Raw genomic sequence first — 222,956 nt, 5'->3', positions numbered from 1 at the left:
GTCATATCAAGTATTAACAAGTTTAATCCACATCCTTCCCTATTACTATTAATGCTAACATTGGCAAAAAAACTTACATACAGCTCCTTTAATCTGTCCTGTCAGACTATTCTATACCAGAGACTCTGGTTCTTTGGTTTAATTTGCATTATGGTAAATTATATGCAGTATGTGTGCATCCAGCCAGAGGACTTTATGACCATGTCACGGCTGGATTTTTTTCTGCCTGTGTTTATGTGGGAGCTAGTCTGTTACAGTCAGTCGTTTGTGAGCAGTCACCCACGATTTCAGCTGAGCTTTCACTCTGATGCAGGGGGGACCAAGCAGCTTAAGCCATTAAAATGTAAATTTTCCTGTGCAGTCTGGGAGGCGGACGACAACAACTGAGGATCTACCTATGTGTCAGCTTGCCCTCTTCAATTCACATGTTCAGTGAAGGGGTATTAGAAAATAGAATATTTTAATTCTATCATGTTAGAAAAAGAAAAGAAAAGAAAAGATAAATATTAGAGTGTTATCTAACAAGACTGTCTCTCTCAAATTGATTAAAGTTACATTTCACATATGCATCTTGTGGCTTACTATGCAGCCAAGTTGAGTGTAGTTTCACAGGCCTGAGTACAGATGGGATAAGACAAAGTACAGAAGAGCGCAGATGAAGATACTGAAAGTTGCAGCAACAGATGAACCAAAATTAAATGTCTGGGTAAGAGGCAACATAGAGTTTAGTATCATACTTTTGTACAAATTCATTTCACATCTGTCTCAGTCAACAGAATGGCTGTCCTTTGTGTGAGCTTTACTGTCATAGAAGAGGTGTTAGTTGTGTTTTCTTTCCAGCAGGTGGCAGTCTATTACCAAGTCACTTTTCTGTGTGGGGTCAGCTGTGCATCAAGTGCATCATGAAGACCATCTCCAATACTTAGTACTCCCATGATGCACCGGTGGCGGTCTGTGGATAACTCACAATTAAGCTAAAACGCCCTAACTCACAATCCAGTGGAGACCAGGACATGGCAATTAACCCTCTAATACAGCAAACCATTAGAACTCCCTGTCCCTGTCCCAGAGCATACAGTACGTTCACCATGGGGCTGTGGGATACATATTACGAGAGATAGTTTAATGTAATGACCCATTCAAAGAGTCTAGTGTACAGAATGCATTTTATTCAGCAGTATTGTATGCTCTATAAAACATGTGGGTGAACATATCTAGAGAAAGATTCAGTATTAGCAATATTGGCAATAAGTTCTAAAATTAATCAATTAGTATCAGATGCACAACCATGAAGAGTTTGGTTTACTCGCCATTCCTTTCCACTTCCTCTTACATTTGTAGTTTAATCAGATTTATCAAGCCATTGATGCTTCACTGTGAGACTTCTTTCACTTTTTACTGTGTTTTTAGCTGACACCTGTCTCTCTTTAGCATGATTATATTAATCTGATTAACATTCTACTAAGACAGTATAGCAGGAGAAATATCGGCACAGTAATGGTACCTGGACTTTTTCACCTTTAAGCTAGCACCAGGTGCTGGAAAAATGAAGGTTGCCGCCAGGGTTGGTTGCTCCATTGAGGTTGTGACCCTCATACGCTTGACCTTTGCACACATAGACCTGTGGTACATGGGCCACCACACTTCATTTTTATAGGATTGTCTGTGCACCATGGCCATTATAAGAAATACAGTACTTGTGTTACAGCCTATATTTCAGACCTCTGCTGTTTTTCTTTTTAAACCTGCAAACCTCCTGTAGCCTTTTCATAACATTGTATGAAACAATTGTCAAAGCAAGTATCGTCTTAGTCAGAAACTGCTGAATATGTTATTTCATTTTTTTAATTGAATACACTGGGTTTGCAATAAACATATCCATCACATTTACATACAAGGGAATTTGCAGTTTTAAATAGCATGACAATCACCTGTCTTGTTACAATGCAGCACTTGCTGAGGACAATGTAGTGATATGTGGAGATACAACATAACCTAATTTGAATACCACTGAAGTCGTGCACATACTATTGATAATTTATATAATTTTGCTCTTCTGCTTCAACACTGAAATTAATTATGATATGTTGTTTAAGAATGAAAGATGAGACTGTGTTTTCTCCTCTTCTCTGTCCCTTCATTGCCAGTTTTCATGTAAGAAAATTCTCCAATCTGCTACTGTACTGTATGTGTTTCAGTGCCCAGGGAGCAATGGCTGATGAGAGGGCTGCCGTGTCATAATCGCACGTGCAGACGGGGCTGACTGTCTTTGTTATTACAAACTGCAGCCCCAGGAAACCATTCTCCACAAAACAAAGGGTAAACCCTCCACAAGCCTCTGGTGTTGCTTGATGTGGCAAGATGCCAAATCTCATTCTCCCGCATACATCGGGGGTCAGGGCTTCCTTAATGCACTCTGATCTCTGGGATTCATCGAGACAAAGAACTGTTAGAATTTATGGTTGATCTCAGATAGACAGGGAAATATATTTTTATCTCTTGTATTTATTTGAATGGCACACTGAATTACTTTTTTATCTTGTTGAAAAAAATCTCTTATAAGAGAAGGGTCCACTAGACAAGTATTGTAAAAAGTGACAATATGGCTGAAAATCACTTTCAGAGGATATCTTGATTCGCATGGTTTGTTTAAATGGAAGAATGAAATTGTGCAGTGTATATTTCTTGCCATAGGGCAAGATTATCACTGTCTCTAACAACCTTTTGTGTGCATATTGTGTATGCAATATCAAGTGATTTTAGCCCTTTTTAAAAATTGCCATTCACTGCCTGTCATTGGGGAAGGGTGCTGAAGATCGTTCTTCTATACACATCTCTACATTTTCATTGAAATCAGAGCTCTTCTGTTTCAGAGTAGATTTGGCTTGACATGGCTTTTACAGTGGTTCATCTTTACCTCCTCCTCATCCTTTGACCTTTGACCAGTGGGATGCAGCAAAGGGAACCCGCATCTTGCCCTTTTCATGTAAAGTGGGAAGTGATTTGTTTATTGGCAAAGTCATATGTTACTTGATGATTAAGGTTAAATGATGTAAAGGTAGCAGGAAGGACGAATGAAGCAAGAGGGAGAGGTATACACAAACCTAAGTGCAGGAGGAATAAGAGGATGAATGGATGCGTATAAGGTTGGGAGAAAGGTGGAATGATGATGGAGGAAGAAAGGAGGGTGTTTGATAAGCTAAGACATGCAACATAGGGTGAGTTAACCAGGTATAAATTGGCTTGACAGGGAAAGCTGTGGCTCAGGAAGTATACAGGATAGGTTGTCCTCCAGTCACAGGTGGTTCAATCCCCAGCTCCTCCTCTTCATAGGTCAAAGTGTCCTTGAGCAAGACACTCAAAATTTAGGCTACCATCTTGCATGGCAGTTTGCTGCCATTGGTGTGTGTTGTAAATGCATGAATGAGAGGCAAATTATAAAAGTCTTTGGGTAAAGGATTGGTATAAATGTGGTAGTGGTATATGTAGTGGTATAGTAGATAGTAGATATAGTAGATAGGTGCCACAATGGTTAGATGCGTGTTAAGTAGCTGTATTTTTGTGTGTGAAAATAGCCTACAAGTGTGTCCATACTTTGTATGCAGTATGTGTGTGCCTGTGTGTGTGTGTGTGTGTGTGTGTGTGTGTGTATGGCTGAGAGATCACACCGGTATATTATCTGAGCTAGAGCAAGATACGAAATGTTTTCCTCGCAGGATGCCGGGCAGGTTTGAGATTGAGGGGTCTGAAGAGAGGGGGGGACAAAAGCAAGAGAGCCAGAGGGCGGAGGGGAGTGGATGAGCCGGCGAGATGGTAATGCAGCATGACACCTCTGAAATGAATCCCTGGTTACCATGGTGAAAAAGCAGGATGGGACAGTCTCTCAGGAGCCTCAAATAAAGCCAGCTGTAAATGATGTTTGATTAGTATTTAGATCAGGTTCCTGCTCAGAAAAGACGTTTTGTCAGCTGTTTGTGCACCAGTGCCTCTGCCATTGTTCAGTCCACACCAGTAAACGTGAATCCTTACAACTCAAATCTGAATCTGAAGAATGTTAACTCTTACTGCTAACTCTAATCATTAAAGAGTGACTGTAGTACAGCTTAAATACGTTTTTTTAAATTGTGTAATGTATTAAGAGTCTTTACAGTTAACTACAAATTATTATTATTGTTAGACTTTTTTCTTTCAGCTTTGAATTATATTACTGTTTTTATGCAATCAATACTCACCTTAAAAGGCAAGCATGCTTTTGCTTTTAAATTGTTTTCTTTTTCTATCAAGCAGCACGACACTGATTTGAGATTTAGCTTTTGAGATATTTTGGGTGTTATTTTAGTTTGTTAGAATCTACTAACAAACTAAAATAACACAATAAGTGGATTAAAAATACCTTTGAAAACATGTGGCCGAAAAATGAGTCAGAGCGTTTTATGCCACTTTGTGCGTTCTACACGTGTCTCAAAATAAGCTCAGTTGTTATCATTAGAAAGATAATAGCCTATTCACCTACCTATTGATTAACATTTCCAACACAGTATACACAGGTACACTGCGATGTCATTGCTCATCCATCCTATATGTAAATTTGCAGCTGACAATCCTGTTTGCTAGAAGCTTAAGAGCAGGGAGGTATCTGCGTGCCACATAGCAAATATGGTGTTAGAGGGAGTGCGGCTGTCTTATTTACTCATGCATCTGAGCATGTTAAGTAGATTTCATTTATTTCACAATCAGCCAGAACATTTTTGAATGTAAATGTATGGTTATGAAAAGTAAAAAAAAGAAAATTAGACTAGATGCATATTTGAGATTATGTTGCACAGAAGGTCAAACTGCCAGAATACAGAATACTGTATGTGGCAGCTGAAAACATGTGTAAATAAATGGCTATGACACTATGCCAATATGTCATTATGCCTGAATTACTAAACTGTATAAATGTCAGGACAAAGAAGGGAGAAGTATTATCGTATTTTTTAAAATCAGTTATTTAAGACATTGCCCAGTGTCTAAACACCTATGATCTTTCCACTGCTGCCTTTGCACTTCTCAGTTTTCTCCTGTCAGCCATGCCACCGATGGACCTGCTTACCAAGCCGGAACTAATCACATCTGACTGCTATCTGTCTGCGTCAGTTACACACTAGGCGCTTCATGCCCTCCTGCTACAACACGGTGAAAAAAGATCCTACCACACATCCACAATGGACACCTGCTGAATGTATGCAGACCAGTCGTTTTGGTGAAGCACAAGCAGAGTTGACTTCAAGATACAAAACTGCCTTCATTCATTCATCCATTCTATCTTCGACTTTGACTTGGACTACCTGCTTATTCCTATTGGTAGGGGGCAAGGTGGGGGCCATTAGTAGCCATTAGGTGTTGGATCACAGGCCTAACACAGATAGACAATCACTCACTCACAATTACAGTCTGTTTTACAGTTATCGGCTTACCTGACCTGCTTTGGGACTGTGGGAGGAAACACAAATTGAAAGAACATGCAAACACAGGCCACGGTGGCCCTGGTAATCACTGAGCATTACATATTAAATAGTTCTCATAAAAGAAAATCATTCCAGCAGCTATTGATAATGCGCATTAACGAATGATGACATTATGCTTATGTTGATGCTAATTCTCATTGATGACCAATTCAGTGTGTTTTTATTATGAATGAAGCTGTCATTTGTAGTAGATTTTATTGACACAGAACTCAATACTAATTAAACTAAAATGAAATCATTACCAAACCCAGAAATGTTAAGCCCAGGAATTTAGATAATTCAAATTCTGCTATCTGCTCACTGTTATGTTTTCAATTGTAACTGAACATATTTAGATAGCCTGGTGAGAATCAGCTTCCTTATTATACCAAAATGTATGCATTGTAGTTTGTTGTAGAAATACAACTGAAATTAAAATGTGTTCATTTTGTTTGATTTTAGAACCAAGCACTGCATATAGTACATTACTACTATATATACCGTGATTTTTAGGCTGTGTGAGTATATCAAAAGATTGTTATTTGAACGGTGTGGAGCCAGATTAATGGATTTTTGCCCCTTCCCCTCAATTCTCTCTCTCTCTCTCTTATTTTTTAATCTACACCATTGTACACCATCTTGGCCATATCTCTTCCTCATCCCCTCCTCTTCCTCTTGTTCACTGTCTGGCCCATGTTGCCTGTATGGGGGATGTCTGACAGAGACAGATTGCTCAGCCACAGCTTAAAGGTGACTGCCTCGCTCCTTGTTCCCTAAAGCGCTGGATCATTGGAATCCATCATGGCCAGTAGCAGTGGTCTCCACACAGACAGATCGCATGGAATAGACAACAACAGACGGGGAAGCACAGGAGAGAAGAAGAGGGGACTATATCTGATCAGGGGAGGGAAAAAGGAGACAGGGATAAAAAGAGAGAGTGGAGCCACAAGACAGGATAAAGGTGTGGTAGTGCAAATGCTGCTGAGGAGAACCGCATGGTGGACGGATGGGGAGAACTGCTGAAGAGCTTCACCTCTGGTCACAGAGGAGTGTATATTGGGGGGGGTTGGGCATGTGGATGGGGGCATTTATCATTATTGGCTCGTACCTCCATCCCTTGCTCAACCTGACATCCCTCCCACCGTTGACATAAATCATGATTTCTCCATAATGGATCCCCTTTCTGCCATGGAGGGGAAGAATCTGCAGGTTATATAGATTTCAGTGTCTTCTCACACATTTGGGCTCGGTACAGTGATGCATAATCATTATCAACCAATACCGATTTGGAATTTGCAGGATGCTGGTAAAATGTATATTTAATGGATGCATGAGTTACTAAGAGGAGCAAACAATACTGAATTTTCAGAGCATGTGCACCCCCATTTTGTTTAGATAATTCCTGTTGTAGCCATTGTATGGAATCATAACCATATTAAAATCTATAGGAAAAAAAATCTTAACTTGAACAAGCATTTTTTAAAAATTTGATTGTCAGTCTCAAAAACCCCCACAAAAATGTTTAGGTTTAAGCCAATGCTACAGGTATACAGCCACTTTATTCCAAGATCTGGAATAAAGTGGCTGTATACCAAGGAATAAAATAGGAAATGCACATTTTCTCCTTCAATAACACATCTTCATTGTCTACAAAACCTTCTCATTAACCTCAAAGTTGATATGCAGTGTACCAGAAGAGAGGGGAGGGAAGAGATACAGCAGGTGAGAAGGAGCAAAAATGGACAAAGAGAACAGATCACTTTAATTCCAACTGAGCTTAGCAGGTATTTAAACATTAATAACTTCACTGTTGGTTTGAAGTTCAAGATCATTTGTCAAGTGTTCTACATTTAAACCATTAGCATACAGCTGCAGGTGCATACAGTGTGCACTGTATGCACCTGTCCCGAGGCCTATTTGAGGCGCAGGTCATCTAACAGTAACAAAGAAAAAGAGATGTTTGTCAGTCAGATTTGAATTATTGTATTATATAATTAGAGTTATAGTTGTTCCAAAAATATTTAAAAGATGTAATTGTTGATTTGCAAGGGACAGCTGTAGAAACAACAGATACACTACAAATATGAAGCAAAATCAGCGCCTGAATCATTAAAAGTCATGAATATTTCATTTGAGATCTTCATATAATTAAACATTAAAATTTAACATGTTCCTTAATATGTTAACCAGGAGGCACTACAGTGCAGGACTATATTTTACAAGTGTCTTGATTAATCACTTGGCAACAAATGCATTTTCAAATTATACTATAATTAGTCATTTTATGTTTCATTTGGGGCTGAAGATATATAAGGAAAATCTGTAGGAAATTTCCATGAAAGGATGTGATTCTTTATTAACAAAAATGTTATATTAAAATACATATTTCATATCTGCAGTGTACTGTCAAAGACATGTTGCTGTGTCTTTTACTGTTTTTAAATAGGAATGACTTTTGTTTTTCATTTCTATTTTGGAGAAACAATAGTGTGCCATGACTGCTGCTGGATATCTCATGCTTTAATGTGTTTTACTAGACATACTGTTAATGGAACATTCATAATGCCTGAAGACGAGCCTATAACAGTGGTCTGATTTGTGAATTCTCATTTATTCCCTATGCCATTTTCACACATGCAATTCTAAAGTCATTTGTAAAACAGCAATGTAATGCAAGTGTGTCAGCCTATTAGGCAAGAATTCTTGCACCGTCCATTTGGAAAGTGATGTCTAAATATTAATTAACTCTGGTTATTGATTGTCCTTTGCTTCCTTAATGACTGTGTGTTATTTTTATGTTAGCTGGTAGAATAATTTCCTCTCTATGCTAATTATTTCTGCCTTGTTGCAATTGTCTGACCCTTTAAAGTACACTTCACACACATTGTATTATTACTGACACTAAATGAACACAAAGTCAATTAATGTTATTTATATAATGACATGCTGTACAGTGGGCATTTTCTTAGGTTTCTATTGTTTTGTTTTGTTTAAATTTGGATTTATGACTAATTTATATGAATGACTGCTAAACGACAGCTATTTCTGACCATTAAGTATATGGGAATGATAAACAATGTGAAATAACCTCATGAAAAGGAAATGTTTAAGATGTATATTTGGGTGAATGTCTACCCACTGTGAGCTAGGATCTGCAGAGGATAAGTCAATATTGATAATGGGTATATGGGTGAATTGTTGATCACACTGAATCAAAGATAATTGATCTAACTTTTGGTGATAAACCATTGCTGGGAAGAAATAGAGGTCTGGAATATGAACCACACTAGGCTCCTGACATGCCTTGTTAATGATGCCCAAGTTTAACTACATATATGGGGATTAAGTATGAGACCCATACAGATAGAGCTTAAATAAATGATTGGAGGGATAATTGCAGTGTGTGAGGCGTTTGATAAAGGATAGTATTACCCTAATGATAAAACATGAGCATCTTCCAACATTATCCACTTGAACTGCCTTTTTGGCCTTTGCTTTTACAGCCTAGATCTGCACACTCCTCTGGCTGTAACCAGCACTTTCCAAGACAACCTAATTAGAAGGAAAAGGCTATCTTTTATTTGATGGTTAGCAGAACTATTAAATATTTTGCTATTTATATTGTCATTGCAAGAGAGTGGAACCTTTTGGACAACCAGATCCCAATGATGGGACTGCTCCACTGCTGCAGGGAGTAGCAGTGTCACGGTCGTAGCAGAAACACGGCCTGAGGATATTTGTTTCTCCAAAAATGGCAGCTCATCGTCAAATGAGCAGCCTTACAACAGAGCAGAGTTATACATAAGAACCTGTATTTATCAATCAGGGAATAAGTGACAAAATTAAAAAATAATAATGTACCAAACACTGTTTATATTACCATTGTCATATTCCATATGCGAAAAGATAGGTGTATAGTGCATGATTTTCACTCCCAGCCGTCACACACTGTTGCTAAGCTGCTAAACTCCTCAGACACATGCTGCTTAAGTGCATGGGCATGCAATTTTGTCAGCTGCCTTTTGTCTCATATTCAAATGACGATGAATGGAAGTTGGGAAGAGGAGCAGTGAGAAGAAAATCAGTGCTTTGATCTCAGTGCATGTAATTTGTTAGGTTTACAGAGATACTGTAAAACGTCCTGAGAAGATTTATATTTTCTGAGAAATATTTTGTATGGAGAGAAAAAACAAAAACTCACTCTTATGTCAAAAAGAGAGAGAGAGAGAGAGAGAGAGAGAAAGGCTGGGTAAAGAGATGTTACAAACCAAGGCATGCGCTGCATCTGGGGTTCAGATGAAGGTTGCTGGAGGGAGAGGAGTTGAGGTCAAGTCCAGAGATGAATGATGAGGGGACAGTAAAACTGGCTTCTGATGCCACACAGACACACAAAATGACTTTCGACTACACAAGTTAAACACCACATGTATCAGATTTGTGGTCACACATCATCTAGCCAGCTTATGAAAACAAGTAAAACCATAACATACAGTGTCATTATTATTTCATTATTATTATATCAATATAACTCTAATTACTCTATAATAGTTCTCCTCATAGTATTATCATTAAAATTCCACCAGTGAAGGCGGAAGGAGGAAAGCTTTGAACATTTTCTCCATTCTTACATATACATTCATTTTATGTGATGATGAAGGAGAGTGGTTTCAGTGGCTGGAACGAGTGGATCATTATCGTATCGGAGAACATCAACAGATTCATGAATACCCTTGAATCAGAAGTCCAGCTAGAGTTCATAACCTCAGTGAGGCATGCTCTCCACTCTAATTATGGCTGCAGTGTGAAGTAGAGTCAGTAATCAGCCAGAGGATCACAATACACACTTTCTTTTTCCCGCTGAGGACAGAGTGCCACTTTGCTCGTGTAATTGTTCTAATTGTACCTCACCTGAGAGAAGTGACCACGAAAATATGAGACTCTTCAAATGAAGAGCTCTTGCTGTTAATAAAGGAGAAATTTACCCTATGATTTTGTACAGTGCGAGTGTAAAGACTGTATGTCCACTTACAAATGGTTGTTTATTAAAATTTAAAATCCCTGGATTATTTCAGTCCTTCTTTTAAGCAGGTGGTCATTTCAGCAGAGGGAAATTGGAAAAATGAGAACAACAAAATGTGATGACTTGTGATTATTTGAGAGTTTGAGGACCCTAAAAACATTTTTGAAAGCATTTATAACCCTGTACAGCAAAGTTTAAACACAAATAATGTTTCTAATACAGATAAGAAGATAAGTGGACCGTCTAACTGCTGAAACTGCCAAAGTACTTCAATCACACAGAAGAATGGGAGATGGGAGGTGTTAGTAAATGGAAGGGTTATTATGGCAGATTGTGGAGGCTAAACCCTGTTGCCTCTCCACCTGCTCTCTGTGCTGTTTTACTGTGCTGCGCAGAGAGCCTCCTCACCTCTAATGGCAGTTTACAGAACGTTTACCCACAAGTGTCATAATTTGCTCTAACTACTACAATTATGCCATTATTTTTTAAGACATACAGTATATTAAATGGGAACAACTGTGTCTGTCATTATAACTTGTATTAGCTGTTGGAGAAAAGAGGTGGCTGAATTGTCACTCAACTTGGCGCAGAATTTCACCCTCAAAGAATAATGCATCTCCAATTTTGTGTGTGTAAACATAAAGCAGGGCAACTCCCGACAAAAGCAGTGCACAGACAGGTGAACAAAAGCCAGCAACAGGAAAATGGATTGTTGCAAGAGTGACGCCGGCAGTCTTGAAAAAGGTTATTTTGAAGCGACTTAAGGGTTAAAGTCTCATTTGCTTTTTTGGAAAAGGTCAGAATTTGTTATGTATTCTTGGCATATTTTAACTTGAGGAAATATCATTGAGAACGGCTGTTTCATTTAAATGGAAAATGGTTCCTTTTTTTTGTAAAATTCCTTCACAAATCACTTCAGTTCTCTTTATGTTCACAATTTGTCACCAGTGGCTGGCTGAATTTACAGTGATACACAGCTTGCCCCTTTCAAACCACATACTTTATTGATTATTTGTTCATTTCCATCCATACCAATCTATAAAACAATGGTCTAAATTCATCTTCTCCCCTTATGTGCCTCACATATAAACATGCAGGAGTATTGTGGGGGAGGCGCCAGGGGTCAGCCCTGATTCTTATTCACAGGATGAAAGCTCTCTGCCTCTAATAATGGATAAACAAACAAGTGTGACGAGCTTGATGTTTATGAGTTCATAATTTAATTACATTTTGATGGTGAGCTCTGCAGGCGTAAGAATAACCAAGAGAGTACACTGCTGTCAATGTCACGCACTGTTTGGCATATTAAGATCATTCAGATATTGAAGTGGATTCGATTTCACGAATAATCAAGTGCTGATTTTGGTTTCCATTGTAACACTGTCTATATAAACTGTGTATTATCTTGCGACACCAGTGGTATTTATATTTTTTGGTTTGGTGATTGAGAAATGCCAAATGTGAATAAGAAGATATGCAAATGGAATTCCTAAATTATTCTTTAAAACAGAAAAAAAACATATGCAGGGTTTGATATGTAAATGATGTTCCCTTGTCATTATTAAGAATTAGAAAGTAGACCCTCTAAGCACGGCAACAACAATGGACAATACTGAGCTGCTCTGGCAGGCATGTTTCTGATAAACCAGTGGTCTCCCAGAGGCACTGACTTCATTTACATGATGGTCTTGCCACAGTGTCTATGTGAGCATGTTGGGGTCAGACCAGTGCAATACAGCATCAGATGGAAGTATGCTGTTGTTTGGGAGAGTGGGACTGAGGGGTGAAGGGAAGGTGAACACCATGAGGAATACAAATGACATATAACATTCCTGTTAGTTCTTATCTGAGAGGAGAAACATATGCACAACAAGGCTCTAATCTTTTCTATACCACAAAAACTACACAGAGTGTGTTTATGAGTGAGTATGTGATAGCAGGAAGCTATATAAATATTTCTAATTAGTGCTGCATGGTCATTAGCGTGACTGTATATTACAGCTAATTGCTTGGCACACTGGATTACAATGTAGTGGTCTGATGAAAATGAAACCACAAAACACATTAATAAATGTCCTGGCTAACTCTGCATGTGTGATACTACAACACAGAGATTTTCATAGACTATTCACATGGATACTGTTGCACAGACCTGCCTTAGAGAGTCTTTTTTCCCTTCTTATAAACAGTCATTCAGTGTCTGAAATGATTCCCATAGCCTGAAAATATTAAGGCAGTTCTTTAAGTAAAGCTTTTTTTGTAAACCTGCTACCTAGGGATCTTGATATTTTTGTAATGCATAAATAAAAAATTCCAAGTGGATTAGTGTCATTAGACCTTTGGAAGGGAAACATTGGGAAACATCCAGAACATCCACTGACTCAGTTGATGAAAAAAGAGCAGAACGTGTGTTTATACCCAGCACACACAAAAGCAAAAAGCTCAATATATTCCCCTCTTTAAAATCATACATTGGGTCATCACAGTTTGCATGCTTGGTGAAATGTATATTCCACTTTTCAACCACAGTCACAGCGGTGATGATTAAAAGAAAAAATAAAAATAAAAAAAAATTACCCAGGTGAAAGACTTGTAATGACATCCAATATGAATTACACAAAACCCAACCAAGTGTTATCAAGCAAGTCAATCAAAGTTTGCCCCCCTCCCCACTGCAGGTTAATTGTCTTGAGCGGTGAGATATTAAAAGAAACAATACCAACGGCAATCAACAATATCATAAAACAGCATTACTAGTTGATTTAGGCCACTTGTATTCTGGACATTTAAATGAGGTGGAGTGCCGCACTGTGTTTCCATGGTGTTGATCCCCGCTGAGAGGCCAAGAACGAGGTCACAGAAATCAGCAGGCGAAGGAGCGACTTCTCACACATTTGTAAAAGACTCTGGATTTGGACTGGCAATTGTGAAACGTGAAATTATAAAATCATACTGATATAAAGAGAATGACAACCTTTACATTAATCACACATGAAACAAAAATAAACCTGTTCATTTCTCTCTAAAACTGTGCAAATTCCCAGTGTAGTTGAAATGAACCACCATTCTAAACCAAATAAAAAGGAGCTGATTCTGTCATCTACTATATGAAGCAGTGGGGGCAGCATGGTCTGTTCATACGGGGACTGAAATCAAAGCTTTGAAATGGTTTGGATGAATGTAATCAGTGTTTCTTTTGCTCATGTTCCAATAGCACTTGCTGTTTTTCTTTAACAGACCTGCATTTAATTTGCAGGTCTGTGTGTGTGAACACATATGTGATATACCACATGTGCACATGCTGGGAGCCAGTGCCTGCACTCTGCACTTCATATTTAACACCATGGAGGAGGATCAGAGCTCAGACAGACTGGGTAACACCCATAAAGAGCAGGGGGCCTTTATGCACTTTCTTGATCCCTCATTCTCTTCCCATTTGCTTTCCCCTCCTCCTGCCATGACAGCATGATTAACCATCAGACACACAATAGGGGCACATGTCCCCATAGCCACGACCAGCTCCCTCAGACCTGTACATCCTAATAAGGATTAGGCAAGAAGTTAACAATGAATGAAGAAGTCTTTCAGAGGCCGTTAATTCTATTCTGCTCTGTGTCAGTTTTCATAGGTTATTCACAACCTTGTGTTTGAACATAAGGTATAATCCTCTTAAATATCAAAGGTGGACAAATCATATTAATTTAGACATTGCTTCCCTCAGACCCAAGAGCACATTATGCACTCGACACAGAGCCCCCAACCTCACCATCTGCTTTATTTTCTCACCTGCCCCTGACTGCCACCCCAATGCACCTCTGCACTCTCTTTTTTTTCTTCTTTTTTTTTTAATTAGCCTCTTTTTATTTTGGGTGTTTTCAGCACCAGGAAAACTGAAAATTAAAAGAAGCCCTCACATGATTTACTGACATTTCACAGGAATATATCCATTTTGCTACTTTTCACAATTAACAAATATAACATAATGAAGTGTTTATCTGTTTATTTAGATTATTTTGTCTGTTAAAACAAGTTTGAAATATGATATGACAAAATAAATAAATAAATAAATGAAATGATTTTTTTTTAAAAAGAAAAAAAAAGAGGAAATGATTTCCAGTTGTTTAAAATCAGATTACAAAGATACTACTGGTCTACTAACATCTTGAGGTGGAGAGTTCATGTATCTTTGCTTAGGGAAGCTGCAGCCATACTTTCTTCTAAGCCTGATTTTAAAAGCATGTAGCGCAGGGCTATACCACCTTTCAGCTGCATTAGTTTTGTGGTATATTCGATGGTGATGATGTGAAGATGATAAAGAGAAGATCTTACTTGCATATAGAAGTTTATTGCAAAGAAGTCCAGCATCAAAACAAGCACTGCAGTAGCTTGTGAGAGGATCTGCGCCAATATGGATCTTTCTCCCAACAGCTCTCAACATCAGTATATATATATGTTAGTCGTCTTTACGATTTATAGCGAGACGTCGGGCTCTCACTCAATGACCTCACTTTTCCAAGAAACAGAGAGAAGGGAGGAAAGGCCCTCTCCCTGTTCCTTATATGTATATGTTCATGGCGACTAACCTAAACATGAACCCAAAGAATAGAAAGACATACATGGAGCTTCACAGGGAATCTATTTTGTACTTAAACAGTTCTGCACATCCCTGGGATACAGAAAGAGACAGTTGGTGTGATTATAATAAATCTCCTAACATAATTTATTACTGATATGCCTACAAATAATACAGAATATGAATGTTTATATGCAGGTGGCTGCTTTTATTTTTCATCATAGATTCATCTTGTTATTTATGTATACCATCAATGAGAGCAGATGTTTTCCTGCATGAGTCAGTGGCATGATAATCACCTTAGTACATTATTACTGACATTTCATAGGAGCAAAATACATTTTCTGATTCTAGATTGATATATGTTCTGATACAAAACCAGCTACCCAGCAGGTAACAGAAATGTTTAAAGCAACTCAACTCAACTACTTTTTTTCATTGTGTACCACATAAATAGTATTTTCTTATATTTTCCCTTAACATTCATGAACCTCAAATATGCAAGTATAGTTTTTTTATAAAGAGAACTGAATATAGTGTGCTGATGAAGGAGATACAAGTTTACCTCTGCATATTGAGAAGGAAGTTGAATGGGAGATTGTATATGGAATCTGCAAACAATTGCATATTATTCTGTCTTTGACAACTTTTTCAAATATATAGGAAATTAGAAAGATGGATAGAATCAATTACCAAGGAAAGTTATAGCATCAGCATCTCTGTCCTGTTTTCTTCACTGGTGTTCTATTTGTGCACTTGTGCAACCAACTTCCTTTCCACTTGAATTTTACCAACCTTCCACTGCTCTCTGAAGGAGATAGCACACACACTCTGACATGAATTAGCCCCAGATTGACTGATACTGCTTTACCCAAGGGAATTCATGTACCAAGTGGTTCCTGGCTTTTCTCATCCTTTGCTCTTTTTTTCCTCTTTCCTTTAGCACCACTGCCTCGGGCTGGTTTTCTCCCCGAGCTCGTCCTTGTCACTCACCTGTCTGTGAGTCATCAGGCTTTCGCCCTGTCTGACAGACAGGTGCTAGCAATGTCTGATGGAATAATTTGCCACAAATGTACAAAACATGACTGATCAGAGAAATGTCACCCAAGAGAAGTTCATTTCCATTCATCACAAATACTGACACATGGTCCTACTTCTCATTTTCCATCTTTCTATACGTCCTTCTGTGTTCTACAGGCTGATTTATCCTCCACTGGATGTCAGAGCTTACCACCACTTCAGAAAACAACTTGTACTTTTTAATGTGTTGGAGCAATCATAAAATGAGCAATTAGAGAGGAAACACTACATGGTGTAAACAATGAACACATGTAGAAAGTGTTTACCCTTTTCACTGTATTTACCATTGAAATCCCTTTTTGTACATTGTAAGTACTGAGGTATAGGCTGAGCTCATTGCTTCACATGTGATGTAATCATCTTTGATTTAAGATGGCGCGCTGCTGGTTCCACCAAGCAGTGTTGTCCTTATGGAAAACATGTCTTTAATTTAGAGTAAATGAAAGTGATAAAACGGCTTGTATCTGTCAGCACTTGCCTTGGCCACTGTTGGGAAGATAATAGCCACAGGTAGAAAATCAATTTTCCCTGCAAATGACTTTTCAGCTGTGGTGCACACATTATAGTCATATCTGATTCTGGACCAGCAGTAGTTATATATATCAGAGTAGCTGCTGGTCTCTGAGGTGGATTCAAGGCCCAGAAAGGCACCTGCCTGATGCAAATCCCTGTGTGATATGATGCATTGTCTGTCAATGCGCTTGCATCACCCAGGGAAGTTTGACTGTGGCTTACATCAATAGAATCCCATCAGTTGTATTATTGAATGCATCACACCAAAGATGGATTTACATAGAGAATAAGACTAATCATTTTGAAGCCCTGTTCACACGATGTTAATGCTTTAGAGGATCATACTATGCCAATCATGGATTATCTGGCATTCAAAAAGAGATATTCAATGAATAACAGTCTTTTCAGTTTATGGTTGCAGGCAGGCAGAGGTGTTACAAATCACAGGAGGTAAACAACAGATGCAGTGAAATAAAGCAGCCTAATCCTCTGGGTGAGAAATAGAATTAAGAATTATTTTAGGGGATTGATAGAAATTAAAATGGAAATCTTTTATCATACAAAATCCACCTAGGTGAGTAAGGGGAGAGGTTTATACTATGTGATAATCATGACATACATTGCTTATTTCAATATTAATCTTTTACCTATTACTATTTTCTGCCTGTATTGACTGATCCTGTCCTGATATTATATTATTAACATTATTAATTAGTACTAGTAGTATAATGATCCTGTTTACACCATATATTTCCCCTTAATGTAGTACATATTTTGACTTGAAAGGATATTCTTAATGCAATTATTTTTTTTTAATTATAATGCTTGGCATTGAAAATGTGTAACAATTAAACTAATACTATAAAATTAGTCAATTCATTGATGTCCTCATTATTATGTTTCTGAGACGATGAGTAGCCTACACTTTAAGATCCTTGCAGATTTAATGTGAGAAATCCATGGAAAATGTGTTAATTAAATACCTGTTTTAGAATGTTCTCAGGCACGGGTGGGTGTAATGCTGTCCAAATACAGCAGGTCTCAGGTGTCCTCACAATGCTTTAGCTACAGAAAGTTGAACAGCCATGAAGGGGCGATTTTCCTCCTGTCTGTGTGATGGAACCCATGGTTCTTGGAGACACGAAAGATAAAGAAGAAATCAATATACAACACAACACTTAGGATCCAACAATAACACCTCAACCAAAGGCCGTCTCCCCAAGTCTGCTATGACCCTGAAATGACCATAGCCAGTTACTGTTCTCTCATCTCCATTGAAAGGATAAGGCCCACACAAAAATTGATTGTGCCTCCACAAACTGCAGAGAGGCATTGATTTTCCCTCCTCTTTTCAAAAAACAGGAAAGCTTTGTTCAACTGACAGATACGTCTTCCTTTTCTACCATGGTTGGGATACCCAAAAGCATGTGATGTGTTTGATCACCTGCTTCATGCTTGAGCAGGAACAGAAAATGCCAAAGACTGGATCAACCCTGCTATCGGCCCTGCAGTATTCAGAGACTGGTTTATCTACAGAAACCCATCTTTCTCCTAAGGGTTTTGATGCTGATCTCTGACAACTCCTGATGAGGGAGTATGGTGTCATGGCTTCTTTAATTTCTCACTATCTCTTGGAGAGGAGCCAATAGGTGTGCTGCAGCGAGGCCACTGTGAAGAGCTGATCACAGGTCCTGTGATAGTATCTGAGGTCAGCAGATGTGAAGAATCAGTGATTCTCACTCCTTCTACTTGTCTCTTCCTTTTAATTCTCACACATACCTTGCAGAGACCAAGAGGTTGCAACTGATCAATTGCCTGCAAATAGCTTTATTGACATGACAAATGTAACATCTGCATTGATGAGATTGTTTGGACAAGTAGTTGTAATGGTGATGGTAGTGTGAAGTAGTATCAGATATGATCAGTATATGACCAGTACGGATTGCAAATCAGTGTGATATGAGCTCATGTTGTCCAAGAACAACCAAGTATCTGAAAAGTTGCTAATTTTGAATTTTTCATATAAATTTAAGGATTAAGTGTTCCTTTATGGTTTGATAAAACCTGTCACCTTCTTAAGTTATTTTAAAATGTTACAAAGAGAGAAAACAGAGCTGTTTTTATTTGCTCATGATAAGTTGATGTTTCGGAGATATATGGTTTTCAAAGCACAGCAACGCCATGTACTTTGTGAATTATCCAGAGCAATTCTCACCTTACTGCTTGCATATCAATCTTATCATGTCATATCATCTTTATCACAACAAATGATCACTTAATTGGACATATCTTACAAGATCAAGTGAGGACATTCAGGTCTTTAGTGTAATAGATTGAGACTAAGTTCATTTGGAAAATTAAACATGATGAGCTCATTCTTAAATCTAAATGCCCTATATGTTACCTTTATTAATGTTAGGCATTATTCATCTTGAAAAATACTATATAAATGTTGTTTTGTCTGCTGTGACAGTCTGCTGTGTTTCAACTGTCTGATTCTATACTGTGTTAATGCAGACTGTCTCAGGCTGGGAGCCACCATCTCCCAGCTATAGGTGTTGTATTAGCATTGCTGTAGCAATAAGAGCGCCTGAGCTATGTTTGACATGTGTTTTGTCATGACCATATGTCTTAGTCAAGAGTCAGGAAGCGCCGGACTTCGCAGACACCTCAGAGCTGTGATCAGCTGTTCTGCTGTGTCAGTCCATTAGCACTTTTCTCAGGGTGCCCTCCCCTGACTCTCAACACCCACTGCACCCGCTGTCTCTGGCACTCTGGCAGCTCCAACGGTGACCAGATGTGATATGAATAATATATTATGATGCATATCATATTTACAAGGTGTATCTGGCTAAGTTACAATTGTCATCTGCATAGATATCTGTTGTTTCCTAAAATAATGGCAGTCAAAGGTTTCTGGCTTAAATATAGTTTAAAGGACTCTCCCTTTTTAATGTTTTTGTGAATATTGTTCTATTTTAACATCCATGCCCCTCCCTAATGTGTGACCAATTAACTAATTTGAGGAAAAGGCTGTTTTGTGGCCATAATGCTGTGTAAAGCCTTAGGGCATGCTGGAAGAAAACAGATTAGCACATTAGCATTGTAGGGACTGAATGAGGACCTCTGGCTCTGCCTCAGGCCCTGTTGGCTATTAAAGTAACTGCTGCTCACTGATGTCAGCAGACAATTATCCATCTCCTCCTGCCTGTAATAGAAAGGTTTTTATATCAAACTCTCCCACTCTGGCTTTTTTTTTTTAACATTATAATATGGAACTGCACATTTAATGCTCCACAAGATCCACAAAGGTCTGGCTTGCTCAACTTTATTTTCCAAAAGCGCTGAAAATGTAAGCATGAGGAAACCTTCCACCTTACCTGACCAATTTCAAATAAAACTCCCCTTGGACAGTACATGGTTTCACACAGCTGTGGACAGCCTCACTCCATAGTTGTAAGAATTAACAGAGAGCTCTGTTAGTTGTCCTCCTCTTTGCCCTCCAGGGCTTTTATGCAGCCACAAATGAGAACCCACAAATACACCACGTCTTTAAAGCACTCCTCTTTTCTCTCCAGGGATATTGACCCTGCCAGTTAAGTTCTGGTTGGCCGCGCTCTGCAGAGATGTTGGGACTGTCAAAGGAAATATACGGTCCTTGTCGGGAGCCCAGGTGTGCCGAGGCAAACTGTTAAATTTGGTCATTACTCTTGTAATAGTGCTTTTTATGGTTTGCTCACAAGGGTCGCGTGTGCAACTGCCACAGCAGGTCTCTGCTGAAAGGTGTGCAGACAGAGATGTAGGCATCAGTTGTCAGGAGGATCACATTAAAACAGCTTCCTATGTCCATGGACAGTGCTGGTGATGAATGGTAAAAATGTTAAATAGAAAAAGAAAAAATAATGGGTGGTAAGATATACTTAAAGGCTTCTTGTGCTGTTTATTTTGTCAGTGTGTATTTCTGAGCACATATTTGCCCGCAGTAACATATGCACGTATGTTTTGATTTGTATGTGCCGCCTGGGCTGGAGGCAGGGCCAGGGGAGGAGACGGCAGTTCTAACGGCTTTTTGATGTAGATAAATGGCTTACAGATGGCCCGCTCAATATATTCAAATAAGATCTAAAAATAGGGGAGGGGCTATCAATACAGGGATGGTTTTAGCATAAGTGCCAGTTTTGAGAACCTTTTTAAATGTCTAGAAATTATTTGGAGGATACAGTTTGGTAAACTTCTTTAACAACTTTCTATCGATATGTAAGTCATATCTGGGATTGTTAAATGGTGGATGAGCTAAGTAATACAGAATTTCAGAACTGAAATATCCACTGGTCCTGCCCTGTTTATTAAGTGGAAGAATGCAGATGATTAGGTTGTATGTTTTGTATGTTTTTGGTTGTTCTGCAAGTAAAGCTTTTGCGACAATAGAACAAAAACAAACTGAAAGAAATTCAGATAATTCAAATGCATCATGCAGTTTGTAAATGTATACTACTAAACAAAAAAGCTTAATTCAGGCTGTAATTAGATACATTGTGTTTACAATTACAGTGTAAGAGATCATTTAAAAATATGAATATACAACTAATAATATAATATAATATAATATAATATAATATAATATAATATAATATAATATAATATAATATAATACCAGGGTATCCACCATTAAAAATAGCCTTTGGTGGTTTTACAATTCTCTAAGATCCAGCAGTCTGCACAGTTTATGACTGAGGAGATAATCCTCTTCATTCAGCCATCTCAATCTGCACACAATATCCTGGAGGTAACACATTCCATACCATAATGTTCGACCGGTATGAATTGTATTTACCCACGTTTCACCTTTAACATTGGGCTAGAAAAGGAGCCCAAATGCGATTATGCACATGAAGAATTAATCCGGAGATGAGCACAGGGTAATGTATGGTAATTATCCAACAGGATATTCTTACATAGCGATTAGCATATCTGGGAGGCCAGACAGGGATGGGAGGGCAGTCTGAGAGGAAGGAAAGGACACAGCTGCTGATAGGGAGCCCGGTTTGTGTTTTTTATGTTGATGAAATGTGTGGATAGTCTGGCTACAGGCATGTAACTCACTCCTCCTCTCCCTGTTCCACTCTATCCTGCGCACACATACACAACCTCAAGACGGTCCTCCCTGTAAAAACCTATGTGGACTTGTTGCAGCCTCTGATGTGAATGGGTCGTGTGAGTCTACCTGTGCATACACACACACACACACACACACACACACACTGACAAACACTCTCATTAGAGAGGCAGGTGATAAAATGAAGACAGGGAAACAGTAGGTTGACTTGTGGAATGACATTAGTGCTAAGAAAAGACATGTGGTTTCACTGCTCGGTGCTTTGACTGAGTGACTGATGATTTGATAACTTTAAGAAACATCGCTGATACTTAAGTTTTGTTGGATTTGTCCTACCTCAGCAAAAAGTTGTTGCCTTTATGTTTTTTTAAATCAATTCTTTGTCACTATGTCTGTGTTTTGTTTAATCTTCCTAAGCACCTCAAGTGTCATTTTACCTGTATGTAGCTGATTACATGCTCTGTTACCAGCACTAGGGTATAATAGTCTGGGGTGGCAGATGTGAAATTCCTGTATTCTCGACACAAAAAAGAAGAGAAATCCACAGTATCTTCAAAAGGAGATTATATCTTTAACACAAAATTCTCCTTAAAGGAGCTATTTTTCAGTTTTTGCTATCGCTACATAGCTAACATTAGCATTAACAGTTGTCTACTTACCAAGTTCAGCATCAAACTCCCCAGTGGTGGAAAGCATCAGCAATGTTTTGCTTCTAGTTCTATCACTTTTTTTCTTCTGCTTAAGTTGCATGCTAACCAGCTAGCCCCTGATAGCGGCTCACTGTAGCACCCGCTCACTGCAAGAAACCACATTCAGGTGCAGAAAAAACAAACAAACAAATAGCCCCTTAAAGCAAATAAAATATGAACAAGTTAGATTCTACTGTTGATGTCTGTATGTTGTATTCTTCTTGGAAATCATATGTGATATATTGTATGTCTTCTAGCACCTCGTAAACCCCTCATTTCTCTAAAGCAGTATTTATGTTTAGGTTTTTTGTATTTTTCAAAAACAGGTTTCAAGCTGTACTATCATTTGTTTTATTTGTATCTGCCCTGCAACCCCATTGCGCAACGTGACCATGAGCCACTGTATCAGTTCTGGGTTTGGTATTTAGGTGTAATCAGCCATGTAGGACACCAGCTTGCCAAGAAGCCAGGCCCTTTGTGAGACGCCCATCTGTTTAGTGCATTGGGACGAGCCCAGTCCCAAAGAGCTGCTGGAATGAAAGGCGCGAGTATGAGAAGGCCCAGCTGAAAAGACAAGGGTGGGCGGCAGCATCAGGGCACAGTCTGTCTGCGGCACTTCTGCAGTCCACTCTTATTCTAATGCAGCGTCCATGTCTCTCTCCGCTTGCATACAAGTCAGAGATCAGAGACTGACAGATGCACCGGGGGAAGCAGACTGGGATGTCTGACACATGCATGCATCCATCCTTTCATGCATGCAGCCTCTGCTCCTCCTGTCTCCCTCTCTGTTAAGCTGCTTGGCTAATATTTTCATATTGACTCGCCAGTGTACATATTAACCAGCCATGGTGACCTCTTAGTGGGACATATCTGTGTAAGCACTGATCGATTCATACAGTGGGGCTCCCGCGTCCTTGTTGTAAGTATTCAGTGGATGGGGCTGGGCAGAGTGGGAGCAGGTGATAAGCTGCTATAGGCCCGTCAAAACCATTCCAGCAAGAGTCGTGACCCTACTGCAGCATGGCTGATTATACTTCACCAAGGGCTGCTGTGTCTGAGCCCCTCAAGCCTCAACACTCAAGCCTGAAACATATCACCCCTGACTGAGATCACAGCAGCCATATAGGACATGATAATAATCAGACAGCAAACAGTGAAAACCTAAATACATTTTATTTTTCTTGAATTTTGAAAAAAAGAGTCTTATTTCAAACTGTCCAATCTAATTTTTTTCTTCTCCTTATTAATCTTACTCTAACTATTATCAATAATATTATTATTGTTATAATACATCATTATTACTATAAATGAGTAGTTTCAGAACCTTAAACCTATGCACATTGGTTGCTGACTATTTTGAACTTTTATTACAAATAGATATTTAAAAATATAAGTTGAATGCATTCCACATTTAGAACAATTTCAAATGTTTCATCTCAGCAGCCTTGATGTGAGGCAGGTGACCTGCTTGTGAGAGACTCGGCATGTGTTGCGTGGAAAAGATCCCTTTTCCAGGACCATATGCCCCCACCTCACAAGCTCCAACAACCCCCCCCTCCACTTCCCCCTAAAACGTACACACAAGCACGATCCTTTCTATCAACACAGCCTGCACCCCCACCCCTGGCCCACTCCTGATAACTGACAGCAGCTGCATTGATGAGTACAATGCATGGGCCGGGGCATCTCAGCTGGGCTCACTCCCCACTTGACACCGGCTTGACCTCTGGCATGTGAGTTGTCCTCCCCCAAGGGCTGCTCTGACACACACCCAGCAACGGGTGCATCCTCAGGTCAGCCAGGTCAATTAAATTCAACTTGAGGATGAATGATTTGTAAATCATTTACAGAAAAGGAAGTAATGCACAGAAGAGGCAGGAAATGCTGCGGTTTTTACTCCTGCCTTATAATATATATAATATAATATTCACACCAAAATCAATATTTGCTTTTTTTCTTTCATCTTCTGACTAATTTGTAGGTTTACATTCTTTCCCTTGTGCATGGATCCATATTTACCCCCCCACCCACCCACCCACACACACACACACACACACTCACACACACTCAAACACTCAAACACACTCCTTCTGTGTGCACGAGCAGCATCAGCAGCATATCCAGTATGAGTGAGCGTGAAAGGCTTGTAATCGCTCTCCTCCCTAAGGGACTGATGACACTGAGGAAACTAAACAGAAGTTGATGGTGTGACAGAGCAGAGGGGGTGAGGGGATGAGGTGGGGTGGCTCATCGTTCCCCTCTGTCATTCAGCTCCTTTACAACTTTACAAAATAGCCTTTTAATTTGCTGCAGCGTCTGGGGTGTCTGAATTGTGCCTGCATCAATCACCATCATCACCAGGGCCGTGGGCACCCCGTCCCTTGGGCCCTCTCACTGAACGGCCCCTGCAGGCAGATCACTCTCTCCCTCTCCCTCTCTGTGTGTGTATCTCTCTCTCTCTCTCTTTCTCCTCTCAGATGGGGTAGGTTTCCCCTCTTGGTGCGTCTCCTGTTCCTCACACCCATGCTCACTCATGCAGACAATGTGACACTGCTTGAACCCCACCGCTCGCTGCCATCATTTCACCAGCTCTTGATAATCAAGTATTGTGCATGAAATGACTGTCTTACTGCTTCAGCACAGCTCTGACTAATCGAGAACAATTTCTGACGTGTGTTCTAAACGAGAAGACCCACGATCAGTGGGACTGATTTTTGCAATAGCTGTTTGATCATACACATGGGAGTTTTTACATTAACTTATTATAGACTACTCTCTCTGCAAGGCTTTAGGATATAATTTAGCAGAATTCTCCACACTCTTTCTGTGTCACTACTTTGGCAAAGATGACAGGGCCGGTGCAAACCATCAGTAATATCAACTCATATGTGTTAGACTGATGAAGCTGCATGTCTGCATGACACAAAATCCCTGATCTGACCAGGCAGGTCAGCCTAGAGGTGGTTACCATGGATTACTCTTTTCTCTGTGGCTGTCAGCCTGCATTGATGAGTCCCCCTGCTCTGGTAGTGTGTGTTTTGCATGTTACCTTTTAAAATGGCACCGTATTCAGCTTTTGTTTGCTTTTGTCAGATTTAATTAAATGTCATGGGAGGAATTGTTTTCCTCCTCTGTATTTCCACTGTATTTTTTTATGCCACCTGCATTATACTAATTCAGCCAAGCATAGGCTGTATGTTGAAATGCTGAGCGCTGCAAATGTCACACTAAGTTATTCTGTTTCTCAGCTCATGAAAATATGAAGGCTTTGAGGTCAGTCGGCTGGGAGCAGAGAAGGCTGAGGTGGTATGTTCCTTTGCCAGAAGTGTATTATGAATCATGCTTAAATTTGGTTATTTAAATTGGTGTTTTACCTACAATGTTACCTGCTGACTATTTGTTGGGTACACCTAACAAAAAACTAATACAGTCTAATGCAAAAGTCCTGCAAAAAAAGTTAATGTTACAAGTTATTGTATTCAAACACAAGAAAACTATGGATTTCACCGTGGACCTGCCCTTTGGTCACCTATGGTTATCGGAGTGTGGGTTGTCAATGTCCACAGCTTCTATTGTGCTTAAATTTGGCTTTGTTGGCCCATTACCAGTATTACCCACAATTTATGTAATTATCATGGCAACACACTTACAGTCAGAAGATTACTGTTACACTAAAACCTCTTAAAAACTCTGTCATAACCAGGCCACATGCAAAGAGACATTTTCATACCCCTAACTTCATAGGAAAAAAAACCCTCTTGAAAAGTTCTGATGCTCAATCAGGTTGAACTGAGGTCAACAAGAGGTCACAACTCAATCTATGCTCCATCAAACTGTGGTAGAGACGTTCTTTTAAAGGAAGCAAATCTGGGAGCAAACTGCGTCTTTAATTTGAAAGGAGACAGGTTAATAATGAATCTTAATTGAACTTTTGCCAGGTGTAATCTTCTTCCTAGTCTTTAGGCAGTTATCATGAGCTGCGGCTCTGATTGGACAGTGGAGGCCTCTATAAGCTGAATTCAGCATATGGGGGTTGAATCAGGAGGTGTCAAGAAAAGAGGCTCCACATGTATTTGTCACATCATATTTGTGTGTTGCAAGGTGTTCTCCTCCCTGTCTATAACTTTCCCATCCCACAGCTGACTAATCAGTTTTAATTGACTTTAATTAGCATCTAGTAATTAATTTTGTTTTCTGCAAATTATTTGTATGAATAGTCCCAGTGGGTGGCCTTGTTCATCTCGTTAGGGCCAATTAGCTGCAATTAACAAATACTAATGACATGCTTTTTTCCTTCCAAAACAAACAGTGTGCACCCTGCCAGATTCCAGTGCTGCACAGAGACCTCTTGTGTGTTGGAGTGGTGCTGGGGGCCAGCTCACTGGGCCAGGCTCTAATCAACACCTCTTGTGGAGAAACACAAACCCAGAAGGAGACACTTATCCACACAATTTGCACTTAGTATACCACAGAGATAATTACTGTCCCCTCTGGTCTTTTCATTGTCACCCACTATTAACATTTAGACATCTGAGATCAGATTTAAGAAACAGAGTAGAAGTCTTTAGCATTTACACTAATTATTATTGGTGGTGTTAGTCTGAGGTCGATCCTGACAGAGTCACATTTATTGCTGGAGCTCTGCCTCTCCTGGTTTACTGTCGGGACAAATCCAAACACGCTTTCCAACGGCAAACTAAAGCAATGAAAAGAACCTGTCTGCTTTAGTTTGTGTGTCTCCAGTCCAGTGGCAAATCAGAGAAATGATACAGATTAGAGAATACATGAGAATATTAGTAGGGCTAAGTCTTGTTTTGAACTGACAGAGCTATTAATATTCTCAATTATTTGATTCTTTTCTTTGTCTTAACATTGTTTAACATTTTTGTACAACAAACCTGCTGCTTTTTTCACAGTTGACAGCACACTTACAGACCTACATTGACATTATGAGGTATGTTTATAGTCCACATGAAGATATGATTTCACAGCTGGATGTGAGTGGGATTTAAAAACAAACCCCCATCCCCTTAATTACAGTTTATTTACAGTTTACAATGTGATCTACACATGGCAGCTGTGAGTGACAGGAGCAAATTTTAAATTTAAGTTTAAATCACTCTTGAAAAGATTTCTGCTCATACTTCCATGTCAGTGCATTCATTTAAAAAAGCAGGAGTTTAGAAAAGCAAGAGTTAAAAAACAAAACTGGCATAAAGTTTGCCAACTAGTGGTACATTTTATATATATAAAATGTATTGCTGTTTTTGAATACAAACCGCGGTTGTCATTAATTTTGGGGGAACTAAAATTATTCATGTTAGGCGAATTAGCCTTTCAGAGATTCAGGAAAAATGTTTAGATAGGACAGGGGGTTGAATGAATCAATAACCCCTTATCCTTTCTCGATGTTTTTGCTTGTTTTATCGATGATTTTATTGATTGTGATGTATTGGTAGAGTATGTCTTGGGCGTAGAATCATGGTGAATGAGGGTAATGTTTTTAGAAATGAATAGAAAATAGAGAAATATGTCTATTTTTCCCCTCCTGTAGAAATCAGTAAAAGTGCCTGCAAGACGATTTGCTGATTTGCATTTTGGGCTTAAATTGGCCGGAAAAAAAAACAGAAAGAAAGAACGGAAGGAAGAAAGACAGAAAAATATTAACTCATTCACTTGAGTTTAATTCTATAACGTCGGGAGCTTAGATTTTCCCGGGTGTTATATCAGGGACTGACAGAGCTGGGAGTCAGTGTGGGAAACGCGTTATCTCCGTCCCCAGTGCACCAACACGCTGCGATAACATCTGTAAGAGAGAGCCTATCAACCAGAGATTATAACCATTAGTGATCCTTGTCCTTTCAAACGAAATGAAGAATAATGCTCGACCACAACATTAATCTACGTGAAAACCTTGTGTTCAGCACGTTCATCTGTCCTCCTCCACATGGGCTATACTGCGCAGATAGGCCTACTGATAATTCCTCATCTACCACTGATGCAGGCTTATTCTTCCACACATCCGAGACCAATGATAATAACACAGTTTTTCATAATAAAAAAGTTGGCTGCCAGTAAAACTGAGCATAATGACAGCATATGCAAGAAAACCTCTTGTACTCTTCAGCCTTTTTCTCCCGTTCAATTTTTACGAGACTTCTAATTGGTAGAAGCAAGTATTTCTTTTATTTATGATTTATTTAGTATTTATATAGTTTCTCTTTTTATCATACCCTTTTTGGACATGGAAAAACGACTTTTTTCATATGAATTAAAAGTTTAGAGGTTGAAAACTATAGCTTAAGTGTGTCCAACTCAGTTCTACATCATGGTGATAATTAGACATTTATTTAAATTTCATTTTAGTCTATTTTATTTTACTTCATTTTATTTTAGAACCATGGTAATTTATAGTGTCTAACCTGCTACTGAAGTACATGCCTTCTTATAGGTTTTTCCTGGCTCTGACGTCACAGGTTTCTTGACAGGCAATAGGCTGAGCTTTAAGAGGTGCGCTCATTACAACGTTTCTCTCAGACTGAGAGCTCATCAGAGAGCAAAAGGGACACAAATGACAAGGCTGAGCGCACTGATAGCACATCATCGTTATTTTCCATCTACTTTAGACCCCACTCAGGATATATTGCACAACACTGAGTTGATGTAATCGCCGGCTAATGGGCAGCATCGTTGTTGTTGTTTTCTGTTACTTACCCCATCAAACCGCACACCTCGGGATCATCTTGATGGGCCGGCTATGATCTCCAGTCTGTAATTTTGTTTCAGAAAATGCTGCCTGATAGTTTTTCTCCACGGCTGACCTTTTGTTTGGAGCTGGTAGACACATGTGGATTGTTGCCCCGTGGAGCAGAAAAGCTGCGTTCAACCTCGCGGATGGTGATGTAATTATCGAGATTAGTTTGGATACGTTGGATTTCCTGGATCATACCCAAAGCAGGACGTTGGAGAAAGAGAGAAGAGAGTGTTTTTTTGTTTGTTTTTTTTTTACTCCATACCCAGACGCGCACACACACACACATACACACACACACACTGGGCAGGGAATTTAACTCCAGACAATGCTTCATTGTGCCAGCTGTGAGAAACCTATTCTTGATAGGTTCTTGCTCAAAGTTTTGGACAGACCGTGGCACATCAAATGTGTCCAGTGCTGCGAATGTAAATGCAGTTTGACGGAGAAGTGTTTTTCGCGAGAGGGGAGACTGTACTGTAAGAATGACTTCTTTAGGTAAGTGTCCAAGGTGCCTACATGTGGTTTATTTAGGGGGGGGGGAAAACTGAGAAAACGCAACTGTGGTCGGATTCAATTTTTAATTGTACAATTTGAAAAATAAATAAACAAAACAATGAGTTTGACAGCACAAGGTAAGTTGCAAAAACGAGAAAAAAAAAAGCAAATGTTGGATTATAAATCAGCCAATGCTGTTGGGGCTATAATCTTTTTTTTCTTAGAATCACAAAAAAAGAAATAAAATACGAAAAAAAAATAATGAGACTGTTGTACATTACATTAATTTTTTATCTTCTGTGCAATTAATTAGATTTTTAGATACAGATTAGACATTAGTTCTGTGTAATACTCTAGTAAAAATGTAACTTGATATTGAGTATGTGTGATGACCTGCAGTTAGAACAGTTAGTAATAGGTCTTGATGTGTTTGAGGACCATTAGTCTGAGGTAGAATTTAAATCCGTGCTGACTAGTTGTGTTGATTGCAAAAATTTCAATATTAAATCATTCTAAAAGAGCTTCCACGTGAGACGTTATTACGCCTGCACTGCATGTTTACATTTACATTAAAACTTTTCCTCCATCCATCTCCTCTCCCGGAACAGGAGATTTGGGACCAAGTGTGACGGATGCGCCCAGGGGATTTTACCCAGTGATCTCGTCCGCAGAGCCAAGAGCAAAGTGTTTCACCTCAACTGTTTCACCTGCGTGATGTGCAACAAACAGCTGTCCACGGGAGAGGAGCTCTACATCCTGGACGAGTTCAAGTTCGTTTGTAAAGAGGACTATCACAACAACAACGGGAAAGACACAATCCTCCTTTCAGGTCAGGGGGGGTTGTCGTTTTATTTGATGGGAAAGATGAAGATTTAAAAAGACAATTTATTATTATTATTATTATTGTTGTTGTTATTTAATTATACTGTCAGTATTGACTATTCAATAACATATTCCTGACACAAATCTGCTTTTATATCAACGTTGCTTTAAAAATTCTATGGGGTTTTGCAGGTATGGTTTAGACTCTCAGATCAGTAAGACCCTTAACATACTAATGCACACCGCGTCTTTTTCTCGTTGACAGTCACGACGTGCAGCGACCCGAGTCTGTCTCCGGACTCCCAGGACCCGCAGGACGACGGGAAGGACTCGGAGACGGGACACTTGTCGGATAAAGACGTGTGCGGCAACGAGAATGACGAGCAGAGCGCCGTCGGGAAGCGGCGCGGGCCTCGGACCACAATCAAAGCCAAGCAGTTGGAGACCCTGAAGGCGGCTTTCGCGGCCACACCGAAGCCCACCAGGCACATCAGGGAGCAGCTGTCGCGGGAGACCGGCCTCAACATGAGAGTCATTCAGGTAACGAGAAAAAGAATAAAAGTGGGAGGGAGTGGGGGGGGGTTGCATTTAGTAGACACCGTGTGATCCATCTACACCCATTATCGGACAGCTCAGCCTCATCCAAATCTAGAGCAGTGTTCAAACAGGTTACACGTGCCTCAAGGACTAACATGCAAATTACACACAACCAAAACGCCTTCACAAGCTTTTGTGGACACAAATAAGTAACAAAGACTCCACGTCTCAGACACCCTGAGGGAATTTATCCTTAATGCACTGTTTAATTTTTTTTTTCTCGTTTTCCTTAAATCATTATGATTTTTTAAATCTGTACATTCTCCCTTAATCTTTACTCCCACAACCATTAAAAGCAGGACTCACTCAGCACCGAGGTCCATGGAGATTTTTAAAAAGCTCTCTTGAAACGTCCTCGTGGACTGTTGAATCTACATCGAAATGCATTAAAGGTGAATGGTGTTTCAGTGTGCTATAGGGATAAGATCATTGTCCCAAAATTGCCCCTCCCCCACCCCCTTTTTTTTAACTCATAGATTTTCTCACCAAAGTCTTGTTCCTGTTCTTCAGTATTTTTCACTTCACCTATCTTAATTTTTTCTTAAATTTTAAAATCTTTAAGGGTCTGTCGTCATCAGTTCGGTGTAAACATTATGCAACATATAAAACAGTGTTGTGACTTTTGAATTGGCCCTGGCACGTGCGAAACATAAGCAGATATAGGATGACGTCCTTCTTGTTGCAAGCCTGCTTTTCCTACTTGTGTCATCCATGGAGCTCACCTTGTCTAATTCTGGCTCGCTCTTTCTCTCTGTGTGTCCTAAAGGTTTGGTTCCAGAACCGGAGGTCTAAAGAGAGACGCATGAAGCAGCTGAGCGCTCTGAGCGCACGGAGACACGTGTTTTTCCGCAGCCCGAGGAGGATGAGAGCGCTGGGAGAGAGACTGGAGCCTGGAGAGCTAGGACATTTCTCTTATTATGGAGGTGAGTTGTGTTCAGGTGGGGGGAGGGGGGGAGGGGGGGGCTCTTGATTCTAAATTGATGGACAGGCTTATTAAAATGTCAGTGAAATGTGCATCATCAAGTTGGTGTATTCTGTCAAATTAATTCATATCATCTTGTATTGAGGGTGTTTACTGTGTCTGTTGATTTGACAACATTTCAATTATACAAAACCATTTTAAGGATCAGTTCATATGGTTTATATTTTTCTGTAAATTCAGACATAGACCTAATCCAGACATTTTCTGCACACACAGATTATCCTGGTGAATACTACGGCTCAGGAAGGAATTATGAGTACTTCCAAGGCCCACCATCGTCCCAGGCTCAGACTCCAGCGGACTTGGGCTTTGTGCCCTCCTCTGTCCCAGCCGGCACCCCATTAGGAGCCATAGACCACCACCATCCAGGCCACCACTGTCCAGGAGAGGTGCAGTGCTTCTCCGACACTGTATCACACCATCCCACAGACTCGCCCAGCCCGGAGCCCAATGGACCAGGCTCAATGCACAGCATCTCCAGTGAGATGTGTGGCCCCAGCACACCCTACACCACTGTGTCTCTCAGTGACAATGGATACACCAACCAGCTGTCCCAGCCCTCCTCGGACATGAGCGAAGGCACTGTCTGGTAATCCAGCTGAAATTGAACTACGAGGCACATTTGGATTTTGAAGGCAAATCAACGCTTTTGTGTTTGTTTTTAAATGTACACTTATTTATTTATTCATTTATGTATTTATTTATTTATTTGTTTATGTATTTATTTATTTGCTTGCATTTCTGTTAAGCTCTATTTAACTATTTATAAATCTCTATATTTGTATGTTGGCTTAATTGTTTATTGACTAGCCAATCAATAGATTGTTTTAAAAAAATCCATGTGAATTTGACTCATTAATATATTCATAATGCTGGGCCACACTGATCAAGCAATAAACAAAATAGGCTGAAGAAAGTGTTTTTTTGTTTGTTTCTTTGTTTTTTGTTAAAGAGATTTTCTGCTACATAATTGACACAATGTTAATGTGAAGGTGCATGACAGCATTTTTATCACATTTCAGTGTTTTACACATACTGACAAACAGCACCCTCTGTCCATGAGTTCACATGTAATACATGTAGATTTTATCATTTAATAATAACAGATTATGATTGTGATGTTTAATACATTTGACCAAAAACTTCTCTCAGGACCGTGGAAGCATTTTTTTTTTTTTTTTTTTTTTTTGGTCTATTTTTTATTTGCCAGGCATGTCCTTTAATTATTTGATTGTCAACACATGTTTGCCTTCAAAAGGATATCTTTATAAATCTGAAAATTTTATATGAAATAGAAAATCATTTGACTTTAACATGACATGAGTCCAACCCTATGTATAGAATAATGGACAATTGTACAGGACAGTCAATTGTTTACTTACAGCTCCAGTATTCAGGGGTTTGAATTTCAGCTGTATGAAACCTCTTGATTCAGATGGACAAACCATTTAATGCAAACAAACCAAACTTTTGTAGCTGTTCTATTTATGTGGTCACTCACTGTGCTAGTTTGTATTATGTCCTCATAAAAAAAACAAACAAAAAACAAAAAAAAACAAAAACAGAAATACTAATAAACTGTTGCCAAATGAAAGCATAGCATGAATTCCACACCTTTTAGTTCTGAGAAACTTCTAATTCTTCTAATTCTCTGAGGATGTCTAAGTTAAAAATGTTTATTTCTGCTCAGTTCACCAAACACCCAAGCCTCAAATTGTTTATTTTTTTCTTTATGGATCAAACTGTCAAATTATTTACACTGATGGTCTCATGCACTGCCAGCAGCAGCAATGTTTTTCATGAGATAATAGGCAATAGTTCCAATTAAGTTTCAAAAACCAATGTTTAGGACCATTCACTGTATAATAAAACATAAATTCATCATTGTTATTTGTTAATGATTTGGTGGATAAATATCCATTTCCAGACCTGTACTGTAGTATTTAAAAGCTGATGAAAGCAGTGGCAGTATCTTCAAATGGCAACACTTGGTTATTTAATAAATATACTTAAGCATACTCACATGACTATCTCACAATGCTTGTGAACAGTTTTCACCATGTATAAAATAATATGCAATTATTTTTTAACTCTCTGCAGTAGATTATTAAGACACTTGTAAATAGCTGCTTTATTTGCACATTTTGTGCTCACATGATTGACAGCAGCTTGTTAATGGTTGAAAGTAAATTTTCCTTAATTCATTGCATGTCACAGAAATGATCACTTTTTCTTGTCTTTTTTTTCTTCTTCTAAACATCTTATTTGCACACACACACGCAGGCGCACAAGTGCAATAAAGCTGAAACAATTAACTGATTAATTGATTATTGGATCAACAGTAAATTAATCTTCAACTATTTTCATTAAAGACGTTAAATTTTAAGGCTTTTTCCATCATAAATGCCAAACATCTATTTCCTGGCATTTCATAGACCAAATGATCAATAGTAAGAATAGCAGATAAAATTAATAAAATAAAATTAATCCATAATGTTGATCAGTTGCAGCCCTAAACAAACACTATGGTGGTGTTTTGATATCATAGATCTATAATGACAATGACTTGATATTTTCATGGCTTGTGATTGGTCAGAAGAAACATGGAATCAGTATCTGTTTTTTTTTTTTTTTTTTACCTTGGTTTAATTGCTGCATCATTGAGTCTTTTCTATTGTTACAGTCTGCTTAATGACAGCCTTTTATCCAGAACTCTACAGCTGTAAACATCTTGACAGGGATATGACTTCTATGGAGAGATTTGCAGGTTCTCTTTGTGCTGCAGCATTAACAAAGCTGGAGCTTCTCATTGTTGTTACTGACAGTGCTGGCTAATCTAGAAGAGACATCTAGCCATCGATCAATAAACTTTCCAATCCAGCAGTGGTTGGTCAGCATTTTTGGATCACTTTGCAAATGTTGGTGAGCTGTTGAGTTCATAAAGCGGTTGATGTCTGCTCAGTACTGTGAAGAACACAACAAGCTTAGAATGTTATTTGTACGTGGTGGCTTAAAAGTTCTTTCCATGCAAATTCTATTTGCACAAGAGATGATTAAAGTAGTTTGAGTGTAAGTTTATCAAAGCATATGAAATGGTGTATGGGTATGTCTGCACATGCGTGTGTTTATTCATACAACGCGGCTGTATCTTTTTGGGAATTGTCCTTTTGCTGGGTGTTTTCCAGGTAATTTGCGAAGCATTGCTGCTGGGACACATGGATGTGCAAATAATGACCTTGTCTGAAATGACAGCTCAAGTCATATGTCGAGGCATCTCTGTTAGTAGAGGAGAAGCAGGTGATGACAGAGTGAATATTTTAGAGTCAGGGAGAGGTGAGAGGAACATAAAGGAGGACAGGACAGACACTGAATATCGAACCAGTGAGCAGTGAAGGAGCAGATCAGTGGAGCTGTTCGGGGGGAGGGGCAGGAGAGACAGGGAGTCAAAACCCATAAATTGCAGCAAAAACATGGGTGTGTATATTTGAAACTGCTCCTGTAGGGAGCAGCTCTGACAGGTTGCTTTTGAGATTCTGATTGGATTTGCCATCTTATCAGTTGGTCACAAAATCTAAATTTGGTGAAAGGGAGTCAAACACAGACAGAGATGAAGTTGGAAAAACAGGCTGGAACTATTGTGGCTGAATGGCTGAGAGAGATCTTTAACACCAAGATGCTCCAAAGCACAGTTGCTGTTAACCTGTATGTGTCCCTGATGAACACCAGATGCAAATCAGAGGTGAAATTAAAGGTTTAGGCTGGTGATATTCTATATGTTTCTTATTTTTGACAAATCCCATGCAAAGACCAGGACCAACAAGTTAGTTCATCTCTCAGCTCTCAAGGCATGCCCACCCTGTCTGTGGCTTTCAGTACAGAATCCACTGATTCCTACTGAAGACTTAGTCTTTATAATAAACAAATTCATTTTATAAGCTGAACACTGAGTTTTTAACAAACTTTCAAAGTGGAGTAAGTAGTCCATTATTTGTTGGGTGCTATTTACAGCAGCGATAGGACAGTAATGTCGGATAGCCTCAAAATAAAACACCATTTTGTTACCATGTTGATGGTAATTAAGGAATGTGTCACTCAGTGCAACAATGTGGCACACTATTTTTAATAGCTTTTAGACAACATGGAGACCCTCAGGCACAGAGGAATTGGCTACAGGAGTCATACTGGTTAGTAGGATTGATTCATTGTTGATTTGGTCTTTTCATGGGATTTTTTGACAGAAAGAAAAATCTAGGTAGAACCTACCTTGTTCTGTAAATAGAACCACTTTGTTGTTAGATAAATTTGGACTTCCTGAATGAGTTTAGTCAAGTAAAAGAATTGAGGCCCCCTGCTAGTAGGGAAAAGCTTGGGGCACCTACTTTATACTCAGCAGCTGGTGAATTTTATGCGTATAAAAGGGGTTATTTGTACTGCCACAATTCTGATTGCTTTCAAAGATACACTGGTATATTACCTGCTAATACTTACCACAATTTAAACTTTTACTGTAAACCATGTAAAACATATATAAATAGAAAGTGTTATATTAACAGCTCTATGGTCAAATTAGATGCTGATTCTATTGGAACTGTAAGGGTTACTGAAACTGAACAATCTACTCCAACAAATAACATGTGACAAAAGACCAAAAAGCAAGGTAAAAATGTACTTACAACAAAAGAGTGAGTTCTTGTGTGGAAAGCCATAACATGAGGCTGTCTGGGCTTCAGTGCTCCAGCTTATCTTTAAGCAGCTAAGCTAGTTATCATGACTTTCCATTAAAAATTCTATGTTAAATAGCAACTGGATCCTGTTAGGACAACCTCAGCATGTAGAGGCATTCACTCACAAACAATTTTGTGGGAAATGGATCAAGCTTTTGTGTGCTGTAAATTGTGCTATAAATTGTTTTTCTGTTGCCAGCTGTTGGTCAGCGTGATGAATTGTTGATTTATTTTCACTCATTAAATTCAACACCTAACTGTGCTTATATTCCATACAATAACAATAAATATAATACTTAAATAACTTTGAGGGAAGACAAAGATAAACAAGAACAATACAACACAGTTATAATAGGATATGATATTGTCATAAATACTAAAATATATTTTATGTTTTAAATTTTGTCACTCTCTGTGAATTAAAGCCAGTGAAGCCTCTCATGTTTAGATGTTCCCTTTTCTGTTGAGAGATAATGTTATGCTGTTAATCAACCTAATCCCTGTTTATCTGAACAAAATGCCATGATTAAGAGAGAGAGATTTGCAAGTCAAACAGGAGGCCAGCAAATCAATTTAAATCTACCTGACAGTGATCATGGCGACTGTTGGATAAACCATGTACAATAAAGATTATTTGTCCTCTGTGGAGTGATTTGTACACTTAGTTATACTACAAAACGAATTTAACTGTTTCCAAAAGTATGTATCTAGAAATAGTGGGTCAATATAGGGCTTGACCCAGGTGTTTTTGGAGACTAGTGTCCAGGTTTGTTTTTACATAATCTGACAACTTTTGTCAAACAAAATTAAGCGGAAAGACATAAATTCAGACAGCTGAGTGGTAATCAGCTGACTAGTGACCAGATGGACACACTGAGGACTGTTATGGCTGACGCTTGAGTTGACTCAGAGCTACATGGTTAGATGCTTGCAGCTTATCTATATATTATTGTTCTTCATAGAACAAGATGCTGTTCTACTCTAGGTAGGATCAGTTCAATTTGTTGGATCAGTCAAAAAAAAAAAAGATTATGAGTCACACGGCTGAATATAATGACTGGAGAATACTTGTGATTTGAGGCGGAAATCCTTCTCAGTCTCTACTCTAAATTTTACTGGAACTTGGATTTTGACATTTGACATTTTGTGGTTGCTGTTTCCCTTTATTCACATGCACAGTCTGGCCCAATTCACTAATTTGACTCTTTCTTTACTTTTTGCTTGAGGCTTTGGTAGTCCACTTTCTGCATGAAAATCATTCACACATACAATTTTATAATCAATGCCCACAGTAATAGGATTCCTCTGGCCATGGGCAATTAATACAGTTTTTCCCTTTTTTTTTCTCTCCTCGCGCTGATCTCAAAGCTACGAGACATTGGCTTCTCCTCATTTACATATTTATTGCATTGGACTCAAATCTGGCGAGTGATTGATGTGGAGCCTGCCTCCTGAATTTTTAGCGGTCTATTATTATGAAAGGGGGGGTGGGGGGATGGGGGGACTGCAGCATGTCAGTGTACTTTTGATTAAAGTTGAAGAGGACAGAATCATAAGAGTTCCCCACCTACTTTCTTCTCTTGCAGTGCTTAATCTGTGAGGCCAAGTGCTGAGAAGATTTCAGTATGTTATAGATATTGATAAGTCGTTCCCTCACAAAAAGCCACACCAGATATGCTTGTTAAGGTTTTAATCACTGTTTCATTTTTCACTGTTTATTGCTGTTAATGTTTAATAACTATAATGGTTATTTTAGGATCTATGTGAACCCTGGCAGAGCTTGGCAATATGGTCATTTGGAATTGAGTGGACAGTAACCTGTACACACACCTGTAATTTAAGTTGACAAACAGCTGGTAGTTTTGTTCATGATAACCTGATAACTGATTATAAGGAGTATCATTATGATACTCCAAAACACTAAAGAGTGTTTTGCTTTACATGGGAAATAAAATGGACCCAAAAAAAACTACATGCAAAACAGTTTTCAGAAATATGATGTCATATTGTGGCATGAAGGGGTATTATGTCCCAGATTGGTTTTACCCAAATAATCCTGCACATTTTCCACAATGAATTCCTTGCATGTGATAGGAGCACAGAGACAAAGAGCATGCAGACAATTGATGTGTCTTTTAAATATAAATGTCGGACACCAGCACTGTTCGATGACACTATGCTGTGTTGTCAAGCACAATGATTTCCCTGGTTGGTTGCCTTTGTCCTTCAGAGCCAGAGGACGCTGGTCACAAATCCAGCCGTTCCACATAGGCCCTACGAGAAGCAGTAAACCAACAGTTCCACAGGGAGTTGGCTTTCCACGCTCCGTTGATATGCCTGTAATGCATGCATTTTAATGTAGCACTCCTCTCAAAATGGGCCACCGCTGGACCGATGTTTGCATTCAGCTAAACTGTTTTAGTCAGCAACTCTGTGCAAACCATAATTCATAATGAGTATACAGCGCGTCTGTATGCAGCAGGCTGCATGTTCATCAGTGTAGTCTTGAAGCCATCAATCAATCAATCAGTACATGCTACATGGGAGAAACGTGAAACTTTGAAGCATGTTAATACAGGCTGCCCACCACTCATTTGACATACATGGATTTTTTGTATTTTGACACAAATTTTGACTCAAAATAGCACCGCTAACTACAGAGTGCACCATCCCTGCTTACATAAGAGGAGGTGATGATGACTGCATAGAATATGATTCATAGAAGCAGCCTACCACATATCACATGAATGTCAAGTAACCACACGTCTACCAGTCTCCATACTAACAAGTGACTATGGCTGTTCATGAAATCATATGAAACAGGGAGAGTATTAAAAAAAGGCTTACTTAAGTAAGTACTTAAGTAGCCATAGCAACTCTGTGAGGCTGTGTTTATACGCCATCAGCATGCTAATATGCTCACATCTACAGTGTTAGCATGTTTATGTTTAGTAGGCACAATTGTCAATAGCTTAGTTTAAGCATGCTAGAATGCTAACATTTGGTAATTCTCTGTAAACACAGGTACAGTTCAGGCAGGAAATGTTATTAGTTTTGCTGGTATGTGGTCATAAACCAAGTGAAAATTTAACCTGATCATGGTGCTAAAAGTCCACAAGTGTGATGATTCATCTGCTGGGGACCATGAATGTCTGCACCAAATTTCACATTAATCCTCAAATGTTGCTGAGCTAGTTAAATAAAAACAAAAAATGTCAATCTCATGGTGCTGGGGGAAAAGTCAGGAGATCACTGAAGTCAGAGGGGTCCATCCTCTGGGGACCACAAATATAAGTACAAAATTTCATACTGATCCATCCAGTGGCTGTTGGGACAAATTCCAGTCTGGGAAAAGTCGACACTGACTTCTTGCTGGCCCGGTCCTGCCCACTCTCCCAGCATGCCATGTGGACCTGCTCCTATAATTTCCATACCAGTCAGTGACCTACAGTAATAATTGTGATGTATGACCAGAGATATGACGCCTTGGTTGCTGACCTTTCCCACAATCCCATACCAAGCAACCTTCACCGCCAGGCTCCACCACCACCCCCCCTCCCTCCACCAGCTCTATTCAGGGGGCCCTCTCCATCCTCCCTCTTCCCCCTCATTCCTTGCATCTCGTCATTGGCTTGATGTACGTGGCTCGCCACACTCCAGTGGCTCCATGAATGTTAATGTCGGGACACGGGGGAGGGATGAGAGGGGAAGAAGGGAGGAGTGGCGGCGTGGTACAGGAAGCAGATTCACCTGGTCTGCAATACACAGCTTCAGGGAGCTTTTTGTATATTGTTGTTCATATTGGCTAAGCTATGTTTCTCTTATGCTAATATCTGAGACAAATTTACAGTCAAGTGCATGAGCAGCAGTATTAGGACAAATAGTGAGCTAGTTATTATGTGTTCGGCTACAGCATAATATTGATTTACTCTTGAAGATGAACAACAGGCTACAGATAGGCACAGAGGCACTTTGTGGATCTGGTCATTCAAACCATAAAAAAACATTTTTTTGTGAAGTCAGGATGAAAACATTTTGCTGATGTTTGACTGTGTTGTGCTCACACCTTTGTCATCTTCTGTCTGCAGCAGGTTTGTCTTTCCGTGAATTATCCCTCCTCTCTGTCACCCAGGCGTTGAGTTAGTCCTCAGCCAATGTTTACCAAGCTCTGTCAGAATGAGAATGTATGCATTATGTGGCGATAATCACAGGGTGCTGTAATCTTTGACCCTTGTGGCACATTTCAAACGCGGACTGGGGATTAAGCCTCTCATGCAGCTGGCTGACAGGCTGCCTTCGTGCCCCTGGAGAGATTCACAGCCTGACTATAACTCTGCAGGATGGCCTCCTTGCATTGGAAATACAATACATCATTTATTTTCATTTTTGATCTACTGATGAAAACCACTCTTTGGAAGTTTGGTTTGCCCTTCATAATTTAAGCCTATCAAACATTATAAATCACGAAAACCTGACATGCACTCAAAGGCACCACCATCATAAATCCAAGAAGGGTTGGAGCAAGGTTTCAAGCCTCTTGGATGAAATGTGAAATATCTTCAAGCACCTACAACCACCTCCAGTTGTCCTCGATTCAACCTTTCCTGGAGAACTATGACCTGGATGACTGAGAATCTTCACAGACATACCACCATCATATTATATTCAAACAAAACCACTAGTTTGACAACAGTGTTTTTCCTCCCATTGGAGGTTCACCTGAAACCCAGCAAGTCCAGGACTTAATCAAACTGCATGACATTGTTCTTGGAAACCAAATGTAATGGAAATTGACTGCTTTAATTTGAATGCAATGTAAGTTACTAATAATGCATAGTTATTTAGACATTACATTTACATACATTTTGTTTGTCAAACATTTTCCACTGCTGCATAAATGTCAAGTTTGACAATTCTAAACAACTAGTATACTAATGCACATCTTAAGTTAGATGCAAATGTGATTATATTCTGTCAACATAATTAGGGTGTTGTGAAACTACATATATTATACTAGCTAAGCATGTACCTTTAAAAAGTAAAATTTAAACTAACTTTACATTAGTACAAGCATCATTATTACTTGTGGAAAACACAACTAAAAATGTTTTTAAAATGAGTGCACTTTTAAGTGGTCGGCTAAATACAGCTTAAGTCTATATTCTAATACAAATTAAATTATATATTGTAATATTACATATAATATACAACCTAAAATATTACTTAAAAAAGAAGTCTTTATACAAGCTTCATTACAATTAAGCCGACATACCAATGTATTTTCAAAAAGGTGCATTTTTAACAAGTATACTAAAGTACAACTTGAATTATTGCTATAATATATTTAGTAGCAGGTAATAGATGCAGGCTAATGACTCAGAGATAATCAGTTTCTATTCCAGACTGGGAGGAAAAATCTGCCAACATTTCCTCAACTCACAAGACAAGACACATCTGTACAGCTTCTTAGAGCAACTGTGCTGCTTTACACTTTTGCAATATGGTTGAAACGAGAAGAGGCAAGCAGACAGGCGGGAGATGAGATGAGCTCTTCAGAATCTTCAGCCTGGAGAGAAGGAGGACAGCTGGGGCCTGGCGGCACTCCCTCTGTGTCGGTCTCCACTCTTTGTCACGGCCAAAAGACTCTTGTTTTCAGGCAGTAATCAGACAGCCCTAGGGCTCTGTAAAGACCCTGTTCGCTTTTCATCTCAACTGTTGCACACACCCGGCTAATTGGAATCCTGCAACTGGGTCACAGGCATTGTCTCTCAAGTGCTGTCAAGTCATTGAGACGCATGAATGTGGAATTATGGTCGCCTCGGATGCATGATTGAGTCTCCCCTCTGCGCTATCTTAATGCCTCCATTTCAATCTCATCACAGAAACTCATGTTGTCCCCTTTTTTTCCATTAATATTTCTTGCTGTGCCCTCCTCCATTTTTGTCACAGTTCTGTCTGAAATCAGCAGTCACTGGGGCTTGGGAATCGGAATATAAAGAAAATGCAAATTCAACATGAGCTTGGTTTTATTGGTACATTTAAAGTATGTCTGTCAAGGCCAACAAAATGCTTCATGACTGCTGATGTGACTAAATGTCTGTTAAAAACTGTAAATCAACACCAGCCCACTCTGTAAACTAGAGAGAGGACATTAAGCAGTTTCCTGCAAGTTTCACCTACCGAACCTCTTCCCTCCACTACAGTGGATGAGGAGCAACCTGATTCTGCAGTTTGTCAGTGATTAAAAGAAGAATTAGCCAGCCTAGCATGCCACCACAAATGAGCAAAACCCTCTGGGAGACCAGAGAGACCAAGCAAGGCACATTTCCAATTATACTGCCAAATGACTCATTTTCTTATTGGGCCTCCTATAATTGTGGTGGGTATTGGGTGCATGCAACTCAATTTGTCTTACATATTTGTTGGTAGGATGGTAATAGAGTTGACAGAGCCAAGGGGATGATATGAATGAAGGAGACAAAATAAAAAAAAAGAGGGATGAGATAGATCCCTCAATATTTGTTTGATCTGTTTCATCCTCCTTAAGACTGTTGAAGTTTAAAAGACAGGAAGAAAACGCCACTTTAATCATCTGTGGATTGAGGAATGGGAAGACTATCATTTTCAAGTAATCAGAAAATGTCTCCCCAGAGTAATAGACTGCTGAAATTAATGAGGCTTCCAGTGATGTGATTATCTGTCCTGAGGATCATCAATATATAAAAATAAATGACAAAATTAAATTACTGCAAATTCTTAGAAACTTGAGTTTTTTCATATTAACAAAAACAAAAAAGATTTTCAAGTTTTTGCACAAATACACTTCAGACTAAGTTGGGTAAGCTTTATTAAATTTGCAGACACATTTAGAGCTCATCACTGTAAATTCTCCTCCATCATTGTATGAATAACTACCAGTTACTTATAAAGCAACTGGACTACATGTCAACAGAGGCACATAAAAGGCACAGCATTGACCACAAAACCATTTCACATTGCGAACATTTTTTCAGCAGAACATATGACGCAGTGCTCTATAGTACTGGATTCAACATGATGGTGCTGTTTTGCTTTTATTATGTACTCTATTCTTAAAAGGAAAAAAAAAACCTTTTATGATACAGTTGCAACAACTTGCCTGTCTATTGGTAACAAACTCAAGTGGAGATTTTGCGATTCAAACATTGTTATCAAAAAATGAATATTAAAAATAAGCAACATTTCATATACATAGAGGTACAAACTTTAAATGCAACAGTTAATGTGGATTACAGTAAAATTAGACACTGTACCTGACATATAGCATACACTATAAGTTCAATGAACAGAAGCCTTTGTTTTTTTCACAGACATTTAATGATTTAACCATCTAACTGTTGTGAATTCAAAAATATTTCTTTCTTAAAAAAAAGAGGAAAAACTTTCAATAATTGGTTTTAGGAACAACACAATAGTTGTCCAAAGAAAAAGAAGAACCCGGGGCAAAAAGATTTGTTCAAACAAGCATGCTATTATCCACTCTATGTAGTACCATTATCAATTCCCATTTAAACTATTATCAACTCTGTGTATATTACTGTTTCTATGACTCACGTGTTTGTGTGTTTGTGTGTGTGTGTGTGTGTGTGTGTGTGTGTGTATGTGCGCTTGTATGTTAGATGCAACAGTTAAAACTGTGCAGGTTTGATTCTGGGTGCAGTGTGAGGGAACAGTTATCAGTAAAGTGCATGTGAAGCAGCATGTGTGTACTGTGTGAGTGAGAACAGAAGGGACAGCTGTGGTTTTGTTGCGAGGCGAGCTGCCCATTGCTCACTGCAGGGTAACTGTGAAACAGTCGGGGTCTAAAAGGGACCCCGTCCCTGCTCCCTGCTGGGCTCTCCTGTCCAAATCTGTTGTAGTGTTCCCCGTCTTTGTTCAGTAACTAAGTGCTCCCTACATAGGAGTTTAAAACCCCCTCTCTTGCTAATGCCCCTAGCAATGTGTTGTCATTGTCGAGCTGGTCATCAAAACACTTGCAAATCTTAACAAGCATATGTCACAAACCGAGGCGCATTTCAAAATGACAGCCACTTTCTACGCTTATTGTTGTGCACACTCCAGTTCAAAAAGATGGAGGTCACTGATTATCATGGAAACTTAAACATCCATTTGAGACAACTGAGTAAACTCAAAATGTTATTACATATTAGTCAATATATATATATTTCTTTAGTCATCTTTCAATTGCACTTGAGTACAAAATACATGGATTTATCTCAACACTAGCATACATGTAAGACCGTCTACAAAATGTTCTAAATGATGTCAGTCGTCTGAACTCTTAGTGAGAATCATTGCCAACGGTTCATCAGTAACCTGGCAGCTACCAAGGGCCATCACGTTGGCTCCTCTTGCCTCAGTTTCTAGCACAGGCCCCAGCCAGGAGCAGGTCTGGCTGAGCCAGGCTCCCTTGGCTGTGGTTGTGGCCTGAGCTGTGATCCAGCCAGACAGGGGGGGAAGGGGAGGGGGGAGGCCAGACTCCCACTAGGAGGAGGGGGCCGACGTCTCCATAGTGGAAAGGATACGGACCACCTCGGCTCTCTGTGTGGGTGAGATGTGCTGGGTCATGTGCACGATAGAATCCATGGCAACCTCTGGATTGGCTTGAACAAGGCTGAAAATAAAGGAAACATCAAAGCCATGCAAAGAAAGCTGAATTTCGCATGTGTTTGTCAGTTAGGCAGACGGGGGATAAAGACAGGTGAAAATCTGTTGCACTGCATGACCCTCCACCACATTGAATCTGCACTGTGTAGAATTATCACCTGCGAATCTGCTTGAGGATGTGATCGCGGCGGATGTACTTGATGTTCTCGTCAATGACAGACCTTGCACCCTCTTCTTCAGCTAGTTGCCTCTCCAGCCATGCCACCACCTCTTCGTTATTATCCCACAGATAAGCCTCCATAACACAGGGAGAGAACATGAATCATTGTGATTACAATTCTAAGTATTTATGGATAAATAAAGCCTAGAAATTCAACTTTGGCTTATGTTGTGAGCGTGAACAAATGCAATTGGTCATAAAAGTCCCAGGGAAAACAATTACTACTTGCAATCATAAGAACTGTAACAGATAAAACATATAAAACATTATTATCAACACATGAATATCAACAACAATCAAAGAGATGGACAGGCACAAAGTGGGGGCCTGATGTTTTGTTGACTGGACCTGACAGGAAAATTAGTATTCATGAGTGCCGGCATCCGTGATCCCAAACAAAGCCAGGCTGGAGGGCTTAGCAAAGATTTGGGGGTGGCAGGGTTTAATGGGCTCTTGCCTTTTTTATGAACAGTCCTGCTTGAGGTCCACGAGAACATTTAATGCCCTTATTAATCATTTTTAATCTGTTTGCTTTTAATTAAGAAACAGTGTGTTGCTCTCCTATCTGCACGTGCCAGGGCTGTGATTAATTGTGGCTTAAGACAGCCAGTCTTGATTGGGATAATATATTAGCTAACAAGAAGGCCACTTCTTAGGAGATCTCGAATGCCGGGCCGGCTCCTGTCACCCCCGCGGCTGGTCCTCTGAGCCTGAGACTGGGCCAGAAGGAGCCACATTTATGTATCTCTGAGGGATGTTTACGCTCATGAACTACCAGTTATCAGTTCATCTGAATTTAATCAGGATGATTTAACAGGAATAATTATTACTTATTTAACTGGTACACCTTACGGATAAGGGATGGGAGTTTGGGGATAAAAAAAAAAAAACAGCCTTTGTAATCATTCCTAGGGGCTGCATCTACACACTTCCCTGAAAACAAGTAAACGTCAGATTTGAGTTCAGAATTTAATACTCGCCTACGGGAAAACACACTTATTAAGCCTCACTCAATTACTCATCACAAAAGACTGCATATCATGATGACTTTGGATATGAGTAGATACACTGTATAAAATCTAAAAGTAAATTAGCAAACATGTTTATTTTGTCCAGATTTCTGTGTGGTTGTGAAGATGCGTATAAGAGATGAAGAAGAGGTATACTAAAGAAAGGATACTGTAGTATTCTACAGTTATTGTCCGCATTCAATCTCTAGGATTAAGAGCAAAAAGTAATTTTATGGTGATTTGCCTTTTTTTAAACTACTCAAGAGCTCAATCTAATTGAGTTCACAAACTGGCAAAGTCGATGAGACACTGATTACAGTTTTTTTACATCTTCCACTCAGTCAACAAACAGAGAGACTATTGATCAACTCCAAAAAGCATGCGATGGGATTTACCTTGACAGCCCCCTCGGCCTCCACAAACCAGCGGCGCAGCATGGCCTGGATCTGGCCATCAGTCAGCTCGCTGTTGGCCACTTGGATCTTCCTCTTCACCGTGTCCTCAAGCAGCAGACGCCGCAGACGCCAGTAGAAGAACTGGCGCGACGTTTGCCACTCCAGGATATCCTGAGAAAGGCAAAAGATGAGCAGCTACTGTCATTAAGAGCTAAAGTGGAATTTGGATAATTTTCTTCCTTTGCCAACCCATACATGGGATGCCACACTGAGGTAGAGCTCATTAAGGAAATAAACTGTACTAGCTGGACTAACTGTGCTAGTGGGAATCTGTTCATTTTGTTATGGATTTTTTGATGCAAGTGTAACGGAGGATGTCATTTAAGAACACATATTTCTCTGTTCACTTGGAGTACAGACATATAAACCAGTACAGTTAGTAAGCCTTTCCAGTCCATACTGTGCATGACAAAAAAAAAAAAAAAAAAAACCTCCCTGACTGCCATCCATCCATGAAACACCCTTCTGGTCATGTGAGCAAAATAAGTGCATGTGTGTGTTTGTGTGTGAAAGATGGGACTGGGAAGGCACAGAATGAGACGGAGCCTGCCTGAGGCTGCTCTGTGGTTGCTAAGGTGATTGACCAGGGTCATCAGCAGATAATTATGAGGATGAGTCTCCCAGCCTGGTGAGGCCAAACATTATTCACTAGGCAGGTGCAGCGGCAGCTAGACTGATACTCCCCTGTGGCCTTTTCAGGTTATTCACATACTGCACATTTATACTGTAGCAATGCACACAAGGTAGCATTAAAAAAAGAAAAAGAGAGGGAATTTAAAGAGTTCTCACCGTGATAACACCCTTCTCTTGCATGCGACCTGGGGTGTCGTGGAGGTCTGCAAACTGCACAGCCACCTGGTGGTAGATGGGCAGGAGAAACTCCTCACGCTCCTTCAGCTTGGTCTCCAGCTCTTTACGATCAGGGGGGCTCAGCTCCGGGGTTCCTGTTGGAGTTTCAAAATAATACCAGAAAACGCATCATCAAATCAAGCATACAGACAAGAAACAGCTGTTAATGTTAACAGGTGCAGGACATACAATGTAACAGGGATTTGTGAAAGCCAAAAATTCAACCCTTAAATGGCAGTCCCTGGTTTAGCCTTGCCTTATAGTCCCCAAGTTCTGCATGCAGCTATGCATTAACTCCTGCTAACAGCAATCTGTTTTAGAGCTCCCCCAAACCCCAGGATGCTGTCACAGAAGACCGATTTCTGTCAATTCCAATATGTAACCCTCCCCAGTAAACTTCCATTCCACCAGTTTGCCCACAGCACCACAGCCCCACTCAGCATCGGACCACGGGTCCTCTGAAGCCTCGAGTAAAATCAATAGCCTGCTCAGGAGTGACAGGAGAGCTGGTGATTGATCTGAGCAGGCTGTGATTGACACATCTCCTGGGGGACCACAGCGAAGATGATACAATCAACACCAAATAAAGGACAACAGTGAAAGCACACATGCTCCCGCCTGATATATTGCTCCTTACTAAAACAGGACAATGAGGAGAAAGACTACAAATGAGAACAAGGCAGAGAGGGGGACACCCCTCAAAGACACCACAAAGACACCCAAAAAGACCTTTAATTAGAATTGAACTGAAGGACTCACCCAGTCTTTCAGCCAAGCCCGTGTAGACTGGATCTACTCTTCTCATGGTCTTCACCAGGTCCTTCCTCCTGAACTTGATCTCTACTGTTCCTTCAGGCTCTAACACTCCACCTCTGGAGACAAGAATGAATTAATTGAGGAAAGGTTGTTTGATAGAGACGATTCTCAATCTGCCCCCCCCAACCACCCCACCTTTTTGTTTTGGCTAACTCACCGGCTGTCCTTGTCGGCGTACATCTCCATGTGACGAGGGTTGATGGTGGGATCTATGACCACCCAGGAGCCTCCTCTCAGTTCAGCCTGCGGGGGAATATAAACCAGTACCGGCTGCTTGTATTCCCTCAGCCCGTCTACGATGTAGGCCCCAAACTTCAGCACTTGGTCATACATATCTGAGAAAGAACATTTTCAAATGAGAAACTGAAAAGGGTTAAACCCAGACTGAGTCGTTTCTATGAAAGTGGAGGTACCTTTCATTCCTCCAGAAAAGCCCCTCCAGTTGGCAAACACTATGAGAGGCAGGCCCTCTCGGTTCATGTCCTTAATGGCCTGGGCTGTTTTGAAAGCAGAATCTGGGAACCACACCTGCCCCGCCTGCTGGATGATCTAAATATACAAATCAGAAAATCAGCATCCGTGCCTGAGCGTATGAAAATGTCTTAACACTTGGGTGCCAGTTCAAACTTGAGGCGATCCTTACCTTCGCCTCCGAGTCCAAATTGGCTGGATCGGCTGGGATCGACAGCTCTACTGACCTGGTTTCCACAGCAACCACTCCAGTAGGTATACCACCCAGTCTGGGGAGAGAGGCCTTTCAGCACTGACATCTACAAAATACCTTGACTACATTTTTTAAAGGCAAGATGATTATCTATTTTGGGCCTCTTACCTGGCTCTGCCTACCACCACACTCTGGGCCCATGGCTGCATGATCTCCATGAAGGAGCCATGGTCAAAGAAACCACTCTGCCAGGAACCCTTTGGAGCTTTATATAGAGAGATGAGTGCGACAGAGAGTGCAGAAACAGGAAAGAAAGTGGAGTTAATTACAGCTAATCGGAAATGCAACTGAATCAATAGTCATAAAACATTCTCTCTTTTCATACTTTTTCAAAAACCCCTGGCTTTATTCCGCATGCAGTCCGAGGTTGTGTATCTTTTTTTATTTTTTTAACAACTCTGAATCTGTAATCTTGGCAGCAACCATGATGGATGACTGTATAAGGAGGCTTGCTCAGCTCTTTTACTGCCTGCACACCCTGAGAAACATGCCCAGCCTAGGAGGTTACCATTCAATTAAGCCTCGCCACTCATCACTACCAGAGATGTTGACTGGCTTCCCACACAGTCTACCAATCTCTTCGCTGTCCCATGATATAATTACACTGATGTGGAACTGTTCTGTCCTGACCTGCAGTGTAAAACACACTGCATCCATTTTGGTCCTGTCTTGATCTTACCTTTAGCAGTGTCATGTTAGGTTTCACGGTTTGCCTCACTCTAGTAATAAATTATTTCAGTGTTTAACCCAGGGGACATTAAACTGACATGATACATCTTTACATTTTCTTTATAATAACAACACACAAAAAATGGGGGTGTGACTCTACAACTGCTGATAAAGCATTCTGGATGAAAACGATAAGTAAAGCAAATGCAAAAGTGTAGAAATCATCATCATAGTTACATCCAGGATGCTGTAAAAGCCCATACAACTTAATTAGTGATTAATAAATCTAATCAAAATGTCTTAAAATTGAGAAAATGGTGGTTGTTGTTTCACAGGACCCAAGCTCAACTTTCAAACTTGCTTGGTTTTTCCAAACGACAGTCCAAACTTTAAAAATATTTATATACTAATATAAAAGCTGAAGACTTTTGTGTTTGATTAGTGATAAAGTGATAAAAGACTAGCTACTCACTTTGGCTGGGACGCCCTGCTAACATCCAGCGAGGGTCATACGGAGCCTTGGTTGGAACAAACTCCACTGGCCGATCTATGGGATCCTTGGCACTGAGGATGGGCACTGGGCTAGACTTACACTGCAGAAACATTTTTTTTAATTAAAAAAAGCACACAGCTCAACAGTTTTATACAGAGGTGAACTTGCATTAAGTCAGGCTGCAGCATCTTATTCAAAACAATGGCTAAATTACCTTGGGCATGTAGGACAGCCACTGCAGAAGAGTGAAGACTCCCTCAAAATCATCACAAACAGTAGAGTGGGTCACACCATTGTTGTGCATGATTTGAATTCCACCAAGTTGGTTGTTTGATGTGTACACCTCCCTGCCCAGCACCTGTAGTTGGAAAAAGACAAAGGTGAAAATGTCACATCAGAAAAAAAACGAAAAAAAAAACATTGCAGCGCTGCTCTTGAAACTTTTCTGCCCAATTTAACTATGTGATGATGTTCCCTTAAAAAGCCTCCTCTTTCAGACCTCCGATGGCAGCAACAGAGTTAATCTACTGCTCGTGTTGTGCAACCCTGGCTTGACAACAGGAGTTGTCGTAGCCAGGTTTCTGGTCTGTGCGGCTATGGATCAATGAGATCGCACACAGACATGTCAGGTAACAGCAGGGACCCTGGATTACGCGGTGCTGCTGCCTTGTCAATACAGGTGATCAGCAGCCAGAAATCTCTCTATCACAGCAGTCACAGGTGGGTGGCAGCATCTGCCACGCTTCCTGTGGGATTTTCTAACAGACTGTGCGAATTAACACATGCCCTTTCTCATCTAAAACACTCACTTCATTCACATGCTGGCAACTGGCTCTGTGCTGGCTCACCTTGGTTGTTGCTGAGTTTGTTCTGAATACCAGTTCTGATAGAGGCTATTGACATGGAAGGTGCAGAACAATTTTTGCCCTCAAAACTGCCTCTGTGCCAACCTGAGGCCATAAAATCTCGCTCTCTGCCCACCCTATTTTCATAAGCAGCCTAGAACAGGTGGCAGGGCCCTGACATGGTTCCATAAAAATCAGAGAGGAGCTCAATTCCTACCCTCAGCTCTCACCTTTTCAGCCATCATTTACTTTCTTTATTACCATTAATGGTTATGTATCTGGCTACAAATCTAGGGCACTCTCCTAAAGCTGTCAGGAAAGCCTGCGGCTCCAAGAAACATTGCAATCACCTTGACATACACAAAACCCCAGTGCCTCTGGCCATCGCCGGCTTCATTAAGATTCCACAGCAGAGAGAAGAGGATGGGATATAGGAGGAGGAACACAGGGAGATGACTGGGAGGTAGAAAACGAGGGGCCAACTGGATGTAACAGCTCACTGGGGTATTTGTGCTAGTAGTTACTACCCAGTCCCCATGAAAATATGAGAGCTTTTCAGCAGCTAATGAAATGATGATCTCTGGGTGGCAGCCTCCTGCTCTCCATTAAGTTTCAGTTAATAGCCAGGAAACCACATGATAAACGAGCAGGAAAAAAAAAAAAAACTACCCCACTTCTTGCCTGAGTCGCTGGTGAAATCTGTACTATTTAAAAAAAAAAAAAAACAACAACACAGGACACAGGACAGTGTGTTGCAATGCACCTACACAATGTAGACACCAACCATTACTACGAGTCTGATTGCACAAATACAGCTAAACAGTGGGGCCATCTAAAAACAATTGAGGTTCCAGTCAATAGCTATGCCATTATTGGGCCATTTACATGATTTGTCTTGTTGCAATCCGTCATCTAATTTGAAATGGAGTCATCTTAATGCACTGACAAGGACAGAGAATAGAAAGCTAGACAAGAGGAGGTGGTGAAGCGTACAGAGCAGGCATACATACGCGCACGCGCACACACACACACACACGCGCGCACACACACACACATACACAAGTCAACTGCATTCAGAAAACAATTTGCCTCAGCAAAACTTCATTTTGATTAAAAACAAATGATATGGGTGTCCTGCATTGCAGCCTCCGGCATGTCACTCTATTTCTATGCAAATACAACTTCATGGTTCGCTTTCAATTATTCCACTGTGAGTGGCAGGCGGGCCTGTCGCTGGGATCGGAAAGGGAATCCTTGCAGGAGAGAACGAGGCAGGAGGAGGCCTGATCGCCGAGTTGGAACAAGCACCAAAATAATAATACGCTTTTCTAATTTCTTCCCTTTGATACATAAACACATGTAATTCTACCCTGTCATCTCATATTTCAAAATCTGCAGCTTGTGTTCATTTATCATAATAAAATGTACAGTAGCAGCTGCAAAAAGTTTTACATACAAAAACGCACACAGCTTCTTATCCAGATGTGTTTGCTCTTCCTCCCATATTAGCTGAAAAATGTAATAGCCAACTAATGAATATTTATAGTGAATTCCTCATTAAAATGCAGATGCATCAATTGTGTGAATTAAGGGACGATTCATTTGGTGCTCATTCAGTGTGTACAGGAGGAGCACTGTGCAGACACACAACACAACACAACAGCCTTGTTTTTTTAATTTAAAGTGCTGGAAAAAAACTGTCTTTGTATTGTACTGAAATACACATTTATATTGTAGATCATTTTACCTTGTTGAGTGCTCCAGCTCCAGTAAGAATAATGTGAGAGTTGTCCACTTGGATGGTTCGCTGTCCAAGCCTCACTAGATAGGCCCCAATTCCTATGGCTCGGCATGTGACCTATAAGACAAGACAGTAACTTATGTATGTCTATAAGTAACCAGATGCAACCACAGTAACTCAAACATATTCATATGGACCAGTGGTTAGTCCTTGAAAGATCATACGTGCTCAAAGCTAAAGAGGTGCATGTGCATGTGGTTACTTGTATGTAAGTGTGTCCACTTTAGTCTTACCAGGTTCATAGTGATGATTTCCTCATAAGCCAGAGAGGATTCTCCAGCAATCATCCCAGACCCTTTCAGATTCTCCACACCCAGTCCTTCATCCTTTCCAATGATGTCAGTGATCTTGTACCTGCATGACAACACATACATTCACTCAAAGCCAGACGTGACCTTCTGATACCTCCATGACCCTCTGTCTCGCCTGTGGTTACTACTACTATTACTATTGCATTCTTCATATGAGCTTCAATCTGTGGGGTCATGCACACTTGACTGATACTACAGCGGCTTCAGGATTCATTGTCTCACGAACAAAGTTAATTGTGTTAATATGTAATAAAAATGATGTACCTGGATTCTCCCTCATCCTCTACGTGTTCACAATGCACAGAGTTCAGGGCTGAAACCTTCTTGTAATCTTGAGGTGTGAGGTAGAGATACTTGAAACCCTGTGGGGGAATAAATCAGGACCTGCTTAGTCAGACAAACAAAAAGTTCTGAAATCTAATCTTTTGAAAGAAAAGAAATCAGAAATCAGATACCATAATTAAGAAATACACAACTACAAATAAATGAACCACTAGCCAACAGCCACCAGGTGGATGTCTGAGGTTATGACAATCATTATGAATATATTATATATAGAAGCCCTCAGCTACGGTGTTATGTGACTGAGACTCTGCTGGCTGACCTTATATGGGTCTGCTGGATCTTGCCAGGCCACATGGAACATGTGTCTGATTTCCTCTGCCAGCCCAATGCGAGCGCCGCTGTTGGCTGCGATGTAGATGCGAGGGATGCCGCTCTCTCGTGCCATCTCTGAGGCTCGCAGGAACAACACGTCCTCCTGAGGCCCAAACGAGCCTATCTTGTGTGTGATGTCATTACTTATGACGATGATCTCACGTCCCGCTGGATACTCTGGAGTTCGCAGGGTCATCCGCCAAGCCACCATACCAATCTGGATAGACAGAGGAGAGGCACTTTTGCACAGGAAATACTGCATATCTTTCTATTGTATCATAAATATACTGGAAATACTCTTTTGAGATAGGTTCTTTAATGATTTTCAGTTTAAAAGTGTTTGCTCAAACAGTGTAGCTTAGAATGAGAGTGTGAGATGGTTCCATATACCATGCTCCAGGGCTGACTCTGACTGCAGTATTTTATCTTTGGTATAAAAAGAATCAATATACGTAAGCATTGTTTCTCAGTGCACGTTCAATGATGCATTACGTTTTGCTATTGAACAATTAAGTACTGAACAAGCACTCAAGAGCACAGCCAAAGAAACACAGAGACACCTACAGAGTAAAAAGGAAATTGCACATTGGAAGGGAAAAAAAAATTGGTCATGTCAAACTCATAGGTATTATTTACATATGTATTCATGTCTGAAACAAAAAAAATATATATTAGAAAAAAGGAAAAAAAAAAAAAAAAAACTGACCTCGTTGCCGCCTGGCAGTCGGTTCATCTGTACCAGCTGACCTTGGGCATCGAGAACCAGCTCTGTGAAGGTGAGCAGCTCAGAAGGAAGGGGGCATTTGGGTAAGTGGGCATGGGCCTGGCTTGAGTGCCACATCTTTTTCAGAGCCTGGGAAATAGAAATTAAATATTCAGAATAAAAACAGAAATTATTCAGTATTTGTAAGCAGAAGCTAAACACAACTGTAAAGAAATAAGTTTTTTTTTCTTATTGTACCTGTCTGAACATTTCTGGAAAGTCATAGACATAGGTGGTGCCCAGAGACTGTGCCTGGAAGCGCTTAGACTGCAGCAGGTCCTTAGTGACATAGGGTGTGTTGATGAGCATGCCATGCAGCGGACCCTGCTTGTCTCCGTATGCTTGGAACATGATCTGAACAAAAAAGGAGAGAGACAGTCACTTTACACATACTGACCTCTTCAAATAACCTTGGGATCAAGGTGACAAAAATCATAAATTTGAACATGATGATGATGATTATGAGCATTTCTCATTTCCAGTGATACAAATTTAACTAATACAAAGCACATGATGTACACATATTAATGTGGGAGAGCAAGCTAGATGTTAAAGAAGAATGTAGACAGGAAGTAGTTAACATCAGACCGACATGACCATCAAATTCTAAGAGCTGCAGTGTTGTAAGCATTCCACCACACACTACTGGTTCTTTCTCAACCATGTCTTGATTCTTCAAAAACAAAACAAATATGACACCTCCTCACTCTTCACATTCACTATTATGGGACTAATAAAGCAATTACCCAACAAAAATGAAACAGACACAAAAATAATATGTGAAATGTGAACCAAGATAACAAGCTTTTTCCCCCCAGTTCTTCAGTGCTCTGTGTAGATTTTGTCAATTCAACATTCAATTACTATTGAATGGATGATAGTGATGATTGACAGATGGATGGCTGGATGGATGGATGAAGTGTAACTTACCTGATCAGCTGTGAGAGGAAACATATTACCAACAGAATTGTCCACCGGGCAAAGGGCAAGATGCCATACTGGATCCCTTCCTCATATCAGTAAATATAAGGCAGAATTTTTATATTCTATTGTGTAAAAATGACAAACTCCATCTTTTCAACTCTTAGGTAAACTTCTTTGTGTGAGTTGAGGTTTCCAGGATGGAGCTGAAGCCCTTTGCCTGCGACTGGACAATACGCAGATGAGATGGAAGATGTATGAGTGCCCCACCTGTCGGTCTTTGGGCCCCACCTGTCCCGTTCGGGAATCAGTGACCTCCTTGTAAAGGCTGATGTCCAGGTAGTAGCCTGATTCATTGGTAAGAAAGAGGCGGATGGGGATTTGCTTTCCCGTTGGAGTCAGGCGGATGTTAATTTTCAGCTCGGCCTGCAGGACACGCAGCTTCCACAGACGGCTGCCGTAACGCATGACCATGGAGCGCACAGACTCCTCAATCTTAAGTTCATAAAGGAAGATTAGTTAAAAATCAAGTCATTAATGAAATGTGAGCTGTGGTCAGACAGCGTTCCAGAGTATGTACGATTATTTCACAAACCTTTGATGGGTCCATGATGACTGTAGGGACAAAGTTGAGGAAGATATGATTACAGTCAGTTCGCACAGTTGTGTTGTTGAAAGCCACTTCCAGTTCATCCATGGCCTCCAGCAGCAAACGCTCTGCCTCATTGTGAAGGTACTCAAAAGAGGCTTCCTAGGGAAGGAACAGAGACAAAAAATAACCATCAACAACGGTAGATATGAGTAATTTTTGAAGTAAAAAAGTGACCCAAAAAAGTACAAATATACCGAAAAAATAACAATTAAGATCATGAAACAAAATATTTGCTTCTCATAAAAAAGTTGCTGGTTCTTTTGTTTTCTCACCTTTGTAACCAGATCAGAGTGGCGGATAATGGCTCGCACAAAGAAACGATAGTCTGTGACCTCTGTGCCCACCTCCACACGGGCTGCACCCAGGTACAGGTGCATCTTGTGGTTGGCACATGGGATCGCAGTAAGGGCAAAATTGCGCATGCGGTTGAGCTCTAACTGGAAAGCCAGTGCCGGCTCCAGGTGACGGTAGATCCTGTCCTCCTCAAACTATTGAGACAAAAGGCAGGACATGATCACAAACCACATTTTAAACAAACTTGTTCACAGCCTTTCCTGAAGATTTTTTATTTAAGTTAGCCTTCTCTGCCATCATCTTTTCCATTACCAGAAGTAGTTCAAATTGGCAATTTCAGGAACACTCAGTTGATATAAGAGTAGAAAGATGCCTGTGAGCCACACGTTGTATTAAGTAAATGAAATCACGGGCAATCTTGATCTCAGAAAGCTGCTTAATGGGTGTCATTTCTCTTAAATGGGAGAAATAATTAAAGAGTTCATTACTTTAATGAGTTTTGGTGGTGTCATTGTAGTGAAACTATCAGGGGTAACGGAGAGGAAGAGACATCACTGATTGTGATAGAGTGAAACTCAGCATTGCCGGGGGGGGGGGGGGTCTTATAACCACAACATGGTTTTGAACGGTTTCCCAGCCAAAGGAAAATCCATCAATCTGTTGTATGTTAAAATTTGTGGTTGTATTTTCAGTGTTGCAATAATCTGATACATGTACATAAAGGTGTATATCCCTTCATCTTTTCAATAGAAGTGGTAATTTCTAAATAAAGTGATGATTTGACACGTTTGACATGAAGGCACCTACCTTATCTCTGGCACGGAATGTGAAAAATTTGGGGAATTCTCTCTGTGTGGAAGATAGTGAGACGGAGATAGAAAGAACAACAACAAATCAACAATTTCTCAACAACAAAAACCTTGATTTTAACATAGCAGTTCATTATTAAAAATACAGTTAGAGCATGCACCGACTATAAACCTAATCACAGCAGGTGAAAATAAGTTATTCCAGGCTTTGCTTAAATCGCTACGAGTAAGTATGGAGTATTAAGCAGTGATGATCAGGACCTTACTCAATATCCAGCAGGCAGTGTTTGCCTTTACTGCTGGAATCAGTGTGTATTCACTCAGACAGAAAGCTCACATAATAATGGTAATAGGCTACATATATAAAGCACCTCTCACTATGCTGATGAATAAAACATTTCCTTTTTTCAGAGACATCTGATCCTCTGAATAATGCCTGGTAGCCCTGTTTGACGTTATCAGATGAAGTGTCCCACTTGCCCAAACAATGCCAGACCGATTGGAGATGCTTTCATCAACTCACAGCCTACACGATAAGGAGAGAACTGCAACAGTACACACGCTGGAGACCTCCACGGCCGTGATTTGACACTGTGATTATACATCTCAGAAATATAGTCAACTGAGAAAAAAACATTTTAGGATTTTACGCACAGAATGGTTCCAGACTACTAAAAACCCCCTCCATGTAACAAGGGCCACATAATGATGGTGACACCAGTTAGCATGATTTGCTCTCATCACAGACTGTGGTGCCATCAAAAGAAAAATCAAAGCCTATTGTCTAAATGACAGCGGAAGGCGAAAGAAAGGAGCATTTTCTCAAAATCTAATCCTGCCCTAAATCCCTGTCATTATCGCTTTCATCCAAGGTTTAGTGCATGTTCTACTTATACTGGGTCAAACCTGGAAAGATAAATGCAGCCTTGTGTACTAAACCACAATCAGCAGGGGATATCACAAAACTGCTGTGATTGGGGGTTCAGTTCCTATGTGGCCACCCATGCTAAAATTGTGTGCTCACAATACTAAAGGATGTGTACAATTGACATTTCAAGGTGAGAAAATCTATGCCGTGAGTACATATTTCTTTAATGGCATCTTTAAACTGTAGCTCAAAAAAAAAAAAAAAAAAACCTTTATTGATTCAGGACAACAGTGAGATAGATTTCATTTATTTGCTTTAGCACAACAGAGGTGAATAAGCTTCCTCTTGACTGACTGTGTATGTAATGGAAACTGCTTTGGTTAGACCTATTTTTGCAACACCAACAGCATTTATATTTGTCCAGTAAATCAAATCAAAGAGTCATCTGTCCTCATTCCCTTTGTCCTCCTCTACTTACATGAAACCTTTGGTCCACCTCACAGTTGACTTGCTTCCTGAAATCCTGTCATCATAAATGCAGCAAAAGCAAGGCATGCAGAAAGAGATACAGAGACAAACAGGAAAATAAGCTGAATTTCAAATGCAAATTATTCCAATTACCACAGTAATGTCATTCCATATAAACAAACTAATGAAGTATTAGTAATTACAAAAAGAAAGATGCAGCACAGTTCATTTGTAACAATTTGATACATGCTACTCAGAACTACTGAATAGGTGGCATGCATGGAAGCAATTATGAAGACAGATAGCTGACTTAGTAGTCATTAATGAGGACCCTCACCTTCTGAGCCACAAGGAAAGTCAGCCTTCGGATGCCATGTTCAAACAGCAGGGATTTCTGGGATTGATTAAAAAAAGACAAATGTCAAGATGAGAAGATGTATCTGAATCATCTCAAATATTTTCAATCTCTTTGCTGAAATCAAGACAAACAAAAGCCTTGCTATACACAGGTCCCACCTTAGACTGAGTGAAGTCCCGGAACATGGCTGCTAGGCCGTCGTCATCAATGTCGCTGTCTGTCTTTATGGCCACATTCAGGATATGGATGGGCTCGTCCTGGGCACTCTGGATGCCAAAGCAAAAAAAGATATTTCATTCTAAGATACACAATCATGCAGGTCAGTGACAAGCCGGTGACTATCAGAAGTCTGTTCTCATCACCTTGTTGTCCTCTTCACCATACAAGACAGGATTACCTCCCTCTGGGAAGGTTGGACTTGGTGGAGGAGAATCAGAGAAGCAGCTCAACACGTCTGTTATGTTCCTGTAAGGGGGGGATCACACATGCCATGAATCACACTCGTTAGATTATCTTCTCCTACCAACAAAATGTATCTGAGTTAAGATCGATCTTATAAGAGGACTGACCTGGTGAACTCTGGGAAGGAGCGGAAAGCGACCATGGCTCCCATGCGCTGACAAGGTGGTGTAAAAGATGTGTCGAGCAGAACATCACTCACGCTGGCTACATGCACCATGCCGTAGTGGTTCAGATTGGATGAGAATGACATCCTGGGGTGTTGACAAAGAGTAATTATTATTAGGGAAATTTGCCATACCCACTACACCAACTTTGTAAAGATGCCCCCCGTCCACCTTTAAGAACCTTAGATCAGTTTTGACCCCTCAGTTGTTTTGGCAGTTTGAGATGATAGGATATATTAAAATGTATAAAAACACTTAAAGGTCCGATGTGTTAACTGTACAGGAGTCATCTGTGTAAAAACTGAATGAGGGTCAAATTATAAAAAGCAAGTAGTTAACAAAATTCCACCATGACAAGTGAATACAGTGAAAGCAGCTGTACATAATATCAGGGATTTTTTTTTTGATAGACCACATGTTAGTCAAATTAAAACAAAGAAAATATTCTTTTCAAATGAACAAGGAAACATTAATCCACCAGGAAAACCCTTTAAAAGATTCACACGTTTCATTTTGTTGGGTGTTAGTCCTTTGATTGTAGGAAACTGTCCCAGAAGATACACCCACTGAAAGCACTCGAGAGGTTTTATGTTGTCAAACCTGTCCACAGTTTCCAATTCTGAGACATTTTTCTTCTCAGCGCTATCATCCTTAGATTTACTATCTTGTGCTTTAAGGTCCTGGGGTTTAGCTTGCTTTAATTTAGTGTCCGTGGCTTTTGCATTGTCCAGGATTGGAGCAGACATTCTCCTGGCAGGACAGTCATAGGTTTCAGTTCAGGACATTTGCACAAATGTGCAACATTTCCCCCAACATGTAATTTTTGAATTACCTTAGACCACATTACATCCCAAGTTATTCCAAATTCCCACAAATACTGAAGCACATACACACAATAGTTAGGCATGTAACGCTCTCTCACAAAGACAAACACACACACATACAGGCTCAAATGTTTGACACAGAGGCTTGAATGCCAAAGGCCATGCTGTCAGTAAAATTAAGAAACATTGTGCTTATCAACCAGACTTCACTCCAGTTGCTAAATGTGTTTCATCTTGGGAAATTTAAAAGCACCACAAAGTTGCACAAACCAACAACTTGTTGACTTAATAACCCAATGAATTAATTTTTACATGAATTACTGCTTTGACCATGCAGCTAGCTAGTTTACAGTCACTCGCTAGTAGTCTATGCAATAAAAAGAATGTTTACAATACCTGTTTAGAGTGGGGATGTTCCCTCTGCAATCAAACAACATTGATTACTAAGTGGTTAGTGGCAGGCATCAGGAGAGAAAGACAGTCAAGGTACAGCAATGTGTGCTTGTGTGTGTATGTGAGTGCATGTGTGTGTGGCCTTTAACATAATTGTTTTGTATTTATCGGCATCTAAATGGATGCAATGAATGCAAAAACTAAAGGATAAAGTAAATTGAAAGTATCTTTCTAGCAATAAACACACATTTCACTTCCTGACTACTCCCTTTACAACATGCATAATGAGATCCTACGGCCTCCTTGTCCTGAGGTATACTCTGAACAAAGACAGAGGATCATTTCACACTCTCAACATGAAGGTTAATTCAGACACATTAAATCACCAGCATGCAATAAAATGAGTGTATTACAGCACTCGTAGGATTTCTACCTCTAACCGCATAAACAAGGCAAAACCCAGACAGAGCAAAGAAAAATACGAGCACTGCAAAGCCACAACAAGCAAATACACAGAAACACACAAACATTCACACACAGACCAAACACAATCACACAGGTAGGATGCAGAATAGAAAATGCCACGGTACTGTGTATGTCACAAGCTTTTTCAAATGCTAAGCATGTACAACGCAAATCCCGAGTTTGTCTCTGGTTTCTCTCGGATTCTCAAGTTTAATATGGCATAAGGTCTGTTTTTCCAGGACTTACGAGGAGGAGCCACTGACATGAGACTCCTGAGGCTGGGAGCTTTGTTTTGCTCATGGCACTCATACTTTTGACAAACCAAGAAAAGTATTTTTCAGACTTGCAAAATACCTTCTTTTGCACATGAGGAGCATGTAACATGGAGAACAACGATGAACAATGACAGAGCTGGGAATGCGGGGAAGGAACCGTGGCACGATGGCGAGGACGTTGAGATTGTTGACTAAGTTATTCCTAGGTGTTGGAGTAATTTGTTTGGCAATGGAATAATGTAGTGGTCTATGGCGAAAAAGGCAGATATGAAAACAGAGGGAGCCACCACATGATGCTGATAATTCTGAGGTAAGAGGCAGTGAGAAGGAAAACAGAAGATAGCTGCAGGTGCTGATGCAAAGATATAAACTAAATTAACATAACTTACTGGCATCACTGCCACATAGGAAAATTCTACATCCATCCCTATTGTAAATATTGATTCCTGTCCACAATGCCATTTTGAGGGGACGGGTTGGAGGAGCAGGAAAGGTGATGCACAGCACGTGAGCGTTGCAGGCGTTTAGCATGTGCGATACCTGTTGGGATGCGAGGTAGGGAGCATGAACTGGAACTCTACTACACACGTGTTGTCCTTCAACTGTCGATGCTGAACGCTGTTGAGCTCATAGGCGATGTACGCTCTGCGTACGTAAACCTGCAGTTATTAGAAATGAAGCCACAGAAAGTTTTTAGTTAGATATGCGAAGTGCCTGCATTTATAATTAATTATTATTAATTCAACTGATCTGTGGACTGGCATTATCATCCATCTCACCTCTAGGGCAGCCATCCTGACCACCTGATTACTGTGGTAGAAGAAGTTGGGCAGAACATCAAAGATGGATGTCTCTGAAAGGATCAGTTTCTAGAAAAAAAAGGGATAAATAGCCATCTTGAACACTTAATCCATTTGCAGAACACTAGACAAAGCCACAACTGCTAATGGTGTTTTTTTTATTTGTTACCTGCAGGTTCTCGATGCAGAATTGGTGTCCATACATGTCAATGGCAGAGAGGAAGATGGACTCCACCTGGTTGTGTCGTAGCTCATAAGAAGGAAGGTGGGAAGCTATCAATACCTGGGTGAAGATGAATGAAGAGGATGAATGTGGAAGGTCTTTTAGGGTATAAAACTGCAAACAGTACTTGTTTACATGTTTAGGTACATTGATACACAGTTACATTACAGGTATTTTATTCTAATGAATATCAATATCTGCTCATTGCCATAGTATAGAGTGGACAGTGACATCTAGTGGTGAATTTCTCACCATGAATCATTGTGTAAAATTTTGTCCTGTGTTGAAAACCATGTCCAGTAACTGCCCTATCTGATGCACCTCTGCATGCTCAGGTAACACTTCAGATAAGATGAGCCTAAGCCGATCCACATTTTTAATACCTGAACAAAGCAGCTTTAAATAGTTCAGAGGAATTTCTATTTTTCAGCTTTCCACTTTCATATTTCTTGTCCTAACATGTTTGCCATGCAGTTTACTTTTTACTATATGTCAAACAGTGAGCATTTTCAATAGAAACCAAAATCATGAGTTAACATCTGACCTGTCGAGCACGCAGTGCCACCTTGGCATTGGTTGTCTTGCTGAGCTGGGTGAGTTCAGTCAAGATGGCCATCAGTTCATCTGTCAGTGTGGGATCACGGCCACACAGCTGGTCCTAGACACAGGAGACCATTATTAGTTTAATATCCCAAACACTTAACAGAATAATCTAAATAACCTGTACACATTAATTATATATAAATATCAACATTTTTTTTGCATTAAAGTGTGTAACAAATTATATTTTGATTTTACCCATTTATCATTGAATTTTTACAAGAAGAAAAGTCTTGGAAGGGAAATCTATCACCATCAGTTAGTAAGAAAGAACACTTACAATCAGCATTGTGACCAGCAGGTTCTTCTTAGTGACTTGGGCATGGGAGAATATGTAGTTGAGCACATTGGCCATGTCGCCTTTGTTTTCCTCACGCAGTGCAAACACACATTTGTCATAGTGTCCTGTTAACAAGCCAACACATAAGTGCTTTGGTTAGTACTGTACAGGCTGACCACAGAGTCACAGATGGTGAGGAGTTTATTGTGAAAGAGCTCCACCACAGGGACAGAATGAGTAAATGCAACTCTTCTGACAAATTTTGGAGCACAGCAATGCTAATACCATGTTACTCCTGCATGTCGAAACAGGTCACCAATATAAAACCTTGAAACCTTGCTCCTGTTTCTCACCATTCTGAAACTGGATCTCTACTTTCAAGTACTGTCTGAGCAAGTCCATCACCACCGCCTTCATGTGACCTCGGATACCGCTGCGATATCTGTTGGAGGCAAAAACAGTCCGGTCTGACACAAGGACACATGCAGCATTGAACTAATTAAGCACATGGCCAAAATATAGATCCACCAATCTGTGGAGCACGAGATCCAGTGACTGGGAAAACAACGAATATGCAGCAAGTACAGCAAATCTCAGTGTTATAGCAATGTCACCTTGGGTAATAAGAAGCACTTTAAAACTGAGTGACCCGATGTGTGAAACTTTTCATCATGTTGAGATATAGAGTATGATACTCACTTCTGCACCAGCTGAACAATGCTCTGAGTGTTCATAAAGAAGACTTCTCTCTCTGACTTCTTGTTAAGAGTAGCAGCATGACTGTCCAGGATGTTTGCAATCTGAAAACACAGGAGATAAACCATATAAGCATTTAATCCCAGCAACAGTGGAGAGTTATAAGAACATAATCCCAGTCACCCCGATGACCCCTTGTTCCTGTTATATTCAAACTGTCTAGACTCTAGAGGAACCAACAGAAAATCTGAGATTCTGAATAGGTGAGAAATTTGTGATAAATACTACAGTGAGATATGATTAGAGGTGTATGACAGCACCTTCTCATTACTACTCATATTAATCTACTGTGCTGGTGTTGGTTTTCAGAAATGTATGAATATTAAAATCATAAAATATGTATAAATATCAGCCTGAACAAGTACAAGTAACAGCAAATAAAATCCAGAGTAAATTCTGAGGAAAAAAAGGCATCTTTTCTCATAACAGACTGAATAAATATTACACAACTCCTCACATACGCATACACACACACACACACAAATGCAGACAGGGAGGCAGAGACAGTACTTGCAGCCTTCTCACCCTTTTACTAAGACACACGGTTACTCAGATGTATATTTTGAAATCATCTCTTTGCTCAAGAAACTGTACAAAAAGTCAAGGTATTTTTCCAGCACAGAAGTACAACTGGACAAGACAGTTAAGAAATCATCCCGCCAAAACTAAATTCAATGAAGAAAGTAATCACTAGAAACCACCCATTTCTTTGAGCAGGCTTCTTTTTTTGTTTTATAGATTGTATTTTATATATTCTAATATGGTAGTATTAAAAACATGCTATATTTTTTTTTAATATAACCAATCACTAGAAAAAAATCTCAATCTGAAATCTGTGGGCATAGTTAGCATAGTTTGAGAATATGTTGTAGAGTACCTGCTGGCTAGGGAACTGGCAGAGCACAGAGGTGATGTTACTGGCATACTGAGCCATCTCCTTCTTGATGGCCTTCTCCACGGCAGGGGGTATGCGACCTGACACACTGGTCATGATGTCTTGAAGCTCCAACAGTGGCAAAGAGGGATCCCGCATGGTTTTCATCAGCCTTTCCACCCATTCTTTCAGCTGGAAAAGACATAAGAGGCACTCTGTATATTTAATAAAATACTTTAAGTCAGTGCTTTGTATCCTGGTGTGTACAAATTCTCACCTTAGCACTGAAGAAAGGCTCAGGAAGACAGTAGCCATTCATGATGTGAACAAGGTGATCAAGTGTATTGTGGAAGACTCTGTGTAGCTTCTCCCCTCTCAGAGCTACTGCCTGGATAGAAGGCAGGGCCCCTGTGTGTAGCTCTGCCTACAAGACAAATGCAAATATTCATAACACATATTTTCCAACACTGTTACACATGTACCATTGTTTCACACAGGCAATATAAGTGGTGTGAAGGATGTAGCAGCCATACTCCTCTAAATACAAGTTGAGTAAACCAGCACTTACCCTGACTACACTGAAGTCCCAAATGTGCAGTTTACACTTTATTCTTCTATGGGTCAGTAGTGACAAAATTGCCAGAGGCAGGCTCCTACTGCAACATTAAGTCTGCCTCCTGACTTTCTGACATTAGTTTGTTTCAGATGCTTATGCTGACACCTATTCCCTTCAGATTATTAAGCATTCATCTTTGTTGGCAGCCAGAGTTTCCTGCCTCATTGAGGTTTGGACTTTGCAGTTCTTGTGAATGAAAAATGCAGACCTCTATTGTTTTGAGAGTCAGTTACTTTTCATAATAGAAGGATCTGAAAGCTACAATTTAAGCCCTGACTTTAAATGCAAATTTATATTTTGAACTAAACAAAGAAGTTTTACATAGTGCCATTGACTTCTGCACATTCACTTTACCTGTAAAGTTACTTCATAAAGTGACTTTATTAAGTACCTGTTGCACTCTGCTTGGGTCATCCAGTTGCAGCTTGGCAATGACACAGCCAGGCTCCAGTGCTGCTCCAGCCCTCTTCACATAGTGGATACAACCAGACTCTGCAGCTGTAAGGGTCATTACCATCTTCATCACCTGGAATGTAAAAAAGCATCAGAATTTACATCTATACAATCCATTCAACAAAAAAGAGACTTTAAACTGATTTAATCTTTATTGTAGACAACATGCACATAAGCATAAAGATAATACCTCTATCTCAGCATAGCACTGGCCAGAGAACACATGCCCGCCATCCTCAACTGTATACTGAATGAGTTTTCCTGCTGATGGTGATCGTAGCAGCGAAGGATCATTCTCCCTTTCAAAAACACAAGTCTTGTTCCCAATAGTGATGCGATACCTGTGGGGAAAAAGAGATACTTCATTTTGCCAATTCACAACAATCTTACCAAATTTAAGAGTAATTTCCTGTGGTGGAGTTGTAGCCAAATTAGTGATGATAATTTCATTACTAAGACTTGTCTTCTCTTACCTATCCACCTCCTCCTTCATGTAGGTAGTGTAGCTACTGCCATCATAGGACAGCAAAAGACCTCCATCACTGAGCCGATGAACATCGACCTCGGCTGAGGAGTTGTTCATGATGACCACGTAGGAGTTGGGAGACTGGCGTGTCACTGTCAAGACGTACTTGGTACCTTCATAGATCAGCTCCACGTCTACAGTGTTGAGTAGTGTGTGTGCTGGCAGCACCTGGCCCCTGGTCAGAGAGTAGAGAGTGTCTCATATTTTCTATTGAAAAACTTCATAGGTGTTTTTTTCCTGAGTAGCTGCTGCTTAGCATGGAAAAGTGTGACATGCCACATTTATTACCTTTCCAGAGAATGCAGGAAATTGGACACGCTGTTCCTTAGATTCACATCTGCCACATGAAGAGCCCCGCTAACAATTCCCAGCATGGTATCCGGGCGCTCAGCCTGCACAAATACATCATAGAATCAACTTTTGTATTCAAACTTCATGTTGCCAGGAGGATAAATCACAAGGTCTTCAGCACTTGAATGTAGTGTGATTTCAGCACTGATAGATATAGTTTTCTCAAATAAGCATCCAGCGGCCACAGCTGGAACATCTCTGCATACCTGCATCTTCTCTGAGATAAGCCTGTCCAGCCAGCCTGTGTCGATGCTGTTGTGCTGAAAGCTTTCTGTCTCCAGCAGCTTAATGAGGTATTCAACTGTGGTCCTGAAGTCTCCTCTGATAGACAACTCCTTTAATGCCACCACCATGTTCCTAGAAAAAGATTACAATATGACCACATAATGAAAACAAGGCAACAAGCTTTCTGACTTAGCAATGCTTTCAAAATTCTTTGAGTACTCACGAGATGGCTTCTTCACGATTTTCTCCCCAAGAGAAGCAGTGTCCAAACTGGGAGTCAGCAAACTCATGCAAACCTCCAGCCGCTGCAACACTGAAGTAGCCCCACACGTTCTTATTGCTCCGGAAATTCAGCTCTTGCACTGTTCCGGAGCTTGGCTTGAAACCCTGCAATCAGGCACGAGCACCACATTTCATCTGAAGCTGAACTAAAAACTGTGAATTTGACATTTACACGAGAGTAACATTTCAAAAGTCATAACACTGGCTTGTATTTATGGTACAACAGAATTATTAAGTGTCAAAACAACAAGGAACAGAAATCATAACAGAAAACATAGCCTTTGTGTAACCTTTAGCTGCAAGTATGTTGTGTACCAGGAGAGAATAAAGTGTACCTCATCAGGATTCTCACTGGTGATACGGGCTGCAATGACATGGCCTCGTGGGGAGGGGGCGGTTGACAGACCCTCAAAGTCAATGGGAGAGTCTCCCCAAGGCTGGACCCCATAAAGCATCCTGATGTCTTTGATCCGGTGAAGAGGAATGCCCATAGCAATCTGACAGAAGATACTGGCATTAGCACAACAACACAACTATATGCTCCTGATATTACACATAGAACATTAAGAAGCAGGCTCACAGGGCCTCAGGTAACAGAGCTATAACACTTTACAGCACATATATGGATTATGAATGTATTTGCTCTGAATTAACCACACAGATTTTTTTCTTGCATGCTTATCTGACTGTTTTCAGTTTTCTATGCAACAAATAAATAACATCTTGTTGACAGATAGTGAGTCCTATTGCTGCCTAAAAAAGACACCACCACTCTGTTCCAGAGTGTGGCACTCCCACAGTAACACCCAATCAGCTTGACTAGCAACACTGCCCTTCAGCTTGACTGCCACTGACCTATTTACACACAATCCTAAACACCACAGAACAGACCACGTGACCCATCACTCCCACAACCACTGGATCCCACTACACTGTTTGTGCATGTTGCCTCCTTCTTTTTGCAGTTGGTTGCTATGGAGACAGGGGGCCCGTCTGGTGCAGAGCAGCGAGGGTGGTGAAGCGTGCTAAGTTTGTCTGCTCCTGGACAGTCACAGACTCGAATGCACTGTAAGTAATGCACTTTTTCCAGTGCGAGCTTGTGAGTGAGACTGACCTGCAGTTGGGCTGCAGGCAAGTTGACATCAGCCACCATCTCAGTACAGGGGTGTTCCACCTGCAGACGGGGGTTGAGCTCCAGGAAGTAGAAGCTACCTTCCTGGCTGTAGAGGTATTCTACTGTGCCTGCACTGACGTACCCCACCATCTTCGCCAGCTTCACTGCACACTGAGGGAAGAGAACAGATCTGTTCGTATCACTATTATTCAAATTTGTTCATCTTAGATCTTCCTTATCAGCCATATATATATATACATATATATGTACACATACATATATATATATTTTATACATGGGTTTTACCCTTTCCATATCTTCAAACACATCTGAGGTGGCAATGGTAGCAGGAGCCTCCTCTATAATTTTCTGGTGTCGTCGCTGCACAGAACAGTCTCTGCCAAACAGGGAAATGGCACTGCCATACTGATCAGCTAAGATCTGGACCTCCAAGTGGCGGGCATGCTTGGCTAGCTCCATGATGAAAATGGGTGATCCTGGAACTTCTGCTTGGACCTGCAGAGACAAAGAGAAAGTAAATCCAGGCAGTCAAGAAATGGACAAAAAAAAAACCTATTTCAATCATCTGAATTTGGTCTGAGTTTCCACTTACCTGTCTGAAGAGGTTAGGGAAATCATCAGCAGAGTTGACTTTACGGATGCCTTTTCCTCCACCTCCCTCTGAGGCCTTCACCATTAGAGGGTAGCCGACCTTCTCTGCAGCCTGGTGATGGAAAAACACAGCCTTTTCAGCATATATGCAAGTATGCACTGCATACAGAAGTGCATACGACATTTATTTGGCATTATGAAATGCCAAATTAACCTTGTTGTGCTTACTTTCAGGCCATCCTCCACATCCTGGATACAACCAAGCTCATACACGTCATGGGGAACGTTGATGATCCTCTTCTTCTGGTTGTTCTCTGTCCATTCTACCGTGAGGCCTGAGAATGATGTACAACTGACATATTCAGCTTACATGTATATATTTTCATGACACTGTGTAATGTTAATGATTCTCTTTTCTGAACCCTTAAGAATCTCACTATACGTTTGTAGTTTGATGCAGGAAGCATCTGTTTTCTTAATAATATAAAACATTTACTTTATTAAATCATAAATAACTTCATCAGAGGACTATCTTTGGCCCCCATAAAAATTTTGACTGACCTGTTCCACTCCAGGGCAAGGTTGGAATGCCAGCTGTCTGAGCAACAATAGAGGAGGCAATCTTGTCTCCTAAAGCCCACATAGCCTGACTTGGTGGTCCTGAGGAAGGAGCAAGCAATAAAAACAAAAAAAGAATTTAGCAAAGTGATCATGTGTATATAAGCTAATGGGTCAGTAAAGTGATAAAAAGGTAAGAAAGTTATCTAACCCATGAAAGCAATGCCATGCTTTTGAAGCAGCTCTGGGAGTTTGGGGTTCTCTGAAGCATGGCCCCACCCAGCCCAAACAGCCTGTAAGGAACAACAGCACAGCAACATTCACTTAATGTTTGATTTAGTTGTAGATTACTGATAGCTGTTATTGATGAAAAAATTATAGATATAGTAAGAGCGTGCCGGTACCTGCACAGGTATGCGTTTAGCGATGTCCAGAATGAGCTCAACATTGGCGTAGTTGTTGTTGTTAGTCCCTCCTGGCACAGGCACATAATGATCTGCCATTTTGATGTACTCTGTGAAAGGCAGAAACACAGAAAATTAATTAGTAAAATTACTTTAAAATATAGAGTCAACAGTGCAACTAGTATTCAACCACACAGTTTGCAGAATTCACTCCTCCCAAAGAATAAACTACTCCCTTATAAGAAGGCTTAAATTACCAAGACAGAGAAGAAGCAATGACCCTTCAAATATACAGAACCTTTTTTCCTCAAAAGGTATATTGGCATGCTGCAGTCACATATATATATTATTCATCAACAGGGAAATCAGTGTATTGTCCTCTGTGTTAGTTAGTTGGATGTTCTGCCAAAGTCTGAAACCATAGTTGTTACACTCACTTACTCAGGTGCTTCACATTCTTAAGAGAAAATCATGCTAAAGCTCACCTGCGTTGGCTTTCAGGTCCTCTGGCGTCACCATAACAACAAAGCGGATTGCCCTTTCATTGCGAAACATCTCATAGGCCCAGCGGCGGATGGAGCGCATGCATTTGACAGCTGCAATGCCATTGTTGGCAATCAGCACCTGGAAAAGCAAGACAGTTGAGTTACAATTGCTTACCAAAGAAAACTTATTAAACTGTTGTGTCTTTTGATTTTGATGGCAGCACAAGCTGTTGCTAAATATCTAATGATTTTTACTACTGTTGTGGGACATGGAGGGTCATTGAACTGGATTAGTAAACTCTAAACTAGAACGTTTTGCCTTCAAGTGCTCAAGACAACAGAAAGATATTACTGTGTCTATATGTACCATGACTTTATGCTGTAATTGTTAATATATTTCATGGCTGTGCAACACACAAATCACACAATTTGTTTTGTTCTAGAATTCTTCATTAAGTGGCTGTACATATTATCTCAGATTAATTTCTGAATGTGGAATGATCAGCTCCATGATTTTGTATTCATGAGAGCAGTACATTAAAAAAATTCATCACCTTCTCGATGACCTTGTTGCCACCGAAACGGGTGACAAACTCAGCAGGAGAGGCCACAGTGAAGTCCCTCTGCAGATCAATACGCCGGCGATCTCTGCCTTGCTTCACCAGGTGCAGCCCTGACATGCTCGGCCTGTTTTAAGAAGTACAAAGAATGCACACAATGACCCTTAATAACACCTCCAGGTTTGGAAAGAACAGGGTATTAGGTAGCTAGGGAAATTACAAACAAAATAACTCATATGCTCTTATTTTTAACTGTAAAAACCATTAATAATGTGCATCTTACAAAGATAGGAAGTTAGACATTAAATTGCCAGAGGGAACTTATCACACTATCACTGAGTGTTTCAGCAGTAGCTGTGCTTTAAAAAGAATTTGCGTTTACAGCCCATAGATAAAAAGACACAGGTATCACCTCATATTGATAAGACTGATAAGAGACCAACTGGTCTAAGGAGCAGAGGATGTGACTACTGTCTCTTATCTTAAACCTCACAGCTTGTCTGTGAGTTTTAATCTGTGACAGCAGCAATGAATATTTAAAGAAGCCTGTCATGATACGTATGATAGGAGCTATGGCAATCATTTTAGAATAATTGTTTGACACCAAAAGTATGATATATTTAAGGATAGGACAGTCTGTTCATTGTAAAACGGCTGAACAGAACAGAACATATTGTGCACAAGTCCTCAAACGTGTAAACAGGCCAGGGCAAGTGCCTCCAGAATGACTTGCACAGCTATATAATTCAAGCTCCACCCTGGAGGGAACTATAGGGGGGAGTGGGTGGTACAGGGGGAGGAATATGACTATGGGCTGGAGGGTGTGGCAGCGCCTGGGCTTGTTTGGCTGGCTGGCTGCTGTGGCCTGATACTGCATTATTGCATCACTGTAGGGGTTACCGGCATGAGGCAAATGAGCTCCTATTAAATGGAGGCCCTGATTTCAATCCAGCTGTGACAGATTGTTCTGTCCCCCATCCAGTATTTCCAGTTTTAAAACTGCTATCACAAATTATTTCTATTAACCCCCACCTCTCCACTCAAACTAATCACACAAAACCAGACTGGACAAAGGAATTGTTGAGCTAGGAAGTTGCAACCAAAATCAAACTTTCCGGACTATCATACTCTGAAATGTGTAATTACTGGAAAGAATTTCTGTAGGCAGCCTACATCAGCATGACTTTCTCATTTGAATCTCAAATCTTGAAACCCAAATCTTGCTTTTGAGGAAAATGTAATTTATAAATCCCCATCTGTGAAAGTGACAGTGAAATGCGAGGTCTATGGAGCACAGTGAAAGACCTGGGGCTGGCAGAGAGACTAAGACTGCAGCTCTGTAAGTACTGAATAGCTCCTTTCGACAGGCGGATTGGGAATTTCTGTGTGAGAACATTTTCCAACTTTTCCAACTTTGTGCCCACTCTCTGGGCCAACCTCACAGACTCAGGACACAGAGAAATCCTTTAGCAGTGTGCTGCTGGTGAAACCACATTTTTCACATGTGCTGTGAAAAAGGCGTTACCTAAGTGAAGGAGGAGCACAGAGCAGACTATAACTCCAGGTCTTGTAAGATAGCATCTGGAGATGCACAGACATGTCATATATTTCCCAAGTTAGGAAAACAGCCTCCTAAACATGGTATAGTATTGATAAAAAAAAAATAGTATGCATATCTGAGAAAAGAAAAACAAAACAGTTCACTAAAACTGAGTATCCTTAGAAAAAAACCTGAACAAATCATCACGGAAAAACCTGCATGTAAGATCAATAATATCACAATCACAGTATTCAGCAAATAATATTTTTTGGCAGTAGTGCGTGGAAAAGTTTAAATAAAGACTAAAGGTGATGCAAATCAACCAGGTCTGGATTCTAACCTTAGATTGTGCATGGGGCCATCAATATGGTCGAAGCCCATTTCATAGGTGCTGTCTGAGCTGCCAGAGGATGGTGACAGAGAGCGTGTCTCCTTTTCCTCCAGCTGCATGTCCAGCTTCCCTTGGATTTCATCTTCTGAGTTCTCCTCTGACACCGATCCCACAATAAAGTGAGAGTGCAACGCTGCCACAGCAGGGTTCTTCTTGGCAGCAGCACCATCCTGTTGTGCCATGGCTGGACGACACGAACAGGCTGCAAATACTGATGGGAAACAGAACAGCGGCGGCAAGGGTTATAAAGGAGATACAGAGTCCAAATAACAGGGTACAGTGTGACACGAGCTCCCCTTGGCCGGCATGCGATGCTGTTTGTCATATTGCAAAAGTGGATTACATAAACTTAAGTATCTTGATAATGCAACTGATGTTGCAATGCTTGGACACACACTAAGAGTATCAGTCAATATTTAACACATTATTAAAAAAGAAAATCATCTTAATTAAACATGACAAAACAGTTATACATCAGAATTCAAGAGGTATGAAATAATGGCATTTGCATGTAATGCTGGCCAGCCTCTGAAGCACCCTAAATAACTGCACTCTATAAAACAACACAGCCTAAATGAAAAGCCTATATTTTAAAAATTGCACGTTACAAAAGATGTGTCTGCAAGTTCTCCTGGCACGTGACATACACTTTGAGTGTGCCTGTCAATTAAAACCAGTACTAACCCCACACACACACACACACACACACACATTTCAGCTATATAATGGTCGAGAGAACTGTGTGAATATAACTGCAAATGTACAGAGAATTGTACCATTATAAAGGAAATACTTACATTATTTACTCTATTATTAGACTTCCCTCTTCCTTTGTCATTCAGCAGCTAAGTTAGCGAGCATGTTCAGTAGGATGTCAGCTAGCTATGAAAACAGTAAGATATCATCCAACTGCCACGGTGCTGTCCAACCTGCCTCTGCTCCTTTACGTTGCTACAACTACATTTGTTTCCACCTGTCCGTGCACTTGAAAAGAGTCGACTAGGCACACCTACCTATCGATAGCTGCTTGCGGGACCAGAAAAACAAGCCGAGCACTGCAGCCAGACACACTGCAAACGTGAGCCAGGGGAGCATCACAAACCGATACCGACAGCTGCATTTATCTTGTCAACCAACCGAAACTTCCAACGCAAACCTTGTCATTCAATTACATTCTTAGTTCACTGCTTACTAGCTAGCGATAGCTCTACTGACATTAACTGTCAACTCAAAGCTAGCTTTCTAAACAGAAGCCACAGATAAACTGAGGCGTGGATGCTAATAACGTAGGTGTTGGCTAGCTTATCGGCAGTAGCTAATACATATTATAAGGCCACACAGTTCGCTAATACAGTTCTGCTGATTGCACTGCCGCCGGCCGGTGTACAGTACTGCAGCGTGGTCCAAATCTCCTGAACACAACTGACGATAAACAGACAGGTAACATAATCTGGGATAGACATCTAAGAGAGACACTCACCGGTGGAGATGAACCTACACGTAATCCTGACAAAGTTGAGTCCAAGAGATCGATAAACTAATTGTGTCTGTCAGACATCTCCGTTTTCAAGGATGATGATGGAAAAAAAATCACATCATGATGAGGTCACATAGCTCCAACGGACGCTTTAACAGCAGAGAGTGGGGTGATGTGACGATGCGCGAGCAGGTTACTCTTGGACATTGACCTCTAACCTCAGCTTCCGCTATAGAAACAGATAAGGTAGAAAAGACTTCACACCGAAGACACAACACCAAGCGATAGCTGTAATAGAATAGAATAGAATAGAATTCTTCTCTAAGCTTCTCGCAAATGAATCAACCATTCCACACATGCATAAATTAGTTCTGTTTTAGACGTCATATTTAACAACTTATTTATAATTTTTAAAATTTGTTTTTGTTGTTTTATTTCCTGTCTAACTCCGTGAGCGTCTTAATGGTTTTTGTTGTTGTGATTTGGTCGCTATAAGAATTTTCAATTCGGTATAAAGTACTCTATCTGCGGCACAGAAGATCCCTTTTAGAGTTAGGCTTCTCCGTTCGGCTCCATTATGTTCATGTTTCCATTGCAACACTGTAGGCTATATCTTTATTGTATTTGCATGTTAAAATTCACTGTACAGTAAATTCTCTCGATCTATTTTACCTAGATCTAGGACGGTCTCATCCGCAGAGGACCAATCAGATTCTTGTGGATTTTTTATGGGCGGGTTTAGGAACGTAAACGGAGGGGCGGGTCCCGGAAAAGGTGGTACGTCTTCATGCACGTGGTGCATGTGCAAACTGTTGCAGGACAGAGCTGATGTCTGGAACATCTTCGGTACTGTGTGTTAAGGGAGAAGAAACGTTTCGTAATCTCTGTTGCCTCGCTGGGATGCCCTGAGGTCGAAGGTAGTTGTGAATATGCGTACTAGCTCACACGATATTAAACTAAACAAGACTGCGGGTAGATTCGCAAAGCCAATCCTCACCGTGCAGTTACGACAACAGTTAAGCAGCAGGGGGATAGTGCCTGTGTAATACATGGTTTCGAGTCTGTCAAAGAGAGAAAATGTGAAAATGATCAGGATCTGCACCAGCTCACCCCCTGAAAATCACTCTCCCATGAGTTGCCAAAGATTATGAGTACAACGAGATAATTCACCGATGTGAAAGATGGCGTTTACCCTGAAGTGCAGTTATGGTTGTTCCACGCGAAAAGTATCATATATTGCTAAGAATACATTTTCATACTAAAGAGAAATGTAGATCTGCATGAATTCTGTTTCCTGACTTTTTTCCCTCTTGGAATGCAGGCACAGCCGTTCGGAACCATTTTGATAAATAACCAGAGACTAATAAATATTATTTCGTGCATCCCTATACTATCAGTCCGCAAAGTATTCATATGTAGAATCACGAAAAATCACGGAAAATTGTAATTTACATATCCCAGAAAGGTAGAGTGTACAGTAAACTTTACTGTATTCCTTCTAGATGTCTCGGGATTTGGGGGTTTTTGGCACAGTATCAGTGCTGAGATCTCATCCGTGGCTTACACTGGAAATAGTTTAATTTAATGGAAAAACAACTCAATGCCAGAGTAACCCCAACATCAATGCTGTCTTTGAATAATGTCAAAAATGCAGGGTTACTGCAATTCTACACCACTAGATGGCTTCAGAGGCCATTAGTTTGCCACCTCTAAGTACATTAAATTTTGGGTAGTGGCAGAGTTCACATCTTCCTCTTCTTTTGTTCTTAAATGGTAACCTTATGGATTCTGTTGTTTCAGACTGCATTGTTATCATTAGACAAGTTTTTTTTTTTGGTTTTTTTGTTTTTGTTTTGTTTTTTAAGACATTTAAGGCATGTTCCGGCTTTGCATGTCGGAAGTGTCAATATTTAGCAATGGTCTCATAACAGTACTTTACAGTACAGTACTTACTAATTTGGTACTGTCAACAACCTTTATGAACTATCTTTAAACACTGGGAAACGTCCCATATAAGCTGTAAAACATGATTAATTAAGTGGCATTTGAGGCCTGACGTGTGTTTTAGCGTCAGTGATATGTTTCTATACACAGTGAATAATTCACTTTTACACTGATATCCTCTGACATGGTCTTGCATTTTTGATTTACTTGGCCCATGAGCTTATAACTGAGATATATGAAGCATACCTCCATATTAACATAAAGGAAGTGATGTTGTGCAAATAGGAATGTTGTGTATTTATTTATTCCATGCAAAGATAAATGCATGTAACAAATTGAACATGAGATTTGCTCACACATTGTAATCCCTCCGCAGCTACATCAGGGTTCCTACCAAAATCCACTCGTAGGGAGATGAAGTATATGCCACCATTATCCTCCACAGGTTAACACTAGAGGACTGGCTGCTGTCCCTGGTACTGAAGCCTAATAATTACAAGAATAAAAAGGAATGGGATTTACTTATAAAATCTGAATAGACAGATTAATAGACAATAATCACCAAAATGCCCCCCCCCCATTATTTATGTTCATTGCAAAGTTGTTTATGTCCCCCCTTTTTTACCATGTAGCCAGCAGATTCATACCTTAAGCACTCGTCACTCTAACAAAGCCCTGGCAGATACACTAGTGCTTTATTCATGATAACACAGGCTTTTAGATGATATCCCTGTTAAGTGAATTATTCATATTATAAGCTACAGTTGACTATCTACTGTATTCTCTTTAAGATATCTATGTTGACATTTGTATCTCAGCACTCAGAGTACCAATATGCTGAGTATTCTACCCACATGCAGAAACACATTAGCCTCGATGACCTGTGTTGCTTCGACACCATGTCGTGCAAGGATACTGTAAAATACTGTCTGAGTTTAACAGGCCTCTCTCACTCTAACCCATACAGCCCACCACAGCTGCAGGGAGGGAAGTTTTCTGCTGACTGCAAAACTTAGCAGTTGACCTCCTCGCCACATTTTTTGAGCCATTGGAGATGTTGTTTCAGTACGAGGCTACGCTCAGCCAAGGAGAAAATGCACACAACAGAGGTCTGAGAGGAGCCCAGCACAGGAGGTGGTGGTGGGAGGACTTCTTAAATCAATTTTCCTCCTGGGAAACCGCCTGATTCATTTCAAAGCAAATTTCTGATAGCAAATATTTTTCTTTTTTTAACATGACTCCTCTCACATTACTTTAAATGAACTGGATTGGGACTAGGTCAAATGTCTCCAAGCCCATAGTTCAAGTCCTCATTGATATATTAAGGAAAACTGGACTTGTTATTGCAAATTTGCTACACTTTCTCTTAGGGTAATTGTCTCACATAAGCCAAAGCAGTCTCGATTCTTTTTTCTTGTGAGACCTACAAGAAATGCAGCACAGCGTACAGTACTGGTCACATGCAAAAATAGCTTTTCTAGGCTCTAAAAAGTTTAAATAATGCCTGAATCATAAAGGGCTGAAGATTAATTATTGACTTTGTGTGCCTTTGTATGTGCTTTGTCAACTATTTTACAAATGTGTCTTTTATAAAAGCAGTGTTTTCTTGCAACACAGTTGTATCCATGCCTTTCAAAACATCCACAGCGCACTTTCTCCACACCAGGTGCCACATCTCTGCTAGTGTCAAACATATCAACTTATATTGCTTGGTGTGTGACAACCTGAATGGCGAACACAGAGAATTCACCCTGCTGTATCCACTGTGTGCCGAGACAAACTCTGGCCTCTGTCCAAGATTAAATATAATTTGACACATCTCGTTTGCATACACTTCATTTGTATGAATGGGTCATAGCGTCTGTGTCCAAACATGACATGACCTTTTGTCACAAGGTATACTCTAATGCTATTCAGTCCATACAGCAGGGTTTCATAGCTTTACTGTGAAGCTTTTCAGGGGGGCATTTTTCCTACATGTTCTTAATCAAGGATGTTACACTGTCAGCTGTTATATGTATGAAAGTATGTTGATTTACATATACTGCACGAAAAACATGTACATTACCATGTACGAACTGTATACATGTGCACACTTACACTGTTTTCATGTACATGTGTGAAAGCTGTAATGTGTGTAAAAGTCATGTACTTCTAAACATCCCAGATAAACTTGAAAATATTTTATATCGATTATATGAGTCAATGTGTCATTTATGGTTTCCAAAACATGTATTTTTCAGTGCATCTTGAGGAGATTTACTGGGCAGGGAGGGATTAGCAACTCAAGTGTAGCTTTGCTGTCACAAGCAGAGATGTTTTGGGAATTGCCCTAGCAAGCAGCAAGCTGCACTCATGCATATGGAATGAAATGCACAAGACCGCAAACTCCCTCACCTTTATTGCTCAGCCACCATTACCATGGCCGTGAGCATGACAGCAGCAGCAGCAGCAGATGTTGCACAGCACTACTTTTAGCTTGCTGTGATGAAGCTTTGAAAACATGCACAAACAATAAAAAGAAGCAGCTGATCCAGAGGTAAATTAAATACTTTAGGGTTACATTTATTCACTTTTCTGTTTGAAAAAAACAAAACAAAAAACATGGTCATTGCATGTGCCATGGAGAGAAATGGTACCAGTGCAAAGATGTATTCTGTGATTGCTGTCCAAAATGATAACTTCAAAATTAAGATCATGCCTTTGGAGGGGCAAAGAGATGCCAAGAGTGAGTAATGTGGTCAGCTGGGCAGACAAGGCCAAGGCACAGACAAACATGGAGAATTAAGGACAGGCCAGGAATGGTGTATCCACAAAGGCTAATGTTACCAAAACAGAATTCAGAAGTAAGAGAGCATTTAATTAAGTCAAATGAAGTTAAAGGATTAGGCCTTTTTCAGCTTTGTATAATGTCATCAAGGATTTACTTTTATTTTGGTCTAGGCTATATACTGTATAACAGCAGGTAATTACCATTTCTGGAGTCTAAGAGCAGGGTTGAACACAGCAGGTAGGCAGGTTTGTGGGCATGCAACGTACAGTATATGTACAGTATTTTCTCAGTTCTAAGCATCATCCGTGACTAAGCAGTGTTGGTTGCTTGCGTGGAAAATCCATCAAAAACTTGGAACCCAAATTATTATTCTTTTTTTTCTTGAATTAGCTTACCTGGTGGTGAGACAGCAGAGGTATTATGATATCTAATCTGTTTATATTATAGCATATTAGCATATGTATATTAAGACAATTGCATTAAATGTGAACAGTATTTTTATTTAAATTGTGAAAAAAACAGCCACACCAATATGCAAACGCGCGCACACAGACACACACAGACACGCACACACAAAATACAATTTGGCAGACAACCTGCCAGATTACCTTTACTTAAGACATTTTTCTTAAGTGCTGGTAAAAAGAAAGAAACCTGAGTTTTCCCTCTAAATCCAAGGTGCAGCTTTGGTACATCAACAGAATGTGAAACTGTGAATAGGTGGTATACAAGTTCCTCATATCTCATAAGCAGGGTTAACAGTGACAAGTTACAGTGTTCAGTCACAAAAGGCTTTCATCAGTCATGTTTTATACAGTATGTGAAAACTAAAAGGACAAGAACAAAATATTTACACAATGGTACAGAATGACGCAATAAAAATGTGTTTTATTCATAATTAAAGCACATTATTCTTGGTCTGTAGAGTATTCCATTTGGGGGAACTGAGTTTCGCAGAGCTCATTGTCTCTAAATAACTCCCAATGAGCATCTTTCTTTTTAATTGATTTTAATTTATATGGAGCATCCAGTAAGCACTAATTAGAGTTTCTGCAAATCAAAGGAAATCCTGATGTCCGTATGACAGGTGCACTAAATTTAGTTGAATAAATGAATGTTTTTTAGACATCTTGCTCACATATAACCATTGTTTCAAAAGCTAGGAAAAGTTAAGACCTTTCACATGGAAATATAATTCTGCCTTGTGTCTTTTGACCTGCAAATCACCAGATAAGATAAGTTTTGTTGATGATGTAATACGAGGTTAGATAGCAGCAACACATACTGTACTGACAATTTAGGTCATTATAATGTGCAGTTTCATACACTCGTCTGTGTGTGGTTTATCGTCAGTGGAATGTTATTTCATCTAGGTCCATCATCCAGTATCCATTGCACGTAGAATGAAAAACAACTTGAGAGTTTATTGTGGAGTATGTGGTTTATCAAGTCCTCTAATTTTATATATATATATATGGATTATATATGTTTTGCATTGGAACTTTTGACAGTGGCTTTATGTGGAACAGTCTTCTGCGTGGCCTTGGTTTTGTAGCTGTGATCGTCATACACTGGGCTTGACTCCCTGCTGCCAGATTTGGACAGCTCAGACCGTGAGTTTGAAGCATTTGACCTGGTTGTGAGCAGGCTTTGGCATGAGGTGACAGAGGTGGGGATCTGATAAGGGTTGAATCGCAACCAAGGTCGTGAGCTTCGGAAATGGTGGTTGTTGGTGAGCGACGAGGTCGCAGAACAAGTGGGGAGAGCTGGAGCAATTGCAGCTGGTGCTGCCATGTAGCGGTATGGATATGACAACAATCCTCCGAAGGGTGACAGTGAGATTCCCTGTGTGAAGAAATAACATTGTTACTTTTCCGATAATGTAACCCCATGGATTTCCCTATGTTTTCATGGACAGCCCTGTTGGAAAGTAAACTATCGCTTAAGTGTATGAAGGCCTCACTGATTTGATTTAGCTAAAATTAGCTACATAGTGGAAATCCAGGCTGTGAGCAAATTAAGTCAATAAGGGTAATTGATCTAATCCTATCAAGTAACTGCATAATATTTAACACATGCCTACTGCAAACATATAGATTTAGATAGATTTCATACTGTAATTCCATTTCAGTGAAAAACAAGTTAGTGGGCAAAAGAAGTCAGAAAAACAGGCAGAATTTGTACAACAGGTTTTTTAATCATCTTGCCAGCCCTAAGATTCATTTCACAACGTCTTGAGAGGGTCTCGACCCCTAGGTTGGTAGACACTGGCCTAGATTAGAATATTTCTGTGACTGAAATTTGTGACTTGCAATGCAGCAACGAGTTGACCCTGTTAATTAGCACCCTGTCAGTTCTAATCCTTTCTCACCAGGAGTTCAGCCCAACTCCTAATGTGAACCTCTCTGTCCAAACTGCCTTTACTGGCCATCTGGCTCTCCCTTCACCTATGAGAGTTATAGTAAGATACTATATATTTTCTCCATCCTGGTTTGCCTTGTTATCCAGTCCAAGCAGCAAAGCTGAGGATTTTTCCTCATAGATTTTTTTGGGGCAATAAAGTAAACTTATTCAACAACTCTTGGATAATATAATGGATTTTATTTAGCCCCCCACCCCAAATGAATTGTAACTACTTTGCTCATTAAGAACATGATCTTATGGCTTTGACTGGGGGCTGACAGCGTTACTTTATCCAGGGCTAAAAAAGTGTCTCTGTGGAAAGACACTTTCCTGGTGAGTGAAAAATGAGAAAGTGTTTTTTTATAATTTAGGTGTACTGATCCTAAGGAGTCGAAACACTTGAACTGCAACATATGGTATCTACTCCATAAGTATATAACAGTCTGTGGAATATTACACTATTATAATATTACAGTCCCTCTGTAGAAGCGTACCTGAGATGCCAGCATCTGCTGTGACAGGTGAAACATGAAGGGAGATGGAGAGGTGATGCTTTGAGGAGATAGGCCTCTGTTCTCTAGTTCATTTACTCCAGACAAAGAGGAAAATAGATGTCCCATACCCACAGAGGGAAAAGCCTCTGGCTTCACTGACAACTGTCCAGGGTGAAATAACAAAGGTGCCCCAAGCTTAAGAAACTGTTGGCTATGTGCACTTGAGAAATCCAAAGTCTGAAGGTGAGCAGCGCTGAGGGAGGATGAACTCTGCATTTGCAACATTAATGGCACGACCCCGTCTTTGGTTTCACTCGTGTGCTTTTTTGGAAAGTCCGTCTCCGTGGAGTACATATCATCTGACGTTCTAAAAACTGTTCTCTCTTTAGTTGTGTCCTGACTGTCGTTACTCTTACAGACAGCAGACCTGCTCCGCAGCATCTCCTCGCTTTTCAGACTCCAAGTTGATGTATGTTCAGCCCTGGAACAGCTGGCTTCAGAAATGTCCTCATGTTGTAGATCAACATCTGAATCACTTCCAGTGTTGTTCTCATCTATGGGAAAAATCAGAATTTTTGTTAAATTTATGTGTATTTCAAAGTTTGAGAAAAGCACATCTGCCTTGTTAGTTTGTCATTAGCACACAGAGGTGACAGAGGTGATGGATTCTTGAGAGAAAGATGTCTCAAGGCAAACATCTAAAGCCATAAAAGAAATAATGTTCATGTGTCACTAACCCCACGGCGCCAGGAACAGTTGGTTCATTGAAGCAGCAAACTATTTTTGTTGTGTCAGAATGAGTCAGACACTCAAAATAACTTCCCTCCACATCTGTGTCATTCATGTTGCCAGTGTCCCAGTCTTAGATTAGTTATGATGCATACCATGTTTGTCCTCAGTTCAATTCTAGCCAAGCACATCTATTACACGTCACACCCCTCTGTTTCTCCCTTCTCCTGTCTATGTCAACTGTCTAACACTCAAAAATTACAAAAAAGAAAAACAAAAAAAGAACTTGTTTTCTTTTTGTTTTGTCATGTCATCTTAAAATGTGTGAAACATCAATTTCATATTCTCAGAACACATCATCTTCACACTTCACAGTCCTTTTTCACAGGCTCTTTCAGTTTCAGGGTCATGTGGGGAATTGTAAATTCTGACTCACTTTCACAGACACTTGACTAGAACAGAGCTGTCGTTTATGTAGTAACACCTGTCCTTTTCCTATTATGAGATGTTGAAATGTCTGCTGTGAAAAGGGCTAAGAGATGAATGGATGTATGTGTAAAATCCTGTAAACTGTAACAACAAAAGAAAGGAAAAAAAAGAAAATAAAACATAATAACCTCTTAAATCCATGTTGAAATATAATTGAATAGTTCATTAATATATATTTTTTTCATTTGTTCCTTGCATTGCTAATAAAAACACACAGGTTGAGGGGTCTGCTTAAGTGAAACACATACACATGCTTAAGGGGCTGCACACAATTTAATGTATAAATTAGAGTTTTTTTGTTTTGTTTTGTTTTGTTTTGTTTTGATTTGTTTTGTTTTGTTTTGTTGTTTTTTTACCATCCCAAATTCATATTTTAGATTTGCCACGAGGGTTTAATTAAAGTAAAGGAATCAAATGGTCTCAAATGAGTCATAAAGGTGCAGTTCACCATAGACAGCAATCCAGTCTTTTTCAAGGATTTTATTTTTCCCACATTTCCCTAAATGTTATCACTACAAAAACTTACAATTGTAAGTTTTGTGATGTAAAATATACTGTAACACTCCTGTTCATCACAATGATCTTTGTAAAGCCCTTGAATATTCTTAGAGCATTTAAAATATTTAAAATATTTAAATATTTAAAGTATTAGTTGCAAGCTGGAAATCATGACTTTTTGGCTGCTAAAAGCTGAGTTAATTGAACAGCATAAATAAACATTGCCTCTCTGTGCTGACTGTGATGTTTGATTTGTTCAATCAGCGTTGGTCCCACAGAATGATTTGGCTCCATAGAAACACTGCCACTAAAGCTGGTTAACATGCTGTAAGCTACCCACCTTGACAGGTTGGAGTGGACATCAGAGGGCTGCTCACCAGCTCCAGAGGGGAACAAAAGGGATCACTGGTACTGGGTTGTTCACAGGAGTCATCAGAATCAGCACTGTCACGGTCAGCTTTGCTTTGGTTCTCATGCAGCAAAGAAACGTTTAACTGTTTATTCCTGCAGATCACAAATTTACATATACATTAAATATAGACTTATACTGTTAGTATGCCCCTTGCTGTTCTGGTGTATTCTGGTGGCAGAACAACTAGGCCTACCTCTTCTCTCTTCTACCATTCCCAGTGTCTCTGAATCCTTTGGCAAACGGATTGTTATCGATTTTTAGCTGTGTAATCTATGGAGAAAAAAAAAGAAAAATCTGAAAATTAGTCTTTGCAAAAATACATCTCCTTGCACAGTGACATGTACGTGTAACATCAGTGTCAACTAGAGCCAAGGCCCATTTTCCCCAAACTACTCCAAGTACCAGGCTGTGGTTTTCCAACATTTTTCACACAAATAAAAGCCACATCATTGAACGTAACAGGGTAAGTTTAACAAATAGGTCTGCTGTCAGGGGAGGGAAGAGGGGAGGATTGGGGGGGGGTTGTACCTTTTCATTCTGATAGGCAGTGACAGCGATGAACTCAGTCTCCGGGAACACGTAAGTCCGGAAGGTGCTGTACGGTAGCTTCATTATGTCGTTAGCTCTCACGATGTGGAATCTGGGTTGGTACTTATGCATTGAATTCAGAATTGTCTGGAAAATTAAAGACATATGACAGGGTAATTAAAATGATACAGTGCAGTGTAAAGTCATCATCGACAGATCTAGTAATTAAAAGAATAAAAGTCCCTATACGTCACATCAAATTTCAGTTAGGCCCACTACTTACAAATCCGTGCTTATCCGAAATGTTGTTGGTGAGTTTGAGTTTATGAAAAGCAACGGGCTTGCTCATCCACTGCTCCCCTTTGGACGGGCTGTCCGGGTGGATGTACATGCGCTTTGGCATCTCCGGGTCAGCTTTGCCAGCCACCATCCAGCGGGAGTTATGAAACTTGTAGCGGCAGTCATCAACGGCCACAATGTCCATCAGCAGGATATACTTCGCCGTTTCATCCAGCCCGTCAACCCTCACTTTGAAAGGCGGAAACATCCTCCTGTAGCAAAGAACGAACGAGAAATTAAAATCATTTGCCCCCTTTTTGGATCCTCTTTACATCTAGAGCCCCTGCTGTCCCCGAGCTGTGACTTCTCGGCAGAAACAGAGAAATATAATTTGCTAATATTTCCTGTGTGAATTGGTGAACATAATGGCTATTATGTACAATGTTTGCAGGGTAAAAGCAGTTTTACATTGGTTTAATGTGGAGAGAGTGAGAGTTATAGAGAGAGTTCTTTTTCTACATGACAGCGAAAAAAAAAATCCTGATCCCATAATAAACATTCTATATATGTGCATATATCATATTAGAAGATAGAAATAAAATAGAAATAAAAATCATTTTCATTCCAGATCCACGGTTAAGTCCCACACTGTCACTTTCACGGATCGAACTGACGACCTGAACGCGCGCTGAACTTACCTCCCAGATTTTGTAATCACCATCTCAGTTCCCATTTTGTGAAATTCATTCCACAAATTCTTTGATTCCAGAGTGACTTTCGGGTCATCATCCAGTTCCGCTTCTGTCTGCGGGACTGGCGGATGCTGGCGTCGCAGAGCAGCGCGCAGCCCCGCGTCAGACGCAGCCTGCCCGGACACAGGCTCGGAGAGGGAGGAGACGTCCGGGAAAGCCAGCGCGGGGAAAAACGAGGGCTGTGCGGCGGTCAGGAGGGCTGACAGGGGCAAGGCATCCGGTCGATGAGCTTGGAAAGGATGGTAAGCCATGGCAGCCGCTGTGTCAACTGGATCTCTCATCGGGGCATCCGATCAGACAGGTCGATGTTGTCAAGTCTCAGCCCACTTGCTGCTGCAGGCGCACGCGTCTACATCCAAACTGTTAGAACGTTTTTAAGAGTTTGTGAGGTTTGTAGCATGGCCAAGAGGTCATCAGAGGAAATGCAAATTTCCTGAGGTCTTCAGACACTGGGGGCAAAAGCAAGAATAGTCCTTAACATTTACCGTAAATGCTGCCTGGGCAGGGCAAGAAGCATGAGAAATGATGCACCCGCCCTGACCGTGGACTTTCTACTCTCCTCCCATCCGGAGGCTCCGCTCGCGCACCAGCAGGCTCAAGAAGAGCTTCTTGACTGTGTGACCCATTACTGGACTCATTACTACACAGTCTTGGTGCTTTTATATTTGCATTGCTCATTGCTCACAGGCTGAACAACTCATGCTCTGTTAGGATGTACACAACCAACTGTACATATTTTGTCTTCACCTAAATACAACCCGTACCTACAACTCTGTCCACTTCACCTCTATGTAGCATATACGGCATATTTAATGCATTACACATAGCCTGAATAATAATCTGCATATACGCTCCTCTCCATTGTCAGTAACACTGATAGGACGTGGCATCACTAATGCTGTACTCACTTATAGGCCAACCTGCACTTATCTGTAAATAATACCATTACACCACGGGTTAGGTGCTACCTGCATTTCATCGGCTTTGTACCTGTACTCTGCACAGTGACAATAAAGTTAAATCTAATCCAATCTAATGCAGTCGCTGGTCGACCCACCAAGCGAGGGAGCAGTGCACTTTAGAACCATATGTCAAGCTGTTTTCTAACAAAAGCTAATAAAACAAACAAAAAAAAAACAAACCAAAAAAACCGCTGAGGTGGTATCAGGGAGAGAGTACAGGGAGAGCTGGTGTTTACACTGTGACATGTCTGTCCAACACCCCCCCCCCCCCCCCCCCGCCAGCACACGGTCCACTAATGAACCACATTTCTTCGACAGCGTTTAACCAATTAAAGAGCACTGGGCGTGGTTTCGCCGCGCCGACGAGAGGGCGGTGGAGGGATTATAGGGTAAGATAGGGACAACGTGAATAAATAGAATAAAAAGTTACATAGCATGAATGAATGTATAAAGTAGAATTATCGTGAACAATTTCGTTTATATATAAACCTGTGTGTGTGTGTGTGTGTGTGTGTGTGTGTGTGTGTGTGTGTGTGTGTGTGAAACAATAATAATAATTATAATAATAATTATTATTATAATCATCATAATCACAAAAGTGATTATGTATTGTTATTATTATTATTATGTTTTTGAACTTATGGAAATAGATTTCCCTGTGCGGACACACAGGCCTGACTCCACTTCAGAAGTAACTTTAAAAATAAATTAATAAACCAAAAAAAAAAAAAAAAAAAAAAAAAAAAAAAAAAAAACCTTGAGATGTTTGATGAAGTGGGACTGCTTGGGTGTGTTAATTAAGGCGGACTTGGCGCCGGTTTGCTGGCGTCCCACAAAGAGCCAAGAGGTCTCTCCTGTCACTTCACGTTTAGGCAACTCTCCAAATCCTCACGTTGCCTGCTCCAGTTTTTTCCCCCCTCTAGTGCATTCTACAAGCTACACTGCTTTAGCCTTTGTGAACCAGGGGAAAACCTAAATAAATAATGAACAGGAAAGCAGTACTTGTCTCATGAAAGGCATGGAGTTTGGAGATAAATCTTCGTGCAAATTATAGTGATAGCGAGACTTAAATAAGAGTTTGCCCTCGTTTATTCCTATTTATTGCGGTATCTTAATTTTTAAAAAATCTTGCTCAAAAATGTTGCTCAAAAACTAATTTAGGTATCAATACAGTTTTTCTTGAGAGCCTTGCAATCAAATTTAAATTAAATACACCTAATTGTTACAAAGATATAAGTGTTGTTAAAACCCCAGTATCTTTCATTGCTACTTTACTGCAAAGATGTTAAAAATACATATTTAATTTTTCTTTGCTTTCTTTTTCTGAGTCTTAAAAAAAATCAAGAAAAAAGGGGGGAAAAAAAGAAATTCAAAAAAGATCTGTTGTTTTTCTCAGTGGGCAGAACTACAGTGAGTGCAGGGTGAAGTGGAGTGTTGCTTGACAGTCACAAGGCAGGAAAGGCTCAGGATAGGAAGTGATCTCAGAAGTCCCACAAATGATGAATGGTTCCCATGATAGTGAGGGGTAATAACTTGTAATCAAAGCCATAAGAAGCATGATGGAGAGGATAAGGGAGTGAAGAGATCATTCTCCATTCCTTTCTCTAAATATTCACAGAAATGTGTGGTGTGTATTAGGTTGCCAGCAGCCATCCACAGCACTGTGCCATAAGCCCGGGGTTGAAGAGGGGAGTGGCGGCGGTTGGGTCTGCTTTTCCTCATTCTGCGCTACTGTGAGGGATGGTCCATGACACACTGCTGTTTTTCTCTGGTGCAGCTCCAGCCGACAGCATGAGAGAAGCGCCAGAACAGGAAGGAGACAATCAATCTGAGTGATGGTGCATGAATTTCACCTCTCTGGTCACAGTCCACACCTGGGACAAATTCAGAAAAATGTTAGGCCACTGAGGGTTCCTGGCAAGTCATCCAAAGGGCAAGCAAGTAAAGTACATAGCACATCTGAAGGTTGGAGTGTTCTTAAATGACAAACAGGAGGAAGAGGACAGGAAGATAACTTAAGTGTGGACTTAAAGCTGAGCCGAGAGGTCTAAGGACAGGTCACCTCAAGTGTTGTCTGGGTTCTGTAGTGTCTTGTTTTTTAATCATGACGTCATATTGGTAACATAATAGACACAACATATGGATGTGTTTATGCTGACTGTAAAATCTAAATGCTGGGATTAGCGTAGCTTTAAAAGAATGAATCTGAATTACCACAAACAGAGCAAAACTCATGTATTCAATTAGGGAATATCTTTCATCTGTATTTCTCATTACAACACATGAAAGATGATACAAATATATACATGTGTGTTACATGGAAACATCCATGCATGTCTGAGTGATTAATTATGATATCATTTTCTAAGCCAAAGCTCAGACTTCAGGGCACTTTCTGAGCTCCAGCAGACAAATGTGAACATCACTCATTATTACAAAGACTACATTATTACAAAAACTGTTTTTCTGAATTTTTCATTATCCATTTTTCTCTACTTTTTGTTTCCATGTCACAGAACTTTTATGCATTCAGCATGTTTTAGATCATACGCTGCAGTAAAACTATAGCATATATAGGCTATATACAAATTATTTTATACACTCTAAAAAGCAAGAAGAAAGAGAAACAGTCTCACTGAAAATGTATTGCAGAGTGATAAAGTGTAGATGATTGCACTGTTCACACTTAACTTACACTCTGCTATTTTCTCAATTTACAGAACATTTGGTATGGAGTAAACACAGAGCTAGCACATGATAGATGGCATGGAAGGGGCATTTCCTTTTCCTGTCCTTGACATGAATCTCCATCTCAGATTCATCACCAGCAGTGAATGTATACAGGGACATTTCCAACACTGAATACCTCAAGAGCAATTCTGTAAATGAGACTTAAGACCAGTGTAGGAGGCATTTAGATCACAATACCATTACAATTTTAGCAATAAATGCAGTAAAAATAATTTTAATAAGTGCAAGAAAGTACAGAAATACAACTCAGGCAAAAAGAATGAGGAGAGTGATACCTTTGTTGTGTTGACTCTGAATTCCAAGCTTTTAGATTTCAATTCCACAGTGCTAATGAGATTACGGTGTTGATTTTAACTCTTTGTTTCTGCTACGAATCAAGCTTCAAGTCCATGGCACTGCAGGTCTTCTGTAACCTTTCACAAGAAATCATCTGTTCAAGGTTAGTGTTTGTCGTTTATAGAACAAAATCAAGTCATTTTCCATTGTTCCAGCTGGATAGCTTAGCCACTAAACCTTTTGACAGCATGCTGCCAATTAGGCTCTGTAATTTGGTTGCAAATCCTTTGTAGTTAATGAAGTCACCGACTGACTCCTGCATCTTTTTCATCAGCATTCTGGTAAGGTAAAATAAACTATGAACTTTCACTGAGATAAGTTTTGATGATAATACTTGAATTAGACACATCAAGCAAGGGAGCTGTACTTGACAGAGCACATGGTGCTAAAAACTTAATTATCCTAGCTTCGTACACAATTGACTCATTAGTTCTGAAATGAAGGTCCCTTTAACATAGGCCTGTGGTTCACCAGCATTTAGATAACTCATGGAAGAAACACATACAATCATGTATACATTCTTATCCTGTGTTCTGCATTGAAAGCCACAACCCTGCTTGAAGCATAGTATTATAAGTCCCGCCTAAGGTTCAGAGGTTATTACTCATGCTTGACCGCTATCCTTATGCGTTACTTTAACTTGCACTTATTTAGCTGTTCTTACATTACATTACCAAGCACTCTAATAATTAAAGATAATACTTTTGCTTGTTTTGGACAGTGTTTTGGGGGAGATTCGATTAACTGATTCATTTCTATATCTGGTTTTGAGGCTGCAAGTTGTATTGGATTTTCACTATAGATTTTTAACCAAGCTAGCAGTGTGGGTCAATGCATGCCAATGTTGGTCCAAATGAAATATCTCTTCAACACAGAACTCTGGTGATCTTTCAGCTTTTCATAGCTCAATCATCAGGCCAATACTGTCTAATACTCAATTATCAAATACCAAATATCTGCAAAACCAATTTAGCTGTACTTTGTGTTTTGTGCTACTTTGCAACCTTAGCAAAGATGCTTAACAAAGATGGTGAACCAAACCCCACTGCCTCATAAAACTGTTAGTGTATCTGTAGATTCATAGTCTTGCTCTAACATTGTTGCTCTGGCATTCAATGAGGTAAACAGAGTTAGAAATGATAAAAGTATTACAGAAAGTCTGTGCCAAAACACAGAGAACACACAAACAACTGAAGAAGTCTCAATAAATAATGTAACACATGTAAGTTTGTATTTATTGCGTCCCACCAGGTGTCGTATTTTTCTGGTCACTCAAAGAAATATGCATTTTGGGATGGAAATTAACAAATCCATCCAAGCAGCTTTGTTGAGGCCAAGCGAGTTGGGTCAAGTGGGTTCAGTGAGTTGTATGAATGGAATGGTTCTGCAATCTTTACAAGGACTTCCAACACATCTGTTTATTGGCATCTAGTCTGAAGTACCTCACTTCATTACATTACCATTCATTACCTCATTTCACTTTCCTAAATTTATAATCATACCCTAAGTTGTTGTAGGTTTAGTTTTTTTCAGTATCAGTTATTGCATCTTTTTGTCATAAAATATGGTTTTGTACTCAGAAGTTGAGACAGAGAAAAAAAAATACAGAGCTAGTTGGCTCTTAAAGCATTTGAATTTTTGTGAAGTTTAGTGCAAATGGCTCATGTGTGTGTCCACTAACCTGAGAGAGAGAGAGAGAGAGAGAGAGAGAGAGAGAGAGAGAGAGAGAGACTTTGTCTACCAGATAAACCTAATGTTGTGGTAATGAACTTTGGGTTGCATTAACCCATGTGCGGGCGTGTTTCAAGTACAGACTCTGAGCATCTGGGATTCCAACCTAATCCAATGACACAGAGGCAGAGACATAACTAATTATAAAGAGAGGGCTAAGTCATTGTTCTTGCTGCAGGGACTATAAATATATAGTCCCAAATTTAATCAGGGCCTAATAGACACGCTGTAAGAGACGCCAGTCAATTCTAACCATCTCAAATCCTCGTGAACTCCCGGTGTAAAGTGGCACTGCCTACAAAATGTCCAGTGGCTCTTGAAAAAAAGCATCTTTTGTTCACTAAATGAAATTAAGAAATATTTTTGCCTCTTAAACAAGTTAAACATTTGACTCATTGGCAGAGCAGACAGACTTCTTACATTGGAGATGAGTCTAATGCTTAATAGCGCTGACTCTATTGAGCCACTGTCGCACCACTATGACTTTATTTGTTTAGATTTATTGGATTTACAGGAAGATGTGTTTTCCTGCAAATTCATTTAGCAGGCTTTCACAGGGACTGACAGTCTAGCCAGCAACTGGTGACTGTGTGTGTGGCTCTCAAGTGTGAAGCTTTGAGCACAGATACTTTTTAATGTATTTATTTCTCACTTTTTTGCTAAATAAAATACACCAGTACTGTAATTGCAAATGTAAGAGAATACTTTTTAGTTTTGATCAAAATATACAACAACTGACATTGAAACTGACATTGTCAAAAATCAGTTTAGAGTATTTATGCATACACTAGGTAGTTGAGACAGTTGGAAACATTAAATATTGAAATTTTGGTTTGAACTTTGGATCAACTATTTATGAAAAAATACTCTTGTTCAGCCATGAAACCAGCTTTGGATACTCAGTAGAACAAAACATGTTAATAATTTTTATCGAGAGTAAAACAGGTCATATCTGACTGAGGACATTATTAGTTACAAAAGTTAAGCCTTCATCTTGTGGGATGTTGAAGCCCCCTGGTTGTTTCGCTGCATTAGGTTTGCTATTAAATCATTTACCCCTTGCTTTGATAAGCCTACCACTCCTGTGCATTTTTTTGGGATCCAGAAGTGTCAGAAATCCCATTGGAACCTGCCAGAAGATGGCTTTTGTAGAGCTGCCTTTAACTCATCACTATTGCACCTCACCTAAAAGCCTTTTTTGAGCATCATCCTGCCGCTCTTTTTATCCATTTCCTAATAGCAGTTTGAGGGTCCTAAGCATCTACTGAGCATAACACTTTCAACACTTGAACACTTTTTTTCCTGAAAGCAGAAGGGACCTTTCATAGCTAAACAAGCCTGCCTCCATGCCTGAGGGCATCTGACAGTAGTGGATGGGACCTGAGAGGACAAGGGGACTCTGCATTACTTAATATTACATGAAACTCAATATGGCTGCTTGGCATTCCAGCTCACTTTACAGAGGGAAGGCTACAATGTTAACAGCTTCTGATAATGTTGTACATTTATGCAACCCACAGATATTAGAAAGAAGTTAGGGAATCACCAGGGTTATCAGAATTTGTCCTCTTGATACCATGGAATCTGTACAAAATTTCTCTGCAATCTAGAATTAGCTGAGATATTTCAGTCTGGAACTGTGGACCGGCCAACTTCAACTACTGAGGCATGCTGCTAGTGTGACTAAAAGAATGAAATAAGACAAAGAGATAGTACTAAAGTAACTGCCTGCAACTGTAGTAATCAGAGGACTGAATAGCTCATTTTTCTCTGTTCTTGATGAGTAAAGTGACTTTGGAATGTAGTCAGCTGCAAAGCTGCAAAGAGCAGTCAGCCATTGAGCGTATTTGATAGAGTGAGAGATATACCTACAACCACGTAGAGAAGTACATTTACATTTCCCTACTTTACAACCTTTTTCTTGATGTATTTTCTTGTGATTCCTGCAGTTAGGTAGGCCTGCACTGGTCACCTGTTCTTGCTTTCTGTGTTACCGGCCTAAAAGCCATGTGAGCCTGTGACCAAACCTGTGTGAACCTGTGATGAGGTTGCACCTCACCTACACTGCATTGAGTGTGTTGGACTACTGAACTTGTCAGTTGTGCCAAAGATATTTGGCACTCAGGGTGGCCAATCAGATATCAAGAGTGACTTGCACCAGTCTTGCCACCCCGGTGCATGAGTCCTGTTCTGGGAAAAATGCAGGCTTTCCTCAATTCCAATTTAACAGACGTGATTTATTTGCTAGTCCATCATTCTGGCTTACTCATTCTAAAAGGAATTAAGTTGTTGGTATCATTGTGGCCTTTCACAGAGTAACCTATACCAAAGTTGGCAATCTTAATAGGGAAAGGCATTCTGGCACAACCATGTGCTAATCTTATGTCAGCACTCTCACATGTATCAGTTGGCAAAACTAAATGGTTTGCGTGTCTATGCTGATGTTTTATCTGCTGACTGAATAAAGATGTTAGAAGTGTAGAAGTTATTAAGAGATTGTCTAAGTACCTCTGTTGACCTGTTGGCCTTATTCACAGTGAAATAATCCAGTCAGAGGCACCACCATCTCTCTCGCTACCATCTCACTTCATAATAATCCTGTATGTATTTTACTAGTCAGAACTATAAAGATAAACTATTCAGTCTTTTTTCATTATTGCTATTGACCTCTGGAACTACTGTTATTTCAGTTTTAACAGTTTGTTTCTCTTTAAACAGACAGAGGGAGTAGCTATGCAGAAAGACTTAGGCATATCCCACAGCTTTGTCAAGTTCCATCACACGGCAATGGAACTCAGTAAACCGAGAGGACATCAGAGTTGAGTTTCTGTCCACATTTACAGATATCTAGATGATGAACAGCATCACTATCCTTGATTTTAAAGGAAATGAATCGATACTTTTTTAGTTATTCGGTGACTAGCACAGTAAGTGCTGAATAAAATTATTTGTGTCCTGCCATGCCTGATTTCTGTCCTGTTATGACCCTTCTTAACTTTAAAATCACATTATAGGTTCTGCTCCAGGGATTGACCACTGATGGCCCCATACCCACTACGAGATTATCTTGATGCACAGGTCAGCTTCAAGGAAGTGGAATACAGCCAACACATACTGGCCTCAAACTGGTTTCTTCTTGCGCCCCTGTTAGCTGCTTGATGCAAACCACTGCTACACCTTTACCTCCTTTGTTCCCAGCATGCATTTGGTCATGCAGTCCAGGTCCAGTCCAAATAGCTTCTTCCTGCTCAAGTTCATGTGTGCTTCCAGGTCTCAAGTCAGATTGTCCAACTGTCTCTAGATGTATGAGACCCATGCTGTTTCCTGTGGTGATAATGACTTGATGGGGTGGCACCAGAGGGAAAATGTGAGGTTCATCAAAATCATTATGTTGCATTATCATAGAACCGTGAAAGTCTACAAAATTTCATGGTAAACTATTTAATAGCTGTCAAGACATTCAACTAATTTGGATTTTTGCACCAATGTGATGAAACGTCATAAATTGTCAGGTATTTAATTTGTTGGATTAGCCAAAATCCCATCTGGTTATCGTATTCAAAACCATTTTCTCACTTGATATTCTACTAAATTTACTGTATCACACTATTCAGTATATCATGAGTGATCAACTTAAAAACTTGTGTTTATTCTAACAATTCTTAAGTTGGTTGTAATTAAAAATATCTTTAATTGTAGAGGAAGAGCTAATTCCCCTAAGTCAATGTAGTCTGTTAGATGAAAATGATTTCAGTAGAAGTTGTCATAGCTTAAAAAGATGGATAGAAACTGTTGCGTCAATTGTTTTTGCTGAGCCAACACATTGGTTTTTAGAGTGCAGGCCTTTCTTTAAATTCTGTACACCTGACTGAAATACATTCTGCTGGATTTCAGTATTTATATAAATCAGGTACATTTATGTCATGTGCATGCACAACCCATTGTCCTTGTCATCATGTGCCAAGATCTTGTCTGAGGGTATGGTGATACCAGACTGCAGTCCTGTCACCAGTTCTTGGCCTGCTCTGCAAAAAGGCAGTGCCAGTGTCAGCTACTTGGTAGTGCTTTACAGGTTAACTGGAGTTTGTGTGTTGTGTACTGTATGGTGTTTGGCTCTGCCTCAGCTGGAGTCTGCTTTACTTTGCGGGGGGGTTGTGTTTGTGTGTTGGCATCAAAAGCAGCAGACACACTGGCAGTGACAGAGGAGGTGTTGGACAGCTCCCAGGCCTCTAGCACATACTCCTGCCTTCACTCTCACCTTAATCCAAACTGAAAAGACAACACATTCCAGTGAGACAAATTCTGTGACTTGAGAGCTGCCTCCATCGCCAGCAGGGAATTAGGAATAAGATGAGTCAACTGTTTCTTTTCAATACTCCCCTCTGTGTTTTTGCATTTGTGAACATCTGTGTATTTGTGCACAAACCCAGATTTGGCACAATGACAAAAACAGTAGAGGACAAACAGCAGTAACAAGGAAGATCAGACACTCCTGTCTTATCAAATAAGTTGCTTTGTACATTTATTGAACAGGGGCTTTAAGAATCAAGATAAAGTGGGCATTTGTCTCTTTCTTGCCAAATTTGCAGTAACGATTTCACTTCTGCTCACATTTTCATTCAGATGTAGTTTTTCATTTAGATATGTGTAATTCATATTCATATCTCTGGGGATCTGGCTTCTTTTCCCTTTAGACCAAGGGAAATTGTGTTGCAACTGAAGTCAATGAAAGACGGCGCACTGCCATATTTTTTTGTCTTTCTATTTATTTTGTGTTTGCATCTCTCTGTCAGCAAAAATCATGGTACCGCTGCAGTTAAATCCTTGACTGACATAATCTACAATGGCACATCAATGCCTGCTGTCACCTCTAAAATAACACTGTAACACGATGAGTCTAAATTGGATAGCTGTCCTTAAACTAGAAATATTTAACTGGCTAATGGTCAGACAAGACCTAATCCCTGACCATACAATGGCTTTGTTGTACGCAAGGGTGATTAAAACCTGCTGTAGGTGCCTGGGTTTGTCCAAGGCTGTTGGCCTTTTGGCTCCCCACAACCACATGTCACCACCACAACCAACCAATTTAGCACATAGTGATACTACTAAGGTAAGCCTCGCCACAACAGACATAACTGTATATGCATTCACTTATTTTATACTTTATTACATCTCTCAAATAACACAGACATCTCTCTCTATCAGTTTGACATGTCACACTACAAAATTTCCACACAGCTGCAATCATTATCTGCTTTGCTTCAAACACCACAAATGATAAAAGAAACCACATCAGATGCATTAAAAAGTCTAAACCACATTAATGCCATGATAACAAGCATTAATATTAATCACTGACCCCTAGAGGTGTCTATTGCTTTTTATGGCAGCAAAATTAGCTCTTTGAACCATAGAGTGTCTTCAACTATTTCACTCACACATGCATACAGATGGTGTATGGATCCTCTGGTCTTGTGCTTACAATAGCTGAGATCTGCGTCATCCTCAGTGTGCAGCAGATGAAGCTGGCATTCAGTGTCTTGAACAGCAAGGGAACGTGCTGTGGATGTAGCCTACTTGTTTCACTTCCAAGTCAGTGTCTGGCCCCCGGTGCTGCCAGTGTTTGGTCCTCTTCACAACTGGCATTCTGCTTGCCATCTTCTTGGCTAATGCCACTTTACACCATGCTAACATTGTTGCCAGCTCTGTAGTGCAGCACTTAGACTTGGTGTTTCATGTTTGTTTTTTGAAAAATCCAGTTAATTTTGGTATCTAATTTAGGCACTTCTCTCTCTCTCTCTCTCTTTCTCTCACCAAGTATACACAGTATATATGACATTGTACCTCCTTTAATAGCAAAATAGTAATAGTATTATCATTATTATTGTTGTTGTTTTTGTTGTAGACAGTCAGAGGCCCTTTGTAATTCAAAGTCCCTGGGTTTCAGCCATGGAAAGCCTGTGGGTTAAATTGCCTGTGAGTCAAGGCAGAGTGAAAACAACAGTGCTGATAGAGAGGGTGAGTGTATCCACATTTTACTCTGGAGAGTAACAAAGTAAAACACAGAGCAGGGGAGTAAATTTTAATTCAGAAATACGATCTTATCGTCTTCTTCTTGTCTTCTTGACACACGAAATACACTGCCACTGACTTATGGGGTTAAGGTCTGTCTCTGATTAATCAGGGCAGTGAGATTACTAATAGATGTTTTCACAAACGTGCTCTCTCCTGGTGTCAGGAAAGAAAACACTTCTCACCTTTTGCTCACAATAATGACCCTCTATGGGGTTATAATCCAGGCTTTAGAGGTTTGATCAGAGTAAGAGCCTTATAAGCTATGGGAGGTCAGATGGACGTCTGACAGCAAGGATGGCCTGGGATGACACGTTCGCAGAGGATTAAACACAGTTTTCTGCCATGGTTACATATGGTGACAAAACTGCCTCGACAAAAAGAAGACCCTACACCCTAAACCTCACAGACCCTTCACACACCATGAACTTCTCAGCAGGTCACCCCTGGGTAGGTAATCATTGTGTAATTATCCATGCAATCTCCTTAGGTCTGACACCCAGAAACAATGTCCTACTTTTAGTTTGGTATGGGTTTTTCAAACATTCATGCTAAACCAAACTAATGGATCATTCCAGTTATTACCACAATTCACCAACAACAAAACATACAACATTTGTTCTATCAAACAAGATTAGAGAACATTTTATTGACACAAATAGATTGTAGACCATCCTTGTCATGATTTTGAGTTTCAGTCTACTCAGACTTGTTTCTGCAGTATTGCTCTAATTCTGCTGTCATCTCAGATCCTGCCACTCTTACCTGCCCGCCTATCCCGCCAGAGGAGTCATCTGAACCAGGGGCGTTGCTTATGCATAAAGCTCTACTGGGGCACAGGCCCCCCCAGCCGCAAACAGACACATGGGGAAGCTGCGTGTTTGTTGTAGTTCACCAGAATGTGTGTGTAGGCTATAGCTTCTATTTGGAGTTAACACTTTTGCTACACATTTGCGTAGAAATACATCTGTTCTTTTCCTGTCAGTATGCCATAATTATCTGAATTAATGCAATGATAAATATTTATTGTTGATTAAAATTAATAAGGGCATTTATGCTGGGGCAAAGCTCATTTATACTGGGGCAAAGTAAAATGGGTCTGGCGATGGCTATGATCTGACCCGTATCTCTCCTCCACTCACCAACTCTTTCCTTCAATCCCTCATTAGTTCATGAGGATAAACAGTATACTGGTCTGTTTCCACTTACTCTCTGCCAGATTATCTGTGTGCCATGTGCCTTAGCTTTCAGGCATTCTGTTCTTTGCCTGCCTGTGTTCATCCTGATTGTATTTTTGACCTTGCTTGTGTTGGAATTTGCCTCAGCACCACCTTTATACTTTATTTGCCTGATTTACGTTAACATTATTGTGCTTCTCAGGTCCCTCTTCTGAGAACCTTTACAATCCTTATACCTGGACAAGTCAATCTGTCTTAAACCTGCTCCTCATGTCTGTGAGGTGAAATAGATTTCACAGGGAGACAACCACAGGATTTAAAGACAGTTAAGAATCTTAACCTCATCATACCTCTAAATCCAGCTCCAAAGTGGGAACATAAATCTTGGGTCACATTTCTCACTCAACACTGATTGTCACAACATTTATTTAAAGCTGGGATCAGACTATAGGAGTTTAAATATTTTATGATTTTTTGATTTTAACTCCTAAATATCAAAAATGCCTGATGCTATCGCAGCAGTCCCGATGAGTCTGCGAACAGTTCAGGAGATTTATGACTGTATTAGTAAGCCACTTAAGTTAGGTCCCAGACCACATTTCTCCTCTGATTGTCTGGAAGGTTGAATCGAGGACAAGACTGGCCCTGGTGGTGTAGACATTTTGACTTTTCACAACAGAGAAAATGCAATGCAGCCATTGCTGAACATTATTACTTACAACTGTACTTGAGAAGTCCATTCTGTTGATCGGTCATTAATAAATAGAGACAATACAAGTAAAATTGTCAAATGCAGTATGTAAATTGACTTTATGTGATCTAATGTTTTGTATTTAAAATTGAACATTTCACAGATGATGGCTTGTCATAAAGATGTCCTACTATTCAATGGAGTAAATCCATTTCTTCAAGTTCAACTAAAGCCCATCTGGTCACAGCATGGTATTATGGCACCTCAGCACCTTAAATACCTGGCTCAGAATTAAATAGATTTAGTGATCAGCAGACAAACGTTCCTTTCGTTCCTGGAAAAGGGCAAACCTAGAGGGCCTGAGGATTGCAAGTAAGCCACTTGAAGCCATCTGTATCTTGCTTTTTGGGTGTTCCCCCTCAAGTACAGCAAACCATCAGCTTTTGACATCAGCTGCTTGGGAGAAATCACAATTTTACATGTGGGAATTTTTCATCACTTAAAATTTAAAATACACAGTAAGTGTATTTACCAGCTTTTCACAATGTTTAGGTTACAATACAGCAGTAAAAGGGTTATTTGACATTTTAACATTGGAGTGTCCAGCAGGGCTCACTGGCATTTTTAACAAGATTGAGTCACAGCAAGTGCAGTGCCGTAGTGGGGATAATCTCCTTTGGGGTGCTAGAGCAATTAACTTATTACATTAATCCTAAATCTAGGTCAGATAGGTGTCAGTGGATTCATTTTACCCATACACACCTACTAATAAAAAAGTCACATATTTTGATTGGTTAAAGTTGGGCACATATGAAAGTGGGTGGCCCATCCTAATGCCTCCAATTAATGATTTTCTCAACCTAAAATACAGGAGGGATTATGATAACCATTGTCATAATTTTGAGATCACACATACCCATTGCCAAGGCACAAAACACTCCATTGTGCTGGTATGTGCAAGATATTGGATGAGTGAAAGTAAGAGATGATGTGTGAATGCTCTTAAAAATGTGTTTATTCCTATTTTATACCAACACAAAGTACCCTGATTTTATGTTGCCTGTGTAAAAAGTTCAACATTGCCAAAACAATGTAAAAGACATTCTGTCCAATAGTAATTGTTTCTCTGCTCCAGCTGGACTGGAGTGCAGGCAGTTTCTTTTACATAGGATGTGATTATTTTCAGATGCAGGAATAAAATATAGAAAATGTCTTATTTAGTAATATTTGAGTCAAAGGCATGATTACCTATTTTGCACAATTAGGAAAATGTGCTAAAATACAGGAGGAACCATGATAACAATTATCATAATTTGGGGGTCCCATGTATATGTTTGTGTTTGTGTGTTGCATCAAACCAGTTGTTACAGTAAGCAGCTCATGGCAAGTCCATTCTTCATTTATAGAAACTCTAGGACATTCAGGGTCTATGCACAGGAGATCACTCCAAACCTATATAATGCAATTTTCCTCTGACAAAGTAAATGTATACTGACATCTATTCAGTCAAATGACATCACCTAATATGAAAGGGCTAACACTGCTGCACCCACTGAAATTCAACAGCCATCATGTGCTGTGTTCCTTTGAAAAAGACAATTGAGGACACAGATCTGCATTGATCGGTTGACTAGACAGTCACAAATTAATTTCATAGACTGTTGCAGTGTACGAATCTACTAAATCACGTGACATCCCATAATATGAAAGGGATGCCAGAACCACTGGACCCAATGAAAAACAACAGCCAACTCTCTCACTTTTGACTTGTCTTGCTCTCTGGCCTGGACAGACAACACATTTACACCTTCCATTAACATGCAATCACTATCTGGATATGAAAAAAAAAAAAAAAAAAAAAAAACATGTTATGGTTCTAATATACTCGGGTCAAACAGACCACATCTAGGGAACTGGCTCTCACTATGATGGAATCTCAGCCAGGCATCAATGTAAATGACACAGACCACATTCTCAAGAACAAGATCTGCACAGCAAGTTAAAAGGTCACCTAACACCAACTCTTCCTCTTAGCTTAAGCAAGCCCAGGATAAGCTACAAGAATTGGTGGTGAACAAGTCTTTCTACACTACATTGAGCTGGGACATGCCATGTTTGTCTGGCTAGTTTTTATGTTGTGATCTCGAAAGATATTGCGATAACAAGAGTGCTTACTAATACCAGATTGGATGTCATTATGCAGATAACATAGATAGACAGATTGTGTTAATATCTGGTGTGATTGAGGCCTTGAGCTCTCACCAAACTTACACTGGCAGCTGTTTCTAGCAAGCTGTTCACAAAACACAGATTTACTCTACATGCCCAGAACAACAGGAGAATAAAAGTGAGTCTATGACCACACTGAACAAATTTGAGTAACTGCAAATACATACATATACAATAGACACCTTAAGGATGATGTGTACCAAAACATCATTGTCTTATCTTTACATTAACATACTTTAGTAACCATTTGTTTGGAGCCTTTGATGCAGCCTTCCTCTTCTCCAGGTGAAACCAGGAAGTAAACAGCTCTGGTCATGTGACAGTTTACACTAAACATGTGCACATATTTCACTGAGACCCTTTAGAGCCTTATAACTGAGAATATTTTTTACGGTCACTATTGTGACCAGTGGGATTAAAGAGGTTTTAAAATATCCCTTTGTATCCCCTGGATGTAAGTAGCTACAGTTATTGCTAGCTTGTTTCTCATACATAAAAACTTCATAAGTTAATGCAGTTTTGAACACACCAATAGTATACCCACACAGGTATTTTCACATCATGTTGCCTGATCAGTCCTCTTCTCAAGAATATGTGATATGTAGAAACTATGTTTGATTGACAGCTCTCTCACTCTCACATCATTATCATTACTTAGCTAGAGTAATCTGTTGAGCCATGCAGCGTTCAACTATCAAAATACAATGGTAATATAAAATCCATAACAAAAAAAGTATAAATTAGGGTGAATAGAGTGTAACATAGAGTCTAACATTAGAAAGAAAGTTCACTTCTCAACACTTTATTAGATTACATTCACTACGTGCATATGTTCTGCAAAGTGCAGGAAAGGGTGACAATCAGGTTGAGTGTCTCTGTTTTTGTCTGTGAGCAAGAGAATGACTAAGTGAGTGGAGTGAGACGCAAGAGAAAGAGGTGGAGATGGTGGAGGAAGACGCTGGACAAGCCATGAAGCGTAAAATGTCGATGATGACTGAATTAGGGGGTGAAGGTGCCATCTGTCTAAGTGAGCAACTCTTCTTGTCTGATCAAAAATTTACATTGTGGACATGCCCTGTCTAAAGGGAAGGTCCATGTGATCCTGGCCAACGACACAGACCATGCTGTCTGGAGGCGTCAATGTGGAGCCAGACCTCATGACCTACCACCAAGAAAGGCATTGTGTTGTAACAAGTCCCTCTATTCATCAACTATCGTCAAGATCAGCTAATGAGCATAACTAGAAACATTCTGATTCACCACCACGAGATGCCATAAACCAGACCAGTGCCACAAAGCAGAACCAGAAAGACAGAGTCTAATTATAACAGGACATTTGTCACACAGATAAAATAGTAATGAAAGAAGAAACCCAAGTCTGGGAATTGCTGCGACACTAATCTTTTACAAGAGTGAAATATAAAAAAATAATTTTATGATGAAAATAGTATTTGATCACAATCCTGCCCGCCTTATTTGAGTCACAGCATGGGAGAAAAGGAGGGCACGTCACCTCGTATCATCTGGAGAAGTCTTTCTCTTCATAGCACTTACTCTAGAGCCTCCCAAGAGTGGCAGAGGGCAAGCCATTAAAGGGCTGTTGAAACACCACTGATACTGTCAGAAGGAGACAGGAGACGTCTCCAAAGGCTGTGACACTCTCACACTCGCAGCCCTCACTGCTCCTGTCCGCACTGAGAGTGTGAAGGTGCCAGATGAACATCAGTCTAATTTAATCACTGAAATCTCACGGGACAGTCTAAGGGGAGATGGAGGGTTGGACGCTACATGTAAATGTTTGTTGTTTAGATTGTTGAGATGGAGGAAAGAGTGAGAGTAGCAGTCAGAACAGGTGGGTGACAAATTAAAGAAAGAGACAACATAGAGTGTCAAGGTAAGGCAGAGGGCCAGCACAAGCTGCCAAAACAGCTTGAATCTCCATGTCTCCATGTGACCCCTCGTGCCCTGTTTGGAAGCATCTGTTTCTCCACTTTATTCAGGTTCTTCTTTTCATTTTTCACCGTCTGCATCTGCTTGACCATCCCAGTGAACATGGTTCGGGTAATTAGTTGCTTTGGCTGTACGTTTGGGATCGTTGAATGATAAAATGCTGTCCAATACGTTATGATGCATTTGGCTGAATCTAAGCACACGGAATGCTCATGTATTCCTCTGCATTCATCCTGTTGCTTCCATCACCGGTAAAATCATCAAATCACCATTCTATTACAGCCATACATATGGAAGGCATATCAGAACCACCACCACGTTTGACAGATAAGGTGGTGTCTTTCGGTCTTTACCTGTTCTTTTTTTGATCTCCATGCTTTCTTAACACCGTCATTTTGATAGGGGAATGATTCAATCTATAGAACTTTGTTTCAGAACTCTATCAGTTTCTCTCTGCAAACTGACCTTTCTATTTTTGAGTGTATTTTGGTTGTTGATTTTGGCAAACCAACTACTTCTAATTATCATTAGATCATTAAATCATTATTATCTTCCTCACTTGCATGGTCACCTCTTTTCTCATTATATTGACAGACAACTCCACCTCAATCTAAATGGCACCTCTGAACTCTCAAGTCAACCCTGAGCCACAGTGTGAGCTCTACAGTGCATGAATCAATGCTGAATTTAGCCAAGTGTCTTTTGGCTAAGTACTTTTGAACCCCTACAATTTGGGCACTAAATCTTAAAAGGGCTATAACTCTCACACTCAATTGTTGGGATTTAATAGTTTTCAGACCAAAAGCAAAACTCAAACAGAGACATGTTCACAGTACAAATGGGTTGCTTGTAGATTGTAGATTTTTCATAAAGATAGTTTGGGGAATGGACTGGAGTGGCTGGAGAGCAGGACAGGCAGCTGAGCACGAAACTGAGCCCAGGTTGTCAGCAGAGACTTGGCTGGCTGTGTCTTAGTTCTTGCAACTCTTGAATATGCAGTCTCCCTCTCAGGGTCTTCCAGAATCAAAGGATGGAACCAATCATGAACACTCAAAATCCACTCTCCACAAGTTTGGGGTAATTTATTTATTTATTTTTTCTAAATCAAGCTGAATCAGGAGGCGTCCACTAATAAACTGAAATCATTTGGCGTTATGAACTCGCTAACCATTTTGCTGGGGTTAGTTGCATCTTAGCTCCAACCTCTTCTGATCAGGATTCTGCTGCAGTCAGCTATATGTAACTTTCCAGTGAGTGCATCGTAATGTCATGAGTAGGAGGGAAATGAGACTTAACACCACTAGCATAAAAGAAATCTGATGTAGTGTGTGTATATTTGTCACATTTAGTTTGCTTTCCAAGTCCCTAATAGTTTGCTGTGATGATGCTTATTTGCAGAAAAGATGAGGAGGGGGAGTAGAAGGAGAGGTGCTGGACACTGTGATGCTCCACTGGCTGATGTACAGTGACAGACTGTCTGCAGTAAGAGGGGAATGTTGCATGTTAGGCAGGTCAGCAGATGCTGGGCTGACAGTCAATGAAATATTCAAGTCAAGACATTGCTATCATAGATCTGATGTCTCTATATCTCAGAAACAGACCATGAGTAAGGACAAGACATGTGTTCTTCAAGTTCTTCAGTAAATGTCACAGGGACATCATGTCACAAGAAAAAATTACCAGGGATGTTTTTCATTGACTTCTTCATGAGTCAAGTTTTCAAGGCAAAGCGGGGACAGTTGAGGTACAAACTCATCAGTTCTGTCCCAAGAAGAATGTGAAAGCTACCTTTGAACTCATTTATTCTTTCCATTTGCCAGCAGTTTTTTTAAATTTCAGTTTTCGTAACTAAAAAAGATAATGTAAACGCAGGAAGTGCTGATGATTTTCCAAATCACGCGATCTTCACCAGCAGATGGAGTTGGCTCAGTTAACATGGAAATATAGATGTAAACTTACTACTTACTTACTCTTCATTATTCTAAACACTCTTAGAATTCCTTCACCATGCTGGGTTAAAAATGCTGACCTTTAATCAACACTTACTTGCTTGCTGAAAAAATGTATTATCAAGGAACCCCCACCCACCCACATACACACACACACACAGAGAAAGAAGAAAAAAACTTTTAAAAGTAATCATTTTCAGGACTCAACCATGCTTGAATTAAAATAGCAGATGTTAGATTTTCAGGTTATATAAAAGCTGTGTGACAAGATATTGAAAAGGCTAGTTGCTGTGGGGACACAACAATCCCTTCACATTACTGCCATCTCCTGGAAGATGCTGTAACTGCCAGTGCACCCTGCACAACTGTGAGAATTTACCTCTACATTCAACCTGCCCAATAAATCTATTAACAAAGTCATCAGCAGAGTCAGCTAGTTACTTTACTAAATACAGACGCGCTAAAATGAAAGTCAGACAGCAACTTGCAGAATCATGCTTCAGTCATCCATCATCGAACTCTAGAAGTACAAAAGACGTGACAGCACCAATTGAAAAATGAGAACTTTATTACAACACACAGACATTATATATCCAGTCACTGTCATAGCATGTAAGGTATACAGTTAGACCTGAAAACTGGCTGCAGTGGATATGGAGCCAGACCCAAGTACCAAGTATTGTAATTTTTAAAACACACCACATGCTCATTAACATCCATTACCTCTGGACACTTCACAACATACAGAGTAGATCTGAGCATGCCAGACTCCTGAAATACAATTACTTTGCATAATAATGTACTGTACAAACTTCTATTGCATACTGACGTACTGTACAAAAATGAACTGACTGCTCTGCTGTATAATTGGAAAACATTAACCACATGGAGCAGGTTTAGTATGCTGCAGTGTGAATGGTAGAATGACACTGGTGGAGAACTGAAGGTGCATGATAAGATGGTTGAGGCTGGGCCATGGCCACACTTAGGATGACATATCCTAGAGATTCTCACCTGTTTGGGTCAAAAGCACCTCCAACTCATGCATGCTAAGGCAACCATGACACTCTTGTGTAAAAAAAATAAGGCAAACAAATCAGCTAGAACAGTAAGTGAGCTGCCATATTAACACAAGTTAGAACCTTCACCATGAATCGGGCACTTACTGTATTTAATATACATACTATGAAGTGTTTTATGTGTGGATTAAAACACAAGTTACAGATTCAAACCATATGAGAAAAAAGTGGAAGACATGTTTGAACTGTGATAGTGCCTTGTGGACACTTAAAAATAACATCAAGGGCAAGACAGACTCAAACCCACGTCTCACTGAGGTACAGGTAAATCCTGGCTTTTACACTATGCAGACACACAATACAGCTAAAAACCTGTATTTCTGCTTCCACTACTTAAACAAATGTACTTAGAGAAAGGCCCAAGGATTCAGATGAAAAATGGAGGCGCTTGGAATGGAACAATATGACTATTCAAAAAAAAAAAAAGAAAAAAGAAAAAAAAAAAAAGAAAAAAGTAAGTATCATTAAAGGGTCAATTCACTCAAATCACACACATCTATGCCTATGGATAAATACCACTATAGTTAAAAAGAGAATGTACAATGGATTTTTTTCTGATCTAGGTGAACTGACCCTTTAACACCTCTTCACAAGCTATACATAAAATTCACCAATTAGCTCAGTAACAATTGTGATCACGACAGTACATAATTAGTCACTGACAGACACACAAAACAAATAATGCAAACTTAGAATCAATACCCGCATTAATTACCTCAGACCAATGCTTGTCTGTTTCTCTCCATTTTTTGCACCCTGCACTATTATTTCTAGAAGGGGCTTCCATTGCAGTTAAACAATATGAGATGAAAACTAACCATCAACAATAGTAGCATATTTCATCTCAGAGGAAAGATGCCAAAAACGTGGTCTGAGATATTAACCCTACCCAAGGAAAGACATGTTGTAGCCTCCAACAAGTCAAAACAATCTAAAATAGTTAATTCAATTCATAAAAGTCTTGGCTGGAAGATTACATGCATCACAATTCTGGTGAGCTGATGCCATGTCAGATTGTAGTGATGCATCTTTTTTAAAATATATCTTTTGGATATACTGTACATACTTATAAGTATGAAAATAGATTGTTTAGCTTGAACAAATCTAAAATGTAAATTTTCAATTTTCGAACACTCAAATTTAAAGAGGGGGCAGGAGGAAGAGCGAGAGGTTAAAAGGTTAAAACATCAACACATTTACAATCTCAAATTTCTCACATATGTACAAAAACAAGGATGTTGTATAAAAGTATACATCTAGGAATAGGCCTGTGGCACACCTGGTACGTAAGCAAAGTAGACATGATGCAGATTTTCCTTCTAGTCTATAGACAAGATTCAGCACACACACAAGGCAGAGTTGTGGTGCTCTGAAAGGACGCTGCGTTCCTCAGAAGAGCTTCTTTCTCTTTTCTGAGCACGAGTCTGATGGGACTGTTCACTTGGTGCTTTGCTATGAGGTGTCTTCTGGGGCAAACCTTTGTTGGGGGGCCGGCCAAGCCGACGGTGAGGACGTTCAAGTTCGGGGGGTGTGTGCGGTGAACGGCGAGACCTCTTTAACGGAGGAGCAGAAGTACCACAGTCCATTTGGGTTGTCGAGTCCTGCTTTTCGAACACATTCTCTGAACCGTCTGAGGGGGGCTGTGAGGCCCTCACAGAGTCAATGTCAGGTAAGAGCTGTGCGGTGGCACAGAAAGCTGCTTCATACAGCCCAAATGCCTGCTCCAGAGATGTGGAACTTTCTCTGAATGGGGAGGGAGCATTCACTGCATCACTCCGCTGTAATAAAGAAAATCCAAAAATATAGTTTTAGTAAAATGAGTAATTGCATTTTATCATCATTCTCTAATTATTATTACTAATAAAATGCACATCTTTTTCCTTGTCAAGAATAAAGAAAGACTTTAAAGACAACTTCAATCTAACATTAAAAATGAGACACACAGATGAAAGCTGTTACAAATGAGTCATGGACTTAACTCATGGAAATAAACAATAGTTTAAAAAATATTGGATTAAGAAATGTTCAAATGGTTCTACACTGAGTTTTAGGTGTGCTGCATGCACAAGTGATAATGTGGATTATAGAGAATGTAGGTTATAAATACAGACATATGACTTTCAATTGAAGAGTGCTAAAGGTAGGTAATCAGGGAGGTCTTAAAGTTCTGTCGTGTATCTATTCATTTAAATGATGATACAATAATTGGTGAGCATTTTCTCACTGGCACTGTGAATTAGCTTTGCAAAATTTTAAATTTTCAATATATTTGCAGTATCAATAACAGGTTTATTGTGCACTGGAGATTTATGCTTAAGTAAAATGACAAACCGATGTCAGCTATTAGCTACAGTACCTGGGAATAACATGACTTTCTGTTGTGCATCAATGAATTAGGTCTGGCAATTTGTTGTTTAAATAAGCAGAGCAGCTTCACTGTCTCCCTCTACTGGCACCCAAAGTACCATCACGCTTTTAGCCTTTTAATCATAAAGTAAAATTTACCAAGGTATTCAATGCTTTTGAATCGGTTGTCTCATTTTCTCTGATTCTCTGACCACTACTACTGTATCTAATAATACCAGTGTTTCCAAGCAGATTGGACTAACCAAGAGAAAGAGGATTTTATCATTTTTATACTCAAACAACTAAATGTTACCACCTGGTTCAACAATATGAGCCTGGCTATTGATCTAATGAGTTTTTTAAGTCACCGGCTGGTCATGCTGCTGACACTTCTGGTACTTTTTTGTTTCTGAGCAGTCACCTCACTACCACTCCAGGCATGTCCATCCCTCATGTTCTTCTCCATATATCTCATCTTCTTCATAAAACATGCCATCCTCATGCTCCGCCTGTTGGCCCCGAAAACAAAGAGTGATTTGGTGAACCAGTGGTCCACTAATGGAAACCGTTGGTGTGACTGTTGGTGTCTATGAGCCATCATATTTTAACAGAGAAAATATTAAAACGACAATAAAAAATGGACTGGAATATATAAAGGACAATATGGTGAACAGCAAACAACAAACACACAAAAATATTCAGTATATTTTTCCACTGTCAGAGTGGTCCTGAGGTTCTCTCCCCAGTGCAACCGACTCTGCATTTGGAAAATATTTGTCATGTTGCTGTATGATTTATATGGTTCATCATAATGCCACATTGCAAAAGGAGGATGCAACAAAGCTATGGCACTGACCTTTGGGACCTCACACGTGTTATAAGGGGTTCCAGGGTATGGAACATGGTCAATTCCAGTAGCCATGTCAACAACAATCTCATCTCGATGCATAGGGATAGGTGGTCCTCCGCGCTCCTGCAGGGCCAGGACGATAACTGTTGTGTTGTCTGCACGGAGCATGCGTTCTTTCCAAAACAGCAGCGCTGTGCATCCCAGTCGGCGAGCGCAGGACATTCCCTTTGGTCCCTGAAGAAATCAACAGAAGAAGAAATAAAACTCTTTTCTGTAAATCCTTGGTGCTATCACTAAATCACTAAATTCCAGTGCTTCTAGGCTGCAACAAATATGAAAATGAAGGAAAAATAATCCTATTCTTATAAACACTAGGGACATTTTATCCTCTCAAAATTGTAACTCCTTGAAATCTAAAACCACATTCAACAGAAATGTGCAAAATGTGCCATTACGTACCACCATTTTGTCGTGGCTATAACACATGTTAACAGCATTCTTGGGAGGCATCATATTCCATAGTCCATCACTGCCGAGGATGATGTAGCGGTGCCGTTTGGGGTCAAGGGTCATCACAGTGGTATCAGGCTCTGGAGAAACCACAAATTCCCCACTGTAGAAATCATAGCTCCAGAGATCACCTGTCGGCAAATGAGAAAATATATTGCTTTTAGAGGAATAATCATACAAAATGTATTGTTTTCCAATGTACAATGTCATTTTTTGGACACTAATCCCTAGAAAAGAAAGGTAATTTTTACCGAGGGATCGGGCCACAGCCAGGAAGGGGATCTGGTCAATGACGGTACTTCTCCTCACAGGGCCGTTATGGGTCAGTCTGGGCCTCTTCCACACAACACGGTTCACCCCAGATTTTTTCATCACACTACAGTTACAAGATCAAATCAACAAACTTCAATACAATCCAAATATACAGCAGCGCTAAATGAACAAGTTCAAGAAAATATATACCCTCCATGTGATGATATTTGGCTGTCTGACATAACCCCTGACCTTATGATTCATACTTGAAAAATGCCTCCACAGAGGAAGTGGTCCATCAAGTCCTAACCAACAACTCACCTGCCACCCAGTCGTTCAATCCTTTCTTTTTCTTTAGGAAGTTCAGGTTTATGGTCTTGTGTTACTTCAAGTGCCTGGAGTGTGATATCAGAGTCATTTTCTTTCACTCCAACCACTACTGCTGAATCCCCTACATGGGCAACATACATGTGAACTCCACGGATCACAATCACGCTGGCTGTGGTGCCTGATGTACTGGGCAGGCCAGTAATAGTCTTTGGCCACTCCGCTGTAAGGGGAAAAGATAAGCAAAAAGTATTCAAAATGATTAATGTCACTCATAGATCAAAGTTTACAAAGGGGGGCACCGCTGGTAGAGTAATCTGTAATAAATGAAGACTAACTGGGAAGAGCTAGTGAAGAGGGTACACACTGAAGGTAAGTAGAAGGTAGATTTAAGGTAGAAATACTGTACTGAACTTACAGTATGACTGACTTACATGCCACACCAGTGAAGGCGTAAGAGGATCGTGAATGTAAGGATTAAGATAGTTAAGAAGCCTTTCCATCTGTCATAAAGGTGTTAATATTATCTACCCAGCTCAGGAGGACTTTCCTCATCCTTACAATGGCTCTACCACAAAGTGAGTTAGCACACATGCAAACAAACATGTAAACTTCAGCCTGTAAGTTAATTAGACTCAAATACACTTTTGAACCAGATTAACTACATTTCTGCAGAAGCTACACATCCTGTTGCCTTAAGAGCAAACATAAGCAATTGTGGGGTTCTGTATCTGTACTCTACTGTTGCTTCTTACAGTATCAGCAGGACTCGAAAAGTAAAACAAATGCTGTGTTTTAAACCAAAACACAGAGGGAAGGGAAGCCAAATTAAAGCAATGTGCTTCGTTTGATGAGAAAAAAACAAACAAAACAAAACAAAACAAAACAAATAAACTAACTACCTGCAAACTCTACTACTATCACATAGCATAACATTAAGATAGATTCTGCTTGTTACTGATCTTTGGGGTGTTTCATAGATCATGATAATCACTTAGCTGGGCTGACTTGAGTAAATCAGACTTATTCTTGAAAAATTCAGTTTCATAAAGCAGGATTAGATAGGTTTGACCCATATTACCATAGAAACAGATCCATTCAGAACAGCCTCATGCTATTCAGGCTAGTTTTAGACTTAGCTTCACCTCACATGTGAAGCACTGCATTCTACCGAACAGACTGAAACACTGCATTTTCTACAAAATGTAACTCCAGCAGTAAATACCCAGTACCTCACTGCTGCAGACAGTTCTCTTGAACCTGGTGCTTTACATACTGTCAAAGGCTTAGTGGCTTTGTCCATATTACTCATATCATATTAGGTTTAATATGTGCTTCTCTGTGACTGCGAACAGTTTGCTTTACCTCATTCTTCATGGTGAGCTGGTGTGATTTGAATTTAATGTCTCAGGTCTGTGTTTTAAGGCACTGAATGAGGAATTCTTAATGCCAGCTTGAATAACCTCAATGACCCTAGACATAGAGCCAGAGTCATAAAAAAAAAACTATCCTCAACTACAAGCAGAACAAGGAGTCCTGCAACAGATGGCCTGGCCCCCACAGAGGCCTGATCTCAGTATCATCGAATCAGCCTGGGATTACATGAGGAAACAGAAGAAAATGGGGCCGTAATTTATGATTATTTTCATTACCAATAAATCTGCCATTTTTTCTCAATTAATTGGTAATTAATTAAATCATACACCATCAGAAAAAAAGAATGGAAATGTATGTTAGATTTGCACACAGCCCACTTCAATATATTCAGATGTCTTGTTTTGTCTGACCAACAGTCCTAAACCCAAAGATATTGGGATGACTATTATAAAAACCAATAATTTTCTATCGACCAACTAATCTATTAACTGACTAATCATTGCAACTCTAGAGACAATTGAGGGATGAATCCAAAGAACAACTGTGATCTCTCCGAGATGCTTAGAACTATCTACTTGCCAAGTACCTTGAAAAACTGTGTGCAAGTGTACCCAGGAGAACTGGTGTTGCTCTAAAGGTAGAGGATGGTCACACCATCCTGATGTAGCTTTTTTTTCTGTCTAGTTTACCTTGCACGACACTTACAGTACTTAAGAACTATCCTGGCATTATTTTTTAAAGCATCCTTATACTTTTAGCCCCTAAAACTTTTGTAAATATATCAATTACAGAGTATCTCTTATTAATTGAACAATACACCATGTTTTTTAACTAATTAACTAAATCATATACATATCAGTTCAATCAGAAAAATGTTAAAATTGAATGCCACCAGCACACTATAGCACTGACCAGTTAAACTTGGTAAACCACCGGGTGAACTCAGCAATCGTCAATCTGATTGACAGGTTTAGGTCCTTTATTGATGTTTTCTAACGTTAGTCAAGGTTTGTCAAGCGTTTAACCTTGAATCCACTCATATCTACTTCCATGATGGAAACATCCGTCACTTGTTTTGTGGGGGTCTTGTCAGCTCTGAACGCAGCGTGGTCAAATGAAGGCTCAGTGAGTTCATTTAATCCTCATACCAGCTGAGTGGGGATGCTGTCTCATGTGACACCGTTTGCTATCGAACGGTTACAGCAACACACAGGCAGCAATACATATGAGAGAGCAGTAAATATGAGGATAAAAACTACAAGTAAGCTTAACTTTAATGACTTACGTAGCTCTTTCCACATTGCATGATGACAGGCGATGAAGCCTTTCCGAAGAGCAGCACACACTTCATTGTGATCCTTCGACCAAAATCCCCGCTGCCTTTTCAACAAATCCCACAGATTTTCCTGTGCGAAATGCGCAGCTTCCCGACCGCCGTGACCATCGAAAACAGCGAAAAACGCCACAGACTTACGAGTATCGACTACGTGCTCTGCGACTTTTTCGTCTGATGCCGGTGCACTGTCGTTGCCGCTGTCCTCGTTTGATAGACTCTCCACCCACATTGCAGAAGCTGGACCGGAGTGGGCAGCAACGTCATGCTCATGTGTCTCATTTTCAGTCTGTTTGGTGGGTTCACTCTCCGTTTTTCCCTGTCCTCCATGTCTCTGCGACTTTGGATAATCTTCGACTGGCGTCGCCGTCGGCTCGTACTCGATCCTTATCTCGACAACATCCTCCATGTATTTCCTCCCCCCTTGCTCGGAAAATGCGCTCATACGGAATATTATTGCGTCGTCCATGATGGTGAACGCCTATTGTTAATTATCTAAACAATTAAAGAGCACATGTAGTCAGTAACTGTGCCTTGTAACCTAAAATTTTGAACCGATTTTGCCGCGACTGTGTGGCCGAAGGCTTCCTTCCTTTTTGTTTATCTTCTCCGAGACGTCCCGCTGTACGTAATGACGTCCGTTTTTTCCGCCTATCAACTTAGCAACTACGCATGGCACGCTTGACTATGGTGCTGCCTTTACTGGCATTCGAAAACAGTGGGATCACATGAAGCCACCATATTACAGACCCTCAAAATTTCAAATAGTCATGAATGTGACCCTTTCCATAACTCACGTGGTGATACTACGCTCAATTTGTCACGTCACAAACTCTCACTATGATAACTCAAGAGAACTTTCCAAGGTCGAGTCCTGAAGAGATAAAGAGACCTTAACGTTGCAAGTTGTGCACAGAATTCAGCCCAGTACGGTGGTAGCACAACAGCCACAGTAAGCAAACAATATTTGAAGATTTTGTTTTGTTTTGTAGCATAGACTGTATGGTTGTGATAGCTATGTGCCTAAATGGATCCATATTTTCGGAAGCAGTATCACAGCTTGCACGCAGTTTTTAGATATTAACAGTAAATAACAGTAAATTTTAGCTAACTCTGAACTAAGCTAAACCTCTCTACTCAGACCCACACGTTTTTCTTTCTGTAGCGAAACGTTACTGCTTTGTTACTTTTAAAATATTCTTATGAGTGTAGTGCATAGCCTTATTATGCAAAAACAGGTTTGAAATTAATAGGTTCAAAAGCCTCGTCATTTTAATGGTCAGCATGCTTTTAAGCCTTGATTTGCACGTTGCTTTACTCGGACTTGCCCCAAAGAACTTCACACCTAACCTCAGACTTGCACAGACCTGCTGAATTGTCTTGAATGACCCCACACTTAAACCAGAAAATCTTTTGTTTTGTCTTAAAAACTTGTTGACCTGCTTAAGTGAGGGTGCAGGCGCGGCTGTAGGCCCTTTTCAATGAAGAAATTTTGACATGTCACAACAGGAAAAGTTGATGATTCAATTCCATTTAGTTGTTTTTCAGGGTCCTGATTTTCTGTACACTGGGTTACTGTCACACTGCCATGGCTTACAAGAGGTTGAAGCTATTGTTAACATTATTAGATGCTAATGCAGAATTCTGCTGTGAAAACAGGCCAGTCTTGCTCCTCTGCCAACTATTGGACAGCAATCTTCACCACACCCAAGCTAATGTTGACTAAGTTGGCCTTGCTATTGCTCAATATCAATTAATTGAATGGATTTAATATTTTTTATTTGCTAGTAGGTGTTGAGATTCTCTTAATTGTAGGCCTCTTGTCAAGCACTATGGAGTTTCTTTCCATATCTTCATTCAGGAGCATGGTCTTTCAATTTGAGGGCATTATTTCTTCATTTTACATATAGATTTTTAAATGTTTTCCCTTTAAAACATTGCCTCTCTCTCTCAAGTAGTCCCTGCTTGAGCACAAATTGGCTCTGCTCCAGCTGATTAACTACTTGTCTGCACTCATATTGTTGGTTGTGCAAACATCCTGTGCCTCAGTTTTAGGCCTTCTCTCCAAGCAGTTTTAAACATGCTATGGTACAGCCTATATTGAAGAAATCTAGCCTTGACCATGTTGATCCAGCCAAGACCGATAGATAGGCCTATATCTAAGTGGCCATTTTTATTAAAGGTTTAGAAAAAATAAGTTTTAATTGGCTGGTGAGGTTTTTAAATGATAAAGGAAGTTAAGTTCAAATCAGGGTTTAATTTTACTCAGCACAGAGACAGTTCTCCTTAAAGTGATTAATGACCGTCTTTTAGGTTAAGATGCAGGCCTCTGTTCGACTTTCTCTTGACATCAGCGTTTCTTTTGATGCAACAGATCATGGGCTTCTTTAAAATTGTTTGAGGGACTGTGTTGGTATCTCAGGTTCTGCTTTTAACTGGTTTAAGTCTTAGATTTACAATAGAACCTTTCCAGTACTTATTGGTTGCTTCTCATCATCCTCCTCTCCATAATTGTGGGGTACCTCAAGTTTCTATTCTGTGTACAGTCCTTTTCTCACTATAATGTGCTCCCATTACGTCATATAATGCAAAGACACAATGTCTCTTACCTGCTTAACTTAAATCAAAGTGTGGATGAATCAAAACTACTTGCAGAAGTTCCATTGATCCATTGTGCAACTAAGCACCTCAAGCACCAGCTCGGATCCTTAGTGTCCTACACAACACAGAAATGTAGGTGTTATATTTGACTGTAACCTCAGCAGATCAAGAAAGTTGTCCAAACATTTTTTTACAACGAAGAACCATCTCCTAAATGAAATCCTTTCTGTCCTTCAGTGACTTGGAAAAGGTCATTCATGCTCTGATTTTTGATAGACTCAACTATTGCAACTTTCTGTACTTAGTCAGAAGCAACTGTCATGCTTACAACTTGTTCAGAACTCTGCTGCCAGCCTCTAAATGAGCATCAAGGAAAAAAAAACCCTGGTTCCCTTTACATTTTAGAGATGATTTATTATGAGTCAATTTTACCAAACACATTTTATCAAAAATGTGTATCTTCCTTTTAACAGGAAGAAACCTTGAACAGAACTGGGCGCTGAGTGGGCATCTATTTGCCTTCACTGTTTGGGTTGAGAGATTACCACTCTTATTTACACTTTTTTCCATAGCAAACAAGGTCCTTATTGTCCTGCCAAAGAATATGCAGATTTTCTTCAGGCGGCTCTTCTTAACTTTGGCAGGTGGACCCTCATCAGGTGACCCACCACTGGCTGATGTCTCCTCAGCTGGACTGGCTGCACCTTGTGTAACAGCTGATTCCTCTGCAGCTCTCCACCTGCACTGTGATGAGGCTGTCACAGGAACGACGAGCAGTTGAACAAAGTATGGCTTAAGGCTCTTGACCTTTGGGCTCTTCCTCAGCTTCACCGACATTAGGTAGCACCTTGTCCAATTTGTCCTTTGTTAACACCATAATCTTCTGTAATGAATCCTCGACACTGAGTAAAGCATGACAATAAATTAAAGGGCTCTCAATCAGTAAACAAATCTGTCCATTAATTCAGTCAATTATCTATCCAAACCTACTGAAGCCAAAAGACAGTCACTAACTACAAGCTTGTGTATTTCATCCCCAGATGGACCATCGTAACAAAGGGCTGTGCGAGAGCCCTCTCTGGAGTGATCCTCTTCTCTGGGCCTGTATCGAGAAAGCATTTCAGGAGGGAAATGCTCTTTGATCCCCCAGCTCAGCTTCCTCCATCTCTGGATAGTGTTGGATTTAGAAACAAAGTAGGTGACAGTTCAGTTTAACTGCTTCTTGTTTCTCTGCAACAGAGATAATTGGCAATTCTTTCTTTAGTTATGAAAGGGACTGCTTATTGTCAGGTCACCCAAGCGTCTAAAAAGGCTCTGCCATCTTTTGGGCTCAATGCCACTCCCGAGCTGGAATATTCTTGGGGTCTACAGGAACAACATATGTTGGTCAGGCTTCCTTCTAAATGTGTTAAATACTTTAAAATGGTTGTTTGTTCATTTACTGGCTGGTACTCAGTTTATTGCTTCAGGTCCGAGGGAACAATACCAATACCCTTCATGCCATCAAAGGCCTGGTTAAAGATACCATTGACCAGGTTAAGTTATGTTATTTCAGTATGTAACTTCTTTCTCAGCTGGCTGAGTATATCACTATTACTTGTTGATGACTGAATCAAAGTCACATAGTCTTTACCTGGTGCGTTACTGGCTGTATGTCACTGAGAGACAGTGACTTCCTGTATCATTCCCTGATCAGTTGAACAAGACTCCTGACAAGACTAGACAAGTTTGTCCTTTGTGTTCAGACTTTTCAAAGAACTGAACCACGTTCTTATTGACTGGATCAAGAGATCTCACTACTATACGCATTCTGATCTGTGAAGAAAATAGGAAAAATGCCATAGGTATTGTAAGGGACATAGCATGGTGCCAGAAGTTTATTTAATAAACAAGTTTATATTGAGGGTCACATCCTTTTCATCTGTGGACAGAGAACACATGAAGAGGGAAGGAGAACATGTGAAGGTTACAACATGGACTCAGTGGGGGTCAACACATCATGCACAAATGTAGCTGAAGAATTCATTATGCTCATGTAAATAAACATTTTGTTATCATCCCACGACCACATGAAGAATAATAATCTGTTCCATACAGAATATGGTGCCATGTCCATTTCAATGTGTGGCAATCCCAAAAAATGAGAACAGCAAAATACACTGAATGAAGAAGGCTTCACTAAAACATTTTCTCAAGCTCTTAGCCTGCAAAGTAACTTATACCTTCATTTCATGTAGATACACTTTGTGCTATTTTAATGTAACTTCTTCAAAAATCGATATGCCAGTCTGTCTCACTGTAATGTCCTTTCCTCTAGCACCACCCTTAGGCCCAGGAATGCACCATACTAATCTCTGAAACATTTCTGCTCACCAGAAAATAAACCTTTTGGATTAAATACAGCCTCTCAAAATAATATTTTATCTATAAAACATTTTTATTTTCACATGTGCATCACACATTATATGGTGCATGTTCATTGTTGTTAAATCTTACATATTTTGTATTATTATTACTTAGAGAGAGATCACAGGAATATCAGTAAACCAAAGTCACAATGAAACACTCAACAAAGAGTAGTGTTTGGAGGGTAACTTTTAAAATGTTTTTTCACTACAGATTACAGAATGCATGCCCTTAATTATAATGTCTAATATATTCTGTCAGATTACCCATATTAAGTAATGTATTTTAAATACTTTGGATTACTTAAGCATTGTCTTACATTATTGTTTCATGTTAACACAGTGAATGAATGTGACATTAAAACAATACTACTACCTAAAGTAGACTGAACCCAGGAGTCATTCTGATGGTCCCAGTTTTTTCCCATTTCAGTTTTTGTCTGTTTACCCAAAGCATGAAATGGGTGAAAAAGGTACATAATCACAATCATGTAGATTTTCAATGCTGTACATAGCGCAGAAATGAACAAAAATGTGTAGTTGTAGTTGTTTAAAAGTACTCTTAGGCAACTATATGTTGTTAGATAGAAATAATTGGCTAAAAATATACTACACATCATGAATGTTGCGAACTGGCTGGTCTCCACTTGTAATTTGTGTGTTAGCTAGACCTGCTTAACGAGCAAGTATGCATCCCATTACTCCCCAACACAGATAAAGAGCTAGGTCTTTAAAATACAAGTAAGTAACTCATTGAAGTTTTAACTGCTGTCAGGATGTTGGGTACACATGTGAACATTTCTCATTTTTATCAAGACTGGATGTCAAAAAAAAAATGGTTACCTGGAAACTGTCAGTCTGCTTCCTGTATGGCTGCCCAGCACCTCTGTGACCGGTTATTCCCCTAACTTTGTACCACTTGTCACTTTGCATTAAAAAAAAAAAAAACTCTATAGACTGTGTAATGTTGATTGTATTAACCAAAAGTCTTCAGAAAGAGGAAATTGGCCAACAGCTGCCTTTCGACTACTCAAAGTGCACTATTGGGAAGAAAGTATGTCTCTGGGGATGGGTTGACCACTAACTAAGATGTGTGTGTTTATGTTTAGAGCTGACAGATTTGTGTCAAATTGCTAATGATTTTACAGTGATTCAGTGAATGACTGAGATACTCATTCCCCCCCGAATCATATGCAAAGCAAAAAAGTGTGCTCAGTGTAATATTTAATGTAATTAATTTTGACTCCGTAATACAGCACAGGTGTATTCATTTAATACCATACTTGTTGCCTTATCAATGATGTTAATTTTCCATTCCTTGAATGGCATTTCATGGGGATTTGCAGACAGGGAGAATGTATGCTAAGCACAGGATTGCATGTTTAAAAGAAAAAAAAAGAAAAAAGCACACTGCAAGAAATGGTATACATAGTTTTGGAGTTACTACTGCACATTTTGATGTTTGAATAAGCCCTTTATCAGGTGGTGCTACACTAATGCCAGGTGGTGGCAGTGTTAATCCAGTCAAATAGGCTTTTATTTTTAACCTTTTCTCCCAGTTTTCACAGAACTTCTTGTATATTTTACAGTATATATCTGCAGTATGCCGATATATACTGTATATTAAACTATTCATAAATGGCAGCACACATGCATCTACTTTATCATGAAAAAAAAAACAAAAACTAGTTGGATCTCAGATGTGTTACCATTGTGATATCATTGATGTATGGCTTTCATATGGAAACCACATTCACATTCACTATGACACCACACAAATGAATTCATGACTTGACAAGGTAATCCCACCTGTGGTACAGGCTGCTGTGCATGTTTATGTATATACTGTTAATGTGTGTGTCAGCATGCATTAATGCCAGAGGTCACAAGTGACAGTATGAAAGTAGTACAAGTTTGTGCACTGTTTATGGAGATGTAATGCATTGCCTGTACGCCTCCCGGGACCTTGAGAGATGTGTTTTTTGTGACTGCACTGAAATAATGCTGTTTTTTTAATTCCAAAAGACATTTTCAAATTGTTGGTTTGCTTTGTAATGAACACTACAGAGAAATGTAACTGTCTTAGAAAATAAAATGCATGCAAGGTAATCAAATTGCTTTCCAAAAGGGATAACATTCTTGTATTCAAATATTTCTAATTTCTAGCAAAAACCTGAAACATATATGGATTCCTCTCAGCACCTACTCAGCTATGTGATTTCCTGGTTTCTCTGTAGTGGATTTCTCTTCCAGGAAAAATCTTTATATCCCTGTCTTGTGTGTGTGTGCGAGTGAGAGAGAAAGGAAGAGAGCGCTAGAGAGTGAGAAGAGTGAGAGAGAGAGAATACACATGTTTAAGTGGAGAAATTGGAATTTCCCACATTATGCTTTCCCTTGCTGTCTCCATCCCTTCATCCCTTAATACCCATGGCTTTGACCTTGACTTTAACCCTGAAAACCCATGTTTTAGTATCCACCCTCTTTTTCTTTCTTTCTTTCTTTCTTTCTTTCTTTCTTTTCTCTCTCTTATTTTCTTTCTCTTTACTGTTTATGTCCATTAATAGTCCAGTCCTCAGAGAGGTCCTGTCTGCACACAGGCCACCATTACAGATGAAGAGGCAAAGTGATTTCCATGTAAATGGTGTCAGAATGTCATTTTCAAGTGAAGCTGCTGAGAAAATGAATTCCTGAAGACGAAGAGAGATTACCAAGGGGCAATGACACCTGGATTGCATTCTCACAGAGTCCCCATACAGCTCTTGTGTAACGGTCCATCCATAAAAATAGCTTTGTTCGGCTTCCTCACTGTGTAGATGCCGAAGTGTCAGTCAGTCCAATCAAAAATGGGAAAGGCAAAGGGACCCAAATATTACCATATAAATGTATGGTAATATAACCACTGGTCATTCTTTGATATGAGCAAATTACAATTAAGCTTAATGTGTGTGTGTGTGTGTGTGTGTGTATCTATAGTATTCATCAAAGTATAGTCAAAGTGTAATGATCACTTGGTGAAGGTACAATGAGTCCAGGATAAATGAATTATATTTGGAACTCTGTGGACCTCAGGGTCGGCCATTTGTCAATGTGACAGATTCACCATACAGCTAAAGAAACGAATATTAAGACCATGACCAATAATGGAACAGATGATATGACCAAGGGTCAACAAGTTTACCTCAACCTAAACCTCTTTTTTTTCTTTTTCTAACAGCAACAGAGAGAAGACACATCAGGAAAATGCCTATTGCCAACACTTTCAGAGGTTAGTACAGTATGAAGACTCATCACCTCACTGCTTCTATTTTCAATAACTTGCTGTTGAGAGCTGAAATAGATTTGAGATTCTGTACTCAACACCAAAATGTGTCCGTACATATTAATGAGATATCTATCTTAAAAGACAAAAAGTCAAAGTCAATCAAACCTGTTATATGTTCAGGACATACAGAGGATCGAAATGCAGTTTCTCTCAGACCCCCAGTGTTCAGACATTAATAAATAAGAAAATAAATAAATAAAAAACAAGAGGGTTAAAAGGGCAAAGCAAGTTACATACTGTATGAGTACAGTATCTAAGTAATATGAAGAGGTGACCTCTGTACATATTTACTTCATTATGGTCATATGCGATGGAAGGAAAATGATTATTGATTATATGAATTGATTCGCGTCCATATTGACTGTTTCTCCCGTTTAATAGATATAAATAAATAAGTTTGATTTTACAAATGGGAAAGTGTGGTCACTGAATTACACTGATAACACAATGTTTGTTCTAATCCGGAGTTTAATGTAAATATAGTGCCATCATTCATGGGACTTATAGTGTTGTACTGCATAACAGGATGAGAACACAAGGTTTTCACAACAGTAATAAATATCCTGTACCCTCCAAATACAAATCATACATGTTTTTTTAAGATTGATTGTCTATATATCATTGTGTATCTGTAACCACAAGTGATTTGGTCATTCTGACCAGTTTAGCAACATTCCTGCCTGAGAAGACCACGTTTCCTCTTGAGATGATTATCTGTCCAATGTCACACTCCCAAGTCTGCTCCCGTCAGCATGATAGATGACCATGATATTGACTTGAGGTTAATTCAAAACCGCGCCACTGAGTTAGATGAAGGATCTCGATAAGAGCGCTGCTGATAAGAATGCGGTTGAAAAGAAAATTGTTTTGGGTTACATGCCTTGTATGTCCCTCCACTGCAGCAACAGACTATACATTTACCCACCATTTTTTTCACTTAAGAATTATAGGTAAGAATACCCTAAAGGTACAGCTAAGTGTTCATCTTTATGAATTTCTAAATGCTTTCTGATACGTGTTCGGGTCTACAGTATATTTTACATCAAGCCCCTGTATTATTGTGAAGAAGGAACAAATGCCTGGGCATAGATCGATCTTTTCCACAAACTAAAAGAGGAATTAGACAACAGGCTTCTTGTACTCTTTTATGCATATTGTGACAACAGTAAGGAAACCAAAGTAATGCTGATTGGGTGAACTAAATGTAACACAAATGCCACCTAGACAGAGCACCTGCGTATTTAATGACCTGATTTGTATAATCCACCGAGCCCTTCACGCTGCTGTATATGTTAGACTGAATTGAACAAATAGCTGCTGAGCAATGTTGCAGATCAGTTCTCCTTTTGTTACACACATCATTACACAGGAGCAGATGCATTCATCAGTCATGGTGGACATTGATTTAAAAAAATAAAATAAAAATCTCTTGTATTTAAAACTATTCGTATGATGTGAGCACAGGTGAACTAGCGATGAGTTCCACAGACATGCAAGTCAGGTGAACTGAAAACTCTAAAATGTCTATTGGTGTGAATGTGTTTGTCTTTGCTATCTCTATGATGAATTGGGTGTTTTCTTGCACCTTCACTACCTGAATAGGAATAAGCGGGAGACAAAAATAACTGGGGAAAAAAAACATTTCAATTTCACTCAGTGAAAGAGAGAGAGGCAGGCTGGTTTTGCTGCAGGTAAATGTAGACCCTGTGGGATACCTTTCTGCAGATTGTGAACCACAACACAGGGATGTTTCCCCATATTGCAACAACACACTGTGATTCTCTGCCCATTGTTGCAGAAGGCTTGAGCTGTGATAGTTAATTTGGAAAACCACAAAAAAATACTGTGTATAAAAATATATATGTACATCTATATTGTGTTAAGCCATACAATACATTATTGACAGACATACTTAATGAAAGCATTTAGGATAGTCTTCAACATGTAACTGTCCTTAGTGACTAAAAACTGGAAAGGACAAACTGTAAAATAATAATATATATAATAATCATTTTTTAATAGTCTGGGAGCATAAAATGGGAGAAATAAAATGATACTTGTGTTGTTGAATTTCAGTATTTTCTGATGTCCTTCAGTGTGGGAGTTGTCAGGCTTAATCTGTAAGAGTGAATTGTCTGTGTACAGCCTTAGGACCCTGAGGATATTGGACCTAGGTTGCTGCAGAGGTAGGTTTGTGATTTGTATGCACCCCATCTGATAGCGTCTCCTGGATCACAGATGGATTATTTAGGCTTTTCCTTCGGCATAGGTTTTTTCTTTTGATTTTTTCATCCCCTTACTTTGATTTTCTTCTTTTTCAGGGCTACAATATATCTTTCTTTTTCCTTTTTCTCTCATTGTTGGGTGCCTGGATGCCTGAAAACACAGAGTGGCAGATATTTGGCTTTACCAGGGGAAATGGAACAATAATACTGGACAGATAACCTGCAGGGGTAAGTTAAGAAGTTGTACACGTTCACACTGGTGAGTCTTGGTTAGTATTTCACTGTTGTGAGTGCACATTTTTTCTGTAGGTGCCTTCAGAAAGAGTCTAATCCCTTCCCTGCCCATTGATTGATACAGGAGCGGATGCTGTCCACGTGCTGCGGTGCTGAAAGTTATTTGTGGCTGACACAAATTGCCATTGATGTAATTTGTACTCTGATGATTGCATATTGTCAAACAAGCAATTATTGCATGGTACACATCTAATTCTTTAATGTCTCTCCAGCCATATATTTACTATGACTGAAGCAACTTTAAAAGTCTAGTGTATCTCATAAAATGATAATAGAATGTCTTACTGTACTTTGTGTTAAATGTTAGAAAATAGCTAAATCATAATTCTGTTTCACTATAACATTGTAAAGGATAGAGGTTAAGTCAGTCATATTTCTTATTAATTTGGATTTAGAAGAATGCAATTATACACTTGTTTTTAAAGGTAGAATACCTCATAGTTTGCATTTCTGCAAAATCAAGATCTGCAGCTTTTTCTCTCTCTATGGTCTCTGTTTTTCTTTTTATATCTGTGGCTTCTGGTTGTGAAAATCCCTCAGTGCTTTTGAAAACCCTAAAGGGATTAAGCTCTGGATGAGCACAAGTAACAGTCACTAGAATAGCATTCAAACAAATCCAAACCCATATCTTAAAGGATCACTTAATCTGGTGGATTTATTGTGTTTGGCGATACAAAATTTGAAAAACCTTCATTGTAAATATGAAGTTACCTTTAACTGACTTGTCTGGCCAAATAAAAGGAGGGTGTGTTTTCCTCTCCGTAAGCAGTGAAAGAGTATGATGAGCGTCTGGTGGTACTGTACTATGAATCAGATTAGTTCACTTATTCAAGAAGTTGACTATCAAATGTTTTTAATGCTATTAATACACCACACCAAACATACACCATATTTTCTTCATTATTTGCAGATAGAAAGTTCAAATGCAGCTAATAGCATGTTTACCAGTCAATGTTTTAATGCTGACATATCAGGATCATTTATTCTCTGGGGCCAAAGGTCACTGACCCTTGTGGCATGTCCATGGGATCATCTATTACTCCTCAGGCTAGTTTTTCTCTTTCACAACTCCTGCTCAGCCGACGATGACTTGTCACTATGAGCCCTGACAGAGATCCAGACATTGCCTCTCATACTTTTAATATCCTTTGTCGTGCTCTGATAGCTCCCTTAATGCATTATAGTGGCAGTGATGAAAGCCCGTATTTGTCTCCCCATCCATTTCCCCCAAAAGGCACAGCCATATGTCAGCGATAACTGCCAGATGTTGATAAGAACTCTTCAGTCTTTCGTGAGGAGACAGCGAGCCTTGTATAATGTTAAAGTGTGTGTCTTTACTTGAATGGCAGTAATTTATGCAGGTATTTTGCGTGTACATCGAATATCTGACTCTCTCTGTCTCAACAGAGCAAGCCTCTTCCTCCACATACCTCCCACTGTGTCCTTGATTTAGACTCCAGTTCTTGTGCAGAAAATAGTCAGTGAATCAGACTTCCTGGTTGTGCCCCCTGCTTTCACCCAGCATCCAGTGGTGTTGTCCTACTACAGAGCTTCTGATCACATAGAGTCTAGATTGTGCGTATAGATGTATACACATAAAAGTATGTTTGGCCTCAAAGATGACCATGTATATAGCCAATACGTACATGAAATATATATACGCACATATATACATGAAGCCTATTAAAATCCATAAAAGTATGAGGGGATATGCAGAAGGTATATTGCAGATGCTACAAGTGCATTGAGCTATGTCTCCTTTTTGTTGCAGTTTTCTTTCAAAGTAAATATATCCATTGGTTTTAATTATCCGTCCTGCACCTTTTGACATGGTACATTTAGTATGAAGTATTACATTGCACATGTTTGTCTCTATGAGTACAGGGGATTGCACATTGGAGGGAGGAAAAATGAGGGGGAGAGATGCCGAAAACTGATTCTGTTCATGCTCCAGTGCTTTCTACAGTATGTGATCTGTCTGCTGTGATATAGGGAGAGTTCCTGTTCTGGCTTATTGACAGTATGTTAGATGGTAAGCTGTGATTATTCCCCAGTAGACAGAGGGAGGAAGGGGAAATCAGCAGTCCTGTCTCCTTTGATCTGTAGACTCTCCCCATTAGCTCAGAGCCTGTGCAGATGAGTCTAACAGATATTTTACAATCGTGTCTTTCAGTAAGTTTAACTTTGCATGTGTTGGGTGTGAGTGCATGCATGCGTGTACAGATATGTAGACGGTATCTAAATGACACAGTATGACGAAACTGACAGGGTGCGAGCAGGGTATTTCCATTACGCTAATTAGACAGCAGGATCAACACAAAGTGAAATGGAAATGTTCCATATGCTGAACTTGCCTTAGAAATAAGCATAGAGGAGTACTATACTATGTATTGCACATACTGCAGATCTTTACATATTGCATCCTTGACCTGGTTGTCTTTGTTTTCACTAGAGCAATTTCTGTTGCTCTTTTCATTTCAGGTTTTAGATTTCCTAGTGTGAAAGTCACACTTCTCCACTGGAGTTATGAGCATATTACGCATACACTCAGCTGCTTTTTCTGTTTAACGCATATAATTTTTTCTCCCACTGGCATTTTTTAAAATTACATCTTGGATTTATTATGTTTTTTCCCCTTCTACGCCCATTTTCTGCCAATCTTCTATCTGTAGTCTCCATAAGATATGTTAGATGAAACAATGCAATGTTATTATTACCACCCACATCTAATATTCAGTGCTCAACAAAATGCAATCTTTCTCACTCATTATGTTAGTAATATATCTATGTGAAGTGATGTGAGTTTTGTAACAGCAGATTTCAAAATGAATTTTATTCACATTGAACATTACTGTGGAATATTATTGTTTCTGGTTTTAATAACTTTTGAAACATCAGCATCTTTACTAGGTTAACCAAACACTGTAACGTTGTATAGTTGAAGTTATTTCATTCACCAATCACAGATTTTCTTTTTTTTTGTAGAATGAAACAAATACAGTACAACCAGGTGATGCTACGTCTGAGAGTCTGCAGCTATGTTAGTGTCTCGGTGAGGCTGTTTTTATGTACACTGAGCTAAATGCTGTGTCATGTATGTCAGCATGCTAACATACTTACAATGCTAATACTAACAGGCTGTTCAGATTTTATGATGCTTAACATATCTTTAGTATCTTTAGTTTAGTTTGTTAGCCTAGCATTCTAGTATTTTCTAATTATAACTGAGGGTGGTGGGAATCTCAGGTGTTTAGTCAAAAACTGAAGTACTGGACAAATTTGAACTGATGATGGTGCTGGCTGAAAAGTGCATCCATGATCACCAAAGTTATTACAGTTAGTCCTGAGGGTGAAAAATCGAAAATGTCAACCTTATGGTGGTGCTGAAGGAAAAGTCAGGTGATTACCAAAGTCACTAGGCTCTAGGGACCATGAATATCTGTTGAATTTAATGAAATCCATCTATCAGTCATTGAGATATTTTGGTCTGAACCAAAGTGGTGAACTGACCAACTAACAGACATGTCATTGCTGTCCCCTTCCACTATAATTGCTAAAAATAAAGTACTAAATCCCATACCTTATATGATTACAGTTTTGACATTCATATCTATAGCTAATGAAACATAATCTGTTCATATCATTGCGTACAATCTTAATAAAAATCAAAATAGATCTTGGAAATCTTTCCATTTCCAAGGGTTTAAAACAGTGTCAACCATAAGATATCTAAATAAAGTGAGCTATTTGTAAGTTTTGCAAGTTATTTATGAGTTTTTGTGAGCCAATGTTAACATTAAATAGATGCATGAAACTTCATTCCTTTACTCACCAAGAGCTGTCTTAAGTGGTGGAAAGCAACGGCAATGGTTTATTTCTAGTTCAATCACTTCTTTTCTCTAACAGAAGTTTGCATGCAAACCAGCTAACCTGGCCTGGAATTCCTTGACACTTTCCGATAGCGACTCACTGAAGCGTCCAGACTGCCCTGAAGAAGTACCACTGCTCAAAGGACATATTCTAACCTCTTTTATTGTAAACACAATGATGGCTGAAGCTTTTGGCAAGCAACTATCAGCACGACCACCGCCTCCTGCAAGGAGCCACATTTGGCGGCAGAGAAAATTTGCAAATAGCTCTATTAAACAGCCATTTTAATATTTGATTATCTGTAGACCAGAATATGCTAAGTCATTTTTAACTGTTAAATGAAAGACTGAACCATCCACAACCCTGTGAAAATGACAAAAAGAAACCCAAAACGTTAAGCATGTACGGTAATTCCTCCCTTTTCAGAAAAGGTAATAGCTTTTTTTACTAAACTAACAACGTATCACTTTCTTAATTTAAACCCTCAAAACAAAGGGTCCTTATCCTTTTCATCACTGCATGCACAGTACATTCACTTTTTGCTCAAGTTTTGGCATAGTTACAATGTTGGCTGTTGGTGTGCATTTCTCAGAACAATTAAAGTGGTGCATTGAGTTGGTGGCCACAGGGTGCCAAGGCTTCCCAGGAATCTGGCTGTCCATCAGACAGCTAGGATGAGTTGCAAAGCTGTTTGTACCACAGATGGCTGATCAGTAGAACTGACTTCCTATTTCTCTCGCCTGGCGCTGTCACCGTGTCTCATCACCATTCCCACTTGAGAGCAAGGGTGTGTTTTCTGTTTTGTGTATATGTGTGTGTGTCTGTTTGGGAGCTCAGGTTAGGATGTGCAGCAGGTAAATGTGAACATGTTTGTATGGTGTTTGACTTGGATTATGTATGAGCGCATGAAATTTTTATGGGGCACTTGAACACAAAGCATCCACATACACAGTTTTGCACAAAGCACAGAGCATGCTTCAGATGTGCTGTAGGAGCTCACTCGTGTGTTCACTGTGTTGGAATATGGAAGGAGAAGCAACACTGAAGCAATAGTAATCTGCATTCCCTTGCTATGTGTGGATTGGACCAGACTGAAACAAACAGACTCAGAGTTTGGCAGCATGCTGGATGGGTTTCAGAGGAAAGTCCATCTGTCTGCTTCTCCTCTTTATAGTGGAATTGCACACAGGAACGCGGTTGTACATACTTGCCAGCAGGGTAGACAGTGACAGAGTTTATTTTATGGTCATAGTGCCATGGAATATCTGTGAAATGACACAATAATTAGAAGTTGCATGTGCTGTAAAACAGAAAACCATTTACAAAAAGGACTTAATGGATCTGGACAATATGCTGATTTGCAGAAAAGTGCAAAACAGCTTTTTTCCCTTCTATTTTTCAAATAAAGATAATAGAAGCATGAAGCCAAAATTAAAGCTAAGCATTTTGTTATCTGACTAACTTTGGAGGGCAGTGTATAATAATGTCTTTAATTCTGTACCATCTCAAGTTCAGCTCGCACGTTTCAGCTACAGTATGTGATGTCCTGATGTTATTTTACCTGTCTCATTCTCCCAGGTTTATCAAGACCTTTTTTACGGCGCTCAAGGCCATTTGGGACCATGAGAGCTACACAATCACCCATCACATTCCTTCTCATTAGCCTGTTTTGTGTCAACCACCTGCAGCAGATCCGCACTATGGACATTTCATCAGGTGAGAATCTCTTCTGTGAAATCTCTCAATAGCAGACCATGGCAACCTTGTAGGTGCAGCAATGCTGTCCTCTTGTGGCTAACAAGTTTAAGACACACAACTCTGAATATCTTGTGTGTTTATTTGTGTTCTTTCTTTAATTTAAAATATTCTTAAAACAGAAACCAGATTAATCCTATTTGTACACCCAGTGTAACCAGAGTGCTGTTTTAATTGTATTCTGCAGTTTCTGAGTTAGCCATATGGGAGTGACGTAACAGTTACACCTTCATCAATATACATTACAGTACACTTCTCCAAATGGTTTTGTGTGTACAAACTGTTTTTTGTGCTCACTTTACTTGCTGGTCTTTGACTAATTATACAAACCACAAATTTCCTTTTACCTTTGGCTGAGTGCAAAGTTTTTATTCCTCTGCCTGCATTAATTAAAAAAATAATAAAATAAAACAGACTGCAGTGTTACAGTAATGTGCATTATGATACAGGGTTGCAGGGTAAACATTCATCTTCAAGAGATCTTAAATGTCTCATTTAATAAGCTGATTAACAGCATACAATTTCACGGCCAACTATGTAACATGCCAATAATATCAAGTCATGCATAGTATATCGCAATGTTATCCCACGTAAAATTGTTATTATTTATTTTGTTTTAGTCTAATCAGGTTTTATTTGGTTTTTAAGTCAAACTTTTTGCCATCTGTACTGACATCCATGTAGTCACTCACAGCCATGGCTTTGTTAGTAGTCTGAAATGTTTAGATTTGCAGATATACAGTGTAAACAATTATTATTTAATTGGACTAAATGACCTTTTATGCTTTGCGGGTGCCTCTGTGGCTTCAGTTAAATGGTGGCACCCTCTAGTGGTGCACTTCAACAGTGTCCATGGCTGTAAGCCTTATCACAGTCTAAGCCCCCGCCAGTGTCTAAAACAAGAGTAAATCACTGGAAAGTGGTGATTCTATAGGCACTCTTCATTATGGCTGGTGCATAATTCAGATTGTAATAATTCAAAAATGATTTGACTATTTGACTCGCTTCAATTGTACAATAAAGTTTATTGGTTGCTCAGCCGAATTTCCATTGGCATTGTACTTTCAGACGTGTTTTGCATTAGATTTAGTTTCTGCTTACACAGAAGAGATCATATTCCTCTTGTGACTAGGACATTAAAGCTTTCATACACTTCACCTTTCTGTGACTTCATGATTAAATTTAATTACACCTCAAAGTGTTGATGCTCTTAAATTATGCTTCCAGAGTAATATTTATTCATCTGCTGGCAAAGGAAATATCTCTTTAAGTTAATCTATTTATAAAACAATCACTAACAAACTTCAGCTTGATGAGTCATCATCCAAAGTGAATTAAGTATTTTTTTTTAACAATGCCAAAAGAAGTTCACTGCTTTGAAACTGCTTTGTTGACAGAAAGAGTAATCACACTCTGGAGCATAATAGAACATATTCAGGCAATTTATATAACTAGTTATGTCATTGTTACTGCAACTATTCTGCAACACTTCAGTATCTTGTGGAATGCTGTATTTCATCCATGTGACATGAAATAAAACGATTGCCTTGCAGGACTAGTGCACTAAAAATGAATAAATAAATCAAAGAATAGCATGGAAAACTGTCTTCTTTTGTCTGAGATTTTGAAAAGATACAGTAAAGTTATAAATCATGCCAGTCATGCAAGAGACAGTATGGGACAATTACTCCACAAGCCAACTGCCTATTATTTGTTTGCATTTCCTGCTTATCAAATATCGAATACTGTTGTGCTCCCTATATTTAATGTTAAACATATGTTTCAGATTAGCAATTTTGTAAAACCTTTAACTACATAACCTGCTCTTGTTGTTCCCATACAAACAGATACAGAGAAACACAGAGAGAACCGAGAGGTCATCGCACAAACGCCTGCATCTGAACAAGACAACAGTCTTGGATACAAAGGTACGGTCCATTTGCCAAATGTGATTTGTGCACATCTTCTTGATAAGAAGCAATCATGTTTAGTAGTAGTGCACTCTGCTGTTACTACTGCAGTGTGTATTAACAGTCAAAAGTGCACCTCCATGTCAAAGAATATACTTGAATGTTATCTAGAGTAGAATATGTTGTTTAGGCTCCTGGTGTTTTTCTTCTTTTGTCATTGATCAAAATGAAAGATCTGTTTTATCAAATGTATTGTGTTCTATTTCTAAGCTGTCTAGTCTTGTCTGGGTTTTATCTTGTATGTATGTTTTTCTAAAGAAATCTCCTAAGTAAGCCTCGACAAAGCCAACAGTCAGTAAAGTGGTGCTTTAGGTTGTGCTGGTTCTGTATTTGTCCTTTGAAAGCTACAATGTTGAATCCAATTTCCCACAAAGAGGACTATGTTTCCTTTTGCTGACAAAGACTCTAATACCACTTAATGCCAGTTCAGCAGCTGTAGACCTCAAGTACCACGTCCAAAGCCAACACACTTCACTGCCCCTCTCCCTTTGCTTTGACATTTTATGGTAAGGGCTCTGACATGGGATGTACTGAGATAGAACAAAGCAAAACGTTTAAGAGCTCCTCTCTCCCTGTAGCTTTTATGGTTGGAAGATTACAAAATCCAACTTATGTGCTGAACAGTCTCTCTGACACCTGGAGCACATTTAAGTTAACCCAAAGAAGAAACTAAGATGCAAAAATAATGATCTTTTTTGGCCTTTTATCTTCAGTGGTTGAAAGTTTGATTCTTTATCTCTCTGTTTCGTCTTTGAGAATAAGAAGCCTTTATTTTTTCCATGTGTAAAGTCTTCGTGTCCCAGCAGAAAACAAAAGATGACAGTGAGATATTGAAAAGTTGAAAGCATGTCCAAGTCTTAACAGCTAATAAGACCATCCAAGTGGCTGCCAGTCTGCCAATTTGGAGGGATATGGAGACACGAGCAGAGACATGGCTGTTGCATCAGCCTTTTCCACTGTGTCGAGGATGGTGAATGTGAAGGCTGACTCTCGCTTTTGCTTTAACACTTTGTATGACCCTGGGCAACTGTAGTGATGTGCAGTGAGAGGCACTGACAAATAGGCAAAGATATCAACAAGTGGGGAGAAATGATGGACCCAAAGAGCTGTCACTAATAATAGGAAATGGGGAGAGTGGAGAAACAGCATGGAAAATGAAAGCTAGAATGGAGGAAATGGTGTAGTGAGAGGAGCTGCTAATGGCAATGTATTACATACACACCTATCCATTAATACATCCACAGTTCATACAGTCCATTTTGCTGATATTTTGATATCAGGTACAGACAGATAATTTCAATGAGGATGATTTGAAAGCTGTCTGTAGCCAAGGCCAAGTTTGTTGCTCTGTGGATATTCCAAATTATTTATTCCTTCATAAATATTTTTTGGGATTTGTGCTTTTTGGATTTATTTTCTACCCTGGCTCAGAACCAACTGGAGAAATTCTTTTGAGTGGGGGGAAAAAAAAAAAAAGGTCCTCAGTGCCTGGCGCCGTCTCCTTGAAATCCTTGCCATTTTATGCGTTGTGTTGCCATGAAGACGTGTGTGTCTTTGTGTCTGTTTTTCACCATCTGTTCCTGGAAATATTGGTGTTGGAGATGCTTTGGATTGTGACCAATTGTGAAACACATGACAGAATTGACAAACCATGTATTTAACCATGTGCACTGCACCTGTTGTTATGTTGAGGCCACATTTGCATACAATGCACTGGTGAACCCTTTCCTCTTGTTATTTGTACTTTAGCCTTTATGTGATGGTAGCCAGCTTATACCTATTAATTCTACGATATAAGACTAATTATGCAGTTATTATATGACCAGGACCATATTGACCATATTGCCAGAGAGCCATATAGTGGGGGTAATATTTACTTGGGACACTGAATAAGAGGGGAAATGGCAAGAGGCACAACTGTACATATATTTCAATGCCATTGTGTTGTTGCAAACATGATGAATAGGCTATGGGAACTGGAGATAAAAAGACTAAAATGTAAGAAGATGAAGAGAGGAGAAGGGAATGTGTTCTTGAATGAAAACAAGCAGAGTGCATATTTTAACAAGGCAGTAATGTGCTTGTGATGAGACTGTAATTTCTCATATTTTTACTTGTTGTTTACAAACTGTGATGGCTCTGCTTAGAGAGCTGAATGCATTCAGCAGAGCCACCAGTGGTCCACCATGGCCAATTAAAGGATTTGAGGTGAGAGGGCAGGGAGAGCTGAGTAAGTAAACTTTGTTCACTCTAAATGTGACTCAAAAGACCAGAAGCATTGCAATTTTTTCCTGCGGCGTGTGAGTGAGCCGAAGAGTTTGAATTTGTTTAAGTACATAATTACTGTCTCTTTTCCTCTGTTGCTTATTTTGGTTGGACATGTGAAGGGATTTTCAAGTGAATGCTTTTTATTGTAGAAATTATGCATATACTAAACTTGCCCTTCTTTTGTAGTATCATGCAACCTGCCTGCTTATCCTGGGTTTGGTGATCTGTGGAGTGGGCAGAAATAGATTGTAGTTGTAAAATCTGTAATGTATTTCAAAACAAAAAGGAAAAAAAAAAAACACAAAGATTTTACTATTCATAACTATTGAATAACTATTCATAACAGCAGTGGTTATGTTGCTCAAGACATAGGAGATTACATGAACAGACCAAACTGCTAAAGAGAAATCAGCAATCCAAAATGAAAAACACAGCCTTATATTATATTAAACAATGATCATTCCTCATTACAGTTGCCTTTGCAGCAGACTGTGCTGCAGCCCTGCAGCCAGCAGAGGGAGTGCTGACCTCCTCAGACAACAAAAGACATTTCTGAGGTTCTGTCACTGATAGAACTATTAACTATTAACTTGAAAGTAGATTTATATTTCTCAGTTCACAATATATCTAATTTAAGAAGAATATCACTGAAAGTATGTGATTATTACTTAAACATGTTTGATATTAAGACATAATATGTTAGGTCATTCGTTTCTAATACACTTAAAATGTCATCTAATTTCCCAGTGGTGTGTTGAGAGGTCACAGGGAGAAAACCTAATCGATTTTTGTCATGGAAAGAAGAAGCACAGAGCTGCTGCTGTGGCGGATAAAGGCACGTTACTGGCTCATTACAGTAATTTTTTTCCCCCTATATGTGCTGCTTGAGCTGGTCCCTTAAGGTTTTAATAAGGACACACTGAAAGTGCCCCTCTGTCTTGATAGGAGGATAAAAATAGTATAAAGCATTTATCAAGGTCATATTATATTCACTTTCAACAGTGAATATTAAATATTAAGTACATTTTTGGTGGAGGAATCTGCAAATCAAGGCTCTTCTCAATATATCTGATAATGATGGACACCTTAAAGTGTTTAATTGGCGTAGCCAGTTGGATTCATAGTCATTCAGACATACATTTATGGGACTGGATATTGTGACATTGTGATTGTTGTCTGCGATATTTAATCTATTAGACCTCTAACATTCAGTAGTTTGCAGTGATTTTGATGTTTTTTCTAACATTTATTAGGCTGCTGTAGCCTAGTTTTTTCATAAGGGACGAGCTTAATGCAAAAGCTAGTAGAGCCTCGCGTTGTGAATGTATCCTTGTGCGGTTAAATGGTGCCTGACTCGCAGGAATCTCCTCTGCACAGCAGAAAAGCCTCTGACTGGGTAGGAAAACCAAAGCAGCGCTGAGCGCAGAGACGCACGGCGCCTCATCCAACCAGCGCCAGTCCCACTAAACCGGGTCAAAAGGGGGGAAAACTACACATTTAAACCATTAAAGTGTGTGCAACTGGACGCTTCTACTCTTTTGGATCCTTGCTTTCTGTTCAGCATCGGAAAGGCTTCTCCTGAAGTGGAACTAAGCGTATCTGATGACCAATGAATTCCGCGAAGTTATCAGCATTTGGAAGTGAGGAGTTCGATAGGAGTGGAGAAAATCCAAGTGGCGTTGAGTGGATTACTACTTCTCGAGTAACCCGCAACGATGCCTCCGACTGATGTGAACTTTGGTTCAAATAGAAAATTCGCTCTCTGAGGAGCAGTTCTGAACATTATTATCTGTAATATTGCGGAGTTCAAGAACTCTCCTCGAACCTGATCCCACCATCATCGGCTCTGCAGTAGAAGTTGCGATTTAGATGAAACAGACAACAAACAAAGCGCATTCTAACTGGATTTACACCGTTTCCAGCTGCTCTTGAATGATGCCTGCCTGTTTGACGGCAATTTACTGTCTACTGGCATTTCTACAGATTTGTTCAGGTATGAGTTGTTTATTACCAAAAGATCTCTTCTTATGTTTTGCTGGGTGAAAATGTTCTCAATAATGTGCATGGGTATATATAGAAAGTGTAATTTATATAGCGTTGCGGGAACAGAGAGAATATTCCCAAGTTTGATCTGTCATAGAGCCCTGCGGGTATTTCGGTCACCTTTTCCCTGTGTAGCCAGCAGGATCAGTATGTGGCTCCTGGCCCATGCTGCTTTCCTGCCTGCTCGCCCAAAGTGACCCATCTATCTATAATTGCTACAGTCCAGTGTAACAAAGTCTTTTATATAGCGTTTATCACACCAGTGGAAATTAATTAGTACAATAAGTGTCTGAATGGGGCAAATAGAGAGAGTAGGGTTCATGTTAGAGCATGTTGTTTTATGCGTTTGATAAAATCAGTTGCTTTAGTGGGTACATACATCACATGAGTTCCAGGTTAATGAGGAGCAGAGAGACTTCATTTGGACAGTCCCTTTGCACCAGTCAGACCATTGAGGGTGCGTTATTTTTAGCTGATACGAATAAGACTCCATACACTGACAATATTGGTATTCTGCAAAGTATAAAGTAATAAATTCACACTGTCAAGGCTGAAAAATTAAAGTTATTTGTACGATGTGACTTCATTTTTGGATGTGCCAACTCCACAACACAAACCAGTACTTTCATTTGGCAGGACAATGCACATTAATCAACATTCCTGTAGATGTGCCAGTGTTCTAATTTTCAACTTCAGTCCTTTGTTAATATTCTGAAACCTATGAAGTGATGGTTGAAAATTACAGATAAAAAAACAAGATGCTGTAAAAACAGCAGAAGCAACAAAAGCATTCTCAAGACAGGCCATGTGCATTTATGTATGACAAAAATGCTAAGACATTCATGTTGGAAAATTGGCCTTTGTCAAGCATCATGCTTACTGGGTGACATCTGAGACAGAGACAGAAAAAGCTTTGTGTTATACACATCATGTAGGAGGTGCTATGTTTCTGTTGGAGGGTCAAGGTTCTTTCCAAGAATAACACTGATATAACACCAATATTGCAGATGGGCGTTGGGGTGCACATCACCAAAGAAAAGGTTTCGTTGGAGTGCTGACAACATCCTTACTTCCCACTAGACTTAATTTGTTCACACACATTTTTCTTTAGCCTTTTGCCACACATGATCTTAGCCACTTTGTCCCAGCCAAGCACAACATTATGCAGGTGTAGCCACTGAAGGAGTTCCAAAAGACATCCTTCCCCCACCAGCACAGTATGGAATACTATGTAAAATACAGTGACACTAAATAATAATTTGAAAGAACTGGGTATGTTCGCCCCAGATGATAATAGATAACATTTTTATATATGTGCACCTGGTGTTGGGAATATGCTGGTTGAGGCTGGATGATTTTTGGAGCTTTGCAGGGCTCCACCTACAAGGGAGGGGTTTACCAAGGTAGAACAGCACACCAGATAGAGAATAATGACTAAATCCTTGGCACTATTAAAAAAATTGTTAAGCCACTGAATAGATTGTAATGATTTTTGTCATAATATTTACCAGTAATCCAAGAAAGTGAACTAATAACACAATTCATTCATTTCAGTGCACTAATTCATGGAACCTCAGGCGAAGGTACACAAGAAAACCTAAATGCGTTTTGAAATTTCAAAAGTCCTTCAAATTCCCTACTGGCGCCATTCTTGGTCACTGTAAGACAAAGACAGCTGTCAGTAACATTAGCAGTGGCCGCAGACTGAAAAAAAAGAAGAATATGTTTTCAGTGCTAGAGCTTCCATAAGTGTCTGACACTGAATGATGTCTTTATTTGGTACTGGACTTCCTTTGTTTGACTGTAAAGAGAAACATTTTTCCAAGCTTTTTCTCCTCTGTGGTATGAGGGCTGACATAATTTTGCCCACTAAAGAATACATGTGGGTTTAAAACGCCCTTTTTCTTGGACGTGACACCATTCTTTAAAATTAACATGGCATGATAAGGTTTATTTTACAAACCAAAGATAATGCGCCGAATGCAGCTTCTTTGACCAGAGCAGAAGTGGTGCAGTGTTAACATGTGGATATAATACAGACATTTACCAGCTCTTTTCTCGAACTTCAGTGGTAACTCAAAAAAGGAAACATACTAAGTTTTGCCTATCCACATCAAGAGCACAAAAATACGTATGACACAAATTTTCCAGTTCGTTGTCTCTGAATTTCCAAACTGACAAACACACAAATCAGGGAATTTTGAGAGTACTCAAGGAGGTTTGTGCTTATTTTCTGCAGTCTGTGACCCTTTACCATTATGAAATACGTTCATTTATACTTAAAGTTACACCATAGGCACCTGTTCATCACGTCTATTCTCAAACTGCAAGCAGCAAACTGGCAACACAGACTTCAAAGTTCAATAAAACCTTATAATTACTCCTAAGATTATTCACATGAAGAGCCCTGACATGAAACTAGCTCCTTACTGGAAGCCTAGGAGTATTAAGTGCTCGTCTTGACCACTGAACACCAGGCATGTCTTTCTTTTTTGACCAAATTGGAGTCGGGAGAGGTGATGGGGAATACACTAAATGTGCATAGCAATGGTCCCGTTTGAACCTCTTGAGTGTATGTGTGTACCACATCCTTATCCCACCATAGATCACAGGGATTTTTAGACATTATAGCTGGGATAGCTGCCAGGTTTACATGCCCATCCTTGAAAATCATCCCTGCTTAACAAATTGCAGTCAGAATGGTTTTTCCACCCTATTTGTGTTTGATGTATATCAATTCACTTTAAGGGTATCTTGACTGCAGCATAAAAATGTACAGTGGTCCATCATTAAAACATCAAGTTCTTAAAGCTGTGCTGCTAAGGGGAAGCTGGAACTCCCCTTAGTTGAGAGTTGAATCTCTGCATAATAAATCTGCCGACAGTAATTGGATGATACATAATAATCTAAATGATGGCCATTAAAAGCATATGCTCGTGTCGAGATGTCTTTGTCCTTTTCATCCCACAGATCTTAATTATGCGTCCCCAGAGTGATGCTGCGACTTGGCTCGCCATTTTACCTGCTTTGTTTGATGGTCTGTAAACACTGTCTTAAAAAGGAACCAGTGGAAAATAAAAGAATGGCCCGCCCTGTTATTCTTTCTAAGGAAGGTTGTCTCACAACTGAGCTTTCAAACTGTATTACAGGATTTTGTTAATATCTTCATAACTGTACTAGCTAAGCTAATAACTAGGCTAATTACTTTAGCAATAAGTGGCCAAAGTCCTCTGAGGCTGATTTTACCTTTATAGACCCTCTCGTCCATGTGTTATCAGTGGAGAAGTAAGTACAAGAGGGGCTTAGAGACCAGCAGAACACAGCCTAATTCCATCACTGGTGTGTGGAGCAACCCCATAGGGAACAGTTTAACTGAGACATCTGGCCGGCCTGCTGGAGTTAGTCGTACACAGGTCAGAGTTCACGTGTACTTACTCATACTGCTTTGGCGACTGACGCTCATGGCTGCAAGAGGTTGACTGTTGTGACCCAAAATACTGCATGGCACTTGTTACAGAAACACTGGACCTTAAGTAACAATGGCTTGATTGGGGGAAGCTGGCCTGCTGTGCCATCCCCTAAGCTAACAAGACTCCCTATAGTCTTTGTGATGGTGACAGTGATGAGCTGAGTGTCGCTACTAATGAGGACTCCTTTGCTATGGATGATGGGGCTGATAAGACATCTTTGTACACCGATGAGGCTTCCTTTGTTTGTTGGATGAAACTGTCAGGTTCTTCCCTAGAAATAATGCGGCTAATAAGCTTCACTGGAGACCAGTTTGGTAGGAGAGCCTCTCCAGTAAGTGTGTGTTTATTTGCTGGGACACACCAAAGTGCTGGGTAGGAATAAGAAATAGAGAGAGAGAGGTATGTATTCACATTGTAGCCCCTCTCTGCTTCATTCATAATGACAGAGAATCTGCTGAAACTGCTCTCTTTTAAAGAAACATGCAATGGTTGCTTGCTAATTTCGCGTGTGTTCTTTCATTTTTTACCGCTGTGGAGCGACTCTGGCACAGCTTGAGTTTTCAGCTTTGAATGGCATTAAGATTTTTAAGCAGTTTATATCCCTCTCACCCATCCTTGGGATCCATCAAACCTGATTTGAGGTTTAGGGTTCATAAGAACTTTGTCCACCAGGAACTGTTAAAGCAGAATAACTTAGACTGTATCTCCCTTGTCTCTCAAACCCCTGCAGGCGTTGCTAGAATTGTTTGGTTTTGACTGAATGTGCATAAATGCATACCTAATGGTGTTAGCGAAAGCTTGTTTTTAATATGCGTTTCCGAATTGTGTGCTGAAAGCTGTGATTCATGATTGCTTCCCTTGTTTACTCACTGTTTTCCTGTGGTGCTGTGAGGCCAAGCACAGTTGCCAACACCGGAGAGGGAAAGCTTCTGAGAGTATTAACAAGTGCCTGTGGGCCTGGAGTTCACAGGTCATCGCACCTTCGCACATACGTTCACACTCCTGCACACACACAACTCCTGATTTTGAGAAGGATCGATAATTCTCTGCCTCTCCTGCAAAGGTAGCAGGTTCCTTGCCTGAGGGATCCTCCTACACCGCTTCTCCTTCCTTCAACCCTTTCTACACATCTATAAAAAACAAGAAGAACCACAGCATAGTTAATTTATTCAGTCAGCGTTTTTAAGTGTTTGGATTGACGCTCTTATTAAAGCATGGTAATGTGTTGATTGGTTGCAGCAGCAACTCAAGCATGACCTGAACCAGATGATATAATAAATACAATAAACAGCTTGATTTTATTAAACAAGTATAAAAGCATAAAGCTAAACTATTAAATATGACATTTTATGGTCACTGCCACCTCAGTAATGTGTTAATTTAGCCAGATAAAATTTGTAATCACCAAATTATTCTGTCATTTAAGTATGTGTTAATTAGACTTATGAAATGTGGTTATGTCTGCTCAGATCACATCATACCATTGTGAAAACAAAATTAGGGTTGCAGACTCACACTGCACATAGCTAAATTGTTTGTGATCTTACGTTGATTTATTTAACTTTTTTAACATCATGTATTTGTCACGCCCAGGGTGCTGGTCTCAGTTCCTCCCTAAAGACTGCCAAGAGCTCCTAAATAGTGAACCACTAGCCGTGCTCATCTGGATAGTCGAACTTCTAAGCTCAGGAATTCCCGTGGGTTTGTGGTTTTCTCCGGGCTGTTTGTACTTCTTTTGGCCTTAGTTTCCTGTTCTGAGGTCAGTGTCCAGCTATGGCTGTGTGCTAAGGCACTTTGGATAATTACTTCTACAAATAAATCTGCTCTCCATAGTTTTGAGATTTTACAAGTAATTATAAATACATCCCACATCTGAGTTTTGTAGTTAATATGCAAATCCACGTTTTTTTCATCCTCTAATGAAGATGAGCTGAGACAGGCTAATTAGACAAACTGAAACAAACCATGGTACTCACATGACCCCTCAACTTGTCCATCTGTGCTAGCAGTGATTGACGTGCTACAGTGGTTGTAATGCTTTTAAAATGATTCTGTATTCCTCAAGGATTTTGGTTTGAGAGTAATTGGGAGAATTAATATTTTGAAAGGACAGCTTTAAAGGTCAGTGTAAGGGTATGACCTCAGAGATGCTTCTCAAGGATAACTAAGTGTGAGTCATCTCCTCTCCAGTCAGGCAGATAATAATCAATAGTATCAATAAGCATTTTGGTAGCATCTTTAACAGTTTTTTTTTTTTCACTTTCATGCTTAGACACACACAGAAAATAGATGTACTCTCACACATTTTCTCACACATATCATCAAATTAGGTCGGCTGTGACTATTAAACCCAATACTTTCTAATAAAAAGAACTGCTCAGTGTTGTGAGAGAACACATCAGTGGTGAGCATTATCCCTCTGCCATTTCCTCAATCCTTCTCATCTTTCTCCTTCATTCGTCTCCTCATCTCTCCCTGTCATTACTGACAGGGTTCAAAGCCCCCTATGTGAAGACTGCAGCATAAAGAACTGTTTTCCCACCAGAGCATCTCTCAGTGAAGAGCCCAAAACATGCATAAATTGCTTTAATTAGCAGAGCTATTATTAGCTGGCATTTGAGATGCTGCAGGAGTAATAACTGAAGCTGATGGTTTTGATAGTTATGAATTTGCAACTCTGATGCCTTTATCTGGACCTGTAACAAGGCATGAGTGTGAGTGGAGTGTTGCAGTATTAGATAATTAATTGATAATATTATGAATGACTCAACCACTGGGGAATTAGTGCAAGGGTAGCTAAACACTTAATGTTGTATTATTTCTTTCCAATGTATGTGGCATGTAGTTTTACTTCAAAAAGCTCTTTGCAAAAAAACAAACAAACAAACAAATAAATAAACAAACAAACAAAAAAAAATCAGTCAGTTTGAGTTTGAAATCTTTTAAATGAAAATAATACATTTGATGCAGTATATTGTAAATGGAGGTAAGACAATATGGACAATGTGTTTTCCAGAGATTTTCCACTATGGGCTGAGAAAGATTTAGTTAGTGTCCCTTTACAAAGATGAATTTGATTATCTGCCAAACGTCTTGGAAGAAGAGTTAAGAGGAGCCTGTCATTCTAGTGTTAAAATTGATTCTGACAGCCTTGATCAGAACACATCTAAACTAAAACCAGTCCTTCACTTGGCTTATCACATCCCAGTAAGGCCTTCAGTGAAAGATGATGGACCAGCAGGCCAGTCTCAGGGTAATGCCTGCATGACTGACCTTTTCTAATTACAGAGAGAGGATGTATGTAACGTTACCTTCATTAACCAGAGGTTGACAGTAGAATGCAGACTCTTAAGGCATCTCAAACATTTTGACATGCAGACTCATTAGCCAGAGGGAGATATCTGCACGATGTAGGAATCACAAGATGTCACACCAAGTATGGGTAGATATGTGAGAGGAGATGTTGACCAAGAGACATAGCTTTAGTCTGGCTGTATCAGTTTGGTTTATTCTTAGTATTTCTCTCATTCACCATAAGTAACTGAAGAAAAAAGTTGATCATGTTTAATTTGTTTAGTCAAGGACTGAGTAATATAATATGCTGTAAGGGCTAAAAATTCAGCATGTAACATTTGTATGATGTGCTGTTGTCTATTCCATTGTAATAATGGCCATCAATCAATATTATAAGCTTCTTTGAATATATACTGATCTGCAGTCTCACAGTTTTTATTACTTTTTATTACTTTTCCCTCATTCCACTTTTGATGTGTCACTGAAAGATTCATAAGAAATCTTCAAATTTTTCATCCACTGGTTCAGCTCTAGAGTTTGTGTAAATAATACTTGAGAGGCATAAGAAACTTCTCTGCTGTAATGCTTGTAGCTGAAGGCTGAAGCTGTAGCTGAGGGCCTTCTCTTGGAAGTCCATATAACCGGGGGTTGTGTGGTGGTATGATAACCAATGAAATGTCATTGTCATTTAAAAAAAAAAAAAAAAAGCCCCAGGTTAATGAGGGAGCAAGAAGTGTGGACGGGGATGGAGTCGAGGTGTTAGGGAGAAGGAGGCACCATCGTCTTTTGCAGCTGTTTTTTGAAATACAGTAATTAACTCATGTTCAGAATCTGTGTGTACGAACACAGAGATAAAAGGAAACTTCAGACAGTCATTAATCTCACAGACATTTTGTTCCAATTGCCTGTGATTTTTCCACTGCAATGAGAACTGAGGGAGCGGACTTAAGCTTTACTTCCAATCTAACAAAGTACCTGCACTGTTTCCTCACTTCAAACAGCAGCTTTATTGTAACATGCAAGATTGATATCAAGTGTTGAATGCGGCCGGATTTTTGAAGCTGGTTTATTGCAATCAGCGTTGTTTGCTTGCAGCCTTATAAATCATTGCAATTACATTTAACAGTCGAATGGAACCTCTCCTCAACCAGCAGATAATCACAACTTTTGCCAAGATTTTCAAATTGAAGGCAAAGTGTTGCACTCTTAACGCAATTTATAAGAACACACAAAATAACAGTTTACATCAGAAACACCACTTAAAACATTTTTGTCTCAATAATCATGAACATGTAGAGAGACTTTTGGACCCACGCTACATAGCAAACCAAGCTTGAAAGCTGGGCTTTAACTGTATACTTTACGTCAACAAACAACAGAGCCCCGTGCCAATGTGTGATCAACAGCAGCACCACAAATGGAGCCAAATAAAAAGCTGTTCATACAGATAAATTCCCAAATTGCTGCCAGATGAGCTGTTTTAATCAGCTTCTAAAAATCTGCTGGAAAAGCTTACTGAAGGGTCAGCTAAATTTTCAATAAAAAATGGACTTTAGTCTGTTCATAAAGGCTTCAGTCCTTCACAGCAAAAAGGAAGCGAAAAGCAATTTGTCAAGAACATAGCCAGAATGATATTTGCCCAGTTGAAGTGATTGACACAAGCAGGTTTGTGGTGAAAAAAGAGGTCAGGATATTATGGAGTTCCAGAAGCTGATTCTCATCCGTGCTGAACTCTGACTTCTTGGCTTCTCCCATTGCGGTGCTTTATTGCAACTTGCAGTATAGCCCCTCCCTGCAGGTTCTGCTACTGTCTCAAAAGCGAACACGTAGTGTATTAGAATGGGGTCTCCTCTTATACACTACATTTACAAATTAAATTCTTGGCTTTATGTATTTATTTTGTGATTCATGTGATTGAAATATTACCATTACCATTTCAACATAAATCTTTGGCATGGGTAATGTCATAAGGAGCACTCCCATTTGTTATTTCTATGATATTTTGGCCACTGTGTGCTGTGACTCACCCAGCAGACTGCATCAGAATTTCTTTAAAAATTACTGATAAAAGTATATTAAATGTATTTTTATAGCAAGTGCAACACTTAACAATGTGGCACCAGTTGCAGCAGCAGCAGCAGCAGCAGCAACAGCTGTGTTTTGATAAGATTTGCATTTGGTTCCTTGGCTTGACTGCTGCCAATGTGTCAGACACCCGCTGCTGTTTTTGAACCAGTCAGACTGCTGCCTCAATGTCTGAAACCATTTTGAAAAACAACAAAACATATTTTGTTGTTCTTTCTTGTTCTTGGAGCAATGTCAGGCATAAAGTAGACAAAAGTCACATCCCACACATTCACAAGTAAATGTAACAAATTTCTGGTTAATACATTTTAGGTATTAATCAGAGAGTCTGATAAACTTAATTGCAAGGACACCAAAAGAAGAAGAAAAAGAAGTCCGTCAAACTAACTCTGATATGGCTGGAGAGGCATTTGTAATATATTCTATATCCTGCATAAAGTCTTTGTGCATGGATGTCACCAAGAAGCACACATAAGTCAAACAGGTGGCTGGCAGATCAGATAGCTGAACATCGATATCATGAGAGGGTGTGGAATTTGGTTCGCCATTTTACGAAATATACTCATTGACTTTCTTACAAAGAGATAAACCAGAAGATTGATACCACTCACATCGTGTTAATTTGTGAGCTTCAGAGGTGCTGATAGGTGGTGTTTTTGTTACCCCTGGACAGAGTTAGGCTGGCTGTTTCCCCCTGGTTCCAGTCCTTATGCTAAGTTAAGGTAATTGTCTCCAGACTCTAGCTTTATACTTAACAGACACACATGAGAATTATTGATCCTCTTATCTAACCGATCTAACACAAACAGGCTTTTTTCACAAAGTGATGAACTACTCATTTAAGGTCAGACGTAAATGTGATCCAACTAGATGGGTATTAATACCATAGAGTGGGTATTTGCCTTCTTTCCCACAGTGGAGTTCATTGCAGAGCTAAGTGAGACCCATTCCTCTTTTAACACGCAGGTTATTAACAATGCCAACAAAAGCTGAGTGAATCTACACAGCACTGACCCATAATCCCCTGTGGCTCAGCGTACCCTCTTATTAATGTCCTCTCAGACTATTAAGCGAATGCCATGATTGCTTTTAGTGTCGGTGCAGTCCAAAAACATCCAGTGCTGTGGCCACTTATTCTGCCTCTTTGTTACAGAGACAGTAATCGAGCGTTAGAAGATGAGTTGAGAGGCTTGTTTGACTTGTCTATTTAATATCGTCAATTGGGCATATCCAGTACATGCACGTTTCTGTGTCTCCGTGCACACACGTACAAAACAAGAGTTCAGTCCAGTGAGAAGGCTTCAGTTTTGTAGACAGGATCTGTGCTCAGGGCAGTGTCTCCCTCCCTTCACAGTATGACAGTCAGTTCACATCTGGGCTGCCACTACCGGGGGCGCAATTAAGACAGAAAATATATGTAGGTCATGCAGACATGCACTAGTGACATGCAATGACACAGCATGGAGCTAATGTAAAATTCATGTATTAATTCAGTTTGTTTAGCAAAAACATTTTAAATGACAGTTTTGTAACTTAGAAGCCTCAGAGGAGATGAAGGAAACATGATAAACTGCAGATGGTCAAACATACATTATGCAGTCTATCTAAGATAGGTAAACAGTAAATCACTGCATATCAAACAAATGTGTAAGATTCACTCAGGGTGACTTTTTGTCCCTTTAATAACAAACAACCTCTTTGCCACTTCACTGTTTGCTCCATTCATGGGAAGTTTGACTTTCAAGCTCTGCCTGAGTTATAATCAATGGCCTATACAACCACTTTACTTTCCACTGAACATTTAATGGAGTGAGGATAAGTGTCTCAGATGGGCTGCTGGCCTTTCCAGACAGTTGTGCTCCAAAGGTGTTCTTTCATCACAAATGCAGGTGGCTAAGCCCCTGATTCTCAGCCACTGCAGTTTACTTGCTCACTATGTCAAAGAAATATACAGGATTTAGTCAGTAAATAAAGATGGACACATGTAGAGTCTGCTGACAAAAAATTGACTTAATCCAGCATTGCCAGTAGACAGTATTAGCATAGCTGGGAATATGCCATGTATACTTACAAGCTATTATTACATTCATACAAATTGCAGGAATAATTAGATGAGGGGTGCAATATGTTTTGCCCTCAGTGGTTGTGTCATAGTCAGCCTTATTCTCCAGTTAAAGAGTCCTGGTGACCTAGTTGGCTCAGATGTTTATCGTGCACCAGCAATGTTCTGGTTCGACTCTGCCCTGGGGACTTTATTGCTTGTTACCTTCCCAGCATTTAACAGATGGCAACCAAAAGTAGATTTAAAAAAAAAAAAATAGTACTGTGTTGTGACACTGTAAAAAATTGAAGATGTGAGATAGGACTGGCAAATTTTGATGAGCATTTTTCACTTTTTTCTGATATTTAAAGAGAAAGTAATTGATTAATCATAAAAAATAGTTGGCAGATTAAACAATAATTATAACAGTGGTTAGTCTACATATTGTAATATGAATTCTAAGCCTATTCCTCATTCACACATTTTCACTCAGCTCATATTTTGCCCTGAACATCTGTGTGCTGCAGTCAGGAGGTGTTGTCATTGTCCATGACCTTGACTCTCCTCTCTGGAGACTACTACATTGTGCAGTGTGTTGCTAGAAGCATGGCAGAAGACAGAAACACAGATTTCATAACTTCCATGTGATTAAAATCACCTGCACAAATGCAATTTAAGGAGATCATATGTTTTAGCAGAGTTTAAGACAGAGTGTGGTTGCAGACACCTTGTCCTGGCCACACACAGGCAGAGAAACACACTCACATTCCTTCCCCCACATACTCGAGTGAATGACAGTGTTCAACTGTTCCACTTAATTGTAGTTTATACTGCCTGAGAAAGAATGTCTGGCATTTATTGGTTCCCTGTGTTTTACTTTACAAATGAATGAGTGTGTGCGTATGTTTGGAGTATGTGTCTCCAAGAGATGAGCAACACAAATGGTTTATTTTCCAATGAGTTTTTTTTTTCTTTGTTAAAGGAATAGTTTCAAATTTTGGGGAATAGGCTTATTTGCTTTCTTGTTGAGAGTTAGATGAGACAATGATATCACTCTCATATTTTTACAATAAATATGAGGCTATGGCCAGGACACAGTTAGCTTAGCTAAGCATAAAGACTGGAAATGGGGGTAAACAGCTAGCCTGGCTCTCTCCAGAGGTTTAAAAAAAAAAAAAGCCTATTAATGTGAATTTACACAGAATATCTTGTCCCTTCAAAAACTAAATTGTAAAAACAACAAGTTGTGCATTTTTTTGGGGGGTGGGGAAGCAGCTTCATAATGCAGATGTATGCACAGATGTGAGTGTTCTCGATCTTCTCATCTAACTCTCAGTGAGAATGCAAATAAGCATATTGTCTAAAAAGTCAAACTAATCTTTTAGTGTAGAAACATTAAAGGTTGGCTCCTTATGGCGCTTTTCACTCAAACATATACATTTTGAGTTGTGTGATTTGTTTCAGTGCCATCATTAAAAAAACTGTTCTTATCAGGACTATACAGCCAAACAATAGCACATCTATCCTCACCCTGCATAAAAGCCTTTGTGCAGTTTCTCTTTTTTGATCAGTGGTCTGGCATAATGCCTTTTCCGCTCAAGTTATTAAATGACATGCTGATTAATATGAATATTCACAATTGACATTTACTGATCATTTTTGGATGATTGTTAGTTTTTTTAAGGTCATCGTTTCTTGTTCATTATGTTTTAGTGTGGAGGAAATTAGTTATAGGTGAGCGTGTGGATGGCTTTTAAAAATAATGGTTACTTTGTTCATTTGATGATTTCATCTTTTGTGTTTGTGTAACCTGTTATTGTAGAGTCTGCACAGTTTTATAAATCAGGTCCCTGGTCTCTCTGGTTGTAGCTCCTTTGATGTAGCGCTGAATGCACATTAGTCAGAACTTGGCCTTAGAAGAGAGGATTTGTTGGATGTTTTGCTGACATTTCTGTATAATCAGATGTGCTTAAAATACCAAAGGTGGCGCAGTGATGCACAAAAAACACTTGCATAATATCACCCACTTGTCACACTAATACTTTGTTGCTCTGAGTAAAGTGTCACAAAGTCTTACGGCTGTCTTGTCTGGGTCTGTGAAGTGTATTTTAGGATGGAAATGCTGACAGCACTCACTTCTTATTCAGACACAGGGTTCTCTCTGTAATATTAATTTTTACTTAATCTGCTATTTTTGTGAAACTGACACTTTTGCTGTACATCAGGCCAAAGGTGGAGAATTTCCATCATCCTCCCTGACACTTGCAAACCAGTTTAATTCAAAATGCATTTGTAAATTCTGACTAAATATAAAACAATGTAAATAATTTAGTTAGCTTACTTGAGGTTTTCCCCTGCAGTACTCTTGTGGTCTTTAGTTTTTCTGTGTAACTTGTCATGTCTGTCTCTCATATCCTCTTGTAGTCTCCAAATCTCTCTATTTTCTCTTTTCATTTTGTTCTCTTGATATCTGCCTCGTTGATCTGGCCTCAGATAGTTGTCTGTTTAAACATGTGGTGTCATTTGACTTACAAGAGCGACGCTGTGAACTATGGAAGCTTCTGTAAATCTCTGTCTTGCCATTAAAAGTGTGGACTTTGATCCATGGTTTGTGCCACGGGTCACAAAAACGAAAACTAAATGACTTTTACAGACTGAAACAAAAGGACTGCCTTAACAAGACATAGCTGTTCCATTTATTGCACACTCTTAAGCCTCCCACAAAATCGGCCTGCCTTTATTAGCTGTGTCTGACTGCTGCTCTTTCCATAGTGGCGCTGGCACTCGAGCATAGGTAATCCCACGGTACTACAGGGAGAGATTTACCGTTTCCACCATTTACCATTTCCACTGTGGCTCAGGTAGGCTTCGTGTCAGAGTCACTGAGCAAGCTGACTGTGTCAGGCAGCTGTCAGCAGCACAGAAGGGTGGTACTAAGTCTACAGTGGTCTACATTAATAAATGTCACCCACTGTTTTTCTAGTACTCCCGTGTTTGCTGAAAACCACAGAGAGTAATAGGCACATTCTTTAAGAAGTGAATTTGGAGGTTTTTGACTTTGAGTTTGAATCTGAGTTGAAAGTTGTAACCCAAGTATCCAAGGTTCTTAAGAGTGATGCCTCAGAAAAATGTGTTAGTGTGTGTGTGTCCATGCATCTGTCAGCTGATGTGAAGCGTTATACCTTTGTATAGGGTCATTTTTCATACTGAGCGGATGGCTGGTGCGCCTTCAGTGTAGCGAGCTAATTTGATTGTGATATCTGATATTTTCTCTGTATATTTCTTTGGTTTGGATCCAAACACTCATAGTAGCTTCCCTTCATACACTCTAAATACATACAGTATTGTACTGTAAATGACACCGGGGTAGGTCGACGCAAGACCACCAACGCTGCAGTAAATTACACTCATATTTGTCACATTGTGTTATTACAATCTCAGTGCTCATGATTTGTTGCTTTAAAACCTCCACGTTCCCCCTTTATCACCTCCTCTTTTCCTCCTGCCTTCCTCCAATAATTTATCCCCTCATGCTTTCTTTCCTGCTCTACATATTCACCAAGCCTGCTTGAGTAAAATACAAAACGCCTGGCTTGTTGTTCCAACGCTCTGTAGCTTTTTACTCGCTTTTTCCTCGCACATTTTATTTAATTCTCTAGAGAGAGACACAGTTTTGGAGAAAACACACTCTATCCGCCTCCTTCATCACAGAATGAGACAAAACTACAGACATGCTTGTTTGTCTTTGTGTTTGTTGCTCTTCACTCTCCTTCTCTCCCTAGATCTTCACAAGACAGCATAACTGCCTCAGGGATGACTGATAGAAGAAAAAAAAAACATATTTATAGGGGTACAGGTGCTACAAATGACCTTTAGTGTGTATGTATGTTCTCCACTGTGTATCTGTGCTCATGTTTTTGCATACTGATTGTAATGCTGGCTGCTGGCCGTTTGCAGATAAAGCCTGGTCTTCTGGGGGCTCACTTGTGGCGGGCTGATATTGCCTCTCTGTAATGCCAGCAAGCTTTGGGAGCTGCACGGACCCTTAGGCATCAGCCCAACACAATTAAGAACAAGGAGAGCAGCATGTGTGTTGTAAACAGGGACTGAAGGCCACAGTGGCTGCCTTGTTTATATTGTTCTGTTATAGGTTTAAATGTCTAGACAGTGTGTAAAATTGTACTTAAATGAAATATTTATGTTTTTTGCCCACAGCTATGTGAGTGATTTTGCGTTTCTTTTATTTTTATTTTTTTATAGTTTGGATAGCTAATTGTTTTGTTTTTTATGTTGTTTAAGAGAATTTTCCTATGTTTTCTAAATGATTAATAGTCAACTAGTTTAGTAGACTTTCTTATCTGTAGTTTTGGTTAAACCTTATTTTCTCTTTCCAACCTGTAGAATATGACACGCCCACTGATGTCATCAAGGTTCACACTTGAAAACCTGACACTTTTTGACTCCACCTGGGAACAAACTTTTCGCGCTAGGAACCAATTTATTTGTGCAGTACATTTCCGAATTGCAGTACATTTCCATCAGCGTAAGCTGTACTTTGGGTTTTGTGATAACCACTAAGTGTTATGATGCCAACATGCTTAACTAAGATGATGACTGTGGTAAGCACTGTAGGCATATTACCTTGCTAACATTAGCATTTTGCTCAAGACACCAGTACAGTGTCACAGAGCCGCTAGCATAGTTGTTGTCGACTCTTAGTCATGTTTTAATTCAATTCTGTTCACCCTCTATTGCACTAAGTTGGAAGCGGGGGATATACATATGTATGTATAAAAAGTGCTGGGGGTGCTACGGAGGAACATTTTTAGGTGGGAAATTACCTCCTCGGTTCAATTCAGTTCATTAGAATTTAGACTTTTACCTAGGTTGACCACTTAACAGCATTAAAAGAAAAGAAGACAAAGAAGCAAATAAATGAAATGAAAAAAAAAATCAATGTAATAGTCTGGCAGTGGGAGGGCTTATCTCAGCAGTCCATATCCATTTAGTCTGACTGCTGCTGTCCAGGTAATATGGAGCTTTTGTATGCAAAACATGCATGTGACAGCATTCCCAAATGATAAGCTTATGCACTTATTATACGCCCATTGTTCCAGACCTTTTGTGTAAGGGAGGGGGTTATACTCTACCTCTTAAAATAATATTACATTTTCCTTTATAAGCTTTCGGAAAATACAGTTAATGCAGATTTGTGCAAACACACAGAGATGTACCACACTACCCAGTGGATCAAATTCTCACCTACTTCACAGTGTGTGAGGTGTTCCATCTGGGTAAACACTTGTCTGTGTGGGATTTATTGGTTGCAGCAGGAGTGTAGGAGCTCATCACCGTCGAGCACGGCAGTGATTATCTGCTTTACAGGGACACTGGCACATTAAAGCGTGACCTGCTGACGACTGTGTAAGATAGTGTTTGCACCAGCATGAAAGAACAGGAAAGTGTTCCCACAGCTATAAAATAGGTAAACAGTGGTTGCAAGACTAACATTAATGTCACATTTCCGTTATCTTCTCCTCTTTTCACTCTCTCCCTATATATATATTGTGTTGTTAGCAGCTTTTAGCACAATTGCTTGTGCACTGTAGTTTTAGGCTTATAGGTTTGATCTAGATTCTGCAAAACAACAGCACATGTGTCTGTTTTGTAGAATCCTCACCAGATTCTCCAGCATTTACACAGCACTGGAGGGAAGAAAGAAAAGAGAACCAGTGGGGGTCTGCGTGTGGACATGGTTGGTGATGGGTTTGTGTGCGTGCTTGGCTGTGCTGGGGGGTTGGAAAGACATGGAGGGAATGTAAGATTTGCAGAGGCATTGGAGTTGTGTACCTGGATCTCATTAGGGAGGTTTTCTTTGTCCTCTGCCTCACAGGAACTCGTTGTTACACAGTTTCTTTGAGAACACCACGAAAAGAGAATGACTGACATCTCAATAGTGTATCAGGGATTAGAGGTGATTTTGCGGCTGTCAGTGTGGGTATGATTGGAAGTATTGATTCATACTTCTGTGGCTGGTTTAATGACCTCAGATGCTGCTGTGAAATTTGTTCAAGATGGTCAACACGTAACAGAAATACATTTACACACAGAAACAAGTCACTTCAGTAGAGCGAAGGAGAGAGCGGTGGCTCATGTTGAGGATGGGGATCCTTCCTTCTTTTGCTCAGAATATCAGAAATGTCATTTGTGGAAAAAAAAAGATATTACAATGCGATATGATTAGATTTTCCACCATATTTGTTTCACTGATCTTTCATGAACTGTCCTGTGAAAATACCTATATATCATACATTTGGGAATGCATGCTTTTCCTATAATATTATCTGTAGTAGCAGAGGTTTCAGTGTGTTTAAAACTATATTTAAGTATTTAACCCAGTACAATGGTTCACTTTGTTGAAAACACACTATAACACTATAATCCCATTATGATTCAGTCTTGAAGCTTTTCTCAAAAACTCTACAGTATCTTTGCAAATACATGCTTTGAGGCTAGACATGTTTTGAAAGATATTACTTACTGAGGATTTCACATGTCAGCATTGTTTGTTTGGTTTTTTTAATTTTCAGAGCCTTGTGAGTTTCCAGCTGCTGAAACAAAAGTAAAACGTTTCATGAGCGACATTTGATTGGGTGGTAATTATGTTGTCAAACTGGATTATTTTTAATACAAGGCACTTGCACAGCAATAATAATGCACCATATCTAATTCCTTTAGAGCTGCTGCTGTTTTGATTAGTACTTCTCTTTATTACAAAGAGGGATTGCATGATAAATTTCGCTGTGGATCTTCGTGGTGTGTTTTTTTGTGTTCCACTGACATGTACAGAAAGTATTGTACAGCTAATCCTGCAGCAAATTGTATACTTGAAACTGATCCTCATCTTTGTTTTGTCACCTTTGCACTCTTCTAACCCTCTAGGGTCTCGTCTTCGCCAGGAAGACTTCCCACCCCGCATCGTGGAGCACCCCTCTGACCTCATTGTGTCCAAGGGGGAACCAGCCACTCTCAACTGTAAGGCAGAGGGCCGTCCAACCCCCACGGTGGAATGGTACAAAGATGGGGAGCGCGTTGAGACGGACCGCGACAACCCCCGCTCCCACCGTATGCTGCTGCCCAGCGGGTCCCTCTTCTTCCTGCGCATCATCCACGGACGGCGAAGCAAGCCTGATGATGGAAGCTACGTGTGCGTGGCCCGAAACTACCTGGGCCAGGCGATCAGTCACAATGCATCCTTGGAAGTAGCCAGTAAGTTCTGTTAGTGTGTGTTGGCGTGTCACAGTATCACAGTTCTGAGAGGTGTTTACTTTGATAATTCCATTAAAGATAATGCGACTCACGTGCACACACATAACTCTGGCAGGGTATATTCATCAGTAAATGCATCTAACATGGGAATGGACACAGTCAAACATTTATCTACCAGATTGCTAAACCACTGACTAAGAATAACCAAGAAGTTATCTCTAATACCCAGGCATAATACGCAGATATCCAGATGATAATTGTCTAAGCTCTTTTAAACATTTTAATTGATTTTGCAGTCTCTCAATATGCATGATGATAGCGGGGGATTTTAATATCTGTCTTCAAAGAGAGTAAGTAGCTTTTTTGAAGTTGGAAAAGTGCAAAAATACTTGCTTTTTTTTTTTTTTCAAAGGTTGACATACATTTACACTTACTACAATCACTGTTTATCTTGCATTGAGTGTCTTTGCACTCTCACCTCAATCAATTACATTGATCTCATTATACATAATATGTCAATCTAAATACATGTTTTCATTTGTTATTTTTGATCCAGTATTAGTCATTTTTTATGACTGTGGGACAGGTGGAAGTTTGCTATGTGACCCACCTGTCAGACATGGCAACAGCTGCGTGTCTGCTTCAGTCCCCAGGGCTGAGGGGCTGAGGGTGTTCCTAACAGGTGATATTGTCTACTCGCTGAATCGTAGAGTTGCAAGTGTCAAGTGTGTGCTGTTGCCATTTTAACAGCCTTTCACTGCAGTATGTCTCAGGCAGGAATCCGTCAGGTTACATACAGCAGCCAAACGTATGTGTGCATGTGTATATAGGTTAGCTGGGAGTGATGGAAAGAAGCCTGTGGAGAAGCAGACAGGGGGCAGAGGGCAAAAGGTCAGGGCTTACGACCATCAGAATAGCTTAAGTGCAGATGGTCTGTGAATCCCTAAGGGACACAGATTTTGCAAGTCCAAAAACACTGGAGTCAGATTGGTGTAGCATCAGCCTGGCATCATAATGAAATAGTGGAGATGTAAACAGCCATGCACCACAGAATGCAAGTTCCTTCTAAACAACAAGACTTCATCTTCTTCATCTGACTGTTACTCTTACCAAGAAAAGTATCATGCAGACCAACAGAGTTTGGACTCTTACAGATCCACAGACCTAAACTAAAAAGCTAAATTTATGCATATTCCCAACACTGGGAAACAGCAAGAGTAAAGGATGCACTGAAAGAAGGAAGCGTTGGTGATAAGGGTTAACAGCCACAGCCATGCCTTCACACACCACAGAGCTCCCCAACCTTTACTGTCGATCCCCTGGGCTGCTCAGCTGCGTCAGCTTGCAGAGCTCTACACAGGCTCAGTCTCCTGGGCAGATATTTCGCAAAGGTTTTAGAATAATAATACCCCTCTGGTATCCGTTTCACCTTTTGAATTATAATGAAAGAGATGGTCAAACGGTATGATGGTAATGCTACATCAGCACTCCAATCCTGAGAAGCTAAGCCCTCTAGGGGGAGAGTTTATTACTGGGAGTTCACTAAATTTACTGCCAGGTTTTAAGGTCGAGGGGGAACACAGAGAGGACTTGTTGAAGCTGCCTGGATGAGTTATGTCTTCCAGCTTCATCCTTCAGAGGTCACGCAGATTCATGGGTCACCCTGGGGCTAGGGAGGTAAAACAGAATCCCCTTTGGCAAATGCTGCTGAGTTAGGGAGTTTAGGACAGGACTGAGAAGCTGAGGAGTGTTAAAAGGAGGATTGATCTTAAACTGTCCACAGGGGAAGTTGAATAATTTGTATTGCCAGGTTAAGGTTTTGTTAATTTTGTGTTGTGTTTTAATTGCTTCAAGTTTTCTTTGTCTAAAGGGTGTCTGGGTTTTGAGCTGACATGTTCTGGTCACTCTTTTGTGTGATGCACAGTAAGTTATATATAAGTTGTATAATTTGCTATATATATATATATATATATATATATATTCAAATTTCTTTAAATTAAATGTAGCACCATCATCAGGTTAAATTTTACATCCTATTTCCCAAGCCAACTTCCAAAATGACATTCCCATCATCCTCAGTTATACTTGTGTGTATAGTGCCAGTTAGTACATGTTGGCATGTTAACCTAACATGGGGACCAGGGTTAACATCAACATGTTAGCATGATGATGTTAGCATTTGGCTCAAAGCACTGCTGTGCGTAAATACAGCCCCGCGTGGCTATCATGACTATAGAATTTTACTATTATTACTATCAACACTGCTATGTCTAGTGTTCAAGTATTTTGATATTCACCATTCCATCATGTAGAAATGCACTGTCATCAAGCTAAAAAGGCTCTTATTGTATTTTCAGACCAGCTGACCAATTAGAAATGCACAGTTTTGCCAAAAATGTTTTGTCTATATAAATACAGCACACTGTAGAACAAATGCAGAACCAATTATAATTTAAACATATTTGAATTATGAGTTAATTACTATTCAATATGTGATGCACTTTTTAAAAATGAAAAACAACAACAGATGCATGCTGGGATACTACAGCAGAGTAGTGAATACATTACATTTACTTACTATTTACTAAATTATAGTTGTAATTGCAGTGCACTTAAGATATGATGGTATAAGTCTATTTGATGAATATCCTTTGCTCTGCAACCATCCCTAAAAATAAACATTAAATAGTCATAGTTAATTTACGTGATTGGTTGTCATTAATATGTTCTTTTATATAGTATGATGAGTTCATGGACTTGGATACTCAGGAAGTAAACGACACTGCAGCACATTGACAAGAATCCCTGAGAGCTTTAGTCACTTGATCCTTTATCGACAAACTAAATGCGAAAGTTGTGGTGGAAAATTCATTACTTATAAAAGCCTTTAGCTGATTCCAATTTGCAATTTACTACACTGTAACTTTCTCTACTGCTACTTCTATGATTTAAATGATGTAAGGAAGAAATGATGAAAAGTAGGGACATGGCTGACAAAAGACAGTGTTGGAGGTTGATAGATATAAAGTGATGGGAGCAGAAAAGGAGTGACAGAGACAGATGGGAACAGAAGAGAGAGAGGAAGAAGTGTCTGTCCTTCAAGGCATAGAAGTGAAACTTGTTTGCAGAAAATTGAGGTGACGTGGTAGAGACAGTGACAGATGTAGTATGTGCTGGTGCCTGAAGCGTGACCACAGGCTTGAAATACTGTGTAAGCATACACAACATGCTTATGGACACATGCACACATTCACTCACACACACACATACGCACATGCACACACACACAGATGAGTGGAACCCTTCCTGAAAGTGAAAAAGATGAAATGAGAAAAAGAATAAAAAAAGACATATAACTTAGTTCCTATCCAATAAATGTCACAGAAGACACTCAGCATATTTTTTTTTCCTGCCTGCAGGGACCCTAGAGGACCCTGGGAAATGAACATATGTCCTATTGACCTCAGCCACTTGATTCAATCATGGAGCGCTTTATTGAGGTGAAGGCAAAGTCACAGCCTGTGTACTCTAAAGGTTATTGGATAGTAGACCTGTTTTTAGGTTCAGTAAGGAAGAGGAATAAATGTTATTCTTAAATTAATTAGACAATGCTGTTTGCCAGAGGAAATTGAGGCTTGTGGTGCAGCTGAAGGTTATGCCACAACACTGCAGTGATGAAGTAATGAACCACAGGGAAAGACTATGCAGCCACAACTCCTCATGTATATGAAATTATGATGACAAAGGCAGAAACACCCCCCTCTGATTCCTCTGTCTGTATAGTCATTTAATCTGTTTTATTTCCATTTCATGGAAGTAGATTTGTCCCATCCCACACAGGATTACGATACACAGCAGTACATCCTCCAGTATGCAGAGCCGCAGTGACTTGTTGATCAATCAGCAGAAAATTAATCAGTAAACATAGTCACGTATTAGTCAGAAGCTCCAGCCATTCTGCAGGTTTTGACAAGGAAGAGGAATGTGAGGAATGGAAGAGGAATAAAAGGAGGATGATATATCCGTTTTCTGCTGCATCTATCTTTTTTTTTAAGAAAACTGGTCAGACATCTTTATAGGAGTGCAATGCTAAATCATGGAACACTCCTTTACCTATAGGTGTGCTTAAAGCTTTTTCTGGAACATTTAATTATATCTCATACTCTTCCTCAGTGGATGGAGTTTGCTCGGGGCTGAGGAGCTTTTTACATTTTCTGATATTATAATGACTAAATCAGTGATTATTTAGAGAAGAATTATTTTGTTTTTAATTAAAAATGAAAATATTAAAAAAAAAAAAACATCACAGCAATATATATCTACATAATTTCAGGTTACATACATGTATGTTTATGTATGCTTTGTAAAAGTAAACAACATCCATGTTTAAAATGATAAATATATAACTCATACCCATAATTCTCCATTCAGTATGTCTATTTTATCATCCTAAATGTATGCAGTTTTGTTTTCTTTGTATACTTTGAAAAGAAAAAAAGCCAGTGGATGGCATGTGATGGCTTGTGGTAATTACATGAATGCATTAACATGGCAGACATGTTCACTGTAACACCATACCCTCTGAAGTGGATCATGGGATATGTGCAGCTCAGTCAGGCAGTGAGATTGACAGCTTGAGGTGGGACCCCTGGTCTGTCTCCTTGTCTGCTCCTCTTTGATTGTAATCTTATGCTGGAAACGAGCGGGGTGCGGGAGACGTACGAAGCCGTTAAGGAGAGAGGCAGATTCTCAGAGGTCAGGTTCCCCCTCTGCCTGCCCCTATCCATTTACTAATGGTTCTTCACTTCAAATGGCTGTCACTGTCACTGACAACATCCTGTCTGTAGTCACTCTGAATAAACACAGTAAAAGATCCTAAGTGGCAGTAGAGTGGTATGTCTCAGGAAAGTTGTCATTTTCTCTCCATATGGATGAGGAGTGATAGTATTAGATAGACAAACACTGACACATTGTAAATACTCTTTATCCACAGCCACAAAGTCAGATATCAATGTTTATTTCCAATTGCCTGTGACAGTCTGTGAATGCTGTGCTAGCCTCTTGTTCCTTCATCCTGTTTTCCGCTCCCTTGTTCTGTCCCAGTTGGCCTATGGTTAGATCAGTCAGTGAATAAGTATCACACTCCGGGGACAGCTGGTTTGTGTTTACAGTCTGGAGACTCGGGAGAGTGCACTGCGAGTATTGTCTAAACAATTTTAGTCACTATATTCCCCTAGGCTCAGCGTTTCCAAGAGCCAGATTTGTGCCAGAGTGCCAGGATGTACGGAGAAGAGTTTGTTTGGCTTGCAGCGGCACAGTGAAGGGAGAAGAGAGGGGAAGTGCTCAAGAGTTTCTGACAAAGACCATATGGCTTCTGGGTGTGTGGCAATATTATCAGAATGTAACGTTGTTCCTTTTGCTTGTGCCTGTGTCATGATTGTGCTGCATACATATGTGTGTCAAGTGAAACAACAATTGCTGCTTTCTTTCGTAGGGAAGAAAGGCCTGACCTTCACATCTCTATATTCAGTGGCAGATAGTGGAATTGCACCATTAATTATAACCACCTTGATATTTCGCTTAATTTCTCTGACAGGAGGAGTTAGCATTTAGTAACAGAAATGTGCTGTGACCTTGTCCAAGAAAAAATAAGAATCTGCTGAATCTAATAATCTGGCAGGCATTGTGAATTATCAGCACTGTTGTAGGTTTCTCTACATTATAGAATCCTTCTTTATCTGCCCTGTCTTTTTTTTTCTTTGTGCTTGAATAATTTGCTGACGAGGAGAGACACACATGGAGCACAGGGGGGAAAAGGGAGAGACTGGGGGAGTCAAATCAACAAATCTGTCTGTTAAGGATAGACATTTGTGTATAATATGCTCCTGTGTGCTCATATGTGGGTGACATTATGCACATGCTTGGGTATCTCTCTATTTCTTCCCCCCCTCGAAATCACGTTGGGTATCATTTTGTTATGGTTAATATATTCAGCTCCTGATTGTTGCCGAGGAGATACTGTTTTGGCTCGGCCCATATTTCCCCTGACACTAAATCTTTTCCCCGCTCAGCACTGAACCCTCGGTGCCGGTTGCATTTCCCTGCAGCCTCGGAGCAGTAATGCAGCGAGATTTTTATCCATTTCCGATAAATTGCCATACTTGTTGTGTCAGGTTACTCTGATGTCATATGCATTTTATTCACTCATTTCCCTGATTTGCAACATGGCAAGAAAAACTTCCCTGGAGGGCCAAATAACCAGCACTCATGTGCTTAGCTGCAGAAATGTTTCTAACAACTGAAATTAATTAACAGCGAAAACCCATCATCAAGTCACAACTTGCAAAAAGCCTGTACTGACATAAACTATGATATACTTAGGGTGTCCTATATTTTACTTGTGAATTTGTCAGTGTGGAAGCATTAAGGGTTTACAGCATGGTTGAATAATCCTGCTGTCACTGAGAGAAGAGGGATGCTTTTGCATTTGCTGAGATATTAGCCTTATCCATCCTCTATCTGTCACTCTTTAACGCCACAGTCAACAGCAACCACCAGCCATATCTGTGCTCAGGATTAATGCTATCTTCCCTGAGGGTCAAAGGTTGTATTGCTTTTTCGTTTCAACCTTGTGTCAGTTTTCATTTCCCAAAGCTTTCCGCCCGCTTTGTCAGAGTATATGCCTTTTTTTGGCATTAGATCAACTAGTAAAAGTTAAGTGTGATTCTGTTAAGAGAGAAAAAAGATAACAATCTCAGTACAACTCACAGTCCCTCCAGGGTGTGAAAATGAAAAGTGATCACTCACGCAGATGTGCACTGTGTAATTGTGGTTTGATGATTTTTTGTCAGTGTTTATGACTAAAATGCCAACTTTTTTGGGCTATCATTAAGCTAATCAAAATTCTTATGTGTTCTAGTTCAGACGGACACTTTACTGTGGCACTGCTAACTATAATCAGATATTCTGAATGAATAACAGACAGCTAAATTACTGTGCAGAGAAATTCAGCTCAGTGTTTATTGTTTGTTTTTAGATAGATTTGGAGCTGTAGACAAACAGATCTTTACATTGCCATTCACTTTTGGCTTAACAAAATAAAATAATGCCATTAGAAGTAAATGCCTTGCTTGCTCTTCATGGCAGCTCTCTTGCTGTTGTATCTGCTACACAGACACAGAGCCTCTTTCACATCACTATTTGAGCTCAAATTACAATGGGCAGTGTCAACGTTAATCAGCTGATTACACAACTAAATGCAGACAGTGATTTAAGATAAGTTAAATTACATAGTATTATGTATTAAATCATTGTTGGCTCTGTGCAGAACAGCCTGTCTGCCAATGACATGTAGGCTACAACCCAAGTTTGTTTACTCTGTTTCTCATTTCCCTGCCGGTGCTCAGCTTGCCACCTGCTGTCAATCAAATATGGCCACGCCCATCGAGCAGCTGAGAGGAAAAGTATTTCTGATCCCCAAAGACATTTTTTTCCTTCCTTTCATTAGTAAGAACTTGCATTATTTTTCACTGCAAAATAATAATAATAATGACTGTTGATTCAAACATAAATTATCCTGGTGCAGGCTGCCAAAAACTGGCAGTCAATATATATGTAACAGTTTTCAAATGGTACATTCTATTTTTAGAGGTTTGATCACTTCATTAAATCAATGTTAGCTAAACAGGTATATAGCCAACCAGCTGAAATGGTTTGGTTAGAAGCTATATTTCATCTGCTTAGTACTGAACTGAGATGTTGTTATGCATTTAGCACTAACTAGTTAGCATTTAAACTAACCAAAAATAATATGGCTGTTGAAACATAATAATCAAATCTGATCATTTTAAGAAACAATGCAAGAAAATCTGAGATATGTAATGAATGCTGTATCACAATACAGTACTTCACAGAAATAACACCACAGAGAAGCAGAGACAGAGGTTTGGAATCCAAGATGTGAGCAGTTGCTGAGAGGTTGTTTATGCAGTATTGCTACTGTTTCCCCACCACAACCAAAGATTCTGGTATCTTCTCTAATAGGCTGTAGATGTGGTGATTTATAACATGCAGCAAGGTAGGGGACAAAGAGTGAAAGCTGAATAATGAGATGAACAGTTCCAAGGCACCGCAACCATTCCTGTGCTTGCCTGGGCTGTCAGTTCTGCATTCCCTATTTTCTGCCATTTTCCTCTTCCTCCTGGAGCATCGCTTCATCTCTCTCCTGTGGGAATAGTTTGGAATGAGCAGACAGGTTTGTGATGGAGCTGCTGCTGTTGAAGCTGCTTACTGAAAGCTTTGGTAACCAGTGATATGTTCCCCATTATGACACTGTCATGTACACTACATACAAATTGTATTTGTGTGTCTGTGTAAAGTGGATGGTATGCAGAGGGAGACAGTAAAACAAGGGCGTGTCTGTGTGTTTTCAAGTGAATGCACTATTCTCAAAAATTTGTTATATTTTTATTTTTAATGTTCATGTTGTCAAAAAAGTAAAAAAAAAAAAAAAAAATTCTAATTAGGATTTTTTTTCAGTACCCAGAAAATAATTGAATAGTGCCAAACATGTAGCACCACACTTCCACTTCAAGGGACTGTGCTTTTTCCACCTTTTATCCTTTGAACATCAACAGCCTTTTGTGATGTTGACATTGCAGATTTCAAATAGGCAATTTCAATATTTTTCCAATTAACTATCTCGCTATGAGTGGATGTACCAATAATTCATATTCACGCTCTTTGTTTGCTTAACTGGCAGCTTCCTTCCACACCCACAAACCAAATTCCTTTTTTCTCTGTCATCAAGGCCAGTTTTCAAGGTCTCAGTTTTATTATGAATGAGAGCCTTCTTAAGTCTACTACAGCCCAACATTCAAGTACGAGTACGTACAAGCTCCGTTACTGTATATGTTTACAGGTAGACTTTCCATTCCACTGATTCTCTCAAATATATTAAAGAATATTATCTTCAAATGCCACATAATATGAAAAGATGGAATATTTCATTATGCGAAGCCCCTTCTGCCAATAAAACCCTCCTCTCTGTTTGCCTAACCTCTCCCAATCTGTGTTTTTCTCTGTGGAAAACTCCCTTTACTGTTTCTCCCAGACTTCCCAAGGCTATTGCAGAGCTATAACAAAGGAGCACAAATACAGACAGCATGAAATGAGGCTCTGGGATCTGACAGAGAAGATAAAACTGAGAGGTAAAAGAAGAACCAAGAGACACTGAGGAGAGACTGGAGATAATTAAAAGGATCTTCAGAGTGATATAGCCCTTAGCGCTCGGACTTGTTATTCATTTACACATATATAAATGTCCACCTAATGTACATATACCAAAGATGTGTTGTTTTTATATTTTCCATAACAGGTTCAGGACATAAATCTGTGTCTCCTCCCCACCCATATCTTTAATGTGAGTTATGCAAAGCACGTCAGGATTCAGCTCATTTTCAGAACAGCAATCTACTGGCAATTTATCACAATCAAGCGTGAAAAATATGCTATTATGCGGCTGAAATTAATTTTTTTTGGTTTAATATAATATGCTCTGTTTCCAAGAGAATAATGCACTAGCGCATTTTTAGATTTTAATGTCACACTGAAATATGTGCATGACACTAATGAAAGAGTTTACTCTTGAAATCTAGTGGTGCTGCCCGGTTTAACTTTCACTATCTTTATCTGTGGAGACACCCATGCATGTGCATGCATTCACACACATATACAACCAATGAAAGTTAACAGCTCATCTGTCAGACTAATGCCATTGTCATATATATTCATAGTTAAGAATGGCAGGGGACTCAGCTAATGTAATCTATACTTTGCAAAATAACTGATCAGCTTCCTTCTAGTGACCTGATTTTCTTCTGTTAGAACAATGAATGTCATGCGTGACTTTTAGCTTTGCCACCCCCACAATGTTGAAATGGTGCTAATGGCACTCGGCTTATTTCTGAGGCTTGTGATCATGGCAGTTCTGTAACAGGTCCCTGAGGTCAAAGGGATGAACAGCTGATTTGACTGTTTGACAACCTGTCAGCAACTGGGCTACCACCAGAGTGATAAGTTTGTGTGTCAGTCAAAGAATGGAAGATGAGAGAAATACCACCTGTTACTGTGTGAATGGAAATTTCAGCCTGGCTATTCATATTCTACTGCTCACTTGACTGTAACAGAAATGGGAAAATGCTCTTTGTAGTTTGACATTTCCAATGGCAAACATCATAATTTTTCTGAATTGGGATCAAATTACGATTTTAAGATTTTTATAATCACACCATTGCAGTCTGTGGAAAAATTACAATGTTTATATAATTAAAAATTGCTACCCTCTCAATACACACACACACACACACACACACACACACACACACACACACACACTATAAACACATATATTACAGCATGTCACCTATTCATTTCTATTGTAGTCAAACATGTAGGCATGTTATCCGTGTTAAATAAACTTGTGTAAATTTTCCTGGTAAATGAAGAGTAACAATCAAATCCATGACCAAATGTTGTTAGTATTGACAGAAGCACAAAGAGACTGAAAAGAAATGTGTCCACGCTGATATATAAGTCATGTTTTTGTAATAACACGAAGTAATGACATAAAACATCAGTATCTGTGCACAGCTGTCAGGAGTGAAAGCAGCTTTATAAGAGCCGTGTGCTTGATGGCAGCTCCATTTTCTAGAGCCACATTATGTATAGCAGCAGATGAATGACAGGTGTGCTCTCCCACCCTAATGCACAAATTGCCTCGGCTGCAGAGTGCTGCTATGGTTTGCTTTTAAGCACAAAGACACAAGTACATTTAGATAGCCCAGTAAGATGATTCATACCCAGAAGAAAAAAGAGAAAAAAAAACACTTCTAAGCAATGCCTTTGTAATTTATTAACTAATTGTACTATTGGTTGCAGCAGGTCCTTCCAGCCTCATAGTTGATAGATAAATTCTTATTAATCTACCCCCAGCTGGAGATCTGAAGAAGAAAGATAGAACCCAGTAGATCAAGTGATTTTGACTGACTGGCGAGGTCTTGGATATGGATATGTTTTGTGGAGGTGTACTGTACATATAATGTATTCTGTCAGATCTCACCTTGCATTGGTGCATTCTGGATCTGAGTATGTCTCATGATGCAACTGAATCTGATTTCCATCCAACTGATTTATTGACTGTAAGCAACCTGGACCCTACTCCTGGCAGGTTTTGCATCTTCTCATGAAAGATTCACAGACTGATAATAAGAACATATTTTTCCTAGCTCCATCTCTATCTATATGTTATCCCATTGGCCTCCAAGCAGAGCTGGCTAATTATAGGCTCACTGAATTCATTTCAAGTGAGCCAGGAGTCATAGCTGGACTGATAATTGGATTGATCGGACGCTGGCATTGCTGCAGATCTCCCTCATCTAATTTGATGCTGTGGACATTTGAAATTGTGCAAATAATCTCAGCAAATTTAAAGGTTCCATGTTTTTCACTGTGGATTTGTCTGTTTGTAAATTGCCTGTATTGTTGTACAATAACACTCCCAAATCCCCAGTGAGACACACAAAAAAAACAAGTGGAAATTCCTGAACGCAACCTTCACCTGCTGTCTGTCTTACTGCCTGCTCAAGTTTTGGTACAAGCCTTTTTCTCATGACCTGCTATCAAATATGTGTATGTCATATCTCCCATGAGAAATGTCTTGCTAAAGGTCTTGTGCCAAAATGTCGACAGGCAATAAAACATACCACACACACACACACACACACACACACATCTTTTTCTTGTCCACTTTGTACATTGAGAGTGAGATGCTTCTCAAGATCAGTAGTTGTTTAATTGACAGCTGGCTCACTAACTGGTTCCCTTCACTGACAGATGAGGAAGTTTTTACACTAATAGTCATCGGACACCTGCGCGTCTTGTCAGTTTTTCCTTGAGGTTTGTTGACAGTGTGCGTGGAGACAGCGAGTGTGATGTAGGGAGTGCTGTCAGTCTGATGTCTTATATTCTCGCTGTCGCCTATTCTCTGTCACTCATGCAAAGTGCCATTTATAAATAGACCATGCCAGAGCCATGTGGTGTTTTTGTTGGCATGCATTTCTTTCAGCATGTGTACCTCTAAAAAAAAAAAGAAAAGAAAAGATATTAGGGACAGGCTGAGACATTGTATCTGATTTAATTAGAGGTTTTCTCACATTTTTTTCAAGCATTTATTCACTTGTAGTTTTATCATCTTATTTTTTCTTTGCCTCTTGGTGTTTGTTTATCTCGAATGCACAGCGCTCCTTTTCCTGCGTGTGTTATCATTTTAATAAGCTGATGTACAATAAATAATCGATAAAGTCTGAAGAATTCATATGAAGTATACTGTACGCAGACAAAAGAATTGTAAATATTTTGGGTCAGGGCACTCATATTGCCTCCTCTCTTATAAGTATATTTTCTCTCCAGGTTTTACATGTTTTAGTAGACCTTGGTCCTGGATCTGCCTCTTTCCACCCCTCTCTATCTACTGCTGCTCTGTTGGCATTGATTATCTCAGACCTGAGGTATCCAGTGTGTGTGTGTGTGTGTGTGTGTGTCTTTTGCCGTCTCAAGCTCGGCTGCATACTGAGAAGGCAGATATCTCTAGAGGTTCCTTAATAGAGCGGATACTGTTGCCCGCCTCACATTGCCATGGGGGATGGAGGGAGTGTTAGGTACTGGGGTGGGATGAACAGGAAGAAATGGGGGAGAGGGCAAAGGATGAGTGTATCCACTGCTTACTTGCAGATATGAATGAAATCCTATCTGTTTGATTAGCCCTTTGACTCCACTGGTCACAAATGGTTCAAGTTTGAGCTAATTGAATTGTGTTTCTTCAGGAGATATCATGCAGAATGTACTGTACTTGTGTTGGACCAGGTCCATGGTATGTGTGGAACCACTAGTTTATCCATTTTAACCATAGTTCATCAGAAATTAAAAGGTCACTTGACCTGAATAGAAAAATAGAAAGCCATGCAGACAGTTTTGGTTTGATATGCTCATGTTTCGAGATATCTGTCTCTGAGATTTCTGCATTTGCCCCAATACAATGGAGGGAAATTTAATTTTGTTTATGGAGTGCACAGCACTGAAAATATTTCTTGCATGTTTTGAAATTTTGGTGAACTGATCTTTTAACAACACAGGTTTACAAGGTAACAGCACAAAGCCAGGTTCAATAGCAACATGTATTTCTAGAGTCAGAGTTCTTCTACTCTGGATAATCCACAACATGCTCTCAATTTCCCATATAGGGACTATTATTTTACTAGAAAGTAGGTCCAATGAAAACTTCCCAAGGTGATGTTGGTGGATTATCCAGAGTAATGGGACCTCTTGTTCTGGAAAGGCATGTGTCTTTTTTTAAAGCTATGAGCACCACAAATGAAATTCCAAACACCTCCATTGAGTTGGAGGAGCAGAATGAATCTTACATTCAGACATCACAGACACTGGGCATATAAAACCAAAACTAACCATAACTAAATACCTATTACAGTTAAGCAACAATACGTTTTTGTAATTTGAATGAATTTGCCCTTTAGTAACAAAACCCATAGCGCAAAAACAGGCAAAGTCAGAGAAATGTTCATTTTGCAACCCTTTGTTTACAGTTTACACTTCTTTTACTCTGTGTGGGGAACAGACACATAACCATAATAGATATTGATGCTTCCTGCCAGAGTCTGCGTATGTAGTGTGGAGCAACAGCACAGCTAGATGACTCCGGTACCAAATTGCTTCTGGGAGCGCGAAGTGCAGGAAGCTTCACACTCCCCTGAACACACAGCGGGGAATGTGCTGTACGTTGTTTACAGTATACACAGTCTGCCATGTTTAATAGCCCACCCTCTCACTCCCATGTGGTTTCTGAGCAGCAACGACAAGCTCACAAACACTAGGGCTTCAACAGCCCAGTGTTAGCGCATACGCTTCAATGGATGCCTTTAAATGTGAGCTACCTTCAGCAGAGACACCTGCTGGGTCTAATCAAGGGTTTCAGTCCCAGTAAATCTTGCTGTTCCTTGCCTTGTAAATTACCGTAAGACTGCAGCAAAGGTATGTTGACCTCCTGCTTTTCATTCAAACCCCCAAGCAGCTGCATATTTATATCAAGCAGAGCGGAAAAAACTGTGAATCCAACAACAAACCAATTAATTTGGACACATGCCGCCATATGAGACAGTGAATTGAAATTAAGAGAAAGAAAGTCAACCATGGCTAGATAGAAAACCTTGGAATAATGAGAAACTCAGTAGTTTGTTGTGTGGGATGTGGAGATGGTAACGCCACAGACAGAAGCGGAAATGATAGTTAACACTGACCTCGACTCGACCTCAATTCCATCCTCTAAATGTAGTTTTTCCTCTATGGAGCCTATAGAAGCATGAAAGAAATTCTCTCTCCCTCTTCACAGACTGTGAAGGACAACTTTTCATTTGAGTCCACAATGCCAGAAATGCTTTCCCAGAAAAGGTTATCCCTATCCCTAACTGCCCTCTTTCTCATTTCTTCCTATTTGGATCCAGACAGTGCTGAGTCTACTAAGAGGGAGACAGCTGGACGGATTACAGTGAGCTAATTATAAGCTATCTATCCATAATTGCAGCGGATTACGCTATTATTCATACAGAGCTTAGCTGCACAAAATGCCTTAACCACCATCACATTACGTAGCATGTATTGCTACGTATTATTCACTATTTATACAGCTGAAACTAAATACCACATTTCAGTTTAAGTAGCCTTGGTAAAGGGTAAAGAATAACCAAACCCGATTACCCTATTACAGCTGCTTTTTCTGTCTGTAACGCATCATTGATGACTCCATTAGGTCTGTGCATTGAGGGCATTGTTGGACCGAAATGAGGAAATGGCATACTCCATTCAGGTACCATATCAATCAGTGAAACTTATTCCAGGAGGAGCGCATGATTTGACTTCTGCGGTGGCCTTAGGATGACAGACAGGCACCTTAGTAGGGGAAATCATTTGAACAAATACCAGCTCTTCATTGGCCTGATCAAGCAGCCCCATCTTGTCCTCCACCTACTCACTCCAGTCACATATGTAATGAAAATTCTAAAAGTGAATGTGTGTGACTGTAAGGAAATTACTGTTAAATGTCATCTTGCAAATCTGCTTTCTCCTCACCATTAATTAGCTCTGGAAAAGGCACTGAAACACTGAAAAGGTGTCTATGTTTCAGTAGATCAGTGGCCAACAACACAAGCTGTTAGGTGTTAAAGTGCAGCCACATATGAACTTAGTCCAACTGATTTTATTTCTACTTTGCCTCAAAACCAGATGTGCTCTTATGGTCTTGATCCTTTGAGCCCATCACACCTGTGCTATAGCTGCCACATGAGAGTGTGTAAGCTAGCAGCATGCTGAGCACAGAGCTATACTAGATGTGTGTCAAAGCATTATCCTCCTATCCTATCTCCAGTCCTAGTAAAGCTCTGAGGTAATCATAGTTGAACAAACAAGATAAAAACATCTGCCTTGTGACAACTCATTTACCTTCTAGTCTATTAACCAAAATTCACAGTATATGTTTGCCTTTGTCATTTATATTGTACTGTACTGTGTCCTATGCAGTGGCAGTGGGACAGAATCAAATTAAGTGACACGTCAAAAAGCTTCTACATTTGTGGGCCTCTTTTTTTAAGTGCATTATTTGAAGTGATTGAGAGGCAAAGTGAATGTTCACAGAACATGGTTCAAGTGTTTGCATGTCCCTCAATTCATCTACATCTCTCACTTGCCAGACTGACAGTATGTTATCACCCTTGCTGGTTTTTAAAGTAATCTATTTAACAATATGTTCACTTTGCTCCCTCCTACCTCCTGCCCATCAGAGCAGCTGTCTCTGCGCACATGGTGCAGCAAGCCAACCTTAACGTTTTCTTTGCACTGCTGCTAAATCCAATTAAATTTACTGCAAAGAAATCACCTGATTACAAAGCTGCTCAACACCCCACCCCACCCCCAAACCCAAACCCCTCCTTTCTCCTTGGTGTGTATATTCATGCGTGCATCTGTGTACAAACGCCACCAAGGGCAATGTTGAGAGCCAATCAGGTGGGAATGTGACATACTTTGGAGCTTGCACGTGTGCCTGTCTGTTTGCTAATCCATATGGGCGCAGCACTAATTAAATCCAGCGGCTCAACTATTCACACCACTGGCTGCTTGGCAGTGAGCAAAAAAAAAAAAAAAAATCTGTTGGTGTTCTGTCAGGTAATATGACAAAACCAGCGGGGAGAGTTTATGTGGGTGTGTGTTAATGTCAGTGAGAGACAAGGGGGTGTGATTAGGCCTGTAAAATGAGTTTGTTTGTGTGCGCGAGCGAGAGGGAGGGAGCTGGCCTGCAGAGAAAGAAATATTAGTTCTAGGCTAGTGTTAGTAGATTGGACGGTTAGAATGGTGTAGATGTCTGTGTAAGAGGCAAGCTTTTGTCATCAGGGTTAATAGCAGTGGGGAGATCGTGTCATTCGAGGCCTCCTCACTGAGCCAACCCTGCTGGAGTCGCTGAGACAGACTGGAAGGCTGCTTGTCTCCCCAGAAGTGGATGCTTCTCTCAGCAATTTCCAGGCCTTATCAAATCTAAACGGTATAAATGTGTGCCTCACCTCGCCCCTGACCCCATCACTCCCTATTGCCTTCTTCCAGCCCCCTCCATCTCCACAGGAGAAGCTCATTATTGTGTTATAAATAAGGTGGCTTTAGCAGCATATTTACTCTCTGAGTGCATCCTTTCCGTTCTGCTTTCCAGAATTGTTTAGTAGCAAATGTTGTTTTACATTATGTGAGCATGAGTGAGACCACTTGTCTGCAGTGGTTTTCTAATTGTCCCCTTGATGTGTGTGGTCCAGAAATTTCACAGAAAATGTGTTCTGCTGATGTCCTTTACACGTTGTGTATTGGTATGCTTGATTAGTCTCCGCTGCATGGGCAGGCTAATGTATTGGTTTATTGGTGTTGTGTTAACAGGATAAAGATTTATAGGGGGCAGACCAGCATGTGCTCGGTGGTCCACACAACAGATAGATAAATAAATGGAAATTGTGTCCATTTGTCACTATCCAGGCTTGCCTGGGATGCAGTGTGTACCTGTAGAGTGCCGAGCCCAGCAGAGATGTGACAGTTTGTCCCTGTTAGTCCCTTATCAGGGTCTTCTGTCACACTTGTGTCCCTGTGTGTCTGTTCCTGCCCCCTGCATGCATTACTACTGACTCAATCCTCCACCAAAGGAAAGAACAAGGCAAAGAGCTTCTCTTCTGTTTGATTTCCTGCTGTAAAAAAAAAAAAAAAAACCTTATTACTGGTTGAGTGCGTTGCTGTAATGAAGAGCTGCATGAAGCTTGTGAGGATAGCTGCATCTTGAAAGAGTGACAGATAATCAAGGCCCATATTTTGCACTGACTTGGAAATTATAATTTGCTGTCTTTTATCAGTGCATGCTACTCAACAGTCAGATTTTTTTTCTTTTTAATAAGCCTTAGTTCACTTGGACCATAGCACATTGTTGTTGAAATAAAAATTGATTGAGTGTAATGGTCTTCATTCAGTTCAATCACACACTAAAACATATTATTAAAAAATAGGGGACAAAAAGCACTCACCTAAGGTTATCCTTTATTTCTGAAAATTAAGTAGCCCTTTGTGTTTCAGAATGTCTCCCATTATTATTATCATGGACACAAATACTCACAAAGTGATACTGACGTTGTTGTATAATAAAATAGTACAACTCATTTAAGTAAGGGTGTGCAACACCAGAGATCTGGGTCTTAGTCCTAATTGTGGTTCAGTTCAGGCAACAAAAGCACTCTGGTTAAGATTAGCACCAGAATTATGGTTTCAGTTTAATCTTAATAAAGCAAACATGTTCTGTGTCTTAAGTGCTTCAAGTCATTGTTGACTTTTTCAATATTTAACCCAGATCGTGATCTTTCCATAACCTTAACCAAGTGCTTTGAGTTATCTAGACACAACCATAAAGTTCAATCATGCTTAAGTCACCACAAGCAGATTTTTTATTACAGGGAAAATATTGTAGGACAAGTGATAGACATTATCAGTGAACATTTTGCATATACATTCAGTAATAACATTTTCCAACTTGCCAGATGATGTTAATTAACAGTGTTTAATCATTACGTTGATAATAAATATACAGTCCAGGCAGCATTTTCTAACAAAACATGTTTGTTGATGCAAATATTAGTTGCATATAAACATAATTTCTAGGAGACAGGATTGCTTATTAAGCACATTTCCACCCTATAATTTCCTCAGGGATACAAGTTGTGGCACAAAATGGGGAAAAATCTTCTCATGCACATTAAGTGCTGAGTTTAACAGAAGCAACAGCCGTTTCTTTGGAACATGGAAGAAGCGGGTAATTATCATGTTAAGTGATAGCTTCCATGGCTACACGGACAAAGGAAACTCAAAATTCAGCTATATAAAACCCAAGAAAAAAAAAAACACTGCACTGACCCTTTCATCATATTATGACAGAATGTGCACCTGTAGTGTTATTTATTTTTAAATGTGAGGTACAAAATAAGTAGAATCTCGTTTGAGTCATTTGACTGTAGTGTTCAGCCAGCAGTTTTTCTGTTCATTTTTCTCTGCCATTTTTTTCATAAGTAGAGGAGAGAGACGTTGAGGCAAGAGACAGACATGAAGCCACAGTGCAGTTGTGTGGTTTACTCTGGTATTCTGCTGACATGGGATCCATTAGCAGGGTCTGAGGGGCTGAGGTTGGGGGTTGGGGGGGTGCAGGAGGTGGAGAATGCACAACAGGACTGGGAGAGAAAGAAAGAGGGAAGCGCAGGCCTAAAAATCAGTGAGGCAAACCCTAGCTCTGCTGAAAGACTTTTGCAGCAGGTTTTTGAGGCAGGAGAGAAGAAAAGACGATGGGGAGGAGCAAAGCCCTGAGAGATGGTAGAGATAGCTTGGAGGAAACAAGAAAGATAAGAGTAAGCTGAGATTGAAGTCAGAAGACAGGAAAACACAAGGGAGACTGAAAAGTGATGAGGGTGTACGGTGCTGTACGTGCAGGAAAAGACAGAAATGAGAGGAGAGTTGGTGGGGGGCTGATTCAGCTTGCTTTGCACTAGTGGAGAATCAAGGCTGCACAGTGGAATCTATACAAGAACAGCAAATGCAGAGCTGTGTGTTTTAAAACATATTCAGGTATGCACTCGCCTTAACCAAAATTGCCAATGACTCACACTATTGACCTCATGTCGGTTCCCTAATTTGCTCCCATTCAGTTGGAGTTGGGTGAATCACCTAATGTTGCAGAGGACTGACTCAGGATGGGTGCATGTATTTCAACATAGCTTATCCACAGAATACCTCATGCTAATGATAAGGCAGGGTGTCTGCACACACACTTAGTGATCTTTCCTGCGGTGCCCAAATGATACCCTCCGTCCCTGTCATCACTGGAGTCTCACACGCCAACCAATGGGGAGTGTCATTGTCAAGGAGACTGGAAACACCTGGAGGCTGGCATCATCCAACAACACATCAGTCAGTTATGTTTGCATGGAATCAAACATTGACAGATGAATGTTTGTAGCCACAGGGCTGCAGCAGTGTTTGTGATAGGGATTTACAGAACAACACAGAGAAAGAGGATGACAGGGTGCTGCATTAGCTTTATTTTCCAAAGGGCTTCATGTAATTACAGATGCATCTCAGGGACGTGCTTCTCTCACTTCGCTCACTTTTCAAGGAACATTTTCACATGCAAATGCCCGCTCTCCCCAATTGTGCCCCTGACCACAACATCAAACGGAATGAGGTATCAGAGACAAGACGGGCAAAGCATCCAATATCAATTTTTTCTTATAATCACGTTTTTCTCTCTTCCTTTGCATATCATTTTTCGCCCTGCGCTTTTCCCTCCCCCGCACCCATCCATGGACTCTCCTCGTCAGAAAGACAAATTACCCACCGGGCTGCTCTTTTAGCTGTGCTTTCTGTACAATAATCAATTTGAGGACGAGAGAAAGAGAAGGCTAGAGAAACGTGAAATTATTCATCAGGGTCTCTCAGTAGCGGGGCTGTAGAGGTGTGGGGGATGGTAGGGGCTACCTCGTCCTCCATGAGATAATTAGGTAGAAGACCAAAAAGCAGACGTGAGGGGAAGACTGCAGGCCAGCAGTGAAAGGAAGGGGGGGGGCAGAGATGAAGAGCAGTAGGTGCAGAGTTAGGGGATCGTAACTGCTCTGAGAGCAGTTTGTTGTTATATTTGGAAATCTTGAGATGGTGTTTAGTTTAGTTGTCCCAGCAACAGACAGATACACAGGAGAGGACGGAGGACAGACAGCTGGGGCTGGTGACGAGTGAAGGGGAAGTGCAGAGAGGAGGAGGAGGAGGAGGTGGAAGAGCTTTGAGAGGAGCATGACTCGGGAGTTAGCTTCAGTTAAACTACTCAGGAGAAAAGAAGGATAGTGCATCAGGAGGAAAAATGAGCCAGGCTCTCTCTTGTGGCGGGTGTTTATTCAGAGACCTCTTGTTTCCTACCAATTAAAGGGGCTGGGGACTGCTTCAGCACAGTCCTCCCGGTCTCCCCCCTCCTTCTGCTCAATCCGTCTTCACTCTCTTCTTCCCTTCCTCTGCTATGTTTGCTCCATGTACAGTTTTTGATCATTTAAACATCTCACAGTGGATATTTGTGCACATGTTTTTATCTTCCAAGTTCTCCCATCTGACATCTCCATTTGTTTGACATTTCGACGTATACATTTGTTGAGGGACACTTTCACTGTATTTAGTCATCCTTAATATGTTTATCTTGTGTTAATTACTTGCATTATCTACAACAGCCTGCATTTGTTCTGTTCTTATCTATACTCTTCCCTCTGCTGCTGCAATGACCCAATTTCCCCAGAGGGATCATTAAAGTTTCATCTTTCACCCCTCATTCATTTCTCTCCCCATTCATTCCTCCCTGGTGCAGCCCAGTCCAAACCAAACAAGCTTGTCGCTATACTCGATTTCTCTTCCCGTTCCTTCTCTAAATCACCGGTCTTTAGCCTCTCCACGACTTGAAGGGATTATTAGTGCCAAAGACTACTGTTTCCATACTGTTTTGTAATGTAAAACAGTGCATTTGTGATTAATTTTGTGGATTAATTTATCTTTTTTTTAAATTCTATTTCTAAAACCCTTGTGAAGTTAATGGTGAATAGGTGTCTATATACTGAATGTTTGCACAAAGCTATGAATTTCTTTTTCTTGAGGCCCTCTTGGAGAATGATAAATGAATGAGATGAGAATGAGAATGAGAATGAAAGAAATACAGCAGAATGCTTGAAAACCACAGCTTTTTCATGCCATCTGCACTGAGTAGCTGTAATGTGGTGCTGTGCCTGCCTGCACACATCATTATCAGTATCAAACACCAACACACGATATGCTAAATGGCTCAAAATCAGCCAGTCATTCTCTTTTTTTACCTTTATGCTGCATCTGTTCACATACCCATTAGTTGTGAGGAAATAATGTATGGTGTGGTGTCAGATGTGGCCTCTATACATGTCTTGGAGTCATGTGATTCTGCCATCCGTACCTGCACTGTCAGCATTTTTCCCCCTCACGATAATGTAATTTTTTCCCAGGCTAAATAAAAGCATTGTTGTGTTATGGTGCGTATCTCAGTGCAGAATGTATTGCTGTCAATCGGCATAATATACCTTATATATAATATACCTATAGAATGCCTCAAATATTTGGCTCAAATATTTGTATGAAAACACGCCATGATACAGTCTGGTATCTTTGTCTGATTTATATTAACATGTTTTTGGGGGGGTTTTTTGTCTATCATACTGGAAAGTGTTAGACATACCTGCCCATAGCCTCTTTCCCTCCTGGGCCCTGAGTTGTCTTTCAGATTGATGACACAGGAAAGACTAGGGCACCTCAGGGTACATTAGGATGCAGAACATAGCTGTAACTGTGAGTGTGTGTGTGTGTGTGTGTGTGTGTGTGTGTGTGTGTGTGTGTGTGTACTGTGTGTGTTTGTTAAGGTGTTAACTTTGCCTATTTTGGCACCCGCCTCGCCATAAAGCAAGAAAAAAAAAAACACTATACATTGCAGTAACATTGCACTGCATTCGCTGTAGCTCTTTGTTTTGTTTCTTTGTGTCTGTATCTCTACTCCTACCCGTGCTAGTATTTCTTTGTCTTGCTTACTTTTTTCTTTGTTACAATACATCGCCCTCCCCGCTACCAACTCTTCTTCATCCTCCTCCTCCACTCCATCGCCTCTCTTTGTGACCTGGGTGCACCCCTCCCATGGAGCATATCTCTTGGGTTTTGCTCTTTATTATTTCCATTTCTCTACCCAATTTGTCTTCCTCCACAAACAAAGACCAGGTAGGAATTAAGGTAGATACTCATTTGAACAAAGACTAGCCCACTTAGCATCAGATTTATGCCCTGTCGGCAATGTGTAATTGCACATATCCTGAAGTTTGACCCTCTTTGCTTTTTGTGTACAGTTCATAGAAGGTGCTTATTTAGAACTCAGCCTTGCCCAAGGAGATTTTTTCCCAAACACCATCTCTATGGTCATACTCCTCAAACAAAGGTTTCTATGGGCTAGTAGACTGGAATAAATTTGTCTCAAGGTCTGACTGCTGCTGCCTTCCAGTTCTTTTGTTTTGTCAAACAAAGCCTGCAAAGTCTTTCTCACCAGTCTCTCTCCTTCAGTGGGATTCATTGGCCTTATTAGTGGAAAAATCTAGACATGTGTTTTTTGTCTGTTCCAAAAAAAAAAAAAAAAAAAAAAAATTAATTGACACTTTCACACACATGCACTTACATACAGGCTTCCCTCTGCTAACCATATTTTATCTACTCGTTAATGTTCCCAATTACTCTGTCAAACACTGCCAACGTTTTGCAGCGTGGCACGCTTTATTGAAATGGTAATGCAACCATCTCAAAGTGAAACTCTTTCATTCACTGGCTTCTAAGTGGATTTATTCATGACAATTTACTCTTCTCATGCAGGATTACACTAATGAGAGGGTTAAAGGGTGGTGTGTGTGTGAGTGTGTGTGTGTGTGTGGCTTTCCCCTGCTTTTCATGCAAGGGACTCTTGCCCTGGAGAGAGAGGGCCACATTTCTACTGCCTCCAGCTCTCTTCATTATTCACAAGAAGAGGGCTTGATTTGGTTTTGTACAGTTTTTCAATCTTGCTGGCATACACTTCCTGCTATCTGAAGGATTCAGGTGTCGGCTATAGCTGTCACAATTAACAGAGCTTGAGGTTTTATCTCATTTGAATCACAAACCAGTTTATATCTTTGTTGTCTCAATTCAATCAGTGAATTACTTCACACCTGGAACAGGCTTTAAATGTAATAAAGAAGGGTTTGCGCACCATGGGACCAGATTGTAAGCCATCTCCTCGCAGGAGGTCAGGTCCCAATGGGGAGGTGTTGTTAGTAGAGATCTCAGTATGTAGGTCATCGTGCTTTGAGTTCAACAATCCCCAGGTATTGCCTGTGCTCGACCACTATTTCAGCCTGCTACTGTCAACACCCTGTCATACACCTCTTTGTGTCCCCTTGCCTGTCGCTCGTTAGTGTCATCTACCCAGCATCCTCAGCTGTTTGCTCTTCAGCCTCCCATTATGACTCACACCAGAAGGAATTCCAGTTTTGGTTGGAATAATTAAAGGGTAGTTTCTGTGTGACTGGGGAATGTGGTCACTCCACAATCACACTTTTTTTTAATATAGCTTATGGCAGGTGTTTAAAGTAAAGAAATTACCTAATGAGTCACAACATACAGTTAACATTGTTTACCTGAAGGAGTTATATAAAATCATGGTGATGGGTTAAAGAGTTCATGGTTTACAAAGTGCAGGCTACTTACAAAATAACTAGTGGCAAGAGCAGACACCACCCACACATATAAACATTTTATTTAGACTTCAAAAAGATTCAGTCATACAAGGCTTGCATCATCAGCATGTGGACAGCCTGCCCAGTCCTTGCAAATATAAGACTGTGTAGAGAACACAAGGGACAGCAACTTGCTACCTTCAATAAACTTTATTTTTCTAACAGGTTTCAGAGAACTGTGTCTTTCCATGTGCATGTTGTGCCCCGAGGAAGGAGGCACTAAATGCGTTTGCAATGATTAAAGGGACCAAGCTTCCATCTTGACTCTGATTTATTTGCCATTCATTTATTTTTGCTTAATGGAAGCTTGATGTAATGAAATAGTGAAGTTGTAGTAAAATGAATTAGAAAATGTGCTTAAAACTGATTAGCATGTTGGATGACTGTGTGTATTAATTTGATGCTAGAGGTAATAATATTACACAAATAATATTTAGAGCAACTATCTTAATTTATTTTTTTTTCCATTATTATTATTAAAGTAATCCCATTTAATGGGCATCAGATTTAACAAGTAGAGCAGCTGTTGATTTATTCCCACACTCCAATGACATATAGGCTTATGCAAGTATATCAGTATATTTATAAAAAAAAAAAAAAACCTGCAAATGTAGAGGGCTTTACAAACCAGAGAGGTTGATAAATAATCTCACTGAGGTTATTGATCATTGAGGTGATAAACAATAATAAAAAAAAGATTAGCAATGGATTTGTCAGCTTTGCCAAAGTCATCTTTGACTAATTTCAGCTTGGAGGTCAATGTTAGGATATTGACAAATGCAATCTGATTAGACCTCCATACGACACTTGGCTGCATCTCACCAGAAGTTGCCAGGAAACAACATGGTTAATTAAACATCATATACCACACTTTCAATATAGCATTACACTTATATACCAGTATGGGCTTTGATATTTGCTTACCTTAAAAAACAGTTTGATATAAAGCAGGTGTGTCCTGTGTAATGCATTATTTTATCTGAATGACAGATTTTCAAGGGCCAAGCGGTCTTGCCCTCTGTTGCCTCCTCCAGAGTAAATGAGCATAAGTTATGTATGGGATTGTTTTCAATAAAAACACTATGTATCCCATAAACATAAGAGCAAGTGTGTGTGTGTGTGTGTGTGTGTGTGTGTATGTGTGTGTGTCTGTGGCTCTAGCATGTATAACATCTGTAGCCTGGATTTCCTCAACCTCTCACAAAGTCTTAAGTTGATAAAATTCACTGTGGCTCATAAAAATGTCTGCAGCTCTGGTTCCCAAATCTTAAAACCAAACACAATGTAATGTCTGCACAGTGTTTCTCATTTGATTCTCAAATTATTCAATATTTGACAGTGGTTTTGTTTTATGCTATACCAGCATGTGCTCTAGTGAATACTACTGGCAGGATGAAATCTAACAGTGGAGAGTAAGGAGTCACAGAGAAGGTATCAAAGATGAAAATGGAGGGTTCGCTCCTTTTTGATCTCTCTTGGCTATCTCTTTCTTATTGCTTGCTCTCTGAACCCTGCACCACCAATTTTAAGTCTAGTACCGTGATCATCATCCTGATAGCTGACGCAGTACCAGTTTTCTTCTCTACATTTTCTTGCTGCACAGACTGTGGTGCAAAAAAAAAAAAAAAAATGTAACCTTTAAACCTGCAATTTTATGATTTGTTTTGATTTATTGTCATTAGGGACACTGAGAGAAATCAACGCTTTTAAGGCAACAGCAGGAGCTAAGAATCCAACCTTTTGCACTTTTGTGTGACTGACAATTTTTCTAACCCTATCAGAGCTGCTCAACCTCTGTTTCACCCAGCTCCTCTGCCACTTCACTAATTCTCCTAATCTGCTTCATGTCCGTCTGTCTTTTCGTATCTGCCCTCTCCTTATTCTCAGCAATGCCTTTCCTCTTTCTCCTTCTCCTGTCTTCCTTCTCACAGAGGCACAGGATGAGTGGAGGAGATTAAAATGGAGGTTACACAATCCTTTTAGCTGGTTTTAATGTCTGCCCCTCACGAGTGATATGTTCTGCACGTACATCAACAGGATTAGAGTGTCAGAACATCCAAGAACTGATGAACCGCTGCATCCATCCTTACACACACTCACACATCATCCTGGTGCACATAAAGCCCCTGTCAGAATGCAGTACCTCTTAACAGGTTGTATGCATTTTTAGTGCACATGTACCAACATTCCTGTTGTCACTGTATTTTCTCGACAGTCTTCAATTCCTCCTGCTTTCTTGCATTACACAAAATACACAAGAAAAGTATACCTTAGAACTGACTTAGGCCAAGAGGCCAAAATAGTGTCATAAAAACATGTCTGTAGGTTGACAATGATCTTATACTTTACTTATGAATACATAACAGTTTGTACTGTGAGCATGTGTAGTGGGGTTATTGCTGTGTCACAAGATATGCTGTGATTAAATATAAATGGTTATATTTACAAAATAAAAGTAAATAAATGTCTGATAAAAATCCAGATAGCACAGTTCAATGTGGGGCAAACATTCCTAACATGTCTTACTTAAGGAAGCTGTAGCCATAGCCTGACAGATATATATGCAAAAGGGTAAGGTCTGTTGAGTCTGAGAGAGAAAAAGAACAAGTTTAAGAGTAAAATTTAGACCAACAAATAATCTAACTGGGGGCTTTATCCCATTTAAGTGAGCCCCTATGTTGAGTTAATTGGCTCGCCAAACATAAGATAGGTTTATAGTCCTGCATGCAAAAAAATTTGTTTGCCCTGGGACTTTTTTGAGTAATGATTTCTTTGCAGAAAATGAAATTCAAATAAGGGGAGCTTGGGGAGGATAAGCAAGGAATTTTTGTTTCCTTTATAAGCATTGTGTGGTGTCTTCTGGATGCTAGTGTATTCTGCAAATCTCGTGTGGCATAGTTATGATACTGAGCTAATGCATGTATCCTAATTTGTATGTGCAGGACCTTCATTTTTTATTGGATTTGCTTGGTTGCAGTTCATATCATGTTATTGGCTTTGGTATGTGCTGGCAAAGAGGCACAGGGCCCACTGGACCTCCTGTATGTGTGTGTGTGTGTGTGTGTGTGTGTGTGTGTGTGTGTGTGTGTGTGTGTGATTGTGTGTGTATCTCTTTGTTCGATCTATCTGACCAACTGCTATACGTGAGCTGCACATATTGGTTTTTCTGTGGAGCAGCTGTTTCTCCTGCAGCTTTCTGTCTCTCCTGACAACGGCTCTGTAAGAGTGAAGAGAAGAAGAGAAGGGGGGAGGTGGTGGAGGATAAAGGGGGGAGGTGGATAGAAGCAGAAAGGTATGGGGGTAAGGAGAGGTCAGGGAAAGAGATTGTGAGAAAAGTCAAGGATTTTTTATCTGCTGGGATTGGATGATAGCTGTATTTTTAAGGTTAGCTTTGGGTATTTATTATATTTATATATTTTCAAGTTGGAGCTCTGGGATATTTTAGTCAAAGAAGGCTGGTTTGTATTTGAGCTGAAATGAAAGTTTTTATGCACTGGGAAACATTAAGACTTCTGGATAGCGTAATAGATGCCAGTGCTTATTTTTACTACTTACTCTCAGAATAATTTGTTTTAGTGCGGTCTCAGTCCAAAGTGCCACGGAACAGAGAGGGAACCATAATTCCAACTTCTGCCTCTCTTTTCCATTTTAGTATTTACATATCACTGACACGGTCTGATGAAATACTTACAATATGTTAGGAATAATGGTACGGGCAGTCACTTTAAGACGTAAAGCTGATGGCCTGCCATTTTTTTCTTTTTTAAAATTGAACTTGATTTTCTAGAAAACATTTTGTTGAACGTTTCATTTTTCTCCACTCACTATTGAACCATCTAGAGGAGACCGGTGTACATGAGATACTTCACTGATTAAATCATGCACATGCTATTAATAATGAGTGGAGCTCCAAAATATTAAGACTATTATGGTGGTCAGAGAAGACTTTTGAATGATACTTCAATAGAGAGTTAAATAACTCTAGTATATCACTTTAAGCCTGTGGTAACATTATCACGTTACCTCATCTTTACTGTCTCAAAAACATCTTAATCCATCTCACATTAGTAGAATTCTATTTTCGATAAAGGAGTAGTTCAACATTTTGGGAATCCATAAAGTCTTGCCATCACCCTGAAGTTGCCAGGCAACCAGCTGAGACTCCAGAAAGTCAAGAAATAGTCTAGCACATGACTGGGTTTCCAGTCTTAATGCTAGTGCAGGCCAAGCTAAGTGGCTGCTGGCTGTAGCTTCATATGTAGCACACAGACATGAGAGTGGTATTGATTTTCTCATTTAACTCTCGGCAAGAAAGCGAACAGGCACATTTCCCAAAATGCCAAACTGTTCCTCTACACCTAATATCAAAGAAAAGTCCATATAAAAAGCTTTTCTGACAAAAGGGAATACATTTTGGCAAGTGAGGACTGTTCTACTTAATATGAGTGTACTGTTGAAAGACAGGGGCCCTCCATTCAATTTTCTCACAAAGAAAACTATATTTATTATACAGTCAGCAGCTAATTATGCTCATCAAGCACAGACCCTGCTGACTGTAAAAATGTGATCCCATTCTTCATATTTAAGTCCCAGAGCCAGCAGTGATTTACATGTCATGGCATGTTTCCCTGCTTTCATTTGTGTTCTTCTTTTGAAGACTCTGATAAATTACAAAATATGTGAAAATATCTAACACATCAAACTAACGATTCCAAAGCGTTTTGCACTATTCTTCCTAAAAATCATCAAGTCAGGCATTGGGATAAGCTGATTGCTAATTGTATTTCTCCACTATAATATGAGTTGGAAGCAGAAACTTGCACAGCTGTTGTCTGCTCTTGGCAAGTCTTTGCCATAACAGATATTAAACCATCAGTGTCTTACAGTGGTCTTGATGTTGACTTTGGGACATTCAGCCTGATGATTGGTGTGCCAAAATAGCAGTACAGCTGGATCTGCAGTATGTGAAAGCACTTTGGATACAAAATGGAGTAACAAGGGAGGGGTTAGTTTTGAATGTGGTGACAAGAGGTGCCTCTGGCTGTCTCATGTCTTGATGTAGAGTGATAAGGTTACTGTGTGTGCCCCATCCCGCCCCTATCTGTGGGGTTAGATTGTCTTCCCCTTTGGTCCAGTCGGACTCTGCGGCGAGGATTATTGGAGCTCGGCTGCAGCGGGCCTTTCAAGCTCTGGCTCAGGCTCCAGAGGACTAACAACAAGTCAGACACTGTCAGATCCAGGGTAGGGAGGCCAAGGGCTGATGCTTTGAAGTGGGCTATGAGATTCTCATCTGGAGGGATCAGATGGAGGGAGAAAAGAAGACAGCGCGAGGTGCAAAGCTCCTGCTAAACAGGCAAGCTGGGTTGGCTTCAGGAGCTGAGGAGGTGGGTTTCACTGTTAGAAGCCTGAGCCTATAGTACATGCAATGAATGGCTTTGACTCAATTAAATCCTGTGAAATTCACGTGTACATTTTTACACTCCTGAAATAAACAAGTACAACTTGAGAATAACAAGGGAGACATGTTATCGCGCAAAGCCTTAAAATACAGCAAAGTAAAAGCTTTAGCTGAAGTTTTTGAAGTCAACAGGGAGATACAGGAGCAATATTAATGATCCTGCAATCAAAGCACGCTGAGGAAAAAAAAATGTCTATGTTTTTCTAGCGCAGGTAAGAAAGTGAGTTTAATTAGTGGTGATTGTCCTCTGCATAATTCTTCAAACGTCCTCAAAATCAGGGCAGCCATGTGAGGATGTCTACGTTTTATTAATCAGCCTGCTGTGTTTAAAAATGTATGTTTTTCCTCAGTGGAGCCGGGTTTCGCAAATGCCACTAACTCAAGGGATTTAAGGCCAGACACCGATGTCAGCAGCATCACTCCTAGGAAGTAGACTGTCAGGATATGTTTACAGATAAGCCGAAATTATATGAATTATGTAGATGACAAGAGAAGACACTAATGCAAGAAAACAGGAGGAATTGAAGACTGTTGAGAAACTGGAAAGAAGAAAACAATCTCGGCATAGTTTAGGTTTCGAGAAACAGATTACTTACATTTGTCTCTGCTTGTATGGTTTTTACTTGGGCATGCATAATTTCCTATTATAACGTAATAAGCAGATACATTTTTCCTTCTGAGAATATAAACAGTCAGTTTTACGAAACACATGTTCCGGATTATTTGTGTGCTTACCCAGCACAATAGTGTAACATGCAAAAACCAGCCAACTTTGCCTTGTTCACACACATAAACATGCACATTTATGAGAAAGTTCATCGCTAACCTTCATAAGCTTTCTCAGCTTTTAAGCTTATCTCTTCTAGCTTTATTTCTTACACTGACTAAGGCTATCACCAAAAATAGATCTTTACCAAAGGGGCTTGAGGAAATAGTCCAGGCTTTCAAATGGAGACATTTGGACCTCACAAGATAGTAAAAACAGATGTGTAATCTGATTGCTATTGGAATTATAAGATAGTATCAGTCGATCAATCAACATGCACACTCACACACACATGCGCGTACACGCACACACACACACTGTACAGGCAGTTGTGATGGTCTCACTTTCTTCCTGTCTGAAGTAACCTCAACCATGTTTTTGTGTCCCACGAGGAATGCCTTTTATCATGTGACATGGTGGTGTTGGCGGCAGCAGCGGGGAGGTGGGTGGGGGGCGTCAGACAGCTGTTTCCCATCAGCACTCAGTCGACTGCAGTCAGCCAGTCGCAAACCCTGCTCAGAGGATCAGAGGGGCAGAGCAGCAAAGTGGAGCTCAAAGAGATGCGGGGGCCAAAATACCTCCAATTAGAAGGTCATCCCAATTTGTTCTCCCACATCCACGGCGCTCGTCAGGCATCTCGGGCCCGCTTGCCCAGTGTTATGTACAAATCTGTAGCCAGAGGTGAACGGGTTGCCGCCATCTGGGAGTGATTATGCCTTTTCCTCAATGTTTCCTGTCTTTTCACCCCAACCCAGCTCTACTGAATTCTAGCTGTTCTACTAGCTCTGTGTTGGCTCAGCTCCCTTGGCTTGTTCAGGTTCTAAGCCCCCCCCTCCTCCTGTAATTCAAGACCAGGAATACTTAACAGCAGTCACTCATGCACAGGCGTCTACATTAGCACATGTTGTTCACCTCATCAGGAGCAGGAATCTGGTCAGTTTTATGGAATAAAAGGCCTTTTTCATTCATGATGTACAGCGTTCTCTTTTACACTTCCACTTCCTTGTTATTCATATCTATCCTCTGCTGTAATCTTGCAAATTACTTTTCTCTAAAATTATCTTTTTGACACATTTAAGATTTTAGAATCTCCTGCTCATGCCGTTTGGAGCTTGAGGCTGTACAGTGAAGATCTTTATATACAGTCTTTGGTGGAGACAGGAAGGAGCTGCCTGTGACCGCTAGAAATCACACTCTTCTGCTTGGCTTCTTGGGGTGGATGAGAGTTTGCTTTGTCTCCAGCCTCTGGCTGCAAGCTCTTTTTTTTGTGCGCAGCCTGCTCGTTGTGGAAAGATGATAAATTGCTGTGGTAGCTTTCTGCTGCCTGCTAGGGGAGCCGTCTGGATCTCACCTTTCTGCAGTGCTCTGTAGCAGTGTATCTTCTCGCCTTACTGTCAGCCAGTAGGACAGCCAGTCTTCTCAGCAGCAAGTCTCAATAGACCTTATCCCCTGTTTGAGTAAGGGAGAGATCCTTGGAGTTTGTCATATATATTACAGTTCTGTATGAATGAATTACTGTTAGATAGACTGACAGAGAGGCGTATAGATAAACAGAATATTAACAACTCATCAAAAAGAAGGCATTTTGGGTTTGTGTGCTGGTCTTAAATGTGTAATGGACAGAGCAAGAAAATAAAACCTTTATTATTTGGTATTATGTGTTGTTATTCAAGTGGAACTTTTAAGGTTGGATTTTTGACATTAAGTACATAGTATCCTGCTGTTTAAGTGGTTTAACTCTTGAGAAAATTGTTGCTAGGTGACTAACAATAAAAACTGATCAAGGCCTTGTTCCTCTCACAAAAGTGGTGATAATTTTGTGTTTTGTGCATTTCACTGCCATGCTAGGAACAACAAAGTGATGGGCAGTAAAATCATAAAATAATAAATAATTATTTCCACGGGTTCTGAAATTACAAAAAACAAAAAACAACAGCATAAATTATGTCACAGCCTCTGAAATTAGAGCTATAAAATTCCCCACTTGTGAAAACTGTGAATACCACATCAGTAAGACATGGAAATGAACTCTTCATGTTGACAGAATAAATACAACTCCACTTGAAGGCACCAATATAAGCAAATATTATGCTTTGCCATTGTCAAATCATGGTCACACATCATTAAGCTCCACTTTGTTCTGCTTTTCTGTGTCTTTTCCAGTTTTACGTGATGACTTCAGACAGAACCCTGTAGATGTTATGGTTGCGGTTGGTGAGCCCGCAGTGCTTGAGTGCCAACCACCCCGTGGGCACCCTGAACCCACAATCTCCTGGAGGAAAGATGGAGGCAATTTAGATGACAGAGATGAACGCATCACAGTAAGAGATGCCATTATAAGCTTGAACATTACACATTATTCTGAAAAGGGCTGCAACTAATCATGTTTTTTTGATTTTCTTATTTATTATTGGATAATCTATTGTAGTGTTTTTTCCAGTTAATTGTCTAGTTAATGAAATGTCAGAATATAGTGACAAATGCTCATCACAAGTTAATAGAGCTCAAGGTGACATTCAGAGTTCTTATGTCAAACCAGCAGTCTAAAACAGAAAGGTATGCAATTTGAAATGATATAAAAAGGACAGAAGCAGCAAGTCCTCAAATATGAGAGGCTGGAACCAGTGATTTTTTTTGGCATTGTTGCTTGATATATGACTAAAAATATGAACTGATTATAATTTTTTCTGATTAATTGTCTCTCAGGCTATCCATTTATTTGTCTATTAACTATCACATCTATTATTCTGACCATTAAAGGTACTACATATTAGTTTTTGCTATATTATTACTGTTAGCATTAACAACTGTTTGCATACCAGTCTATAAGACATGTTAAAAGTTCAGCATCAGACTTCATTCTTTTACTCACCAAGAGCTGTCTCAGCTGTGGAAAGCATCTCTGGTGTTAAATATTTCTATCACTTCTTTTCTTCTACTGAAGTTAGCATGCTAACCAGCTAGGCCTGGCCTGTCTCATAACAGTGAGTCACTGTAGCATCCAGTCTGCCCTGAGTTCAACATGAGAGTGTGTAGTAGTAGCACTGACCAGAGGACATATTCTGACTTCTTGTCTTATAAATGCAAGAATGCTGCTTGGTTGGTGCTAACAATGGCTACCTAACGTTTGCAAAAAGTTACATATATAGCACCTTTAATGACAATTTTTTAAATTTTTTCCTCATGTAAGACATAATATTGACTACCGCATGATACATCCACATAAAAAACATATGAGGTTCTCATATGAATATGAGTTGTTTGGTGTAAATCTTAACATCATCTTAATCCCTGCCCATGCAGAACTGAAACTGCCAGGAAATAGGAAAATGCTGACTATAAAATAATTAATCAGAAAAAAGTGATGCATGTAATGCTGTTTCACATGACTCATGGCAACAATACACGATACCAGTACCTATATACCAATACACAATACTAGAAAAAAGCAATGAGCTGAGAGTAGTAAGGGTAGCATTGTATTAATCTGATATAGAAAGCTATCATATGCAAGCAGTGAGTTTTGTATAAACTGAACTGATTTTGTGCCTGATGGGTTGTGGCTTCTCATTCCTTTAACCCAGGCATATGACCAGGTTTGAGCAACTCGCAATATTATTTTGTGTATGTATGTGTGTGTGTGTATGTGTGTGTGTGTGTGTGTGTGTGTGTGTGTGTGTAAGCCTGTGTTGGTTTGTTTATATGAATGTCTGTGCGTGCTCCCAGGGACACACCGGAAAAGATTCAAAGACTATGTTAGTGCGAAGTGACAGGTAGAGTCTCTCTAGGGGACTGTGATGGACAGAGCAGCTATCTCTGATTTAAGGAGAGGCATGGATCAGAGCTTGGGGGTAGGCTCCTCTGAGGGAAATACAAAGGCAGCTTTTTGCTTTGTACTTTCTGCGTGCCTGTCTTTGTCCTCCCCAATCATCTTTTCTATATGGAAATATGTCTTTGCCATGAGAGTTCACTCAAAGACATCACTTACTGTACAAAGACCAAAGGAGTCCACTATGAGGGATTCATGGCTACTTTCAGGCCTTTTGAGTGTTTCCCTTGTGGTCTGGACCATAATTTATTAATACTAATATGTACATAAAGTTGTGAGTTAATTCTTAAGGACAATTTTTAGAATGTTCTCATATACATACATACAAGTGTGATTTACAGATTTTAATTAATAAGTAAAGTGTCTTTACTCAGCAGGATGCATGTAAATTACAAGCAGCTTGAGACTGCGTGTGCCTTTAGGGCATCTAAGGCTATGTGAAGAAGAAAGGGAATATACTGAAACAGAGCAGAGATGAAAGTTGAGGTTTCAGTGTCCGAGATGGAGGATAGACAAACCACATTTGGATTTCTTAGCAATGGAATTGCTGCTAAAAACGAGGATTGGTCAGTGAAGGAAATAAAAAAGCGCTTGGTTTGCTCTTTAATCAGCTGCTAAAGTTACTATAGTGCAGCAGTATTTACAGCAAACAGCAAAAAGTTGCAGAACAGAAGTATAGCGTGAGTCAAAGCCATTGGTTAGAGCAGGATCATCTTTGCAGTCCTCGAGGAATACTTTACTGGCATCATTACACCGCCACAGAATTTGATATTGGTTCATCAAGGAACAATTATTACAAAGACTCAGCAGGCTGAGTGCCCATGGATGCCCTGTGAATTTAAGACACAAATCTCTTAATCCGGGATTCAAGTGGATAACCTCAATCACCTGGATTTAATATGCATTTGATGAAAATATTAGTGCCCACTCTTTGAAATGGAAAGCTACAGAATGGCAAAGCTTATGAGCCAATAATAGATATATCCACTGACATTCAAGTAATTAGAAAAAAGTATTTAACTGTCATAAATTCCCTTTCTTCATATTTGCTGTTATGTCATGTTTATTAACAACTGTGCTTTAATTCAATTAAATTCTCATATCCATCATGTGCACATAAGCCACACAAAAATTAGAAACTATATTTAAAAAATTGAATGAGCTAAATTCATGAATTATATCTTAATATGTGTTTCTTTTTCTTTTTTTATCAAAAAAATAAATACTGTTACTGTCTGCCAAAATAGCTAGGATTCCTACATAGATGTCAGATATCATTCATGGCTCATTCATGACAGTATAAACACTCTTGTTATTGTATGCAATCATACATCATTTTTTAGTCCTATATAAAACCCTTTGCATTGGCTCTAATATAAATCTAAACATCCAAACCTAATCCATTACATACTGACAAGAATGGCTGAATCTGCAATACTGGTTCCCAAATTCCCCCCACTTTCTCCATGTGATTACTAGTGGTTGGCATTGTGTACGAAAAGTACACACAACCACAAGTCACACCACTGTTTGCTAAATCTTCCTCTTAAAACCACATCATTTGCAATAGATCTGGAATGTCAGCCGTAGTTAGGCCATTCGTAGTTGTTATTTATCTGGTGGACAGTGTGAGCTGCTTGCGGTGGAAGGTTAGCCCGGAGGAGGCTACACTAATAAATGAAAGGCTGTTGGTTTCATCCCTGCAGCAGCAATTTAATGATGTATTCCATCTGTGAGCTGGTGCCCACCAAGCAAGGTGCTGTCTAGCATGACACTGAATCCCCTGCCTCTTTTATGGACATGGCACTGTAGGCGGCCTTGACCTCTGGCCTCTTTTAAGAAATGACAGAAGTGTGTGATTATGGGCTGTGTGTATCTTAAATCATAATAAGTGGCCTTAAAGTTTAATTGAAGTTGATGCCTGGGAGAAGGCTTTAGATGTTAGGGTGTAGGGGATGGCCTCATGTTTGTTTTGAGATCTTCAGATCAGTATAGTTACACATCTGCTCACTGCTGCTGTGGCATCACCTCTAACACTGGGTATCTGCAGACTATCAATACAGCAGCTCACATTCAAAGCACCATAAAGACAGCTACCACAGTCTGTGGGGGCGTATGGTGGATAGGATATGAAAAGACTGAAAACAGCATGAAGTGTATATATCCTCCACCTCTTTGTTGTGTGTGTGTGTGTGAGTGTGTCTGTATGTGTGGGTGTGCAAACACCAGTGTAGAGAAGCTAAAAAGTTTGCGAAAGGCAAAGTATGCTGAGTGAACATCTGAGGAATGAATCTACAAAGACGCAATGTCTTTGTTCCCGGGGTTCTGTGCTAATATGGCACTAGATATGAATTATGTAATTTTATAATAGGTGACCTTCTGTGCTTCTTGACAGGCAGAGCAAATTCTGTTCCTTAGATAAGGAGATGCATACAAATGCACACAGACATATACAACACAACTTGCCATTATGCCATCAAGTGCATAAAAATGTACTGTATATTTTCAAATGAATCATTTAATCATTTGACATTTTCTCACTTTTTTATGCAGATTATTTACACTCATTATGAATGGGCCACACTCACTCAGTAACTCGCAAACACATACAGCACACATAAGGGTAGTTAGGTCTTACGCAAATACAGCTGTGCAAATATGTTTTGTGCTTTCTTTTAGATCCGCAGTGGCAAGCTGATGATCACCAACACCAGGAAGAGCGATGCAGGGAAATACATCTGTGTAGGAACCAACATGGTTGGCGAGAGGGAGAGCGAGATCGCTGAACTCACTGTTCTGGGTAAAATCTGCAGCTTCGTGATTGCATTGTACTGTGTTCCAGTGCTTGAGTTAGTCTAAGTACCCTGTCAGTTCTCTGTGGTTTAGTTTGCCAGTGTGCGGTCTTTGTCACTGGGGTATAATAACCCATTAATTACGCTGATTATTCTGGACTGCCATTCGATCTGCCAGCTGTGAAGAGGTTTCCAACCAAACATGTGCTGAACATCTACCGCTGATGCATCCGGTGCTACAGCCTCTCAAACCTTTCAATATGAGAACTCCCCACGCTACTGCCGACACCTCCCACCCTGAATGCCTGCTTCCAGCCTCTATTCTCCATCCCCCTTTCATGTTCCTAACATTTCCCATCAGAATAGAGCTCTTATCAGTATCACACAGTTCGATGACCTTGGGTAAGGTTGGGAGTATCCAGTAACGTGCCTCATAGAGCTGTTCCAAGGCTGTGAGAATAATCCTGCTGAATGCAGAAACAGGTCAAAATTCGTTATTCTACAGGTTGTGCATAATAAATGACTTTGGAGGCTGTCAGAGGATTTTCACTAGAATGTTACATTTTTCCAGACTCTAATAATTGCAAAAAGTAGTTGACTTTTCATATATTGCTAGATTTTCTGTATTTATTTATTTTTCTTCAAGCATGGTTAGAGTCATAGGAACAGACAGTATTGATAGTTTTTGCCAATCAATCAAAAGTAATTTTCTGTCAACTTGATATATTACTTTAAAGCTCAAAAACAAGATAGCTTAGTTCTATAATCAGCAAGTTTCTTACTTTAAGAGCATGTTACTGTGAAATTATACAGACAAATTGAGACAATACAACATCTATTGTTGCACTTGGTACAGTAAAGTTTACATAAGCTATGGCAACTACACAAAGAGGTTGAAAAAACAATTTTGATATATATTCTTTTAAGAATAGACAAATAAATGATGTAAGCTATGCAAGGATAATAAGGATAGGGACATAGATGGCAGTCACCAGATGATTTATATTGATATTTATACTGCTTGCTATTGTGCTGCCCTCCAGAACGCCCGACCTTTTTAAAGCGGCCCAGCAGCGTGGTGGTGTTGGCAGACGAGAGCGTGGAGTTCCACTGTGTGGTTCAAGGAGACCCTGTTCCCACTATCCGCTGGAGGAAAGATGATTCTGACCTGCCTAAGGGCAGGTACTGCACAAAGAGCCTCTACATGCAGTCATTTACCACGCCAACACGGTGTTTCAACTTTTTCTTTCATCTCTTGATTGCGTGTGTCCGTCCTGCCCTACAGATTTGAAATCCTAGAGGACCATACTTTGATTGTTCGCCAAGTGACCTCTTCGGATGAGGGCTCCTATACATGCGTGGTGGAAAACATGGTTGGGAAGTCTGAGGCATCCGCCACGCTCACTGTGCACGGTCAGTACAACCCGACCCTCACATGTAATGTCCTCCAAACCTAGTACCAACCTCTTTTCAATACAGTATACAGTTCACACACTTTTTTCAGGGCCTAGGATTTCCTTTTCATGGATGAAATCTTTTCAGAGCAGCTACTTATAGCGTTACAGGAGAACTAATCCTATCTTACAGTGTCACAAATTAGTATGCAGTGACTTTTACCTTGCCTTTTATGTGGACCAAGTTTCATCATTGTAACTTACAGGCTGCTGTTTCTCTTAGGACAGTACTGGCAGGCAAAATTATCTCTGGGGTGTTTGTGTTTCTTCCTGGCTGGAGGTTATATAATGACTGCAGCAGTCACCAGTTCCAAATAGCATGCAGTATAGGACATCGCAGCAGTTTGTTTACAGTATCTTTCATAGTAATGTCCTGTTTAAACTGAGGAGAGCATGCAAAGTAAATGTTTACGTGACCATGGAAAATGGATTCATTTGGTCTAAGTCGTCCCACCACAATGACACCCTTTAGTTTTTAAATCAGTCACAGGAAATGAGCAGCAGGACACCTCACATAGTTGCATACACAGACGTATATCTATACACATAAACACACTCATGCACACACAGCAGCAACACAGTGGGTGACACAGACTGCGAGGACAGTAGGACTTAATTAAAGATAGGACAGGGCTGGTTGCATGCTGGGAAATGACATGGTTCCAATTACATTGTCTTCCTCTCCCTCCAAAAACCTGAGAAAACAAGCATCGTGGGGGACCAAAGCTAATTTGGGCACATGAATGGAGAAGGGCAACAATAACTGGCAGATGAGTAGAAGTTGCATTATGGGAGGAAACAGAGACCTTTCTAAATGAATGTTTCATAATTAAATGTAAAAAAAAAACTCTCTGTATTAACCTCCAGCTACCTCAATCATAGCTGTACTCTTAACCACAGAATCATTTTTACTGACTTAGAACATTTGGTTGATATTAAACAGTTGCCATTTGAAACAGATGTAGCAGGCCAAGGAGCTTACTCATTTTAAGGTTTGCACAGGTTCCAAGCAGAGAAATGAAATGGCTCTTCAGCGTTGTACTCATTAAAATGATCTGTAATCTTTCAGACATTAACTTGGGAGAAACTTTTTGATAAATTAAATAAAATTGCCCAAACATGACACATGTCTTTCCAGAGGGGGTGCTTAAGCCCAGCTTTTTCTGCGCGAGACAAAAATCATGTGCTTTACTTTTCTAAAAACATTCTTTGAACACAAAAATGTTGAGCAATAACCGCAGTCATCCTCTCACAGTAGTTCCAAAACCAGCTGGTTAGCTAGCCAGTCATTTCACCATAAATCTAGTTTACAGATGTCAAGATGTACAGTTGCTCCCATCTCAAAATATGTCTTTGTGTAGCAGATTTAAGGAGGAGCAGAGCCCTGCATAGTACCAGCAGCTCCCCCTTCTCCCCTCTTTCCAGACACAATGCTCCTTCCCCAACCCTCACAGGCTTATGTCCTCATTAGGGGATTGTATCTTTGTCTAAATATGCCTCAAGGCTGGCTGGCTATGTAACTCAAACCAGCAATTATATATTCTTTTCACACCTCACAAATCAACAAGCCTGCGGGGTCTAATCAGGGCTAAATAGTGCGCCTTGTCCTTTGACATCTGTGACATGCATTTATGCGTAAAATACATAGATGTGTATTATCTTACTGTGAAATCATCATTTTCTCTTTCTCTCCTTTTTTCCTTGTGTCTCTCCATTTTTTGTGTGTCGAAGAATAACAGTGAGATAAAATGAATCCTCTCATAAAAACCATGTTAGGAGAAAATGATAGAAATATAAGGATATTGATAAAATAAAATGAATAAAAACCCAGTTATTTGTAATGTACTTGTAGACACATTTTTATTTGCACCCCTATATTACTTACTTATATTACTACCATTTACTGTTTTTTTGTATCGTTTCCATTGTGCTCATTCATTCAAGCATGTGCTAGTACTGTTAAGTGCATCATTGCAGTTGCACATCCCTGTATGCACCCTGATCACTCATACACTTTTTTGTGTTTTTCCCTTTTAGTCAACACCGGTAAGTTGTCATCCATCCCTCATCCACCATCAGACAACAACAGGGAAATCATGAGCCCCTGTCGTTGTCCTATCTGCACTGTAATTCCATCCACCAATACAGTATGTAATTCACGTTGCGTGTGGGTAAATGAATAAAAATGTGCTATTTTTTCATTAAAAAAGGTAAATAGTGACTGCTTTTGCTGCATACACTACACTCAGCCAGCTTTGCTCCTTGAGCCTTCTATGCATACTGTGGTGTTTCTAAAACTGATAATGATGAGAATGTATCAGGCTGCCAGGTAATTAGGGCCTCTCTTCCTCTGCAGTGCCCCCAGCATTTGCCATACGCCCCAGGAACCAGGTGGTGACAGTGGGCAGGACGGTCACCTTCCAGTGCGAAGCCACCGGCAACCCGCAGCCCGCTATCTTCTGGCAGAGGGAGGGCAGTGAGGTGAGACTGACCCTCAGTCTGTCATCACGCTGAATCACCCCTCACAAATGGGCTTCTAACTCTGTGATCTCTGTCTCGCCTCTAGAGTCTCCTGTTCTCTTACCAGCCACCACAGCCCTATAGCCGCCTGTCTGTCTCCCAGATGGGCAGTTTGACCATTACCAATGTTCAGCACTCTGATGGTGGCTTCTACAGCTGCCAGGCTCTCAACATCGCTGGCAGTGTCATTACCAAAGCACTGCTGGAGGTCACAGACTGTGAGTATGGGGAAGGAGTGATGGAGGGTAAATTGTGGGGTTTCTTTTATTCAGTACCTTTCTAGCTTCACTTTTTTGTCTTTTGGCTAAACAGACTACTCCTCTGCTGCTGTTTTCCTTTGCTGAGCAGGTATATTAGGCTACAAATTGGCCCCCGGTTGCAGCATAGTGAGAGCTACCTCCCTTAGGTGTGGTAGTTGGCCTTGGTTACTAACTGTCAGGAGAGGGATTTTAGGAGATGTTGTTCAAATGTTGAGCTCAAAACCTCTGTTCCCATGGTGATAGTTTGTAAAGAGTGTCTAGCCTTGTGTCTAGGGGAATACAATAATTATTATCCATTAACACAACACAGTCTGTGTTCTGTTCTACTGTAGATATTTGTGAAACAGGACTGCAGGATTGACATATAATACTATTTGCAGGTACTTTCATATGGAAACTTGTCTGAGGGATTGTCATCCAAATCCTAGGTGAAGAAAAATCACTGTTAATTGTTTGAAAAAAGCAATTTAAATGTGCTTGCAGGCTCGCACCAGTAATTACAAACCACCAGGAAAGTCCACAGGCTCCCAATTAAATGACCTGTGTGATCATGAATACATTTGTCTGAGTAACTTTGTACTATGTACATATATTAAATTAATGAAGATAATAGCCACAGGGTTAAACAGACATTTACTGCATCGACACATTGAGTTGTTCAATGCAGCCCATTTAGTTATAATGGATAATCTGCTGCTCTTATTGGAAACACGCTCTGCAGCCACCTAGTAAGGAAATGAGAGGCATCCACTCAGTGCAAAATTTGTTACAGGTAATGGACATAGGAAAAGATGGGGTTGTGTTTTATGCAGTTTTTTCATTGGTCTATAGCACTGCACTCTTCGTCGGTACCTGTGTCTCTCTACTCTGCCCTCCCCCCAAATCCCTCCATCCCACACCACTCCTCTCATCCTCATTTGGAGTGGTGCATTTGTATGGAAATAACTGGTCGGCATTACTGCCAGCAGTTTTCAAGGTGTGTTTCCATCACCTTTTTTTTTGCCATTTTTTATTTATTTTTTTATTTATGTAGAACCCCTGCCCATATCCACAGGGTTTTGAAATGTAAGAGACAGAGAAAGAGAGAGAGAGAGAGCTCTGTTATCTAAGTGGGATTGTTATTAGTTGGGCTTTGCCGTTGTGATTGGAGCTGGCTCCAGCATGCACCTACTGCCGAATGAACGATTAGTTGCTCTCCGCTGGAGGGGAAAAGTTGATTTCTTTTTCCTTCACTGCCTGCACAGCCAGCTAAACCTATTGTTCTCTCTCTTCACCAATTTTCCTCTCAATATCTTTCACATCTTATCTGTCTTTCATTTTTTTGGCAGCATTTCATTTTCATTTTCTCTACTTTCATCTTTCTTACTCTTATTTCTGTCTCTCTCTTCAGCTTTGATCTTTTGTGAACATCATTTCCCAATTTCCAATTCTATAATGTACTGTTGACAGTATGCTTACTGCTTTTTGGAATTCTGCTGTTAGTCAATAGTGATAGTACAGATACAGACAGGGCAATGCAGGGAAAGGGAAGTGAATGACATGCAACAAAGATGGTATGTGTCTTAATCACATGGCCACCAGATGCTACTACTGTAACTTAGCTTTTGTACCAGCAGGAAATGATAGCTTCCCATGATGGACATAAATCAAGAAACCCTGTTTTCTATATATTAGGCAAATGAGCACTGGAGACTGAGATCTTGCCTTAGTGTTTTTGTCATATGAGCTTTACCTTACTTCACCCATACTTTACTTACTGTATATAACTAAATGTTTCTCCAGCCTCGAACAGGCACTTTTAGTTCTCAAAACATGACCAAAAACGGGTTTCAGCTTGTGTGCCTGCTGTAGGGAAAGAAATTAAAATCATAGGTTCAATATGCTTAGTTTGTGTTGTTGGAGATGTTTTGACATAGTAAGTTTCCAGTAAAGATTTTACACAAGCACAGTTTGTAGCAAACAGGACTAGATTATAGTGAATTGTGGATATAACTACCATTGTGCAAGTTGCATTGGGAAACTGTGAAATTGTGGGATCATGGTGTCAATCACCTGACTCAAAACTTTCCTGCTTTTATTTTTTTGTATTTTTTTAAATAGCTGGGTCAGACCACCCTCCTCCTGTGATTAGACAGGGCCCAGTCAACCAGACTGTCCCTGTGGACAGCACAGTAGTCTTAGGGTGCCAAACTGCTGGCTCTCCACCTCCTACAGTCCACTGGAAGAAGGATGGTGTGGTGGTGTCTCCTGTGGACTCACGCATTTCCCTAACAGACACACGATCTCTGGAGATTCACTACGCCAAGGTAGGGGATGAAGTTACACAGCAGTTAGTAATTAGCGGTCACAGCGACTGCACTGCGCTAAGCTATCTCACAAATGTCTGCTCCTGTACCTTTTCTCCTCAGCTGGGAGATACAGGCTTCTACACTTGTGTAGCTTCCAGTCCAAATGGAGAGGCTTCCTGGACAGCATACTTGCAAGTAGAAGGTGGGTCATTCATATTGAGACTTAGTCAGAGACATTGTTAATACAGTGCTCACCAAAGAGTCGTGGTTAACTTTTTAATACATTTCCTGGTATATTTTTGGCAGAGTTTGGAGTTATTGTCCACTCCAGTCATCCCACAGACCCTAATCTGATTCCCAGTGCACCATTAAAACCTGAGGTGACTGATGTCAGCCGCACCTCTGTCACTCTGTCGTGGAAAACGAATCCCAGTGCCGGTGCAACACCTACATCTTACCTAATCGAGGCTTTCAGGTTAGACATGAAGTATCCAGCCTGTTTTTACTGAATATAATACTATTATTTAGCAAGCTTAATGAAACATTTTTCTGGCTTTGTTTTATGCCCTCACCTCTTCTTACAGTTATACATTAGGCAGCAGATGGGTGACTCTAGCTGAGCATGTGAAGACACAGACCTTTGTCCTACGGAACCTGAAGCCTGGAACTGTCTACCTCTTTATGGTCAGAGCAGTGAATGCTTATGGCCTCAGTGACCCCAGTCCAATCTCTGACTCGGTCAGAACACAGGGTCAGTGTGAGCTTTTCATTCAATAAAAAAAAAAAAAAACCTTTATGTAATACTGAAATAATGACTTCAGAGGTTAATTTCAATTCAGTGTTGCTGTTTAACATCTTTCCTGCCTTTGGCACCAACAGACACCACTTCCACCATGCAGGGAGTGGATCACCGTCACATCCAGAGGGAGCTGGGAGATGTGGTAATCCACCTGCACACACCAACCGTCCTGTCATCTTCTGCTGTCAGGCTGCAGTGGATGGTAAGAGTCCATAGTGTATGGTAAAACATTTCTGTGCTACATAAGCTCAAAGTTGTCAGTGTTAGGGTATATATGGGAAAAGGTCAAATGTGCAATTTTACCAGTAAATGTAAACACATACTGTACATTAACAAATTATTTAAAAGCTGAGGGGTCAGGCCTTTAAAAATGAACACACTCTATGTCTGTGCTGACAGATTTTAGAGCAGACTTTTACTCTCTGACATGTTTTCATTTAGTTTCCCAAGCAAGATGAAGAGGTGAGCTCTCAGTGGTGATTTAGCAGATACACTTTGAACAGAGATTCAGCGAAACACGGAGCTCTAAATAGTTCAGGAGGAGCATCCAGGCTGAAACTGTCTTGTGTGAAAGCGTTTCAATGATTTATTTTTTGCTGAAATTACAATGGATTTCTGTCTAAATATTTACTAGCAGAGAACAAATCTGCTGCACAATGCTGAATTTATCTTCGGTGGGATGCATTGTGCTTTGTGTGTGTGGATGTGTAGATGCCCCCACAGAAATGTTTCAAGGCATCCTTTGTCATAATTGTGTGGTTTAAATGGAAAGCGCTTAGTCCACTCCTGGCTTGATTTTAACCAGAGTTTCCTGAGAGGAAACTATTAATGACCTCATGCTGTGGTTTGCAGTGAGAATTCACAGATATGGGGAAATGTTAATCTGTATTGCCCTAAAGGCAAAGGGAATTAACTGAGTTTTAACAGATCCTTCCTGCAGAACATTCACAAGATGAGGCTCTAACCTCCTAGATGTATGTTATTTTAACTCACATGCAGATATCACTGTACACCTCGGACTTTACTTGAATTACAGCAGTTAAAACTACAGTGCATCTACACATCTCTTTGATTCAGACCCAGATGTTTAGTTGCTCACTGTCACATTTATGACATTTATGCTGCATGCATTTATCTCTGCATCATTGTAAGGTCGAGCAGCAATCCCCGTACATCCAGGGCTACAAGGTGCTTTACAGAGTTTCCGCTGAGCACGGCCAGCCTGAGGGGCAGTGGAGTGTCCTGGAGGTACACTCCCCGCGGGAGGACGGGGTGGTGATCGGTCAGCTGAAGAGAGGATCCATCTACGAGTTCAAAGTGCGTCCCTTCTTTGATGAGTTCCAGGGGGCTGACAGTGAGGTGAAGGTGGTTAGGACATTGGAGGAAGGTGAGAGAGAACTTTTTTTTTCTACTGTATTGTATGTATCTATAAATAACCGACTGTAATTGAATAACATTGGTGCAATTTTTTCTGAGATTGTGTTTATGACTCATGGTTAAATCTATGGTTCATTGACTCAGCCCCTAGCAGAGCACCCCAGGGTGTTACAGTGACAAAGAGTGATGCCAATGGAACTGCCATCCTCGTTGCTTGGAAACCGCCTCCGGACCCGGAAGAGGCTGGAGTCATTCAGGAGTACAAGGTAAGAAAAGAAGGCTCCCGCCCTCTCCTGTACCAGCGCTCTGAATCATGTGTACTCCAGTTTAAATGTAAATTGTGTCTTTGTGAGACTGTTGATGCCTCTTGTGTTGTCGGATGTGTCCCTCGGGCTATCACTGTCATCCTGTCTCCTCCTCACCTTCTCTTGACAGATCTGGTGCCTGGGTAATGAGAGTCGCTATCATGTAAACCAGTCGGTCGACGGCTCCACCTTCTCTGTGCTCATTTCCAGTCTGGCGCCAGGAATTCGCTACAGTGTAGAGGTAGCGGCCAGCAACGGTGCCGGACCTGGGGTCAAGAGCGATGTCACATTCTTTCAATTAGGTAAGAGTTCTCCCAAAAAGAAGTGTTCAGTTAGTTAGTTGTGACAAACTAGGCTTAAAAACAGTGTCAGTATCTCACAGTGAAAACTAATATCATGTTTCGTAGCATCCTCTTCATCAAACTGTGCTCATCAAAATTTAAATAAAGCATCATGTTGTGCTTACCCCCTTACTTATTGTGTTCAGCTAGTTTTTTTCAACACACTGAAATCTTCAGTTATGCTTCTTACATCATTGCTGTTGTTTTCATGCACATATAATATTACATTTCTCTCTTTCCTCTTCTTCTGATCAGACTCTGCAGGCCAGATGATGGATATCAGTGAGGAAAGAGACACGTTGTCTCAGATCTCAGATGTGGTGAGACAGCCAGCTTTTATTGCTGGCATTGGCGCCACCTGCTGGTTGGTGCTCATGATTTTCAGCGTGTGGCTCTACCGTCACCGCAAGAAGAGAAGTGGCCTCAGCAGCACATACACTGGCATCCGCAAGGGTGTGTTTTTCTCTGTTATGTGTATATTTTATAAAAGTAGATGGATAGATGTGTGTTTGTTGGATGAATGTACTGTATGTATGTTCAAAATGCTGATTTGCAACCTATACTGTGGGCCAAGTTTGCAACTGCAAAACAAGTTATCATGTTACTTATGTAGGTGTGTTTGAAGGTGGTTGTTGAAGGGATCAAGCTGTGACACGTTGCCACCACACTAAACAGCCATCATCTCAGTGATATTAAGGAATATTTTCAGAGGCTAATAAGCAGACCACATCAATGCTGAAAAATACTTTGGTCTGATCTTCCTTTGACACAAAGACTTCAGAAACAAATTTGCATTTGCGATTATGCAGACATTCAAAGGCTGACCTTTAGTGGCTCATTTGTAGAGTGTCATTTCCTCAACACGGCACAATTCTTGGAGGCACAGGCCTGTCAACCTGCCATTACCGTGTCTGCCACAATATCACAGTTATTTCCCCCCTCTCCCTCTGGTTGCCTATCACCCCCATTAACCTTCACCTGGACACACATGTCAAAGACTGAGGCAACACCAAGGCAAATGGCATGTGGTTATTTGCACGTTTGTACACATCAGACGTTTATATGAAGAGAAGTCCATCACACAGCAGAGCTTACATGCATAGACATAGGAACAACTCACAGTTTGAAGTACGTAGCTGATTTCCTCTTCTTTATCTGTCCTTACAGTCCCGTCATTCACCTTTACACCCACAGGTACGTACAGTCTGGTTGATCTGCTGCTGTTTGCTGCTGCAAGCCTATTTTTGGTCACTATATTTTGTTCAGATAAATATCCTGAGATAAAACTGCACCCTCTTTCTTTAGGATTGTCAAGAATAGGGATTTGTGCAATTCAGTTTTTCATTTACATACGGTATAGAAAGCTCGGAAGGTATGGAAACACAACTGATAGGGCATACCAAGATTGTACAACGTTAAAATAACATATACACTTTTTTTTTTACAAACACCTCATCAGAGAATACATCAAAGAAAAACAAAATGAAGCAAGATTAAGTGAAGAAAAACATCATCAAGATTATGCTAATTAAAAAGTTCTTTTTCTAAGATAGAAATAGAAGTAGCTATACAGTACATGTAATACTAGCATGTGAATATATATCTGTTAAATCAAATGTGGAATTAGCTGATTATAACAAATCACCACCTGCTTTTGCATTAACATCTACATGCTGATAGTGTGCTAAACCCACCTGCTGACTAGAGTGTGGAATGCTTTCTATAGGAGAATTTGTTCTTGTTTCATACTTCACTGGTGCTGGATGAGACGCTGTCTTAAACAGTGTTTCTAAATCAGTGGTGGAGTCACGCTGAGATGGGTAAAGGCACAGGCAGTTACTTGCGTTGTCTTCATATAAATTAAACCAGACAGTCAGAGTATTTGCCCTATGGATGGAAGTATGTGCTGAAGCGCAGACTTTTGACTTTAGATTTATGCTTAGACTCTCTACCCGCCTTTCATGGTTTTCTCTACCTTTGGCACTTCCCTTTTTGACAGCTCATCAAGGTCTCATGTTTTTCTGTTGCCCTTTGCAGTTGCGTATCAAAGAGGAGAATCTGTGTGCAGTGCTGGCAGGTGAGTGATATTTGTGTCCCTTTGAGTTATATAAAGACAAACAGAGGAAGTGCATTGACGTTAATGGAACACTAGGGGGAGGTGTCTTCCTTTTCTAAATGATGAAATGCATGCATCCACCCCATGCTTGCTCTTCAGTGATTTATGAAGACAGCAGGTTTTGATTGACGGCACTGTGGTCCTCCCTGTTGCAGACCTGGCCTCCTCAGCATGGGTGAACCTTTAAACCAGCTGTGGCTGCCAGACAATTGGCCAAATGCATGTGCCAATCACAAGGACTGTAGCATCAACTGCTGCAATAATGGTAATGGCACCAGTGACAGTAACATGACAACATACAGCCGACCAGGTTAGTGCAAGACTGAGTTCATGTCATCTGGCTTCCAGTAGTGCTGAAGGTTTGTGACTTCATGTGTCCATGTGCTGCTTTGTTTCTCAGCTGACTGCATAGCCAACTATGGAAACCACCCAGAAAACAAACAAGGGGGGCAGCTTGCCTCTGAGACGGCCATTTACAGTGATGTAAACCTCTCCAACAAGCTCAATGACATAAAAACATTCAACAACTCCAACTTGTGCTACGCAAGTCCAGGAGGCGATTCAACGGGCACGTATGAGCCCATCCCGTACGCCACCACCCAGCTCATCCAGGCCAGCATCAAGAATAAGGCGGCCTCCGGTGGCGCTATAGCAGAGCCTCTGGACGTGCCCTGCTGGAAACAGCCCCCCAACCCTCCTCCAATACCAAAGGAGATGGCAGTACAGATGCAATACAATATACTTGAGCAAAACATGCTAAATAAAGGTAAAGTAGGGTTCAATTTGATTTTCCTTTGTACCATTTCTAGGAAAGAAAAAAGAGATGTTGCAAATTTGCTTTCTATTTTGTCTTCAGATCACCTGCAAGGAAATGAAGGAGTGATCCACCCCAAAACCATCGCCTACAACCAGACCCGCGATCACGGCACAGGAGGTTCACACCACAGCTCAGACAGAGGCAGCAACAGCACCTCAGGTGAGGCCAGCAGCGAGTCTGTCCAGTGGTGAATTTTAACGAGGCGAGCCATAAGTCCGTGTTTACCTCATTTGTGTTTCTCCTTTTCTCAGGGAGTCAGAATCAAAAGAAAGGAACACGGGCCCCAAAGATGCCAAAACATAATGCAGTAAGCTGGGGAGAAGCCCTGTCTCCCCCTCATGCCAGTGCCTGGGACTGTGATGAGTATAGCCTACCCGTGGAAAGGAGGTATGGAGAACAAAAGACACACATGGATGCCTGTTTACAGCACGCACAAATATGCACAGACACTTACAGCTCCTGCAGTTGTCAGCACTGAAGTGGGGCCTCTAAATCAAAGAAAATACTTACAAAATGCCATAAAATGTGCACCAGTCTGTACCAAATATATTGCTTTACTTGTTCGTAACTGACAAGATAGAATTAGAAATGCTGCTGAATGTGTCATGTTAAACCACAGCTACTGCACACGATATTGCTCATTAGCAGGCTGTAGCCCACCAGGTTTAAATGACTGAAAGAAAAATTAATATAAAACATTAATATGATAAAGTTATCAGACTCACACATGCTTAATTGGAGGTATGCTGTGAACACCTGTAAACCTTCTGTCAAAATCACAGTTTTACTGTCACAGCCAACACCTCTAAGCAAACTAATTAAACAATTTAGATATTTGTAATTGTCAGTCAGTTTACCATGACAGCAGGTTTCACATAATTGAAAGTACCTAATGAAATGTACAATGAACAGAACAGAAACAAGCCTGCATTCAGCATTTCAGCAATAAAAGCCAGATGGTGCAGAGAGCCTATTGGTCACCTTTGTGCATTTTTTGATAATGGAAGATTGTGTTTTGATGGAGCACGGGGGGCATTTGCATTTATGTCTAATGGGGTGTGACTAATGTGTCAGGACTGCTAGCACCCCTCATTCCTTTAGCCATTACCTCATGTCAGTTGCCTTTTTCTTGTAAGTTTTGCTCCAGAGGAGAGAGCAGAAAGCTGTCCTACTCCACCCGTTAGAGGGGCAGCCTCATCCCCCGCTGAAGTGTCCTATAGTCACCCGCCTACTACATCACTACAGGAGGACCTGAGCAGTGGCCTGCACAATGGAGCCGAACACCTGAGGTAACCAAATTAAATTATCCTAATGCTACATTCATTCAACATTTTTAACCAATGCCACAAAAACGTTTAACTGCACAGATTTGATGCACTTTCCAGCCAACACACCACCAGCCACCCTCGCCCCCTCTCCCCAACGCACACCTACAGCTCGATACCCCTCTGCGTGGACACGGACGAACAGGAAGAGGACGAGGAGGAGGCAGAGGAGGAGACAGACGCAGAGCTCGCCGACAGTCAGTACAGCCAACACCACAACCGGCAGAAGCACAAACACCAGCTGCACCAGCCCTCTCCGCACAAGCTGCTCTTCCACGGGCTGGACCAGACGCCAGCCTCCAGCACTGGGGATCTGGACAGATCAGTCACGGGGTCCATGGTTAACAGCTGGGGCTCAGCATCTGAGGACAACATCTCATCAGGCAGGTCCAGTGTTGTCAGCACGTCAGAGGGATCCTTCTTCACAGATGGCGATTTCAACCAGGCAGTGGCCTCCTCACGGGATATTGTAGGCCTGCGTATGTGCAGATACCCAGAGGAGTCAGGTGAGGAGGCTTTTATGGAAGGTGTTAAGACTTAATTAATCATACTTGTCTACCTGTCTTTGTTTGATTTCTTTGTGCACATATTGCTCATTTGATCATGCTTTTCATCTACAGACTTTTGTCATACTACATGCCTTTTCCTCCATCTCCTCTTTTTTAATGACTTGAAAGAATGGGGAATCTATGACAGGTTGGTTTTCTGTATAACAAACAAAGATATTCAGATCAGTCACTAAATTAAAGCCCTTGACAACTTCACAATATGCATGACTAAATAAGCAACAATCAGATCAGGTTAGTTAGTTTAGTTAGTTAGTGTGGGGGGAAAAAGAATGAGATAGTCTGCGCCATCAGGACCGTGTTGATGGGACAGCCTTCTGACATCACATTTTCATTCAAATGTTGCTAAATCCTGATTGGTGCTGAGAAGTATTTGACATCACCTTTTTCACTGTTTGTACCTGAGTTCAGTGGATGAACCGGTGAGAAAAGCTCAGATGAAAAAGGAGACAGAAATCTCTCAACTGAAATAGCCACAACTGTTCCAACCTTGGCAGAAAATGTGTTCATATAGGAAGACATCGCTCAAAGAATGAAAATGATGGAGGAAATATGTACTCAAGACACTTTATGTGTTGAAATCTTTTACAACATATCAACTGTTAACAACAGTTTACTGTCTGAACATTTAATAATTATGCTAAATCTGTTTGTTTTTTTTTTTGTTTTTTTAGGCCGGCGGCACCAGCGTCCCAGCAGCCCCATGTCCACAGACAGCAACATGAGTCCTGCAATAACACATAAAAGGCCCAGGAGGCATAAACAGAACCAGTCGGGTCAACAGGGCTACCAACCCAAAGATGTCTTCAATGATGGTAAAGATTACAGCAAGAGTGAAATTAGAGATGGATGGATACCCTGTATTACTTAATAATGCTTACATTTGGATCTTTGTGCTCTGCTGTTTCCCCAGACTCTTGCATGCCTCTGAATTTCCCCAGCCAGATGTCCCATGGTGACTATAAAGCGAGGGGGGCCACGCTGCCTCGGATGGGCTCTGGAGAGGCCCGGGGTCGACGAGGCAGCACTGGGACTCACAGGGTGAGGGAGGGTACGTTTGAGCAGAGGGAGAACCAGGAGAAGCACAAGACTCCACTTGGAGGAAAAGGAAGTAGCAAAAGCCGACAGCACTCAGGTACCTGGGTGGATTCTAAGGCCCACAATGCAAACTGCTGAAATTTTCAAATAAGTAATGAAGCATCTAGCCAATTAAAAATGTTTTTTTGCTCGTCTCTCCTTCAGAATTTGGGGACGTCCTTCTGTATAGTCGTCCCTCTTTCCCATCAGGTCAAGCTCAGAGGGCGCCTGATGATCCTAATTCATCCAGCTTTATGTCGTGTGGAGACTCAAGGACCAAACAGGGAGGACAGGTGGCATCTACGGGACAGGTGGAGGAGGTAAGTGAAAATCAGAAAGCTCAAAACGTATTTGGGCAAAAAATGTATTTGCTTTTGTAAATGCATTTTCACCAAACACATGTGTCTATTAGGAGAGTATCACAACATTGTTTTATTTTTGCAGTTCCTGAAAAGCTAAGAAGCAATGCAAGCACAAAAGGAATATCCTACAGCTGCTTCAGACAAAGGACTCTGACCTTTATATATGGAAAAAGACTAAAGATACTGCACAATACATGCTATCATTTTCTACTTCAACTTTCTCATTAGGTGTTAGAAAAAAAAGAAAAAAAGTGCTCTCATGTTTAAGTCTGTGGACTTCAATCTGATGCACTGTTTATTTGTTTGCTTTTTGGGCGACCAGCTTCCAGGAGCCTGAACCGCTGGTCGCTCAGTAAAGTAAGATGAATGCACACTCGATGGCGGTTGTGAGTTGTCTACAAAAATATTGTCCATGACGACTGCTTGATGCGGTCTGTATGATCTTTGCTTGACAGTTGTCTTGTTATTTTACTGTAATTGATATTCAGTCATTACCAGCCATCTTGTAAACTGTTGAAATTGTTTACTGCCACAGAAGTGCTTCAAATTCAAATTTTATAGAACAGTGTTAATGTTTTGTAAGTGATGTACATCTTGTCTTTGTATTATTTGTTCTACTTTGGTTATAAAAGCACAATCACTTAATTTTATTGTCATTATTATATGAATTTCACTCTGGAGGAAATCAGTCTTTGGAGTCTTGTTAGTCATTTCATCAGTTCAGTTCAGGCTGAGAAAATGAATTGTTGATTGTGATTGTGCATTGGATTGTGTTCATTTGAGCTGCTTTCATTCAGATTTGAACTATCCGTTGTGTGTACAGAGAGAATTGCATGCAGATTCACCTGTAGGAGGTTTTACTTAACACCTTGACTGCTTTGTTCCCTTTCTGGGATGATGAATATTATGGTCATGGACTGGTTCCATTTATTTTTTTTCCCTCCACTGAGTCTACTTCATCTAAACCTGTGTTCCCTTGACTCTTGCCATAACTTCTGGAGTAGGGCTGGACAATGCACCGTATTTATTGAATTACTAAGTATGAATTGCTTATCAGCCTAAAGTCATAGTCACTTATGTAGCAACTTTCAAGGAATAAAATTCCCTGAATTCTATGTAATTAATCTGAGAACAGCTACAACAACTATCTAAGTAGAGGTTCAGCCAGCCAGTCTGCCTACAGTCCAGACCAGAGGTCTAAAACCTTCAACTGGACACATGCCAGACGTAAGTACAAGAAGGTGAATATTATCAGGCTCTGTTGTATTGAGAAAATTAGTATATTATTATTTATCTTAGTCAAATGTACATTGTGATATAGATTTTGGTCATATTGTCCAGCCCTATTCTGTAAGTTGTATATGGAACAAATATGTCACTTTAACTACTCTGTTTGAATAAATATTGCTGTTCCTTAATCAACAACAACAAATAATCTCTTATCTCACGTCTGTAACATAATCCTATCCCCTAAGCTTGTCCATTTGAAATACTAATTTTGTACCATGAAGAATCAGATACAGCAAAAACCACTGCTAACCACTACTTAACATGAAAACTGCAAATGATTCTTGAGCCGTTCCCTCATTGCAATCAGGTTTGAACTTTCAAAATTGGAACATTAAAAAGGGAAAACAAAGGAAATGTATGATGATGTTTTCTGGTCATGTCATGAGACACAAAACTGTGACTAACAGTCGTAGAAAACCCCCTTTTAAAAACCCCTTACATCACATACAGTAAGGAAATAATGTCAGAAGCCTGTTTTCTTGAACCCTTCAATCATCCAGAAGAATCTTTTAAGTAACCTACAGTGGTTTAGACCCTGAAATTTGATATATGAAATGAGAAAAGGCAGTAAATTCCAAAACGGCAGCTATTCTTCTGAATTCTAGAAATTTAATTAGAGAGAAAGATGCAATTTTCACTCCATTATTTAAAATTTAAAAACAACTGCGACGTTATTTGTTCATTCTTGTTTTTGGGTCAGTTCCTGATTTCCAGCTGTTACCATGTTCTTAATGACTGTTTATTTATTTTATTTTTTTTCAGATTGGCTCATAGGTAAACCCATTCAATTCTGTGACTGTGAGGTGGATGAGGTAGACAGGAGACAGGGAAGCTGTGAGGAATGTGATGAAACATGCTGTTTAATTAACCTCCCTGATGAACCTTCATCAACAGAGCACCTGTGTGTTGTTGAAAGGAAGAACGTCTTTCACAGATGTCTTTCAATGTGTGCGTTCTGTGTGTGAGTGTCAAGGTGACTATCCCAAGACTTACACAGTAAGCACTGCAGCATTCACAAACGATTATATAATTACACAGAACTGATTGTGATTTATTAACAAGGTAGACCATGAATCAACTCCATTCAGCAGTGATAAGTGAGGTGAGTAGTTCCTGTGACCTTTGTGGCCCTTAATTTCAGACTGTTTGACCTCAGTGTGGTTCCCTCTGACTATGACTTAGTGACGGCACAAGCTCACTTAATACGCTGCTGTAAGATTTAGGTCTCATTCGGGTTGCAGAAATTCCCTGATAAACTGGTTTGGAGAATGTTCTTGTTGTCCTTAATCTAAGACCAGTATCTTGGACTTTGGATATTTGTCATCTGAAAATTGTTTCTTGTCTTATTGCTGTCAGATTTGAATTAGAAATTATCCAGACTTTGATTTTGGTTGCACAGGTACTCAAATACATCTTTAAGGCATTAGTGACATTTACTGATTTGGTGTTTGATCTGAATGATGGTAATAATTATCCAAAACACATAAAGCAGATATAATTAGGGTCACTAAAAGGGGTTGCTTGTAAAAAAAAAAAAAAAAAAATCTAGAGAATTGTCACATGACTGCAGTTCCAGACAGCTCTATGAAGCCTCACCAGGGCGTTTTATTGTCCACAGAAAACAAAGGGCCGAAAGGAAACCTCCCCCCCTCCCCCCCTCCCCTCCCCCCCCTAACGACTGCCTCGGCAGTCGCCAATGTCAGCTGGGCAACACCCGTGGTGCGGGCTTGTCCGGATGTGTGGCGTGGAACTCCCTTATTAATGTCGGATCCAGGATATCAGCGGTGGGAACCCAGCTGCGCTCCTCCGGCCCATACCCCTCCCAGTCCACCAGGTACTGGAAGCCCCGTCCCCTCCGCCGGACATCAAGGAGGCGGTTGATAGTATATGCCGGCGCTCCGTCGATGATCTGCGGAGGGGGCGGAGCGGGGGCCGGAGGTTGCAGTGGGTCGCCGAGGTGGGGCTTGAGCTGGGACACATGGAAGACGGGGTGGACCTTCATGGAGGGGGGAAGGTCCAGCTTGAGGACCACCGGATTGACCACCTCCAGGATGCGGAAAGGGCCGATGTACCGGGGAGCTAGGTGGACAGCCACACTGACTGTCCAACCTGGTACTGGGGAGCCAGGGTCCGGTGGCGATCAGCGGTCCGACGGTTCTGTTCGGTGGTCCGGAGGAGCGCCTGGCGAGTCCGACGCCAGGTGCGGCGACCCCGGCGGAGGTGATGCTGAACGGACGGGACCGCTATCTCCTCCTCCTGGGCCGGGAACAGTGGGGGCAGGTAACCTAGTGAGGCTTCGAAGGGGGAGAGGCCGGTGGCAGCAGAGGTGTGGGTGTTGTGGGCATATTCAACCCAGGGAAGCTGCTCCGACCAGGAGGAGGGATCCGCTGCACAGACACACCTGAGCGTGGACTCGAGGTGTTGGTTAGCCCGCTCGGTCTGCCCGTTGGTCTGGGGATGGTAGCCCGAGGAAAGGCTCACTGTGGCTCCCAGCGCCCGGCAGAAGGCCCTCCAGACCCGGGAGGTGAACTGGGGTCCGCGGTCGGAGACAATGTCCAAGGGGATACCATGGAGACGAAACAGGTGGGTGACGAGGAGTTGGGCTGTCTCGGAGGCAGAGGGGAGCTTGGGGAGAAGGACAAAATGAACAGATTTAGAAAAGCGATCGATGATGGTGTTACCATGGGAGCGGGGCAAACCAGAAATAAAATCCAGGGCTATGTGAGACCAGGGTCTGGAGGGCACGGGCAGGGGGCGCAGGAGTCCAGCAGGTGGGCGGTGTGAGGTCTTTCCCGGACACAGACCGAGCAAGCTGCCACGAAACGCTGAGCATCCTCTTCAATAGTGGGCCACCAGAAGAACCGCCGGAGGAGATGCAGGGTCCGGGAGAGTCCGGGGTGGCAGGACCAACGGGAGGAGTGAGCCCACTGGAGGACGGCGGAACGGGCTCCCTGGGGAACAAAAGCACGGTTAGGGGGACCGTTACCTGGGTCATGGTCCGTGCGGAGTCCCTCCTGGATTTGGCTCTGGAGTTCCCAGGTAACGGCCCCGAGCACCCGGAAGGGCGACACGATGGTGGCTGGAGAGGGCGTATCTTCGTCGGGAGAGCGCTGACGGGACGGCGCATCAGGCTTAGCGTTGCGGGTTCCTGGTCTGAAAGTCAATGTGAAATTAAAACGGGTGAAAAACAGCTGCCAGCGTGCCTGGCGGGAGTTGAGCCGCTTGGCGGACTGGATGTAGGAGAGATTTTTGTGGTCTGTCCACACTACGAATGGCTGTTCCGCCCCCTCCAGCCAGTGTCGCCACTCCTCCAGTGCCAGCTTAACCGCCAGGAGCTCTCTGTTCCCCACATCATAGTTCCGCTCCGCCGGGGACAGTCGGCGGGAGAAGAAGGCGCAGGGGTGGAGTTTGCCGTCCTCCTCGGCTCGCTGGGACAGGACGGCCCCCACCCCGGAGTCTGAGGCGTCTACCTCTACTGTAAACTGTCTGGAGGGATCAGGTTGGGTCAGGATAGGGGCGGTGGAAAATAGAGTTTTTAGTTTTACGAACGCCGCCTCGGCCGGAGGAGTCCAGTGAAAGGGCTTAGCAGGAGAGGTGAGCTGGGTGAGCGGGGAGGCGAGCTGGCTATAGTTCCGGATAAACCTCCGGTAGAAGTTAGCGAAGCCCAGGAACTGTTGGAGCTTGCGCCGGGTGGAGGGGCGGGGCCACGCCACCACCGCCTTAACCTTCTCGGGGTCGGCCAGGATTTGTCCTGGCCCCACACAGAATCCCAGGAAGCTGACGGTGGTGGAGTGGAAGAGGCACTTCTCAGCTTTTACAGACAGCTGATTCTCCAGGAGTCGCTGGAGGACAGAGCGGACATGGACCTGGTGGGCTTCAAGGGTGGGGGAAAACACGAGGATATCGTCAAGGTACACGAAGACGAAGTGATTGAGGAAGATGAGACCCGCGGCGAGAGACTCTCGGATATACTGCTCCACTGACTCCCTCTCGGGCCGCGACAAGCTGTACAGCTTGCTGGAGGGGAATGACGCGCCCGGAAGGAGGTCAATGGAGCAATCGTACGGACGGTGAGGGGGGAGTGACGTGGCGCGGTGCTTGCAGAAGACGGGTGCGAGGTCGTGATACTCGGGGGGCACAGAGCTGAGGTCGGGGGAATCCGGAACCGGAGCGGTCACGCTAGGTGCCGGTGGAAGCGCCGACTGTAAACAGACAGTGTGGCACATGGCGCTCCAGCCCAGCACCCGACCCCCCCGCCAGTCTATGTGGGGATTGTGGAGCTGGAACCAAGGGAACCCCAGGATCACCGAAGTGGAGGAAGTGGAGAGGATAAAAAAAACGGAGGTGTTCGCGGTGATTGACAAACTATAACTTCTAGAGGGGGAGTGCAATGGGTGACGTGAGCGAGGCGGTGACCATCAAGTGCGGTGACGACTAGGGGAACTTCCAGGGGTTCGGGGGGTATGCGATTCTTAGCGCACCAGGCCGCCTCCACAAAATTCCCATCAGCTCCGGAGTCTAAAAGAGCAGAGACAGATAAGGAAGACTGGGCAAAATTAATAGTGAGGGGCAGGACCAACCGGGATTTATTCTTGCTAAGAGTATTGCTCACCACTAACCTCGGCACTAGGGGTGAGCCCGGCCCTTTTGGGCGGACCGGGCAGGCAGACATGAAATGACCAGGGGCACCACAGTAAATACACAGACCTTCCCTGACCCGTGACTCTCTCTCCTCCGGGGTGAGGCGTGCCCTGCCCGGCTGCATGGGCTCACAGGGGTCAGGGGATGATCCACGCTCCCCGCCAGAGGCCGTGGAAGACCGGAGACGCCGAGGAGAGGGGGCCGGTGGAGCCGGCCGGCTGCTGGAGGTGGCGTGCTTCTCCCTCCGCCTCTCCCGAAGGCGGTTGTCCAGGCGCACCGCGAGGGAGACGAGAGCGTCCAGCGTCGGCGGTTCGTCCTGGGCGGCGAGCTCATCCTTGAGCCGCTCGGCGAGTCCCCGGATAAAGATGCCCCGAAGGGCGGGTTCGTCCCACCCGGTCTCCGCAGCCAGGATCCGGAACTCCACCGCGTAGTCTGCCACCGACTGGGTCCCCTGGGAGAGGGCGAGGAGGCGCTGGGCAACATTGCCAGCGTGATCGGGCAAGTCGAACACCGCTCGGAACAGAGTCAGGAAGTCGTTGAGGGAGCGAGTGCTCCAGGGTCTCTGGGAGCCCTCTGCCTCTGCCCAGGCGAGGGCGCGTCCCTGTAGCAGCCCGACCACATAGCTGATCTTTTTGTGCTCGATGTCATAACACAGCGGCTTGAGGGCGACGTTTTGGCACTGGAGCAGGAAGCCTCGACAATTCCCCAGGGTGCCGTCGTAGACCTCGGGGTGAGGTAGGCGGGGTTCAGGGGAGCGTGGAGCAGTGGCCACGGCCGAGGGAACCGCCGCGGCAGCGGACATCTCGTTGAGCTTCGTGTTGAGGTGTTGGTTCTCAGCCTGCAGCAGGGAGAGGGCCTGCTCATGCTGGCGGAGACGAGCGCTCTGCTGTCGGATGAAGTCTCTCAGGTCCACCCCGGTGAGATTGTCCGCTGAGTCCATTCTGTGGCCAGTTCTTCTATTAAGAAGCGCCTTGGCGCTGAAAAAGGGAGGACTCAAGGATGCAGATTCACCAGGGCGTTTTATTGTCCACAGAAAACAAAGGGCCGAAAGGGCTGGGGAAGAACACAAAGAGGCCGCCAAAAGAGCGGTGGGTCTGGCAGGGTCTGGGTCCGTGACCAGAGCGGGGTCCGAGGAATGGCGCAGGTAGAAGGCAGATGAGGGAGGCCGGGAGGACGGGCTGGAGCTCGAGAGCCAGGACGACCAGGCAGGGACCAGGGGGAACTGGAGGAACGCCACAGGAGAGACCACGTGAGCGACCTGGAGCACAGGGAGAGCACCCAGGAGAGACAGGGCGAGGAAACAGCCAGGGACGCAAGGGAGGCACAGCGGTGTGGAAACACGCTGGGGACGAGGAACGGGGGAGCAGCTGGAGGAGTAAGACAGCCTGGAACTTCTGGCAGGATAACGGGTGCACTGCTATGAAGAACTGGCGAGGAAGGGAAAACAGAGGGCAGGTTAAATAGGGAGAGCGATGAGGGGAAAGTGGAGACAGGTGTGGAAGGCTGCGCAGGTGTGCCTGGTCGTCGCTACACAGAGAACTCAACCTCTGGCTCCGCCTCCCAGCCTGCAGCAAACGAGAAAAGAACACAAAACAGAAAATAATCCCTGAACCCTCCCCGATGCGGCCCCAGCTGCCGCATCATGACACTTTTCATCACATAGAATATGTGATGTTGTCACATTTTGCACCAGTCAAGGAAAACCTGCTATTTTTTTGATTCCAGGTGGGAGCCAATTTTTCAGGTTCCAGACCAATTCATTTGGCAGAAATTCCCCAAGTAGTTCAAAATTATGTGCCATAAGTGGAACAGAACGTTCTATGTTGATGGAAAAGGGGTAACAGCATTCAGCAGCTTAAGATATTTTCCCCAGGAGTTGGTGGAGACCAAAAACAGAGCTAAAAGGAGTAGAAATATTGGCCAACAAATTTGCATTATCAACAAAAGTCGTCATTGCAACTCACTTATGCCTCTAAGTGGAAAAAATAAATAAATAAATAAATAAACAGTGGTGGCAGGCTTACCTATCCACTCAAGATCACAATCTCAAGATTTATTGTCCATTTCTGAAGGTTGAGTGACCAGTGCAGGACCACAATAATCCTAATAATTAAAGTCTTTCAAAGCGCCACTCAACCTGAGAAACAATTAAACTCCCTGCTTGGCTGTTTTCCAACTCTATTACATTTAGCTTTCAGAACACATACTGCCAAGCAGAAGAGGATCAAAGGTAGAAGGATAGTCTCTTCACCTTGCAAGAAAGATGGTACTTCTCAGTGAAGTGACAGTTTTGTCCTTATGCCTACCGCTCTCTGACGTGAACAGAAAGGGCAGAACACGGAAAACTTTTGTGGGAAAAGAACGTGTGAAGAACTATGACTAGTGCCTCTCAGCTCTTCTTAACCCAGAATCACCAACATCACATTAGTTTATGTACATATACAAGCCTACCCATGAACTCACTAAAACCACAACAAACACATTGAGTATGTCACTTGCTCATTAACTTTGTAACACTAGGTGAAGTGCAAAGAACAGTGCAAAAAATAGCTCAGATTGCTTTTGTGCAAAATATACTTTAGTCAGTCAGATGACTCAGTAACAAATGAATGAAGCTGTAAAACCCCACAGGATATTGTTTTAAGTAATGTCTTTTTTTTTAATATGTAGCAAAAAGATCATTTACCAGTTTGCTTTGTGAGTGTCTTGTCTGAGTGAGACAAGCAACCTCATTATGTACAACATGTATGATGTTTTCTGTGAGGACAAAAAAATATGTATAATTCTCACATGAAATTACTGACATCTTGTTATCTACATAACTGCTGTCTTTCTGAGGTTTGCCCATTTACAACACAATAGGTAAGAGGCACAGAGGCTACTTTCAATAAAACCTGTGAGACCATCTTGTTTGAGTCCCACATGTGCAAAAAGGCTGACCTCCTTTACAGTAACACAGCTGTCAACAGCTATGACACTGTGATCTACCTTTTTCGTCCAATTATCACTTCAAGCTTGACTGATGTGACTAAATTGTAGGTGGGTAATTTTAACTCAAACTGTGGAAGGTAATGTCCACTTCAATCAGCTTCACTGACCTGAGGAACTAATACTCTATGTATGAAAAAAAAAAAAAAAATCAACCTCTCCATTGTTGCCTTTGAGGTGATGATTAGGAAAAAAAATGGAGAAAAACTGGAGCGTGCATGGGCAATATTTAAATGGAAACTTGCTATATTTAATGATTTTTTCATCATGTTTACAGAGTCATTCATGCAATCAGCCTCTTCATGAATTATTCCAATAACTTGATTGCAACCAAACAGAATTCTGAATAAGATGCAGTCGCGTGATATTTTCTTCACTTCTCAGCACCATGAATGGCTGCCTTCATCCCCATCTATTCCTCTCTTTTTTCCTCTTTCAAGGACAACTGTCTACAGTAGGTTATTCACAAGTGTTTTCCTCGGTTTCTAAGATACTGTGCGTGCACGTGTGTGCGCTTGTGCCTGCATGTGTGTGAGCTGCCAAGTTTCATTTTCAATTTTGCTGTGTTTATCCAGCAGATTCTCTGCAATCTGTTGACAAAGAGCCGGCCATGACAGCTAGGGCAAATGTGGTGGAATTGCAGAGAGGCTGACAGAAAAGGCGAAACTGATGGCTGTCAACCCTGAATAACTCTTTATAAGGGAACAGATCTATAGAGACAGTATGGCTGAGTGCTGTGCTGAGAATGAAAATGTCTCCTCTGACCTGATAGCTGAACACCATGTGCAATCTGGGTGTTAGATTTTCTCCCATTATCACACACCAAATGTCGAATCTCAATATAATCCAAAATATTATTCTGCATTTGTTGTGGAAGAAGAACTGGCACTCTGTGGCCCTTTGAACATGTACATGCAATCATCCAGGCAACAGGATTTCAACATAATGAGGTTTATTGAGGAGGTGCAGAAGGCAATGTTGCAAGAAAGAAGTCTGGAGGTGATGGAGACATTGATTGGCTTCGCGGCAGTGAATTAAACAGGTGGTGTCAGAGATAGGCAGCAGGTCTCAGCTCTGAGAGGATGTGTTTTCCTGTCTCATTGACATCCTTGGAGGCAAAGAGGGGACCAAGGATGGGGACTTCTAGGGGAAGAGGTGACACAAGTGTTGAGCGAGAAGTTATGAGTGGAGACAGGGAGGGGAGGTGGGCGGGAGTAATTGGGGTGCAAAATTTATGATTTCAAATTTACTGCAGTTGTGTTTGAAGAAGATTACTCTCTCTTAAAGCAGGCAGTTGGTGAGGAATTAGGAGGTGTCACAGATAATGAATCTGGTGCTGAGGTGGAGCTCGCTGCAGCAATGGTAAATTCAAATTTGTTTATGGAAAATATATCACTCCCTGTCACTATAAAAGTTGACTGCGAACCAGGGGGAGGATGCGCCCTGTGATGCCAAGATGAGAAAAGAATGTGAAGAAGTCAAAAGGTGCGCTCAAAGCAAAGAGGATGATGCCATGGCTTTGTTCGGCATCAGAAGAAGGATCTTTACTACCTGTAAAGATACCCTCCATGTTTTAAAACATGTAAAAATAATCTGCTTTTAATAAGAATTTGTGACTGACATGATTTTCAATAAAAAGTTTGGTTAGCTCATTTAAAAATGTATCTGTATACTTGTATATGTTGTATATTTTGGACTATGATCAGCTTCGACATACAGTTGTGATGTAACAAAATCCCACTCATACTTGTATATATATATTAAACTCAGATTTAAAGTTAGCACAAAGAAACTTCAGCAAATGAGTGAATGTGCAAACAGCCTCCTGGTGTCAAACTTAAACACATATCGTGCATCATTCTGCTCACTGAAGGTCAAACAATAAGCAAAACACATCTTTAAAGTGGGGTAAAAAAATATGGCTGGCTGGATACTCTTCCTGTCTCAGATTAATCTGAAATAAAATTCAATTTGAGGCATTTTTTGTGACCTAACAACTGGAAAGAAATGCAGCTTGGGATTGTTCTCTGACTGGCTTGAAGGATCTTGTATTAGCTCAGTGAGATTCCCATGATAATATCAGCAGACAAAGGGTAAGTCAAAAATGCTGAAAACTATTTGGGCAGAGAATAGTGCAGAGACAGGCTGTTATAGCCAGAGAGGCTAAACTGTAAATGGACTCTCTAGGGGAAGTTTTCAGTAAAAACAGCTGGTTTTGCTTCCAGGATTAAGCAGTAGCATTTGTCTCAGCTGAAACCTGGAGACTGTGTTCAGATCTACAATTCACCTACAGCAAATACCTTTCTGTATTTACGTAAATGCTGTCTATAAGAGACTTCCATGAGAGGCCTCGCTGCTTTACGCCGGTCGTACAATGCCAGGTGACAACATAAAGGAAGCAGATGAACCACTGGGGGTGAAAAAAGATGAAAATAAATTGGTCACGCAGGGAGATAAAGGCCAGGGGACCACTGGCCTTTAGTTTACCCTCAGGGTAGCTGAGCCACAGAGCGGGACCTGTGGTCTCAGGTGGGGAGCATGCAAACCACTACCCCATTTGAATGTTGCAATTAGCCAAATGTCATGAGTCACAAATCAGCCTTTCAAGGCAAGGTTACACATAATCATACTGAAAAGGTTGTCCACCACATGTTGGGAAAATTTCATGAAATGATGCAGCTCACGCGATAACAAGATCTAAAAACAAGACAGAAAAAAGAGAGCGAATGGTTCTATTCAGTTCATATAGCTTACTGTATACTGATTATAAGACCTGGTTGTTATGTACAGCACCAAAAGGCTAAACAAAACACAGTATAATTAATGCAGTTTTGTCTCTTGCCTGCATCTCATACTGTAAAATGTAGCAACATACTTTGCAATTCATTATTTTGGTCATGTTTCAAAATATACAGTGGAGTTTTACAGTCTCCCTAATCACACTGTCTACAGTTCCTTTGAAAATGTATTACTCTGACATTTTGTGTGTCTAAAATTGGCTCTGCACTGGGGTGGAGGCACTACAGATATGAATATCCTGTATGTAAATGTTGTCTTGAATAAATATGTCAACTCCCTGATTTGTGTGAAGATGATTTTGTTCATGTAAACCACAGCCAGACATTATTACTAATTTTAATTCATGTTTTCTTAGATAAGAGGGTGATTTACCCACAAAGTATTATTTTATTTCTATATATTTTTTGCATCCAGAGAGCCCCTCTTCCAGGGCACACTGGATGATTTTGTTCAAATTAATTACTTACTTTTATTAGTATTGGCATCTGGTTATTGGACAATGACAAAACATTGAGTTTAAAGAGGATATTCACATTTTTTGTGAATGTATTATGTGATTTAGTTAATGTGTTATTTGTCATAGATATTTGTTTGCCATCAGATTTATTTTATCCTTTATTATAATTATGGATTATAGTAGAATACTCAACCTGGCAAGCTCCGAAAACATCCTCAAAGGTGAAACTGTCTTTTCGCTCCACTTATGCAGAGGTAAAAGGTTTCCGGTCAGCTGCAGAGCGGCGCTCCTCCTCCTGAGCCGGTTCACCCCAGGTCCTCCGGCATGAATTTTACATCAAGTCTGAAAATCTGACACACACAAACACACAGACACACACAAACTACACTCTTAAGCACTATCATACAGTCCAGGCTGCAGAGAACACTCTTAAATATTAACATCTTCCAATTTTAACCTGTTGATTACTGACAAATAATGAAGAAAATGAAACATAGCCGTCTGTTTGCACTCACACCATCATAAACTTGATGCTCATAATGTGTGGCGTTAATTTAAATTTTTTGTTAAACAGGAATCGAAACATTACTTACTGAATAAATATGGTCCCCATGTGCTTGTCATTACAACTAGTGCTTTCTGCAGAAAAATGGCCCGTATTGCAAATATTTTCCAGTTGCTTGTAGCGATGTCCAAAGAAGTGAAGCGGTTTGAGGCCAAATTGTTCTCTTGAGGGCTGAAAAAAGTATTACAGCAATAAATGTGTTACAGTAAACTGATTTTTCATCTAACCAAAACCACAATACCCCATGAAGTTACCACACTGATCCAAGACCAGTTTATTAAGCTCCATCTTTATAAGACTGAGCTGTAGCTCTGTGAATGCAGGTAGAGCACTGTAATTGGGCTCTGTGGGCTCTGCAATGTGTTTCTGCCCTTCCATTAAATTCACTTGTACTACAAGCTGAGTAAATTAGGACCCTGTACAAGACTTGGTGGTGAGATTGTGTGTGGGGGCGGCGTCCCTGTTGTAGTGCAGTCAAACTGTGTCAAAGTGACTATAGAATTGACTACACACTACCAATTTTTCTGTCCTCGTAGCAATTCTGGAAACCCAACTGGTTGGATTTAAAGCTTACATGGTGGATTGCACATTGTGCTCCTTGTCTGCACAACATCTGCAGACAATCCTAATCCCTGTCTATCTGTCTCCAGATACAAATATTGACAGGCTGTCCCACACAGTGCACAGTACCTATTGCTCTCATCACCTACAGCCACCCTCCCCAGAACTGTCCAGGTCTGCCCTAGCAACAGTGAAGTTATCTCCACGGAGCTGTCATGTGCTCCAGAGATAACGGTGACACCATAACACTGAATCCGAAACTCTGAATCCATGCCAGACAAAGTTCAAGCTATGATAAAGACAAAATCTGTTTGTTTTTTAAAGACACCACAATATCCACCATTCCCACATGTACGTGAAGGTTGTGCAACATGAAATTCAAAGCATGACCTTTACAATCTGACAGTGAGGAAGCATCTATTAAATGCAACTAAAGCAGAGACACTGTAAGCCATATGGATTGTTATTTGTATTTAAAGGATTTCATGGGCTGTCTTCCAGGATTGGTATCTCACTAGATCAATAGAGTCAGAACAACCCAGCAAAATAACCATTTAACTTCAAGCACCTGTGAGAGCCAGATTTTCTAATTAATGCTCAGGTTGCCTAAGGCCAACATATGTCAGATGGCACTGATTTATAACTCCCAGGATGATCTGAAGAGAAGAAAGATTTAGGTACAGGTAACTGTGTATTTGTTTCCTTACCATGCATAGAGAAACATTCTGTTTTTTAACTCCTTTATTTTCATAGCTGGAATCATTTGTAATTTGCTGTGAATAAATGCAAGTTAAAACCCACACTGTATTTTTAATCACTGTCCAATCTAAAAAAAAAAATCTGTGTCAGAAAATTCAAAATTCCTCAATGGACTCTGTAGGGAAAATGATAACAGTGTGTCGGACTGATAGGCACTGGGAGGAGAAATCTGGTTCATTTTCACATACACATTTTATTTTGCATCAAAGGATTGAAAAACGGCCCTACTGTAGCAGCTGTGTATTCCTGAGGGCAAACCAATCTGGCAGGTAAAGATCCTTCAAAAGGGAGAGCCATTCCTAGAACAATGATCAGAACAAAACCATCCAAACAAGTGTAAAGACATTGCATCGTGAATCTCATTGGCAGAAAATGCTAATTGGCTATACTTCAAAACGTTGCTTCTTTAAAATTTGGCAGTCCTTCAAGTCTATAGATCTTTGCAAGATGATAGTGTAAATCCAGTGTAGTACATAACAACAAATCTAGTATAATTCATTTGATCTTAAACATCACATATAGCTGTCATTAAATCTTACATCTTATTTGTCTTCAGGTGACATTTTAATGCATCTATCTCTGCTCCACTAACTTAATGCATGGCCTGTGGCTTCCAACAACTCACTTTCATCTTCCTATTTCCCTTTACTGTCATATTGTCCTTTGAATATTGCACTATCACCATGCCACTGTGTGTAATTGGAAAGGAAACAAATATATATATTATTAACATACTCTTTTTGGGGATGGCAGAGAAGTGACACATATGTATTTTCCTATGCCTTTGCTTTGGATATCGCAACTGACGTGTTGTTTTGTTACCATAAAAAATGTTCTGGTAATCATTTGTTAAAAATCGTTGTTAGTATAACTTATAATAGGACTACCAGAAAGAAGTATGAAACACAGTTAGTTATTTTGGCATATCATCTCCAAGTATTTACCTGTGTTTTTTTTCCCCCCTGTAACTCTCAATATATGAGTATTTCTCAAAACAATTACAGCATAGCCAAGTATATATCGTCTGTTTAGGTTCTGCTTAACATAGACATCCCTCTTTGCCATTATGATTCTTCTCCTCAGCTCAGCTGACAATGGGTTTTGTGCTTATTTTCACCAAAA

The 222,956-nt window shown here is 40.4% G+C and overlaps 5 protein-coding genes and 2 long non-coding RNA genes across 16 annotated transcripts; 4 read left to right on the top strand and 3 right to left on the bottom strand.

The window, feature by feature from the left end:
• Positions 1–29,036: 29,036 nt before the first annotated feature.
• LOC108893241 (LIM/homeobox protein Lhx1) lies at positions 29,037–33,304 on the top strand. The gene is made up of 5 exons (XM_018691126.2): positions 29,037–29,729; positions 30,338–30,558; positions 30,817–31,091; positions 31,915–32,071; positions 32,347–33,304. The coding sequence occupies exons 1-5, from the start codon at positions 29,560–29,562 to the stop codon at positions 32,721–32,723; spliced, it is 1,200 nt and encodes a 399-aa protein (XP_018546642.1). The 5' UTR covers positions 29,037–29,559; the 3' UTR covers positions 32,724–33,304.
• A 10,380-nt stretch (positions 33,305–43,684) lies between these two features.
• acaca (acetyl-CoA carboxylase alpha) lies at positions 43,685–75,377 on the bottom strand. 6 transcript variants are annotated; one of them, XM_051078393.1, is made up of 55 exons: positions 75,197–75,377; positions 73,666–73,927; positions 71,780–71,912; positions 71,226–71,364; positions 70,741–70,850; positions 70,548–70,629; positions 70,340–70,438; positions 70,007–70,113; positions 69,780–69,890; positions 69,473–69,682; positions 69,167–69,337; positions 68,388–68,549; positions 67,994–68,157; positions 67,752–67,902; positions 67,483–67,586; positions 67,142–67,369; positions 66,859–67,009; positions 66,607–66,741; positions 65,877–66,023; positions 65,603–65,791; positions 64,669–64,769; positions 64,323–64,411; positions 63,970–64,094; positions 63,634–63,747; positions 63,036–63,149; positions 62,846–62,935; positions 62,607–62,725; positions 61,330–61,353; positions 60,710–60,859; positions 60,053–60,196; positions 59,846–59,948; positions 59,642–59,749; positions 59,463–59,519; positions 59,136–59,180; positions 57,788–57,829; positions 56,959–57,174; positions 56,630–56,785; positions 56,305–56,529; positions 55,312–55,467; positions 55,057–55,203; positions 54,298–54,567; positions 53,958–54,055; positions 53,616–53,736; positions 53,329–53,439; positions 50,951–51,094; positions 50,716–50,836; positions 49,683–49,779; positions 49,494–49,590; positions 49,264–49,399; positions 49,008–49,185; positions 48,794–48,906; positions 47,975–48,129; positions 47,126–47,296; positions 45,659–45,795; positions 43,685–45,507 (listed from the first exon to the last, which is right to left on the bottom strand). In XM_051078393.1, exons 2-55 carry the CDS (start codon positions 73,896–73,898, stop codon positions 45,378–45,380), a joined length of 7,230 nt encoding a protein of 2,409 aa, XP_050934350.1. In that variant the 5' UTR covers positions 73,899–73,927; positions 75,197–75,377; the 3' UTR covers positions 43,685–45,377. The 6 variants fall into 6 exon arrangements, with proteins under 6 accessions (XP_050934350.1, XP_050934351.1, XP_018547202.1 ...); XM_051078394.1 differs by lacking the exon at positions 59,136–59,180 and having other exon boundaries at positions 75,197–75,376; XM_018691686.2 differs by lacking the exon at positions 60,710–60,859 and having other exon boundaries at positions 75,197–75,376.
• A 579-nt stretch (positions 75,378–75,956) lies between these two features.
• On the top strand, positions 75,957–79,330 carry LOC108893147 (uncharacterized). The gene is made up of 2 exons (XR_001962615.2): positions 75,957–76,110; positions 78,105–79,330. It is a non-coding gene; the product is annotated as an uncharacterized LOC108893147 (long non-coding RNA).
• A 1,059-nt stretch (positions 79,331–80,389) lies between these two features.
• On the bottom strand, positions 80,390–87,720 carry LOC108894080 (T-box transcription factor TBX2b). Its single transcript, XM_018692648.2, has 7 exons — positions 86,441–87,720; positions 85,747–86,014; positions 85,464–85,610; positions 85,129–85,205; positions 84,864–85,027; positions 82,808–83,361; positions 80,390–81,755 (listed from the first exon to the last, which is right to left on the bottom strand). The coding sequence occupies exons 1-7, from the start codon at positions 86,773–86,775 to the stop codon at positions 81,390–81,392; spliced, it is 1,911 nt and encodes a 636-aa protein (XP_018548164.1). The 5' UTR covers positions 86,776–87,720; the 3' UTR covers positions 80,390–81,389.
• Positions 86,620–89,780, top strand: LOC127143702 (uncharacterized). Its single transcript, XR_007815302.1, has 2 exons — positions 86,620–86,736; positions 89,095–89,780. It is a non-coding gene; the product is annotated as an uncharacterized LOC127143702 (long non-coding RNA).
• Positions 89,781–106,896: 17,116 nt separating this feature from the next.
• On the bottom strand, positions 106,897–115,033 carry LOC108893731 (protein phosphatase 1D). 3 transcript variants are annotated; one of them, XM_018692012.2, is made up of 7 exons: positions 114,373–115,032; positions 111,705–111,933; positions 111,383–111,507; positions 111,081–111,262; positions 110,628–110,855; positions 110,193–110,280; positions 109,054–109,203 (listed from the first exon to the last, which is right to left on the bottom strand). In XM_018692012.2, the coding sequence occupies exons 1-6, from the start codon at positions 114,887–114,889 to the stop codon at positions 110,197–110,199; spliced, it is 1,365 nt and encodes a 454-aa protein (XP_018547528.1). In that variant the 5' UTR covers positions 114,890–115,032; the 3' UTR covers positions 109,054–109,203; positions 110,193–110,196. The 3 variants fall into 3 exon arrangements, 2 of the variants coding, with proteins under 2 accessions (XP_018547527.1, XP_018547528.1); XR_001962715.2 differs by having other exon boundaries at positions 109,090–109,203; positions 110,140–110,280; positions 114,373–115,033; XM_018692011.2 differs by lacking the exon at positions 110,193–110,280 and having other exon boundaries at positions 106,897–109,203; positions 114,373–115,033.
• Positions 115,034–115,137: 104 nt separating this feature from the next.
• Positions 115,138–210,663, top strand: LOC108893730 (roundabout homolog 1). 3 transcript variants are annotated; one of them, XM_051078456.1, is made up of 36 exons: positions 115,138–115,372; positions 117,666–117,861; positions 118,062–118,215; positions 122,641–122,691; positions 125,070–125,201; positions 128,253–128,319; positions 130,716–130,853; positions 132,740–132,820; positions 155,006–155,332; positions 187,710–187,867; positions 192,055–192,175; positions 193,211–193,349; positions 193,453–193,580; positions 195,978–196,102; positions 196,188–196,359; positions 198,502–198,707; positions 198,810–198,891; positions 198,996–199,164; positions 199,274–199,440; positions 199,569–199,690; positions 200,641–200,875; positions 201,010–201,131; positions 201,301–201,472; positions 201,767–201,964; positions 202,679–202,705; positions 203,549–203,588; positions 203,783–203,937; positions 204,028–204,393; positions 204,484–204,603; positions 204,696–204,831; positions 205,581–205,733; positions 205,830–206,275; positions 207,010–207,150; positions 207,249–207,470; positions 207,578–207,732; positions 207,857–210,663. In XM_051078456.1, the coding sequence occupies exons 7-36, from the start codon at positions 130,760–130,762 to the stop codon at positions 207,869–207,871; spliced, it is 4,794 nt and encodes a 1,597-aa protein (XP_050934413.1). In that variant the 5' UTR covers positions 115,138–115,372; positions 117,666–117,861; positions 118,062–118,215; positions 122,641–122,691; positions 125,070–125,201; positions 128,253–128,319; positions 130,716–130,759; the 3' UTR covers positions 207,872–210,663. The 3 variants fall into 3 exon arrangements, with proteins under 3 accessions (XP_050934413.1, XP_050934414.1, XP_050934415.1); XM_051078457.1 differs by lacking the exon at positions 128,253–128,319; XM_051078458.1 differs by lacking the exons at positions 115,138–115,372; positions 117,666–117,861; positions 118,062–118,215; ... (3 more) ...; positions 130,716–130,853; positions 132,740–132,820 and adding an exon at positions 136,522–137,123.
• Positions 210,664–222,956: the final 12,293 nt, after the last annotated feature.

The sequence above is a fragment of the Lates calcarifer genome, linkage group LG20 (assembly GCF_001640805.2).
Source record: "Lates calcarifer isolate ASB-BC8 linkage group LG20, TLL_Latcal_v3, whole genome shotgun sequence".
Lineage (NCBI taxonomy): Eukaryota > Metazoa > Chordata > Actinopteri > Centropomidae > Lates > Lates calcarifer.
The sequence above is the reverse complement of the archived record's forward strand: the minus strand, read 5'-3'. Positions and strand labels throughout refer to the sequence as shown.

Bases quoted from the DNA above. Each gene is read 5' to 3' on its own strand.
- LOC108893730 (XM_051078457.1), top strand. From the start codon at position 130,760: ATGAGAGCTACACAATCACCCATCACATTCCTTCTCATTAGCCTGTTT. The intron at 199,441-199,568 runs GTCAGTGTGAGC...TGGCACCAACAG, and splicing joins TGACTCGGTCAGAACACAGG to ACACCACTTCCACCATGCAG. The intron at 207,471-207,577 runs GTACCTGGGTGG...TCTCTCCTTCAG, and splicing joins CAAAAGCCGACAGCACTCAG to AATTTGGGGACGTCCTTCTG.
- LOC108893241 (XM_018691126.2), top strand. From the start codon at position 29,560: ATGCTTCATTGTGCCAGCTGTGAGAAACCTATTCTTGATAGGTTCTTG. The intron at 29,730-30,337 runs GTAAGTGTCCAA...CTCCCGGAACAG, and splicing joins TGTAAGAATGACTTCTTTAG to GAGATTTGGGACCAAGTGTG. The intron at 31,092-31,914 runs GTAACGAGAAAA...TGTGTCCTAAAG, and splicing joins TCAACATGAGAGTCATTCAG to GTTTGGTTCCAGAACCGGAG.
- acaca (XM_051078393.1), bottom strand. From the start codon at position 73,898: ATGGCACAACAGGATGGTGCTGCTGCCAAGAAGAACCCTGCTGTGGCA. The intron at 68,550-69,166 runs GTCAGTCTCACT...ATCTTCTGTCAG, and splicing joins TGCCTGCAGCCCAACTGCAG to ATTGCTATGGGCATTCCTCT. The intron at 64,770-65,602 runs GTACTCTACAAC...CTGTGTTTTCAG, and splicing joins GCCAGTTCCCTAGCCAGCAG to ATTGCAAACATCCTGGACAG.
- LOC108893731 (XM_018692011.2), bottom strand. From the start codon at position 114,889: ATGGACGACGCAATAATATTCCGTATGAGCGCATTTTCCGAGCAAGGG. The intron at 111,263-111,382 runs GTAAAAATTACC...ATTTGCCGACAG, and splicing joins GGCTGTGGCCCGATCCCTCG to GTGATCTCTGGAGCTATGAT. The intron at 109,204-110,627 runs GTCAGTGCCATA...TCTTTATTACAG, and splicing joins ACACGTGTGAGGTCCCAAAG to CGGAGTGATGCAGTGAATGC.
- LOC108894080 (XM_018692648.2), bottom strand. From the start codon at position 86,775: ATGAGAGATCCAGTTGACACAGCGGCTGCCATGGCTTACCATCCTTTC. The intron at 86,015-86,440 runs GTAAGTTCAGCG...TCTTTGCTACAG, and splicing joins GTGATTACAAAATCTGGGAG to GAGGATGTTTCCGCCTTTCA. The intron at 85,611-85,746 runs GTAAGTAGTGGG...TTAATTTTCCAG, and splicing joins TTTCGGATAAGCACGGATTT to ACAATTCTGAATTCAATGCA.